General features: G+C 47.1%; 2 protein-coding genes across 7 annotated transcripts; one reads left to right on the plus strand and one right to left on the minus strand.

The window, feature by feature from the left end:
* Positions 1-84326: 84326 nt before the first annotated feature.
* On the minus strand, positions 84327-170531 carry LOC141074239 (uncharacterized). 3 transcript variants are annotated; one of them, XM_073561838.1, is made up of 5 exons: positions 170176-170531; positions 132079-132217; positions 117713-117862; positions 117513-117639; positions 84327-85959 (listed from the first exon to the last, which is right to left on the minus strand). In XM_073561838.1, the coding sequence occupies exons 2-5, from the start codon at positions 132154-132156 to the stop codon at positions 84431-84433; spliced, it is 1884 nt and encodes a 627-aa protein (XP_073417939.1). In that variant the 5' UTR covers positions 132157-132217; positions 170176-170531; the 3' UTR covers positions 84327-84430. The 3 variants fall into 3 exon arrangements, with proteins under 3 accessions (XP_073417939.1, XP_073417938.1, XP_073417940.1); XM_073561837.1 differs by having other exon boundaries at positions 170157-170531; XM_073561839.1 differs by lacking the exons at positions 132079-132217; positions 170176-170531 and adding an exon at positions 126066-128108.
* Positions 170532-170553: 22 nt separating this feature from the next.
* Positions 170554-209223, plus strand: LOC141074249 (gastrula zinc finger protein XlCGF66.1-like). Of its 4 annotated transcripts, none has more exons than XM_073561864.1 (6): positions 170586-170706; positions 188287-188729; positions 194010-194101; positions 203179-203346; positions 204763-204886; positions 206236-209223. In XM_073561864.1, exons 3-6 carry the CDS (start codon positions 194024-194026, stop codon positions 207285-207287), a joined length of 1422 nt encoding a protein of 473 aa, XP_073417965.1. In that variant the 5' UTR covers positions 170586-170706; positions 188287-188729; positions 194010-194023; the 3' UTR covers positions 207288-209223. The 4 variants fall into 4 exon arrangements, with proteins under 4 accessions (XP_073417964.1, XP_073417965.1, XP_073417967.1 ...); XM_073561866.1 differs by having other exon boundaries at positions 170640-170706; positions 188563-188729; XM_073561865.1 differs by lacking the exon at positions 170586-170706 and adding an exon at positions 170901-171025.
* The last annotated feature ends 79135 nt before the right edge of the window (positions 209224-288358 follow it).

Here is a 288358-nt window from a genome sequence, read left to right on the forward strand (position 1 = left end):
TCTTGGCGGGCCTACAACAGGGTGGCATTCCCTAATCTTTTTTTATTTTTTTTGTTATATTTATGTTTTACTATTGTCAAGGGAGTTTTAGTCTTCCAATTAGAAATCGTCCAGACCTGAATAAGTAAGATGCTTCTTTTTTGGACATGCTGGCATGGAGAGAGAATGACAGCCACACCAGGTGTGGGCCGTCCTCTGTCTAACTCAATACATATTCTTAAGAGTTTAAATAGCAAAGCCGAAAGGGTGTTGAAACATTGCGTTTGCAGAAAAGAGTACATGGAATATGCTTAGCTTGTTAGAAATTCTTATCTACGCTACCAGAGAAGTCACGCAAGACAAGGAAAGCAGCTAACGTTCACAAAAAGTAACGCCCAAAAGTAACACCCATGTCTTTACAATACAGTCAGCTGAAAAGAGTTTCAAAGTCTTAAGCAAAAATAAATGGCATATATGCAGTCATGTGCATGGATACATATATACATACATATATATATATACATACACACTCATATATACATACACCCATGCACACAAAAGAAAGGACTTTATTACAATTATTATAACATTCCCTCATCTTGTAATAAAATTATTTATCAGTACACATTGGGGACAGATTTCTTTTTGCAGGTTTCACAGAAGATCTTCATATAATCTAGAGGGAGAGTAATATGCTCAGTATATTTATCATTAAGTCCAAAAATGTTCATTCTTTCGTTGGATTCCAAGGTCTCCATTCCTTGATGCATAGTTTTTGTTATTGCAAAGTCAATCAGTCTTTGAACAAGTCCTCTAATGCATAGAATAGTACAGCATCCACAAACAATCAGCACTCCAGCCACGATGGTAAGAGATGTCAACGCAGAAATGAATACTCCGGATGATTTCCCAAACCATCCTTCAGTCCAGGAATATGTCGTCATATCCAGAGTTCTGTCACGGGGGCTTAGTTCCACTAAGGCTGTAATACCCGGGGCCCCTGTGATGTCCCTATAACTAGGGGAAACCCTGTCTGACCCTCAACCCAGGGTTTTTGCTGATGGTGCAAATGCCTGAGCCTCCAACCTTTCCTTGTCTCCTGCTCAGCCCTGCACTTAACCCTCCACCCTCCACCCAGTGAGGAGTCACACCACCAAAGCCCCTACACAAATTATGACAGACAGGGAGAACTTAAACTGCACTGCGCCGCACACACACAGGAATATACAGTAATGTGAACAGGGCACAACTAAACACAAATAGGGGAAGAAGAAAGGATAACGACGGATCATACACCACCAGATACGAATCTCTCTCTCTGCAACACCTCCACTCCAGACCGGAACCACTTGGTATGAAACACAAGCTATAATCGGCGACGCCCATAGGCCAGCATGACTATTTAAAGACCGTGGGCGTGACTAACCATCCAACCTGGTCTCCAGCAGGATTAACCCCCGAGAGCCTGAAGATTAAGCCGGCGCCACTGAGGCCATAGTGGCTGGAGGTGGAACTACCTCTGCCTGCCGGATGCTGTGGTGTGAACAGCGTCCGACATGACATTAACCCGTCTTCTACGAGGGACCTCCGGACCATCAAGATTCATAGGACCCGGTTTGTCTGGAAGACGACGGTGAAAAGAACTGACCAGCCGATCCGCATGTATGTCTGAGGCTGGAACCCAAGACCTCTCCTCCGGACCATACCCCCGCCAGTGCACCAAATACTGAAGAGTACGGCGTACTACTCGAGAGTCCACTACCTTGGCGACCTCAAACTCTAAATCGCCATCCACCATGACTGGAGGTGGCATAGGCGTTGTGTCCACCAAGCCTACCACCTTTTTCAATAAAGCCCTGTGAAACACGTTGTGTATCTTGTACACCGCAGGAAGTTCCAACCGATAAGCCACTGGGTTAATGATGGCAGAAATCCTAAAAGGCCCAATAAACCTTGGACCCAGTTTTAAAGATGGAATTTTGAGTTTTATGTTCTTCGTAGCTAACCACACCCATTCACCCACACACAGGTCCGGACCTGGCACGCGTCTACTGTCAGCCACCCGTTTGTACCTGACACTCATGCTCAACAAACGCTGTTTCACCCGCCTCCAGACTGATGACAATTGGGCTCCTAGCTGATCCTCCTCCGGGACACCCCCCGAGTCACCCTGACGTAAGGTACAAAACTGAGGATGTTGACCGTACACACAAAAGAATGGAGACTCTCCCAATGACTCTTGGCGGTGATTATTTAACGCAAATTCGGCCAGAGGAAGGAAAGTAGACCACTCCTCCTGGTTGTCGGACACAAAGCATCGTAAATACTGTTCTAGATTTTGGTTCATGCGCTCAGTTTGTCCATTAGACTGTGGATGAAACGCCGATGAATGTGACAACTTGATCCCCAAACGTGAGCAAAAAGCTTTCCAAAACCTCGCCACAAATTGCGTACCCCTATCAGATACTATGTCCGACGGTACTCCGTGGAGTCTGACCACCTCCTTCACAAATACCTGAGCCAACGTCTTAGCATTGGGCAATGAAGACAACGCCACAAAATGCGCCATCTTAGAAAAACGGTCAACCACCACCAGGCTGACCGTGTTCCCCGCTGAGGCTGGCAAGTCAGTGATGAAATCCATGGAAATTTCTGTCCATGGCCTATTGTGTACCCCCAGAGGCTGTAGCGTGCCAGCAGGACGGGTACGGGACTTAGCCCTAGCGCACGTGATGCAAGCTGCCACGTATGAGACCACGTCCTGCCGGATTTTGGGCCACCAGAAACGACGCGATACCAGCTCTAAGGTGCCCCTTACCCCTGGATGACCCGCCAGTACCGAGTCGTGGTGTTCCTTCAACACCTTAAGCCGAAGATGCAGGGGTACAAATGATTTGTTGGCGGGAAGTCCTGGTGGTACCTCCTCTTGGGCCTCGGCAATCTCCGCCTCTACCTCCGTCGTGAGAGCCGAGACCACTACCCCTTTCTGGAGGATGGGTACCTGCTCTTCCCGAGGTTCTCCCCCCGGAAAACACTTAGACAAAGCATCCGCCTTGGTGTTTTTAGCCCCGGGACGGTAAGTCACAAGAAAATTGAAACGAGTAAAAAACAATGCCCAGCGAGCCTGCCTAGGAGACAGACGCTTGGCCGACTCCAGATAGAGCAGATTCTTATGGTCGGTGATGACTGTGACCTGGTGAGCCGCCCCCTCCAAGAAGTGTCGCCATTCCTCAAAAGCCAGTTTGATGGCCAACAACTCCCTGTTGCCGATATCATAATTCCGTTCGGCCGGCGACAGCTTCTTGGAGAAGTAGGCGCATGGATGCATCTCGCTCAAGGACGAGCCTTGAAACAGTACTGCCCCCACTCCCACCTCCGACGCATCAACCTCCACCACAAAAGGTTTAGACACGTCTGGTTGCACCAGAATGGGGGCTGAAGCAAAACTATTCTTCAGACGCTCAAATGCACGTATAGCCACCTCAGGCCAGTTCGCCAGATCGGCACCCTTTTTTGTCATGTCCGTGAGCGGTTTGGCGATAGTCGAAAAGTGTTTTATAAATTTCCTATAATAATTTGCAAACCCAAGGAACCGCTGGAGTGCTTTCAGACTCTCCGGCCTCTCCCATTGCAGCACCGCTTGCACCTTAGCGGTGTCCATTTTAAACCCGGCTGCGGACACAATATATCCCAAAAAGGGCAACTCCTGGACAAAAAATAAACATTTTTCCAGCTTAGCATAGAGCTGGTTCTCCCGGAGCAACTGTAACACCTGCCTGACATGCTCCAAATGAGTGTCCCGATCGCTAGAATAAATGAGGATATCATCCAGGTATACAATCACAAATCTCCCCAGGACATGAGCAAATACATCATTAATAAAATGTTGGAAAACGGCAGGCGCGATGGTCAACCCAAACGACATAACCAGACTCTCAAAATGACCCTCAGGAGTGTTAAACGCCGTCTTCCACTCATCCCCCTGACGGACCCTTATGAGGTTATACGCCCCCCTGAGGTCCAGCTTGGAAAACCATTTCACCCCCGCTACCTGGTTGAACAAATCCGGGATTAACGGCATTGGGTAGGGATCACGGATAGTAATCTGGTTTAACTCTCGGAAATCCAGACACGGGCGTAACCCCCCATCTTTCTTCTTAATGAAGAAAACCCCCGCGGCTACAGGCGAGGATGAAGGCCGGATGTGTCCTTTGCTCAGACTCTCCGCGATGTAGTCTTTCAGAGCTTGTCTCTCAGGACCAGAAATATTAAACATCCTGGCCTTAGGTAATTTGGCCCCAGGTTTTAACCTAATCGCACAGTCATAGGCTCTATGTGGAGGCAGTTCTGAGCAACCATTCTCAAAGAAAACATCCGCGAAATCCTGCAAAGCCTCCGGCAGGCTGGGCGTCACGGCGGATACACATGTGGCCAAGCAATTGTCTTGGCAGAAACCACTCCATTGTACTATGTCCTGAGTTTTCCAATCAATTACCGGGTTGTGCCTGGACAACCATGGAAAACCCAGGACCATTTGTGCTGGGAGATTACGGAGGACCCTACATGTAACCGACTCAGAATGTAGGACCCCAATGTGGAGTTTCACCTCAGCCACAAACTCCGTAATCTCCCCTTGAGGGAAGGGAACAGCATTAATGGTCACCACCTGTATGGGGTGAGGAAGTCTTTCGATCTTAAACCCGGCGGTGTGTGCAAACTCCTCATCTATGAGATTGGTGGCGGAACCGCTATCCACAAACACTGATATTGGTGACCCTCTTAGGTAGTACCGGGCAAACGTTAACATAATGACCACTTTTACCACAGTAGAAACATGCTCCGGGCTTCCGGAAGCCCGGAGCGCGACGCTTAACCTGTGCCACACCAGCAATCTGCATAGGTTCAAGGAACTCATCTACTTCAACCACAGTTGCACCTCTGCTTTCCCCCAGAGGTAGCGTCTCCTGTGCCCCCTGACGAAAACGGCGATCGATACGTATCACCAAACTCATGGCAGACTCCAACGATGCCGGAGTCTCATACATCAGGAGGGCTTGTTTAACCCTCCCTGATACACCATGAATAAACTGGCTCCGCAGTGCTGGGTCATTCCACTGTGTGTCTACGGCCCAGCGGCGAAATTCCGAACAATAGTCCTCTGCCAAGCGCTCCCCCTGGCGGAGGGCGCGGATTTTAGATTCCGCTAGAGCCAGTCGGTAAGGATCATCGTAAATGAGCCCGAGGGCAGAAAAAACATTATCCACAGAATGAAATGTAGCAGAGTCAGCTGGTAAGGAAAATGCCCATGCTTGGGGGTCACCACTCAGTAATGACAACACCAGCCCTACCCGCTGGGCCTCATTACCTGAGGAGATGGGCCGCATGCGGAAGTATAACTTGCAGGCCTCCCGAAATACGACAAATTTGCTGCGATCCCCTGAAAATCTTTCTGGCAGCGGAAACTTCGGCTCTGCACCGATACCTGTAGATGCCGTTTGCACCTTCGCTACTACCAGGCCCTGCTGCTGAACTGCCCCTTTCAACTCAGAGACCTGTATGGACAGCGCCGCCAACTGGCGGGTTATGGAATTTAATGGATCCATGGACTCCTGAAAAAATGTGGGCCGATTATAATGTCACGGGGGCTTAGTTCCACTAAGGCTGTAATACCCGGGGCCCCTGTGATGTCCCTATAACTAGGGGAAACCCTGTCTGACCCTCAACCCAGGGTTTTTGCTGATGGAGCAAATGCCTGAGCCTCCAACCTTTCCTTGTCTCCTGCTCAGCCCTGCACTTAACCCTCCACCCTCCACCCAGTGAGGAGTCACACCACCAAAGCCCCTACACAAATTATGACAGAGAGGGAGAACTTAAACTGCACTGCGCCACACACACACAGGAATATACAGTAATGTGAACAGGGCACAACTAAACACAGGGTTGTCGTTAAATATTTTCTTTTTGCTTCCATAGAGGATGGTGCCACTGGTTCAGGGTGGGCTATTAGCCCCTCACCTGACGGAACTCAGCCACCTCAATACCGTAAGTATAAAAACAAGAACCATTGACCTTTTGTTTGTTGTGTGTCAATAATTGACAGGTTTTCATTTATTAATTCTTCAACAGAGATCCCCACTGCACGGCCCTGCTGGCATCTCACTGGTGGATGAGGGCTGCTATGGCTGTCACTCTGGCAGCTATGGACGTGCACGGACAGATGCTGGAGAGGTTCTTGGCGGGCCTACAACAGGGTGGCATTCCCTAATCTTTTTTTATTTTTTTTGTTATATTTATGTTTTACTATTGTCAAGGGAGTTTTAGTCTTCCAATTAGAAATCGTCCAGACCTGAATAAGTAAGATGCTTCTTTATTGGACATGATGGCATGGAGAGAGAATGACAGCCACACCAGGTGTGGGCCGTCCTCTGTCTAACTCAATACATATTCTTAAGAGTTTAAATAGCAAAGCCGAAAGGGTGTTGAAACATTGCGTTTGCAGAAAAGAGTACATGGAATATGCTTAGCTTGTTAGAAATTCTTATCTACGCTACCAGAGAAGTCAAGCAAGACAAGGAAAGCAGCTAACGTTCACAAAAAGTAACGCCCAAAAGTAACACCCATGTCTTTACAATACAGTCAGCTGAAAAGAGTTTCAAAGTCTTAAGCAAAAATAAATGGCATATATGCAGTCATGTGCATGGATACATATATACATACATATATATATATACATACACACTCATATATACATACACCCATGCACACAAAAGAAAGGACTTTATTACAATTATTATAACATTCCCTCATCTTGTAATAAAATTATTTATCTGTACACATTGGGGACAGATTTCTTTTTGCAGGTTTCACAGAAGATCTTCATATAATCTAGAGGGAGAGTAATATGCTCAGTATATTTATCATTAAGTCCAAAAATGTTCATTCTTTCGTTGGATTCCAAGGTCTCCATTCCTTGATGCATAGTTTTTGTTATTGCAAAGTCAATCAGTCTTTGAACAAGTCCTCTAATGCATAGAATAGTACAGCATCCACAAACAATCAGCACTCCGGCCACGATGGTAAGAGATGTCAACGCAGAAATGAATACTCCGGATGATTTCCCAAACCATCCTTCAGTCCAGGAATATGTCGTCATATCCAGAGTTCTGTCACGGGGGCTTAGTTCCACTAAGGCTGTAATACCCGGGGCCCCTGTGATGTCCCTATAACTAGGGGAAACCCTGTCTGACCCTCAACCCAGGGTTTTTGCTGATGGTGCAAATGCCTGAGCCTCCAACCTTTCCTTGTCTCCTGCTCAGCCCTGCACTTAACCCTCCACCCTCCACCCAGTGAGGAGTCACACCACCAAAGCCCCTACACAAATTATGACAGACAGTGAGAACTTAAACTGCACTGCGCCGCACACACACAGGAATATACAGTAATGTGAACAGGGCACAACTAAACACAAATAGGGGAAGAAGAAAGGATAACGACGGATCATACACCACCAGATACGAATCTCTCTCTCTGCAACACCTCCACTCCAGACCGGAACCACTTGGTATGAAACACAAGCTATAATCGGCAACGCCCATAGGCCAGCATGACTATTTAAAGACCGTGGGCGTGACTAACCATCCAACCTGGTCTCCAGCAGGATTAACCCCCGAGAGCCTGAAGATTAAGCCGACGCCACTGAGGCTATAGTGGCTGGAGGTGGAACTACCTCTGCCTGCCGGATGCTGTGGTGTGAACAGCGTCCGACATGACAAGTTCTCAGCGAATTCATTAGACAGGGCAGTCAGTCCATCAAGAGCTTTGAAGATACTTCCATCAGAATCTGAATTAGGGATAAAGGGTGCAACAAAATCCTCCAAACATTTTATATACACCTCCCTTTTCTGCTACTAACTTGTCTAATGCCATCCTATTCTGTTAAGCCATGAGAGGAGTTGGTCCTAATTGCTTAGCTATCCCCCCTTTAACTGCATCTCGGGTATAATTAACAAATCTCTGCTGGTTATAGTATAAGTAGTTTATCCTTCCCTTTCTGAGCAGACATAAGTTTTACTATACAACTTAATTTTTTAAACCTTTTTGCAATGTAGTTAAGCCATTCTAATCTTTCATTCTTCTCCTCACAGCCTCTCTCTCTAGAGCTAGTTTATCTTCATAAGTTAGGTTAGACAATCTAACTATGAACCCTATGGACTCTTATGGTTCTCTCTGGCATACCTTCCTTGGGTCTATGTATGCTATTATTCTGAACTTCTATGTAGAAATATCATATTGGCTCTAATCCTGACATATCAGCTCCTATAAACTTTGATCCCTCATCTTAGGGTTTTTTAAAAGTTCTCAGTAGCTGATTACAATTATTCTTATTTGTGTAAGGGGATCTCCTTTTTCCTAATGGAGAATCAGGCTTTAAATCTGTGTAGCCATAATGCGTATACCTATAGTCTTGGGCTACAATGTCCATGCTGCTTTACTCCAGTCACACACATACATCCCCTCTGCTATTAGAGCTCATAACACAAACATACTTAACAGACTCTGCTAGTTTCACAGCTTGTTCCCTATCTCTGTATCATTTATACAACAGACAGAAATCCAGTAACATGGCGGACTCCTGCCCGATTTCAAAAGTAGGATTTAAAGTCCTAAATCTGATACCATTCTATCACCCTGGACTTTCCTCTCCTGCTGGGTCTATTACCCTCCAATCTCCCATCACTATGGTCACGAAGAATATACATGTGACTAACCCTGATGTACACATCCTAGATCTGACCGTCTTGTCCGGGTAGGGGGATGAATGTGAGACTTCACCAGTTTGAGACAAGCTTTCCCTTGTGGAAAACCTCCCTTTGTAGCTGGACTTTGACAAGCAAGTCAGATCCTACTCTGTCCCTACCTGTCTGACAAGTTTACAGTATGAGAGATGGATCCAAGAATCTTGACCGCAGTAGGAGAAGTCTACAGGACTTGGTAAGGACCTTCCCACTTAGGATGGTGCTGGTGTTTCTTCTTTATCACCATCACAAGGACCCAGGCTGCAGGTTTCACAATCTCAGGTTTTGTTAGTGGGTTTCCTGGAACAAAACTACGAGTAGAAACTTCTTTGCGAGTTAATATCTTAGCCATATATTCTGCTAATGTACAATCACCTTCCTCATCTATCCTTTTAAAGGGTTTTAGCTGAGGGAGCAGAAAAGGTCTCCCATATATGACTTCAAAGGCTGTCAGCACTACCGATGTCCGTGTGACATACATATTTAGTACAACCAATAGGAAACAGTACAACCAATTTTTCCTGTTTCCTGCATGGTCTTTGTCAACCTATTTTTCAAGATCCCACTGTGTCCTTCAACCATTCCGGCTGACTGAGGATGACAGGCACAGTGGTTTCCCAACTCAATTGACAATGTTTTAGGTAATAATAACATTACTTAGTTTACTATATATTTTCTGGAACCCCAAATCTGGGTATGATTTCCTTTAGAAGGGCCTTCGGTACCATTAATGCATCAGGGTGGACAGCTTCAATCCACCTGCTGAAAGCATCCATAATAACAAGGCCGTACTTTTTCCCTCACACTTGTTCAATAAAATCCATACAAATGTGTTGGAATAAGTATTCAGGGTGAGGACATTGTCCTCTCTCTGGTCTCAGATTCCCTTAGGAATTATTTTTGCACAAGTAATGCAGATTAAACAAAAATTTTTAATTATTAGTAAAGCCATACATCATAAATACGTAAGATATGACCTCTACCATCCCTCCTGTTGAGACATAGCTTATGCCATGGCTTATTACTGTGACATATCTTAGGAGGTCACTGGGCAGTTTATACATATGGGTCATCTTTAAAGATAACCCCTTTGGTTACCAAATTTTTTTTTTTCTTTTTTTTTTTTAAGTACCAATAGCATGTTACCCACATATAAGAGCATCTGGCTACCTTCTGGTGATTCACATTGAGCTAGGTTAGCCGATTTTACCTGGGAAACAATAGTAGGTGATTCACAGTACCCCTGTGGGATCCTGGTGAATGTATACCTGCTCCCCTTATATGTGAATACAAACCAAACCTGGCTATCTGGATGTACCAGGATGCTGAAGAAGACATTACTGATATCACTGCAAAGACCTTATGTTCCGGCCTACAGCCATTCAGCAGAGTATGGGGGTCTGGCACTGTGGGGGCTCTTGTTATCACAGCCTCGTTTACAGATGGGGCGCCCTCCCTACTGGAAACAAGGCTGTGTTACAAGGTGAGCTGGACAGGGTATAATCACCTCTTTTATCAATCCCACATCTGCAGGTCATGAGGACCACAAAGATGCTGGGTATGTGGTGTTCCACTTTAGTACTTGTGAACATGCCTGCAGTCTGGCATTGTAAAATGAGCCAACACCCAAATCCTCCCATTGTTACTTTCCTTACACTCTTCAACAAAATCACCAAGGAACTTCCATGATCTACCTTCACATCTGGAGAGGGAAACATGTGGCACGGTGCCTCTAAAAAGCAAAAACAACAATTTAATTTGTTCTGACAGTTTACAACTGACGGCACAGTTCCCTTTATAATTCCAGTGTATGGTGTGCAAAGAACAATCTAGAGCATGAAAATTCTCATATTTTACATCAGGACCCCTGAAATACCTGTAGTACATGGTGCTGTGTAGTTCTTCAGGTGTATGTACATTTGTATACCTTTATCTATTGCTTCCTTGATGAAGGACTCAGTAACTGAGGATGGTCCTGCAGTTATTAGATCTAGACTGTAATAATATCTAGATTCTCCATACCCCTGGAGCACCATTGTCTCAGCCATGGATTTGACCTATAGTTCTGCAGCAGTAGGAATGTAAAATAATGCTTATCCTGTAAAATACTCAGGACTAGTTACCAGATAAAAATGTAGTGGTTTATTTGGATTCTTCCATCAAAGAAAAGATTACAGAAAAATATAAAAATAGGTGAAAGAGAGATTGTCCATTAGTTCATTGCAAAAGCTTGTCACCTTCTTTCTCTGAGATCCCACATGGCAAATGGCCTCTGTCTCTCTTAGGCTTCTTCGTAGTAAAGTTACATACCAGCTGTTCAGTTATGACATCTTGCGTCTGTGTCTCATGATGGTGAGGGAAGGAACGAGCGACCTCTACAGTTAGCCATGAATGATATACGTCTCTTAAAGCACGTGACCTCGGTATATATGGAGGTTGACATTTACCATGAGCCAAGCTTACAAAAAATATGTAGTGGAGCTGACATTTACCACTTGCTAAAATAAAACATGCAGTGTCAGTGGAAGGCAATGTCCCGTACAGAACTGAGTGTGATAAGAATACAACTCCATAACTAATATATATAAATCCATAACTAATATAAATCCATAACTAATAAGATTTAACAATTCCCCCTTTTGAGGGAGACAGCCATTAATTGGAACCCTCAAAATATAATGAGATCTTTTTTCTTCTTTTCTTCTTCTTTGACAAAATAATTTAATATCAATAATAATAATAATAATATCAGAATACCGTTATAAGTACTCAATGACATAATTGATGTGAATTCATGTTATGGTAAGCCGTGAACAATATTCATATACAATATGTATAATTATACTTCCCTAAGTCTAAATTGAAGCATCTCAGGTCCAGTCATCATCATCTGATGTCATCTGGTCTTCATTTTGATGTCTTCTGTCTTCTTCTTGGTTCTTTTAGAAACACAGTTTTTCTATAGCATATAGATGTTGTAGAAATTGTGTTGTGTATAAAATCAAAGTCCATAAATTCAAATGTTAATACGAAAACAAAGTTTATAGATGAAATGCAGCTTTAATATCTGTGCAGTGTCATCTTTAAAAACCTGGGCTTACATTGGCTCGCCTTGGATTTTTCTGGAATCCTTCATCGGTACTGGTCTTTGAACAGGTGTGACGTCTTTGGTCAGCAAAGCAAGGGTTAAAATGACTCTTCCTTGCTAAACATAGCACCATAACCAGTCCTTGTCCTAATGCACAGGACATATGTCAGGGTTGTAGCTTCCTTACAATTACCTTCATTGTTCACCAGCCTTCATCGAAGCTTTACAGGTGATTGGAAACTTCTGGAACTTGGTAAGAACGTGATAATACAGTTCATCTCAGCATCATAGGAGCATCGTCCTCTGGTTGTCAGGTTAGACACTTTAATCGTGACTGTCAGTGGTGGATACTGCACTCGTGACTGTCAGTGGTGGATACTGCACTCGTGACTGTCAGTGGTGGATACTGCACTCGTGACTGTCAGTGGTGGATACTGCACTTTTGACTGTCAGTGGTGGATACTGCACTCGTGACTGTCAGTGGTGGATACTGCACTTGTGACTGTCAGTGGTGGATACTGCACTCGTGACTGTCAGTGGTGGATACTACACTTGTGACTGTCAGTGGTGGATACCGCACTTGTAATTAACAGTCTTACTCAGTAATCATAGCTTTGTTACCTTCTGGGACTTCTGGATAGCGGCATTCTTCTTCTTGCAACTGATAAGAATCAATTTTAATATGAAAAGTCTTTATTAATGTGATTCCAGTATCTTGCTTGAAGTCTTCATTCCCTATTCTATACCAAATCTGGTAATTTTCCTAACCTATATCACAGCGTACCATAGCAATCAGTAATATCCATATAATTATTATCAGAATTTGTACCATATATGGATTTCAATGTTTGAAATAATAAACCAATAGTAAGTGATAATACATTATTATCCATATTTTTTTCATGTGATAGAACATTTTTTTTTTTTGTCATAGGTGTAATTACCTTTTTCAACCCATAGGTGTCACTGTGTTTTATGTAACCAGTGCTTTCATCTTTATTACTAAGGAATATACTTATTATACTAATAATATGTAGGAATGTACAGCCATGAACCAAAATAAGAATATATGAGTGAGCGAATGAATGAATAAAAGAATTGTTGCATATAACTCAGAAGTGAAACATCTCTCTTTGTAATAGAACCATACCATTGCTATATTTAATGAAGAAATATTCTCAGTAGATATTACTTTACTAAATATTGATGAAAAAAAAAAAATTTTAAGAATTAAAATAAAAATAGATTAAAAAATTGAAAACTAAAAATAAGAATAAAAATAAAAATAAGAATAAGGCCTTTATGTTGATGCAGAGTAGTTATGTCTTCAGTAACATATACCCTTAATATTTCCATGATCTGGATTATTTCATAATTATCATAATCTTGTGTTACCAAAATATTCAAATTATGCAACTTTGCATGTAATACTCCTCTTAGTGTAAAGAAATGAATCTTTATATACTTGTTATTATACCCAATACTTATACCATTGTACCTTATTAATATTTCTTTTTTATTAAAATGTGTGAAGAAGAGGTATTAATCAAATGTGATGATGTAGTCAGGATCAAAAACATTTTCCCCCTTAATACCAAAAAATATTGTTTTATGAAATAATTCATTTATCAAAACCAAAATTAAAATAATTAATTTATAAATTGTGTAAATATTATACTTGCTTATACCATTATTTGTCTGAAGATGTGTAACAATTAAAACTAATTTGAATATCATAAAATTATCCTTTGGAAAAATTAGTTTAAATGTAGATTTCCTTCATAAACCATTCTGATGTGCGATTGCACTTATCCACAATTAACTAAATCAAGAAATAATAATTACTATAGAAATATAGAAATATATGTTGTATAGATAATATTTCATTATATATCCTAATATTCTAATAATTTAACTGATCTGCATATTTCTTCTAAAGATAAGGTTTTGGGGTTTTTTTTTCTTTCTCTCTTGCATTCAGAATCCTGAGGCCTCATACATCAAACGTATCACATTACTCGCTCAGCAGCTGCTCATACACTCAGTCACTGTCACTCAGACTGTGTCACATATTATCCCACATACGAAGGTGTGATGAATACACGTATTTTAACCCAAGTTATCAATGCATTGTAAACTATTTACAATTAGTCTTAATATTTCTTTGAATATTCCCCAAATACACATGACATAAATATATGTTGTATAGCTATACTTGAAACTTTAGGCCTGGAAAAAATTCCTTTGATTTGCAAAAGTTGAGACCCCTTGAAAATTCTTTCCCCAAAGAACAGGGACGTAGTATACTGGTATACCTATTATTAGAACAAGGTTCAAATTTCACATGCTGTGGTTGTCATTCATGCCATGCAGTAAAGGCACACACAGAACACATTTAAAATGCAGTTAGTTATTTTCTTTTTAAGTGTTAAATATAAAATCATGCAATTATTGCAACTTCCTGTGTAAATAAAGGCATAAATCCTTGTAAGAGAATTTTTCCGATTAAGTCCTGCTTTGAAATGAAAATTCTAAGGAAAAATAAAAGATAAGGTTAATATCATATTCATAATTCTAAATATTATTACTGAAGTAGTTACTTCTACAAACACTATATACTGTATATACTGTATGAATATGTATCTATCTACCAAACTATAGAACTACAGATTATACTCTATAAAATAATTACATATAACTGACTAATACATTGTATAACACTTTTACACAATATATATAATTACTTTTTCTATCCAATTCCTACACCCATACTTATTTCTCTGCAAAAAATATCCTGAAAAGTTCTTGCCATTTTGAAGCTGATAGATTCTTGGAGCAGAGTATTCAGTTTACAGGCCATGATGTCACTCACCACCTGCTTCTGTCTGTCACATTCGGCCATCTTTTTTACAGAAGGAAGATCAGAACTCATCATTTTTCTTAACTCAATCTGTGTCTTTTCCGTAATCCTTTGCATCATTCCATATGGCTTATAACAAACATGTGATTTTCTTCGTTCTTCATAGATTTGATTTTGGGGAAAACTCATTTTAGAAGGCTTTGCTAATACCGGCTTCTGATAAGATTTTACTCTGCCTGTCTTCACAAAATTAGCACGATTTACTGTCCTTTCACGATTCTCGTGTTTTCTGGCAAAATCAAGAGATTGCGCACATTCAAACAAAGAATCTTTTTGTGACGCAATAACACGAGATGCAGGATTTAAAAACCAAAATTTGCTTACAAAACTCCTTATGAAGGACTGTGTTTTGACATTCTCACTCAGCATTTTGTACAGACGGTCATTTATAGACATAAACGTAAAAGTACATTCCTTCCAACCAATCCTTAATTTTTGAAGAATATCAATATCTGGATGATTTTCATTTGATGAACAAAAAATGAGAATTTGTAATCTGTATTTATCAGTTAAATTCTCATGTGTTTCACCAGATAACTTTAAAGTCAATCTCCTAGCAAAGTTTACAGGGATCAACATTTTGAACAACTGATTCTTCTCCTCGTTAGATAAATCAAATTTGTCAACACAGCTTTCAAAAACCTCAGAGTTTCTACAAACATGGATTTTGTTATCATATGCAGGAATGATTTTGCATATTTTAATCAAATTTTTCCTTACGTTACTTCGGAGTTGGGCCTGTGAGTCGTCTATTTTTAGTGGTCCGTCTTTCCCTTGTACGTCATCTACGTCAGTTCTGAAATCTCCTCCTACTTCTCCATCTTGTTCCACGTCTGCAAGGTCACCTTCAATAGCTGCTGCTATTTGTAACTGTTTCTCCACATTACAGTGAATCTCGGGAACATCTGCACAACAATCATTTTTGGATTTCTCTGACACAGATCTATGAAATATATCTACCATCTGTAGAATATTTTTTAAATTTATCTCTTTCTCTGTTGAAAAGCTTAGAATCTAACTTCTGATTCTCTTTTTCACACTCGGCATATAAGCTAAGCCATAAAACGTCTACATTAGACTCATCTACAGACTTAAATTTCAATTTACTCTGCTTAGCATAAGAATTAATGACATCCATTTTATTTCTCTTACCTTGAAATGTCTCAGCTTGTTCCTTTGATGGACAACGCTGGGCTCTTGTCTTCACACGTCTGGCTTCAGCACGTCTGGCACTTTGGCACTTGTAGTACTTCTCAATCTATCTGGCAATTCTTAGTCCCCACTTCTAGGTTCTGTCTGATTCTTGTGAATAGTGGAGTTCCTGATAACTTGCACATATGACTGACGTTAGCAAAGTTCAATCCCCCTTTTGGGCAAGTTGAGGGAAATCCGCAAAAAAATACAAAAATTCAGATCTGGCTGGCTCTCCAATGTAAAATAATGCATTTCTTGTACAATACTCAGGACTAGTTACCAGATAAAAATGTAGTGGTTTATTTGGATTCTTCCATCAAAGAAAAGATTATTACAGAAAAATATAAAAATAGGTGAAAGAGAGATTGTCCATTAGTTCATTGCAAAAGCTTGTCACCTTCTTTCTCTGCGATCCCACATGGCAAATGGCCTCTGTCTCTCTTAGGCTTCTTTGTAGTAAAGTAACATACCAGCTGTTCAGTTATGACATCTTGCGTCTGTGTCTCATGATGGTGAGGGAAGGAACGAGCGACCTCTACAGTTAGCCATGAATTATATACGTCTCTTAAAGCACGTGATCTCGGTATATATGGAGGTTGACATTTACCATGAGCCAAGCTTACAAAAAAATATGTAGTGGAGCTGACATTTACCACTTGCTAAAATAGAACATGCAGTGTCAGTGGAAGGCAATGTCCCGTACAGAACTGAGTGTGATAAGAATACAGCTCCATAACTAATATATATAAATCCATAACTAATATAAATCCATAACTAATAAGATTTAACAAGGAATTATTCCCAGGCTCAGGGTTTGCATCATATCCCTCCACAGCTGATAATATAATTTGTGTAATTGCACTTTTACCTGTGCCGAGGGCCCGGTGTCTCCACAGGCGTAGACAATGGCTCTCTGTGTCTTACCACTTGCTCCTTTTACCATTATGCAGGCAGCAGACAGTCCAATAGTCGGTATCTCTTCTGGATGTACTAAGGTTCTAGTGGCTCCTGTATCAACAAGAAAAGTGACCTCATGGCTTCCCACAAGGACGGTTACTTCTGGAAATACAGTGTTTTATAAGTGTATTTCTACTTTAGCCAAATTAAATATTTCCTCTCATTACACATTTCTTGTACCAAATTTTCACATTTTATGAAACTAAGTTTATCATCAAATGCAACCCATCTGTCAAAAGACACATTCAGGGTCTCCTAGTGGCCCCTTCTTATCTCAAAACCACAACCACATTCCACAACAATCCTCATGTTAACAGCTTATCTCCCCACCTCAGGACTGTGTGCTCTGGGTGGTGCCTACTCCTAGTTTGTCAAGACTAAAAAAGACATTGACAGGGATATACAATGTTTACTCTCTATTTGTTATAATATGTAAGAGTTAGGCCTATAAGTTACCAATAAGGACACATTGCACATCTGATCTGAAGACTGTTCTCTCTGGGTACCTGATGAGAAAGGACCATATTCAGTCTCATTCCAGGGATACCCTCTTGGTACAATCTTAATAACTTTCCAGCCATCAGATGAAATGGTCAATAACAATCCTGCCTTACAATGAGGACAAGGTCTTAAAATATATATCTATGGGATAAAGTCCCATAATGATGTTACATAAAATTCTTATACACAAGAAAAAGACAAAAAACAAGATAAGGACTATACACAATATAAACCCTGGAGCACAATGGATTTCTACCCACTTATAAGAAGTTTGACAAATATCAATGGAATTCATATGTCAACAAGAAGACAAAAAAAAAAACAATAGAAACAATACAATTACTGCTACTAATATCCAGGATCTAAATAATCCTCACTGATTACACTATGTCCTAGGTATTTACCAACTTGTATCTCTATATCTTGCCATCTCCATCCAATGAAGGCCTGTAAGGGCCTAGTATGACAACACAGTGTAACAAGCATGAAAATCCCCAAGGGCTATGGTCACTGATATGACAGATACATATACTCACAACGTACAACAGCTTCCACAGTTAGAGACTGGACATACACAAGTACACAGAGACATGTATTATCAGACAAGAACATATAAGACAGGAGAGTAAAGTTCCCTCGTACTCCTATTCCTGAAGTGCTGAGATAAAGTCCAATGACACCGCCTCTTTATATCCAGAGACGTTCCCGTTCTTAAAATCAGGTATTCAGAGCACCACCGGCGCGGACTCTACTAACTCCTCAGTGATCGTGATAAGGTCCCATTTGACCGCCACAAATCTGACTTTGTGTCCACTTTTTAAACGAGGAGGGTTCAGTCACTCTGTGTTATTAAAAGAAAAACATACAACAAAACAACATAGAATATTCTCTATAGGGATCAGGTGGCATGTACCTAGGTGATTTATACCACTATAATAACCTATGATTTGTCTCCAGTCCACACATGACTGTTGACCATGCCTACTGGACTCCCTCATTTACATTCACTCAAGATAACATTCAAGGAGTCTCATGTGTAACATAAAACATATATTTATGGCGTTTTAGTTCTATGTAGTTTTAAAAGACAGACAAAACAGCACACTTAACAGAAAACAACATTCAACAAAGTACAGAAGACAAAACAGAATACCGGCAAAAATTCATCTTATACCGGATTCCTTAACCCCTTAGTAGCCCTTTTTAAAAACAGCACCCCCTGACATATTGAAAACTTCTGTCAGATAGTTTATTAACCCTTCAGGTGATTTTTCAGGAATTATTGCAAAGTGGTATAGCAGGATACAGCATGTTGTCAGCTATAGTAGACAGCCGACAGCTGCTGGATCGTCACCTGTGTGGGGATGATATTCTCTTATATCTCAAGTCAGTAAAAAGACATATTGGCTGTCATTAAGGGGTTAATCTAACGAGAATCTCCCTCGATTCTCCCATCTAGATCAATTTAACGTGCACACAGAGTTTTTTATTCCACAGTAGCCTTCTCACACTGGCTTTGTACCCATTCAAAAAATATAAAATAAAGATTGTTATTCAGAGGAAAATCTTAAAAGAACAAACAAACCCCATTCACTATGGAGCGTCGCAACTTACGGGAGTTATTATAACTCCAATTGCATGTAAACCTCCAACATACAGGAGCCTCTCACTGTAACGTCCGTCTGCGGTTCTGGGCTGCAGCCAGACAACACCCCGAGAAACACTGATACCCTTTACCCCTATACAGGGATCTGGATTTACAACAGAGCCCAGGAGGTAGCGGTCTGAATATGAGCAGCGGCCAGAGCAGGACGGTCGTCAGAGAGAAGTGCAAAAACGGCAGGCAATAGCAGAGTCAAATTCAGGCCAAGGTCAGAGTCAAAAACCAGGAGGGCGGCAGAGGTACAGAATTGTTAGGCAGTAGCAGAGTCAGAATATCCAGGCCAAGGTCACAAACCAGGAGAGTAGCAGAAGTACAAAATCGTCAGGCAATAGAGGGGTCAAAAATCCAGGCTGAGGTCAGAGTCAAACAGAAATCACTCACTAAGTAGCACACAGGGGAACCAAGAATATATCCGGCGGCTTGCAAGACCAGTCCCAAGGTATTTGAGGGATCAGGTCATCCCTCACAGGTTCCTGGACTGGTGATGTCATTAGGGCCGCCCCCAGGACCAGGCTAGATGGTGATGCAGTAACCTCCTGACGACTGACAGAGGGGCGGAGCCTGCGCCCACCAGATGCCTGCGCAGGAGCCACTTCTCTGTCACCACCATAACTCACGGGCGAACCACGGCGCCTCCCAGTGGCCGAGGCAGGAACAGCCGTCCCCGAGTCTGACGGCGAAGTGGCGGTCCGGCGCCTCCTAGTGGCTGCGACCGGAACAGCAGGCCCCAAATCTGACGGAGACGTGACAGTACCCCCCTTTCCAAGAGGGGCCTCCGGACCCTCAAAACCTGGTTTGTCAGGGTGAAGGAGGTGAAACCTTCTAATTAGTGCTTTGGCATGGATGTCCCTCGCAGGGACCCAGGACCTCTCCTCTGGGCCATAGCCCCTCCAGCGTACCAGATACTGTACGGACCCTCTTACAAGGCGGGAGTCAAGGACACCCTGGACTTCATACTCCAAGGACCCTCCGACCGAAACGGGAGGAGGAGGGGACGGGACAGGGTGAATTGGGGAGCGATACAACTTGAGGAGAGACTTGTGGAAGACATTGGGTAATTTGAAAGACTGAGGGAGTTTTAAACGGAAGGCCACCGGGTTAATCACCTCTATAATCTCGTATGGACCAATAAATCTGGGACCCAGTTTGGCAGATGGTACTTTGAGCTTGATGTTTTTGGTGGAGAGCCAAACCTTGTCTCCAACTCCCAGGTGCGGTCCTTTGGTTCGCCGTTTGTTCGCTGCCGAGGTCTGTCTAACCTGGGCACCTTTCAAGTTCGAGTTTACCTCAGACCAAATGGTTTTTAAACGATGTATATTTTTCTCTACCCCAGGAAGCTCCGACATTCTGGCCGAGAATGAGCCAAAGCGCGGATGCAGCCCGTGGTTGCAGAAAAAGGGGGTAGACTTAATGGAGTCCTGATACTGATTATTTAGGGCAAACTCGGCTAGTGGCAGATGTTCTGCCCAATCGAACTGGTGTTCTGAGACGTAGCAGCGAAGGTATTGCTCCAGAGTCTGGTTGACACGTTCGGTTTGACCAATGGTTTCAGGGTGGTAAGCCGAGGAAAAAGATAGCTCAATACCGATGCATTTACAGAACGCCCTCCAGAACTTTGACATGAATTGGGTACCCCTGTCAGACACAATAATGACTGGGGCACCGTGTAAACGTACCACATGTACAATAAACAGTTTACTCAGCGTTTCTGAGCTAGGTAACCCCGACAGGGGGACAAAATGACATTGTTTACTGAACCTGTCCACCACCACCCAGATACACGTTTTTCCATCTGAGGACGGCAGGTCCGTAATGAAGTCCATGGAGATGTGGGTCCATGGACTCTCAGGGATGGGCAAGGACTGGAGCCAGCCGGCAGGGCGATTATGGGAGGACTTGGCACGGGCACAGACCTCACATGCTAAAACATATTCTTTGCAGTCCTTAACCACCGTCGGCCACCAAAAATTCCTAGTTATCAATCTGGCGGTATTATTGAGACCAGGATGGCCTGCCAAGACAGAGTCATGTGATTCTCTAAGCACTTGTAGGCGAAACGCAGGTGGAACGAACAATTTGTTGGGTGGCGTAGTGTCAGGGGCTTGTTCTTGGGATTTACGGATCTCCTCCAGAAGGTCCAAAGACACTGCGGACACAACGATCCCAGTGGCCAATATCGGAACTGGTTCACAGTCCTCAGCTTGTGAGGGGCAGAAACTGTGAGAGAGGGCATCGGCCCTCACATTTTTTGTACCAGGGCGGAAGGTGATTATAAAATTAAACCTAGAGAAAAACAATGCCCACCTTGCTTGTCTAGGATTTAACCTTTTTGCTGATTCCAGGTATGTCAGGTTCTTATGATCGGTAATTACCGTGATCTTGTGTTTGGCGCCCTCGAGGAAGTGACGCCATTCCTCGAAGGCCCATTTAATTGCCAATAGCTCCCGATTCCCTATATCATAGTTTTTCTCCGTGGAAGAGAATTTGCGGGAAAAAAAAGCACATGGACGAAGCTGAGTGAGGATTGTAGTGCCTTGTGATAGCACTGCTCACACTCCGACTTCAGAGGCATCCACCTCCACAATAAATGGACGGTCCAGATCCGGCTGAACCAAAACCGGGTTGGCCACAAAGCACTCTTTTAACGTAGAAAACGCCTGAATTGCCTCAGGATTCCAATTGGCCACGTCCGCCCCTTTCCGGGTCAGATCCGTGAGTGGCTTGGCAATCTCTGAGAAACCTCTAATAAACTTGTGGTAATAATTAGCAAACCCCAAAAATCACTGCAGCGCTTTCAGCAATTTGGGTTGCACCCAAGCCTTAATAGGCTGGACCTTGGCAGGATACATGCGGAAGCCTTTACCTGAAACCATGTATCCTAAAAACTGTACCTCCTCAGCAAAAAAAGACACATTTCTCCAGTTTAGCAAACAAGGAGTGTTCACGCAGTCTCTGTAGCACAGAACAGACGTGTTGAGAGTGTGTCACAGGGTCAGCAGAGTAAATCAGAATGTCATCTAAATACACCACGACATAAACCCCACAAATGTCTCTGAAAATATCATTAACAAAGTGCTGAAATACGGCAGGTGCGTTACTGAGTCCGAACGGCATTACCAGGTACTCAAAATGGCCAAGGGGTGTATTAAAGGCCGTTTTCCACTCATCTCCCTTTCTTATGCGGACCAGATTATATGCCTCCCGGAGGTCAAGTTTAGTAAACCAACGGGCTCTTGTTAGCTGATTAAAAAGATCAGGGATGAGTGGAAGCGGATACTGTTTTTTTATAGTGATTGCATTCAACTCCCGATAATCAATGCAGGGTCTGAGACCACCATCCTTCTTTTCCACAAAGAAGAACCCGGCCCCAACTGGAGAAATGGACGGTCTGATAAACCCTTTTCTTAACCTGTCTGCAATATAGTCATTCATGGCCTGACGCTCTGGGCCAGAGAGATTAAATATTCTTCCCTTAGGAAGACGGGCGACCGGAATCAGGTCTATGGGGCAATCATACTCTCTGTGAGGGGGTAGCTTTTCAGATTCTACAATAGAAAAGACATCCTCAAAATCTCTGAAAGCAAACGGTATGCGGGGGGTTTTAACCTTAACTTGGTTTACTGCCAAGGATATGCACTTTTTCTGACACTGTGGGCTCCAGCGTACAACGTCACCCAAGTGCCAGTCGATGACAGGATTGTGCTGGCGTAACCACGGCATACCCAGAATAACTGCAGAGGATAAATTGTCCATCACAAAAAATGACACAAGCTCAGTGTGTAAGGCTCCCACAGACATAGCAACCTTGGCAGTAACAAACTTAACCCCCTCCTGAATAATGGATGTGCCATTAATAGCCGTGGTTTTAATAGGGGCATTAAGTTTTAGTAGTGTTACACCCAGATTCCTAGCAGTCAAAGAATCCATACAATTTCCTTCAGAGCCACTATCCACATACGCGTTTAAACACAGCGTTTTCTGACCACATGAAACTGAGATAGGTAATAAAACTTTAGCCGCATCTGCGGGCAATACCTGAACCTCTGGGCAACCATAGCCAGAGTAGTTGCCCAGAGGCCGACGTGCCAGGAGCATGGATCTCTGAGGTGCAGCTCTCTCCCTGAAGACTCCAGACTGCCGCATAGTTGTGCAGAAAAAATGAGAGTGATCTTCCAGGCTGTGCAGTGCACCAGGTGTTCAGGCCAAAAATCAGCTCAGTCAGAAGAAGGAAAAAAAAAAGTTCAGGGAGACTGCTTTTGTATATGTTGGGTATATAAACAAGAAGCAGTTAATTTTATGGCCGGATATAATGTAACGTCCGTCTGCGGTTCTGGGCTGCAGCCAGGCAACACCCCGAGAAACACTGATACCCTTTACCCCTATACAGGGATCTGGATTTACAACAGAGCCCAGGAGGTAGCTGTCTGAATATGAGCAGCGGCCAGAGCAGGACGGTCGTCAGAGGGAAGTACAAAAACGGCAGGCAATAGCAGAGTCAAATTCAGCCCAAGGTCAGAGTTAAAAACCAGGAGGGCGGCAGAGGTACAGAATTGTTAGGCAGTAGCAGAGTCAGAATATCCAGGCCAAGGTCACAAACCAGGAGAGTAGCAGAAGTACAAAATCTTCAGGCAATAGAGGGGTCAAAAATCCAGGCTGAGGTCAGAGTCAAACAGAAATCAATCACTAACTTGCACACAGGGGAACCAAGAATATATCCGGCGGCTTGCAAGACCAGTTCCAAGGTATTTGAGGGATCAGGTCATCCCTCACAGGTTCCTGGACTGGTGATGTCATTAGGGCCGCCCCCAGGACCAGGCTAGATGGTGATGCAGTAACCCCCTGACGACTGACAGAGGGGCGGAGCCTGCGCCCACCAGATGCCTGCGCAGGAGCCACTTCTCTGTCACCACCATAACTCACGGGCGAACCACGGCGCCTCCCAGTGGCCGAGGCAGGAACAGCCGTCCCCAAGTCTGACGGTGAAGTGGCGGTCCGGCGCCTCCTAGTGGCCGTGACCGGAACAGCAGGCCCCGAATCCAACGGTGACGTGACAGACCGGCGCCTCCTAGTGGCTAAAGCTGGGACCATAGGCCCTGAGTCTGACGGCGACGTAATAGAACCACGGCGCCTCCCAGTGGCCGAGGCAGGAACAGCCGTCCCCGAGTCTGACGGCGAAGTGGTGGTCCGGCGCCTCCTAATGGCTGCGACCGGAACAGCAGGCCCCAAATCTGACGGAGACGTGACACTCACTAACCCCAATTGGAAAAGTCTACCAGTTCCCTATTCAATTCCTAAAATAACATTCATCCCATTCAAAAATAAAAATAAAAAAAATAAAGATTACTATTATTCTTTGGAATATTTTACAAGAACAAACAAACCCCATACACTATGGAGCTTAGCAATTTACAGGAGTTCTTATAACTCCAATTGCATGTAAACTTCCAATTTACAGGAGCCTCTCACAAACCCCAATTGGAAAAGTCTACAATCACAGTTCCCATTCAATTCCAAGAATAACATTCATACTGGATTAACAAGGTTACCGAATATAATGAAAATTATTAAATGTTCTTACCTGTATTCAGATACAGACGATTCCCAGAGATCCTTAAACTATACGAAATCCGTCACTTTCCCTCAGACCGGGATAACTGATTAATGCCCCTGGTGACGCCTAATGTCAAGGCGGAGGACTTACTTAAGGAGTCCCAGACTCACCAGTGAGGGAAAGGTGTTGGATTCCCGGCCAACGCACCAAAATGTCAAGGGAGTTTTAGTCTTCCAATTAGAAATCGTCCAGACCTGAATAAGTAAGATGCTTCTTTATTGGACATGCCGGCATGGAGAGAGAATGACAGCCACGCCAGGTGTGGGCCGTCCTCTATCTAACTCAATACATATTCTTAAGAGTTTAAATAGCAAAGCCGAAAGGGTGTTGAAACATTGCGTTTGCAGAAAAGAGTACATGGAATATGCTTAGCTTGTTAGAAATTCTTATCTACGCTACCAGAGAAGTCAAGCAAGACAAGGAAAGCAGCTAACGTTCACAAAAAGTAACGCCCAAAAGTAACACCCATGTCTTTACAATACAGTCAGCTGAAAAGAGTTTCAAAGTCTTAAGCAAAAATAAATGGCATATATGCAGTCATGTGCATAGATACATATATACATACATATATATATATATACACATACACACTCATATATACATACACCCATGCACACAAAAGAAAGGACTTTATTACAATTATTATAACAACTATCGGTACAGAAAGTTTGTATGATTACGCAAAAAAGTTTGATATATAATATATATATGTCACAAAATATATATTTATATATTTTAAGTTCATATACGCGGCTGTGTGGTTTTTTTGGAAAAAGATTGGTTACTTCAGCTGACGTCCGTGTTCATGTCTACGGCCAGCTTTATATTGTAGTCTACAATAATGTTAAAATACCAAACAAAACAAGAAAACAAGACCTCTATTCATTTGAAATATTACATTTTTATTAAAAATACTTAAATAATTTGTAAAAAATATATATATACATGGGTCGCCCTCCCAGGGCCGTGGGGTACTCGGTACCGGGCCGGTGTCATGGGGATGTGTCACAGCAGCGGTGACCCGGTCCGTGGCCCTGGGCGCCGAAATAAATGGTGGTTTGTAGTTAATAGTTTGTGACGCCACCTGTGGTGTTTTGCAAGCAAGATGTTAAGCCAACGCTGCATGCAGATCCACTGGGACTGATGATGTGGTGCAGCAAGGATGGTGTAGCTCCCTGTTGTGAGTTCATTTTCCCCTTCGTCACTGAGGTCTGGTGAACTCCCTATTCTGGTAAAGGAAGGTAATGAACCTGATTATCAGGCACCTGAGCCTAATGAGGATGACTGGCTGAGTGGAGTCACTGACTGGATATAAGGCTGCCGACGCCCTTCTGCCCTGCGGGTGATTTCTCTGTGGACTTCTAGGACACCAGTCTGATTCCTGCTTCCCTAAAGCTAAGTTTTCTGCTTTGCCTGTTTGCATTTATGTTTTGTTTTTGTTTTCCTTGCTTTTCTGGATTCTGCCATTCCCTGCTGGGATGAGCTGAATTTCCTTTTGCCGGTTGCTCTGTCTTCAGAATATTCCTGAGTACTGACATAGCTTTTTTGAAGCCTAGCGTCTTCAGGGCCTTTTTCACTGTCAGTCTGTTGGCTCTTATTTTCATAGGGTTTTTCACGGATTGCAGACAGCAGCCTTCCTGTCCTTACCTATCTAGGTAGTTTGGGCCCCGTCTTTGCTCAGTCTATCTTTCTGTCTGTGTTAGTGTTTTCATCTTGCTTCACCGTCATTATATGTTGGGGGCTGCCTATTGCTTTGGGGTCTGCTCTGGGGCAGTTTAGATTTCCCCTTTCTTTCTTTAGGCCTATTTAACTCTCCGGCTGTGAACGAGGGGTCTAGGGCATCGTAGGAACCCCCCACGGCTACTGTTAGTTGTGTTGATAGGATCAGGGGTCTGCAATCCGATAGCTGCCAACCTCTCTGGTTTTCTGGACATAGCTAGCATTTCTGTTTTTGCCTCCTACGGTGACTCAATCATAACAGAATCACCCGCCATACCGCAGATCATAGGGTACTCAATAGCAGGAAAGAATTGTGGTTAAAAAAAAAAAAGTGTGTGTATATTCTTTCCTCTATATCTCTGAGGCCGTAGGGGGGATTTTTTTTTTCTCTCAATGGAGATAAAGCAATTGTCTGATCGTGTGGAGCAGCTCGCTGCGGAAGTGCTGGGAATTTCCGCCTACCTTGCTCGCTCGCATGCTGTTGAACCAAAGATCCCTACACCTGATGTATTTTTTGGGGATCGATCTAAATTTTTGAGTTTCAAAAATAATTGTAAATTATTTTTTGCCTTGAAGCCTAACTCGTCAGGGAGCTCCACGCAGCAGGTTAAAATTGTCATCTCTTTGCTGCGTGGCGATCCCCAGGATTGGGCGTTTTCTTTGAAACCAGATGATCCTATTCTGACTAATGTGAACGCATTCTTTCAAGCTTTGGGGTTGTTGCATGACGAACCTAATGCTATTGATCAGGCTGAAAAGACCCTGTTGACATTAAACCAGGGTCGAGATTCTGCAGAGTTGTACTGTCAAAAGTTCTGAAAGTGGGCGGTCCTTACTACCTGGAATGATAATGCCTTGGCTGCTCTCTTTCGGAAGGGTTTGTCAGAAGCCGTAAAAGATACTATGGTGGGATTTCCTGTTCCCTCTGGTCTGGACGATTCTATGTCATTAGCCATTCAGGTTGATCGGCGTTTACGTGAACGCAGGATTGCACGAGAGGTGTTGCCACCGGTTGAACAGACGTCTGAACCTATGCAATGTGATAGAGTTTTGTCTAAGGCGCAACGTCAGGAGTTCAGAAGGCGTAATAAGCTGTGTTTTTTCTGTGGAGATGCCTCGCATATTATTTCTGTTTGTCCTAAACGGGAGAAAAGCTTTGCACACACGTTTTCTGTTGGTGGTGTTCAACCTAAGTTTCTTCTGGCAATTACTCTGATCTGCTCCCTGTCCACATTTTCCACCAAGGCTTTTGTGGATTCGGGAGCAGCGCTAAACCTAATGGACTTGGATTTTGCTAAACGTTGTGGATTTCCGATGACACCTCTGCAGACGCCTATCCCTTTGAGGGGGATTGATGCTACTCCTTTGGCTAAAAATAAACCTCAGTTTTGGACCCAGGTGGTCATGCGGGTCGCCCCAGACCATCAAGAAAATTGCAGATTTTTGGTGTTGCATGGTCTGCATGATGCCGTTGTTCTGGGGTTTCCCTGGTTGCAAATTCATAATCCAGTTTTGGATTGGAAGTCTGTGTCTGTGGTGAGTTGGGGTTGTCGGTGTGCCTTTAGTGAGGCTCCAGTTTTTTCCACCTCTCCTCAGTCGCATGATGTTCCTGACTATTTGGCGGACTTTTATGATGTATTTAGTGAGAATGAGTCTGCGTCCTTGCCTCCTCATAGGAGTTATGACTGTGCAATTGAACTAAGCCCGGGGTGTAAATTTCCCAAGGGTCGGCTCTTCAATTTATCTGTACCCGAGCACGAGGCTATGCGGTCCTATATTAAGGAGGCGTTGGAGAAGGGTCATATTAGACCATCCTCTTCACCCTTAGGTGCCGGGTTTTTTTTTGTGGCCAAAAAGGATGGTTCTTTAAGGCCTTGTATTGATTATCGTGCCCTCAATAAAATTACTATTAAATATCAGTATCCGTTACCCCTGATTTCGGATCTATTCTCTAGAGTTAGAGGTGCTTGCTGGTTTACCAAGCTTGACCTCAGGGGGCGTATAATCTTATCCGCATTAAGCAGGGGGATGAATGGAAGACGGTGTTTAATACTCCGGAGGGACATTTTGAGTACCTGGTGATGCCTTTTGGGCTCACTAATGCCCCTTCTGTCTTCCAGTGCTTCATGAACGATATTTTCCGAGACTTTGTCGATAAATTTTTGATTATCTATCTGGATGATATTTTGATCTTCTCCAAGGATAGGGATTCTCATGTGGAACATATTCGGACTGTGTTCCGGATCTTGAGGGAGAATTCCCTGTATATCAAAGGATCGAAATGCCTTTTTGGAGTACAGAGGATTTCATTTTTGGGATTTATTTTGTCTCCGTCAACTATTGAAATGGACCCGGCCAAGGTACAGGCCATTTATGATTGGGTTCAGCCCACTTCTTTGAAGGCCCTCCAGAAGTTTTTGGGTTTTGCTAATTTTTATCGGAAATTTATAGCAAAATTTTCTAGTATTGCCAAGCCATTGACTGATCTGACTAAGAAGGGTGCTGATGTGTTGAATTGGTCTCCGGAGGCTGTTGCTTCCTTTCAGGAGCTGAAGCGAAGATTTACCTCCGCCCCGGTTTTGCAGCAACCTGATGTCTCACTCCCGTTCCAGGTAGAGGTGGATGCTTCTGAGATTGGTGCAGGAGCTGCTTTGTCCCAAAAGGATCCTGTAACATCTAAAATGAATCCCTGTGCTTTCTTTTCCCGAAAGTTCTCTCCATCTGAGCGTTACTATGATGTAGGGAATCGGGAACTGTTGGCCATGAAATGGGCATTTGAGGAGTGGAGACATTGGTTGGAGGGAGCTAAACATCAAGTTGTGGTCCTCACTGACCACAAGAATTTGATTTACCTAGAGTCGGCTAAACGCTTGAACCCTAGACAGGCTAGGTGGGCCTTGTTTTTTACACGTTTTGATTTTGTGGTCTCTTTTCTTCCTGGAACTAAGAATGTCAAGGCAGACGCCCTCTCTAGGAGTTTCTTTGCTGATTCTCCTGTGGTGACCAAGCCTGCTACCATCTTAGGTGAAGGGGTAGTTCTTTCTGCCATCTCGCCCCGATTTGAGACTTGCTCTGCAAGAGTTCCAGGAGGACAAACCTGAGCATTGTCCCAGTGGAAAGTTGTATGTTCCTGACCAGTGGAAGAAGAGAGTGATGTCTGAAGTTCATTGCTCGGCATTGGCTGGTCATCCAGGTATTTTTGGTACTAGAGATCTGGTGAGTCGCTCTTTTTGGTGGCCCACCTTGTCTCATGATGTCAGGAATTTTGTGCAGTCCTGTGGGACGTGCTCCCGGTCTAAATCTTGTTCTCGCTCTAGTGGGTTGTTGATGCCTTTGCTGGTCCCCAGGAGGCCATGGACCCATATTTCAATGGATTTCATCTCTGATATGCCGGTCTCTCAAAGAATGACTGTTATTTGGGTGATTTGTGATAGGTTCTCTAAGATGGTTCATCTTGTACCACTCCCTAAGTTGCCATCTTCCTCTGAGTTGGTGCCCCTGTTTTTGCAACAGGTGGTTCGCTTGCACGGGATTCCTGAGAACATTGTATCTGACAGAGGAGTTCAGTTTGTGTCTAGATTTTGGAGGACTTTCTGTTCCAAGCTGGGAATTCAGTTGTCCTTCTCCTCTGCTTTTCACCCTCAGACCAATGGGCAGACAGAGAGAACAAACCAGACCTTGGAGTCGTATTTGAGATGTTTTATTTCCGCTGATCAGGATGATTGGGTTTCATTTTTGCCCTTGGCCGAATTTGCTTTAAATAATAGAGCTAGTTCTGCCACTTTGATGTCACCTTTTTTTAGTAACTTTGGGTTTCATCCTCGATTTTCTTCAGGGCAGGTGGAGCCTTCTGCCTGCCCAGGTGTTGACACTGTGGTGGAGAGAATGCACCAGATCTGGGACCAAGTGGTGGATAAGTTATCTCTCTCCCAGGAAAAGGCCCAGCGGTTTTCCAATCGACATAGGACCATTGGTCCCCAGTTTAAGATTGGTGATATGGTGTGGTTATCATCAAAAAATATTGCTATGAAGGTGGCTTTTCCTAAGTTTAAGCCTAGATTTATTGGACCTTACAAGATTTTGGAGATTATTAATCCGGTCTCTTTTCGTTTGGCTCTTCCTGTCACATTTAAAATCCATAATGTGTTCCATAAGTCCTTGTTGAAGAGGTTTGTTGAACCAGTTGTTCCTGGGGTGGCACCTCCAGACCCTGTATTGGTTGAAGGTAACATGGAATATGAGGTAGAGAAAATACTGGATTCCCGTCTGGCTAGACGGAGACTCCAGTATTTGGTTAAGTGGAAGGGTTATGGTCAGGAGGATAATTCCTGGGTCTCTGCCTCTGATATTCATGCCAAAAGATTGGTGCGTGCCTTTCATCGGGTTCACCCTGATCGCCCTGGTGGCGTGGTTGAGGGTTCGGTGACCCCTCCTCAAGGGGGAGGCACTGTTGTGAGTTCATTTTCCCCTTCGTCACTGAAGTCTGGTGAACTCCCTATTCTGGTAAAGGAAGGTAATGAGCCTGATTATCAGGCACCTGAGCCTAATGAGGATGACTGGCTGAGTGGAGTCACTGACTGGATATAAGGCTGCCGACGCCCTTCTGCCCTGCGGGTGATTTCTCTGTGGACTTCTAGGACACCAGTCTGATTCCTGCTTCCCTAAAGCTAAGTTTTCTGCTTTGCCTGTTTGCATTTATGTTTTGTTTTTGTTTTCCTTGCTTTTTTTTCACTGTCAGTCTGTTGGCTCTTATTTTCATAGGGTTTTTCACGGATTGCAGACAGCAGCCTTCCTGTCCTTTCCTATCTAGGTAGTTTGGGCCCCGTCTTTGCTCAGTCTATCTTTCTGTCTGTGTTAGTGTTTTCATCTTGCTTCACCGTCATTATATGTTGGGGGCTGCCTATTGCTTTGGGGTCTGCTCTGGGGCAGTTTAGATTTCCCCTTTCTTTCTTTAGGCCTATTTAATTCTCCGGCTGTGATCGAGGGGTCTAGGGCATCATAGGAACCCCCCACGGCTACTGTTAGTTGTTGTGATAGGATCAGGGGTCTGCAATCCAATAGCTGCCAACCTCTCTGGTTTTCTGGACTTAGCTAGCATTTCTGTTATTGCCTCCTACGGTGACTCAATCATAACAGAATCACCCGCTATACCGCAGATCCTAGGGTACTCAATAGCAGGAAAGAATTGTGTTTAAAAAAAAAAAAAAAAAAAAAAAAAAAGGTGTGTGTATATTCTTTCCTCTATATCTCTGAGGCCGTAGGGGGAATTTTTTTTTTCTCTCTCAATGGAGATAAAGCAATTGTCTGATCGTGTGGAGCAGCTCGCTGCGGAAGTGCGGGGAATTTCCGCCTACCTTGCTCGTTCGCATGCTGTTGAACCAAAGATCCCTACACCTGATGTATTTTTTGGGGATCGATCTAAATTTTTGAGTTTCAAAGGTGGAGCTGTAGTCCCAGGGCAGTGTAGATGTATGAGTAGAGGAGAAGCACAAGCGGTGTGGAGGCTGGTGCCCAGATGCAGCAGTGCTGAAGGTGTTGGTGCGAGAATGAATGGAGGACACCAGGGCTTGCAGTTTCAAAGCTTTACTCACAGTTCGTGGTGCACACTGGTGCCTGCCTCCGTGCCGTGTCCTCCGGGGCAGAGACTCAGCCAACCTTCAGGCAAGATAGGATTCTCCCTGCCAACGTGTGCCTTTCTGAACGACTCCGCCAATGCGCCTTTAATGGTGAAGCACTCCAGTACTTAGTTACCCTGGAATGCCTTCTGACAGATGTTCCTAGAACTCTACTTGCACGGCAGACAGCTGTAGCCTGCTTCGGGGACGCCTCACTCCCGGCTCTTTATCTGTTTTGCTGTTGTGCCTCAAGTCTTAGATGGGAGTAGTGCATTTACAGCCAACTACTCCACCGGTGTCTGCTGCAGAGCCATAAGTGTCCGTACAACCTCGGGGACCAGGCCCCGGCCTTGCGCTGAGAACCTATAGCCAGGGTTCCTCTTTCAACCCACGTCTCTTCTCTCTACTCCTTCGTTCCGTACTTGTCTTTCTCTCTCTTATGGAAGTGCAGTTCACAGCTCTACGTCTCTCTCCTTCTAGCCTTCTTCCAGGGATCTCCTTCCTCTCAGACCAGTCCTCAGACTCTCCTGACTGACTGTCTTCCTCCTCTCACCTCCTGTCAGACTGAACTCCTTCTCCCTCACTCTCCTGTGAGACTGACCTCACAGACTGAACTGAAATACTACACTTTCCCACTCTTTTATATCTAACTCCACCCACCTCCCAGCACATCCAGTGTTCCATGCAGGGAACCACCCAAAGGTGCTCCGCTACTCTATAGCCCTGAGCTGCTGTGTGGTTGTGCAGAACTACCCTGTTGTGTGGGGTGCGAATGTTGGAGGCCGGCAAGGAGTTCCCACCTTACCTGGATGGTGGGGGCACTACACCTTAGGAGAAGGTGCAGTACCTCTGTGGAAACTGAGCCTCAGGGGCGCCACATACCCCCCCATTAAACACAGCACGTCCGCGGGCTGCAAGGTAAACAGAGTAGACAGCAAAGAAGCATACAAAAATTTTTTGTGATTGTGATTTCTGTCCATGACAGTATACGTGTCAGTGAGTCTCCCGATTGCTGCTTGACTCAACACCTCGAGCATAAGCCTTTCAGCATGAACACGCTGTATTGGATTGAGTGTAGGCAGCTTCTCATTAGCATAGTACGCAAAGCCAGTAAGGTTCTGAGGTTTTGTTAGGACTTTTTTGGCCAATTGAATAAATTCAGGGGTAGCCGAGGTGGGGGCCTTCCTTTTTCGACCTGAAAATGTGAGTCGCCTCGGCACAGATGGGAATGGTGGCTCAACTGTTTCCTCCTCTTGCATCGTTGCGATGCTGTCTTGTTCGGGCATGATTAAGGGTGGTGAGATGACTGCATCTTCTGTGTCCTGTGTGAACAGAAAATACATGTTACATCATAAAGCAAAAGAAATTAAGCTTCACACTATAACAGCCAAATACAGCAACAAATGTGATAACGGGAAAAGTATCAATGGTTATTAACTGTCCGTCAACTGTATGTTAAATAGATAGGCCACAAACGTTTAACTTGATTAATTATCAGTACGTTATGGGCTAACTTGTGCTATTGTGTAAATTTTTCCTTATTTATTTTTATTTTCTATTCCAAATGGGCATGTACATTCCTATGTGTACTAAAAGATAGGTACTTACATCACCGACAGGGGAGTCCTGCAGGATCACAGGGTCAGGTGCCAACATAGATGCCATTTGTCTCGGTACTTCTTGGTCCCTTGTGAAAAAAGTTCAAAGTACCAAAGTTTGGGGACATATACATCTTCTGACCCGGCTCCAGACTTGGTTGAATTCTCGACTTTGTTAAGTTCTTTCCGGTATACTGTGCGGAGGGCCTGAATTATTTTCTTGACCGATGACTCATCCACAGGCTTATTGGGGTAATGTTTTTTTGAAAGCTCCACCAGTTTTTGGAAAGCCTCCTTCTTTTTCGGCCTGTTGCTGTAATCAGCCGACTTTATTTTCCATAAGCAAGGAATATGTAATAAAAAAGGATTATGTTAGAACGGCCCAATACAAGTAACATTTGTTTTATTGTAAGGTATGATAAAATATAATGTGTACATAGCCTACAACTGAAAACACAACTAGGATCATAAAATGGCGGAGGTGGGCGTGGCAGAAACTAAAATCGCTGCCCCACAAAAAATAACTGATGGCCAACAACAGTTAGCACAGCTGCATAAAATGGCGGTGCTGGGCGCGGCAGAAACAAAAAAAGCTGCCCCAAAAAATCCAGACATGGCCAACAACTGTTAACACAGCTGGAAAAAAATGGCCATGGTAGGCGCGGCAGAAACAAAAATGGCTTGCCCCCCCAAAAAAAATCATTGATGACCAACAACAGTTAACACAGCTGGATAAAATGGTGGTGCTGGGCGCAGCATAAACAAAAATGGCAGCCCCCCAAAAAAAATCAGTGATGGCCAACATCGGTTAACACAGTTGGAAAAAATGGCAATGGTGGGCGTGGCAGAAACAAAAATGGATGCCACAAAAACAATTAAAAAATAAGAAAAATAAGTGCCTAGCTTACAATACAGTATAGAGATCCTGAAGGAATCAATAAATCCGGCCCAAACGCAACAGCGGCACAGAATGGATCGCAGGAGCTGCAAAGCAGAAGGCTAGCTGGACACAATATGGATCGCTGCTGGAAATTCGTATGAACCACTGCGCTCTAGAACAATGGAAGGGATCGCTAATACGTCGTCCTTTTATTACGCGGTTGTCCAATCACCAAGCGAGAGCTGTGACATTAACAGTCATGCCATACACTGACCACCAATCTGTGCAGAGGGGCGTTGAAAAGGTTGCGCTCAATCACGCCTATCGAGGTCGTGGTCTTTTACAATACATGCTGTGTGACAGGTCCCAACGACCGCCGAGGTCGTTATACAGATCGCTGATCGCTGATGTGTCGTTTATGAGATCTTCGTGTTTGGAAGCTAACTAGCGACCAAATAGCGATGTACAAACGATCTCTGCCAGGTCGTGTCGTTGTCGTGATCGCTGGTGCGATCGCTTAGTGTGACAGTACCTTTAGAAAGTCAATATTGACTTTTAGGATTGCTACGTTCTAGAGGTGGCACTAGTGCCCTAGTCCTCTTCCTCCCTGAAAAGACAATTTGCATAATTATATTCTGGTGTTTTGATATTTTACACCTTTTACCAATCTGATTAATTTATTTTATATCTTGATAGATTGGACTTTTACAAACGCAGCGATACCAAATATGTGTATTTTATAATTGCTTTAATCTTAATGGGACAAAAGGGAAATGATTTGAACTTGTGAGTTTATGGCTCTATGGGGCACGATGAGCAGGAGTAAATAGGGGGTGCCTCCCAGGGCACAATAAAGTAAAAAATGAACAGCCATGAAGCTCCAAGGGAATCCATCATTTATGACACGCCGGAATGTACACGTACCACTCGCCAGGAATTGGAGCGAGCTGTGCCTGCAGGGGATAGTGAGAGGTAAGTATGATTTTTTTTTTTTTATAAAATGAATTAAATGAGCTGGGGTGGAGGGCAAATCATGATGAATTGAGGATGTGGGATCGGGGACAGTGAATGAGGATGTATTGAGGTGGGAAGGAGTGCAAATAATGATGAATTGGGGGTGCTATGTATAGTGAAAATCGCAAACTCCTACGAACACCAGCTAAATGCTAGCTTTCACAGTAGTATCGTAATGATAGGCAAGGAGGTCTGCAGCAGACCTCTGAATTTCATACAACCCATCGGCGCCCCACAATCGAGTTACGGATATTCCGATGGGAGTGTAAATGACGTACCCCCATGGCCATTAGAGGCACATGATGGTTGATTAAATCAGCCATGATGTGTTTGGAGCCCGCATCAAAGGCATGGGCACTGCATATAACGTAAGTTTATGTGATATGATGGGGTTAAAAGCAGCTGGAGACTAAGCTGCACGGAAGACTAGTCGGACAAGTGTGTCCCTGGAGGCTTCTCTCCACCTGCTACCAGTGACTGACAGGTCTCTTCAATCCAGGGGAGTGGACGAGGAGAAACCTCATGGGACTTGCTTGTCCTATTAGTCTCCCATGTGGGGTTTTTAAAGTATGTTTTTCTGTGAAATGCCGCAAAAATGCCTATCTGAGATCATACAGCTAGTGTCTGATACATGCTCATTGGAGAAAAAAGGATTTAGTTCAGCTTACCCCTCATTGATGCTGCAGCAAGGTCTAAGCAAGGACACGTCTCCACTTGGACGTCTTGGAATACTTCATAGAAAAAAGAAAGTCCAGCTCAAGGAGTAAAATCTAGAATTTTCTTTATTTATTTCATTAAAATACAAGCATGGTTGCTATAGTCATCATTGCGGTTTTTATCCTGACATGGGATAGCCGCGCAGAAAGTGCCCAGGAGGTTCTGTACGCGTTTCGAGCGGTATACGCTCTGTGAGGTAGCGCTGTCATGTAAGTAGGGGGTTCTCGCTTGCAGCGATAAAAAAAAAAACACATCTGGCACAGGATTTTCCAAAAAAATCATAGTCCATGAGGTTTATTCATCCTTCATAAACCTCCAGCAGTAATATGCAACAGTCTTATAGCAGACAGTAGGGTATCTTCACACTGGAGCTCTGCTCCCCTATAGCCCTCCTAGTCACACAGGCTGTGCTTCATCTAGCCAGCAGGCTATACAGTCTCTCAGTAGCAGTCCTGTCTCCGGGTTACCTTGCATGCTGCTTTACACTGCAAACGTTCCTTCCCTCTCCCTGGGAACGGTGAGGCACACATCGCCATTAGTCACAGCGTCCACACGTGCTGTTAGTGAGGAGATCCTTCTCCACACGGGACCTTCCAAACTGGACCAATCAGGTCCCAGCATTCACCCCCTGTGACCAGACCTCAGGTACCTTATATGGTCCATAACCACACCCACAGGTGATCACATGACTATGACCTAACACAAGGTCCTATTGCATACAGCCACACACAGGCTTCCCTGACACATTGTAACGGAACGTACTACTCAGCAGTACCTCTGCTGATCATTATGATCTTTCAGTATTCTACACCTATCAGGGTAATGGAAATGCTTATACTGCTGTCCTGGGACACCCACACAGCGCCCCCTAGCGGACACAGCGGTCACTGCACCACATACCTCCCCCCTATGTTCAAACCTGTGGGGTTGAACACACAGCATAACCCCCGGCTCTCGAGACTGGGCACTCACTACACCTTGCCCACCAGGTCGAGAGAACCGTCTCCATTTGTCATACGGCCTCATCTCTAGGTCAGGCCTCCCCCGCTCCCAGCGGTCATGATACCGGTCATTGTCTTTGACCCCCCAGTCATGGTTTGTCTGCGTCATCAGACACTCTCTAGTCTCCACCTGTCTGCAGTACGTTTCGTCACCTGATCTTTCTCTCCCTGACTGTCTCTCTTGGTTGGTGCGGTCAAAAGTCTTAGTAGAGCCTGCTGTCTGGTCGGAGTCTGACTCAGTCAGCATCTCACAGGAACTATGGTCTTTCAACGTCATCCTGCCAGTCGAACTACCCCTTGCTGACACTCTTCTGCCACCTGCCATGTCACTTCTTGGAGGAACCGTTCGGGTCCTTACATTCTGGGTTGGAGGCAGCCGCCACCTGGTATTCTGTATTTCTTTATTAATTCGCTGACGGTCCAGCCTCAACTGCTCAATTTCTTGCAGGTACTCCACTTGATACTCCACGAGCATCCGAAAGTCTCTCAGGCTTTCCACGGAGCCAACCACCATGATGGAAATCCTATCCACGTCCCTGGATACCTGGTCTTCATCATCAGGAGGGATCCTCACCCTCACCACACCGGAGATATTCACAAGGCCTTGCATTACCTTCCCGGACCTTCCAATGATTCTCCCAATCAGAGCTTTGGGTACCGGAACCACATCTTTCCTCAAACCCAACCGATCCACAGCCTCTCTTGCTATCTCTAGGCGTCAAGCAGCCTTCATATTACTCTGCCTAACCAATTGTTTGACACGTAGACACTGCAAATGCATCTCTTTCAGGACAGCTACTCGGTTTGATGTCTCTTCCCTGGCTGATACCATCACCAACTGCCGAGTCTCAGGTGCCCAGTACACCTCACACGCTTTGACAGCCTCTTTGAAACCTTCCTCCGCACAGGCTTCTTGCATGTCTTCGGGTACTTCGATCACAGATTTGAAGGTCGTGGTCTTGCTCTCTTCCTGGACAGAAGACTCTGGCTTTACCACGGACACTTCCCTCACTACAGTTGACCCAACCGGGTGACTGTCTTCTTCGGCTCTTTGCTCATCAACTTCAGGAGATTTTATCTCCTCGTGAGCCTTTGCCAAGATAGGTACCGGCAGTTCCGTCTTGTTATCACTCTGACCCAGCCGTTGCACATCTCCGTCCAAGCTCTTCTCCCGCAGAAGACGTTCTACTACTCCTCTGAGTTCCTCCATCTCTTCCTTAAGGCTCTTGTTCACACTTTGCCAGGTGGACAGGTGACCTCTGAGCTCCAAGACTTCTTTCTCGAGCCCCTCCACCTTGTGCTCGGCCAATTGTCTCAAGATTCTCTCTTGTTTGACATGTTCTTCCACTGTCTCTTTTATTAGTTGTATCTCCTGATCTTGTTCTCTTTTGGCCAGCACGTGTCGCACCACTAATTCTTTAATTATATCGTCAAAGGGTACCACTGAGTCAGTCCTATCAGTCGAGTGAACCCCCCGGTTACCCTCTGACTGTGTTTCTATTCCCGTTATCTTCTCGATCAGGTTACCACCAGTCCTGTCACGAGTTTCAGTCAGCACAGCATTAGATTCTGTCCTAGTGGTGGCTACTGGCAATAACACATCACAGTCACAGCATACCGTACGGTGAACCCCCAAGACACTCTCTATCCGTGTGTCAGCTCCGCTCTTTGTTTACCACACCATTTTCATTCACACTGTGGTACGCTTCAGGTGACGTCAGGTCAGTAAATTCGTCTGACGCAATTCTTTCTCCGGTCGCCCTTACGTCTAGGCTGTCCACGTTAGGAGGCGTCAGCGTCTCAGTGTCTGCTAGCACTACCGTAGAAACGTCTCTATCGTCCTGCCCCACATCTTTAAATATGACAAAGTCCCGGCGCCTCTCAAAGGTATGCACTAAGTTTGGTGGCATACTACCACCTTGGCACTCTCCCTTTGTCATCTCAATCAGGACTCTGTCTACCTTATAATTCACAAAGACCCCGTGGACGCAGCGAACTCTGACGTTTTTCTCGGTCAGAGATAAAACGAGCGGAGTTCCTGTCAGAGTCACCTGACTCCTTGAGTCCAGCCTACCAGGGACTCCTTCCCGATGCAGCATCACGGTACACACCTGCGGCCCATCGTCACTATCCGGAAAGGATATCCCACATTCTGACCAAGTCATACACACACACTGCGGTACTCCAGACACACCCACTGCGTCATCTAGTGCTGTCATTTCTTCAAACTTGGCCCTTTTCTGGACCACCACCCCACTTGGGGTTACCGCGCCAATTTGGGACTCCACCCCCTTTTGGGCTACTACCCCGATTTGGGTCACCGCCCCCTTTGGGACTCCACCCCCTTTTGGGTTACCACCCCAATTTGGGTCACCGCCTCCTTTCGGGATTTCCCCATGTCCGTTCTGCAGAACTTCTTATGCCACAGATCACACAGTACAGTTTATGTATTTTTTTTTTTTTTTTTTACGATACCACACAAGTCTGTTGGCACCACCACAACTCCTGCTGTCACCGATCACCGGCACCACCGGCTGCTGTTCACACACACACAGCGGCTGGTGTCACTACAGCTCCTGCTGTGCCGTCTTCGTGGACCCGCCGATCCACCCGAAGACGCTTGTCCCCTTCGTAACCCCGCCGGGTTACCGGAAGCCGCTTGTCACCCTCGAAGATAAAAGAAACCACAAAAGCGCGCCCATAGGGCCTTACCAGTGCAGGTATAATGGGTATAAAGAAATACAGGGTACTCACCCTTTATAGTTGTGTAAAGCCACAACTACTGTATCCGCTTAGTCACATGCAATAAAGCTGCAGCAGGATGGTGTAGACAGCGTCTGCTACCAATGCTCAAAGAGGAGATCCCAAAAAAGGAAAAACACCAGGTCCCTGTGCTGCGAGACCTTCGTGACCCCACTGAGCCACAGCAAGCACCTTCAGGTTTTACAGAGGAAAAAGAAAAACACATGCACGAAAAACTCCAAAAACTCACGTATCTTGCCTGTGCGCTATTCAGGATGTACCGTCTCCACCTGAGACCATCCAACCCACAGGGCACACCGGGTGCTATTCAGGGAGCCGACCCTCCTCCCAGGGTCTCCCAACACACCGGCCTCACCAGGTCCAAGGTCATATCACGTGTTCCAGGGATCCGATTCCTCTCCCAGAACCTCCCAACACTGACCCTCCAGGACCTTGCTCACTGATCCAGGTCAGTACAACAACGAACACCTGACGTTACCTGTGTCGGCCACACAGGTCCTCGGGTACCTCTTATCCGCAGAGGCACCCTAGCAATCAACAGTCTCTTTTACTGAGCTGCTGTCAGTATACGGCTTTCACAACAGTCAGCCCTCCTGGCTCAGCGTTGCCAGCACTGCAACATGTGCTGTTGGAACCACAGCCCTTAGCAACAAAGTTTTTTTTTGTTTTTTTGGCAGTCCTTTTCCGTTGCCCCCCAGCAACAAGGCTACTATATTGCCCTTAGCAATTCTCCACCATTTGTGAGGTAGCGCTGTCATGTAAGTAGGGGGTTCTTGCTTGCAGCGATCAAAAAAACACATCCGGCACAGGATTTTCCAACAAATCATAGTCCATGAGGTTTATTCATCCTTCATAAACCTCCAGCAGTAATATGCCACAGTCTTATAGCAGACAGCAGGGTATCTTCACACTGGAGCTCTGCTCCCCTATAGCCCTCCTAGTCACACAGGCTGTGCTTCATCTAGCCAGCAGGCTATACAGTCTCTCAGTAGCAGTCCCGTCTCCGGGTTACCTTGCATGCTGCTTTACACTGCAAACGTTCCTTCCCTCTCTCTGGGAACGGTCAGGCACACATCGCCATTAGTCACAGCGTCCACACGTGCTGTTAGTGAGAAGATCCTTCTCCTCACGGGACCTTCCAAACTGGACCAATCAGGTCCCAGCATTCACCCCCTGTGACCAGACCTCAGGTACCTTATATGGTCCATAACCACACCCACAGGTGATCACATGACTATGACCTCACACAAGGTCCTATTGCATACAGCCACACACAGGCTTCCCTGACACATTGTAACGGAACGTACTACTCAGCAGTACCTCTGCTGATCATTATGATCTTTCAGTATCCTACACCTATCAGGGTAATGGAAATGCTTATACTGCTGTCCTGGGACACCCACACAGCGCCCCCTAGCGGACACAGCGGTCACTGCACCACAGCTCTTAGACTCAGACTCAGATTCTGAGTCTAAGAGCGTATACCGCTCGAAACGCGTACAGAACCTCCTGGGCATTTTCTGTGCGGCTATCCCATGTCAGGGTAAAAACCGCAATGATGACTATAGCAGCCATACTTGTATTTTAATGAAATAAAGAAAATTCTGGATTTTACTCCTTGGGCTGGACTTTCCTTTTTCTCTGATACATGCTGACCTATCCACAGGCAACATATATCAGCTGTCAGGTTTCCTTTAAATGCGCATGTACGATAAAACGAAAAAATGTGCCTGTTCAGGATCAGTGGAAAGTGGCCTGGTCCTAAACAGTTACTTTTTGATGATAAAAAACTGATTGGTTAAGGGAATGTATGTTACATTTATTTCTTGAATGGGCAGGATTGCCGTTGTCATTCTTTGGCCGGTTTCACATTTGCGTTAAAGGCCGCAGCGTCGGCCTGCGCAAGGCCGCCGCTAAGCCCCGCCCCTACAGCGCCTCCGCCGGTAGCTCCGCCTCCAGGCGCATGACGCTGCATGTGTCATGCGTCCCCTATCTTTATCACTGAGGACGCAGGCCGTGCGCAGTATGCGTTTGGCAGCGCCTGCGTCCTTTTGACGGTGCGCTGAGCGCAACCAAATTGCAACAGGTTGCGTTTGGCACTGGTCAGCACACCGTCAAAAGGACGCAGGCGCCGCCAAAACGCATACTGCGTACGGCCTGCGTCCTCAGTGATAAAGATAGGGGACGCATGACGCATGCAGCGCCATGCGCCCGCAGACGGAGCTACCGGCGGAGGCGCGGCAGGGGGCGGGGCTTAGCGGCGGCCATGCTGCCGACGCTGCGGCCTTTAACGCAAATGTGAAACCGGCCTTATTGACAGCTGGATCTCTGCTTCCTAACTGGAGGAGCATGACGTCAGCAGTCTCTGACTGTCAACAATGCAGAGATGAAAAGAAGCTGCCTTTTTGTTGACGTAATGGAAGGCGCGGAATCGCAGGCAGGAGCGGTCTGTGACCACTCTGTGCCGGTAAAGAGTGGTGCCAGGCACAACAAGCAGGTAGCTAGCAACTACTGTTGATTGATCAGAATGATAACAGCAATCCCGCCTGTTCAACAGAGCAAAGAGGAAAAGAATCCGCCTCTCTGATGACGTGACGGAAGCCTTTGAATCGAAGGCAGGATACTGCTCTGTGCCGCACAACAGGCAGAGAGGTAGCAGCTACCTGCCTGTTAGTGCATAGGCACAATTTGTATCTTTTTTTTTTTTTTTTTAACAAAAGTCCCGGACATCCCTTTTAAATTTTTAAAAGCCCTTGTCAGCCACTGACAGCAACAATTAGTGCGATGGCTGTTACATGTACTGATCAGCTCCCATCAGCCCCCTGTGACACAATTGCAGGTTGCTGATGGGTTGCCATGTATTGCTGCCATGTTGGTCATCCTATGAAGCTCAACCGAAGGCTGGAGTACCTAGGAAGATGTCACAATCAAAGTGCTGGGAAGTGAGCGCTGACTGGAACAGATCCTAAACTGCCTATATGACTGGAAGGGAGTGGCAGGGAGAATTGAAATAAAAAATAAAAATTTTCTCCCTGTAGCCAACACTTTTCCAGTAAGCTGACTAACCAGGTTTTAAACTCTATCTACCACCATATTGACCCTACATCTGTAGATAAATTGTGTTTCTCGAGGTGACAAGTTAACTTTAAAGAGGTGCCTAGAACATTTGTAGAAGTTCACTGACTCTTAACAATGTGCAATATACTATTAGCATGTCTATTTTTACTCTCTCTGCGCTTGTCACATCACCTCTACATATTCAATTTTATAAAGACATGTACTATAAGTTTATCAGATAAGAAAGCGGTTGGCATGTGACTGTCTCTATGCAAACTGTATATAGAGCACTGATGTGACGAGCGCAGAGTATGCACACAGCCATATCCTTAGCTAGAATCTACTTATATAATTGCCTTGTAGTGTTTTCATTTCCTGTTCTGTCCAGATGTCACCGCATCCCAGAATTCCAAGCGGAGGAAGTTCACTGACCGCCCTATTGGGCCACCCAAGTGATGGGTGTCTCAGTATGGAAACTGCTGCTTGTACCAACCTATTGCGCGGTACCACCAGCGGAGCACCGTCGCACCACACACACACACACACACACACACACTCATGCAGCTTTGTGAGCGGTACCACCAGCGGAACACTGTCGGGAACATGCTGCCGCCGTGATCTGCCGAAAGATTCACTGACTGCCATCTTTGTACAGGAGGAGTACATGCCCAGTTTTAATGTGACCGCCACTATCTGTCTGTACAAAGATTGCAGTGGACATTCAAGAAGTTTATTAACCCTTCAAATGATGGAAGCTCACAGAGAGCCCCTTCCCTGCGCAATGCTCGTCACTACTGACAGCGGCATCAGAGGGGTTAAATGCCTGCGAATGGTGCTAGCACCAATTGTGGGCGCTGCTGCGCGGTGTCAGCTGTCACATACAGCTGACACCAGCACACGATCGCAGTGGTGCTCAGCGTGAGGTCGCTCCGCACATATACCGCTCTTTGCGGGAACACACCTCCCGCAGCAGTATATGTACGGCGCCTGTTGGGAAGAGGTTAAAGGATGGCCACAGGCAGAGGCTGTAATCATAAGCAGGAAGGTCTTTCAAAGACCTCAAGCTGTCATAGCAATCCATCAGCAATCTGATATCACGTCACTGGTGCTCCGACATTCACATTGAATTACTCACCCCCTGCCTACCCACACGTTGTTAATGCAGCTGTCAAAGTTTGACAGTCGTATTTAACAGGTTAATAATGGTAAATGGCACAAAATATTAGCTGCCTGTTATGGGGTGAGCTCACCCCGTGAGCCCACTCCATATACCTACTCCAGACTTGTACATGTATGATTACACATCCTCTTTGAAAATGATTGCCATGGAAAATAAGAGTGTTTAGGTGAAACCATGCATATATGATACAATTCATTCCACACATTTACAAATAGGAATAACCTAAGAAATATTTCATAAAATCATATATAAGTTAATGGAAAACCCAGTGGGTTTCTTGTAAATGTTAAGCAGTTGCAGAGTTGGCCATTTGTTTTTAATGGAGTGCCTTTGTTTAAGAGATTATCCAGAGCCAAGATATCAGTAACCTATCCCTAGAAAAGGTTATCAATACAAGATCAGTGGGAATGCCAGGTGTTGGAATCTCACTGATCTCAAATTAGAATGGGTCACTAAAGGCCCCGTCACAGTAAGCGACTTACCAGCGATCCCGACACCGATATCAAGGTGTCAGGATCGCTGGTAAGTCGCTATGTGATCCCTGGTGAGCTGTCACACAGACAGCTTCACCAGCGATCAGCACAGCGATGCCGAGCGCCCGGCATCGCTGGCCATCATGTAAAAAACAGAATCAAAATAAAAAATATAGTTATTCTCACCTTCCGACGTCGCGTTCAGCCATCCTGCCTCTCTCCACGCTCCGGTCCCAGTGATCCTTTGCACGAATGACCGCGAGATGTCACGGTCTCGCGGGATAACAAAGTCTCACGGTCATTCGTGCAAAGGATCACTGGGACCGGAGCGTGGAGAGAGGCGGGATGGCTGAACGCGACGTCGGAAGGTGAGAATAACTATATTTTTTATTTTTTTTATTATTTTTTTACACCTGATCGCTGGTCTCCCGCCTGTCACACACAGCGATGCGTGCTGGTCAGCGGGAGACCAGCGACCAAAGAAATGTCCAGAGATTTCTTGCAGCGATCAGCGATACCGGCAGGGGGGCCGCTCGCTGATCGCTGTCACACATAGCGATCTCACTGGTGAGATCGCTGTTACGTCACAAAAGTTGTGACTCAGCAGCGATCTCGCTACCGAGATTGCTTAGTGAGACGGGGCCTTAAGATCTGTAGATAGCTCCAGGGGTGCTTGGATGTAAGCACGTTGAAACGAGCAGCCCCACGCAGCTCCATTCCATGTGTAGCAGGCTTCTACCAACTGCTGCACATCAACTACTAATCAAGAAAATAGGAGCCGTTCTGCAGTACCCAGCAGCAACCACTACACATACACATGAATGAAGTTGTGAGGTACAGCTGTGTTCGTTGTGTTTACATCTAGCCACTGCAAGAACTTATCACAGATGATCAGTGGGGACCAAGTGTTGGACCCCAAAATGTAATATTTTCTAACAGGACTAATCCTTTAAACAAAATTAAACATTCATCTTTTATCTCTGCAGAAGAACTATGTGGCACAAATGTTCTGTAACTTAATAATATGTATGTTGCAGAAGGTCACCTTCGATACCAACAAGTGATGGTATGAAACTGCTTTTAAGCTTTTTGTGTTACATTATGGATTATCCACCAATATTATTAAAATGTCCTCTTTACGAACACGTGCAGTATGATGTATATGAGCTTGTTGATGACGGACAAGTTGTGGTTTATTGGTAAACCTCATCCTGCAGGCAGAGCAATAGAATGGTTTCTCTCCTGTCTGGAGTCTGTGATGTGCCTGGAGATTTCTTTTACAGGTAAAAAACTTTGCACACTGGTCACAAGAAAATGGTTTTTCCCCCGTGTGACTTCTTAAATTTACCACCTTCTGCTGGTAAAACTTTTCCCACATTCCATGCAAGGAAATGGCCTTTCCCCTGTGTGATTCATGTGGTGATGGTACAAACTTTTGTTAGGCCAGGTTCACATTGCTATGCGATATGCTATACCGCTAGCGCTGATGAATCATCAGCGCTAGCGGTGACTGAGCTTCAGACGCTGCAGCCCGCATCCGAGGCTCCGTCAGTAAATAACGGCACATCGCGATGCGCCACATAATGGGCGTCAATGACAGCGTTAACAGACTGCGTTACACCGCGTTATACCGCGGTGTAACGCAGTCCGTTAAACGGACTACCATAACGCAGTGTGACCCCAGGCTGACTATTAAAGCATTTCCCACACTCGGTGCAGAGAAATGGCTTCTCTCCAGTATGAAACCTTTGGTGATTCACTAGTTCTGGTTTGCAGGTAAAACTTTTTTGACATTCTGAACAAGAATACGGCTTCTCTCCAGTGTGGATTCTCTTGTGGATGATGAAATAAGAGTGTCGGATAAAACATTTTCCACATTCCTTGAATGAGTATGGTTTCTCACCAGTGTGGATCTTCTCATGCAAGAAGAGATGCGACCTTCTCTTTAAATTCTTCCCATTTTCGCCAAAAATGAACTTTTTCTCTCCTTGATGAATCCTCAAATGTGAAACAAAATCTGAATCAGTAGCAAAAGATGTCTTACCTTCTGGGCAAGGGTGGATTTTTCCCTTGTTTGATTAAACTGATGTTCTATAAATCGTATCATGCTCGGAAAACAAATGTCACATTCAGAACATTCTTGTGGTTCATTCACAGTTTGTGCCTTGTTTGTGAGACTACTATGATCTTTAGATGAGGCCAAATCCTTAATACAAGTAGGTAAACACTGTCCATGATCTGCAGATGAAAAAAGGTCAAAATCTGAGAGGACTTCACCATCACACGAAACGTAGTTCTCAATAGGAGATAGATCTTGTCGAGTACGATGGTGGATGTATATTCAAATAAGCTTTATTGGCAGGACTAAATACACATTAGTTTTGCCAAAGCAAGTGTACAAAAGGGAATAAGGATAGGTATAAATGTCACTTGTGGCGAGAATCACTTCATCACCTGAGGACAATTCATCTTTAATAAATGGAGATGGATATTTCACTTTGTGACGTGTGGATGCAGAAACATATATGTCAGTGTTGGTAGGACAAGCTTCTTCACATGAAATTGGCTCCTCCGCAAATATGATTAATCTGGTATGCATTTCACAGGCTGAATATAACATTGTCAGCCAAAAAATCTAATAAACAAACGGGGTTGTGGGATCTTTTAGACATAAGCCTGACCCCAGGCTGATGTGGAATATTAGGGGTAGTAGTCCAGTGGCTCTGGCTGTTGGGACGATGTGGGATATTAGGGGTAGTAGTCCGGCGGCTGTGACAGGATGATGTGGGATATTAGGGGTAGTAGTCTGGTGGCTTTGACGGGAATATGTGGGATATTAGGGGTAGTAGTCCGGTGGCTCTGGCTAACAGGGTGATGTGGGATATTAGGGGTAGTAGTCCGGTGGCTATGGCTGACGGGATGATGTGGGATATTAGTAGTCCGGTGGCTCTGGCTGACGGGACGATGTGGGATATTAGATGGAATGAGTGGAATTCTTGGAATGAAAATGTCCTCTCCTTTGGCACATCCTGTTTCTGAGCTGTGTGTATATAACCCTATCCTGTGTGATAATGTCTGCTCAGCTGTGTATCTAATCCTATCCTGTGTGATACTGACTGCTGAGCCATGTGTCTAAGGCCTGTTTCATAGGACCACGCATACCACGAAAGGAGGGTGAGGGAAACACGCATACCACGAAAGGGGGGTGAGGGGACCATACATACCAGCAAAGGGGGGTGAGGGGACCATGCATACCAGGAAAGGGGAGTGAGGGTACCATGCATAGCACGAAAGGGGGGTGAGGGGACCATGCATACCACGAAAGGGGGGTGACGGGACCATGCATACCAGCAAAGGGGGGTGAGGGGTACCATGCATACCACGAAAGGGGGGTGAGGGGACCATACATACCAGCAAAGGGGGGTGAGGGGACCATGCATACCACAAAAGGGGGTGAGGGGACCATGCATACCAGCAGAGGGGCGGTGACGGGACCATGCATACCAGGAAAGGGGAGTGAGGGGACCATGCATACCACGAAAGGGGGGTGACGGGACCATGCATACCAGCAAAGGGGGGTGAGGGATACCATGCATACCACGAAAGGGGGGTGAGAGGACCATGCATACTGTCACGGTCCTGTTAAGGTCGGCGTGCAGCCACCGCTGAGCAAGGACTCACCCACACTGCAGAGGGGCCCGGGGTCAGACACGGCCGGATAGTTCAGGCAAACAGGACCTGGAGAAGCTAAAGTCAGTGAGCAGTGAAGGACCTACGGTCATGTGAACGCAAGGGGGCAGGGCTTAGCGTCCTGCTGTGAGAGATAGGCAGAACACTAATACAGGAATTCTCAAAGTCAGACCAACCAGGTCATAGACAGAGATAACAGTAAAGCAGGGCAGTTTCTAGGGAATTTTGCCAACAGGGCAAACATCGAAAAAGCGCCCCCCCGAACACTAACATATCACACACACACACACAATACATAAGACCCCAGATATTACCCCCGCCCGATATTACACACGCAATGCATAGGACCACAGATATTAGCACCACCCCTCCCCGATATTACACACACACACAATGCATAGGACCCCAGATATTAGCACCCCACCGATATTACACACAGAGTGCTAAGTACCGACCCAGATATCCATTCTCCCCCCCCCCATATTATATGCACACACACAAACACAGGCTAAATATCCCAGATATTACCACCAACCGCCACCCCAGCGATATTACACACACACACACAAACAGAAGGCTAAGCACCACAGATATTACCACAAAATCCTTCCCCCCCGCCCCGATATAACAAGCACAAACAGCAGCCGGGTAAGCACCGCAGTCACCAGATATTGCCCCCAAACTCCCCCCCCCCCAATATTACACACAGACAGCAGGCTAAGTACCCCAGATATTGCCACAACCCGTCTCGCCCCCATATTACACAAAAAAAAACAGCAGGCTAAGCTAAGCACCACAGATACTGCCAGCAAACACAACGCAACCCCCCGATATTACAAGCAAAACCATCAGGCTAAGCACCCCAGTTCATGCCACAAAATACCGCAATACAGAATACCAACCTCAATCCGGGCCAGGCACGGATATAGCAGCAAAGACCCTGGATCCAAACAGCAGCAATCAGGCAGCATCTGTCTCTCACTATCCCTCCTGTGTGAGAGCGTGGGGGCGTTCCTCGGCCAGTCGCAGAAGCAGAGGAGCTCAGGAGCAGGCAAGTGAGTTATAGGAGTGAGTGTGACGTCACTCACTTACACTATCTCTGTGTGCGGCGCCCTGCTGGCTGAGCCTGTCACTGTGACTGATTATTTTCTGTCAGCTGTTTCACTTCAGGGAGGGGGGTTATCGCGCGCCTGCCTGGGCTTGTAGGGAGACAGACACAGACAGCTAGGCTAGGCACTAGGCAGGCGCCCCCTGGCTTGGGTGACGCCCCGGGCGATCGCACCCCCCATCCCCCCCTAAAAACGGCCCTGCAGTAAAGTACCAGGGATGAGACAGAACGGAGAATCGGGGCCAGGCAGTGGTCAAAGCCAAACAGACATAGAAGGTACCAAGCAGAATCCAACAAGCAGTATGCAGAGAACAGACCGAGTCGTACACAGAGTATCAGATAAACAAGAACACAGCACAAACACACTCAGGGGTCACCACACTATGCCAAGGGCAAAAGTATAACTGACGGGGATAGGAGCTTCCTGAGGCTACAAGAAGCCTTTCCCAGAACCAGGGAGAGGCCACAATCATAGCCCCAGGTGTGCAGGTAAGCCTGCACTGGGATCACAACCTTTAACCCCAGAAATGTCAGTCGTCAGCACTGGTTCCAGACATTAACCCCACATGTGCGAGTCAAACCCGCACTGAGATCATGACAGTACCCCCCTCTCAACGGGGGGCCTCTGGACCCCCAGGCTTGCCTGGGTACTTAGCATAGAAAGCCCGCACCAGGCGATCAGCATGCATCAACTAGGCCGGTACCCAGGACCTGTCTTCCGGTCCATACCCCTTCCAATGAACCAGGTACTGTACCAACCTGGAAGCTACGATATGACCAACCTCGTACTCCACCTACCCCTCGACCAAAACAGGCGGAGCAGCGGACTCGGAGTCTCCCCGGACTGCTTCAAAAGGTTTCAGTAGAGATTTGTGGAAGACGTTAGGGATCTTGAAAGAGGGTGGAAGGCACAGCCTATACGCCACTGGATTGATTTTTTTCCACAATCTTGTATGGGCCAATGAATTTGGGCCCCAACTTGGCTGAAGGAACCTTCAACTTAATGTTTCGCGTGGAGAGCCAAACCTTGTCTCCAACCTGAAACGTGGGCCCTGGTGTTCGTTTCCTGTCCGAGAAAAACTTATACCTGCCCTGAGACCTAGATATACTCCACTGAACTTCTGGCCACGTTTTCTGTAATCGCTGAACAGACCCCTCAGCCCCGGGACTCCCCGAGTCCAGGCGAGAAAACTCATCAAAATGAGGACTGAACCCATAATTGATCAAAAAAGGAGTCATACCCATGGATTGACTCATCCGACTATTGAAGGCAAATTCAGCCAATGGCAGTGCATCGTACCAGTCATTCTGTCTAGCAGAAGTTAGACACCTGAGGATCTGTTCCAGGGACTGATTAGTGCGTTCCATCTGACCATTGCTCTCAGGATGGTATGCAGATGAAAAGGACAGACATCCCTAATTTTTTTGCAGAAAGCATGCCAAAACTTGGCCACAAACTGCACACTACGATCAGACACCACATTCAGGGGTACCCCATGCAACCGGATCACATGCTGCACAAACAACCTGGACAACGTCTCAGCTGACGGTAGTGTGGACGGGGTACAAAATGAGCCTGCTTAGAAAACCTGTCCACTACCCATACCACCGTATTACCCTTAGATGAAGGGAGATTGGTAACAAAATCCATGGATAAGTGAGTCCATGGTCTTTCGGGCACTGCTATGGGCATCAGCTCCCCTGCCAGCCGGCTATGAGAGCTTTTAGAACGAGCGCAGACCCCACAACCAGCAATTAATTTTTTTATGTCCGAATCAAGGGTAGGCCACCAAACGATCCTAGCCACCGCCAGACGCATGGCTGAAATACCAGGGTGAGCACTCAGCTTGGATTCATGGAACTCCTGCAAGAGTTTCAGGCGAAGTTGCTCTGGGACAAACAATTTACCCCCCGGCTTTGCCGCCGGAGCCCGCGACTGGGCCTCCTGAATCTCCCGTTCCAATTCAGACGAGACCCCTGCTAACACAACCCCAGGGTGAAGAATGGAGAATGGTGGCTCAGGGGGAGACACCGGCTGAAAACTGCGCGATAAGGCGTCAGCCTTGACATTCTTAGACCCTGGACGAAATGTAATAGTAAACTGAAAACGGGAAAAAAAAAGTGACCAACGGGCCTGTCTGGGCATTAGTCTTTTAGCAGACTCAATGTATGACAAATTTTTGTGATCCGTGATCACCGTAACCGGGTGACTCCATTCTTCAAACTCCAATTTGACCGCAAGAAGCTCTCTATTGCCTACGTCGTAATTTCTTTCCGCAGCAGAGAACTTCTTGGAAAAGAGAGCACATGGCCTGAGGCTGGTTAGAGTGGCAGGCCCGTGGGACAACACCGCCCCCACCCCAACCTTGGAGGCGTCCACTTCCACGACAAATTGTTTGGAGGGATCTGGCTGTACTAACATGGGAGCAGACATAAAGCTTCTTTTCAGGGTCGCAAAGGCCTCTTTTGCGAGCGAGGACCAGTTTCTCACATCCGCACCTTTACATGTACGATCTGTGAGTGGTTTGACCACCTGTGAAAACCCCTGAATAAATTTGCGGTAGTAATTGGTGAACCCCAAGAAGCGCTGAAGACCCTTAAGGTCTCGGGGTTGCACCCAATCCACAATGGCCTGCACCTTCTTGGGGCCCATGTGAAAACCCTCACAGGACACAATTAATCCCAAGAAAGACAATTCTTGAACAAAAAACACACATTTCTTCAATTTGGCATACAGATGATTTTCCCTCAGTCTTTGGAGAACGGTTCGTATATATGATTCATATGAGATTGACTGTCGGGAGAGTATATCAGAATATTGCCTAAGTAAATGAAAACAAAACGACCAATGAGATCCGAGAATACCACGTTCATGAAATTCTGAAATATGGCTCGGGCATTGGTAAGACCAAACGGCATGACTAAATTTTCAAACAGTCCCTCGGTCGTGAGGAACGCAGTTTTCCATTCATCCCCCTCCCGGACCTTTATCAAATTATATGCCCCCCCAAGATCCAGGTTGGAGAACCATTTTGCCCCTGAAAGTTGGTTACACAAATCGGGAATCAACGGAAGGGGCTACATATTTCCTACAGTAATCTTGTTGAGCTCACGAAAATCGAGGCAGGGACGTAAGTCGCCATCTTTTTTCTTTACAAAAAACCCCTGCCGCCACAGGTGAGACTGAGGGATGGGAGAAGTGGTGAGTTCTCCTTCAATGGAAGTCTTCAAACAGAGGCTGGACATACATCTGACTGGGATGATTTAGCGAATCCTGCTTTGAGCAGGGGGTTGGACCAGATGGCCCAGGAGGTCCCTTCCAACTCTACGATTCTATGATTCTATGTGTCCTTTGCGAAGACTCTCAGCAATGTAATCTTTCATGGCCAAGCGCTCAGGGCCAGACAAATTAAACAGACAGGCTTTAAGCAATTTAGCCCCCGGGACAAACTCAATACCGCAGTCAAAGGGTCTATGTGGCGGCAACATCTCGGCCTCGCTTTCAAAGAAGACATCTTCGAATTCTTTCAGGTACTACGGAATACCTTCCAGCTCGACAGATGACACAGATACAGATTTAACAGGTTCAACCAATAGTGCAGACTTATCACATAACATCGAACCATTAACCCCCACTGAACAATCTCCCCCCGTTTTCCAGTTAATGACTGGGTTATGGCGTTGTAACCAGGGCATGCCCAACACCAATCCTGCTGGTAGATTGTTCAGAACCAAACAACTTACGTTTTCCACATGGGTAGCGCCCACTTTGAGCGAAAACAAGTCAGACATAAAGAAAATTCCCTCTTTAGTGAGGGGGAGGAATCAATGGCCACCACTTTGATCGGAACCTTAAGTCTAACTGTCCCTATCTTACAGCGTGTGACCAATTGGGAGTCAATAAGATTGATGAATGATCCGCAGTCCACGAAAGCTGTAGAGGGAAATAAACAACCGTCCACTAACAGTTCCACATGAAGCAACACCTTAGAAAACGAGGAAAAGGGTACCTGAGGGTCTGAGTAGTCGCCCCACTGACTACCCAGACCTATTCGGTTCCCGTCGACCGGGTCGAGGATGGACAATCAGGACACTCCCTTTTCCAATGTCCCATTTTACCGCAGTAGAAGCATAACTGCTTTTCTCTCCGGCGTTATCTCTCCTTTTCCTTCAGGGAGAGAGCCCCTACGTCCATGGGCACAGAAACAGTCTTTTCCACTAGGGAACAATGGAGTCTCCGCCTGCATCACCCCCTGGCCGGCAGCCTGTGGTCCATCCAGACGGCCTGGGTCATGGCGTCCTCGAGTGAGTTAGGTAGGGGATGTAATGCCAAGGCATCCTGTAACCGCTCGGACAAGCCTCTGTGAAAGAGTCCTCAGAGTGCGTCGTCGTCCTGAGAGACCTCTGCGGCCCAGCGGCGGAATTCAGTACAAAACCACTCAGCCGAGTGTTCCCCTGACAGACGCTCATCACCATGTCCTCTGCCAATCGCACTCGGTCCGGCTCATCATCTATGTGCCCAAGGGCCTCAAAAAACGCATTCACAGACACTCTCTCAGGGGCAGTGGGAGGAAGGGAGAAAGCCCAAGCTTGTGGGGACCCTCTTAATAAAGACATAATGACCCCAACCTTCTGACTTTCGTCCCCAGAGGAACGTGGCCTCAAACTAAAGAAGAGTTTGCACCCCTCCATGAAGACCCTGAACTCCTTTTTGTTCCCAGAAAAGAAGTAAGGCAGTTTAACAGGTGGATCTGGGGACACCAAAACAACATCACTCGTCCCAGCCCCCAGAGACCCAGCAGCTAAAGCCCCCCGCACTGTCTCAGAAACCTGCTGCTGAGAACGAGCCAGAGCTTGCTGCTCCAGAGATAAACCCTGAGACATCAGACTCAGATTTTTCATTTGTTCAGCCAGAGATTGTATGGGATCCATATTTCTCAGCAGAGAAAAAAAAAACAAAAAAAAAAAAACTTAACGGTCAGTTACAAAGTCACGGTCCTGTTAAGGTCAGCGTGCAGCCACCGCTGAGCAAGGACTCACCCACACTGCAGAGGGGCCCGAAGTCAGACACAGCCGGATAGTTCAGGCACACAGGACCTGGAGCTGAAGTCAGTGAGCAGTGAAGAACCTACTTTCATGTGGCCGCAAGGGGGCGGGGGCTTGGCGTCCTGCTGTCAGAGATAGGCAGAACACTAATACAGGAATTCTCAAAGTCAGACCAACCGGATCACACACAGAGATAACAGTAAAGTACCAGGGATGAGACAGAACGGAGAGTCGGGGCCAGGTAGTGGTCAAAGCCAAACAGACATAGAAGGTACCAAGCAGAATCCAACAAGCAGTATCCAGAGAACAGACAGAGTCGTACACAGAGTATCAGATAAACAAGAACACAGCACAAACACACTCAGGGGTCACCACACTATGCCAAGGGCAAAAGTATAACTGACGGGGATAGGAGCTTCCTGAGGCTACAAGAAGCCTTTCCCAGAACCAAGGAGAGGCCACAATTATAAGCCCCAGGTGTGCAGGTAAGCTTGCACTGGGATCACAACCTTTAACCCCATAAATTCCAGTCGTCAAACCCACACTGAGTTCATGACACATACCATGAAAGGGGGGGTGAGGGGACCATGCATACCAGCAAAGGGGGGTGACGGGACCATGCATACCAGGAAAGGGGGGTGAGGGGTACCATGCATACCACGAAAGGAGGGTGTCATGTCTGCCATGTCTGTTTTGTCTCAAGAACTCCAGGAGCGATGTGCATGCGCATATCTTGTCTGCTATCCTGCATATTCCCTAGAGCAGTGTGCACACTCACCTCATGTCTGAGCTGCAGGATGCCTGCGTTTCTGCTCTGCCTTCTGTGATCTTCTCGTCATGTCTAGAGTCTCTGGTCACGTGTCCCTGCCTGGATCCTGCACTGTCTGGTTCTGCAATCATCTCGTCATGTCTGAAACGCTGATCATGTGACCTTTCCTAGGATCCTGCACTGTTTGGTTCTGCAATCATCTCGTCATGTCTGAAACGCTGATCATGTGACGTTTCTTAAAGATCCTGCACTGTCTGGTTTGGGAATCATCTCGTCATGTCTAGAACACTGATCATGTGACCTGTCTAGGTTTCAGCATTGGATCTGCAGTCGTCTCGTCATGTCTGGAACTCCGATCATGTGACTACGCTCTGTTATCCTGTGGATCGGAACCCGGAAGTGCTCCCCTGGTCCTGACCTGGAAGAGGAGGTGCTATGCCCTATATCAGGCCGCCCCTTCCTATGCTCAGGGCCTGAGTATTGTGTGGTGTCCCTGCATGGCTGCTTGGTTTGTGGGGAGCTCCCTCTATTCTGTGCCCTTGCACTCTGCTCTGTCATGCATCTCTGCACACGCTCCGTGCTCGTATTCCGTCTCTTGTCTTGTCTCTCGTGCCATGTTTTGTCCCTGCTCTGCTTTGTCTTGTAGTCCTTGTTTGCTCTGCTTCTGTTTCGTGTTTCTGTCCTCATGTCTTGTCTTGCTCTGCTTTGTGGCTTCAGGTACCCTGCCTCTGTCTCTGTCCCTGGCGTGTCTCTACACGCGCAGGCCTGTGCTCTGAACCTCTCCCTGGCGTGTCTCTACACGCGCAGGCCTCTGCTCTGAACCTCTCCCTGGCGTGTCTCTACACACGCAGGCCTCTGCTCTGAACCTCTCCCTGGCGTGTCTCTACACGCGCAGGCCTCTGCTCTGAACCTCTCCCTGGCGTGTCTCTACACGCGCAGGCCTCTGCTCTGAACCTCTCCCTGGCGTGTCTCTACACGCGCAGGCCTCTGCTCTGAACCTCTCCCTGGCGTGTCTCTACACGCGCAGGCCTCTGCTCTGAACCTCTCCCTGGCGTGTCTCTACACGCGCAGGCCTCTGCTCTGAACCTCTCCCTGGCGTGTCTCTACACGCGCAGGCCTCTGCTCTGAACCTCTCCCTGGCGTGTCTCTACACGCGCAGGCCTCTGCTCTGAACCTCTCCCTGGCGTGTCTCTACATGCGCAGGCCTCGCTCTGTGCCTTGTCTAGTCCCAAGGTCCTTCCTTGGCCCGGCTCTGGGCTTCTGCCTACGCTCCGCTGCTAGACTGTCCCTGTCCCTGGCGTGTCTCTACACGTGCAGGCCTCGCTCTGTACCTTGTCTAGTCCCAAGGTCCTTCCTTGGCCCGGTTCTGGGCTTCTGCCTCTGCTCCGCTGCTAGACTGTCCCTGTCATGTCTCTACACTTGCAGGCCTCGCTCTGTACCTTGTCTAGTCCCAAGGTCCTTCCTTGGCCCGGCTCTGGGCTTCGGCCTACGCTCTGCTGCTAGACTGTCCATGTCCCTGGCATGCTCTTTGCATGCGCAGGTTTCTGCCTAGTTCTTTGTATTGTCCCTGATGTTTCGTGCGTCCTTGCACTTTTCGCACTAGGCTTTGCCGTACTGTCTGTACGCGTCTCTGTCCTGTGTCTTTGCCTAGCCCTGCCTTGTGGCTCCGTGCCTCTGTGCACGTGCCTGGTCGCCTGTGCCTCAGCCGTGCCGCCTCTAGCCGTGCTCGCCTGTGTGCCCCAGCTGTGCTCCGTCCAGTGCTATAGTGGTCTGGCTGCGTGGCCCCGCAGCGGTGCCGCCTCTAGTCGTGCCCGCTTGCAACTGCCATCGTCAGTACCACCTGCCGGTGCTCCCCAGCCGTGGTCTCTGTGCTTCCTTGCACTCACGCTGGTTCTCGCACTGTGCCTTTTCGTGCTACTCTTGCACAAAGCCTTTGTCTCTTTTGCTCCTTTCTGTACCCTAGTTTGCCTGCCGGATTCCGCAACCTGCCGACCGCTGCCAGAGATCCGGACCTAGATGACTGTGGCCTGATGTCTATAGCCAGATACCTGGACCCTGTCGGTCGATGCCAGCATTTGGATTCCGATGCCACCGTACTCTGTGCCTCTCCCTGGCATGCCCCTTGGCATGCGCAGGCCACCGTCCTGTGAACCTGACCCGTCCCTGTCATGCCCCTCGGCATGCGCTGGTCTCTGTCCTGTGAACCTGATCCTGGCGTGTCCGTTGACACGCACCATGTCACTAACTCTCTTGTTTCCTTGCATGGAACTCTGGCTAACTTCTGGATGTCTGGATCCTGCCGATCACCCTCTGAGCTACAGACCCTGATGCCCTGGTTGATCGTGGACTGTTGTCCGGAGTCCGATGCCCGTGTACCATCTGCACGTTCCATGCCTGGACCTCGGCGTGCCATTGCACGTACCCTGTTTCATGAACTGTGTTCACGTTTGCTCCTGTTGCACCCTGAAGAGTTCCTCAAGTCTTGGACCTCGGCGTGCCCTTGCACGCACCTTGTCTTATGTTCTGTGTGTTCACATTTTGCACCTGTTGTACCTGAAGTCTGTCTTAATGAAGTTCTTTTGAATTAACGACTTGTCTTGTTTCACTGAGCCGGCCGTCTGGTCCAGCTGCCGTGGTGGCTCACCCCCTTGGTCTTGCCCCTGACACTCCCTGTATAGGGGGTGGTTCTCACTAGGTCAGCTCGCCCTAGGTGTGTGGGTGCCACGGCCCTGAGGGTCCACTCTTTCTAAGAAGAACGACTCAGCGTAAGCTGACACTTCGTCACAGAGGGTGAGGGGACCATGCGTACCACGAAAAGGGGGGTGAGGGGTACCATGCATAGCACGAAAGGGGGGTGAGGGGTACCATGCACAGCACGAAAGGGGGGTGAGGGGTACCATGCATACTGTTAAGGTCGGCATGCAGCCACCGCTGAGCAAGGACTCACTCACACTGCAGAGGGGCCCGGGGTCAGATACGGCCGGATAGTTCAGGCAAACAGGACCTGGAGAAGCTAAAGTCAGTGAGCAGTGAAGGACCTACGGTCATGTGACCGCAAGGGGGCTGGGCTTAGCGTCTTGCTGTCAGAGATAGGCAGAACACTAATACAGGAATTCTCAAAGTCAGACCAACCGGGTCATACACAGAGATAACAGTAAAGTACCAGGGATGAGACAGAACGGAGAGTCGGGGCCAGGCAGTGGTCAAAGCCAAACAGACATAGAAGGTACCAAGCAGAATCCAACAAGCAGTATCCAGAGAACAGACAGAGTCGTACACAGAGTATCAGATAAACAAGAACACAGCACAAACACACTCAGGGGTCACCACACTATGCCAAGGGCAAAAGTATAACTGATGGGGATAAGAGCTTCCTGAGGCTACAAGAAGCATTTCCCAGAACCAGGGAGAGGCCACAATTATAAGCCCCAGGTGTGCAGGTAAGCCTGCACTGGGTTCACAACCTTTAACCCCAGAAATGTCAGTCGTCAGCACTGGTTCCAGACATTAACCCCACATGTGCGAGTGAGTCAAACCCGCACTGAGATCATGACACATACCATGAAAGGGGGGGTGAGGGGACCATGCATGCCACGAAAGGGAGGTGAGGGGACCATGCATACCAGCAAAGGGGGGTGACGGGACCATGCAAATCAGGAAAGGGGGGTGAGGGGTACCATGCATACCACGAAAGGGGGGTGAGGGGACCATGCATACCACGAAAGAGGGGTGAGGGGACCATGCATACCAGGAAAGGGGGGTGAGGGGTACCATGCATACCATGAAGGGGGGGTGAGAGGACCATGCATACCACGAAAGGGGGGTGAGGGGACCATGCATACCAGCAAAGGGGGGTGAGAGGACCATGCATACCAGGATAGGGAGTGTGAGGGGGACCATGCATACCAGGAAATAGGGGGGGGGTGAGGGGACCATGCATACCAGCAAAGGGGGTGATGGGACCATGTATACCAGGAAAGGGGGGTGAGGGGGACCATGTATACCAGGATAGGGGGGTGAGAGGACCATGCATACCAGGATAGGGGGTGTGAGGGGGACCATGCATACCAGGAAATAGGGGGGGTGAGGGGGACCATGCATACCAGAAAAGGGGGGTGAGGGGGACCATGCATACCAGGATAAGGGGGTTGAGGGGACCATGCATACCAGGATAAGGGGGGTGAGGGGACCATGCATACCAGGATAAGGGGGGTGAGGGGACCATGCATTCCAGGAAAGGGGGGTGAGGGTGACCATGCATACTAGGAAAGGGGGGTGAGAGGACCATGCATACCAGAAAAGGGGGGAGAGGGGGACCATGCATACCAGAAAAGGGGGGTGAGGGGGACCATGCATACCAGGAAAGGGGGGTGAGGGGGCCATGCATACCAGGATAAGGGGGGTGAGGGGACCATGCATTCCAGGAAAGGGGGGTGAGGGTGACCATGCATACTAGGAAAGGGGGGGTGAGGGGACCATGCATACCAGGAAAGGGGGGTGACAGGACCATGCATACCAGGATTGGGGGGTGAGGGGTAGCATGCATATCAGGATTGGGGGTGAGAGGACCATGCATACCAGGATTGGGGGGTGCATTACTGCATTATTATTAAATCTTCATAAAGAAACTACATACATTTTCTAGGATACCCGATGCGTTAGAATCGGGCCACTATCTAGTGTGTATATATATATAATCTTTATATTTCATAAAGATATAGATAGTAGAATAGCCCGCAATTCATTTGTCGGCTTCTGTAAAATCATTACAGAACCCGACAGGATAGGAGACATGAATTACATACAGTAAACCATTGCAGAACAGTTAGATTTATATATGTCAGTGACTAATACTGTTAGTAGTGTGTGTGTGTAAAATTTGGGAGCTGTAGATAGTTAATAAAAGAATGTATTCACGGGAAAAAAATTGCGTGGGCTCCCGCGCAATTTTTTGCGCCAGAGAGGGAAAGCCAGTGAGTAAGGGCAGATATTAATAGCCTAGAGATGGACCATGGTCATTGCTCCCACCGGCTAAAAAACTCTGCCCCCATCTGTAAGAGGCGCCAATTCCGGCACTTAGCCTCTCTCTTCCCATTGCCCTGTAGTAGTGGCGTATGGGGTAATAAGGGTTTAATTTCATCTTTGTATTGTAAAGTGACATGAAGCCTGTCATAGTAACGGAGATGTGTCAATAAGACACCTATCCAATATTAATCCTGAAATTTTTAAAGGGTTAAATAAACACACACATAGGCAGAATAAAGTATTTTAATGAAATAAAAGAATACACAGTTTTGCCGCCTTTATTTTTCTGCTAATACAACCGATGCACACAATCTCCTGTAATAAATAAAAAAATAAATTTGTTATTTTCCGAAAATCGTATCAACCAAATACCCTGTTTTTTTATCATCTTTTTACTAGCACTTGCTGTTTCCTGTTACTTCTTTACAACAGAGTATTTTAATACGTTTGTTTTACTGTGCTTTTATGTTTCAGTGTTTTGGTGGTGTGAACACTGTCCTACAGACCTGTTCACTATGTGCATGGCCCATGTGTTTGTATTTAATATACTATACCTGTCGGTCATACAGTCAGTCCCACGGCGTAATCCATATCTGGGGGTTAAATAGTTTACAAACGGGAGCGGTGCTAATGAATGAGAAGCTGCCTGAGCAGTCTCCCAGCCTCTCCCGCAGTGAACTCTGCAGTGTGGGAAAGTGATAGTTCATTTTCCCACACTGCCGGGTTCATTGCAGGTCAGGCTGGGAGGCTGCGCAGCATCAGTGACTAGTGGTGACATCACTGATGCTGCGCAGCCTCCCGACCTGACCTGCGATGAACTCAGCAGCGTGGGAAAATGAACTGTCACTTTCCCACACTCAAGAGTTGATGTCACTGATACTCACACAGGCAGCTTTTCATTAATTTCTCCGTGGTTTACAGCCGGGGCGGTAGCATTAGCACGGCTCCCGGTTGTAAACTATTTAACCCCAGGGCCGCCTTGTAATGGGCTGCTCAATATATCGCCCCCTCCACGTTGTCAGCAGGCATTCCCGAGTTCCCTTCAGCAACCAGCAAGCCAGGCAGCACTAACTTGCCTTGTGCACATGATCGCGCCCCACTAGACAGCAGGAAGTGGGCGGTCTGATGTCCTGATCTCTAGCTGCAGTGAGGTAACATAGAAACAAGATGGGGGGCTGTGCTGTGCTGTTCTGTACACCAATGCCTTCCACTGCAGCCTGTGATCAGGACATCAGACCTCCCACTTCCTCTTGTGTAGTGTGACAGCAGGAAATGCAAATATTTACAAAGCGCTGAAGATGTCTATGATGGCAGTGACAGAACATAGGGAGACTGCACAGTAAGTTTCTGTGTGAACAGGGACGGGAGGATGGGTAGCAGCCTGCCCACAGTGCACGGGTTGGGTGGGGGTGCACACATTTTTCTATACACAATTTTTTTTGCCGTGCTGGGTTCAGCCATTCAAAAAGGGGGCATGCCATGCAGGAGAACACTGGCCAAGGAGCATCAGATTGATAGAAGAGCTTATTGGCCAGTGCTCCTCTCCTCCTGCACTGCGCACCGAACTTTGAGGGAGAGAGCCTGCAACCAAACTGCAAGGTCAGCTCTCACTGCCTCCCAGGGACAGATAGAGAAGCAGCTCAATTCCCACACAGTCACATCTTCTGCTCTGGTCCACAGCCTCAGCAGAGGAGAGAGTGGGGGAGGTGCAGGGAAAGTGCTTACTGTGAGCAGGAGGAGCTGCACATGTATATCAGCCTGCAGGGCCGGACTGGGACTAAAATTCAGCCCTCGCATTTGAAGTTACAAGAAGTGAGAGGAGATTAACACGACTATATAACATGTAGTCACAGCTGTGTCCAGTATTTCAGCTCAGTCCTATTTATTGCTTTTAGGTACAGTACTCCTCCCAAAGCTCTGTCCCCTTTTGTACGCACGGTGACAGAATTCCTGGCAGAACTGCTATCCATTGGGCAACCAGCCCCCCTGGTCATAGCTGCCCCTATCATACCTCCCAACTTTTGAGGAAGGGTAAGAGGGACAAAGACTAAGGTGCGCGCAGCGCGCCGCTGCAAATTTTAGGCCACGCCCGGCCACACCCATTGCGCAACTAGTCACACCCATGTCCACGCCAAATCGCACCCATTTAGCACTGCTGATCACACTGACTTGTACTGAGGGCACAGTGGCTGGCATTATGGGCACACTGACTGCCACTAAGGAAGAGAGAAAACAGAGAGAGAGAGAAAAAAGAAAAAAGAGAAAGAAAGAAAGAAGGGAAAAAAGAAAGAACAGAGAGAGACAGTGAAAGAACAGAGAGAGAAAGAAAGAGGGGAAAGAAAGAACAGAGAGAGACAGAGAAAGAATAGAGAGAGAAAGAAAGAGGGGAAAGAAAGAACAGAGAGAGACAGAGAAAGAACAGAGAGAGAAAGAAGTAAAGAAAAGAAAGAAATAACAAAAAGAAAGAGAGGAAAGAAAAAGAAAGAAAAAGAAAGAAAGAGGGGAAATAAAGAACAGAGAGAGAGAAAGAAAAAAGAAAGATTAGAGAGAGAAAGAAAGAACAGAGAGAGAGAGAAAGAAAATGAGGGAAAGACAGAACAGAGAATGAGAAAGAACAGAGAAAGAAAGAAAAAGAGAGAAAGAAATAAAGAAAGATTCTATAAAGATACTATAGCAGCCCGGCTCCCATTGTAGTGCCCACCTGAGCCTCCCGATGCAGGACATATCATGATCCGCTCACAAGGCCGGCATCCCCGATTTCAAGGCAATCCTGCTGTCTGCGCTGTCGGAGGAGGACACGGTGATGGATCTGAAGCATTCCTGGTTCTGTTACAATCTCCTCAAGAAATTATCTCATTTCCGGTCAGCTTCCAGCACATCACTTCAGGTGGAACATCACGTGTGTGTTTTAAAATGCTCCTCGGGGCTCCGCCGTGTACTCCTGTGTCCGTGGGAAAAGCCCACTTTGTATGCTTCGTACACACTTGGCTCCGCTCCGTACATCCCGTACACATATGGCTCCGCTCCGTATACCCCAAACACACGCGGCTCCGCTCCGTACACCAAGTACACACGCGGCTCCGCTCCGTACACCTTGTACACGCGGCTCTGTTCCGTACACCTCATACACACACGGCTCCTCTCCATACACTTCGCACACACGCGGCTCCGCTCCGTACACCTCGTACACACGCGGCTCCGCTCCGTACACTTTGTACACACGGCTCCGCTCCGTACACCTCGTGCATGCGGCTCCGCTCCATACACCTCGTGCACGCGACTCTGTTCCGTACACATCGTACACACAGCTCTGTTCCGTACACCTCGTACAGGCGACTCTGTTCCGTACACCTCGTACACACACGGCTCCGCTCCATACACCTCGTACACACACGGCTCCGCTACATACACCTCGTACACACACGGCTCCGCTCCGTACACCTCGTACACACACGGCTCCGCTCCGTACACACACGGCTCCGCTCCGTACACCTCATACACACACGGCTCCGCTCAGTACACCCAATACATATACAGCCCTGCTACATCTACCCTGTAAACCCCTCCTGACCCCACACATACTTATCTCATCCAGCACCATGGCAACAGCCGACAGCACAGCAGAGTCTTGCAGACGCCAAGAGGCAAGGCTGTGCGCACAGGACCTGTGATGAGGTCACAGGAGGGGCGGAGTCAGGGGTCACATGATCAGGGGTCTGGACAAAGGCTCCTGATCATGTGACCCTTTGACTCCTCCCCTCCTGTGACCTCATCACAGGTCCTGCGAACAGAGAAGGCAAGCGACACTGTGAGTGGCTGCGGGGGGGGGTCTCATGCTACGGCGAGGATGGGGTGCGTGGGGGGAGGCGTGGTGGCTTATCTCCCTGCAGTGCGGGAGGAACTTGGAAACTATCACCGCCGTGCCCACATAGGGCCGGCGGCAGGAGCCACAGTGGCCGCAGCCGCTGGCAAGCGGCCAGATGATCGGGCGCTGCCGCCCGCGGCCCACATGACAGCGGCCCAGCGGGAAAATGCCCGGTTGGTTATATTGCCAATCCGGGCCTGTCAGCCTGGCACAGAGGAGTGTGTGTGTGTGAAGTATCTGTAGTGTGTGTGTTACTTGTGTGTGAGGTATCTGTACTGTGTGTGTATGTTACTTGTGTGAAGTATCTGTAGTGTTTGTGTGCTACTTGTGTGTGAGGTATCTAGTGTTTGTGTGTTACTTTTGTGTGAGGTATCTGTACTGTTTGTGTGTTACTTGTGTGTGAGGTATCTGTAGTGTGTGTGTATGTTACTTGTGTGAAGTATCTGTAGTGTTTGTGTGTTACTTGTGTGTGAGGTATCTGTAGTGTGAGTATGAGTGTGTGTAAGGAGGTTGACCAGACCGTGGGTACCTGCCTCTGGGTCCGGAACTAGAAAGGCTGCATCCTCTATTCCCGGGGGGAAGCCCGAGTGGGGCAAACCTTCCCATGCTGTCTGGGGGAAGCCTGAGCGAGGCGGACCTTCCGGAGGACGGAGAAGGGCGGGGAGAGTCAGAAAAAGGCTCGCAGCGTCTGGCACATAAAAGGAAAAAGCGAGCGAAGCAGGGGAGTCTGGCGCCGGCCGAGAGGAGTGTGGGGAGCAGCGCAGAGAGCGGCGCGCAGAGTAGTAAGCAAGCGTGCTCTGCTCCCCCGCAGTGTATCGGTGTGGCGACAGGCCATATATAAGGAGCCCCCATCGCCTGCAGAGTTGAGCCGTATACACAGAGCCAAGCCGTGCACACCGAGTGGCCCTGATCCAGCTGTGCAGCAGCCAGAGAGAAAAGTGCCCTGCCCTGAGAGCACCAGCAGTGTGCAAGCCAGTGACTTTCGTCGCCCGCCGCCAACAGCGGGAACCAGAGAAAGACGTGCAGTGTGAGTCCAGTGGGTGCCAGAGAGCAAGGCACACATCGCTCCGTGTCCGTGAGTACTACACATGTGCCCCATAAGAGTAACCGGGCACAGGACAGACACTTGTACCCTGACCGTGCCAGTAAATGTTTGCAGAGCCATGTTGGGCTCATACAGGATTGTGACCCAAGCTACCGTCAGCCAGCTTAAGGACTTTCTAACGTCTGTGCTATTGGACCGCCTTTATTTTGAACCGTTGTTCTTCACCTTGAGAATATCCTTTGATATAATGCACTGTTTGTCTCCCCTGTATAACCCTTTGTCTCCCTACATCCTTTTCCATTCATGCAGTTTAACCTTTACCTCCCTGCGTGGAGTATCCCCCTGTAAATAAACCTGTTAACCCTTGCTCTGCCTGCGTCCAGTCACTGCATCCCGCGATCCTGCTTCTTACCTTACATGTGTACACTTGTCCAGCATGCATAAGAGGCATAATGAATCCTCTCACTCCAGCATATCTCCTCATCAAGCCCTGAATGAACATCATTGGTCTTGATGAATCAGGGCCATATTAACTGTTGTCTTGCCTTAAAGGGATTGACCACTATTCAGACAACCCTGTTGTGAGTTCATTTTCCCCTTCATTACTGAGGTCCGAGGAACTCCCTCTTCTGGTAAAGAAAGGTAGTGAGCCTGATTGTCAAACACCTGAGGCTGATGATTGTGACTGGCTGAGTGGAGTTACGGACTGGATATAATGCTGCCGACGCCCTTCTGCCCTGCGGGTGATTTCTCTGTGGGATCCTTGGAGACCAGTCTGAATTCCTGCTCCTCCAAAGCTAAGTTTGCTGCTCGGCCTTTTGCTTTTGTGCTTTGACTTTGTTTTTGCTTTGTTTTTCTGGATTTCTGCCATTCCCTGCTGGGGTGTGCTGAATTCATTTAGCTCTGTCATCTGAAAATACCTGAGTGCTGATTCAGTTGTTGAAGCCTAGCTGCTTCAGGGCCTTTTTCATATCAGCTGGTTGGCTTATGTCTTTGATAGGGTTTTGGCAGATTGCAGACAGCAGCCTTCCTGTCCTTTCCTATCTAGGTAGTTTTGGGGCCCCGTCTTTGCTCAGTTTATCTTTCTGTCTGTGTTAGTATTTTCATCTTGCTTCACCGTCATTATATGTTGGGGGCTGCCTATTGCTTTGGGGTCTGCTCTGGGGCAGTTTAGATTTCCCCTTTCTTTCTTTAGGCCTATGTATTTCTCCGGCTGTGATCGAGGGGTCTAGGGCATCGTAGGAACCCCCCACGGCTACTGCTAGTTGTGTTGATAGGTTCAGGGGTCTGTAATCTGATAGTTGCCAACTTCTCTGGTTTTCTGGACTTAGCTTGTGTTTCTGCTTTTGCCTCCTACGGTGACTCATTCATAACAGAATCACCCGCCATATCGCAGATTCTAGGGTACTCAATAGCAGGAAAGAATTGTAAAAAAAAAAAAAAAAAAAAAGGTGTGTATATTTTTTCCTCTATATCTCTGAGGCCGTAGGGGGATTTTTTTTTTCTCTCAATGGAGATAAAGCAATTGTCTGATCGTGTGGAGCAGCACGCTGCGGAAGTGCGGGGAATTTCCGCCTACCTTGCTCATTCACATGCTGCTGAACCAAAGATTCCTACACCTGATGTATTTTTTGGGGATCGGTCTAAATTTTTGAATTTCAAAAATAATTGTAAATTATTTTTTGCCTTGAAGCCTAACTCGTCAGGGAGCTCCGCGCAGCAGGTTAAAATTGTCATCTCTTTGCTGCGTGGCGATCCCCAGGATTGGGCGTTATCTTTCAAACCAGATGATCCTATTCTGACTAATGTGAACGCATTCTTTCAAGCTTTGGGGTTGTTTTATGACGAACCTAATGCCATTGATCAGGCTGAAAAGACCCTGCTGGCATTGAGCCAGGGTCGTGATTCTGCAGAATTGTACTGTCAAAAATTCCGAAAGTGGGCAGTACTTACTACCTGGAATGATAATGCCTTGGCTGCTCTCTTTCGGAATGGGTTGTCAGAAGCCGTAAAAGATACTATGGTGGGATTTCCTGTTCCCTCTGGTCTTGACGATTCTATGTCATTAGCCATTCAGGTTGATCGGCGTTTGCGCGAACGCAAAGCTGCACGAGAGGTGTTGCCACCTGTTGAACAAATGTCTGAACCTATGCAATGTGATAGAGTTTTTTCCAGAGAGCAGCGTCAGGAGTTCAGAAGGCGTAATAAGTTGTGTTTTTTCTGTGGAGATGCCTCGCATATTATTTCTGTCTGTCCCAAACGAGAGAAACGCTTTGCACACACGTTTTCTGTTGGGGGTGTTCAACCTAAGTTTCTTCTGGCTATTACTCTGATCTGCTCCCTGTCCACATTTTCCGCCAAGGCGTTTGTGGATTCGGGAGCAGCCCTAAACCTAATGGACTTGGATTTTGCTAAACGTTGTGGATTTCCGATGACACCTCTGCAGACGCCTATCCCTTTGAGGGGAATTGATGCTACTCCTTTGGCTAAAAATAAACCCCAGTTTTGGACCCAGGTGGTAATGCAGGTCGCCCCAGACCATCAAGAAAATTGCAGATTTCTGGTGTTACATAATCTGCATGATACTGTTGTTCTGGGGTTTCCCTGGTTACAGATTCATAATCCAGTTTTGGATTGGAAATCTGTGTCTGTGGTGAGTTGGGGTTGTCGGTGTGCCTTTTAATGAGGCTCCGGTGTTTTCCACCTCTCCTCAGTCACATGATGTTCCTGATTATTTGGCGGACTTTTATGATGTATTTAGTGAGAATGAGTCTGCGTCTCTGCCTCCTCATAGGAGTTATGACTGTGCAATTGAACTGAGCCCGGGGTGTAAATTTCCCAAGGGTCGGCTCTTCAATTTATCTGTACCCGAGCACGAGGCTATGCGATCCTATATTAAGGAGGCATTGGAGAAGGGTCATATTAGACCATCCTCGTCACCCTTGGGTGCCGGTTTTTTTTTGTAGCCAAAAAGGATGGATCATTAAGACCTTGTATTGATTATCGTGCCCTCAACAAAATTACTGTTAAATATCAGTATCCGTTACCCCTGATTTCTGATCTATTCTCCAGAGTTAAAGGTGCTTGCTGGTTTACCAAGCTTGACCTCAGGGGGGCGTATAATCTTATCCGCATTAAGCATGGGGATGAATGGAAGACGGCGTTTAATACTCCAGAGGGACATTTTGAGTACCTGGTGATGCCTTTTGGGCTCACTAATGCCCCTTCTGTCTTCCAGTGCTTCATGAACGATATTTTCCGAGATTTTGTCGATAAATTTTTGATTATCTATCTGGATGATATTTTGATCTTCTCCAAGGATTGGGATTCTCATGTGGAACATATGCGGACTGTGTTCCGGATCTTGAGGGAGAATTCCCTGTATGTCAAGGGATCTAAATGCCTTTTTGGAGTACAGAGGATTTCTTTTTTGGGATTTATTTTGTCCCCGTCAACTATTGAAATGGACCCGGCCAAGGTACAGGCCATTCACGATTGGGTTCAGCCCACTTCTTTGAAGGCCCTCCAGAAGTTTTTGGGTTTTGCTAATTTTTATCGGAAATTTATAGCAAAATTTTCTAGTATTGCCCAGCCATTGACTGATTTGCCTAAAAAGGGTGCTGATGTGTTAAATTGGTCTCCGGAGGCTGTTTCTTCCTTTCAGGAGTTGAAGCGAAGATTCACCTCCGCCCCGGTTTTGCGGCAACCTGATGTCTCACTTCCATTCCAGGTAGAGGTGGATGCTTCTGAGATTGGTGCAGGAGCTGTTTTGTCCCAAAAGGATCCTGTAACATCTAAAATGAATCCCTGTGCTTTCTTTTCCCGAAAGTTCTCTCCATCTGAACGTAACTACGATCTGGGGAATAGGGAACTGTTGGCCATGAAATGGGCATTTGAGGAGTGGAGACATTGGTTGGAGGGAGCTAAGCATCAAGTCGTGGTCCTCACTGACCACAAGAATTTGATTTACCTAGAGTCGGCTAAGCGCTTGAACCCTAGACAGGCTAGGTGGGCCTTGTTTTTTACACGTTTTGATTTTGTGGTTTCTTTTCTTCCTGGAACAAAGAATGTCAAGGCAGACGCCCTCTCTAGGAGCTTCCTTGCTGATTCTCCTGTGGTGACCAAGCCTGCTACCATCTTAGGCGAAGGGGTAGTTCTTTCTGCCATCTCGCCCGATTTGAGACGTGCTCTGGAAGAGTTCCAGGAGGACAAACCTGAGCGTTGTCCCAGTGGAAAGTTGTATGTTCCTGACCAGTGGAAGAAGAGAGTGATGTCTGAAGTTCATTGCTCTGCTTTGGCTGGTCATCCAGATATTTTTGGTACTAGAGATCTGGTGAGTCGGTTTTTTTGGTGGCCCTCCTTGTCTCGTGATGTCAGCAATTTTGTGCAGTCCTGTGGGACGTGCTCCTGGTCTAAATCGTGTTCTCGCTCTAGTGGGTTGTTGATGCCTTTGCCTGTCCCCAAGAGGCCATGGACCCATATTTCAATGGATTTCATCTCTGATATGCCTGTCTCTCAGAGGATGACTGTTATTTGGGTGATTTGTGATAGGTTCTCTAAGATGGTTCATCTTGTACCACTCCCTAAGTTGCCGTCTTCCTCTGAGTTGGTGCCCCTGTTTTTACAACAGCTGGTTCGTTTGCACGGGATTCCTGAGAACATTGTATCTGACAGAGGAGTGCAGTTTGTGTCTAGATTTTGGAGAACTTTCTGTTCCAGGCTGGGAATTCAGTTGTCCTTCTCCTCTGCTTTTCACCCTCAGACCAATGGGCAGACAGAGAGAACAAACCAGACCTTGGAGTCATATTTGAGATGTTTTATTTCTGCTGATCAGGATGATTGGGTTTCATTTTTGCCCTTGGCCGAATTTGCTTTGAATACTAGAGCTAGTTCTGCCACTTTGATGTCACCTTTTTTTTGTAACTTTGGGTTTCATCCTCGATTTTCTTCAGGGCAGGTGGAGCCCTCTGCCTGCCCAGGGGTTGACACTGTGGTGGAGAGAATGCACCAGATCTGGGACCAAGTGGTGGATAAGTTATCTCTCTCCCAGGAGAAGGCCCAGCGGTTTTCCAACCGACATAGGACCATTGGTCCCCAGTTTAAGGTTGGTGATATGGTATGGTTATCATCAAAAAATATTGCTATGAAGGTGGCTTCTCCTAAGTTTAAGCCTAGATTTATTGGACCTTACAAGATTGTGGAGATTATTAATCCGGTCTCTTTTCGTTTGGCTCTTCCTGTCACATTTAAAATCCATAATGTGTTCCATAAATCTTTGTTGAAGAGGTTTGTTGAACCTGTTGTTCCGGGGGAGGCACCTCCAGACCCTGTATTGGTTGAAGGTATGAGGTAGAGAAAGTACTGGATTCCCGTCTGGCTAGACGGAGACTCCAGTATTTGGTTAAGTGGAAGGGTTATGGTCAGGAGGATAATTCCTGGGTCTCCGCCTCTGATATTCATGCCAAACGATTGGTGCGTGCCTTTCATCGGGCTCACCCTGATCGCCCTGGTGGCATAGTTGAGGGTTCGGTGACCCCTCCTCAAGGGGGAGGTACTGTTGTGAGTTCATTTTCCCCTTCATTACTGAGGCCCGAGGAACTCCCTCTTCTGGTAAAGAAAGGTAGTGAGCCTGATTGTCAAACACCTGAGGCTGATGATTGTGACTGGCTGAGTGAAGTTACGGACTGGATATAATGCTGCCGACGCCCTTCTGCCCTGCGGATGATTTCTCTGTGGGATCCTTGGAGACCAGTCTGAATTCCTGCTCCTCCAAAGCTAAGTTTGCTGCTCGGCCTTTTGCTTTTGTGCTTTGACTTTGTTTTTGCTTTGTTTTTCTGGATTTCTGCCATTCCCTGCTGGGGTGTGCTGAATTCATTTAGCTCTGTCATCTGAAAATACCTGAGTGCTGATTCAGTTGTTGAAGCCTAGCTGCTTCAGGGCCTTTTTCATATCAGCTGGTTGGCTTATGTCTTTGATAGGGTTTTGGCAGATTGCAGACAGCAGCCTTCCTGTCCTTTCCTATCTAGGTAGTTTTGGGGCCCCGTCTTTGCTCAGTTTATCTTTCTGTCTGTGTTAGTATTTTCATCTTGCTTCACCGTCATTATATGTTGGGGGCTGCCTATTGCTTTGGGGTCTGCTCTGGGGCAGTTTAGATTTCCCCTTTCTTTCTTTAGGCCTATGTATTTCTCCGGCTGTGATCGAGGGGTCTAGGGCATCGTAGGAACCCCCCACGGCTACTGCTAGTTGTGTTGATAGGTTCAGGGGTCTGCAATCTAATAGTTGCCAACTTCTCTGGTTTTCTGGACTTAGCTTGTATTTCTGCTTTTGCCTCCTACGGTGATTCATTCATAACACAACCCCTTCTCATTCGTATGTTTAACTGAGTACAAAAATATCACGTATAGTCACCTCCGGTGCGGGCGCCTTCCAGTGGTGTCGGCACTGGCTCTCCCTGAGATCGTGTGACATTGTTATGTTGTCATGCTCGCCATGTCTGTTATGTCCGCCATATCTGTTTTGCCTCATGACCCTAGAGCAGTGTGCACACTCACCTCGTCTGCTGAGCTGCAAGATGCCTGCGTTTCTGCTTTGCCTTCTGTGATCTTCTCATCATGTCTAGAATCCCTGATCATGTGTCTTTCCTAAGATCCTGCACTGTCTGGTTCTGCAATCATCTCGTCATGTCTGAAACTCTGATCATGTGACCTTTCCTAGGATCCTGCACTGTCTGGTTCTGTGATCTTCTTGTCATGTCTGAAACCCTGATCATGTGACTGCACTCTGTGATCCTGGAGCATCTGAACTAGGAAGTTCTCCCCGGTCCTGACCCGGAAGAGGAGGTGCTATGTCCTATATTAGACCGCCCCTTCCTATGCTCAGGGCCTGAGTATTGTGTGGTGTCCCTGCATGGCTGCTTGGTCTGTGGGGCGCTCCCTCTATTCTGTGCCCTTGCACTCTGCTCTGTCGTGCGTCTCTGCACACGCTCTGTGCTCGTACTCCATCTCTTGTCCCGTGCCTTGTCTTATGTTTGTCCGTTGTGCCATGTTCGTCATTGTCTGGCTTGGACTTGTAGCCCTTCTGTTATTCTCTGTCTTGCCTGTTTTCGCTATGCCTTGTTTCGTACCTTGCCTTGCTCTGCCTTGTTCCTCCCTATGGTCTCAGTCTTTGCTTGCTCTGCCTCGCTCTCTCCTATGGTGCTCTGTAGTGCTCCCTGGCACACGCACCATCCCTCCTTTCTTTCCTTTTGTGCTCTCTTCCATGTCTAGTCCCAAGGCTCTGCCTTGGCCCGGCTCTGGGCTTCGGCCTATGCTCCGCTGCTAGCTCTGTTCTTGCTCTGACCTGATTCCGTGTTTCTGCCTATGCTTCCATTCCTGGTTCTGTACTCTGTCTAAGCTCTGCCTGGTTTCTTGTCTTGTCTTCCCTTGCTCTGTTTCTTCGTATGCTCTTTGCATGCGCCTGGCCTTCCTAGCCTCCTGTTTGTGCCTCAGCCGTGCCCGCCCTAGCTGTGCCTGCCTGCTTGTGCCTCAGCCGTGCTCGTTGGTCAGTGACAGCTGTGTCGCCTGCCATGCCTCAGCCGGGTTCGCTGGAGTCTTGCCCGTCTGTCAGTGCCGCAGCCCGATCAGCTAGCCAGTCCCCCTGCCGTGCCCTCTGTGCTCCCTTGCACTTCATGCTGTTTCCGCACTGTGCTCTGCGTGCTCTCTAAAGCACGAGCAGGTCCTCGCCTGCCCATGGCATACCTCCCCGTGCTTCTGTAAAAGTACGCGCAGGCTTTGTCATGTCCCCTGTCGTGCCCTCTTGCACGCACAGGCCCTAACCCTGTCCTGGAACCCTGTCCGGACTCTGCCTCGCCTGTCCCTGGCGTGCCTCTCTGCACGCGCAGGACTCTGCCTCGCCTGTCCCTGGCGTGCCTCTCTGCACGCGCAGGACTCTGCCTCGCCTGTCCCTGGCGTGCCTCTCTGCACGCGCAGGACTCTGCCTCGCCTGTCCCTGGCGTGCCTCTCTGCACGCGCAGGACTCTGCCTCGCCTGTCCCTGGCGTGCCTCTCTGCACGCGCAGGACTCTGCCTTGTTACCTTGTGCTTTGGCGTGTCTCTACACACGCACTCTGTCTTACCTTGTGCTTTGGCGTGTCTCTACACACGCACTCTGTCTCGTTTTGTGAACCCTGGCGTGTCCCCTACACACGCACCTCGCCTTGGACCTTGGCGTGTTCCCTAACACGCACCATGCCTGGATATCTGACGTGCCTCCTTGCCTGAACCCTGGTTTGCCTGCCAGATTCCCGAAACCTGCCGACCGTTGCCAGAGGTCTGGAATCAGATGACTGCGGCCTGATGTCCGGAGCTGATGTCCGCAGCCTGATGCCTGGACCCTGTCGGTCGTTGCCAGTAGTCCGGAGTCCGATGCCATCGCACCCCGTCTTGGATCCTGGTGTGTCCTAGCATGCATCCCTTCTAAGAACTCTTGTGTGATCCCTATCATGTATCCTGTCCTGGACCCTGGTATGTTTTCATGCACGTACTATGCCTGGAACATTTGGTGTGCCCTTGCATGCATCCTGCCGTGTTTCACTGTTTGTGCCCTGCACCTGATTCCCTGTTATGCCTTGCACCTGAATAAAGTGTGATTCCACGTTTGAGGAAGAAACTGTGTGACCTCGCTTTATGTTTGGTATCCTGTCCGTCCTGTTGTCAGACACTCAATAGTGTCCCCTGAGCCGGCCGTCTGGTCCCAGCAGTCGTGGTGGCTCACCCCCTTGGTCTTGCTCCTGACACTCCCTGTACAGGGGGTGGGTTCTCACTAGGTCAGCTCGCCCTAGGTGGGTGGGTGCCACGGCCCAGAGGGTCCACTCTAAAAAGGAAGATGGGCTCAGCAGAAGACAAGTCTGTCACATGTCATATGATCTCTTGCTCTGGATGTCTGATTTGTCTGCAGGAGAGGAGAGCAAAGCCAGCGCTGCCTGTCCACAGGGATTACATGACATAACAATGTCTTGTGATACCAGGGAGGTCCAGTGCCAACACCGCTGGAATGGTACCAGCACCGAAAGTGATTACAGGTGATATTATTATACTAGGAAACAGTCGTGGACAACACTTTTAAAGGACATTTGTCATGTAACGCTGATAACCTGTAGATATGGCTTTATCCTGCAGGTTAATAGCATTCTAAAGATGCCCTGCCGCCAGAACGAAATTAACTTTATTACACTGAGTTTGTCATAGAGGTGCGCCTTCAATCACCGCTCAGTACATAGTGAGCGGCAGCTATAACCATGCTCCGGCACTGTCTGACAGCTGGCTCTGTAGTGATGCATTGCTGATCCGGTTATCAGTCAGAGCCGGGGGCTATGCACTGAGTGGTGACTGAAGCCGCAATAGCTGCTTCTCTGTGACTGAAAGCTGGAGGCCTCTGGGACCTATAAAGTTCAAATTAACCACATTGTAGGGTTAGTAGAGTTTGGGATGTGACAGGTTCGCTATAAAGTGTTTGTGCCACCATTGTGTTGAATAAAATACAATAGTACTTCAGGACCAGCGCAGATGTCATGACTTGTTTATGGCACAAGAGCAGCCTGTTATCATCAAACCATAATATGAAAGCTGCAGATCATCAATGTCCTCTGATAGTTTGCAGCACTTATGTCATGTAAACAATGGCATGAGAATGCTGGGGGACAGCGCTCAGAAAGGAGGAGTGTCACTGGTCCAAGTGGTAAGAAGGCATTTTTTTATTTCATTGCATACACTAGGAGCATCCAGAGGGGGTTGTCTTCTAGTGAAAAATCTAATGTGGAAACAATGCATTTTGTGTGATCAGTGCTGTATTTCTTAGCATATTCTGCACTGTGATAATAGTCTGCAGGCCATCTGTATTGAAACTGATGTCTCTTTCCCCTATGGCCACTCCAGCTTACATATGTAAAGTGGTTGTTTAAATCATTTGATTGAAACAAGTAACGCAAAAGTCATCACAACCTGTCAGTGTTCTACGATTTAATTCTACGACACTTGTATGTGGGCTGGTGAATTTTTATTTGTGCCAGGGCTGCTTTTCGGTCCCAGTCCGACCCTGTTTAACCCCCAGATATGGATTTACGCCATGGCACTGACTGTATGCTGGACAGGTATGGCATATTGTTGTTTTTTTATTTTTTACAGGCAATCGAGGGCTTCGTTTGGATTAGCAGAAGAATAAAGATGGCAAAACTGTGTTCTTTTATTCAATTAAAATACTTAATTCTGTGTGTGTGTTTATTTAATCCTTTACAAACTTCAGGATTAGTTATGGATAGGTGTCTTATTGACACCTCTCCATTACTAAGCCAGGCTTAATGTCACCTTACAATAGAAAGGTGACATTAACCCCTTATGACCCCATATGCCACTGCTACAGGGCAGTGGGAAGAGAGAGGCTAAGTGCCAGAATTGGGGCATCTTACAGATGCGCCTTTTCTGGGGTGGCTGGGAGCACATTTTTTAAGCCAGGGGAAGGGAGCAATAACCATGGTCCTTCTCTAGGCTATTAATATCTGCCGTCAGTCACTGGCTTTTCCTCTCTGGCACAGAAAATTGCGCGGGAGCCCACGCAATTTTTTCCCATGAATACATTCTTTTATTAAATACCTACAGCTCCCAAATTTTTCACACATATACTACTAACACTATTTGTCACTGACATATATAAATCTAACAGTTATACCATGTTTTACTGTATGTAAACCATGTCTCCTATCCTGTCGGGTTCTGCAATGATTTTTCAGAAGCCGACAAATGAATTAATGGGTATTCTACTATGTATCTCTCTAGGAAATGTAAAGATATATATATAAATTATATATATAATATATGTATGTGTCACTGACATATATATATATATATATATACACACATACACACCTATTCTATGTGTATACATGTGTTATATCTTTTCTCTTATAACAGGTCAGTGTGATTTTATTGTATAGCCACATATGAATTGCTGGCTTTTCAGAGGACACCAGTGTGTAAAAATCGGACAGCACTCACATGGTGCGAGTGCTGTGCTATTTTTTTCCTCGCACCCATTGACTTGTATTGGCAAGTCTCGTCCAAGATACGCAGCATGCTGCAATTTTTTTCTCAATCCGATTTCAGCTGAGAAAAAAAAATCGCAGATGAGATGTAACCCATTGAATAACATTGGTCAGAGTGCAATCCGTTTTTTTTTATCAGATTGCACTCGTCCGTATTTCTCGCAAGTGAGTATAAAAAAAAACACACAAACCGGGTTCATTTGACATGCGTTTGTGTTATTGTAGTCTATGGCCATGTTTTAGGGGGATGGCGGTTGAACCCCTGAGCATACAGCCGAAAGCAGTGTGAATAGGGCTTAAGTGAGGGAGCTTCATTTAATTAATACATATGTACTGCAGGTGAGAGACGGTAATTTCCGAATGCCCTAGAGGTACGTGTGGGTCCTCTGAAAAGTTGATCAAAAACTGCTTGAAGGAGATGACCTGACCATTCAACAGGTGGCTTTCACTTAGTAAAAAATCAAATCAATGGCGGCCAAAGTCATTGAAAAAGCCCTCAGAAAATCACTGAAAAGACGGGAAAAAAAGATGTTTCAAGACAAAAGACACTGGCATTTCCTGAAGTGTCGTCCTCCTTGGCGGGTTTGCGCAAATCTAAAAGACGTGTGCACAAAAAAAAAAAACTCTTCAAAACCACTTCAGGAAATGCCTCAGGAAACGAAACACTTTCAAAAACTGCTCAAGGATGAGGTGTTTCCCGACGCCGTTGCCATAAGATAACTAGTAGACCACCTTGAAAAAAAATCAGTGTGCACAAAACTTAAGGCTAGTTTAAAAAAAAAACAGCAGAAATCGCTTCAAGAATGTTTCTTATTTTGGCTGAGTTTTTAGAGCTCTTTTTCTAATGCGTTCCCTAAGGTTAAGTTCCCATGATGAGTTCTGCTGTGTATTTCCGCTGAGCCAAAATCCACAGCGTATTACAGTTCCAGCAAAGTGGACGGGATGTATAGAAACCTCCTGCCCACTGGGCTTTTTTTTTATGCCGGGTAAACTGACCTGCAAGTTTCACATCCACAATATGTCAATTTCTCTTGTGGGTACCTGTGTTTTATGTGGAGATTTTCCCATAGACTTTTATTAGGTGCAGAAAATCCACAAGTGAAAAACACACATGCGTATTAGGGCATTTCTGCTGTGGAAACGCATCAAAAACGCATGTAATCCGTGCGTGACTATATCAATAAAGTTTTGACAGCCAAATACCAAAAAGTATCAAAAACAAAGCAGCTTAAAAAGGAGTCTGTCACCCATAAAATGTTGAGTATTCTGCATAGTCACTTATATAGGGGACCTAGCCCCTACTTAAGTCATACTAGACATGCATAATGTACCTTAATATTTAAGAAAAATCAGCTTTTATGATATGCAAATGATATGCAAATGAGGGCTCTTCAGTGGCACTAGAGTATGACAAGATAAAATGTAAACTTCGGCACTCAAAAAATGTTGCAAAAAAAGAGTTTATTTAACAGAAAAAATAAAGACCCAATTACTTTCAGATAACCAAATCAACGTTTCAGCCTAAGCCCTGCCATTATCAAGATATATCTGTGTTAGAACATAAATAGAAACAAAAAAAGCATGCAAATAATCACATTTATAACACATAGTCTAAGTGTACTTGAAGGTATATATATATATATATATATGTGGATATAAAGAATATAGAGGATAATGAAAAAAACTAATGAAAAATAATGGAAAAGTATGAAAAATGGAAATAATGAAGAAAATAAAGAAATTGAAGAAATAGGGAAAATAAGACAGAAGAAGGAATAAAGGATCAGGAGAGATATAAAATGATAGAAAAAAGGCATGATATGCTACCTGTGGGAGATGGGGTCTCACAAATTTGCAACATGAAGACATAAGATAGTGATCCAAATGATACAGAGGAATAAACCGGGTACTGGCCAGAGAAAAGATGTTCAATATAGGGTTAAGAACCTGTATGTAAAGATCTATAATGTGAGCAGAAAATAGAGAAATGAAGTAAAAGGGTTACCTGGTCATGTAGAGTGACGGCGCTGTTGTGGGGAATGAGGTGCTAAGCGCCTTTATATGTAATAGTCGCGGGGTGAGAGAAGAGGCACTTCTGGGGTCGGTGTAGCAGAGTGTTACTGGGTAAGAAGGGAGTGCTGTGTGCGCACTCGCCATCCTAGAAAAAACCCCTTCATGACACATGATCTACATTTATGTAATATGTTGTATATCTGACTTGGTCAGCATGTGATCTCAAGTATGCAAGGCACATATGAGCAATCCTGTAATGAGCGTCAGGAGTGTAGAAACAGCACAATCCTAACAGTGAGTACACTGCACACAACATAATACAGGCTCTCACAAATGGATCCAGAGCATTTGTCTTTGAGAATGGGAGTGTTTTTGTCTGGCCATCTAAAGGTTAAACAGGAAGAATATAGGAGCCCAAAACTGCATATTCCAATGTACATTATAACTGTGAAGTCACCTGCTGTTTGAAAACTTCTAGCGATGTTCTCAGCTTTCTGGCAAGCCTTCCCAAGAGTAGAACGCATGTGCGGTGTGAAGGCATGCCTGGACTGACCACAGGCTTTTATGACCTGAGCTAAAAACCTCATATGTGCCACTGAGGCTGTAAGTTCAGGGCTAGAGACCACTTCACAGATTCATCAAGACCAGCGATGTTCTCACCGGTTTTGATGAAGAACATGGTCAGACCCTCTGGATTCATTAAGTGGTGCACGCCTCTTCTTGAATCGGCAGTGTCTGACGGGTGTAAGGTTTCTGGAGTAAGTAACGCCCCAGCTCATCATGAATTAGACGAGTCACTGTGTCACGCCACAGCTCCAGAGAAACTGGTGTGAAAACATCAAAAGTCACAAAGTGTATACACATCTTTGCGTTGCAGCAAAACTTTGCAAGTTTTCAAAGTGAATTAGGCCAGAATTCTGGAGAAATTGATGAATCAGAGCGATTGTCTACATGCAGCAGATTTCTGTCTGGAAAATCCGCTATGCATGTGTTTAGCAGTGTTGTAAATCATATTTCATGAAAGCTCGCTAGAGAGAAAACCTACAGGGTAAATTATCTGGAATTGCAGATTTGTAATCCACAGCTGATCACTAATTTCTGCTGCAGATAATTTTATGAAGGACAAGCACAGAGAAACCCCATTATAAAAAGATCTTTATTACTTTCAGGTTTAGACCCTAGGGTAAAAAACACATTTACTCGGAAGGTTAGTTGTCACTAAAGCACCATCCAAAGCTCCTTTTGGTTGGCAACACTTGGAATAAATGGGTTATTCCCACCATTATCACCCGTCCAAATAACATGCATAGTGGTTGGAAGGTTTCCACAGGGAACCCCACTGATCTCACAAACAGGGCACTGAAATGCCCACTGGGACACAGCACTGGACGAACTGCTCCATTAGTTCTCTATAGAACTGCCGGTGATAGTGGAGTACAGCCCAGTGTCCCACAGAGAACGACCACCGAGAACCGTGGAGCAATGCAGAGACCGGTCCTAGGGATCAGTCAGGGTACCAATGGCCAATCACCCACTGATCTGCAAGTTATCATCTATCCTTTGGATAATGGGATAATCCTTTAAGAAGAGTCTGAGACCGACAGAATAAAAGTGAGGAACAGCCTTTATATTTTCTCTCTCAGTCAGTAGGAGTTTTGCAGGCAGTTCCCAGGTTAAACTGTGAAAATTGGGCGACAGTTCCAGTTAGCCCTGTTTGCCTTCCGTTGATCGGTCAAAATCTGAACCACAGCTATATAGCTGGATGAGTGACGGTAGTACCATGCAAAAGTGAAATTCTATGTAGGGGTGCCATAAAGAGATCTCTTACTTTGCACAGATGAGCGGATATTAGGGAGATGGATCAACCGGAATAACAGCCAAAGAAAATTGCCCTGTTTTTCCATCAAACTACAAAATAATTGCAATTCTTTCTCTGAAGGTGAAGTTTAAAGGGAATCGGTCAGCCGGTTTTGCTGTGTAATCTGGAAGCAGCATAATGTGCAGTTGTGGCCAAAAGTATTGACACCCCTGCAATTCTGTCAGATAAAACTCAGTTTCTTCCCGAAAATGATTGCAAACACAAATTCTTTGGTATTATCTTCATTTAATTTGTCTTAAATGAAAAAACACAAAAGAGAAGGAAGCAAAACATTGATCATTTCACACAAAACTCCAAAAATGGGCCAGACAAAAGTATTGGCACCCTCAGCCTAATACTTGGTTGCACAACCTTTAGCCAAAATAACTGCGACCAACCGCTTCCGGTAACCATCAATGAGTTTCTTACAATGCTCTGCTGGAATTTTAGACCATTCTTCTTTGGCAAACTGCTCCAGGTCCCTGATATTTGAAGGGTGCCTTCTCCAAACTGCCATTTTTAGATCTCTCCACAGGTGTTCTATGGGATTCAGGTCTGGACTCATTGCTGGCCACCTTAGAAGTCTCCAGTGCTTTCTCTCAAATCATTTTCTAGTGCTTTTTGAAGTGTGTTTTGGGTCATTGTCCTGCTGGAAGACCCATGACCTCTGAGGGAGACCCAGCTTTCTCACACTGGGCCCTACATTATGCTGCAAAATTTGTTGGTAGTCTTCAGACTTCATAATGCCATGCACACGGTCAAGCAGTCCAGTGCCAGAGGCAGCAAAGCAACCCCAAAACATCAGGGAACCTCCGCCATGTTTGACTGTAGGGACCGTGTTTTTTTCTTTGAATGCCTCTTTTTTTCTCCTGCAAACTCTATGTTGATGCCTTTGCCCAAAAAGCTCTACTTTTGTCTCATCTGACCAGAAAACATTCTTCCAAAACGTTTTAGGCTTTTTCAGGTAAGTTTTGGCAAACTCCAGCGTGGCTTTTTTATGTCTCGGGGTAAGAAGTGGGGTCTTCCTGGGTCTCCTACCATACAGTCCCTTTTCATTCAGACGCCGACGGATAGTACGGGTTGACACTGTTGTACCCTCGGACTGCAGGGCAGCTTGAACTTGTTTGGATGTTAGTCGAGGTTCTTTATCCAACATCCGAACAATCTTGCGTTGAAATCTCTTGTCAATTTTTCTTTTCCGTCCACATCTAGGGAGGTTAGCCACAGTGCCATGGGCTTTAAACTTCTTGATGACAGTGCACGGTAGACACAGGAACATTCAGGTCTTTGGAGATGGACTTGTAGCATTGAGATTGCTCATGCTTCCTCACAATTTGGTTTCTCAAGTCCTCAGACAGTTCTTTGGTCTTCTTTCTTTTCTCCATGCTCAATGTGGTACACACAAGGACACAGCACAGAGGTTGAGTCAACTTTAATCCATGTCAACTGGCTGCAAGTGTGATTTAGTTATTGCCAACACCTGTTAGGTGCCACAGGTAAGTTACAGGTGCTGTTAATTACACAAATTAGAGAAGCATCACATTTTTCGAACAGTGCCAATACTTTTGTCCACCTTCTTTTTTATGTTTGGTGTGGAATTATATCCAATTTGGCTCTAGGACAACTCTTTTTGTGTTTTTTCATTTAAGACAAATTAAATGAAGATAATACCAAAGAATTTGTGTTTGCAATCATTTTCAGGAAGAAACTGAGTATTATCCGACAAAATTGCAGGGGTGTCAATACTTTTGGCCACAACTGTAGGGACAGAGACCCCGATTCCAGTGATTTATGACTTAGTTTATTGGGGGCAGCAGTTGTGATAGAATCACAGTTTTCTGTGCAGAGCTCTGAATAACCCCCACCCACACCACTGTGACAGCTTTTGTGTACACTGTATATTGACAAAAGCTGCTAATCAGTGGTGAGGTAGGGTTGGACTAGGAGGTATGAGAAACCTAGTTCTCTATTGATTATCTCCTGCTGATAAAACGGTGTTTTTATGCTCATCTGGTGACGTGGATCCACTATGCCCCAGCTCCGGGTGAGTATACAGGTGACACGTGGGAGCATGGACGACACACCCTCAGGAATCTTAGGAAGAGCAGGATGGATGCAGCCAACTCAGCAGTGATAGGCTGGTTTCACATTAGCATTTTTGTGCGCAGCGCATCGTGCGCATCCATGCGCATGCGTACCAATGTTTAACATGGCGTACACATGGTCTTGCGTTTGCATGCGTTCGTCTGCGTTTTCGTGTGCATGAATTTTTTCAAGGTGTGCGCCTAGAGGCGCCGGACGCAACATGTTGCATTTTTGGGTCCGCCCAAAGGCGTAAAAAACGCACGGAATGCGACAAAATAATGCATTACAGTCTATGGGAACGCAGGCGTGCGCATGGACATGCATTTCTCTGCATTTTCGTGCGCATGCGTTGAGTAAACATGTCTAGACACTAGTTTAAACCATCCCCTACACAAAGAAGCATTGTCTGATGTCCCATTGGTGGAGTCTGTTTCAAGGGTTTTTCAAAGAATTTTCCTCCTGTGAAATAGGACACAGAGAACGCATGCGCATAAAAACGCAAATGCATGCAAAAACGCATGCGCGTTTTTCCATGCGTTTTTACTTGCACACGATGCGCTGCGCACAAAGACGCAAATGTGAAACTAGCCATAGAAGTAACACCGTGTACAGAGGAGGAGGACAGTAGCCATCTAAAGTCTTGAATTTCAATCCGAAGATATGGATGTGTGTTTTAATGGGATTTCAAAGACTTATGGAAATTATGTCACAGGCTGAGCAACCTGCAAAGCCCAATGTGGAGCACAACAGAGGGCGCAGACCAATATGAATGTTGCAGAGGCCGGAACATGTGTTTTTGTATTGAAATAGAAAGAAAATGTCACACAGTGTGGGAAGACTAAATGCAACATGAGGGGATGAAGGAGAAGCTCAAACGCTAGAGAAAGGGGGAGTGGAGACCCCTAGGCAGATCTAATCACACCCTGCCTACTCTACCGTCCCTATATTGGTTCCACAGCAATCGCCGAGCAGGAAACCTAAGCCCTGTATAGCCCTAGAGCTAGGCTCTGAATAGGGAAGGGGGGATGAGCGCTGGTCAGTACCCACTGTACACTAAAAACAAGAAGGGAGACAAACAAAGGGGAAGAAACTTATCTTGAGCAGACTCCAGAAAGGTAACACCAAACGTCCTTCAGGAGGACCAGAGAAGAAGTAAGCCGACTGCTATAGCTCCAAGCCTTCACAAGAGCAAAAGTGAATATCACCGGCGGTTCCCTGAAGCAGACTGAGAGTCTGTAAACACCCAGGTCTAGGTGTGTCGATTAGCAACGGAGGGAGGTGGCCACTGGGTCCAAAAGTCAGAAGGATTAAGAAGGTGTTTGTAATGCCAAACGCAGAGACTTTCTGCAGTCAGAAGCAGAGCGACTGTTGCTTCTGACACACCGGTGACAGAAAGTGACACATCACTGGAATCAGAATTTTGGCCCTACATCATGCTGCTCTAAGAATACATAGCAAAGACCTGCTGACAGATTCCCTTTAAGGCCAAGTTCACACGAACATTTGAATTCTCAGATCAATGTTGTCCTCACTGGTCCTTGAACAACTCCATGTGATCATTCGCATTGTGGACAAACACACTTGAAAGACCATGCTGCTGCCATATTTTTCTGAACACATTGTTATAACAATGTCAGTTTTGGAAACCTGTCTCAATGTGAACTATCTACGGCTAATCTCTAATGTGATATCATCAATATCTGTCTCTATGAACACTTCACTGCAAATAATCATCATGAATGGACTTGTTCCTGGCAAGTAGGGCAGACAATCATTATTATTGAAAATGCCAATTATTATTTAATTTGTCTTATGTGTGAGAAAAAGTGGAAAAGCTGTCAAGTGTTTAATGAAATGATCTGATTTTAAAGTCAGCTTGGTATAAGGCAACTAGAGACACAACCACTGTGCTTGTTATGGTAGGTAGTGCCAGCAGTCCGATCCTCAGCAATAAAACAGCAATTATAGCAAAATATTTCATAGCCAGAATAATAAACATTCGCCATTAAAAAAACAATACTTCCTTCTAGTTATAAAGTTTATAAAACAAGAAAAATATATAGAGTAACATAACTGTAACCGTACAAAAGAATTAAACAATAGTGTAAAGGATGCGAGAAGGCCAACATTATCTACGGTGACTTTCTAGATGCCTGGCAAGATGTCCTCTTTCAGTAAAACACTCCCCACACTCCAAACAGTAATATGGCTTCTCTCCTGTATGATGTCTTTGATGCAGGATAAGGTATTTTTTATTGGTAAAACTTTCACCACAGTCCCAACAAATATGTTTTTTTTCTGCTTCAAGATCGATCTGATGTTCATCACATTGTAATTTAGCATGTTCTTGTCTTAAGTGACATTCCTGGTGGCTTAAAAATTGTGTGTTATTTGCAAAAATGTCACCACATTGACTGCAAGGATAAAGCTCCCGTTTTGCCCGGCGTCTATTATTTCCCACAAGACCGGATTGCCTGTTCCTTTCTGAGTGAATCTTTTGATGTTTGGTAAGAACAGAGGTACAAGTAAAACTCTTTCCACATTCAGTACATGGATACGGTTTCACTCCTGTGTGGATTCTCTGGTGGACTACGAGATATGCATTAGTGGTAAAATATTTGCCACAATCAGGACAGCAATGTCGTTTCTCTCCAGTGTGAGTTCGCAGATGTTTGATGAGAACAGAATTACAGATAAAGCTCTTCCCACATTCTGAGCAACGATAAGGTCTTTCTCCGGTATGAGTTCTCCTATGTATCACAAGATCTGAAGTTGTGATGAAACGTTTCCCACACTCTGAACATGAATGTGGTTTTTCCCCAGTGTGAATCCTCTTATGTCTGACCAAATGTGAACTCCTCATAAAGCGTTTACCACATTCAGGACAAGAGTATGGCTTTTCTCCTGTGTGACTTCTTTGATGGCTTATTAGGTGGGAATTCCGATCGAAGCTTTTGCCACATTCTGAACAGAAGAAGAGTTTCTCTGCTGGCTTTTTTTTACGGTAATATGTGACGTACTCACCAGTAGAGGATATATGACGTATGATATCGACATTAGAGGATAAAGCGTTAATATTTTGTAAGCGAAAAGCCTGTTTCCTCTTTATATTAGTTGACTGAGCTTTTTGTAGATTATCTGCAGGTGGGATGTCAGCATCTGTCGCTTCATTATTATCTTCATCACATGATACAGATTCCTCCTTAATTTGTGTAAGTGCAATAGTAAGATCAGAGGGCGATTTCACGATGGCGAGATTTTCTTCTGTGCATGATAGGGATTCCTCCATAGTAGGAGGTGGTGGATCTTGTGGTGTATAATCTACGTCTGGATCTTGTGGTGTATAATCTACCTCTGGATCTCGTGGTGTATAATCTACCTCGGTGGAAGTGTCAGCACTTAGGAGAGTCTGTCTATCATAAACAGATGAGTACTCTGGAAGGTCCATGTTCCTATTAAGAGTAGGGTTAATGAACTTTGCTTCTTCACACAAATGTGGTGCCTCAGGAACTTTCTCCAAATAACTGATTACTTCGGATAAATATAAAGAACAGTTTGCAGATGGGATATTAATGGAATTACTGTGATCATTAATAGAGTCCATCAGAGAATTTATGTGGTAAGATCCTACAGATAGATTTATGGTTTGAGTGTCATCTAGAAGAAACAAGAAAGTAGTCATTAAGATACCAGGTCCACTTGTAAACATACTCTATGTATTAGTTATTTATATTACGTATTAATATATTATTAAACCATGTTCACATTTAGGAGACAATCGAGATTTGTCAACATTCCACAGCGAATGCAGAGTCAGCATAGAAGATTGATCGTTTCGCAGATTTTCAGTTCCTCCACATATTCATTATTTGAGCAGATTTCACATCAAATCAGAGTATCAGCCTTGGGTTTCTGCATTAAAAATATTCACATCACTGCTTCCTACAATTATGACATGCTCTTCAGACCTTGTCCCTGGGTCAACGGGTCCTGCGATACTTTCCCTTGTCCCAGGTACTACTGGACCCACTTTGACCTGTGCTTGTATCCATTTACATGCCCTTTTGCGGACAGGGAGTGTGGAACCACTACATGTCCTGAGATGCAAGTGGGAGACAGATTTGCATAGAAGAGCAATGAGCACTGGGAGCTGGCCTTGGAAGCCCCTAAATATGTTTCCCCTATCTATACTGAAAGAGACACACAATTATATATTCTTCCCATGCATATTGCACTACATCCAGAATGCACAGGGTACAACCTGAATTCCTGGATGAGTGCTCCAAATGTCACAGGGGCTAGGAATGTTTTTCTCCCTCCTGTGGAACAGCACAGAGATTAGTGGATACTGGTTCAGTTCCTGAAACACCGCATGGACTTGTCTACTATTTGTTGACCCTGAACAATACCAAAGGATTGCAGATACATTATTTCTGACGGAGGCTCTACTTATAGAGCGAAAATGTGTGGCCAGACACTGGAAGTCATCAAGAGCACCAACCATGATGTGATGGAAATCGACTCTCCTTCACTTTTATAAAAATGTTTTATATACGCTAGAGTAGCCCTGGAAAATTCCCCAAAATTTGGGATAGATGAATTTATTTTACCCCCTCAACCGTTGGGGGTTTGTACAGGGGTGGTGTTAAAAAATCCACATCAGATTTACCATAGGGATAATGTGCGAACATAGCCTTCTGTAAACAAATTCAAAATAACAGGCCAGCCACATCGGTTGCAGAGCTGGAACAGCACAACTCAATCAACTGCATAGTGGCCGCAGACCATTCCTACAGATCCGCTTCCATTTATTTGAATATGGGTGGATGTGCAGTACCCGGGTGCGACCACTATACGGTTAATGGGGCTGTGCTGTGCAGCTTCGCAACTGATCACATCTGGCTGCTGGCGGCGCGGGGAACAGCTGATCATCACCCAACACTCCTCAATCTGATATAGATGACCTGTCATACATTACAAACATAATTAGAAGGGATTACGGAGTAAATGTTATGCTGAAACTTCTTTAACCCCTTAACGACCGCCGATATGCCTTTTAGCAGCGGTCAAGGGTATTTCATCCTCAGCGTCGCTGGGGTAGCGGAGATCCTGGAGAACATGATCTGGGACAGTTTTTATGGTTCCCTGTCACATGATCACGAAAAAAAAGTCAGATTTAAAATTAATTTCTCTGTTCTCCGATATGATCTGGCATGTCGGAGAAGAGAGAAATGGGGTCCCCTGAACACCCCTGCCATCTCCGGACCCTCCTGCTCCGTCCCCCCAGCCCTTTGTGTCTTCTTCCTGGAAAAAAAAAAATGTCGCGTGCATGTGCAGTGCCGCCTGCAGAGATCTGCCGGCCGGTATCCGGCAACAACAGGGAATTTTTCCTATTGGTTCCTTTCAATCATTGTGATAGGATTTATCACAGTGATCAAAATAAAAAAATAGTCAATCAAATCCCCCTTTGTCATTCCCTTAATTAGTAAAAAAATTCAAATTTTTTTTAAGTTTTTTTTTCCATGGGTTGGAGTTTTCTCAAAAGTAAAAAAAAAGGATTACTTACCGGTAATACTCTTTTGTAGAGTCCACGACAGCACCCACTAAGAGAGGGGATCCGCCCCTAGGAACAGGAAACCTACAGAGAGATAAATGGGGCGGTCCCCCTCGCTCCCTCAGTTTGGATTACAGAGAACAAAGGGGAACCGCCAAGTTTTAGTCAATTTTGCTAGATCAGTGATTTACATCTATACATAATTATACGTTTTTTCTTTTTTTCTCATGTATTTATATACTAATTTCTATATCTTGTTTTCCGCCACCAAGGAGAACCACGTGTACATTTTTAATTTAAGGGCGGGAAGTGAATGGGTGCTCTCGTGGACTCTACAAAAGAGTATTACCGGTAAGAAATCCGTTTTTTTCTCTTCGCCACGACAGCACCCACTGAGAGATTTTCAGAGATAATCACTTGGGAGGGCACACCGTGCTAAGGACCGATCTACCAACAGCCAAGTCATCGGAGGAGGATAGATGTAGTCTATAGTGGCTATAAAACGTAGATGGAGACGACCAAGTCGCAGCCCTACATATTAGCTCAATTGGGACGTTCGCTCTCTCTGCCCAGGAGGATGATATGGCTCGAGTAGAGTGCGCCTTTATACCCCGCGGAGGGTCTTCTCCCTTTGCTGAATATGCCATCGTGATCGCATCTCTGATCCACCTGGACAGCGAGCCTCTCATAACTTTAGAGCCCTTCTTGTTACCCTGGAAGGAGATAAAAAGAGCCCTGCTCTGCCTCCAGGGACTGGTTCTATCTAGGTAGGTTAGAACTGCTCTCTTCACATCTAATGTATGGAATCTAACCTCCTCTGGCGTTACCTGGTTCTCATAGAAGGAGGGAAGGCAGACCTCTTGGGATCTATGAAAGGTAGACGTGCGTTTGGGAAGATAAGACGGGTCTGTCTTTAACACTAGCTGTCCTGGCTTACTGACAGGAATGGAGGTTTTCCGACAGGGCTTGGAGATCACCTACTCTTCTTGCCGAGACTAGTGCTACTAGTAGTGCTGTCTTCAATGAAAGGCATTTTATTGATGCTAGATGCATAGGCACGAATGGAGCCTGAGTGAAGGCGTCCAAGACCAAGCTAAGGTTCCATGTTGGTAGCTGAAGGATATAGACTGGATTCGCTCGTTGACAGGCTGAAATAAATCTGGCCACCCATTTATTACCTGCCACATTGTGGTTATATATGGCTCCTAGAGCCGATACATGGCCCTTTAGGGTGTTCACTGAGAGTTTCAACTCTCGGCCCTTCTGCAGGAATTCTAGAATAGCTCTAATGGGTGCCTCACTGGAAAATTTTGCAGTGTGAAAAGCTAAAAATTTTTTCCATACTTTCACATAAATCTTTGTTGTGGATTCTTTCCTACTCTGAAGTAGAGTGTTGATAAGATTATTTGAGAATCCTCTCAACTTCAATAACCCCTTTTCAAATTCCATGCCGCTAGGTGCAGGGATCTGACCCGAGGATGGTGACAGGGTCCTTGTGACAGAAGGTCGTGGTGTAGAGGGAGAATCCATGGGTCGGAAATCGACATCACTCTCAACCATGAAAATCACGGCCTCTTGGGCCAAAACGGGGCTATTAAGATGACCTTCGCCCCTTCCTCCCTTATTTTCCTGACCACTGTTTGTAACAGTACCATTGGAGGGAAGGCGTAGGCCTGCCGGAATGTCCAGGGTGTTTGGAGGGCATCGAGCACGTCTGGTCTGTCTGCTTTGTATAGCGAAGCGAACCTTTCTACATGTCTGTTGGCTCTTGTTGCGAACAGATCTATGTCTGGTCTGCCCCATCTGGCCGCTATCATCTCGAAGATGTGCCGGCTGAGGACCCACTCTCCTTGGTGTAAAGTCTGGCGGCTGAGATAGTCCGCCCTGGAATTGTCCACTCGTCTGATGTGGATAGCGGACAAGGAGCGGAGATTCGGCCATTTCTAGAATTCTCTCCGCGATAGACATGAGCGGTCCCGATCGCGTACCTCCTTGCCGGTTTATATATGCCACTGCGGTGGTATTGTCTGTCTGGACTCTCGTGTGGGTGGCTCTTAGCTGCGGGAGAAATTTAGATATAGCGTGATATATCGCTGTTAGTTCCTTCATATTGGACGAGTTCCCCACTTTGAGCTTGGACCATTGACCCTGCACCATATCGCTTTCTAGATGGCCCCCCCACCCCAAGGGGCTAGCGTCCGTGGTGACTTCTCTGGAGGGGATAATCCACCATGGAGCCCCTCCTGTCAGATTGTTTGGGTTCAACCACCACTCCATGGAGCTGATTACCTCTGGTGATAGGAATATTCTCCCCTCTAACCGGCCCTGCAGTTTATCTGCTTCTCGCAGAATGTCCCACTGCAATTTCCTGGAGTGGAATTGGGCCCACTGTACCGCCGGAATGCATGATATTAGGGACCCCAATAAGGACATGCCCTCTCTCAAGGACATCGTGTTTTTATTACCTGCCCTCCGTACCTTGTTAATTATAGCCCGTGTTTTGGATTCTGGCAGAAAGCATTTTTGACTTACAGAGTCTATTTGAAGGCCCAGGAACGTCTGACAGGTTACTGGTTGTAGTCTGGACTTTTCCCAGTTGATCAGCCAGTCTAGTCTCTGTAGGGATGAGATACTATCAGCAATCCTACTCTCGCATTGGGAAACCGATTTCCTACTATGAGCAGGTCATCCAAGTACGGAATTATTAAGGTATCCTTTAGTCTTAAATATGACATCACCTTTAGCTTTAGCTTGGTAAAAACGCGGGGTGCCATGGATAATCCGAACGGCATCGCCGTGAACTGGAAATGTATCCAATCTTCTAACGAGACTGCCACTCGTAGGTATTTTTGGTGCTCTCTGCATATAGGGAGATGGTAATAGGCATCTTTTAGGTCCAAAACTGCCATATAGCACCTAGGAAACAAGAGTTTTATTGTCGATCGTATTGATTCCATCTTAAAGGACCGTAGTCTCAGGAATGCATTGAGCTTTTTTAAATTAATTATTGTTCTAAAGGAACCATCTGGCTTAGGGACTAGAAATAGGGGAGAATAAAATCCCATTCCCCATTCATCTTTTGGCACCTCTACCAGTACGTGTTTAGACAAGAGCGTCGTTATCTCTTTTTCTAAAGCTTTCTGCTGCGTTGGGGACTTCAGAGAAGTCAATAGGAAGGAGTTTGGTGAGAACCAAACAAATTCTAGCCTTAGGCCCGATGATACAATATTAATGGCCCAGGAGTTGGAAGTTATTTTTTCCCATTGCTGGCTGTATTTTAGTAGCCTGCCACCTACCGGTGATTTATCGCTACCGGAACCTATCCCCCGATCTGAAGGGACGTTTCCCAAATAGGCTGCCTCTCTGCTTGGGATCTTTATTGCCCCAGCGGTCTTGGGATCTGAAATCCTTCTTTTTACCATATGGAGGCTCCCTGAAGGCTCTCCTGTTGAAGGGAATGTATGGGTTAGGGAATCCCTTCTTTTTTTTCTCTCCCGCTTTCGTCAGGATCTCGTCCAACTGTGCACCAAACAGGTACTTACCCTGACAGGGCATAACGCAGAGTTTAGTCTTTGTACATCGCCTTTCCACCCCTTCAACCTCAAGGCCCGCCGGGCTGCATCGGTTAACCCTGCCGCTCTGGCACATAGTCGGAGGGAGCCAGCTGAGGCGTCCGCTAAAAAGGCGACTGCGCCTTTAATCAGGGGAATAGAGGCCTGGAGCCTGTCTCTGGATGCTCCGCTTTTAAATTTCTCCTCTAATTCATCTAGCCATATTATCATGGACCTTGCCGTGCATGTGGCCGCTATAGCCGGTTTGAAGGCCCCTCCACATGTCTCCCAAGACCGTTTGAGGAAAGTGTCCGCCTTACGGTCTAATGGGTCCGATAATGTTCCCGTGTCCTCTACTGGCAAGGAAGACCGTCGGGAGGTGGAGGCCACTGCCACATCCACCTTGGGGGCTCTTGACCAAGACGTCAAATCGTCGTCGTCAAACGGGTATTTCCGTTTGGAAGCTAAGGGGATGAAGGTTCTTTGCCCCTGCTTCTCCCACTCCCTTTTTACCAGCTCCTTTATTGCTGGTACTAATGGGATGGCCCTGACCTTCTTTTGGGAGATACCCGCAAACATTATCTCCTGCGGGGTCTTGGGCTCCTTAACATCGAATAACCCCATGGTATTCCGCACAGATTTAACCAAATTATTCACACTGTCTGTGGGAAAGCAAGCCTGCTCTTCCTCTTCTGAGGTTGGGTACTCCTGAGATCTATCTGAGTCCAATTCCCCCGCCTCTGAAGGTGATCTAGACACCGGTGAGGCTATCCCTCCAACGGAGGTCTGGCCTCCTTGAGTACTGGAACCGCCTAAGGCCCACAACTCTTTTCTGATTATTGCCCGGATATCCTCCTTCCCACCTGAGGATTCCTCTCGCAAGGTCTGTTGAATACAGGTCTGACACAACCTCTTAGGGTGGCCATCTGGGAGGGGTTGGGAGCATAAAGCACATTCCCTGTTTTTATTGTTCTCCGCTCTTTTGGCCTAAGGGTACATAAACAAACAAATACAGGACGCCACCAGCTAAGAGCTTGACTCCAAACACTCACCCGTGAAGTTCGTCAGCTTTATACCGACGGCGGGGTTCGAGACTTAGGCTGAGGTCAGGCACGAGATGACTTTTTCCGTTTTTTCTCCAAGGGTTCGCTCTGCCTCGAGCGTTCGCTAGTATCTCTCCTGGATCTGCTGCTTCTTCTGGTGCCCTCAGTCCTTCTTGTGCTGACACTTTTCCTAGTGCTGCCCTGTGGGGATTTCCCTGGTTGTACCTCCTGGAGCGAAACCGGGTCGTTTGTCGACGACATGGCTGCGCACCGATGTGCCTCTGGCCGGTGCTTTTATGCAGCTTTCCGGTTTCATTTTTTTCCCACTTTTTTTTTTTCCGTCCTCCATTTTTTTCCTCTCTGCACATGCGCAGTCGGGCCCGGCGATACCCTGATGTCTCCCCCTGCCCCGGAAGTTTCTCCTTCACTTCCGGGCCGCCTGGTCTCTGCATACTGGCGCCAGCCTCTTTACCTCCTCTGGCCGCCGCGCGTCACCCGACGCAACCCCTGCATTGCCGGAGCGACACACCGCTGCCCATAATCTGGTATGTCGATTCTCCCCTTTAGCGCTCCCGACACCTCCTGCGCGAGCTCAGGGATTCCACATCCTTCCCTGGCCTCGCCGTCTCCATGGGGGGCGTTTTCCCCGACGCTGTGCCACGCTCAGTAATGCGGTATCCCCTGCAAGGGAAATCCTCTGGTGCCGCTCCACTGAACTCCTTGGAGAGTCAGGCAGCCTTTGCCAAGGCCTCACCTGCATTACCAGCAGAGGGGGGATTCCCGGATTTGGATCCGCCCGTCGCTGCTTCCAGCTCTGGGGCCCCCGTTGCTCAAATAATGCCGCGGGCGGCTATCAGGCCAGGAATCCTCTTCTCTGTGGGTTCCTTCTAGAACAGGAAACCAAACTGAGGGAGCGAGGGGGACCGCCCCATTTATCTCTCTGTAGGTTTCCTGTTCCTATGGGCGGATCCCCTCTCTCAGTCTGTGCTGTCGTGGTGAAGAGAAAAAAATGATGATGATATGAATGCTAGTGTTGAACGCAAGTGATCGCTACTCGCGCATCAGGTGATTAGGTATGCATGGAGTATTGCGGATCCTTGCATCTTCTTTTTGGGTGTCTAACAGCCGCGAAACATGCAGAGCAGGGACTCGGAAATGTCACTTGATCATCCGCGATACTCGGTGCATACCTGAGCACCCAATGCAAACAGGAGTAGCGAGCACTTGCGCCCAACAGTAATGACGACGTATTCAACATGACAACCTAATGCCATCAGATTCTGTGTCGTACCTGTGGGTTCAAAATGCTCACTATACACCAGGTGTGGTTTCTAAAATGGTGTCACTTGTGGGGATTTTCCACTGTTTAGGCACATCAGTGGGACTCCAAATGCGACATGGCATCCGCTCTCGATTCCAGCCATTTTTGCGTTTCTAAAAGTCAAACAATGCTCCTTCCTTTCTGACCTCTGCTGTACACCCAAACAGTGGATTTTCCCCCGCATATAGGGTATCGGGGTACTCAGGAGAAATTGCGAAACAAATTTTGTGGTCCATTTTCTCCTGTTACCCTTGTGAAAATAAAAAGTTTGGGTCTCAAGTAATTTTTTTGTGAAAAAAGTTAATTAAATGTTCATTTTTTCCTTCAACATTGCTTCAGTTCTTGTGAAGCAACTGATGGGTTAACATACTTCTTGAATGTGGTTTTGAGCAGGGCTGTGGAGTCGGTGCTCATTTTGGTGGAGTCGGTATAAAATGGATCGACTCCAACTCCTAAAATATATAATAAATTGGGTACAGTAGTTCAATGCAGAATGTGCTGAATATTTTTTCATAGGAATTTGGGAAAGTTATCAAATGTCCTATAAATGGCTGTTCTATTCCTGATCTAAGGCTACATTCACACAAGAACAGGTTCTTGCTATTGTAACGGACAATGCTTCAAACATGATAAGTACAATTGGGAATGAGAGTAATGAACAACAGCTAGAAGAAAATTTAGGATTCAGTGTGTTTGAGATGGAAGGCCACAGTGCTGTTCATGTAACTGAGGAACAAACAGATATTACAACAGAAGAACAGCAAAATTATACTTTAGAAATAGATGATCTTGTTGAAGGTGCTTCAAAACACTTTCATATTCATCACATGCGCTGTGTTGTGCACATGCTGCAGCTGGCAATAAGAGATAGTCTGCAAGAGGAACATGCTGGAAATCTGATTGGAAAAGTGAGGAAATTGGTTATTGCCGCCAGAACCCCTAAAACTGATTCCATCTTGAAGAGACATGCTGGGAAAGGGGCAATTGTCGATCAAGCCACTCTGTGGGGCAGCACTTATATAATGATTGAGCGATTGCTTGAACTACAACCATTTCTAAATGAAGTTCAATGGACACAGGTGGCTGAATTGAAGGAATTCCTTAATCACCTATTTACCGTGACTAAAAAATTACAAGCTGAGGATTTAAATCTTGGCATTTTCATAAGGGAGTGGAACAACTTGCTATTTTGCCTGTCCCAAAGAGAAGGTTTAATCGCAGATGCCATTTCTGCTTCAATGAAACGAAGAGAGACACAGCTATTGGAAGATAAATTTTTTCTGGCAGCTGTTTATGTGGACCCAAGTCATCTTATACTGCTTGATGATCAACAGCTTACTAAAGGAAAATAAGCTCTGACTGAGGAAGAATTTAGGATGAGTGGCCTACAGAAGGACTGCCAGGCGCAAGAGGACTTGGGTCCTGACAGTGCTACTGCTGCCATATCTTCATCCTCATCAGATGAGGAGTTTGATTTTGACAAGTATTTGGATGACATGGAGCAGGCAAAGCGTTGCCGCAAGGAAAAAGATTTCACTCCGTCTCCTACAGCAAAATGTTTCACTTGCTCTCAAAGAAATAGAAAAATTCAACTGTTCATCAAAACTGACAGTGCATGAGGCAATTCCTTTATACCCGGAAATTGTTAGAGATGTTGCCCATGTGGTTACTGCTTTGCCTCCAACCCAAGTTAGTGTAGAGAGGCTGTTCTCTGGCCTTAAAATTATTAGGTCAGATTTGAGGTCATCCATGAAGGAGGATCTGATGGAGGCAATTCTATTTCTTAGAACAAATTCATAGACTGCACAAATGTTATTTAGTTAGTTATTTATGTTTTTGTTGAAAACTGTTTTTTGCCACTTACATAGTTTATTACATAGTGATATATATATATATATATATATATATATATATACACACATATATATAATATATATATAGTGGTGTAGTGACCACTGTGTCCGCTAGGGGGCGCTGTGTGGATGTCCCAGGAGAGAGGATGAGTGGCAGAATACTGAATGACCGTTATGTATCTAAAGGTGGGTGGCCTTGGGATGGAGACTTGTGTGTATGTTGATCAGCAGTGATACTGCTGAGGTGCTGTTTCAATGTGTTTGGGAAGTCTCTAAGTAGCTGGCGAGATGGGCGGAACCGGTTACCTACAAATCCGCCCAGGGGTGTGGTTAAGAATGCTATTGTAAAGTGTGTATAAGTGGTTGAAGGACCTGTGATGAGGTCATAGCCATGTGACCTGGTGGTCGTGGCTACGGACCATATAAGGTGGCCAGGGTAGGTCACATGGAGTGAATGCTGGGACCTGGTTGGTCCGTTGTGGAAGGTCCCGTCTGAGAGATGGGGCTGTCTTCCTGACAGCAAGTGAATGCTGTGTTTAATGGCTGCACGTGCCTGATAGATCCCTGGAGGGAATGGACGTCTGCAGCGTGTTGAAGCAGCCATGAGGTAAACCCAGAGAGGGGATATAACTGTGAGGCTAAGAGAGCCTGTGTGCTGGACATGGCAAAACCTGTGTGACCACAGGGATAACAGAGTGAAGCTCTGTCATGAACGCTATGCTGTTAATATGAACTTTATGTTGCTGGTCATGGTTTAAGATGCCTAAATAAACCGCATGGACTGTGATTGTTTTATGGAAAACCTGTGCCGGATGTGATTTATTGGCTGCCAAGCGAGTATCCCCTACCTGAATGACAACGCTAACTTACTATACATATATATATATATATATATATATATATATACAGTGCCTACAAGTAGTATTCAACCCCCTGCAGATTTAGCAGGTTTACACATTCGGAATTAACTTGGCATTGTGACATTTGGACTGTAGATCAGCCTGGAAGTGTGAAATGCACTGCAGCAAAAAAGAATGTTATTTCTTTGTTTAATTTTTTTTTAAATTGTGAAAAGTTTATTCAGAGGGTCATTTATTATTCAACCCCTCAAACCACCAGAATTCTGTTTGGTTCCCCTAAAGTATTAAGAAGTATTTCAGGCACAAAGAACAATGAGCTTCACATGTTTGGATTAATTATCTCTTTTTCCAGCCTTTTCTGACTATTTAAGACCCTCCCCAAACTTGTGAACAGCACTCATACATGGTCAACATGGGAAAGACAAAGGAGCATTCCAAGGCCATCAGAGACAAGATCGTGGAGGGTCACAAGGCTGGCAAGGGGTACAAAACCCTTTCCAAGGAGTTGGGCCTACCTGTCTCCACTGTTGGGAGCATCATCCGGAAGTGGAAGGCTTATGGAACTACTGTTAGCCTTCCATGGCCTGGACAGCCTTTGAAAGTTTCCTCCCGTGCCGAGGCCAGGCTTGTCCGAAGAGTCAAGGCTAACCCAAGGACAACAAGGAAGGAGCTCCGGGAAGATCTCATGGCAGTGGGGACATTGGTTTCAGTCAATACCATAAGTAACGTACTCCACCGCAATGGTCTCCGTTCCAGACGAGCCCGTAAGGTACCTTTACTTTCAAAGCGTCATGTCAAGGCTCGTCTACAGTTTGCTCATGATCACTTGGAGGACTCTGAGACAGACTGGTTCAAGGTTCTCTGGTCTGATGAGACCAAGATCAAGATCTTTGGTGCCAACCACACATGTGACGTTTGGAGACTGGATGGCACTGCATACGACCCCAAGAATACCATCCCTACAGTCAAGCATGGTGGTGGCAGCATCATGCTGTGGGGCTGTTTCTCAGCCAAGGGGCCTGGCCATCTGGTCCACATCCATGGGAAGATGGATAGCACGGCCTACCTGGAGATTTTGGCCAAGAACCTCCGCTCCTCCATCAAGGATCTTAAGATGGGTCGTCATTTCATCTTCCAACAAGACAACGACCCAAAGCACACAGCCAAGAAAACCAAGGCCTGGTTCAAGAGGCAAAAAATCAAGGTGTTGGAGTGGCCTAGTCAGTCTCCTGACCTTAACCCAATTGAAAACTTGTGGAAGGAGCTCAAGATTAAAGTCCACATGAGACACCCAAAGAACCTAGATAACTTGGAGAAGATCTGCATGGAGGAGTGGGCCAAGATAACTCCAGAGACCTGTGCCGGCCTGATCAGGTCTTATAAAAGACGATTATTAGCTGTAATTGCAAACAAGGGTTATTCCACAAAATATTCAACCTAGGGGTTGAATAATAATTGACCCAAACTTTTATGTTTAAAATTTATTAAAATTTAACTGAGCAACATAACTTTTTGGTTTGTAAGATTTATGCATCTGTTAATAAATCCTGCTCTTGTGTGAAGTTTGAAGGCTCTAACTTATTTGCATCTTATCAAACCTGCTAAATCTGCAGGGGGTTGAATACTACTTGTAGGCACTGTATATATATATGTAATCGATATTACATAGTGTACTACATATTTACAATTTATTACAGTTTTTTGTGTTCTAAAGTTGTATTCCAATAAATATATATTATGTTCTATCTAAATATCTTGATTATTGTATCATAAAAATGATTAAATGTCTGATGTTCACATTGTACTACAATAAATTTTTCACTTAAATATAAGCAATATATGTAGGAGTCGGAGTCGTGGAGTCGGTGTAAGGGAAATTGAGGAGTCGGAGTCGCAGGTTTGGCTTACCGACTCCACAGCCCTGGTTTAGAGCACCTTGAGGGGTGCAGTTTTAAGAATGATGTCACTTTTGGGTATTTTCTATCATATAGGCCCCTTAAAGTGACTTCAAATGTGAGGTGGTCCCTTAAAAAATGGTTTTGTAAATTTTGTTGGAAAAATGAGAAAATTGGTGGTCAACTTTTAACCCTTCTAACTTCCTAGACAAAAAAATTATGTTTCCAAAATTGTGCTGATGTAAAATGGACATGTGGGATATGCTATTTATTAACTATTTTGTGTGACATAAATCAGAGAGTTAAGGGGACAAAAATTAAAAAGTTTTAAATTTGCTAAATTTTTGCCAAATTTTCGATTTTTTCATAAATAAACACCAGTCATATTGAAGAAATTTTACCAATATCATGAAGTAAAATATGTCACGAAAAAACATTTTCAGAATTGGTGGGATCCGTTGCCTCATAAAGAGACACTGGTCAGAATTGTAAAATTTGGCCTGATCATGAAGATTGGCTCGGTCACAAAGAAGTTAAATGAGAATGTGTGTTAGGCGTCGGATTCCTGGCACTGCACAGCGGGAATCCAGAGCCAGACATCCTGCGGTCTCTCATTCTCCTCCGACCGCTCAGACTCCTGCTCAGCAATCACGGCGAGCCAGGCATTTCCCTCAGACTCGTTCTGTGAGCCTGGATGTTGCTGCCACCTCTGGTGCAGCAATGGTAGCGCAACCTGCTTTGCAGGGAACTGCTCCAGAGGCTAAGTCCTCGTGCCGTGCTACTGGGCATGCCCGCAACTTGTCCTCTCAGTGGAGAGCAGGGGTCACATGTGCAGGTCCTATGTCGGATCTGATTGGTCCTTCCCAAAGAACTGGAAGGTCCCGGAAGCGCATGGCTATAAAAAGCCCGCATGGCGGCTCGGCCATGCGCTAGTGTAGCATATTATTCTGTGTGTGTATGGTGATGGATGCATGGACTGGTGTCTGACTCATTATGAAACCCCTACCCTCTGATATTACGAGTGGTGACTGAGTGTGTATAGTCAGCTCCAGGGTTGTGGCAAGCTACAAGCCACTTGCTCCACGCCTACACTAGCGTCCGTCGGCGCCCGGTCCTCGGCGCCGACGCTTGCGACTTTGTCTGCCGCTGCGCTGTAGTAACAGCAGCTATTGGTGTTCGCGGCTGTGACGCCACACGCAGGCCTCTGTGACGCTAACAGGGCCCGCGCCTTTGCTTTAGGGTTCGCCAAGCGACTCTGTGTTTTTACGGAGCCGCTCTAAGCGTTCGGGTGACGTTAACCCGAGCGCAGTACCGCACCTACTAGGTGCATCTGCCAGTGTCCAGCAGCGGTCTTGTCACCTACCGCACGGTGGACCCCGCCGTCCATAACAATGTGTCAGTCTTCCTGATGAGGATATTGTAATTTATTTTATCTTTGATGTCATCAGTGGTGATAACTCGGCACAGAGGAGCTCACAAGAGTTACAATCTCTTCCAGGATGAGCTGACTGATTAGATAACTCATTCGGCAGCCACCCACCAATGTACAAGGAAGCACAAAGGGGCGACAGAAGGAAAACAGTGAAAAATGTGTAATTAATTCCAGCAAAATGTATTTGTAGCCTAAAGCACATGCATTTAGATTAAAAAAGGTCCCTGAAGGTGTCTATGCACTTTAATGGAGATCTGCCAGCAGGTTTTCACCCCCCCCCCTCAAATACATGTGTACGTAGCTCTTTCAAAAACAAGTCCAGAAATACCTTTACATGGCAGTTAGTTCCACAGTTACTGCAAAAAGCAAATGAGCTGAAAAACTAAATTAATATGTGAATGAGGCTGAAAAAACTATTAGTTGGTCTGAAGCCTCGGTCACTCCAGCTCTATTCTCCTTCCTGCTCCGCGTCCTCTGACGCCTTTGCCTGAACTCACACAGTATAGAGGCAGTCAGTCAAGTAGGAGGAGGTGGCGCTAGTGGAGAATGAAGATGGAGCGACATAGGCTTCAGATCTAAAAATACTTGGCCGGCCTTATTCACATATTAATATAGTTTTTCAGCTCATTTGCTTTTTGCAAATCCTTCCCAATCCTGGATGTATCCCATACGTTATGGAATGTAATGACTTCCTGATCTTGGATGTTTGGGATACGTCCTGGTGGTGCACCCACGGCGATCGCCACCTGGTGTTCAGCTAACATTATAGCTGACAGCAGGCTCTCACTGCCATGAGAGGTGCCCACACCGTTCCTGGCAGTTAACCCCCTAAATTGTTGTGAACTCCCTTGCTCGGATTTCTGAGCCGAAGCTCCCTCTGCTCCCTCTGGTGGTTACTGAGAGTAGTGGAGCTGGCCAAGTGGATGGAGATTCTCCACCTGACAATGATGAGCTGGCTGCTCTTGAAGGTTGCTGGTGATTTTTTCCTCTGTGTGCATTTGGAGCTCTTTTGTCCCCTGCCTGATCTGCATGTTCAGCTAAGTGATTCTTTTGCTAAATCCTTTGCATCTAATCTGGTTACGTCTTTTTTTGCTTTGCTGCCCTTAGGGTTCAGCGTGCTCCCTGCTGGGGGCAGCGCTGGGCCCTGCTTCATATGTTGCAGCTTGTTCAGTTCCCTGTTATGTTAGTATCTTTTTGCTTGCTGCCAGTTTATACCAGAGTGCTGATCTAGCAGGGGTGAGATCGTGTGATTTCAGGTTTTTTGTATATCAGAAGAGTTGGACGTTTTCAGGGTTTTGTGCGTCATTGCACAGTATCTTTTTCTGTCCTGTCCTGTCTAGACAGCTTGGGCCCCACCGTTTGCTCAGTCTGTTCTCTGCCTGTGTTTGTGTCTCATCTTGTTTCTTGTTTCACAGAAGTGTATAATGCAGAACCGTGAAAATAAAAATATTTTTTTTCCTCACAAAATGATTTTTTAGCCCGCTATTTTTTATTTTCACAATGGTAACAGGAGAAATTGGACCCCAAAAGTTGTTGTCCAGTTTGTCCTGAGTATGCTGGCACCCCATATGTGGAGGGAACCACTGTTTGGGCACACGTTGAGGCTCGGAAGGGAAGTAGTGACTTGATGGAATGGTCTGCAGGCGTCATGTTACGTTTGCAGAGCCCCTAATGTGCCTAAACAGTAGAAACCCCCCCACAAGTGACCCCATTGTGGAAACTAGACCCCCCAAGGAACTTATCTAGATGTGTGGTGAGCACTTTGAGCCCCCAAGTGCTTCACAGAAGTTTATAATGCAGAGCCGTGAAAATAAAAAATCATTTTTTTCCACAAAAATAATTTTTTTAGCCCCCAATTTTTTATTTTCCCAAGGGTAACAGGAGAAATTAGACCCCCAAAGTTGTTGTGCAATTTTTCCTGAGTACGCTGACACCCCATATGTGGGGGTAAACCACTGTTTGGGCACACGTCGCGGCTCGGAATGGAAGGAGCACTGTTTGACTTTTTGAACGCAAAATTGGCTGGAATAAATGGTGGCGCCATGTTGCGTTTGGAGACCCCGTGATGTGCCTAAACAGTGGAAACCCCTCAATTCTAACTCCAACACACCCCTAACCCTAATCCCAACTCTAACCCTAACACTAGCCCTAACCCTAACACTAGCAGTTAGTGGGGATAGAGTAAAGTGTAGGAGGGGCTACCAGGAGTTAAGGTTAGAGTAGAAAGGAAGTTAGTTCAGATGGGGCCACAAGCTTAACCCTAATCCCAAACCAACCCCACCCAAACCCTAATCTTAACTTTAATTCCAACCCTAACCCTAATTCCAACCCTAACTGTATTTTAAACCCTAACCCTAATTTTAACCCTAATGGAAAAATAATTTCTTTTTTTATTATTATTTGTGCCTACCTATGAGGGTGATAAAGGGGGGGGTGTAATTACTTTTCTTTATTTTGATCACTGTGATAGTTTATCCCAGTGATCAAAATGAAAAAATGAATCTGCAGCGAGATGGGCACACTGCGCAAGCGCCCGCCATTTTCCAAGATGGCAGCACCCATGATCCGGGACGTCGGGACACCGGGATGGCCAGAGGGGGGGATCGGAAGGTGGGGGGGAGCAGAGGGAAGGAGGAGGGGAGCAGATGATGACGGCGCCGTCAGTCAGTGGCTGATCGCCCCCGTCAGTCGGTGTGGGGCGGTCGGATCTCGGTCTCCAGCCATGGAAGATGCTATTGCAGCATCGGCCATGGCTGGATTGTAATATTTCACCAAATTTCATTGGTGAAATATTACAAATCGCTCTGATTGGCTGTTAACAGCCAATCAGAGCGATCGTAAGCATGTGTGTTATGAATGGGTCACCGAGGAGGATGGCAAGAACAGGCTAAGCCACCAGAAGACCAGAGAGGATGGTAACTAAGCAGATTGCAGACCCCTGATCCTATCCGCACAACTAGCAGTAGCCGTGGAGCGTTCCTACGATGCCCTAGACGCTTCGTCACAGCCAGAGGACTAACTAAGCCTAAAGACAGAAAGATGAAATCTAAACTGCCCCGGAGCAGATTCCCAAAGAAATAGACAGCCCCCAAACATATATTGTCGGTGAGACAAGATGAGACACAAACACAGGCAGAGAACAGACTGAGCAAACCGTGGGGCCAAAGCTGTCTAGACAGGACAGTGTTATGATGAGTCACCGAAGGAGGAAAAAACAAAATACTAGCTAAGTCCAGAAAAAACAGAGAGGTTGGCAGCTATTGGATTGCAGACCCCTGAACCTATCCACAACAACTAGCAGTAGCCGTGGGGGGTTTCTACGGTGCCCTAGACCCCTCGATCACAGCCGGAGAACTACATAGCCTAAAGACAGAAAGGGGAAAAACTAAACTGCCCCAGAGCAGACCCCAAAGCAATAGGCAGCCCCCAACATATAATGACGATGAAGCAAGATGAAAACACTAACACAGATAGAAAGATAGGTTGTGCAAATGATGGGGCCCAAGCTAACTAAAATAGGACAGGATAGGAAAGCTGCTGTCTGCCATCCGCAAAAACCCTATCAAAAATGTGCCAACCGACTGATAGGAAAAACAGGCCCTGAAGTCGCTAGGCTTCAAAAGACTAAATCAGCACTCAGGTATATTCTGAAGACAGAGCAAAAGATCAACAGATCAGAGACAAAAATGGAATTCAGCTCACCCCCGGCCGGGGATGGCAGAACTCCCAAAAAACAAGGCAAAACAAAAACAAAACTGAAGTGTACAAAGCAGAGCAGAAAAACTTAGCTTTCAGACGCAGGAATCAGACTGGTCTCCAAGAATCCAGCAGGATCACCAGCAAGGCAGAAGGGCGTCGACTGCCTTATATCCAGTCCTCAATTCCAGCCACCCAGTCATCATCTAGCTGCCCAGGTGTTTGGTAATCAGCCTCACTACCTTCCTTCACCAGAGGAGGGAGTTCATCAGACCTCAACGGTGAAGGGAAAAATGAACTCACAACAGGACAGGATAGAAAAGATACTGTCTGCAATCACGCACAAAACCCTGAAAAAGTCCAACACTACTGATATACAAAAAACCTGAGAAGACACGATCTCACCCCCGCTAGATCAGCACTCTAGTATAAACTGGCAGCAAAGCAAAAAGATACTAACATAACAGGGGACTGAACAAGCTGCAACATATGAAGCAGGGCCCAGCGCTGCCCCCAGCAGGGAGCACGCTCTACCCTTAGCAGCAAAATAGAAAGCAAAAAAAGACACAACCAGATTAGATGCAAAGGATTAGCAAAAGAATCACTTAGCTGAACCATGCAGATCAGGCAGGGGACAAATGAGCTCCAAATGCACAGAGGAAATCACCAACAACTCCAAGAGCAGCCAGCTCAATTATATGCTCCCAGCCAGTAATCCCAGGTTTCCAATTATTGTCGTCAGGTGGGGAACTTCCATTTACCTGGCAAGCTCCACTACTCTCAGCAACCACCAGAGGGAGCAGAGGGAGCTTCGGCTCAGAACTCTGAGCAAGAAAATTCACAACACACGTGGGGGTCCTCTGTGTGCGGGTCCGGTGACCTTTCAGGAGGGCAATCAATTCATGACGCCATATAGGCGTCATTGGTCGGTTGGCACCGACTTTCATGATGCCTGTGTGGCGTCATTGGTCGGGAAGGGGTTAAAAGAAAAAACACAAAAACTTCCTGAATTGCTGGCTTTTGTTCATTCTGCCTCCCAAAAATCGGAATAGAAAGTGATCAAAAATAGACGCCTATCCATTACTAGCCTCTAGGCTTAATGTCACTTGACATTACAAAGTTGACAGCAACCCCCCCCAACTATCACGCCACTGCAACAGGTCAAGTGGGAAGAGCCAGGCCAAGTGCCAGAATTGGGGGCTCCCCTATTTTAATAACCAGTAAAGGCTAAATATACAGCTGTGAGCTTATATTAAAAGCCTGGGAAGCTCCATGGGTATTACCCCATTCTAAGGCTATAAACATCAGCCCCCAGCCGTCGGCTTTCCCTCTGCTGTTTATGAAAATTACAAGGGAGCCCACGCCATTTTTTTTCAGAAAAATAATTAATTAAAATACGTGTACAGTAAACTGCACACACTGTACTAATTCTATATGTGACTGACATCTTTATATCTATTCTATGTGTATACATCTATTCTATTCTTGACCTGTCACGCTGTGATTTTACGGTACGAAGCAGATGAAATATCGGGTTTTTATGGACATGGATGTGTAAAAATCAGACGGCACTCGAATACTCACATAGTCCAAGTGACGTGCGATTTTTTTATTTTTTTTTCCTCACACCCATTGACTTGCATTGACAAGTATCATCTGAAATATGAGGACAATCGCAGCATGATTCTATATTATTGGTGTGTGTTTATTTAACTCTTTACTTACAGTTTTAGTAATGAGGGTGTCTAGCTGCCACCCCTTCATTACTAAACCTAGGGCTTGGTGTCAGCGGCAGCTGCTTACACCAACCGCTAATCCCATTACCCCGATGGGACTGCAAAAGGGCATCGGAAAGAGCATGGGCTAAGTGCCAGAATTAGCGCTTCATATATGAGTACCATTTCTGGGGCACTTGAGGGCTGGTATTTTTAGCCTGGGACGGGACAAATAAGCATGAAAAAGAAGGTGGTGAACAAGGAAATTCTACCACAAAACTTTTTGTTTTCCTTATTTCAAATATCTTTATTTAGCGCCAAAAAAATATTTACTGCCGTACAAAAACGCAGGCAAAAAATGCACGTTTTTTCAGGTGTTTTTGCTGCTCACAATTTCCTAGAGATGCAGAAACGTTGCAGAAATTTTTGCATTCAGTTGCGTTTTCTTGCTGTTACTGAAGTGAAACCACAACATTTTTGCCACAAGCTTAGAAAATGCATGAAAAAGCCACAGCAACACGATGTGTAAACACAGCCCTAAAGATTATATGTCGCAAGTTTTTTTTTATAAATGTCTTAAATTTATGTTAGGTTTATTTATAAAATGTACAAAATTAAAATGGCACAATTTTTTTTTATAACTTTTTAAGTTAAGTTGTGTGTAAGTATCAGCGCACAATCCTTACACAAAGCAAAGTGGCAAACATTGGCCATAGGAGAATGCGGTCGTTCTCCAACCCCATCTCCAACGGCTTATGAGCTATAAAATGGTCACACACTCTGGTGTGTCCAGTTCACAGCTGTAGGTGAAAGCAGAGCGCCATTTCACTCTTTAAATTTAATTACTGTGGGGGCGTGGCTATGTAGTGAGCGAGAGAGGACGCTTGATGGGAGAGCTCCTCAGAATCCTGTATTATCCTGGACTCTGGACCCTTTCTTCTCGGTTTGTTTGGAGCTACCTGGACCCCTTTGGACAGCGGGACCCCCCCTGGACCCTCACAGGAGGATGTGAGCGGGTTTTTTTTATAACCGGGAGACCGGGGAGACTGGAGCGGGTGGTTGCATCTCCACGAGGCGGCGGCCATCTTGGATGCGCGGCTCTGCTGCTGAGAGCCGCGGCGTCGCTCATACCGCTGCACCGCTGCTCGGGCAGTGAAGACATCAGCTGGCAGAACAGGGGAGACACGCGGTGAGTGAACTGAAAGATTGGACCCTGCGTGCTCTTTCCCCTCCGTCATTTAACCGCTGCACCGGCCGGTGCTATCACTGTGGGAGGCTCTGCACACCCTCCCCCCCACTGCTGCTGTCTCTGTGGGGACCCTCTCCCTCCTTGTCACGGCCGCCACCGATACTCACCTGCAGGGTCCTGTGCGCACCTCCCGGCGCGCACCCGCTCCCCGGTGCGTCCCCGCTGCTGACCTCCGGCCTACCCGACGTCGCTCCCACGCTCCTGTGGCCGGTGCTCTGACGGCACCATGTGACGCGGTGGCTCCGTCCCCAACATGGCGGCGCCCATCGTCTATTTCTGGCAGGCGTCTCCCCAGCTAAGACGCCTGTGTATCGTTCCCGGGCTGCTGTCCTTTTGGCCAGCGCTCAGTACGCTCTCAGGCCCTTCATACCCTGTATCACCTTGCTCCGCTTAGTTAGGTTTTTCTGCTGTCGTTCTCTGGGTTTGCCACTCTGGCGGTTCTGGTTTTCCCTGCCGTTCTCTCTGTGTGCTTGCGCTCCTGTGACCTCCTTGTTCGTGTACTCTCTTACCCTCTCTCTCTCTTGCAGCCTCCAGCCACTACCTGCTCCGCACCCACCAAGTCTCTGCGTTCCTCTGGTTCCTACCGCTGTCTCCCGTACCGCTGCTCCGCTGACTCTCCACCCTAGTTCTCCTGGTGCTCACTCAGTCATCCCTTTGGCTCCGGCTGTCACGGTTCCATCCCTTGTGGGCCTGCCCCTAACACTCCCTGTATAGGGGGTGGCTCCACCTGGTCCAGCTCGTCCGCAGGGGCTCTGGAGCCGTGACCCAGAGGGTCCACTCCGTGTTGCTCTCTTTATTTTTGCCATCCTAAACACACTCTGTAACACTCCTCTGGCCGCAAGGAACTTTATTTATACAGTACGAGTCACTGTCCTCACAATTTCATGTGGCCCCCCATCTCTGTGGCCTGAGCTATAATTATTCATTAATAGTCCTGCTGTGCTCACTGCCTGCGGTGGACATTCCCGGAGCATATACCTCCTGCTATTTCACTGGATCACGCTACAGCTAACCATGAGTAGATTTAAGGGGTCAGGAGCGGCAGAGAAACTAAAGGAGTATGCAAGATCAGATCCCGCTGAAAGTGCACGACCTCTTAGGAATACTTCCTCTCAAGTTCAACGTAAAAATCATCCTTCGGGGGGTGAGGAGGAGGCTGAGCAAGAGGAATTGACCCTTAAACAGGCGTTTGAGCAATTGATGCATGCTATCTCCCTCACTTGAACATCTCTGACGGAGAAAATAGAGGATGTTTACATGGAGGTGGGGAGACTTCGTCAAGATATGCAGGCTATGAAGGGACGCATTACTGAGGTGGAGACGAGGGTGTCCCAGGTAGAGGACACCATTTCACCTATGGAAGCCAAATTAACGAAAGTGGCGGGATCCATGAATGCGTGGAAGCAGAAGGTGGATGACTTGGAGAACAGGATGCGTCGGAGTAATATTCGCATCATTGGTCTGCCTGAGCGCTCGGAAGGTCAGCATCCTGAGCAGTTTCTGGAAGATTGGCTTAAGACCTCCCTGGGAGATGAATTCTCTCCAGTGTTCGCTGTTGAAAGAGCTCATAGGCTCCCTACAAAACCCCTGCCTCTGGGGGCCCCACCTCGACCTCTCCTGGCACGCCTCCTCAATTGTAAGGACAGAGATACCATTCTACGTCTTGCAAGACTAAAAATCCCATCAAGTTCAATAATGCTGTGATCTCCATTTTCCCGGACTTTTCCATGGAACTGCAGAAGCAGCGGGCACAATTCATCGAAGTCAAGAAATGGCTCAGGGAAAGGAACATTGTGTACTCAATGATATATCCGGCCCGGCTTCGGGTTGTCCACGGAGACGCCTCCGTTTTCTTCACGGATCCGGTGGAGGCGACTGAATGGCTGCGGTCCCATGGGGGATCCCCTGCGAAAGAATCCTAATGTGACGGCTGTTAATTCGGATCCTTTCAATCCAAGGTCTAATTGGAGCTTTCTCGGCGGGTGTCCAGTTACCAACAATACCGGACACTGTGCTCAGTGATAGTATCCCCTTGCTTATTTTTTGATGGGGGCGTGAGACGGTGCTCCTATATTGTTAGGGTCTTGTTCTGTTTTTTCTTTTTTAAAAGTTTTAGTTTTTATAGCTATTTAGGTAGATGCCGCAGCCGATGCCAACTTTGTTATCTAGGTGATATCTCTGCATTTTGTTCGGGCACCACTATGCAACATATTTGGATGGGTGGGAATGGGTTCTAAATTGCTATGTATGACTTGGAATGTAAGAGGCATAAAAACCCCACTGAAGAAAATTAAGGTGTTCTCACAAATTAGACAATATCGTTCTCACATTGTGGCTCTGGTTGAGATACACCTGACCAGAGATACAGTTCGGTGTGTGCAAAAACTGTGGGTACAATGGTTTATACATGGTTTTCACACCAGCTATTCAAGGGGGGTTTCACTGTTAATACATAAAGATGTTCGGTGGGAGACCAGGGCGGCCCGGAAAGATCCTGAGGGACGGTTTGTGTTTGTACATGCCCTGGTCAACTCTCAGAAATATGTTATTCTGTGTATTTACAACCCCCCCCCCCCCCGGCCACTATGTCAATTATCCAGAAGGCACTGAGTTTTGCCCTGAATTACCCAGATGCACATGTCATTTGTAAGGGAGACTTTAATCTGGTCATGAATAATCACCTGGATAGATTGAGATTGGGTGATGGAATACAGAGTGGGGCCCCCCTGGGCACATCCCAGTTGTCACAATTTAGGCGGGTAGCGGGTGGCTGGATCTATGGAGAATACGTCATCCCGTGACAAGGGAATATACTTGCCATTCCTCCACTAAACGCTCCCTATCTCGCATAGATTACATCTTTGGATTCAGCAGCCTTGCGACATGGGTGGATGATATTGAACATAGCAGTAGGGGGATTTCAGACCACAGTCCGGTTGTTCTTAAACTTAAATACGGACCATTGAATAATAGGATAACATGGAAACTGAACCCTTTTTGGCTGAAATTGATAAAACCGCCTGATAGAACGACAGATCAGTTACGTTGCTTCGTCTCGTCCCACCCTGAACCCGAAATATTAATTTATTTTGGGACACTCTTAAAGCTTATCTAAGGGGTTGTTTATCCTCCACGATCTCTTACATTAAGCGAGTGACATCGGAGGATGGCGAGATGGAGCGACGTTTGAAAGATTCAGAGGCCGCCTACATATCTGACCAAACTAATAGTAATAGGGTGGAGTGGTTGACGGCTCAAAGGTTATATACTCAACATATTGACACTAAAACTAAATGTAAATTATTTTTTGCCCGACAATCTTATTTTGAGATGGGGAATCAGGCAAGCAAATTTTTGGCCTACCTAGTGCGTCAGCATAATACAACTAACACAATCTTACAGATTTTCAGTTCTGATGGTACTCTGGCCTCTACAACTGAGGAAATACTGAAATGCTTTTATGATTATTATAGTTCATTGTACAATTCTAAGTCTGATGTTGATAGCCCAGGGTGTCTAAATTATCTGTCGGATATGGAGTTTCCCACACTAAGTCCCTCCCAGCGGGCCTTTCTGGATGCTGAGTTTACTCTGGAGAAGACAGAGGATGCCATGAAGGATATGGCCTCTGGGAAGGCCCCTGGACCGGATGGATTTCCTGTCGAACTGTATAGGAAGTATCAGGAGATACTGGCGCCTCTTTTGCTGAAGGTGTTTCGTGGGATTTGGGAGGGGGGATGCATGCCGGAATCCTTCTATGAGGCTAATATAATAGTTCTAAAAAAGGAGGGGAAGGACCCTTTAGATTGTGGATCTTATCGGCCCATATCATTAGTAAATGTGGATTATAAGATCTTTACGAAAATTTGGTCCAAAGGGTTGAACTCAGTCATATTAGACCTCATACACTCTGACTAAACTGGCTTTATGCCTGGTAAGAGCACCTCCATCAATATTAGACGAGTCCAGTCGGTGGTTCAATGTCGTTCTCTGGCGTCGGACAATGAATGGGCATTGGCATCGCTTGATGCGGCCAAGGCCTTTGACTCTCTTGAATGGCCTTTTCTCCGTGCATGTTTGCAGAGGTATGGATTCGGTGATAAATTTCAAAAATAGGTCAGTATATTATACATGAAGCCTAAGGCCCGTGTCATCGTAAATAGTTCCATATCTGAGCCCTTTTCATTACATAGGGGTACTCGTCAGGGGTTCCCCCCTATCCCCAGCACTTTTTGCTCTTGCAATCGAGGCACTGGCAATTCGTATTAGATCTTCCCCTAATATTGCTGGTATAGAAATAGCGGGTCGAATTGACACCATAGGCCTATATGCTGACGATATGGTGATATTTATGGACAAAGCGGGGGAGCCCGATGAGAGTGATCACTACTATAAATAAATTCGGTAAATATTCTGGCCTATATATAAACTGGGAGAAATCTGCTTTGATGCCTCTTTCCCATGCTCCAATACCACGACTTGAAACTCTCTCCTCACTACCCATTGTAACCAGTTTCAAGTATTTGGGTGTCCATATTTCCCAAGGCAGTAAGTTCAATCTGCAACTTAACATACATCCACTGCTGGAGATGGTTAAGGCCAAATTTGCGATCTGGGGTAAACTTCCGCTGTCTGTAGCCGGACGTATTAGTTTAATTAAAATGATATTACTCCCCAAGCTTAGCTATTTTCTCCAACATAGTGCTGTAGTGGTGCCCATATCCTTTTTCGCTAATCTGAATTCCCAGATCACATCTTTCATATGGGGGAAAACCAGGCCTAAACTTAAACTATCCACTCTGCAGAGACCCAAGAGGGGAGGGGGGGCAGCGTTACCCGATTTCTTTCTGTATTATTTGGCCGGGCAGGCCAAAGCCATAAATACATGGATGCCCGGCGGTCACCTTCCTAATTCTAAAGATCATTTGCTTCATGCTGCACAAGTTAGTTGCCCGCTTGGATTTTTGGAAATGAGGAAAATAAATGTCCCGAGGCTGTTACCCCTGCTTCGTCTGGCACGGTCAGTGTGGAAGCAGATTAAAAAGGTGGTTGGATTTGAGGATATTATAGCTGAGATGCCTCTATGGAACAATGGTTACCTTCCAGCGTTACTTGAACACCCATCCATGGAGTATTGGGCTCAGTATAGTGTCCTCACGATAGGTGATGTATATGATCATGGAACTCTGAAATCTTTTGAACAACTGCAAGTTAATCGCAGTGTCCCGAGATCCCAGTTCTTTCGTTATTTACAACTAAGATCAGCTTTTCAATCACATATAAGGTGTGTAGGTATAGATACTGTTATTTCGTCTCTACCCTTGATAGGGATACTTAAGTCACAAGGCCCCCAGGGTCTCATCTCCTCTCTATATACATATATGTTGTCAGTGGGGACAGGATCCATCATAGACTCCGTTAAAAAAAATTGGAGAGGCTCATCCCGGATACACAAGGAGAGGAGTGGGAGGAAATCCTGGAGTCCTCGATTGGGGTATCTCCGTCTGTTAATAACAGGATGATACAATTATATATTATAAATCAATCATATTTGACTCCAACTTGACTCTTTAAGATGGGCCGGTACCAATCATCAGAATGTTTGAGATGCCATTCAATAGATGCAGATTTTATCCATATGATCTGGTGTTGTCCTGTCGTTGCACAATATTGGAAAGAGGTGACGTCATTATTAACATCCTTGGTACAAATTCCTGTTCCCCTTGAACCACTGGCCTGTCTGTTTGGGGTTTGGGATGAGGAGACATGGGGTCAATATGTTGGGATTTTTCTACGGGAGACGCTGTTTATGGCACGAAAGGTACTGGCATTGAGGTGGATGGGAGGTTCATCTCCCTCTCTCGGGTCCTGGATCAATTTAGTGAATTCGATCATCCCATATGAACGCACGTTATATCAAAACAGAGGGTTCCCGGGTAAATTTGAAAAGATTTGGGAGAGGTGGAACTCCTCTCACCTCACTTTGTAGAGTGGAGATGTCACATAATAAATGATTAATTGTGTGGAAGTAGGCTGCGGAATAGTTTAGGCTTATGTTTTTGTAGAAGTAGGTACGGTTTAGAAGCTAGGTAGATTTCATCACTCAAGTAATAACACAAGACCACTGTGATTTAGTCGATATTATATTTTGATTTAATCTGTATACAACTGGTATGCACACTTTGCCTTATATTTCAATGTCGTATGAACGTATGTATATTTTATATTATGTTTAACATTATATACCAGTATGTATATTGTACACCTGTTTATGGTTTAATTATCGAATTTAAAAGAAAAAAAAAAAAAAATTTAATTACTGTGATCTCTCATGTCATGGCAGCTGCAGTGCTTAGATCACAGTGAGTGCTCACAAAAACTGTGGATTTGATTTAATCCAGCGACGTGTACTCACCACTGGATGGAGTCTCTGTTGCAGCCCTGCTGGCTGGACCCTTTGAGCGCCCTCTGGTAATTACTGTGATCTGAGCAGGGCAGATGCAATTTATGACGGCTCCACTAAGATCACAGTAATCGTCAACTGAGCTATGTATCCAATCTTATGTGCCATACCGACTGCTGAACTGTGTATCTAGTCTCATATGTGATACTGACACGGACTGCTGAACAGTGCATTTAATCATACGGGTAATACAGTCGCTGAGCTGTATCCAGTCCTATCACATGAGATGCAGTCCACTGAGCTGCTGATCCAATCCTATCATGTGTGATACTGACTGCTGAACTGCGCATTTACTGAGTGCTTCAGCCGCAATGATAAGTCTGCTCCTCTCAGAATGAGCATCTACCTGCCTCTCTCCCTAATGCCCCCTCATTTAACATCAGCTGAAGATCCTAGTATCTGTTAGGCTGAGTTCACACGTGGCGTTTTTTTCACATTTCCGCGGCGGTTTTAACCGCGCAATTTTGCCGCGAAAACGCAAAAAATAAGCATCCCATGCATTCCTATGGGATTCCGCAATGCTGTGCTAATGCTGCGGTTTTTACCGCGGCGGAATCGCTTCGCGGTAAAAACCACAGCATGCTCATTATTTTGCGGATTTGCGGCGATCCCGCACCCATAGGAATGTATTGTTCCACTTACTTCCCGCATGTGGCTGTGCACACCATGCGAAAAGTAAGCAGAACAATTGCGGATGGTACCCACGGTCCGGAGGAGAGGAGACTGTCCTCCGGGCTTTGGGTACCATATCCCTGTAAAAAATAGAATTTAAAATAAAAAATATTGTTATTCTCACCTTCCGGCGTCCCGCGCAGCCTTCCCGCCTCTCTCCACGCTCTCGTTCCCAGTAATCCTTTGCGAAAATGCCCGCGATGACGTCCGTTCTCGCGGGATCGCGAAGTCTCGCGGTCATCGCGAATAACCGCGAGACGTCTCGATCCCGCGAGAACGGACGCCATCGTGGGCATTTTCGCAAAGGATTACTGGGAACGGATGCGCGGGACGTCGGAAGGTAAGAATAACAGTATTTTTTTTTTTTTTTTACATTCTATCTTTTACTATTGATGCTGCATAGGCGGCCTCAGTAGTAAAAAGTTGGTCACACTCGTCAAACACTGTGTTTGACGAGTGTGACCAACCTGTCAATCAGTTCTCCAAGCGATGCTACAGATCGCTTGGAAAACGCTAGCATTCTGCAAGATAATTACGCTTGCAAAATGCTAGTTTTTCCGCGGGAAAATCGCGGGAATTTAAAATGCGATTTTCCCGCGGAATGGAATTCCGGAATTCTCGCTGTAATTTCCGTGAGAGTTCCGTTACGTGTGCACATAGCCTTACTGGGACCAGATTTCCCAAGTACATAGCTTTACACAAACAGATACAATTAACAGATATGCTTATAAAAAATAAATTTATGTTGCATCGCCATCAGAATTATTAAACTAGGTAATTTTACCATACAATAAACACCATAAAAATGACCCCCCACACGCCCAAATAATGGAGGATTTGCCTTTATTCAGTGGATATATATTTCACTGCAGGGAGGGGAGCCATGTTAATTTTCATCTCAGCATGAGAACCAGAATCAGCGCTTCCGGCCGTAGTTGGTGACACTTTCCACACGTCAGTATCATCAACAAAATGTTTCTGCACTGTGATCCTAAACTTCATCCCCCATTAACCTTTTGCAAATGTCCAGAAGGAGAGTGGAGGAGACATCAGACACATGGAGTGGATCCCATTTTTACTGGTATGTGAGTTAGCGGTACAACAGATTTCATGTCATATGTCACAGCTCCTCCTATAGTTTTTAAAAGTCCTAGCAAACCTTTTCTTATTATTGTTCATATTTTACACAGCAGACATGTTGTGGATTTACCAAGATTGTGGTGAAAAACCAAGCTGCAGTACAGTTGTGGCCAAAAGTATTGACACCCCTGCAATTCTGTCAGATAAGACTCAGTTTCTTCCTGAAAATTATTGCAAACACAAATTCTTTGGTATTATTATCTTCATTTAATTTGTCTTAAATGAAAAAACACAAAAAGAATTGTCCTAAAGCCAAATTGAATATAATTCCACACCAAACATAAAAATGAGGGTGGACAAAAGTATTGGCACTGTTCGAAAAATCATGTGATGCTTCTCTAATTTGTGTAATTAACAGCACCTGTAACTTACCTGTGGCACCTAACAGGTGTTGGCAATAACTAAATCACACTTGCAGCCAGTTGACATGGATTAAAGTTGACTCAACCTCTGTCCTGTGTCCTTGTGTGTACCACATTGAGCATGGATAAAAGAAAGAAGACCAAAGAACTGTCTGAGGACTTGAGAAACCAAATTGTGAGGAAGCATGAGCAATCTCAAGGCTACAAGTCCATCTCCAAAGACCTGAATGTTCCTGTGTCTACCGTGCGCAGTGTCATCAAGAAGTTTAAAGCCCATGGCACTGTGGCTAACCTCCCTAGGTGTGGACGGAAAAGAAAAATTGACAAGAGATTTCAACGCAAGATTGTGCGGATGTTGGATAAAGAACCTCGACTAACATCCAAACAAGTTCAAGCTGCCCTGCAGTCCGAGGGTACAACAGTGTCAACCCGTACTATCTGTCGGCGTCTGAATGAAAAGGGACTGTATGGTAGGAGATGCAGGAAGACCCCACTTCTTACCCCGAGACATAAAAAAGCCAGGCTGGAGTTTGCCAAAACTTACCTGAAAAAGCCTAAAACGTTTTGGAAGAATGTTCTCTGGTCAGATGAGACAAAAGTAGAGCTTTTTGGGCAAAGGCATCAACATCTAAAAATGGCAGTTTGGAGAAGGCACCCTTCTAATATCAGGGACCTGGAGCAGTTTGCCAAAGAAGAATGGTCTAAAATTCCAGCAGAGCATTGTAAGAAACTCATTGATGGTTACCGGAAGCAGTTGGTCGCAGTTATTTTGGCTAAAGGTTGTGCAACCAAGTATTAGGCTGAGGGTGCCAATACTTTTGTCTGGCCCATTTTTGGAGTTTTGTGTGAAATGATCAATGTTTTGCTTTTTGCTTCATTCTCTTTTGTTTTTTCATTTAAGACAAATTAAATGAAGATAATAATACCAATGAATTTGTGTTTGCAATCATTTTCAGGAAGAAACTGAGTATTATCTGACAAAATTGCAGGGGTGTCAATACTTTTGGCCACAACTGTATGTGACCATAGTCTTATAAAATTCACTCTCCTGTACAATTTCAACAACTGCCCCTGCAGAGCGCAGCAGTCAAATAATCACCGGCTGCTGCACTCTGCAAATTGAATTCTTACAGTATTGAGCTCAATTTTTGAAGTTCAACTACTGTCTCACCAGGCAGCAGCCGTCAAACTGACTTTGTTATCATCTACTGTGCTTTACATATTCGATTCCAATGTACAGAGCTGAGTAGCCAGTTATAAAGAGAGATTGAGGTGCGGAGCGCAGCAACAGGTGATGACTTAACAATACAACTGCGTTATGCGTCTGTAGCGAGCCAGGCCGGAGATCCCTACATATGAGTGGACCCACGGCAGCCACCCCCTCGACTCCCCAGCTAGATATGCTTCTGATCAGATAAGTATGGTAGGTAAGAGAGACGCTCATTGGAGACTGTCTGCAATGTCAACCAAGCCATCATGATTACAGCACATGACCACTGAAGTCAATCACTGGGCACAGGAGTCTATGCCATCTACATTGACATAACCCCAGTGAATGGCTGCAGCGGTCACATCTAAAAAGGTAGCAAAGTGTCAGTGCTTTAAACATGAAGAGAGAAGGAAGATCCGGCACTGGAGACTTGATAAAATCCACGATAAGTTTTATTCACATAATTTCATGATAAAACCATAAAGGGGAAAACAGACCCCCACGCCTGACGCGTTTCGAACCTTACACCAGGTTCTTCCTTAGAGACATGAAACAAAACAGTTCACAAAATGATTATAAACATTCCTAATCAGCAGAGGGACTCCACACATGTGTATAATCAAAGAGGCAGACAACTAAGCCCTCAAATCACTGGTGGAGTCACTCCCTTGCAAGAAGAAAGAAAAAAAAAAGAAAAAAAAAGAAAAAAAAAGAAAAGACCTAAACAGCAATGGACAAGACATAGAATATACAAAAACATGTGCAATACACACGTATAAATGCATAAATACATAGCAACTTTCAAATGATATAATAAAAAAAAAAAAAAAAAAAAAATACCTCAGCACTCAATAGAAATACATAAGATCATTTCTATAATTTAAACCTTGCGGATATCGTGCATCAAGCGCAAGTATCCAGAAGGCTTCCCGACAGTGTAGTAAATGTTCCCAGTCACCCCCTCTGGGGGGTTTCAATACCCGTTCTATTCCCTTAACTTTGAGACTGCATAAATTACCCTTGTGTATTTCAAGGAAATGTTTGGACAAGCCAGACACATTCTTACGACTGTCAGTGCTTTAGTGGCAAGGACTAAGTAATCTAACACAATTAAACCTGGAAATCTGATTTCAGTCACTATTTTTCTCCACCACACAATACATGTAAATCCACAATGATCGAATCTCATTGTACCTGAAGAAGATGTGAGAGTCTGGGGATTCTCCATGATGACATCCTTGTACTGATCCTTATGTCCTTTTAAATACTCCCACTCCTCCATGGAGAGGTACACGGCGACATCCTGACACCTTACAGGAACCTGACACACAGCCATACAGTGATTATCATTACCAACTCAGATATAACGCCCCAGTATTCCCAGCGGTGCTCACCTCTCCAGTCAGCAGCTCAATGATCTTGTTGGTGAGTCCTAGGATTTTTTGCTCAGTTTTTCGCCTATGAGTCCTGCTTCGTTGATGTTGCACCTTGGTATCGATGGTGGTTGTTACAGACTTTTTGGAATTTTTGGCAGGAACATAATTCTACAAGAAAAGATGATTTGTCAAATAAGTTTAGAGGCCGAACTGACCCATTCAACCAGGCCAATAATAATCACATTGAGCATTTATAAGGGTGTTGGTTCCCAATCTCCAGCCCGTGTGAAAAGGCTACTCAGAAGCTTGCTAGTTCTGTAATTGGATCTTTGATGTTAATCGATTGGATCATCATCAATCAGATAGCTTAAACATCATCATAGTTGGCTTGGGAAGTTCTAGGACAAACGAGCACAGATAGGGCAGTACCGGAAGTAACAAAATGGGGGTGAGGGTGATGGTAGCGCTCAACTGTAAGGGTGTGTGCACACGCTGCGGATTCTGCTAAATCCGCAGGTAAGTCCGCAGGTCAAAAGACCTGCGGTTTATCTGCGGATTAGCCTGCGGTTTTCCCCTGTGGTCTGACACCTGTACAATGGAGCAGGTGTAAAACCGCTGCGGATTCCGCACAAAGAAGTGACATGCTGCGGTTTTGAAACCGCAGCAAATCCGCGCGGAAAAATCCGCACTGTGTGCACTGAGGTTTTTGATTTCCATAGAATATAAAAGGTACTGTACATCGCAGCAGAAACTTCTGCGTATCCGCAGGGCCAAAACCGCTGCGGATTCGCAGCAGAATCCGCAGCGTGTGCACATACCCTTATGGTTGTGTAAAGACACAACACCTGTAGAAGCCTGATGTGCTGTAGCTGCAGCCCATTGCTGGAGGACAGTATTGTCCAGATAGCAGTTTGGCAAAGTGGAGATTTTGACAATATGTGGGCTGAGCTTACGGAAAGGATGAGATACGAAAAGTATAAGCTAGATTTTTATTCACATCCTGTTTCGACGCCGTACCTTTCGCAATGTACAAAACAAATTGACTTTACATCTTTCCCTGGTGGTGTCTTTCTGATAGTATTTTAATGACAGATCATTTGTAAAAATTACCCTTCAATCCTTACACAGCAGGGGTGAGCAATTAATTTTTCCGAGGACCGTGACTGTTGTGGAGGGCTGAACCAATAGACTGAAATTAATTCTGATCAATATTAATATTAACATATTCTAACTAAATTGTATCACTTAATATTGAGCAGAATTAAGTATGCTGACATCCCCTATATACAGTATGAGCCTTCACACAGACCCTTATATACAGTATGAACCCACACAAAGCCTCAGGATGAGATCTCACAAAGCCTCCTATATACAGGGTAAGCCCACACACAGCTTCCTATATACAGAGTGAACCCCCACCTAACATCCTATATACAGAGTTAACCCCCACCTAGCCTCCTATATACAGTGTGAGCCACCACCTAGCCTCCTATATGCAGAGTGAGACCCAACATAGCCTCATATATGCAGCGTGAGCCCCCACATAGCCTCCCATACACAGTGAACTCCCACATAGCCTCCTATATGCAGCGAGAGCCCCCAACATAGCTACCTATATGCAGCATGAGCCCCCAACATAACCACCATATATACAGCGTGAGCCCTCAACATAACCTCCATATATACAGCGTGAGCCCCCAACATAACCTCCATATACAGTGGGGGAAAAACATGGATTTTTGTGAGTACTCACCGTAAAATCCTTTTCTCCGAGATGCTCATTGGGGGACACAGGTACTGTGGGGTGTATGCTACTGCCGTCTGGAGGCTCACACCAAGTATACTAAAAAAAGTTAGCTCCTCCTCCGCCGCATACACCCTCGCCCCGATTGCGGGCGGAAACCAGTTTAGTGCAACAGCAGTAGGAGAACACAAAACAAATTAGCCTTAACGCAGAATACATATGTCTGAAAAAGGACCACCCTACCTTTTAAAAAAGGAATTCTACTAATTAAATAAACAAGAGCCAACTGGCTGTCAGGGTGGGTGCTGTGTCCCCCAATGAGCGTCTCGGAGAAAAGGATTTTATGGTGAGTACTCACAAAAATCCATGTTTCTCCTTCGTCTCATTGGGGGATACAGGTACTGTGGGACGTCCTAAAGCAGTCCCTGGGTGGGAAGTCAACTCACCGATCCAAGCCGCATGCCCCCCTGTTTAAAGGTGCGCCACTGCCGCTTGGAGAATTTTTCTACCCAGGCTCGCATCTGACGAAGCCTGAGTATGCACATTGTAATGCTTAGAAAAAGTGTGCAGGCTGGACCAGGTTGCTGCTTTGCGTACCTGCTCTGCCGAAGCCTGGTGCCGAAGCGCCCAAGAGGCGCCCACTGCCCGAGTAGAGTGTGCCCCTATCCCTGTTGGAATCGGCGTGCCTCTAATACGGTAAGCCTCTTGAATAGTTAGACGAATCCATCTGACTATGGTCGACCTCGAGGCTGCGAGCCCCTTCCTGCGCCCTTCGGGGATCACAAACAGCGAGTCTGTCTGGTGAAAAGGTGCTGTCCTTGACTCGTACCTCCTGAGCGCTCTCACTAGGTCCAACGTGTGGAGCGCCCTTTCCACCCTATGTACTGGCGCTGGACAAAATGAAGGCAGAACAATGTCCTCAATAATGTGGAAAGAGGACACGACCTTTGGCAGAAAGGGGGGAGCTGGTCTAAGGACTACCTTATCCTTGTAAAAAGTCAGAAATGGTGCTTTACAAGATAGGGCTGCCAACTCCGAAACCCGCCTAATGGAAGTTATGGCTACCAAGAATACGACCTTCCTGGAAAGATATGATAATGAAACTTCTTGTAACGGCTCAAAAGGAGCTTCCTGCAGGACACCCAGGACCAGGTTAAGATCCCAGGAGTCTATGGGCGCTCTATAGGGGGGCACCAAATGGGAGACCCCTTGGGTGAACGTCTTGACCTGCATATTAGTAGCGATCCTTCGCTGGAACAGGACAGACAAGGCCGATATCTGTCTCCTAAGGGAGCTGGGGGCCAATCCTGCGTCTAGGCCTGACTGAAGAAAAGCCAGGATGTTGGGAACCGAAAAAGACAGTGGAACAACCCCGTGCTCTCGACACCAATGAAAGAAAACCTTCCAAGTGTGATGGTAAATTCTCGCCGAGGAAGGCTTCCGGGCGCTAACCATTGTAGCAACCACTTCACGCCCAAACCCCGCCTAGGTCAGAATCCAAGATTCAACGGCCATGCCGTCAAACACAGGGCCCCTGAGTTCGGGTGGCAGATCGGCCCCTGAGACAGTAAGTCGCCAAGGCACGTCTGAGAGGAGCTGCACCAGATCTGCGTACCATGCCTGACGGGGCCAGTCTGGGGCCAGCAGAATTGCCGGAACCCCCTCTGCCTTGATCTTTCTGATGACCCTCGGAAGCAGTGGCAGCGGGGGAAACAGGTATGGGAGCCGAAACTGGCTCCACGGTAAGACCAACGCATCCACTGCGATTGCTCGTGGGTCTTGGGACCGAGCGACAAACATGGCCACTTTTGCATTTTCCCTGGAGGCCATCAGATCCACGTCCGGAGTCCCCCACCGTTGGCATATCTGCTGGAAGACCTCGGGGTGCAGGGACCATTCCCCAGCCGCGACACCCTGCCGGCTTAGGAAATCTGCTGTCCAATTTTCCACGCCTGGTATGTGGACTGCTGAGATTACTGAGTGGTTCCCCTCGGCCCAGCGTAGTACATGCTCTATCTCACGAATGGTTGCCCTGCTGCGTGTGCCTCCCTGGTGATTTAAGTATGCCACCGCCATGGCGTTGTCCAATTGAATCCGGACCGGACGCCCTGCTAGAAAGTGCTGGAAATGCTGCAGTGCCAGCCGCACGGCTCGAATCTCTAACAAGTTGATCGGGAGGCGCGCCTCCTGATGCGACCATTGCCCCTGAGCCGTGTGATGGCGAAAAACTGCTCCCCATCCGAGAAGACTCGCATCGGTTGTGATCACCAACCACTAATCTGGGGGAAAGGGCTTCCCCTGAAGAAGAGAGGAGTCGCGCGTCCACCACCGAAGTGACCGTCTGACTCGAGGGGACAACCTGCACTGATGATCGAGCGTGAATGGACTCTTGTCCCAAGATGTCAAGAGAGCGTGCTGCAGGGGACGAAGATGAAATTGGGCAAATGGAATCGCTTCCATTGCCGCCACCATCCTCCCTAGGACCCTCATCCCGAATTGAATGGTGTGAGGGCCTGGTTGTTGAAGATTCCGAACTCCCTGACAGAGCGCTCGAGCTTTGTCCCGAAGGAGAATTACCAACCCTCTGGAGGTGTTGAAAATCATCCCTAGAAATGAGATCCTCTGAGCTGGGACAAGGGATGACTTCTTCCCGTTGACCAACCATCCTAGGCGAGACAGGGTATCCAGCGTGATGCTGACATTCTCTTCGCATGCCCGAAAAGATGGACCCTTCACTAAGAGGTCGTCTAAGTACGGTAAAACCACTATGCCCCGAGAATGTAGAATGGCCATGACGACCGCCATTACCTTCGTGAACACTCTGGGGGCGGTGGCCAACCCGAAGGGCAGAGCCACAAATTGGAAATGCCGACCATCGATTGCAAAACGTAGGAACCTTTGATGCAGGGCAAAAATAGGGACGTGCAGGTAAGCATCCTGGACATCGATCGAGGCCAAGTATTCTCCCTGCTCCATGGACGATACGACTGAACGGAGAGATTCCATTTGAAAGTGCCTGATTCTGATGAACCTGTTCAGGAGCTTTAAGTCCAGAACCAGCCTTACTGTCCCGTCCTTCTTGGGGATCGCGAACAGGTTGGAATAAAAACCTTGCGTTTTCTCGCACTCTGGTACAGGGACAACGACCCCGTTGCGCTGCAGTACCTTGATGGCCCCTAGCAACGCCTCTGCCCAGGATTCTCCTTTGGGCAGCCGGGAGAGAAAAAATCATCTTGGAGGATCTCTGACAAATTCTATTTTGTACCCCGACGACACTAGTTCAGCCACCCATGAATCGCGTGCCACCGTGACCCAAACGTGGCAGAACCTGAGTAGACGTCCGCCCACTCTGCAGTCTTCGGGTACCGAATGCCCCGAGTCATTTCGCTGAGGGCCTCTGGGATCTGGCTCCCCTTGACCTGGGTGGGCGGCCTCGCATCCTACCCAGCGGGTTGGCCCTATACGTGACCTGACGCTCCCTGTCCTTGTTGTAGCGAGCTGGGGTGGACGAATTTGGCGCTGCCATCCACCCGGGGCTGCGAAATGCTCGAAAGCACGCCTGAGGCTGAAGAAAAGGCAGTTTAATCTTCTGTTGTGGGAGAAAGCTGCTTTTTCCCCCTGTAGCATCTGAGATGAGCTTGTCTAATTTTTCCCCAAATAGGCGGCTACCCTGATAAGGCAGGGAAGTCAAGGATTTCTTGGAAATCGAATCAGCCCGCCATAGCCTTAACCACAAGGCTCTCCTAATGGCGATTGCATTCGCCGCCGCTAGTGCTGCGCAATTTGCCGCATCCAAGGATGCATTGATTAAATAGTCACCTGCCATCGCGATCTGAACTGCTATCTCAGACACTTCCGTTGGCAGGTCTCTATCCTGTAGGACCTTAAAGAATCTGACATGACATCATGGCCTTGGCTACCCATGTTGTCGCAAATGAAGGAGAGAGTGCTGATCCTGATGCCTCATACACCGAGCGGGCTAAACTTTCTATGAGCCGGTCCGTGGGGTCTCTAATATAAGAACCACTAGGCACTGACAACAAAGATCTCGAGGTCAGACGTGACACTGGGGGATCCACAACCGGAGATTCCGCCCATTTCTTACAGAGCTCTGGTGTAAACGGATATCTTGTTTCTAGCGTTTTTTGGCCCGAAAAACGCTTGTCTGGACATTCCCTGTGTCGCTGCACTATGTCCTCAAACTCTGGATGAGTGCTAAATACCCTATGCGGTCTCCTGGCCTTCTTAAAGGATACCTTATGACCTGCCGTTAGAGAGACGTCCTCCTCAATACCCAAAGTCTGATTGACCGCTTCAATGAGGCTGTCTACCGTCTCCCGACACCCCGGGGTATCCAGATCCAAGGATTCCTCCCCGTCATAACCTGAACTCTGCTCGCTCCCGGAAAATGGTGATGGTGAGCGAGACGCCGCACTCACTGATGCCGAAGCACCGGAGGGGCCCAGAGACGCAGTGTGGGCTCTCTTCCTATGCATCTGCCTAGAGAGTGTGCGGCCCCTGCAGGCCGGAGGCTCTTGTGAGGTCGATGACCCCTCCCCAACAGGCGAGCCGTCATCTCTACCCCTATCCGCGGCCTGAAGGGTCTCAATCGCCTTTGTAAGCGAAACCATGGACCGAGAAAGTGATAACACCCATTCCAGGGGATCCAGACCCCTGGGCTCCGTCGCAGGGGAGGGCTCCTGGGTGCATTCTGAATCACAGGCTTCACATAATTTATTGGTCTGTGCTCGTGGGAACATCACCCCACAGGAAACGCATGCGGCATAAAGGAACGTGTGCGTTTTTCCTTTCCCAGACATATTGCTGCTTAGGTCAACTCCTATGAGAGTTCGAGGGGAAGGAGGAGGAGGGTAACCCTTAAATGCACCTAGCGTAGCTCCGGGACGGGGTCGCACTTACCCTGCTCCTGTGTGTCCCCCCGCGCTCCTGGTCTGCCTCCGATGCGCTCCTTTACCTCTGGGTAGGCTGCGAGTGCCTCCTCTGATCGCAGCCTACCCTGCTCTGAAGCTAGGGCCTCAATTTTATCTGGCGCCCGCCCTAGCCACGGGGGGCGGCGCCGGATATGACGTTGCGGCGGGGGGCGGGACTTCCACCCGCGGCCTAGGCCGAAGCCACGGGCTAAATTAGACCAGTCTGCCCGCTCGAGCGCAGGCGCCCCCGATAGCCCAGCGATCCGGATCCCCCACACTGCTCCCCTCCCTCCGCTGGCCCTCGGGTGAGCCTCCCGGACCCAGCCGCGCACAGGCACCCGGAGGGAGGACGGGAGACGAGGAGGTGAGGAGAAGAGGAGGCCTGAGAGAGAGACGGGGGGAGGGTGGGGGAATGCCCACTATCCCGAGGAGCTGCATGGCTGCTGCAATCGCAGCTGCCCTGATTAATACTGGCCTCTATAGGGGGGACCACTTTACAAAAAAACGCTGCCCAGATCCCTCCCCAGCTCCATACCTACATCATGGCCTGCACTCGGTAGCGGCACCTGGGGTATTTGATTTTAGGACGGTGCAGGCACCCTAGCTCCGTCTGCCCTGCAGGGGCGAGGAGAGGGACCGTCCGCCGCCATGCAGCACCGCCGTCTAGTGTTGGTGGAGCAGTGGGGGCTGCACAGACTAGTCTTGTGCCTCTGTGCAAGCCCATGGTTTCAATACCTAGGGGTGGACAGGGCTAAGTCTGGCATAATGTCCCACGGTGCAGGAAAGGATACGTGGAGGGACACTTGCACGTGCTCGCCCGTTGATGGTTTGGGGAAATCGGATCCTTTCAATAGGATGCGTTGCCCCTGTCTCATTTTCGAAAAATAAAAAAGAAAAATAGATGTCCGGGGAAAAGTCCCAGAGATGTCCCTCGGTACGGGAAAGGATACACGGAGGCGATACTCAACGCGTGCTCGCCTGTTGATGGTTTGGGGAGATCGGACCCTTTCAATAGGATCCGTCGCCCCTGTCTCCTCTTCATAGCAAGAAAACAAAAAAAAATAGTCTGGAGAGATCCAGACTGCATGTGCCTCCATAGGACACTAAGCAAAAAAACTGGTTTCCGCCTGCAATCGGGGTGAGGGTGTATGCGGCGGAGGAGGAGCTAACTTTTTTTTTGTATACTTAGTGTCAGCCTCCAGACGGCAGTAGCATACACCCCACAGTACCTGTGTCCCCCAATGAGACGAAGGAGAAAAAGTATTTAGTCTGCCACCAATTGTGCAAGTTCTCCCACTTAAAAAGATGAGAGGTCTGCAATTGACATCATAATTAGACCTCAACTATGAGTGTCAAAATAAGAAAACAAATCCAGAAAATCACCTTGCCTAATTTGGCAAGATTTATTTTTCAAATTATGGTGGAAAATAAGTATTTGGTCACCTAAAAACATGCAAAATTTCTGGCTCTCACAGACCTGTAACTTCTTCTTTAAGAGGCTCCTCTGTCCTCCTCTCATTACCTGTAGTAATGGCACTGTTTGAACTTGTTACCAGTATAAAAGACACCTGTGTCATGTCCGCCATGTTTGTCATGTCTGCCATGTCTGTTTTGTCTCAAGAACTCCTGGAGCGATGTGCATGTGCATATCTTGTCTGCTGTCCTGCATGTTCGCTAGAGCAGTGTGCACACTCACCTCATGTCTGAGCTGCAGGATGCGTTTCTGCTCTGCCTTCTGTGATCTTCTCGTCTTGTCTAGAGTCCCTGATCATGTGTCCCTGCCTGGATCCTGCACTGTCTGGTTCTGCAATCATCTCGTCATGTCTGGAACGCTGATCATGTGACGTTTCCTAGAGATCCTGCACTGTCTGGTTCGGTAGTCATCCCGTCATGTCTGGAACTATGATCATGTGACCTGTCTAGGTTTCAGCACTGGATCTGCAGTCGTCTCGTCATGTCTGGAACTCTGATCATGTGACTGTGCTCTGTTATCCTGTGGATCTGAACCCGGAAGTGCTCCCCTGGTCCTGACCTGGAAGAGGAGGTGCTATGCCCTATATCAGGCCGCCCCTTCCTTTGCTCAGGGCCTGAGTATTGTGTGGTGTCCCTGCATGGCTGCTTGGTCTGTGGGGCGCTCCCTCTATTCTGTGCCCTTGCACTCTGCTCTGTCGTGCATCTCTGCACACGCTCCGTGCTCGTACTCCATCTCTTGTCCCGTGCCTTGTCTTATGTTTGTCCGTTGTGCCATGTTCGTCTTTGTCCTGCTTGGACTTGTAGTCCTTCTGTTTCTCTGCCTTGCTTGTTTTCGCTATGCCTTGTTTCGTACCTTGCCTTGCTCTGCCTTGTTCCTCCCTATGGTCTCAGTCTTTGCTTGCTCTGCCTCGCTCTCTCCTATGGTGCTCTGTAGTGCTCCCTGGCACACACACCATCCCTCCTTTCTTTCCTTTTGTTCTCCTTTCCATGTCTAGTCCCAAGGCTCTGCCTTGGCCCGGCTCTGGGCTTCGCCTACGCTCCGCTGCTAGACTCTTTCCTATTTTGCTCTCTTGCATGTTTCTAGGCTAGTCCCAAGGTTCTCCCTTGGCCCGGCTCTGGGCTTCGGCCTACGCTCCGCTGCTAGCTCTGTTCTTGCTCTGATCTGCTTCCGTTCCTGGTTCTGTACTCTGCTTAAGCCCTGCCTTGTTTCTCGTCTTGTCTTCCCCTGCTGTTTCTTCGTATGCTCTTTGCATGCGCCTGGCCTTCCTAGCCTCCTGTTTGTGGCTCAGCCGTGCGCGCCCTAGCCGTGCCCGCCTGCTTGTGCCTCAGCCGTGCTCGTCGGTCAGTGACAGCTGTGTCGCCTGCCATGCCTCAGCCGGGTTCGCTGGAGTCTTGCCCGTCTGTCTGTGCCGCAGCCCGATCAGTTAGCCAGTGCCCCAGCCGTGCCCTCTGTGCTCCCTTGCACTTCACGCTGTTTCCGCACTGTGCTCTGCGTGCTCTCTAAAGCACGCGCAGGCCCTCGCCTGACCCTGGCGTGCCCTTTGCGCGCTCAGGACTCTGTCTCGTACCTTGTGCCTTGGCGTGTCTCTACACACGCACTTTGTCTCGTGCCTTGGCGTGTCTCTACACACGCACCCTGTCTCGTCTGTTAACCCTGGCGTGTCCCTTACATGCGCACCTAGCCTTGAACCCTGGCGTGTCCCCTACACACGCACCTAGCTTTGAACCCTGGCGTGTCCCCTACACACGCACCTAGCCTTGGACCTCGGCGTGTTCCCTATCACGCACCATGCCCGGATATCTGTCGTGCCTCCTTGCCTGGAACCTGGTTTGCCTGCCGGATGCCCGGAACCTGCCGATCGCTGCCAGAGATCATGAGCTGGATGACTGCGGCCTGACGTCCGGAGCTGATGTCCGCAGCCTGATGCCTTGATGATGTCGATCGTTGCCAGGAGTCCGATGCCATCGTGCCGATACCTGTACCTAGGCGTGCCACCTGGCACGTACCATTCTATGGACCTTGGCGTGCCCACGCGCGCACCTTGCACGTTTGCTTGTTTACACTGTATGTTATCCTAATGAAGTTACCTTGCACCTACGTCTTGTCTCGTCTTGCTTCCTGCTCGTCCTTGTCGTCAGACACTCGTCTAGTGTCCCCTGAGCCGGCCGTCTGGTCCCAGCAGTCGTGGTGGCTCACCCCCTTGGTCTTGCCCCTGACACTCCCTGTACAGGGGGTGGATTCTCACAAGGTAAGCTCGCCCTCGGTGGGTGGGTGCCATGACCCAGAGGGTCCACTCAAAAAATGGGCTCAGCAGGAGCTGAGTCCGTCACAACCTCAAACAGGCACACTCCAAACTCCACTATGGTGAAGACCAAAGAGCTGTCGAAGTACACCAGAAACAAAATTGTAGCCCTGCACCAGGCTGGGAAGACTGAATTTGCAATACCTGCAATAGGCAAGCAGCTTGGTGTGATGAAATCAACTGTGGTAGCATTAATAAGAAAATGGAAGACATACAAAACCACTGATAATCTCCCTCGATCTGGGGCTCCACGCAAGATCTCACCCTGTGGGGTCAAAATGATCAATAATAAATGTTAATAAGAAATTTTATTTCTATAGCGCCGACATATTCCGCAGCACTTTACATTTCAATGATCACAAGAACGGTGAGCAAAAATCCCTGAACCACACAGGGGGACCTAGTGAATGACCTGCATAGCGCTGGGACAACCGTAACAAAGGATACCATCAGTAACACACTACGCTATCAGGGACTTAGATCCTACCGTTCCAGACCCCCTACTTAAGCCAGTACAAGTCTGGGCCCGTCTGAAGTTTGCTAGAGAGCATTTGGATTATCCAGAAGAGTATTAGGAGAATGTCATATGGTCTGATGAAACCAAAGTAGAACTGTTTGGTAGAAACAAAACTCTGTGTGTTTGGAGGAGACAATTCTGAGTTGCATCCAAAGAACACCATACCTACTGTGAAGCATGGGGGTGGCAGCATCATGCTTTGGGGCTGTTTATCTGCAAAGGGACCAGGATGACTGATCCGTGCACATGAAAGAATGAATGGGGCTGCATATCATGAGATATTGTGTGCAAACTTCCTTCCATCAGCAAGGGCATTGAAGATGAAAAGTGGATAGGTCTTTCAGCATGATAATGATCCCAACCACACCGCCAAGGTAACGAAGGAGTGGCTTCGAAAGAAGCATATGAAGGTCCTGGAGTTGCCTAGTCAGTCTCCAGATCTCAACCCCATAGAAAACCTTTGAAGGGATTTGAAAATCCGTGTTGCCCAGTGACAGGCTCAAAACATCACTGCTCTATAGATTTGCATGGAGGAATGGGCCAACATGCCACCAACAGTGTGTGCCAACCTTGTGAAGACTTACAGAAAACGTTTGACCTCTGTCATTGCCAACAAAGGATATATAACAAAATATTGAGATGAACTTTTGTTAATGACCAAAAAAAATTGCAATGAATAAAAAAATATAGATCAAAATGTTGGATGTACCCCAAAATTATAGCAATGAAACTTTTTGCAGACAAATTACAAACCCACACACACAGCTCCAACAATGGAAAAATAAAAAGGCACAGGTTTTGGAAAAAGGTGACACAAATCTAGTTTTTTTTTTACGCCACTAAAGTGATAAAAACTACGGTATATGAATTTGGTATCGCCATAATTGCGAATCATAAAATAACTGCAGTAAAGTCAAATCTCAAAGACAAAGCTGAAATTGAGATTTTCTTCATCATTTAATCTCACTTGGATTTTTTTTTCTCATTTTTCAGTACATAATATGTACAAATTAATGATGCAATTCAACATTACAACTTGTCCCACAAAAAACACAAGAGCACTTCAGACAAAATAAACTTTAACCCCTTCATGACCGGAGCTTTTTTCGGTTTTGCGTTTTCGTTTTTCGCTCCCCTTCTTCCCAGAGCCATAACATTTTTATTTTTCCGTCAATATGGCCATGTGAGGGCTTATTTTTTGCGGAACAAGGTGTACTTTAGAATGACACCATTGGTTTTACCATGTAGTGTACTCGAAAACAGGAAAAAATATTCCAAGTGCGGTGAAACTGCAAAAAAGTGCAATCCCACACTTTGTTTTTTGTTTGGCTTTTTTGCCAGGTTCATTAAATGCTAAAATTGACCTGCGATTATGATTCTCCAGGTCATTACGAGTTCATAAACATCAAACATGTCTATGTCCTCTTTTATCTAAGGCCGGTTTCACACTAGCGCATTTTCAACGCGCGCACGGCCGGGGGTAGCTCCGCCCCCGATCCGGCTCTCTGCCCGGCGTGCCCGCCCCTTCCTTGTAGCGCCGCCTCCTAGCGGACAGCGGCGCCTGCGATCGGCGCACCCTATCTTTAGCATAGGGTGCGCCGATCGTGCGCAGGCCGTGCGCTAGTTGCGCTTTGACCTGCGCTGCGCACTTTTGACGGTGCGCCGTGCGCGCCAAAATCAAACTTTTCGGATTTTGGCGCGCACGGCGCACCGTCAAAAGTGCGCAGCGCAGGTCAAAGCGCAACTAGCGCACGGCCTGCGCACGATCGGCGCACCCTATGCTAAAGATAGGGTGCGCCGATCTCAGGCGCCACTGTCCGCTAGGAGGCGGCGCTACAAGGAAGGGGCGGGCACGCCGGGCAGAGAGCCGGCTCGGGGGCGGAGCTACCCCCGGCCGTGCGCGCGCTGAAAATGCGCTAGTGTGAAACCGGCCTAAGTGGTGAAAATAAATTCCAAACTTTGCTAAAAAAAAAAAAAAAAAATTGCGCCAATTTCCGAGACCCGTAGCTTCACCATTTTTCATGATCTCGGGTCGAGTGAGGGCTTAATGTTTGCGTGTCGACATGTCGTTTTTAATGATACCACTTTTTTGCACAGATGTTCTTTTGATCGCCCATTATTGCATTTTAATGCAATCTCGCGGCGACCAAAAACACGCAATTCTGGCGTTGATTATTTTGTCGCTACGCAGTTTAGCGATCAGGTTAATCCTCTTTTCTTATTGATAGATCGGGCGATTATGAACGCGGCGATACCAAATATGTGTAGGTTTGATTTTTTTTTAATTGTTTTAAATTGATTGGGGTGAAAGGGGGGTGATTTAAACTTTAATTTTTTTTATTTTTAAAAACTTTTTTTTTTTCTTTACTTTTGGCATGCTTCAATAGCCTCCATAGGAGGCTAGAACCATCCCATACTTGATCGGCTCTGTTAGGCTAGTTTCACACTAGCGTACGGCAGAGCTGCGGAGGGATGCGGACTCCACTCATTGCTGCGCCTCCTACATTCAGCTCCGCCTACGTCGGCATGCGGCCTGCGTACCCTATCTTTAACATTAGGTACGCAGACCATGCCGATGTATGCGGATGCCTCAGTATGCGTCATTTTGACGGTGCGCCGACCACAACAAAATCCAACACGCTGTGTTCGGCGCAGGTCGCCGCACCGTCAAAACGACGCATGTGGAGGCATCCGCATACATCGGCATGGCCTGCATACACAATGCTAAAGATAAGTACGCAGGCCGAATGCCAACGTAGGCCGAGCTGAATGGAGGAGGCGCAGCAGTGGGCGGAGCTGAGCGGAGGAAGTCCACATGCCTCCGCAGCTCTGCCATACGCTAGTGTGAAACTAGATTTACATATAGGTGATGCTCTGATCGCCTATATGTAGCAGAAATACAGCATTGCTATGAACGCCGACCACAGGGTGCCGTTCATAGCAATCTCCCATCAACCATAGAGGTTTCGAGGAGACCTCTGATTGTCATGGCAACGTGTCGCTGACCCCCGATCACTTGACGGGGTCCGGTGATGCAATCATTTCCGGCCGCGTACCGGAAGCTCTAGGTAAATGCCCGCTGTCAGCGTTTGACAGCGGGATTTAACTAGTTAATAGGTGCGGGCGGATCGCGATTCCGCTTGTGCCTATTGCAGCGCCAGAGCCCACCTCAAAGCAGGGGATACTGACCGCTGTTGTGCTATCCCATCAGCGGTCAGTAAGGGATTAAAGATCCGGCCCGGGAACATAGCTGGAAGTGACTTTAGACTGGCCGGCTCGGCGCAGCGCTGCTACACATGATGGAGAGGTCTTGGCACAAAACCATTAAGTAGTTCAGACTTGTCATGGACAAAAACTTGCAAAATTAGACTCAAATATTACTGATATCAAGTGATGTAATTCCCTAAATAATGCACCTCTCCAGTCAGCAGGTAGATGATCTCCAAATTGAGGCTTAATATACTCCTGGTCATCTTCCTCATGTCGGCCTTCATCTTCCATTTATCGGATGAACTTTGGGAATTTCTTTCCTGGGATCTAATGTCCCTGCATGATCTATGAAAAGAAAGTGCATCAATCAACAGAACAAGGACATGAGGAACATTGGTGTAGAACATCGTGACACAGGAGGAAAAGGGACGTAAATCTAGGACAATGAACAGAGAAGACAACGAAATGGTTAGATGGTGACCCTCAAGTGATTTTCAGTTTTCATTTTTCGCTCCCCTTCTTCCCAGAGCCATACCTTTTCTATTTTTCTGTCAATATGGCCATGAGGGCTTGTTTTTTACAGGACGAGTTGTACTTTTGAACGACACCACAGAATCAACCACATAGTGTACAGTCATGGCCAAAAGTTTTGAGAATGACACAAATATTAATATTTACAAAGTCTACTGCTTCATTTTTTCTAATGGCAATTTGCATATACTCCAGAATGTTATAAAGAGTGATCAGCTTAACAGCAATTACTTGCAAAGTCAATATTTGCCTAGAAAATGAACTTTATCCCCCAAAACACATTTCAACATCATTACAGCCCTGCCTTAAAAGGACCAGCTAACATCGTTTCAGTGATTGCTCCATTAACACAGGTGTGGGTGTTGATGAGGACAAGGCTGGAGATCAATCTGTCATGATTAAGAATGACACCACTGGACACTTTAAAAGGAGGCTGGTGCTTGGCATCATTGTTTCTCTTCTGTTAACCATGGTTATCTCTAAAGAAACACGTGCAGTCATCATTGCACTGCACAAAAATGGCCTAACAGGGAAGAGTATCGCAGCTAGAAAGATTGCACCTCAGTCAACAATCTATCGCATCATCAAGAACTTCAAGGAGAGAGGTACCCTTGTTGCCAAAAAGGCTCCAGGGCGTCCAAGAAAGACCAGCAAGCGCCAGGACCGTCTCTTAAAAGTGTTTCAGCTGCGGGATCGGGCTACCAACAGTGCAGAGCTTGCTCAGGAATGGCAGCAGGCAGGTGTGAGTGCATCTGCACGCACTGTGAGGCGGAGACTCTTGGAGCAAGGCCTGGTCTCAAGGAGGGCAGCAAAGAAGCCACTTCTCTCCAGGAAAAACATCATGGACAGCCTGATATTCTGCAAGAGGTACAGGGAGTGGACTGCTGAGGACTGGGGTAAAGTCATTTTCTCTGATGAATCCCCTTTTCAATTGTTTGGGACATCTGGAAAACTGCTTAGGGACCAATTCTGGAGGTTTCCACACCACACTAAACGCTTGGAAACATTTGTCATTGAGAGAAGCGTTTTTACAATTGCAGCTCTTCCGTGGAATCCAGATTTGTGCAGCTCCCGACGAACAGTTTTCGTGGAAACTGGGTTCTGCAGGTGTTCATTGAGCTCAGCAGTGATTTTCGGAGCCGTGGTCTTGCGATCCTCTCTCACAATTCGCTTTAGAGTCCGACGGTCTCTCTCAGTCAACTTCGACTTTCAGCCAGACCTGTGCTTTGCTGCGGACGTTTTTCCTTCTCTTTCAAACGCAGTCATTACTTTGGATACAGTACTTCTTGACACGCCAAGCATTCGGGCACTTTCTGTTACACTAGCGCCTGCCATACCAGCACCAACAATTTGGCCTCTTTGAAAATCATAGCGGTCTGCCATTGGTATCAGGTTCTCATCAATGTTCTTACAATTCTGCAAAACAAACAGTTAATTTACATACACATATCACATAACACAAATAATCAACTACAAAACATTACCATATGTCACGGTTTGCATGTTTATAACATGTTCGACGATAACGATGCCAAAACGTGGGGTTTGTTCCTCTTGAAAGAGTCTGTACAGCAGAGAAATAGTGTGGTCTGGAGGGTTCATCGATGTATAAAGACCTTCAAAGGGAGTCAGTGATCTGCATATGTTGGTTTGTTTAGCTATTTTGATTATAAAACTTTTTAGTTGGTTGAACAAGAACCAAGCACCTGCAGGCGGGTCTTTGCCCCAAAATATTTCTTGGAGGGATTTTATTCCAGTTTGGTTTAAGTAGTCGTATATAATGGGACGTGTGCTTCTACCTTTATTTAGAAAGGTCATTTTGTTTAACCCTGCAGGGAAAGTTGGATTATGAGATATAGGAGTCAGCGGTCCAGGAGATGATGAGACCCAAAGGACTCCTGTCTCCCCATTTGATAAGTAATATCATGCTTCTGGTAAGAAGGGTAAAGAGGCGCCTCTGCCCCCCTCTCCTTTTGTGGACCAAAGGATTATTTGAGAATTTTCTAGGTTGACCCACTTCTTGTTATTTTTGCTATGGAATAGGTATAGGATACACGTTCCAACTGATGCATAACTATATAATGCAAAATCTGGGAGGCAGATTCCTCCAATCTGCTTTGGTCGACTAATAAAAAATATGAAATGCATGCTCAATTGTGCGACCAAACAAATTGGGTAATCGCTTTTTTGAGGCGGGAGAAGGAGGCAGGTAAATATAAAGGAATAATATAGAAGATGTGGTAGTAGGTCCATTTTTATTACATTTACCCCGCCAAACCATGAAAGCTGTAATTTGTGCCACTTCTCCAGATTTAGTTCGGCTTTGTGTAGAGCTATCATGAAATTTGCTTCATATACTGTAGCTGGGATACTTTGGCTATTATTGTAACTCCCAGGTAGGTAAGCGAGTCGAAGCGCCATCTGAAGAGAAATGAGGTGCTTAACTGTTCTACTGCGGAGGGCTGCAGTGATATATTCAAGATCTCGGATTTGTGAGAATTCATTTTAAAGTTACTGTACTCAAAAAAGCAAATTTATGTATTTCCAAGATAATATTCGGAAGACTTATAGTGCGGGAGAAGATGTATAAAAGTATATAATCTCCAAAAAATGCCAATTTATGCTCCTCTGATTGGAGTTTTATACCTTTAATTGAAGAGTTACTACGTATTGCAGTTGCTAGATGTTCCATTGTTAGTATGATTAATAGGGGTGAAAGAAGGCATCCCTGCCTTGTGCCATTCCGAACTGGAAATATGTTTGAAAGCGCACCATTAACTAACTTGCGTGCAGGGTTTTTTTAACCCGTTAGTGACAGAGCCAAATTTTAAAAATCCGAACAGTGTCACTTTATGTGGTAATAACTCTGGGGCGCTTCAACAAACTCTAGTGATTTTGAGATTGCTTTTTAGTGACACATTATACTTTATGAGAATGGTAAATTTAGGTTGATATGTTTTGTGTTTATTTATAAAAAATATCGGAAATTTGACAAAAATGTAAAAAAAATAGCAATTTTCAAGCTCTGAATATCCCTTTAATTCAGATAGTCATACCATAGCAAAAAATTAATAAATAATAATTCCCACATGTCTGCTCTACATCAGCACTATTTGTAAAATTGTACTGTATTTTGTTAGCATTTTAGGAGGTTTAAAAATGTAGCAGCAATTTCTCATTTTTTCAAGGAAATGTACAAATTTTTTTTTTTTTTTTAGGGACCTATCCAGGTTTAAAGTGACTTTAAGACTAGGGCAGGGCAGGACTAGGGGGAGACATGGATGATGGCACAGGAGGAGGAGAATAAAGTTCCCAGTAATCATACATGTAGGACAGGACTAGGGGGAGACATGCATGATGGCACAGGAGGAGGAGAATAAAGTTCCCAGTAATCATACATGTAGGACATGACTAGATTTCCGCCTCGTCACAGCCGGAGAACTAAATAAGCCTAAAGCAAGAAAAGGGGAAATCTAAACTGCCCCAGAGCAGACCCCAAAGCAATATACAGCCCCCAAACATGTATTGTCAGTGAGACAAGATGAAAAAACACAAACACAGATAGAAAAATAGGCTGAGCAAACGATGGGGCCCACACTAACTAGACAGGATAGGAAAGGAAAGATGCTATCTGCAATCACGCACAAACCCTGCCAAAAAATGTCCAACACTTTCTGATAACAAAAACCCTGAAGTCGCTAGACTTCAATTCCCTATATCAGCACTCTGGTATATTCTGAAGACAGAGCAAAAACAGACCAATCTGATCAGGGACAAAAAGCACACTGGCATAAACAGAGACATAAGAATGGAAATTCAGCACAGCCCCAGCAGGGGCTGGCTGACCACAAAAACTGAGTAAACCAAACCAAATCTCATGTGAAAAAATAGCAAAGCACACTTAGCTTGAGAAGGCAGGAACAGAAATGGAAACCAGAACCTCAGGGCAGGAAAAAAATCACAGCACAAAATTAGGGAGTCGGCTGTCTTAAATCCAGTCAGAGACTCCTGATGTCCACTCACAGTCCTCCTCCTCAGGTGGCAGGTCTCTGCCATTTAGATCAGCTTTATTACCTACTGTCACCAATAGAGGGAGCCCGAATGGAGAACTCACGACTCCTCTGTCAACACAGCCAGCTCCACCACCCTCACCAGAAGCCAGAGGTAAACCAGAAAATGAGTTCACAACAGCGGATATAACGTTCCCAGTAATCATACATGAAGGACAGGACTAGGGGGAGACATGGATGATGGCACAGGAGGAGGGGGATATAAAGTTCCCAGTAATCACACAAGCAGGGCAGGACTAGGGGGAGACATGGATGGTGGCACAGGAGGAGGGGAATAAAGTTCCCAGTAATCACACAAGCAGGGCAGGACTAGGGGGAGACATGGATGGTGGCACAGGAGGAGGGGGATAAAGTTCCCAGTAATCATACATGCAGGGCAGGACTAGGGGGAGACATGGATGGTGGCACAGGAGGAGGGGAATAAAGTTCCCAGTAATCATAAATGAGGGACAGGACTAGGGGGAGACCTGGATGATGGCACAGGAGGAGGGGGATATAAAGTTCCCAGTAATCACACATGCAGGGCAGGACTAGGGGGAGACATGGATGATGGCACAGGAGGAGGGGAATAAAGTTCCCAGTAATCATACATGAAGGACAGGACTAGGGGGAGACATGGATGATGGCACAGGAGGAGGGGGATAAAGTTCCCAGTAATCATACATGCAGGGCAGGACTAGGGGGACATGGATGGTGGCACAGGAGGAGGGGGATAAAGTTCCCAGTAATCATACATGCAGGGCAGGACTAGGGGGAGACATGGATGGTGGCACAGGAGGAGGGGAATAAAGTTCCCAGTAATCATACATGAAGGACAGGACTAGGGGGAGACCTGGATGATGGCACAGGAGGAGGGGGATATAAAGTTCCCAGTAATCACACATGCAGGGCAGGACTAGGGGGATACATGGATGATGGCACAGGAGGAGGGGAATAAAGTTCCCAGTAATCATACATGAAGGACAGGACTAGGGGGAGACCTGGATGATGGCACAGGAGGAGGGGGATATAAAGTTCCCAGTAATCACACATGCAGGGCAGGACTAGGGGGAGACATGGATGGTGGCACAGGAGGAGGGGAATAAAGTTCCCAGTAATCACACATGCAGGGCAGGACTAGGGGGAGACATGGATGGTGGCACAGGAGGAGGGGGATAAAGTTCCCAGTAATCATACATGCAGGGCAGGACTAGGGGGAGACATGGATGGTGGCACAGGAGGAGGGGAATAAAGTTCCCAGTAATCATACATGAAGGACAGGACTAGGGGGAGACCTGGATGATGGCACAGGAGGAGGGGGATATAAAGTTCCCAGTAATCACACATGCAGGGCAGGACTAGGGGGAGACATGGATGATGGCACAGGAGGAGGGGAATAAAGTTCCCAGTAATCATACATGCAGGGCAGGACTAGGGGGAGACATGGATGATGGCACAGGAGGAGGGGGATAAAGTTCCCAGTAATCATACATGCAGGGCAGGACTAGGGGAGACATGGATGATGGCACAGGAGGAGGGGGATATAGTTCCCAGTAATCATACATGCAGGGCAGGACTAGGGGGAGACATGGATGATGGCACAGGAGGAGGGGGATATAAAGTTCCCAGTAATCATACATGCAGGGCAGGACTAGGGGGAGACATGGATGATGGCACAGGTGGAGGGGGATATAAAGTTCCCAGTAATCATACATGCAGGGCAGGACTAGGGGGAGACATGGATGATGGCACAGGAGGAGGGGGATATAAAGTTCCTAGTAATAATACATGCAGGGCAGGACTAGGGGGAGACATGGATGGTGGCACAGGAGGAGGGGGATATAAAGTTCCCAGTAATCATACATGCAGGGTAGGACTAGGGGGAGACATGAATGGTGGCACAGGAGGAGGGGGGTATAAAGTTCCCAGTAATCATACATGCAGGGCAGGACTAGGGGGAGACATGGATGATGGCACAGGAGGAGGGGGATATAAAGTTCCCAGTAATCATACATGAAGGACAGGACTAGGGGGAGACCTGGATGATGGCACAGGAGGAGGGGGATATAAAGTTCCCAGTAATCATACATGCAGGGCAGGAGTAGGGGGAGACATGGATGATGGCACAGGAGGAGGGGAATAAATTTCCCAGTAAAAATACATGAAGGACAGGACTAGGGGGAGACATGGATGATGGCACAGGAGGAGGGGGATATAAAGTTCCTAGTAATCATACATGCAGGACAGGACTAGGGGGAGACATGGATGATGGCACAGGAGGAGGGGGATATAAAGTTCCCAGTAATCATACATGCAGGGCAGGACTAGGGGGAGACATGGATGATGGCACAGGAGGAGGGGGATATAAAGTTCCCAGTAATCATACATGCAGGACAGGACTAGGGGGAGACATGGATGATGGCACAGGAGGAGGGGGATATAAAGTTCCCAGTAATCATACATGAAGGACAGGACTAGGGGGGAGACATGGATGATGGCACAGGAGGAGGGGAATAAAGTTCCCAGTAATCATACATGAAGGACAGGACTAGGGGGAGACATGGATGATGGCACAGGAGGAGGGGGATATAAAGTTCCCAGTAATCATACATGCAGGGCAGGACTAGGGGGAGACATGGATGATGGCACAGGAGGAGGGGAATAAAGTTCACAGTAATCATACATGCAGGGCAGGACTAGGGGGAGACCTGGATGATGGCACAGGAGGAGGGGGATATAAAGTTCCCAGTAATCATACATGCAGGGCAGGACTAGGGGGAGACATGGATGGTGGCACAGGAGGAGGGGGATATAAAGTTCCCAGTAATCATACATGCAGGGCAGGACTAGGGGGAGACCTGGATGATGGCACAGGAGGAGGGGGATATAAAGTTCCCAGTAATCATACATGCAGGGCAGGACTAGGGGGAGACATGGATGGTGGCACAGGAGGAGGGGAAAAAAGTTCCCAGTAATCATACATGCAGGGCAGGACTAGGGGGAGACATGGATGGTGGCACAGGAGGAGGGGGATATAAAGTTCCCAGTAATCATACATGCAGTGCAGGACTAGGGAGAGACATGGATGGTGGCACAGGAGGAGGGGGGTATAAAGTTCCCAGTAATCATACATGCAGGACAGGACTAGGGGGAGACATGGATGGTGGCACAGGAGGAGGGGGATATAAAGTTCCCAGTAATCATACATGCAGGGCAGGACTAGGGGGAGACATGGATGGTGGCACAGGAGGAGGGGGGAGGGGGGTATAAAGTTCCCAGTAATCATACATGCAGGGCAGGACTAGGGGGAGACATGGATGGTGGCACAGGAGGAGGGGGATATAAAGTTCCCAGTAATCATACATGAAGGGCAGGACTAGGGGGAGACATGGATGGTGGCACAGGAGGAGGGGGATATAAAGTTCCCAGTAATCATACATGCAGGGCAGGACTAGGGGAAGACATGGATGGTGGCACAGGAGGTGGGGAATAAAGTTCCCAGTAATCATACATGCAGGGCAGGCTAGGGGGAGACATGGATGATGGCACAGGAGGAGGGGGATATAAAGTTCCCAGTAATCATACATGCAGGGCAGGACTAGGGGGAGACATGGATGATGGCACAGGAGGAGGGGGATATAAAGTTCCCAGTAATCATACATGAAGGACAGGACTAGGGGGAGACCTGGATGATGGCACAGGAGGAGGGGGATATAAAGTTCCCAGTAATCATACATGCAGGGCAGGACTAGGGGAAGACATGGATGGTGGCACAGGAGGAGGGGAATAAAGTTCCCAGTAATCATACATGCAGGGCAGGAGTAGGGAGAGACCTGGATGATGGCACAGGAGGAGGGGGGTATAGTTCCCAGTAATCATACATGCAGGGCAGGACTAGGGGGAGACATGGATGGTGGCACAGGAGGAGGGGGGTATAAAGTTCCCAGTAATCATACATGAAGGACAGGACTAGGGGGAGACATGGATGATGGCACAGGAGGAGGGGGATATAAAGTTCCCAGTAATCATACATGCAGGGCAGGACTAGGGGGGGACCTGGATGATGGCACAGGAGGAGGGGGATATAAAGTTCCTAGTAATCATACATGCAGGGCAGGACTAGGGGGAGACATGGATGATGGCACAGGAGGAGGGGATATAAAGTTCCCAGTAATCATACATGCAGGGCAGGACAAGGGGAGACATGGATGGTGGCACAGGAGGAGGGGGATATAAAGTTCCTAGTAATAATACATGCAGGGCAGGACTAGGGGGAGACATGGATGGTGGCACAGGAGGAGGGGGATATAAAGTTCCCAGTAATCATACATGCAGGGTACGACTAGGGGGAGACATGAATGGTGGCACAGGAGGAGGGGGGTATAAAGTTCCCAGTAATCATACATGCAGGGCAGGACTAGGGGGAGACATGGATGATGGCACAGGAGGAGGGGGATAAAGTTCCCAGTAATCATACATGCAGGGCAGGACAAGGGGAGACATGGATGATGGCACAGGAGGAGGGGGATATAGTTCCCAGTAATCATACATGCAGGGCAGGACTAGGGGGAGACATGGATGGTGGCACAGGAGGAGGGGGATATAAAGTTCCCAGTAATCATACATGCAGGGCAGGACTAGGGGGAGACATGGATGGTGGCACAGGAGGAGGGGGGAGGGGGGTATACAGTTCCCAGTAATAATACATGCAGGGCAGGACTAGGGGGAGACATGGATGGTGGCACAGGAGGAGGGGGATATAAAGTTCCCAGTAATCATACATGCAGGGCAGGACTAGGGGGAGACATGGATGGTGGCACAGGAGGAGGGGGATATAAAGTTCCCAGTAATCATACATGCAGGGCAGGACTAGGGGAAGACATGGATGGTGGCACAGGAGGAGGGGAATAAAGTTCCCAGTAATCATACATGCAGGGCAGGACTAGGGGGAGACATGGATGATGGCACAGGAGGAGGGGGATATAAAGTTCCCAGTAATCATACATGCAGGGCAGGACTAGGGGGAGACATGGATGATGGCACAGGAGGAGGGGGATATAAAGTTCCCAGTAATCATACATGAAGGACAGGACTAGGGGGAGACCTGGATGATGGCACAGGAGGAGGGGGATATAAAGTTCCCAGTAATCATACATGCAGGGCAGGACTAGGGGAAGACATGGATGGTGGCACAGGAGGAGGGGAATAAAGTTCCCAGTAATCATACATGCAGGGCAGGAGTAGGGGGAGACCTGGATGATGGCACAGGAGGAGGGGGGTATAGTTCCCAGTAATCATACATGCAGGGCAGGACTAGGGGGAGACATGGATGGTGGCACAGGAGGAGGGGGGTATAAAGTTCCCAGTAATCATACATGAAGGACAGGACTAGGGGGAGACATGGATGATGGCACAGGAGGAGGGGGATATAAAGTTCCCAGTAATCATACATGCAGGGCAGGACTAGGGGGAGACCTGGATGATGGCACAGGAGGAGGGGGATATAAAGTTCCTAGTAATCATACATGCAGGGCAGGACTAGGGGGAGACATGGATGATGGCACAGGAGGAGGGGATATAAAGTTCCCAGTAATCATACATGAAGGACAGGACTAGGGGGAGACATGGATGATGGCACAGGAGGAGGGGGATAAAGTTCCCAGTAATCATACATGCAGGGCAGGACAAGGGGAGACATGGATGATGGCACAGGAGGAGGGGGATATAGTTCCCAGTAATCATACATGCAGGGCAGGACTAGGGGGAGACATGGATGATGGCACAGGAGGAGGGGGATATAGTTCCCAGTAATCATACATGCAGGGCAGGACTAGGGGGAGACATGGATGATGGCACAGGAGGAGGGGGATATAAAGTTCCCAGTAATCATACATGCAGGGCAGGACTAGGGGGAGACATGGATGATGGCACAGGAGGAGGGGATATAAAGTTCCCAGTAATCATACATGCAGGGCAGGAGTAGGGGGAGACCTGGATGATGGCACAGGAGGAGGGGGGTATAGTTCCCAGTAATCATACATGCAGGGCAGGACTAGGGGGAGACATGGATGGTGGCACAGGAGGAGGGGGATATAAAGTTCCCAGTAATCATACATGCAGGGCAGGACTAGGGGGAGACATGGATGGTGGCACAGGAGGAGGGGGATAAAGTTCCCAGTAATCATACATGCAGGGCAGGAATAGGGGGAGACATGGATGATGGCACAGGAGGAGGGGGATATAAAGTTCCCAGTAATCATACCTGAAGGACAGGACTAGGGGGAGACCTGGATGATGGCACAGGAGGAGGGGAATAAAGTTCCCAGTAATCATACATGCAGGGCAGGACTAGGGGGAGACATGGATGATGGCACAGGAGGAGGGGGGTATAAAGTTCCCAGTAATCATACATGCAGGGCAGGAATAGGGGGAGACATGGATGGTGGCACAGGAGGAGGGGGATATAAAGTTCCCAGTAATCATACATGCAGGGCAGGAATAGGGGGAGACATGGATGGTGGCACAGGAGGAGGGGGATATAAAGTTCCCAGTAATCATACATGCAGGGCAGGACTAGGGGGAGACATGGATGGTGGCACAGGAGGAGGGGGGTATAAAGTTCCCAGTACTCATACATGCAGGGCAGGACTAGGGGGAGACATGGATGATGGCACAGGAGGAGGGGGATATAAAGTTCCCAGTAATCATACATGCAGGGCAGGACTAGAGGGAGACATGGATGATGGCACAGGAGGAGGGGGATATAAAGTTCCCAGTAATCATACATGCAGGGCAGGACTAGGGGGAGACATGGATGATGGCACAGGAGGAGGGGGATATAAAGTTCCCAGTAATCATACATGAAGGACAGGACTAGGGGGAGACCTGGATGATGGCACAGGAGGAGGGGGATATAAAGTTCCAAGTAATCATACATGCAGGGCAGGACTAGGGGAAGACATGGATGGTGGCACAGGAGGAGGGGAATAAAGTTCCCAGTAATCATACATGCAGGGCAGGAGTAGGGGGAGACCTGGATGATGGCACAGGAGGAGGGGGGTATAGTTCCCAGTAATCATACATGCAGGGCAGGACTAGGGGGAGACATGGATGGTGGCACAGGAGGAGGGGGGTATAGTTCCCAGTAATCATACATGTAGGGCAGGAGTAGGGGGGAGACCTGGATGATGGCACAGGAGGAGGGGGGTATAGTTCCCAGTAATCATACATGCAGGGCAGGACTAGGGGGAGACATGGATGGTGGCACAGGAGGAGGGGGGTATAAAGTTCCCAGTAATCATACATGAAGGACAGGACTACGGGGAGACATGGATGATGGCACAGGAGGAGGGGGATATAGTTCCCAGTAATCATACATGCAGGGCAGGACTAGGGGGACACATGAATGGTGGCACAGGAGGAGGGGGATATAAAGTTCCTAGTAATCATACATGCAGGGCAGGACTAGGGGGAGACATGGATGGTGGCACAGGAGGAGGGGGATATAAAGTTCCCAGTAATCATACATGCAGGGCAGGACTAGGGGAAGACATGGATGGTGGCACAGGAGGAGGGGGGTATAGTTCCCAGTAATCATACATGCAGGGCAGGACTAGGGGGAGACATGGATGATGGCACAGGAGGAGGGGGATATAAAGTTCCCAGTAATCATACATGCAGGGCAGGACTAGGGGGAGACATGGATGATGGCACAGGAGGAGGGGGATATAAAGTTCCCAGTAATCATACATGAAGGACAGGACTAGGGGGAGACCTGGATGATGGCACAGGAGGAGGGGGATATAAAGTTACCAGTAATCATACATGCAGGGCAGGACTAGGGGAAGACATGGATGGTGGCACAGGAGGAGGGGAATAAAGTTCCCAGTAATCATACATGCAGGGCAGGAGTAGGGAGAGACCTGGATGATGGCACAGGAGGAGGGGGGTATAGTTCCCAGTAATCATACATGCAGGGCAGGACTAGGGGGAGACATGGATGGTGGCACAGGAGGAGGGGGGTATAAAGTTCCCAGTAATCATACATGAAGGACAGGACTAGGGGGAGACATGGATGATGGCACAGGAGGAGGGGGATATAAAGTTCCCAGTAATCATACATGCAGGGCAGGACTAGGGGGGGACCTGGATGATGGCACAGGAGGAGGGGGATATAAAGTTCCCAGTAAACATACATGCAGGGCAGGACTAGGGGGAGACATGGATGATGGCACAGGAGGAGGGGGATATAAAGTTCCCAGTAATCATACATGCAGGGCAGGACTAGGGGGAGACATGGATGATGGCACAGGAGGAGGGGGATATAAAGTTCCCAGTAATCATACATGAAGGACAGGACTAGGGGGAGACCTGGATGATGGCACAGGAGGAGGGGGATATAAAGTTCCCAGTAATCATACATGCAGGGCAGGACTAGGGGAAGACATGGATGGTGGCACAGGAGGAGGGGAATAAAGTTCCCAGTAATCATACATGCAGGGCAGGAGTAGGGAGAGACCTGGATGATGGCACAGGAGGAGGGGGGTATAGTTCCCAGTAATCATACATGCAGGGCAGGACTAGGGGGAGACATGGATGGTGGCACAGGAGGAGGGGGGTATAAAGTTCCCAGTAATCATACATGAAGGACAGGACTAGGGGGAGACATGGATGATGGCACAGGAGGAGGGGGATATAAAGTTCCCAGTAATCATACATGCAGGGCAGGACTGGGGGGGACCTGGATGATGGCACAGGAGGAGGGGGATATAAAGTTCCTAGTAATCATACATGCAGGGCAGGACTAGGGGGAGACATGGATGATGGCACAGGAGGAGGGGATATAAAGTTCCCAGTAATCATACATGCAGGGCAGGACTAGGGGGAGACATGGATGATGGCACAGGAGGAGGGGGATAAAGTTCCCAGTAATCATACATGCAGGGCAGGACAAGGGGAGACATGGATGATGGCACAGGAGGAGGGGGATATAGTTCCCAGTAATCATACATGCAGGGCAGGACTAGGGGGAGACATGGATGGTGGCACAGGAGGAGGAGGATATAAAGTTCCCAGTAATCATACATGCAGGGCAGGACTAGGGGGAGACATGGATGGTGGCACAGGAGGGGGGTATAAAGTTCCCAGTAATCATACATGCAGGACAGGACTAGGGGGAGACATGGATGGTGGCACAGGAGGAGGGGGATATAAAGTTCCCAGTAATCATACATGCAGGGCAGGACTAGGGGGAGACATGGATGGTGGCACAGGAGGAGGGGGGAGGGGGGTATAAAGTTCCCAGTAATAATACATGCAGGGCAGGACTAGGGGGAGACATGGATGGTGGCACAGGAGGAGGGGGATATAAAGTTCCCAGTAATCATACATGCAGGGCAGGACTAGGGGGAGACATGGATGGTGGCACAGGAGGAGGGGGATATAAAGTTCCCAGTAATCATACATGCAGGGCAGGAATAGGGGGAGACATGGATGGTGGCACAGGAGGAGGGGGATATAAAGTTCCCAGTAATCATACATGCAGGGCAGGACTAGGGGGAGACATGGATGGTGGCACAGGAGGAGGGGGGTATAAAGTTCCCAGTACTCATACATGCAGGGCAGGACTAGGGGGAGACATGGATGATGGCACAGGAGGAGGGGGATATAAAGTTCCCAGTAATCATACATGCAGGGCAGGACTAGAGGGAGACATGGATGATGGCACAGGAGGAGGGGGATATAAAGTTCCCAGTAATCATACATGCAGGGCAGGACTAGGGGGAGACATGGATGGTGGCACAGGAGGAGGGGAATAAAGTTCCCAGTAATCATACATGCAGGGCAGGACTAGGGGGAGACATGGATGATGGCACAGGAGGAGGGGGATATAAAGTTCCCAGTAATCATACATGCAGGGCAGGACTAGGGGGAGACATGGATGATGGCACAGGAGGAGGGGGATATAAAGTTCCCAGTAATCATACATGAAGGACAGGACTAGGGGGAGACCTGGATGATGGCACAGGAGGAGGGGGATATAAAGTTCCCAGTAATCATACATGCAGGGCAGGACTAGGGGGAGACATGGATGGTGGCACAGGAGGAGGGGGGTATAAAGTTCCCAGTAATCATACATGAAGGACAGGACTAGGGGGAGACATGGATGATGGCACAGGAGGAGGGGGATATAAAGTTCCCAGTAATCATACATGCAGGGCAGGACTAGGGGGAGACCTGGATGATGGCACAGGAGGAGGGGGATATAAAGTTCCTAGTAATCATACATGCAGGGCAGGACTAGGGGGAGACATGGATGATGGCACAGGAGGAGGGGATATAAAGTTCCCAGTAATCATACATGCAGGGCAGGACAAGGGGAGACATGGATGATGGCACAGGAGGAGGGGGATATAGTTCCCAGTAATCATACATGCAGGGCAGGACTAGGGGGAGACATGGATGATGGCACAGGAGGAGGGGGATATAAAGTTCCCAGTAAACATACATGCAGGGCAGGACTAGGGGGAGACATGGATGATGGCACAGGAGGAGGGGATATAAAGTTCCCAGTAATCATACATGCAGGGCAGGAGTAGGGGGAGACCTGGATGATGGCACAGGAGGAGGGGGGTATAGTTCCCAGTAATCATACATGCAGGGCAGGACTAGGGGGAGACATGGATGGTGGCACAGGAGGAGGGGGATATAAAGTTCCCAGTAATCATACATGCAGGGCAGGACTAGGGGGAGACATGGATGGTGGCACAGGAGGAGGGGGATAAAGTTCCCAGTAATCATACATGCAGGGCAGGAATAGGGGGAGACATGGATGATGGCACAGGAGGAAAGGGATATAAAGTTCCCAGTAATCATACCTGAAGGACAGGACTAGGGGGAGACCTGGATGATGGCACAGGAGGAGGGGAATAAAGTTCCCAGTAATCATACATGCAGGGCAGGACTAGGGGGAGACATGGATGATGGCACAGGAGGAGGGGGGTATAAAGTTCCCAGTAATCATACATGCAGGGCAGGAATAGGGGGAGACATGGATGGTGGCACAGGAGGAGGGGGATATAAAGTTCCCAGTAATCATACATGCAGGGCAGGAATAGGGGGAGACATGGATGGTGGCACAGGAGGAGGGGGATATAAAGTTCCCAGTAATCATACATGCAGGGCAGGACTAGGGGGAGACATGGATGGTGGCACAGGAGGAGGGGGGTATAAAGTTCCCAGTACTCATACATGCAGGGCAGGACTAGGGGAAGACATGGATGGTGGCACAGGAGGAGGGGAATAAAGTTCCCAGTAATCATACATGCAGGGCAGGAGTAGGGGGAGACCTGGATGATGGCACAGGAGGAGGGGGGTATAGTTCCCAGTAATCATACATGCAGGGCAGGACTAGGGGGAGACATGGATGGTGGCACAGGAGGAGGGGGGTATAGTTCCCAGTAATCATACATGTAGGGCAGGAGTAGGGGGGAGACCTGGATGATGGCACAGGAGGAGGGGGGTATAGTTCCCAGTAATCATACATGCAGGGCAGGACTAGGGGGAGACATGGATGGTGGCACAGGAGGAGGGGGGTATAGTTCCCAGTAATCATACATGTAGGGCAGGAGTAGGGGGGAGACCTGGATGATGGCACAGGAGGAGGGGGGTATAGTTCCCAGTAATCATACATGCAGGGCAGGACTAGGGGGAGACATGGATGATGGCACAGGAGGAGGGGGATATAAAGTTCCCAGTAATCATACCTGCAGGGCAGGACTAGGGGGAGACCTGGATGGTGGCACAGGAGGAGGGGGGTATAAAGTTCCCAGTAATCATACATGCAGGACAGGACTAGGGGAGACATGGATGATGGCACAGGAGGAGGGGGGTATAGTTCCCAGTAATCATACATGCAGGGCAGGACTAGGGGGAGACATGGATGATGGCACAGGAGGAGGGGGATATAGTTCCCAGTAATCATACATGCAGGGCAGGACTAGGGGGACACATGAATGGTGGCACAGGAGGAGGGGGATATAAAGTTCCTAGTAATCATACATGCAGGGCAGGACTAGGGGGAGACATGGATGATGGCACAGGAGGAGGGGGATATAAAGTTCCCAGTAATCATACATGAAGGACAGGACTAGGGGGAGACATGGATGATGGCACAGGAGGAGGGGGATATAAAGTTCCCAGTAATCATACATGAAGGACAGGACTAGGGGGAGACCTGGATGATGGCACAGGAGGAGGGGAATAAAGTTCCCAGTAATCATACATGCAGGGCAGGACTAGGGGGAGACATGGATGATGGCACAGGAGGAGGGGATATAAAGTTCCCAGTAATCATACATGCAGGACAGGACTAGGGGGAGGCATGGATGATGGCACAGGAGGAGGGGATATAAAGTTCCCAGTAATCATACATGCAGGGCAGGACTAGGGGGAGACATGGATGATGGCACAGGAGGAGGGGATATAAAGTTCCCAGTAATCATACATGCAGGGCAGGACTAGGGGGAGACATGGATGATGGCACAGGAGGAGGGGATATAAAGTTCCCAGTAATCATACATGCAGGACAGGACTAGGGGGAGACATGGATGATGGCAAAGGAGGAGGGGGATATAAAGTTCCCAGTAATTATACATGCAGGGCAGGACTAGGGGGAGACATGGATGGTGGCACAGGAGGAGGGGAATAAAGTTCCCAGTAATCATACATGCAGGGCAGGAGTAGGGGGAGACCTGGATGATGGCACAGGAGGAGGGGGGTATAGTTCCCAGTAATCATACATGCAGGGCAGGACTAGGGGGAGACATGGATGGTGGCACAGGAGGAGGGGGATATAAAGTTCCCAGTAATCATACATGCAGGGCAGGACTAGGGGGAGACCTGGATGGTGGCACAGGAGGAGGGGGGTATAAAGTTCCCAGTAATCATACATGCAGGACAGGACTAGGGGGAGACATGGATGATGGCACAGGAGGAGGGGGGTATAGTTCCCAGTAATCATACATGCAGGGCAGGACTAGGGGGAGACATGGATGATGGCACAGGAGGAGGGGGATATAAAGTTCCCAGTAATCATACCTGCAGGGCAGGACTAGGGGGAGACCTGGATGGTGGCACAGGAGGAGGGGGGTATAAAGTTCCCAGTAATCATACATGCAGGACAGGACTAGGGGAGACATGGATGATGGCACAGGAGGAGGGGGGTATAGTTCCCAGTAATCATACATGCAGGGCAGGACTAGGGGGAGACATGAATGATGGCACAGGAGGAGGGGGGTATAAAGTTCCCAGTAATCATACATGAAGGACAGGACTAGGGGGAGACCTGGATGATGGCACAGGAGGAGGGGGATATAAAGTTCCCAGTAATCATACATGAAGGACAGGACTAGGGGGAGACCTGGATGATGGCACAGGAGGAGGGGGATATAAAGTTCCCAGTAATCATACATGCAGGGCAGGAGTAGGGGGAGACATGGATGATGGCACAGGAGGAGGGGAATAAAGTTCCCAGTAATCATACATGAAGGACAGGACTAGGGGGAGACATGGATGATGGCACAGGAGGAGGGGGATATAAAGTTCCTAGTAATCATACATGCAGGACAGGACTAGGGGGAGACATGGATGATGGCACAGGAGGAGGGGGATATAAAGTTCCCAGTAATCATACATGCAGGGCAGGACTAGGGGGAGAAATGGATGATGGCACAGGAGGAGGGGGATATAAAGTTCCCAGTAATCATACATGCAGGACAGGACTAGGGGGAGACATGGATGATGGCACAGGAGGAGGGGGATATAAAGTTCCCAGTAATCATACATGCAGGGCAGGACTAGGGGGAGACATGGATGGTGGCACAGGAGGAGGGGGATATAAAGTTCCCAGTAATCATACATGCAGGACAGGACTAGGGGGAGACATGGATGATGGCACAGGAGGAGGGGGATATAAAGTTCCCAGTAATCATACATGAAGGACAGGACTAGGGGGGAGACATGGATGATGGCACAGGAGGAGGGGAAAATAAAGTTCCCAGTAATCATACATGCAGGACAGGACTAGGGGGAGACATGGATGATGGCACAGGAGGAGGGGATATAAAGTTCCCAGTAATCATACATGCAGGGCAGGACTAGGGGGAGACATGGATGGCGGCACAGGAGGAGGGGGATATAAAGTTCCCAGTAATCATACATGCAGGACAGGACTAGGGGGAGACATGGATGATGGCACAGGAGGAGGGGGATATAAAGTTCCCAGTAATCATACATGCAGGGCAGGACTAGGGGGAGACATGGATGGTGGCACAGGAGGAGGGGGATATAAAGTTCCCAGTAATCATACATGCAGGACAGGACTATGGGGAGACATGGTTGATGGCACAGGAGGAGGGGGGTATAGTTCCCAGTAATCATACATGCAGGACAGGACTAGGGGGAGACATGGATGATGGCACAGGAGGAGGGGGATATAAAGTTCCCAGTAATCATACATGAAGGACAGGACTAGGGGGGAGACATGGATGATGGCACAGGAGGAGGGGAAAATAAAGTTCCCAGTAATCATACATGCAGGACAGGACTAGGGGGAGACATGGATGGTGGCACAGGAGGAGGGGGATATAAAGTTCCCAGTAATCATACATGCAGGACAGGACTAGGGGGAGACATGGATGATGGCACAGGAGGAGGGGGATATTAAGTTCCCAGTAATCATACATGCAGGGCAGGACTAGGGGGAGACATGGATGGTGGCACAGGAGGAGGGGGATATAAAGTTCCCAGTAATCATACATGCAGGACTGGACTAGGGGGAGACATGGATGATGGCACAGGAGGAGGGGGGTATAGTTCCCAGTAATCATACATGCAGGACAGTACTAGGGGGAGACATGGATGATGGCACAGGAGGAGGGGGATATAAAGTTCCCAGTAATCATACATGCAGGGCAGGACTAGGGGGAGACCTGGATGATGGCACAGGAGGAGGGGGATATAAAGTTCCCAGTAATCATACATGCAGGGCAGGACTAGGGGGAGACCTGGATGATGGCACAGGAGGAGGGGGATATAAAGTTCCCAGTAATCATACATGCAGGGCAGGACTAGGGGGAGACCTGGATGATGGCACAGGAGGAGGGGGGTATAAAGTTCCCAGTAATCATACATGCAGGACAGGACTAGGGGGAGACATGGATGATGGCACAGGAGGAGGGGGATATAAAGTTCCCAGTAATCATACATGCAGGGCAGGAGTAGGGGGAGACCTGGATGATGGCACAGGAGGAGGGGGGTATGGTTCCCAGTAATCATACATGCAGGGCTGGACTAGGGGGAGACATGGATGATGGCACAGGAGGAGGGGGATATAAAGTTCCCATTAATTATACATGCAGGGCAGGACTAGGGGGAGACATGGATGATGGCACAGGAGGAGGGGGGTATAGTTCCCAGTAATCATACATGCAGGGCTGGACTAGGGGGAGACATGGATGATGGCACAGGAGGAGGGGATATAAAGTTCCCAGTAATCATACATGCAGGACAGGACTAGGGGGAGACATGGATGATGGCACAGGAGGAGGGGGATATAAAGTTCCCAGTAATCATACATGCAGGGCAGGACTAGGGGGAGACATGGATGGTGGCACAGGAGGAGGGGAATAAAGTTCCCAGTAATCATACATGCAGGGCAGGAGTAGGGGGAGACATGGATGATGGCACAGGAGGAGGGGGGTATCGTTCCCAGTAATCATACATGCAGGGCAGGACTAGGGGGAGACATGGATGGTGGCACAGGAGGAGGGGGATATAAAGTTCCCAGTAATCATACATGCAGGGCAGGACTAGGGGGAGACCTGGATGGTGGCACAGGAGGAGGGGGGTATAAAGTTCCCAGTAATCATACATGCAGGACAGGACTAGGGGGAGACATGGATGATGGCACAGGAGGAGGGGGGTATAGTTCCCAGTAATCATACATGCAGGGCAGGACTAGGGGGAGACATGGATGATGGCACAGGAGGAGGGGGATATAAAGTTCCCAGTAATCATACATGCAGGGCAGGACTAGGGGGAGACCTGGATGGTGGCACAGGAGGAGGGGGGTATAAAGTTCCCAGTAATCATACATGCAGGACAGGACTAGGGGGAGACATGGATGATGGCACAGGAGGAGGGGGGTATAGTTCCCAGTAATCATACATGCAGGACAGGACTAGGGGGAGACATGGATGATGGCACAGGAGGAGGGGGGTATAGTTCCCAGTAATCATACATGCAGGACAGGACTAGGGGGAGACATGGATGATGGCACAGGAGGAGGGGATATAAAGTTCCTAGTAATCATACATGCAGGGCAGGACTAGGGGGAGACATGGATGATGGCACAGGAGGAGGGGGTATAGTTCCCAGTAATCATACATGGAGGACAGGACTAGGGGGAGACATGGATGATGGCACAGGAGGAGGGGGATATAAAGTTCCCAGTAATCATACATGCAGGGCAGGACTAGGGGGAGACATGGATGGTGGCACAGGAGGAGGGGGATATAAAGTTCCCAGTAATCATACATGCAGGGCAGGAGTAGGGGGAGACATGGATGATGGCACAGGAGGAGGGGAATAAAGTTCCCAGTAATCATACATGAAGGACAGGACTAGGGGGAGACATGGATGATGGCACAGGAGGAGGGGGATATAAAGTTCCTAGTAATCATACATGCAGGACAGGACTAGGGGGAGACATGGATGATGGCACAGGAGGAGGGGGATATAAAGTTCCCAGTAATCATACATGCAGGGCAGGACTAGGGGGAGACATGGATGGTGGCACAGGAGGAGGGGGATATAAAGATCCTAGTAATCATACATGCAGGGCAGGACTAGGGGGAGACATGGATGGTGGCACAGGAGGAGGGGGATAAAGTTCCTAGTAATCATACATGCAGGACAGGACTAGGGGGAGACATGGATGATGGCACAGGAGGAGGGGGATATAAAGTTCCCAGTAATCATACATGCAGGACAGGACTAGGGGGAGACATGGATGATGGCACAGGAGGAGGGGGATATAAAGTTCCCAGTAATCATACATGCAGGACAGGACTAGGGGGAGACATGGATGATGGCACAGGAGGAGGGGATATAAAGTTCCCAGTAATCATACATGCAGGGCAGGACTAGGGGGAGACATGGATGATGGCACAGGAGGAGGGGGGTATAGTTCCCAGTAATCATACATGCAGGGCTGGACTAGGGGGAGACATGGATGATGGCACAGGAGGAGGGGGATATAAAGTTCCCAGTAATCATACATGAAGGACAGGAGTAGGGGGAGACATGGATGATGGCACAGGAGGAGGGGGATATAGTTCCCAGTAATCATACATGCAGGACAGGACTAGGGGGAGACATGGATGGTGGCACAGGAGGAGGGGGATATAAAGTTCCCAGTAATCATACATGCAGGACAGGACTAGGGGGAGACCTGGATGATGGCACAGGAGGAGGGGGATATAAAGTTCCCAGTAATCATACATGCAGGACAGGACTAGGGGGAGACATGGATGATGGCACAGGAGGAGGGGGTATAGTTCCCAGTAATCATACATAAAGGACAGGACTAGGGGGAGACATGGATGATGGCACAGGAGGAGGGGGATATAAAGTTCCCAGTAATCATACATGCAGGACAGGACTAGGGGGAGACATGGATGATGGCACAGGAGGAGGGGGGTATAAAGTTCCCAGTAATCATACATGCAGGACAGGACTAGGGGGAGACATGGATGATGGCACAGGAGGAGGGGGATATAAAGTTCCCAGTAATCATACATGCAGGGCTGGACTAGGGGGAGACATGGATGATGGCACAGGAGGAGGGGGATATAAAGTTCCCAGTAATCATACATGAAGGACAGGAGTAGGGGGAGACATGGATGATGGCACAGGAGGAGGGGGATATAGTTCCCAGTAATCATACATGCAGGACAGGACTAGGGGGAGACATGGATGGTGGCACAGGAGGAGGGGGATATAAAGTTCCCAGTAATCATACATGCAGGACAGGACTAGGGGGAGACATGGATGATGGCACAGGAGGAGGGGGGTATAAAGTTACCAGTAATCATACATGCAGGACAGGACTAGGGGGAGACATGGATGATGGCACAGGAGGAGGGGGATATAGAGTTCCCAGTAATCATACATGCAGGACAGGACTAGGGGGAGACATGGATGATGGCACAGGAGGGGGATATAAAGTTCCCAGTAATCATACATGCAGGACAGGACTAGGGGGAGACATGGATGATGGCACAGGAGGAGGGGGATATAAAGTTCCCAGTAATCATACATGCAGGACAGGACTAGGGGGAGACATGGATGATGGCACAGGAGGAGGGGGATATAAAGTTCCCAGTAATCATACATGCAGGGCAGGACTAGAGGGAGACCTGGATGATGGCACAGGAGGGGGATATAAAGTTCCCAGTAATCATACATGCAGGACAGGACTAGGGGGAGACATGGATGGTGGCACAGGAGGAGGGGGATATAAAGTTCCCAGTAATCATACATGCAGGACAGGACTAGGGGGAGACCTGGATGATGGCACAGGAGGAGGGGGATATAAAGTTCCCAGTAATCATACATGCAGGACAGGACTAGGGGGAGACATGGATGATGGCACAGGAGGAGGGGGTATAGTTCCCAGTAATCATACATGCAGGACAGGACTAGGGGGAGACATGGATGATGGCACAGGAGGAGGGGGATATAAAGTTCCCAGTAATCATACATGCAGGACAGGACTAGGGGGAGACATGGATGATGGCACAGGAGGAGGGGGGTATAAAGTTCCCAGTAATCATACATGCAGGACAGGACTAGGGGGAGACATGGATGATGGCACAGGAGGAGGGGGATATAAAGTTCCCAGTAATCATACATGCAGGGCTGGACTAGGGGGAGACATGGATGATGGCACAGGAGGAGGGGGATATAAAGTTCCCAGTAATCATACATGAAGGACAGGAGTAGGGGGAGACATGGATGATGGCACAGGAGGAGGGGGATATAGTTCCCAGTAATCATACATGCAGGACAGGACTAGGGGGAGACATGGATGGTGGCACAGGAGGAGGGGGATATAAAGTTCCCAGTAATCATACATGCAGGACAGGACTAGGGGGAGACATGGATGATGGCACAGGAGGAGGGGGGTATAAAGTTACCAGTAATCATACATGCAGGACAGGACTAGGGGGAGACCTGGATGATGGCACAGGAGGAGGGGGATATAGAGTTCCCAGTAATCATACATGCAGGACAGGACTAGGGGGAGACATGGATGATGGCACAGGAGGGGGATATAAAGTTCCCAGTAATCATACATGCAGGACAGGACTAGGGGGAGACATGGATGATGGCACAGGAGGAGGGGGATATAAAGTTCCCAGTAATCATACATGCAGGACAGGACTAGGGGGAGACATGGATGATGGCACAGGAGGAGGGGGATATAAAGTTCCCAGTAATCATACATGCAGGGCAGGACTAGAGGGAGACCTGGATGATGGCACAGGAGGGGGATATAAAGTTCCCAGTAATCATACATGCAGGACAGGACTAGGGGGAGACATGGATGATGGCACAGGAGGAGGGGGATATAAAGTTCCCAGTAATCATACATGCAGGACAGGACTAGGGGGAGACATGGATGATGGCACAGGAGGAGGGGGGTATAAAGTTCCCAGTAATCATACATGCAGGACAGGACTAGGGGGAGACATGGATGATGGCACAGGAGGAGGGGGATATAAAGTTCCCAGTAATCATACATGCAGGGCAGGACTAGAGGGAGACCTGGATGATGGCACAGGAGGGGGATATAAAGTTCCCAGTAATCATACATGCAGGACAGGACTAGGGGGAGACATGGATGATGGCACAGGAGGAGGGGGATATAAAGTTCCCAGTAATCATACATGCAGGACAGGACTAGGGGGAGACATGGATGATGGCACAGGAGGAGGGGGGTATAAAGTTCCCAGTAATCATACATGCAGGACAGGACTAGGGGGAGACATGGATGATGGCACAGGAGGAGGGGGATATAAAGTTCCCAGTAATCATACATGCAGGGCAGGACTAGGGGGAGACCTGGATGATGGCACAGGAGGAGGGGGGTATAAAGTTCCCAGTAATCATACATGCAGGGCAGGAGTAGGGGGAGACATGGATGATGGCACAGGAGGAGGGGGGTATAGTTCCCAGTAATCATACCTGAAGGACAGGACTAGGGGGAGACCTGGATGATGGCACAGGAGGAGGGGGATATAAAGTTCCCAGTAATCATACATGCAGGACAGGACTAGGGGTAGACATGGATGATGGCACAGGAGGAGGGGAATAAAGTTCCCAGTAATCATACATGCAGGGCAGGACTAGGGGGAGGCATGGATGATGGCACAGGAGGAGGGGGATATAAAGTTCCCAGTAATCATACATGCAGGGCAGGACTAGGGGGAGACATGGATGATGGCACAGGAGGAGGGGGGTATAAAGTTCCCAGTAATCATACATGAAGGACAGGACTAGGGGGAGACATGGATGGTGGCACAGGAGGAGGGGGATATAAAGTTCCCATTAATCATACATGCAGGGCAGGACTAGGGGGAGACATGGATGATGGCACAGGAGGAGGGGGGTATAGTTCCCATTAATCATACATGCAGGGCAGGAGTAGGGGGAGACATGGATGATGGCACAGGAGGAGGGGGATATAAAGTTCCCAGTAATCATACATGAAGGACAGGACTAGGGGGAGACATGGATGGTGGCACAGGAGGAGGGGGATATAAAGTTCCCAGTAATCATACATGAAGGACAGGACTAGGGGGAGACATGGATGATGGCACAGGAGGAGGGGGATAAAGTTCCCAGTAATCATACATGCAGGGCAGGACAAGGGGAGACATGGATGATGGCACAGGAGGAGGGGGATATAGTTCCCAGTAATCATACATGCAGGGCAGGACTAGGGGAGACATGGATGATGGCACAGGAGGAGGGGGGTATAGTTCCCAGTAATCATACATGCAGGGCAGGACTAGGGGGAGACATGGATGATGGCACAGGAGGAGGGGGATATAGTTCCCAGTAATCATACATGCAGGGCAGGACTAGGGGGACACATGAATGGTGGCACAGGAGGAGGGGGATATAAAGTTCCTAGTAATCATACATGCAGGGCAGGACTAGGGGGAGACATGGATGATGGCACAGGAGGAGGGGGATATAAAGTTCCCAGTAATCATACATGAAGGACAGGACTAGGGGGAGACATGGATGATGGCACAGGAGGAGGGGGATATAAAGTTCCCAGTAATCATACATGAAGGACAGGACTAGGGGGAGACCTGGATGATGGCACAGGAGGAGGGGAATAAAGTTCCCAGTAATCATACATGCAGGGCAGGACTAGGGGGAGACATGGATGATGGCACAGGAGGAGGGGATATAAAGTTCCCAGTAATCATACATGCAGGACAGGACTAGGGGGAGGGATGGATGATGGCACAGGAGGAGGGGATATAAAGTTCCCAGTAATCATACATGCAGGGCAGGACTAGGGGGAGACATGGATGATGGCACAGGAGGAGGGGATATAAAGTTCCCAGTAATCATACATGCAGGGTAGGACTAGGGGGAGACATGGATGATGGCACAGGAGGAGGGGATATAAAGTTCCCAGTAATCATACATGCAGGACAGGACTAGGGGGAGACATGGATGATGGCAAAGGAGGAGGGGGATATAAAGTTCCCAGTAATTATACATGCAGGGCAGGACTAGGGGGAGACATGGATGGTGGCACAGGAGGAGGGGAATAAAGTTCCCAGTAATCATACATGCAGGGCAGGAGTAGGGGGAGACCTGGATGATGGCACAGGAGGAGGGGGGTATAGTTCCCAGTAATCACACATGCAGGGCAGGACTAGGGGGAGACATGGATGGTGGCACAGGAGGAGGGGGATTTAAGTTCCCAGTAATCATACATGCAGGGCAGGACTAGGGGGAGACCTGGATGGTGGCACAGGAGGAGGGGGGTATAAAGTTCCCAGTAATCATACATGCAGGACAGGACTAGGGGGAGACATGGATGATGGCACAGGAGGAGGGGGGTATAGTTCCCAGTAATCATACATGCAGGGCAGGACTAGGGGGAGACATGGATGATGGCACAGGAGGAGGGGGATATAAAGTTCCCAGTAATCATACCTGCAGGGCAGGACTAGGGGGAGACCTGGATGGTGGCACAGGAGGAGGGGGGTATAAAGTTCCCAGTAATCATACATGCAGGACAGGACTAGGGGAGACATGGATGATGGCACAGGAGGAGGGGGGTATAGTTCCCAGTAATCATACATGCAGGGCAGGACTAGGGGGAGACATGAATGATGGCACAGGAGGAGGGGGGTATAAAGTTCCCAGTAATCATACATGAAGGACAGGACTAGGGGGAGACCTGGATGATGGCACAGGAGGAGGGGGATATAAAGTTCCCAGTAATCATACATGAAGGACAGGACTAGGGGGAGACCTGGATGATGGCACAGGAGGAGGGGGATATAAAGTTCCCAGTAATCATACATGCAGGGCAGGAGTAGGGGGAGACATGGATGATGGCACAGGAGGAGGGGAATAAAGTTCCCAGTAATCATACATGAAGGACAGGACTAGGGGGAGACATGGATGATGGCACAGGAGGAGGGGGATATAAAGTTCCTAGTAATCATACATGCAGGACAGGACTAGGGGGAGACATGGATGATGGCACAGGAGGAGGGGGATATAAAGTTCCCAGTAATCATACATGCAGGGCAGGACTAGGGGGAGAAATGGATGATGGCACAGGAGGAGGGGGATATAAAGTTCCCAGTAATCATACATGCAGGACAGGACTAGGGGGAGACATGGATGATGGCACAGGAGGAGGGGGATATAAAGTTCCCAGTAATCATACATGCAGGGCAGGACTAGGGGGAGACATGGATGGTGGCACAGGAGGAGGGGGATATAAAGTTCCCAGTAATCATACATGCAGGACAGGACTAGGGGGAGACATGGATGATGGCACAGGAGGAGGGGGATATAAAGTTCCCAGTAATCATACATGAAGGACAGGACTAGGGGGGAGACATGGATGATGGCACAGGAGGAGGGGAAAATAAAGTTCCCAGTAATCATACATGCAGGACAGGACTAGGGGGAGACATGGATGATGGCACAGGAGGAGGGGATATAAAGTTCCCAGTAATCATACATGCAGGGCAGGACTGGGGGGAGACATGGATGGTGGCACAGGAGGAGGGGGATATAAAGTTCCCAGTAATCATACATGCAGGGCAGGACTAGGGGGAGACATGGATGGCGGCACAGGAGGAGGGGGATATAAAGTTCCCAGTAATCATACATGCAGGACAGGACTAGGGGGAGACATGGATGATGGCACAGGAGGAGGGGGATATAAAGTTCCCAGTAATCATACATGCAGGGCAGGACTAGGGGGAGACATGGATGGTGGCACAGGAGGAGGGGGATATAAAGTTCCCAGTAATCATACATGCAGGACAGGACTAGGGGGAGACATGGTTGATGGCACAGGAGGAGGGGGGTATAGTTCCCAGTAATCATACATGCAGGACAGGACTAGGGGGAGACATGGATGATGGCACAGGAGGAGGGGGATATAAAGTTCCCAGTAATCATACATGAAGGACAGGACTAGGGGGGAGACATGGATGATGGCACAGGAGGAGGGGAAAATAAAGTTCCCAGTAATCATACATGCAGGACAGGACTAGGGGGAGACATGGATGATGGCACAGGAGGAGGGGATATAAAGTTCCCAGTAATCATACATGCAGGGCAGGACTAGGGGGAGACATGGATGGTGGCACAGGAGGAGGGGGATATAAAGTTCCCAGTAATCATACATGCAGGGCAGGACTAGGGGGAGACATGGATGGTGGCACAGGAGGAGGGGGATATAAAGTTCCCAGTAATCATACATGCAGGACAGGACTAGGGGGAAACATGGATGATGGCACAGGAGGAGGGGGGTATAGTTCCCAGTAATCATACATGCAGGACAGGACTAGGGGGAGACATGGATGATGGCACAGGAGGAGGGGGATATAAAGTTCCCAGTAATCATACATGCAGGGCAGGACTAGGGGGAGACCTGGATGATGGCACAGGAGGAGGGGGATATAAAGTTCCCAGTAATCATACATGCAGGGCAGGACTAGGGGGAGACCTGGATGATGGCACAGGAGGAGGGGGATATAAAGTTCCCAGTAATCATACATGCAGGGCAGGACTAGGGGGAGACCTGGATGATGGCACAGGAGGAGGGGGGTATAAAGTTCCCAGTAATCATACATGCAGGACAGGACTAGGGGGAGACATGGATGATGGCACAGGAGGAGGGGGATATAAAGTTCCCAGTAATCATACATGCAGGGCAGGAGTAGGGGGAGACCTGGATGATGGCACAGGAGGAGGGGGGTATGGTTCCCAGTAATCATACATGCAGGGCTGGACTAGGGGGAGACATGGATGATGGCACAGGAGGAGGGGGATATAAAGTTCCCATTAATTATACATGCAGGGCAGGACTAGGGGGAGACATGGATGATGGCACAGGAGGAGGGGGGTATAGTTCCCAGTAATCATACATGCAGGGCAGGACTAGGGGGAGACCTGGATGGTGGCACAGGAGGAGGGGGGTATAAAGTTCCCAGTAATCATACATGCAGGACAGGACTAGGGGGAGACATGGATGATGGCACAGGAGGAGGGGGGTATAGTTCCCAGTAATCATACATGCAGGGCAGGACTAGGGGGAGACATGGATGATGGCACAGGAGGAGGGGGATATAAAGTTCCCAGTAATCATACATGCAGGGCAGGACTAGGGGGAGACCTGGATGGTGGCACAGGAGGAGGGGGGTATAAAGTTCCCAGTAATCATACATGCAGGACAGGACTAGGGGGAGACATGGATGATGGCACAGGAGGAGGGGGGTATAGTTCCCAGTAATCATACATGCAGGACAGGACTAGGGGGAGACATGGATGATGGCACAGGAGGAGGGGGGTATAGTTCCCAGTAATCATACATGCAGGACAGGACTAGGGGGAGACATGGATGATGGCACAGGAGGAGGGGATATAAAGTTCCTAGTAATCATACATGCAGGGCAGGACTAGGGGGAGACATGGATGATGGCACAGGAGGAGGGGGTATAGTTCCCAGTAATCATACATGCAGGACAGGACTAGGGGGAGACATGGATGATGGCACAGGAGGAGGGGGATATAAAGTTCCCAGTAATCATACATGCAGGGCAGGACTAGGGGGAGACATGGATGGTGGCACAGGAGGAGGGGGATATAAAGTTCCCAGTAATCATACATGCAGGGCAGGAGTAGGGGGAGACATGGATGATGGCACAGGAGGAGGGGAATAAAGTTCCCAGTAATCATACATGAAGGACAGGACTAGGGGGAGACATGGATGATGGCACAGGAGGAGGGGGATATAAAGTTCCTAGTAATCATACATGCAGGACAGGACTAGGGGGAGACATGGATGATGGCACAGGAGGAGGGGGATATAAAGTTCCCAGTAATCATACATGCAGGGCAGGACTAGGGGGAGACATGGATGGTGGCACAGGAGGAGGGGGATATAAAGTTCCTAGTAATCATACATGCAGGGCAGGACTAGGGGGAGACATGGATGGTGGCACAGGAGGAGGGGGATAAAGTTCCTAGTAATCATACATGCAGGACAGGACTAGGGGGAGACATGGATGATGGCACAGGAGGAGGGGGATATAAAGTTCCCAGTAATCATACATGCAGGACAGGACTAGGGGGAGACATGGATGATGGCACAGGAGGAGGGGGATATAAAGTTCCCAGTAATCATACATGCAGGACAGGACTAGGGGGAGACATGGATGATGGCACAGGAGGAGGGGATATAAAGTTCCCAGTAATCATACATGCAGGGCAGGACTAGGGGGAGACATGGATGATGGCACAGGAGGAGGGGGGTATAGTTCCCAGTAATCATACATGCAGGGCAGGACTAGGGGGAGACATGGATGATGGCACAGGAGGAGGGGGGTATAGTTCCCAGTAATCATACATGCAGGGCTGGACTAGGGGGAGACATGGATGATGGCACAGGAGGAGGGGGATATAAAGTTCCCAGTAATCATACATGAAGGACAGGAGTAGGGGGAGACATGGATGATGGCACAGGAGGAGGGGGATATAGTTCCCAGTAATCATACATGCAGGACAGGACTAGGGGGAGACATGGATGGTGGCACAGGAGGAGGGGGATATAAAGTTCCCAGTAATCATACATGCAGGACAGGACTAGGGGGAGACCTGGATGATGGCACAGGAGGAGGGGGATATAAAGTTCCCAGTAATCATACATGCAGGACAGGACTAGGGGGAGACATGGATGATGGCACAGGAGGAGGGGGTATAGTTCCCAGTAATCATACATGCAGGGCAGGACTAGGGGGAGACCTGGATGATGGCACAGGAGGGGGATATAAAGTTCCCAGTAATCATACATGCAGGACAGGACTAGGGGGAGACATGGATGATGGCACAGGAGGAGGGGGATATAAAGTTCCCAGTAATCATACATGCAGGACAGGACTAGGGGGAGACATGGATGATGGCACAGGAGGAGGGGGGTATAAAGTTCCCAGTAATCATACATGCAGGACAGGACTAGGGGGAGACATGGATGATGGCACAGGAGGAGGGGGATATAAAGTTCCCAGTAATCATACATGCAGGGCTGGACTAGGGGGAGACATGGATGATGGCACAGGAGGAGGGGGATATAAAGTTCCCAGTAATCATACATGAAGGACAGGAGTAGGGGGAGACATGGATGATGGCACAGGAGGAGGGGGATATAGTTCCCAGTAATCATACATGCAGGACAGGACTAGGGGGAGACATGGATGGTGGCACAGGAGGAGGGGGATATAAAGTTCCCAGTAATCATACATGCAGGACAGGACTAGGGGGAGACATGGATGATGGCACAGGAGGAGGGGGGTATAAAGTTCCCAGTAATCATACATGCAGGACAGGACTAGGGGGAGACATGGATGATGGCACAGGAGGAGGGGGATATAGAGTTCCCAGTAATCATACATGCAGGACAGGACTAGGGGGAGACATGGATGATGGCACAGGAGGGGGATATAAAGTTCCCAGTAATCATACATGCAGGACAGGACTAGGGGGAGACATGGATGATGGCACAGGAGGAGGGGGATATAAAGTTCCCAGTAATCATACATGCAGGACAGGACTAGGGGGAGACATGGATGATGGCACAGGAGGAGGGGGATATAAAGTTCCCAGTAATCATACATGCAGGGCAGGACTAGAGGGAGACCTGGATGATGGCACAGGAGGGGGATATAAAGTTCCCAGTAATCATACATGCAGGACAGGACTAGGGGGAGACATGGATGATGGCACAGGAGGAGGGGGATATAAAGTTCCCAGTAATCATACATGCAGGACAGGACTAGGGGGAGACATGGATGATGGCACAGGAGGAGGGGGGTATAAAGTTCCCAGTAATCATACATGCAGGACAGGACTAGGGGGAGACCTGGATGATGGCACAGGAGGAGGGGGATATAAAGTTCCCAGTAATCATACATGCAGGGCAGGACTAGGGGGAGACCTGGATGATGGCACAGGAGGAGGGGGGTATAAAGTTCCCAGTAATCATACATGCAGGGCAGGAGTAGGGGGAGACATGGATGATGGCACAGGAGGAGGGGGGTATAGTTCCCAGTAATCATACCTGAAGGACAGGACTAGGGGGAGACCTGGATGATGGCACAGGAGGAGGGGGATATAAAGTTCCCAGTAATCATACATGCAGGACAGGACTAGGGGTAGACATGGATGATGGCACAGGAGGAGGGGAATAAAGTTCCCAGTAATCATACATGCAGGGCAGGACTAGGGGGAGGCATGGATGATGGCACAGGAGGAGGGGGATATAAAGTTCCCAGTAATCATACATGCAGGGCAGGACTAGGGGGAGACATGGATGATGGCACAGGAGGAGGGGGGTATAAAGTTCCCAGTAATCATACATGAAGGACAGGACTAGGGGGAGACATGGATGGTGGCACAGGAGGAGGGGGATATAAAGTTCCCATTAATCATACATGCAGGGCAGGACTAGGGGGAGACATGGATGATGGCACAGGAGGAGGGGGGTATAGTTCCCAGTAATCATACATGAAGGACAGGACTAGGGGGAGACATGGATGATGGCACAGGAGGAGGGGGATAAAGTTCCCAGTAATCATACATGCAGGGCAGGACAAGGGGAGACATGGATGATGTCACAGGAGGAGGGGGATATAGTTCCCAGTAATCATACATGCAGGGCAGGACTAGGGGGAGACATGGATGATGGCACAGGAGGAGGGGGATATAGTTCCCAGTAATCATACATGCAGGGCAGGACTAGGGGGAGACATGGATGATGGCACAGGAGGAGGGGGATATAAAGTTCCCAGTAATCATACATGCAGGGCAGGAGTAGGGGGAGACATGGATGATGGCACAGGAGGAGGGGGATATAAAGTTCCCAGTAATCATACATGAAGGACAGGACTAGGGGGAGACATGGATGATGGCACAGGAGGAGGGGGATAAAGTTCCCAGTAATCATACATGCAGGGCAGGACAAGGGGAGACATGGATGATGTCACAGGAGGAGGGGGATATAGTTCCCAGTAATCATACATGCAGGGCAGGACTAGGGGGAGACATGGATGATGGCACAGGAGGAGGGGGATATAGTTCCCAGTAATCATACATGCAGGGCAGGACTAGGGGGAGACATGGATGATGGCACAGGAGGAGGGGGATATAAAGTTCCCAGTAATCATACATGCAGGGCAGGAGTAGGGGGAGACATGGATGATGGCACAGGAGGAGGGGGATATAAAGTTCCCAGTAATCATACATGAAGGACAGGACTAGGGGGAGACATGGATGATGGCACAGGAGGAGGGGGATATAGTTCCCAGTTATCAAACATGCAGGACAGGACTAGGGGGAGACATGGATGATGGCACAGGAGGAGGGGGATATAAAGTTCCCAGTAATTATACATGCAGGACAGGACTAGGGGGAGACATGGATGATGGCACAGGAGGAGGGGGATATAAAGTTCCCAGTAATCATACATGCAGGGCAGGACTAGGGGGAGACATGGATGATGGCACAGGAGGAGGGGGATATAAAGTTCCCAGTAATCATACATGCAGGGCAGGAGTAGGGGGAGACATGGATGATGGCACAGGAGGAGGGGGATATAAAGTTCCCAGTAATCATACATGAAGGACAGGACTAGGGGGAGACATGGATGGTGGCACAGGAGGAGGGGGATATAAAGTTCCCAGTAATCATACATGCAGGGCAGGACTAGGGGGAGACATGGATGATGGCACAGGAGGAGGGGGGATATAAAGTTCCCAGTAATCATACATGAAGGACAGGACTAGGGGGAGACATGGATGGTGGCACAGGAGGAGGTGGATATAAAGTTCCCAGTAATCATACATGCAGGGCAGGAGTAGGGGGAGACATGGATGATGGCACAGGAGGAGGGGGATATAAAGTTCCCAGTAATCATACATGAAGGACAGGACTAGGGGGAGACATGGATGGTGGCACAGGAGGAGGTGGATATAAAGTTCCCAGTAATCATACATGCAGGGCAGGAGTAGGGGGAGACATGGATGATGGCACAGGAGGAGGGGGATATAAAGTTCCCAGTAATCATACATGAAGGACAGGAGTAGGGGTAGACATGGATGATGGCACAGGAGGAGGGGGATATAAAGTTCCCAGTAATCATACATGAAGGACAGGACTAGGGGGAGACATGGATGATGGCACAGGAGGAGGGGGATAAAGTTCCCAGTAATCATACATGCAGGGCAGGACTAGGGGGAGACATGGATGATGGCACAGGAGGAGGGGGATATAGTTCCCAGTAATCATACATGCAGGGCAGGACTAGGGGGAGACATGGATGATGGCGCAGGAGGAGGGGGATAAAGTTCCCAGTAATCATACATGCAGGACAGGACTAGGGGGAGACATGGATGATGGCACAGGAGGAGAGGGATATAAAGTTCCCAGTAATCATACATGAAGGACAGGACTAGGGGGAGACATGGATGATGGCACAGGAGGAGGGGGATATAGTTCCCAGTTATCATACATGCAGGACAGGACTAGGGGGAGACATGGATGATGGCACAGGAGGAGGGGGATAAAGTTCCCAGTAATCATACATGCAGGGCAGGACTAGGGGGAGACATGGATGATGGCACAGGAGGAGGGGGATATAGTTCCCAGTAATCATACATGCAGGGCAGGACTAGGGGGAGACATGGATGATGGCACAGGAGGAGGGGGATAAAGTTCCCAGTAATCATACATGCAGGACAGGACTAGGGGGAGACATGGATGATGGCACAGGAGGAGGGGGATATAAAGTTCCCAGTAATCATACATGAAGGACAGGACTAGGGGGAGACATGGATGATGGCACAGGAGGAGGGGGATATAAAGTTCCCAGTAATCATACATGCAGGGCAGGACTAGGGGGAGACATGGATGATGGCACAGGAGGGGGATATAAAGTTCCCAGTAATCATACATGCAGGACAGGACTAGGGGGAGACATGGATGATGGCACAGAAGGAGGGGGATATAAAGTTCCCAGTAATCATACATGCAGGGCAGGACTAGGGGGAGGCATGGATGATGGCACAGGAGGAGGGGGATATAGTTCCCAGTTATCATACATGCAGGACAGGACTAGGGGGAGACATGGATGATGGCACAGGAGGAGGGGGATATAAAGTTCCCAGTAATCATACATGAAGGACAGGACTAGGGGGAGACATGGATGATGGCACAGGAGGAGGGGGATATAAAGTTCCCAGTAATCATACATGCAGGGCTGGACTAGGGGGAGACATGGATGATGGCACAGGAGGAGGGGGATATAAAGTTCCCAGTAATCATACATGCAGGACAGGACTAGGGGGAGACATGGATGATGGCACAGAAGGAGGGGGATATAAAGTTCCCAGTAATCATACATGCAGGGCAGGACTAGGGGGAGGCATGGATGATGGCACAGGAGGAGGGGGATATAGTTCCCAGTTATCATACATGCAGGACAGGACTAGGGGGAGACATGGATGATGGCACAGGAGGAGGGGGATATAGTTCCCAGTAATCATACATGCAGGACAGGACTAGGGGGAGACATGGATGATGGCACAGGAGGAGGGGGATATAAAGTTCCCAGTAATCATACATGCAGGACAGGACTAGAGGGAGACATGGATGATGGCACAGGAGGAGGGGGATATAAAGTTCCCAGTAATCATACATGCAGGACAGGACTAGAGGGAGACATGGATGATGGCACAGGAGGAGGGGGATATAGTTCCCAGTACTCATACATGCAGGACAGGACTAGAGGGAGACATGGATGATGGCACAGGAGGAGGGGGATATAAAGTTCCCAGTAATCATACATGCAGGGCAGGACTAGGGGGAGACATGGATGATGGCACAGGAGGAGGGGGATATAAAGTTCCCAGTAATCATACATGAAGGACAGGACTAGGGGGAGACATGGATGATGGCACAGGAGGAGGGGGATATAAAGTTCCCAGTAATCATACATGAAGGACAGGACTAGGGGGAGACATGGATGATGGCACAGGAGGAGGGGGATATAGTTCCCAGTACTCATACATGCAGGACAGGACTAGGGGGAGGCATGGATGATGGCACAGGAGGAGGGGGATATAGTTCCCAGTAATCATACATGCAGGACAGGACTAGGGGGAGACATGGATGGTGGCACAGGAGGAGGGGGATATAGTTCCCAGTAATCATACATGCAGGACAGGACTAGGGGGAGACATGGATGATGGCACAGGAGGAGGGGGATATAGTTCCCAGTACTCATACATGCAGGACAGGACTAGGGGGAGGCATGGATGATGGCACAGGAGGAGGGGGGTATAGTTCCCAGTAATCATACATGCAGGGCAGGACTAGGGGGAGACATGGATGATGGCACAGGAGGAGGGGGATATAGTTCCCAGTAATCATACATGCAGGGCAGGACTAGGGGGAGGCATGGATGATGGCACAGGAGGAGGGGGATATAAAGTTCCCAGTAATCATACATGCAGGGCAGGACTAGGGGGAGACATGGATGATGGCACAGGAGGAGGGGGGTATAAAGTTCCCAGTAATCATACACGAAGGACAGGACTAGGGGGAGACATGGATGATGGCACAGGAGGAGGGGGATATAGTTCCCAGTACTCATACATGCAGGGCAGGACTAGGGGGAGGCATGGATGATGACACAGGAGGAGGGGGGTATAGTTCCCAGTAATCATACATGCAGGGCAGGACTAGGGGGAGACATGGATGATGGCACAGGAGGAGGGGGATATAAAGTTCCCAGTAATCATACACGAAGGACAGGACTAGGGGGAGACATGGATGATGGCACAGGAGGAGGGGGATATAGTTCCCAGTACTCATACATGCAGGGCAGGACTAGGGGGAGGCATGGATGATGGCACAGGAGGAGGGGGGTATAGTTCCCAGTAATCATACATGCAGGGCAGGACTAGGGGGAGGCATGGATGATGGCACAGGAGGAGGGGGGTATAGTTCCCAGTAATCATACATGCAGGGCAGGACTAGGGGGAGACATGGATGGTGGCACAGGAGGAGGGGGGTATAGTTCCCAGTAATCATACATGCAGGGCAGGACTAGGGGGAGGCATGGATGATGGCACAGGAGGAGGGGGGTATAGTTCCCAGTAATCATACATGCAGGGCAGGACTAGGGGGAGACATGGATGGTGGCACAGGAGGAGGGGGGTATAGTTCCCAGTAATCATACATGCAGGGCAGGACTAGGGGGAGACATGGATGGTGGCACAGGAGGAGGGGGGTATAAAGTTCCCAGTAATCATACATGCAGGGCAGGACTAGGGGGAGGCATGGATGATGGCACAGGAGGAGGGGGATATAGTTCCCAGTAATCATACATGCAGGGCAGGACTAGGGGAGACATGGATGATGGCACAGGAGGAGGGGGGTATAGTTCCCAGTAATCATACATGCAGGGCAGGACTAGGGGGAGACATGGATGATGGCACAGGAGGAGGGGGATATAAAGTTCCCAGTAATCATACATGCAGGACAGGACTAGGGGGAGACATGGATGATGGCACAGGAGGAGGGGGATATAAAGTTCCCAGTAATCATACATGCAGGGCAGGACTAGGGAGAGGCATGGATGATGGCACAGGAGGAGGGGGATATAAAGTTCCCAGTAATCATACATGCAGGACAGGACTAGGGGGAGACATGGATGATGGCACAGGAGGAGGGGGATATAAAGTTCCCAGTAATCATACATGCAGGGCAGGACTAGGGAGAGGCATGGGTGATGAGCCCATAGTTACCTATCCTGACACCACATACATGTGCTCGCTGCTCGGACAGGATGTCGCCGATCGGCGGTCCCCACTCTTCCTGCCCCTGGATTCCTGCTCCCTCGTTAGTCTCTATGACTCTGGGGCCCCTCTGGTCCACTCTCTGTGGCCCCTAGAAGTAACGTTATCTTTCCCGTCGCCGTGAGCGCCCAGAACATCGGATCCGGCGGTCTTGCAGCGCCCTCTAGTGGTCACCCGTGGCAGCGACATATTTACAGTGAGACGTTACTTATGATTTATTTATCGTGTTCACAACACTACAATGATACTAGATACTTAGTTATCCAGCTCTGCGCGGTCGAGGAATCTCGCAACCGTCGGCGGAAGGTACAAATGAAGGCAATTTGGCCCGTGAGCTCAGGTTCAGACGCCAGTGACGTCATGCACCCCAGACTTAGAAATGGTGCGGAGCCCGACGTAAGGCAGCGTCAGCCAATCAGCGGGGTGGGCGGGGCCTGCTGGCACGGGAGAAAAGGCGCTGCCCTCCTAATGAATGTGTGCCGCTATCGGTCTCCTATCGGTGAGTGCTGGGGGCCGCGTTCCATCCCTGCATGAGTTGCGGCTGTGTAACAGCAGCGGGGCCTGGAATATAATAGTGGAGTCCACCGCAGAGCCTCGCTTAGCCCGGAGCATGCTGGGAGAGCACTTATCCGAGCACGTTGCCTCATTAGTCAGGAAACATTTCCTAAATAATGACTTGTATATAAGGCAAAATGGAAAAGAGGAAAACCAACCCTGCTTCCTCCACCCCCTAATAGCCGGGCGTGTCTCACCGTATTTCTCCAACACCTATGAGATGGTGGAGAGGGAAATAAAACTACACCCAGTGGAAGTCACCGGTAACGTTACTACTAATGGGCGTGTGGTGTGCGTGACATGGTCAGACACATCCTGGGTAAAGTGCCGCTGTCAGCAGGATTGTGCACAGTAACCTACAGACAGTGTCAGGTCAGCGCCGTTATACTGATACCTGGTGATGAGATCTGTCTTGTGGTTGTTGTGTAGTCTGTATTTTCACTTAATGATATGCTCGTGCTCTGGCGCAGGCTGTATGTGGGGCTCTGCTTACATATTCATCAGTATGGCTTCTGACAAGTCACTGATCCCGCACTGACCTGCCCCCGAGATTACATAATGAATACCATCACATACTGAATAAAAATCGCGTCTGCAGGCGGGTGCCGGCTGTGGCCCCTGCGCTGAGGCATAATCGCATGGTTATTGTGCACATAATCCCTTTTGCTTATTTTAATTCAGCGAGGGGAAAAAAAAGTAAATTTGAAAAAGCGCCCACACAGTAGCAGCTCTCAGTGTGCATAGAGATCTGATAGGTGCTACTGTGTGCACGCTTTTTCAAATTGACTTTTTTTTCCCCTCGCTCAATTAAAATAAGCAAAAGGGATTGAGTGCACAATAACCATGCGATTATGCCTCAGCGCAGGGGCCACGGCCGGCACCCGCCTGCAGACGCGATTTTTATTTTTTATTCAGTATGTGATGGTATTCATTATGTAATCTAGGGGGCAGGTCAGTGACGGAGAAGTCTGCATTATGAATACCTAATCAGTGCACCACATGAAGGTCGCCCCAGAGCACGAGCATATCATTAACTCAAAACTGAAAATAAAGATTAAAGAACTACCACAAGACGGATTTCATCACCAGGTATCATTGTAATCCGTATAACTGGGCTGACCTGACGCTGTTGGTTACTGTGCACAATCCTGCTGACAGGGGCACTTTAATTTATGAAGGAGGGCCTCTGCAACTCACAAATCTTAAGTGGACAATGTAAGAACTGCCAAAAATTAGAAGGCAGGGGGACTCCGTTACTCCCTGTATCAGACATAACGGAGGACCTCATATACATTCTGTTATAATTGTAAGGTAGTGGAACTCCTAAACTCATAAAGCCTAAACGCCTATGCACTAAATAAGTTGTCCACTACATGGACAACTTCTCATACCCCTCACTTGACCCCTGTCACGGTGTCCTTCTCTGGTATCACACAATCAACAGAGCGAGCGAAGAGTGAACAATTCCAAGACCTTTATTCAGGCAAAAATACGAAAAGGTCCATATTCAGTCCACCACACAAAGGATAAGATAGTCCAGAATAAGAATGCAGTCCAGTATCAGGATAAAATGTCCAGGGAACGAGATTCCAAAACTCTAGCATCCAGAGGATAAAAAATGGGTCCTTCTCTCTGAAATGCAGCCTTTTCACCATCTTGTCTCTACCGGAACTGACTTATCCAGCTGCTGTTCTTTCCCCCACCCCCTTCCTTGTCCAGGGGTAGTCAAACAAGTTACCTCCCAGAGGAGAACAAAAGGCCTTAGGGATTAATGCACTACAGGGGGTCATCAAGAGACAGATACAGTGAGGCTGTAGACTTACAATGTAATAAGAAAAACACTATGAAAATAACTGGAATTGTTAAAAATAGGAATATACAAAAAATGACATCCACATAACATATCACACCATCACAACCCCTCCCCCCCCCCCATAATAAGTGAGCACGCCATGAGGTCTACACAGACCTCTGGCCTGCTCACTTTAGTCCATATTGCTCAGTTATTTATAGTTCCTTGTACAGTGGCAGGGGTAGGTCGGCCTGGGGAGCCTATGGTTCTTCTTGTCGAGACAGTCCATCGGCGTTCTGGTGTTGGCTTCCCCGCTTGTATTGGATGGAGAAGCTGTAGGGTTGTAAGGACAAGCTCCACCGCAGCAATCTTCCATTGTCCCCTGATACGCGATTCAGCCATGTGAGGGGGTTGTGGTCCGTAACAATCGTAAAGTCTCTGCCATACAAGTAGGGCTGCAATTTTTTTTAGCGCCCATACGATGGCAAGGCACTCCTTTTCAATAGTGGCATAGGCAACTTCCCGATCCAGTAGTTTCCGACTAGCAAAAGCAACAGGATGTTCTCCGGCGGCGTTCACTTGGCTAAGTACTGCTCCAATCCCAAAGGTGGATGCATCTGTCTGCACGAGGAACCTGTGTTTATAATCCGGGGCAGCCAAGACAGGAGCAGTGACGAGGGCAGTCTTTAACGCTGAAAAGGCATCCTCGCATGCCGTCGTCCATGTCACATTCCTAGGCATGTTCTTGCGGGTCAGGTCGGTTAGGGGCTTGGCCAAGGTGCTGAAGTTAGAAACAAATTTGCGATAGTAACCAGCAGTTCCTAAAAACGCAAGTACCTGCTTTTTAGTCTGGGGTCTACACCAGTTGCTAATGGCTTCCACCTTGGCAGGCTCTGGCCTTAGTGTCCCACCCCCTACTCCATGCCCGAGGTACTGCACCTCAGCCATCCCTATTTGGCACTTATCAGGGCGAATGGTCAGTCCTGCAGTAAGGATACAGTCCAGCACTATGCCCAAGTGTTTAAGATGTTCCTCCCAGGTTGTGCTAAAAATGGCGATGTCGTCTAAGTAAGCACAGGCAAAGTCCTGACATTGTTGTAACAGTCGATCCACCAGTCTCTGGAAAGTAGCGGGGGCAGTTTTCATCCCAAAGGGCATTCCCAGGAACTCATAAAGCCCAAATGGAGTAATGAAGGCTGAGCGCTCCCGAGCGTCCTCCGTTAGGGGTATCTGCCAGTACCCCTTGCTCAAGTCTAACGTAGTCACAAATTGGGCACTGGCCAGACGATCCAATAGATCATCAATCCTGGGCATGAGATAAGCATCACTCTTGGTGGCATCATTTAGTCATCTGTAATCAACGCAGAATCGTGTTGTACCATCCTTCTTGGGGACCAGGACGACAGGAGAGGCCCAAGAACTGTGAGATGGCTGAATAACTCCCAGTTGTTTCATCTCCTCTAGTTCGTTCTTTATCATGCCTTGAACAGCCTCTGGAACCCGGTAGGCAGCCTGCTGGATGGGGCGTTGTCCGGGGGTTTCCACATGGTGACTGGTGAGAGTAGTCTTCCCCGGCTTTGAGGAGAAAGCAGCAGCCCTAGGCCTTAGTACGGCGACAATATCGTCCTTTTGTATATCCGATAAATGGGAGCCCAGGGGCACTTGTTCCAGTGATCCTCCCGCTTGGGCAACCTGGAGGAGATCTGGGAGATACTCGTCGTCGGCGGTATCAATAGGGGGGTGGCAGACAGCTAGAACAGGCAGAGATCGGTCATGGTAGTCTTTCAGCATGTTAATGTGGACGGTTTTCTGTCGTCGACCACTAGAGTCCAGGGCAATAACATAGTGTCATTAATTTTCTTGACAACCTGATAAGGGCCTTCCCACACTGGTTAAAGCTTGTTGGCAGGGGAAGCAGTAATCATGAGCACTTGCTGTCCTTCCATAAATTCCCGGTTCCTGGCATTACGGTCATACCAGGTTTTTTGTCTGGACTGGGCCATTCGCTGATGCTCTTTAGCGAAGTTAGCTAGCTGGGTGAGACGGTCTCTGAGCTCTAGAACATAGGGAACGATGGGCATTCCGGTATCTGAGATGTCTCCCTCCAAATGTTCTTTCAGAAGAGTGAGAGGCCCACGGACCTTCCGGCTAAACAGTAGTTCGAAGGGAGAGAATCCTGTGGACTCTTGGGGAACCTCCCGATAGGCGAAGAGGAGATGTGGCAGGTACTTTTCCCAGTCTTTTTCAACGTCAACAAAAGCCCTGAGCATATTTTTTAGGGTTCCATTAAAGCGTTCACATAGTCCGTTGGTCTGCGGGTGGTATGGGGTGGTGCGAATGGCTCGAACACCACAGGTATGCCATAGGGACTGGACCAGATCTGACATGAACTGAGTGCCTTGATCCGACAATATTTCACTAGGAAACCCTACCCGGGTAAAGATGGTAACAAGGGCCTCGGCTACCTTTTACTGCTGTAATACTGGACAGGGCCACAGCTTCAGGATACCTAGTGGCATAATCCACGACGGTCAGGATATATTTTTTCCCTGACCTGCTGGGGTGGGCCAGAGGACCTATGATGTCGACGGCTACACGTTGAAATGGTTCCTCAATTATGGGCAGGGATTGCAGGGGTACCTTATGTCGAGCTCCTGGATGCCGCATTCGCTGGCACACATCGCAGGTGCGGCAATAATGGGCTACCGACTGCGAGACGCCCGGCCAGTAAAAACTTTGGGTGAGTCTCTTTTCAGTCCTTTTTCTCCCTTGATGCCCAGCCAAGGGGATGTCATGGGCCAGTTGAAGTAGCTGTGCCCTGTACTTCTGAGGGACAATGCGTTGCCTGGTCGTTGCGTTAGGGTTGCCCTGGTCACTGCCCTTTGTTACACGATAATACAGTCCGTTTTCTCGAGTGAAGCAATCCCCATTATCTCCCATGTGCCCAGTTTCTGCCTTTCGCCTGAGGGCTGCTAAGGTAGTGTCACCCTCTATTTCTCTCCTAAACTCCTCTCTGTCCCAAGACTCTCCCAATGTAGTAGCAGCGAAAGTATTGCTTACCGACTCTGATGCGGTTCGTGGTGGTTGCTCCCCGGTGGGGTCCGGATGACGTAGTGCTTGAAGGGCCTGTAGTCGGGTGACTGCTCCCACAAATTGGCACTGTAACTCCCCAATGTCGTTCCCAAGGAGGATATCTGCAGGAAGTCATCCCATAACTCCAATCCAACACAGTTTTTCTCCACAACCATAATCCAAACGCACAGAAGCTCGCTGTATATATTTGCGGGCACCGCCCGCCAGGACAATGGGAATTCCCGGACCCTGGTAAATTGCCTCGGGTCGAACCACACGGGGGTCAGCGATAGTCAAGAATGCCCCCGTGTCTCTAAATCCTGACACTTTGTACCCATCAATAAAGACATCCTGCAGGTGGCGTTGCCGTTGCTCTGAGTAGCTAAAGGACAGAGCCCGGAGTCCGTACACTGCAGGAGGGGTATCTATGGTGCCGTAGTCGGTGGTCCACTCTGGTGGGGGTGGTGGTAGCTCTTCCTCAGGTGTGGTGGAATGTACAAGATGCACTGGACGAGGTGGGGCTGCGTGGGGCTCCCTCCGAATCCTGGAGGGACAGCCAGACTGCAAATGTCCAGGTTGCCCACACCCATAACACCTCCTCTCTGTGATACCCCCAGGTCGTGGTCGGAACTGTTGGGGCCTAGGATTGTGAGGTGTGATTGTCATCGGCTTGCGACTAGGTGGAAGGGCAGATATAATTGGAGGGGGACGGGGCGCGGGAGCAGGCCGTGGTTCATTGTCCAGAAGCCTACTCCATTGCGGCCGGATAGTAAGGGCTTCATCGGCCAGGGCTGCAGCTCTATCCACGGTACACGGCGTGCGCTCCCGGACCCATTCCCGTACCTCTGCAGGGCACTTGGCAAGAAATTGTTCTATAAGGAACGCCTGTATAACATCTTCCACAGTAAAGGCGTTTTCTGCTTCCAGCCATCTCCGACATGCCTCGGACATCTTATGTGCATACATCCTAAATGATCCCCCCGTGGTGCATGGGAGGTCTCGGAACTTGGCCCTATGTGAGTCTGGGGTGATAGCATGGTAATCCAGGATAGTCCGCTTTACAATGTTATAATCCCGATTCCGCAGTTCATCAATGGTTCGGTAAGCCTCTGCCATGCTTCCGTTCAGGAGCCCCACTAACAAACGCATCCAGCTAGAGTGGGGCACCTCCATCTCAGCACACTGCTGCTCAAAGCCTTTGAAGAACCCCTCCACATCTCCAGAAGCCTCATCAAACGGCTTAAACTCTGTCCAGGTGATCCGTACAGGCTCCCGGATTGTTGGGGTTACACTCCACATTGCGTAACTCCCTTTTTCAAGCTCCATTGCTTCCTGTCTCCGCTGTGCCCGGCGGGCAGCCTCCTCCTTGTACTCCTGAGAGACGCCGGGGCCCAGAACCACCATCTCTTCTTCATACCACACCAACCACTGGCTTTTCTGGATGGGGATCCCTGTCTCCAGTGCTCGTCCTTCAGACATCTGGGAGGAGGTGGCCGGGCTAGCGTCCACCAGTAGCTCAATTAAGGCCTCTTTAGTCAGTCCCTGGTAGTTCAGGCCCAGGTCTCTGGCTCTCTCCTGTAAACTGCATACAGTCCAATTTCTGTACTCACTCTGTGGGTGGTTCTCCATTGGGTGATGCTCTGTTGATCCCACTGCTGCCACCAGTTGTCACGGGGTCCTTCTCTGGTATCACACAATCAACAGAGCGAGCAAAGAGTGAACAATTCCAAGACCTTTATTCAGGCAAAAATACGAAAAGGTCCATATTCAGTCCACCACACAAAGGATAAGATAGTCCAGAATAAGAATGCAGTCCAGTATCAGGATAAAATGTCCAGGGAAACGAGATTCCAAAACACTCTAGCACCAGAGGATAATAATGGATCCTTCTCTCTGAAAATGCAGCCTTTTCACCATCTTGTCTCTACCGGAACTGACTTGTTGTCCAGCTGCTGTTCTTTCCCCCAACCCCTTCCTTGTCCAGGGGTAGTCAAACAAGTTACCTCCCAGAGGAGAACAAAAGGCCTTAGGGATTAATGCACTACAGGGGGTCATCAAGAGACAGATACAGTGAGGCTGTAGACTTACAATGTAATAAGAAAAACACTATGAAAATATCTGGAATTGTTAAAAATAGGAATATACAAAAAAAGACATCCACATAACATATCACACCATCACAGCCCCCATAAAATAATAAAGCCTTTACTCCCCTCCCGTGCTAGGCCGTTTCCGTGGTGTCAGCCTCCTTCTTTCCAAGGGCTCCCGTGCTGTGTCACTGTCCTCACCTCCTCTCAAATTGAGCAGGAAAAGGAAGTCTGAGATCAACTGCAGCCAGGACTTCCTCTTCATCTTTGATTTGTCCAAAGGCGAGGACAGTGACGTCGGTGCTGATTGGGCGTCAAGTGTCATAACAGCACCAGAGCCCTGAGACCATGAGTGGCGAAACGGCGCCAGCTAGGGAGGCAAGTATAAACTTTATTTAAAAGGGGCCAAACATTTGGATCAAGAACGTGTTTTTCTGGTAGTGGACAACCCCTTTAAGTGCAAGTGCTGAAAGATATATACCCCGGTGGGGGAGTATATGAGTGTGTGTGTGTATATATATCTACATCTCTATCCCTCATACACATCCTCTAAAAAATTACGAGTGAGGGCCTCATTATGACCCTGTTGAGAAGGTGGAGGAGGACAAGAAAAAGAAGAAACCATGAACCGTATACCCTTTTTTGGGTGGGAAGGGGTGCATGGAAATGCACCAGAAAAAAAACCCTTTAACCATTGAATGTCATCATTTGACATTGAACTCTGCGTGTATCATCAGCAGCATGTCCACTTCCTCATTCCTTACTGTACTTCTTTTGTATTTTGAAGGGCGCCTGTCACCAGAAATAAAGCTGTTAACCTGCAGATTCTACACATATATGCAGGTTGACAGCATTATGATGCTGTCCAGCGACCGCATGCAGCTGAACGCAGCAGTGGAGAAAATGATCCTCATTCTCGCCGCCAGCATTCGGTATTCAGTCATAGGAGTGAGGACGGCGTCGGTTCAGTCACCACTCTGAGAATGTAAAGCCAGTATCAGTCATGGCAGCGACTGAACCGGTGCTGCCGCGCCCCCGGTATTGCCGGTGAGATCACTTCACCCTGTCATATTTCAGGAGGCTGCAGTCAGGTAGGACTGAACAACCCCTTTATGCTATGTCCCTGCCACGGGAAATACGCATGTGTAATGCCTGTGTATTTCCCGAGATAAACTAGCGTTTTCCAACCATAATTAGCTTGCAGAATACTAGCATTTTCCAAGCGATCTGTAGCATTGCTTGGAAAACTGACAGGTTTGTCACACTCGTCAAACATAGTGTTTGACTAGTGTGACCAACTTTTTACTATTGAGGCTGCCTATGCGGCATCAATAGTAAAAAGATATAAAGTTAAAAAAAATAAAAAATCGTGTTTTTCTCACCTTCCGGGGTCCCGCGCAGCGTTCCCGATCCTCGCGATGCTCCCGGCAAGTCCCGTTCCCAGATATGCCTTGCGACAATGACCTTTGATGACGTAGTGGTCTCACGATACCGCGACTTCATCAAAGGTCGTTGTTGCAAGGCATCACTGGGAACAGAAGTTTTGCGGGAGCATCGCTGAGGCCTGGGGATGCGCGGGGGACGCCAGAAGGTGAGAAAAACATGATTTTTTATTTTAATTTTTTTTTTTTTTTTTACAGGGATATGGAACCCAGATGAATAAACACACACATAAAAAGCGAGCTGAAAAAAAAAAAGCCCTAGCCAGCTCACCAACCACAGCCGGAGCACGGAACCTCGTCTGGATCCAAACGACAGTTGATTGTAGAAAAAAAAAAAAAAAGTTCCAGCTTTAAGGGCAATGACTTTTATCATGCCACATTTTTTTCGAAAAAGTAGCTGGAACATCTTATGGTCTGCCAAAAATCCACAAAGCTGAAAAAAATTCCCCCAATGAGACCAATCGTGTCAGGAATTGGCTCATCAAATGAGCATCTTTGTGAATGGGCAGATTCTCTGCTCCAACCTTTAATACGGGATTTACCAGGTTACCTTAAAGATTCCAAAGATATTCTGGCTACTTTTTTGTAAAAAAAGTGGCATGATAATTACATGTGGCTGAGTTGTGATGTTATATCGTTGTATTCTGCACAGTTTAGCCATGGAAGCGTTAAAGTGTTCTCTAGCCATTTGAGTAATTATTCGGAAGATCTAATTAATTTTTTGTTACAGGTGGTTTATTTTCTTTTGAAACACAATTTTTTTTCATTCGATGGTACAATTTATTTGCAGAAATCAGGAGTCCCTATGGGAGCGAAATACTCGCCATCGCTCGACAATTTAACAATGGCGTATTGGGAAAAACAATTTATATATTCGGTGGAAAATCCATTTGTGCAGAGCATTAACTGGTATGGTAGATTCAATGATGATACCCTGATCATTTGGGAGGGGGATGTGTCTGCCATACCAGTTTTCGTGGAATATCTCAATTCTAATACATACAACATAAAATTTACCTACAAAAACGGATAAAGCTCATATCTTTTTTAGATCTAGAACTATGGGGAATTGAAGGACAAAATATTATGTCCAATACGTACTTGCAAACCTATTTCAGGGAACACAATATTGCATGCACGCAGTGGACATTCTAAACATGTAATCAGGTCTATTCCCACAGGTGAACATATAAGATTAAAAAGAAACTGCACGGATAATCAAACTAAAAATAAAGAATTTGCTGAATTGCATAAAAAACTGAAAAAACGCGGTTATCCAAACTGGATGTTGGAAAGAGCGGAGAGGATTGCAGAGAAAAAGGACAGACCAGACTTATCAGTACCAAAAGAAAATCATGAAACTAAAAGTCATATAAATAAGAAAAACCTTTCTTAGTCTGTAATATAGCCTTCAATTTGATAAAATAAAATAAACAAATTTAAAAAAATCTACCAGTTCTGTACGAGGATGACGTTTTGTCAAACATTTTAGAATCGGGTACTAATTTCATTGCTAGACGTGCTCCAACTATTGGGGATTTGGATTCTCTGAGTTTTTTCTCATCAGCACCTGTTATAAATAACTAGTTGAAAACCACAGGTTTTTTCAAGTGTTGTTCAGAAAAGTGCAAATATGCACATAAAACAAATAAGTTCTATAATTCAGACGATACTCAAACATTTAGCATTAAACAGTTTATTAACTGCAATACTGAAAAGGTGGTATATAAAATATATTGCGATAAATGCAATTTGTCATATATAGGTTGCACAACAAGAAAGTTAAAAACTCATATTTTAGAGCATATCAGGGACGTGGAAAACAATAATACAAATATGCGCAATATATCCATGGCCTCTAAACATTTCCTGACACAACATAATGGTAATTTAGAATCTATGTCAATTGTTGGAATAGAATGTGTTAAAAGCTCCAAACGTGGAGGAGATGGGGGGAAAAAAAAGGCTTCTCACAAGAGAAGCATTCTGGATCTTATATTTAGGCTCTAGATATCTCAGCGGTTTAAACAAAAGAAACAAAATCGTGTAGTATTAATTATTTCTGTATTTTAATATATGTTAAATTTGTTTCTGTTTTGTATTTTAATAAATTAGTATAACGCAATCTTGCATTATGTAGACAAATGCGTGCAGGACCTGTCAATTTAATCATGTGACTGCAGTTGTCATTTCTGTTGGTCCTTGAAAAATATAACACTTGCGTCATGTCACTAATTTTTCAGCTGTGAAAAAGATCCACTAAGGATCGAAACGCGTAGCTGATTCAGTGCCCCACACACATCGATTTGCAGATGGGGAGAAAGCTGTATATGGAATTTTATATCTATATTTTGGAATAAAAAGTTGTTGTCCTGGAAGCTTGAACTTTTTTTTTTTCTAAAATATGGAACCCAGAGCCTGGAGGAGAATCTCCTCTCCTCCAGGCCCTGGGTACCGTCCGCACATTTTCCGCTTACTTTGCGCATGGTGAGCATAGCTGCATGCGGAAAGTAAGCGGAACAATGCATTCCTATGTGTGCGGAATTCCCGCGATTCCGCACAAAGAATGGGCATGCTTCGTATTTTTCCGTGATGCGATTTTGCCGCGGAAAAATCCGCAGCATTAGCACAGCATGTGCGGAATGCCATTGAATTCAGTGGGCTGCTTATTTATGTGTTTTTGTGGGCAAAAAACGCGGCAAAAATGTAAAAAATCCGCGGAAATTCCGGACGTGTGCACACAGCCTTAGGCTGGGATCACACATCACATGCCTAGTCTCGCATGTTAATACCCGGCACTGCCGCCGGCACTCAGGAGCAGAATGTGCGGTTCCATGTATTGCTATGCAGCCCCACACTCAGAACTGAGTGCCAGGTATTAAGATGTGAGACTCGGCCGTGTGTGATCCTGGCCTTAAAGAGACATTGTCAGCACAGAATGACTGTTCAAACTAAGTCCCGCCGCACGGTGCTTCACAGTGGAGCCGATCATTTAACTACACCTTCCCACCTGCTTGTTTCCCATCTTTCTCCACCCCCTTTTCTTTGACTGACAGCTCTGTCTTCATTGAGCCAGCCAGGGAAGGATGGAGATAAATGGAAACCAGTCAGGTGGTAAGGCACATTTTTACATGATTGACCGTACCATACTGTACCGACTGCCTGTACTTGGATCGGAATAACTAACTTTCATCCTTTGCTGAAATAGAATGGCAGTCAGTGCACATACTTAACTACTACTCCATTCATTCCCAGTGGGACTGCTGGGGATACAAGTTTCCCAATCTGCAAATTGGTCCTGGTCCCAGAAGTTAGACCCTCTCCAATCAATAAGTAATCAGTTATATTTTGAGTACAGTAATAACTTGTTTTTACCTTGGGGATCTGGACATTTTATATTTTTGTGGTGAAAAACATTCTTAAATTTGATTTATTAAAAAAAATTGTCACCTTATTCTGAGATTCAAAGTTTTGTTTTTTTGTTTTTCTTTCTTTCTTTCTTTCTTTCTTTCTTTCTTTCTTTCTTTCTTTCTTTCTTTCTTTCTTTCTTTCTTTCTTTCTGTTTTTTTGCACCATGAGCTGACATTTTAAGGTATGTTTTTGATCACTTTTTAGTGCATTTTTGGGGGTAAATATGGAGACCAAAAAACTGGCAGTTATGGTGTTCATATGGTTCAAGTAACTTTGTATTGTTTTAGTACTTTTTTGAACATGACACAGTCTCCTCAACATAAAACATAATGCGTCTTATGTTGGTTGCCAGTCTATAGAGCAGGCTCATCTGAGCTTTCATTATAGCTGACATCTGCCTGTAACTGCAGCGGCCAGAGTATACTACGATTGCTGTAGTTAAACCACCTATATGCCGCTGTCAGTTTCTGCCAGTTCCAGTAAATGACATCTGTGCCGATGCACACGGTCACTTGCTCCCTACGATCCAGGCTTTCAAGGGCATGCTGAAGGACCCCCTTCTTGGTCCCCTTATGAAGCCCAGCCTGTGGATGGACTTCATAGAAGAATGTCTTTTTCACTAGGTACTACAATACTGTAGTGCAGTATAAGCAATCCCAGGTTCAGCTACGGACTAAAATAAAGTAAAAAATATTTTTTTACGGCCTTCCGACACCGGGTGTCATAATACGCTGATGTCAGACTTCCTACCTTTGATTTGGGCTCCGGTAGTGAGCCCACATCTTTCCCGGCACATGTCAGCTGTTTTGAACAGCTTCGGTGTGCCTGGAACACCCACGGGTGGAATCACGATCCCCCCCCCCCCCGCTGCTGTTAACCCACTAAATGCCGCTGTCAAACTTTGGCAGCAGCATTTAACACGTGCTTCCAGCAAGCTCGCCGGAAATCCGCCCATTGTTGACCCCGTCACATGATCGCGGGTCACCAATGGGTTGGCATGACAACCAGATGTCTTCTATGGTTGTCACTGCCGGATTTCTATGAGTCCCGCCCGATGGTCGGCGCTCATAGCAAGTCAGCAGTTCTGCTTCATACAGGTGATCTGATCATCGCCTGTATGTAGCAGAGCCGATCGGATTATGGCAGCTTCTAGTCTCCCATGGAGATTATTGAAGCATGCCAAAAATTTTAAAAAATATATAAAAGTTCAAATCGCTCCCCTTTCACCCCATTCAAAATAAAACAATAAAAAAATCAAACACGTATTTAAACAACCCGATCGCTAACAGGAGATCAAAAGATCGTATCTGCACTAAAATGGTATCATTAAATGAAGGTAGTGCTGAAGAAGGCTTTAGAAAGGGCGGAAAGGGAACTCAAAGTTAATCCTTCAGTGTAGAGTCAGAAGAGGCTCAAGGAAGCTCAGGAAGGACTCAACAAACTATATATAAAGAGAGTAGAGAGGAAAAGAGCTTTCCAGAAGGCACAATTCTACGATAAGGGTGAGAGGGTGGGGCATTTTCTATCAGTACAGTAGTGGTGGCAGCACAGAGGGAATCCTCATTTGTGTACAAGTTGAAAACGGAGGTGGTGAATACGGAGGTTATACTGGAAGATTTTAGACGGTTTTATGAGCAGCTATATTCTTCTGAGTCGGGAGCCTCATCAGCAGAGATGGAAGGGTTTCTTGGGGCCGTGGGACTCCCTAGGATTGCAGAAAGTGACAGGAGGAGACTGGAAGAGCCTGTAACACAGGAGGAGGTTGAAACAGCTATAATGTCTATGGCCGGGCTCACACTAACCGGCGCAAAATACGGTTAGTATTTTACATGCGTAATGCGGATGAATTGCCCCTAAACAGTGCTCCGTATGTCATCCGTAATCAAGGTGTGGTCGCGTATTTTGCGCATGTCAGCATCCGTATGTAATCCGTATGGCGCGATTTTCTCGCAGGCTTGCAAAATGGACATATAATGGAGCCCTATGACAGGGTTTCTAACAGAAACCAAAGAATAGATATAGACACATAGAATGCGCATATAGAATACATATATATATATATGTGTATATATCTATTCTTTCGTTTCTTTATTAAAACTGTCAGTGTGAGTTTACTGTATAGCGCACTGAATTGCCGGTTTTGCTAAAAGACATCTGGTGCGTATTTCTCGCAAGTCACATGTGTGGTCCGTGTGTAATCCGTATTTTTTGCGCACCCATAGACTTGCATTGGCGTACTACGGCCGTAGTACGCTGACAATCGCAACATGCTGCAATTGGCACGGAGCGTAGAATACGGATGAGAAATATGCGGCTGGTGTGAGGGACCCCATAGAGAATCATTGGTCCGTGTCTAATGCGTGCTTTTAGCGCCTCTCACTCGGCCGTATTCCTCGCCAGTGTGACCCCGGCCTATGACAAATAATAGGGCTCTGGGGGCGGACGGACTCCCGGGTGAGATCTATAAACAGGTGGTTGAGATGGTAGCACCTAGACTAAGGCTATGTGCCCACGTTGCGTGTTAAAACGCACACTAAAAACCGGACTCCTTCCCAGAAATCGCGCGTTTTTTCCGCGCGATTTCACCGCGATTCTGTTCGCGATTTTGCCGCGATTTTCTCAAGTACTTTCCAAGCGATTTGAAGCATCGCTTGGAAAGTGACAGGTTGGTCACACTCGTCAAACATAGTGTTTGACAAGTGTGACCAGGTTTTTACTATTGAGGCTGCCTATGCGGCATCAATAGTAAAAGATAAAATGTTAAAAATGATAATAAAAAATCGGGGTATATTTACCTTCCGACGTCCCGCGCTGCCATCCCGGGCCACAGCGTTCCCAGGAATGCCTTGCGAGACCTGTGATGACGTTGGTCTCGCGTTACTATAGCGATCTCGCGAGACCACGTCATTACAGGACCTTGCCGCAAGGCATTACTGGGAACGCTTAGGCCGGGAATGCAGCGCGGGACGTCGGAAGGTAAATATACCCCGATTTTTTTATTTTTATTCTTTTTTTTACAGGGGGATGGTACCCAGGGCCTGGAGGACAGTCTCCTCTCCTCCACACCGTGGGTACCAACCGCACATGAGACGCTTAACTTCCCGCATGGTGGGCATAGCCACATGCGGGAAGTAAGCGATTCTCATGCATTCCTATGGGTGCGGAATCGCAGCAATTCTTTGCGATTCCGCACAAAAATCACCCATCTCTATGCATCATATTGCTTCATAATACCTCTGTGCATCATAGTACTTGGGTGCATCCGCATCATATTGTTTCATAGTGCCCCTGTGCATCATACTGCCTCTATGCATCATAGTGCACTATGAAGCACTATGATGCAATATGATGTACAGGCACCATGAGGCACAGACAGACTATGGCCATACACTGAATAGTACATCTCAATTGTCAGAGTAACCCCACCTGAAGACGCTAATTAATAAGCCACAGCTGGAGGGCAGTCTTCATGGAGACAATGTGTTGCGTTAACACCACGTGTCCTCCTATGGATGGAGTAGTTAAGGCCTGTTTCACACATCAGTTTTTTGCTTCAGATAAAATCCGCTAAAATGGCGGCCAACGGATCCGTTCTTGGACTGATGACAACGTTTGTCACCGGACCGTTATTTTAACGGATCCGTCGAAGGAAGAATTTTAAAGGAACCGCTGCCTGGGGAGGAGAGAGAGAGAGAATTTTTTCGCCGCCAGGCCAGAGTTTAGGGTTAAATTTCCGAGCGAGCCAAATCCTCCGGGCATGTGCAATGTCAAATGCGGATCCGGCCGCCGAAAAAAAGTTGCATGGTCCGTTCAGGCATGTCGGCGGATGCCAAAATTTTGGCGGATCCGCGAAAAACCGGCTCGAACGGATGGCCATCCGTCAAGATCCACCGGTAATGCAACTCAATGGGAAAAAAACGGATCCGTCAAGCAAAATGGCAGATCCGTTTTTTTTTGCACAACGGCGGATTTTGGCGGATTTCAAAAAACTGATGTGTGAAACAGGCCTAAGATACAAAAAACATGAAACACTTGTTTATTAAACCGAAAAATGGAAACATGCTTCACAAAAGTCACTCAGAAGCCCAATCATAAGGCCCTGTGCAGACATGATATGCAACTAACTGAAGTCAAATCATAAGATGTAGCCCGGACATATGGCCTTACTACAGCCTAGAGGTCCAAAGCTTAGCTGCGTATATGTGAAATGAAACCTCAGCATGAAAGGCTCTACGCCCAACTTCAGCACAAAGGCATGAGGCTAGTGTCAGCCCATAGACCTAGGCCATCAACACAACATTCCACCGTGCATTTGCCTGTGCTAGCTCCACACCCGCTAGAAAAACGGGGGGAGTTGGTAATGCCGAGAGCCCACCATGGAGGGATGCGGCATCACGTCACTAATGCATTGCTGCCGATGCACGGGCTGGCTGTTGGCTGAGGGACCTCTCTGAGAGGTGTCGGCCACGGACCGCTTGACGGGGAAGGCCAAGACCCCCTGAGTCCGTGTGGTACCGCGACTGATGGCTGAGGGACCTTTACCCAGAGAGGTGTCGGCCACGGACCGCTTGACAGGAGGAAGGGAAGGCTGAGACCCCCCCGATCCCAGAGTCCATAAAACGTCCACAGGCTATCTTCACTCTAGGAGCATCCTCTCATACTACCATCCCCTGTAGGGACAGAAAAAACACTGGAGGAGCGAGGAGCCTTTTAACCTCTCCCTGTTCCTGTTCCACTATAGATCAAGGAATTACTACCTCCATGGTGCTGTCCGGAGGGATGTAATGGAAATAAGGGTTATGACTCTTGGAAGGGACTGGGATAAATGTGTATACGTGTGATAGAGAGATATATATATATATCTCAACTGCAAAGCAAGAGCGCAGCGGCAGCAACTTCATCTGTAGCAGAGACTGAACAATACTGATAGAACATAAGCCACTCCAGCGCAAAGTGGCTGCAAGATCTGAGACTGAAGCACTGTAATCTAAAACAAGAACCAGTCACCATTAGAGAAGCAGACATCCAACAGCGTGTCAAGAACATGAAGAGCTGCACAGCACCTGACCCAGACATGATCCACGCCTTGCTAAAGAAATTAACAGCTGTGTATGAACTCCTGGCAAAAGAGATGAACCAGCTGCTAGAGGCAGGCCACCACCCAGCTTGGCTATCCCAAGTGCTGATCATGAAGGATGCTATATGATGTAACAATTCCATCCAACTACCACCCATAACCTGCCTTACATCAACATGGAAACTCCTGTCAGGCATCATAGTCACCAAGCTACAGAACCATATGAACTAGTACATGAATCCAGCTCAAAAAGGCATTTTGGAACACCAGAGGCTCCAAGCACCAACTGCTTGTGGATAGATCAGTCACCCAAGACGGTCAATCCAGGCAGATCAACCTCAGCACAGCCTGGATTGACTACAGGGAAAGCCTTTGACTCAATGCCACACTTGTTGAATATTCCATAGTTGTATCCCTAAAATGCTTAATATCAGGATTGTACAGTCATTATAAAAGGGATTTTCAAAGTAAATTCATCAGGTCTAAGAAATTTAATTGCAAATATATACAGTTTGTATAGTAAACTCTTTATAGACTGATCAACTTTAACCATAGTCAATGCAACTGAGCCATGGGCTGTGTGAGTTTGCTGCATTTTTTTTTTATTTCTAATGATTTGTTTTTGTTTTGTTTTTTTCATTAGGTCACAGGCATGCTCTATGTAAGCACAGCACTATAAACCAGGATAGCTGAACTATTCACTGACCTTGGGAACTGGGGTTTATATAGTAGTCGCCCGACCCAGTGCTGACAGCTGATGGGAACCCAAAATGATTAACTCTCGTTACTTCTGGACTGGCCAGAGCCACAAGTCCCAGTAATAATACAAGATTGATTCTTGTGCTACCGAAAATGCGCAGCTGCCACCATTTTGATGAAATCGAAGTTTTATTTTGTAACCCCACAATATTATATTCAGTAGGTAAAATAGGGCGCAGGTCACTGGGGGATCAGTGACCTGTCATAAGCCATATAGATGAATATGTAAGCAGAGCCCCCCCCACAGGCCATCCCGGAGCACGAGCATGTCATCTCAAAACTGAACATAAAGATTAAACAACCACAAGACGGATTTCATCAACCAAGGTATCATTTTATTCAGTATAATGGTGCAGACCTGACACTGTAGTTTACTGTGCACAATCTTGCTGACAGGTTCCCTTTAAGCATCACCCACAACAAAGTTGTGGCGTCGCTAAGGCTACTTTCACACATCATGTTTTCGCCGTCAGGCGAGTTCCGGCGTCGTGCCGGAGCGCCGGATCCGGCAAATGTTTTGTAAAACCGGATGTGACGGGTCTGGTTTTCTGCCGGATCCGTCTTGCGCATGACAGCCAAAACCGGATCCGTCTCATCCGGTTCATCCGTTTTTCGATCCGTTTTTCGACGGATTACGCCGGATCCGGTTTTTAAAAACGCCCCTTGTGGCCTTCTGAACGGGATTGGCTACTGAAATACTATACCGTGTTCCTACAGCCCTTCTTTGACAGGTTGTAGAGGAGAAAGTGCAGGTTGGAGAGAAGAGCAAGTGACTGGCGAAGATGGATATTGTAATTGGAAATATTTTGAAGAATTTGGCGGATTTTACAGCGGAGGCGAATCGTTTGAGGGTGATTGTTCTGGAGAAGGAGAGAGCGAGACAGCAGCGCATCAGGCATCGTAGACGACGTTTGTGGATCCACCCCATCACAGCCAAGAGAATGACGCGTGGGGTCTATTCTACACTCTGCATGGACCTTAGACGAAACCCGGAGAAATTTTTTGGATATGTTCGGATGAAAATGGAGAATTTTGATTACTTGGTGGAGCGCATTGCACACCTCATAAGAAAATCGGACACCTATTGCCGCTTCTCTGTTTCACCCGCAGAGCGTCTGATGGTGACTTTAAGGTAAGCCACATTTATTGGATATGCTCGCATCAGAGCACACTTTCACTGCAATCTTGTTGGTGGTAGTTTGCATCTCCAAGTGTTATAGCTGAGTTTTAGTATGTAATGCTGTTATTTTAAACTAATTGATTGTTTTTTAATTCCCCACAGATTTCTTGCAACTGGAGAATCCCTTTCGTCACTGCATTTCCAGTACAGACTCGGGATTTCCACCATATCTGGAATAGTGAAGTACACATGCCGTGCACTGTGGGACTCCTTAGCTGAAGAGTTTTTACCAGAGCCCACAACAGAGAGGTGGATTGAAATTTCTGAAAAGTTTCTACAGATATGTCAGTTTCCGAACTGCTTGGGCGCTGTGGACGGGAAACATATCCGCATTGTAAAGCCAGCCGGATCGGGATCGGAATATTTCAGTTACAAGAAATATTTTTCAATTGTCCTCATGGCCTTCGCTGACGCGGAATACAAATTTATTGCTGTTGATATTGGGGCCTATGGCCGCTCCAATGACTCTCAAGTTTTCAAACTGTCTGCCATGGGGCGTAAACTGTATGGAAACACCTTCCAGTTCCCACCCCCTAGACCGCTGCCGCAAACATCTGGTCCACCTATGCCATTTGTCTGTGTAGGGGATGAAGCCTTCCAGCTGTCAGAACACCTTTTGAAACCGTACGGTAGCAGAGGATTGTCGAGAACAAAACGCATTTTTAATTACCGCCTCACAAGAGCAAGAAGAATGGTTGAATGTACCTTTGGTATTCTGACAGCCAAATGGCGGGTCCTATTGACTGCGATCAACCTCAAGACAGAAACTGTGGACGAGGTGATCAAAGCTTGCGTGGTACTCCACAATTTTGTTATCTGCAAGGAACCCATTTCCATTGAGGACAACTCTGAAGAAACCACCTTGCAAGATTACCGTGACATTACCACTAGACGTTCTGTGACGGTTTCAGTACTGAGGGACAATTTTGCACTATACTTTGTCACCTCAAGGCAGAGTACACTGGCAGGATGACAGAGTGTGAAAGATTTGTGCCCTTAACCAAACTTGTGTACCTTCTGTACCAACAGTATATACCTTTGCCAACCAAAGTTGGCTATCTTGTCATGGTCTCTATTTTTAGCTTTAGGCCACAGGTGTGTACCTGGTTGTGTTTTATGCAAAGTATTTCACCTTTTAACAAAAGTTGTGTACATTGTTAGGAAATCACCAACAATAAACACAACTTTTTAGGTGAAATACTTTGCTTCAAACACAACTAGGAACACAACTGTGGCAAAAAGCTAAAATTTACCCACAGTTATACCTGGTTTTGAATACCTTTTTACCTTTAAAATACCCTGTATTTAACCTTTTTTTTAAACATATTTTGCCGCAGAAAGAAATGAGAGACAACCAGTGTAAACGATAATTTAACTTTTATTTAACATTTTTTTTTTTTTTTGTAAACTGTTTTTAAAGTTAAAAAAAACTTAATAAAGGTTTGAAACCATAAAACTGGTCATTTTTATTAAAATACACACATTATAAATTGGTGTAGTGTGGGGTGGAAATACTGCTGGAGGGGCTGCGGGACACTTCGACACTGGGAGTGTGGAGAGAGGACTGGGATCGTGGTGGGGAAGGAACAGTTAGAGGTGAAGGTGTGGAAAAAGCTAGAGAATGGGTGGACATGTGGGAGGCAGAAGAGGTGGTGGAGTGGAGGGTTGGGCAGGGACTGTAGGAGCAGATGATGTTGATGGAAAGTTGTATGGGGAAGGAGTTTGATACGGGGAAGGAGTTTGGAACGGGGCAGGTTGCTGGAAGTGGGGAGATGTCTGGTACTGGGGAGGTGGCTGGTATGTAATAGGAGGGGGGAGGATGGAAAGTGGCTGGAGGGGGTGCAGGTGGAGGAACTACTGGGGTGGGAGGAGGAGGTTGGGAGGTAACGTGCTGGAGAGCACCGTGGCACGAATGCATTACATGCATCTGCTGGCTAGGAGAGAGCGTTTCCATGCGCTCCACAACAGACCTGAAAAAGGTGTGGTTTGGCGAAGATCTTGCTTCTGAATGCATGGTTTGCAGAAGTGTCTTCACCTCCAGAATGCTGGAGTTGATCTGCTGAAAGCCTGCGGAGATTTGCTCTGACAAGACTTTTAGACAGTTCTGGAAAGATGCATTCAGATGCAAGAACTCTGGCGCATAAGTCTTTTCCTGACCCCTCTGCCGCCCAGTACCCGCAGGTGTACTAGAGGTGGCAGGGGCAGAAGGGTGGGGTAAAGGGAAAGCGATCTCCTCACCAGCAGCTTCATGTAATGTTGTTGGCCACGATGCTCCTGCTCTGGTGGATGGGACAGATGGCTGTAATGTGTGGGAAGGTGCAGATGTACCGGGGCGGTCGAAGTGTCCCTCGGTGCCGGTCTCCTCAGGGATCACCTCAGAAGGGTCCAATCGTGCAGGCTCCCGAGTGCTGCTCACCGTGCTGTGGAATAAAGAGAAAAAAAAACAATTAAAATGGTGACATGGCATGGCCCTGGCTGAAAAATTTTTTTTACATCTAAACATTTTTTTTTTTTTACATGTGGTGTGTATTATTTACCTTCTGGTGACCATTGTATCTCGGAGGAACGACAGGGCTCGTGCGTACTTGTACTTGCTCCTGCGTCCTCCAGATTCACTCGGGGCCCGCATCTCTTTATTGAACTCCTTCTTGAAACGATGCCTCACAGACCGCCACCGCTTCACAATTCTGTCCCCTGAAACGAGAAAGGACAAAGTGGTTAGTATACAACATCAGTGTTTCCCAAACTCCAGTCCTCATGGTCCCCAGGGGTCATGTTTTCAGGATTTCCATAGTAAATAGAAATCCTGAACACATGATCCGTGGGGACTACGAGGACTGGAGTTCGGGAAACACTGGTTTACATCAAGCAACCGGTACTGTATATACTTACGCTCTTTAATCTGGGCCCGAGCATCGAGGTCCTCCCAGCGGTCCACAAGGAGCGAACAGATTTCCTCCCAGAGCCGTCGGGTAACGATCAGGTCAGCATGGCGGCGGTCAGCCATATTCCATAGCGGCTCCCTTTCTCTGACGAGATCGATGAGGTGGTCCACATCTATTCCTCCATCCTCACCGTCTGAGTCGGGAGCACGCTGTGATGGCTGTTAAAGTAAAAGAGAAAAATAGCAAAATTAGTCACCACACTTTAAGACATGAAATAAAAAGTGTACCAAAATTTCACTTAAATATTATACTTACACGCTGGTGACCGCCGCGTTGCTGTCGCCGACGACCCTGGGAGGCACTGCGAGGACCTCTTGGCCGAGCACCAGATTGGGAAGACTAGAGAAGAAAAGAAAAAAATTTATGTTTGGATGTTGGCATATTTGTTTGCTGTGTGATGTCTGCGGTACATTGTTTTCTATGTGTTGTGTGTAGTGTGATGTTGTGTTTCTGCGTTTGATGAAAAAATCTTACCAATTGTGAGCCCACTCCAGGTGTCTGTCCACCCCTTCCTTCTTCTTCTGGGAGCTCCTCTTCATCTTGTGATTCCTGTTTTGAAATAAAAGGCAATGAATAGACATATATTACAGAGATGATGGATTTTGGAAATAAAAACTTACTATCAAACGCTGACGATGCGAGGGAGGGCTCCCAGAAGAAGATGTGGTGCCCTGTTGCTGGCCAGACTCCATGGCTGTGGGTGGTGCTGCTGCCAGTGCTGCTGCTGCATCTCTTGGGCGGCTGTTGAATAAAGAGAAACAAAGGGCCAATGAATATCTTGATATTCCATGGCCCTAGTATTGAGGAATGGGGGATTTGATAATTACCGTCTCTCATCTGCTGCTGGACTCCCCTCGCGTTGTTCTGCATGTTCCCTTTGCTGCTCCATTTGGGGTGGTGGTGGTGCTGATGGTGCTGCAGTGGTCTCCTGCCTTCTCCTGCGCCTGGTTCCTGTCTTGGGTGGCATGTTGGGTGTGGCTGAGGGTCCCACTGTCGTGCTTTTATATATGTGTGCTGTGGGCAGAGCTACTGAGCATGCTCAGACCCAAAAAACGGATCCGGCGCATTGCGGCGCTCATAGACTTTCATCGTGTGAAAAAGCCGGAAGCGCCGGATCCGGAGGGTCCGGCTTTTTCGCCAGAGACAAAAAACGTTACAGTTGCCGTTTTTTCCAGACGCCGGATTGCGACACATTGCCGGATCCGGCGAAAACCGGACGAAACGCATGGCCATCCGGCGCAAATGCAAGTCAATGGGGGGAAAACCGGATCCGGCATTGCATTTCGCCGGATCCGGTTTTTGTCAAAAGAGCCAGATCGCACCTGACGGCGAAAACCTGATGTGTGAAAGCGGCCTTAACCAAAACAGAAACTGACACAGATGTTACAATGTACTTATTGTTAAATAGAGTGAGCAAGAAGTCTAAAGCAGTAAAAATGGAAATTCCCTTGAAATGTTTTAACTTTTTATCTCTCTGATCAGAATTATTCCTGAAGATGGAGAATGAAAGGAAGAACAGAACTGAAAGGATCTTAAATCTTACCCTGCAGATCATCTGCCTATTGACTGGAAAGGTAAGGGATTTTGAGAATTATTTCCCATGCCATTACTTTGACGCCTATTAATAAATCCGAGACATGAGTGGAGAGGTAAGGGCTCCTGGGAATTACATTATTTCTCATTAGATATAATGAGCAGCATGGCGTGTTTCATATGAGCATTATGTCTGTAAGAAACAGAGATAATGAAAAAAATATGTATTGGCTGGATCATAAATTAGTGATAATCCAAATTACAAATACACCCATATGAAAGAAGTGTAAGGAAATATTGACATGCCATGCGTCAGTTTTGTTGTAGAAATCTATCCCATTCATCTGAAAAGGGTTATTTCTGCAGCAGGCTCTGTTCAAATGAAAAAGCCGAAAGGAGCTGTTGTGCACTGACCATGTACCCCGACCGGCCTACAGATCTACTGGCCTGAACTTGACAGCCTCATTGACATATGCAATGCCTTGAAAAAGTATTCATACCCTGTGAACTTTTCCACATTTATTTTTCACAGTACACCCACAAACTTAAATGTATTTTGGAGGATTTTATGGGATATACCAACACAAAGTAGCAAGTATTTTTAAAGTGTTATGGAAAATGATGCATGTTTTAATTATTTTGAAAAATATAAATCTGAAAATTGTGATGTGCGTTTGTATTCAACCCCTTGTAGTCTCAGATATTGCTAAATAAAGTCCTGTGTTACCAATTGTAACATATCAAGATAAGGAAATGGATGCACTCAATTGCATTAAAGCATATCAAATATGAAATATATGAAGTATGAATAGCATAATGGCTTTTGTAATTTAGAAAAAACATATGAGATACTTAGCACAAAATTTGGCTAAACTAACCTCTTCATCAAGCTGTGATTTTAATTACATCTAATCACATTTTGGTTCCTATCTTCCTATAAATACAGGCTTTACCATGTTATTAGCCAGAGGTTAGTTCACACTAGGCAGTTAGAATGAGATCACCTTGACGTTGGTATCTCATATGTTTTTTCTAAATTACAAAAGCCATTATGCTATTCATACTTCATATATTTCATATTTGATATGCCTTAATGCAATTGAGTGCAACCATTTCCTTATTTTGATATGTAAGCTGTTTTTTGGTATGCACCTATTCAGATTAGTTCTAGATGTGCCGTCAGTTTTTTCTGTCATCACCAATTGTAACATAGTTAGTAAATTTAGTCCACCTGTGTGCGATTTATTCTCACTACAGCTGTTCTGTGAAGGCCTCAGAGGTTTGTTTTAGAACATTAGGGATCAAACCGCATCATGAAAACCAAGGACCACACCAGGCAGGTCAGGGATAAAGTTGTGGAGAAAAAGTTAGGTTATATAAAAAGATATATTAAAAAAAAAAAATAGCCTAAGCTCTGAACATCTCACGGAGCATTGTTCAATCCATCATCCAAAAATGGAAGGCGTATGGCACGAGTTCAAACCTACCAATACATGGCTATTTGCTTAAATTCAAACCCAAGCAAGGAGAGCCCTAATTAGAGAAGCAGCCTAGATGCCTATGGTTACTCTGGAGGAGTTACAGAGATCCATTGCTTAGGTGGGAGGATCTGTCCACAAAACACCTATACAGGACAACTATTACTCCTAATCAGCATAAATCTAGCCTTTATGAAAGAGTGGCAAAAAGAAAGCCATTTTTAAAAGCAAGCTATGGGAAGTCCCGTTCAGCAAAAATCCAGGTAGGGTGCATATGTGGAAGAAAGTGCTCTGGTCAGATGAAACCAAAGTAGAACTTTTTGGGATAAATATAAAACGCTGTGTTTTGGAAAAATAACACTACACATCACCCTGAAAACACCATTCCCACTGTCCAACATAGTGGTGGCGAAATCATGATGTGGGGATGGTTTTTTCATTAGGGACAGGGAAGCTGGTCAGAGTTGATGGGAAGATGGGTGCAAACAAATGCAGGGCAATCATGTAATAAAACCTATTAGAGGCTGCAAAAGACTTCAGGCTGGCGCATAGGTTCACCTCAAAGCGGGACGACACTTCACATACTGTTAGAGCTACAATAGAAATAGAATGGTATAGATCAAAGCATAGTCACATGTGTATGGCCCAGTCAGAGTCCAGACCTAAATCCCATTGAGAATCTGTGACAAAACATGAAAATTTCTGTTCATAGACAGTCTCCATCCAATCTCTCTGAGCTACAGCTAGTTTGCAAACAAAAAAAAAGGCAAAGGCAACGTTTTCAGTCCCTAGATCTGCAAGTCTGGTAGAGACATACCCCAAAAAACATGCTAGCATAATCGCATCAAAAAGGTGGTACTACAAAGTAGTGATTGTGGGCTTAATACTTATACACGTCACAATTTTCAGATTTATAGTTTTAAAATATTTAGAAAACCATGTATCATTTACTTCACAAATACTTGCTACCTTTGTGTTAGTAAAGTGTAGAGTACATAAAATATGTTAGTGAGTGTTATGTGGAAAAGTTCACAGGATATAAGTGCAAGGCACAGTATGAGTCTGTCGAACTTGAGCCAGGAAACACACAGGTTGTACTTGGACCACAAGCCACCGATGTGTGAATCCAGTTTTGCCCTTAGACCCCATTCAGATGGGTGTATTTCATGGCCCTTGTAAAAGCAAAATGCCCGAAAATAGGTCTCCTGAGCTAAACTGACAGCAACATTGACATTTATGAGGTTGTAAAGTTCGAGTTGGGAGACTCAGTCAATCCAGGGGCATCGCGGTCTGTATACGGGCCATGGAATATGTCTGTGTGGCGCAGGTTACAGTACATCTGTGAGAGTTGTCTTGAGAGGGCACATGCTCACGTGATGGGGACATGGGTACTGGTCAAATTTTCATTTTTTAGAAGTGAAAAATGAAAATACCTACTGATTCATAATTTAAATCTTAGAAACCATAAATATGTTATACACATGTATAATGTCGTAAGACACAGTGGTCTGCCAATGTAGATATGACAACAACTCACTGCTGCTTTGTCAGATCCATGATCACAATTTTTTTAATGCAGCTTTTTTTTTTTTTTTTTAATCAGATAGTTTTTATTAAAAGTTTTTGGAAATGACAGGCATGTACAACTTACAACATGTTATCAAACATTCCCTTCCCCCATAACACCCCCCTCCCTTTGTCCGATGGCATGGACTGGTACATAGCGAATAGACCCAATTGTAACACACAACCAGATCGCTTGAGAAAAGGCAAGAAACAACCGACAGGAGACCACCTCCAAAGCCCACCCACTAATCCAGAAGATTCGAGGCAGCCAGGCTGGGAATCTTCAACCATCCCTCCCATATTTTCCCAAAAATATGCGGCACACCTCTCCTAAGATACACAGACTTTTCCCTATATAATATTTGGTTCAACCTATTAATATATTCTTTTCTTGAGGGGATTTTGTCAGAAATCCAGTGATAAGCTATCAGCTTTCGGGCCACATATAGCATTCTGGCCACAGCAATTTTAAGATATTGATCCCCTCCCACCTCATCAACATAACCCAGAACACAAATCATGGGGTCCCTGGGAATATCCTGTCCCGTGACCAAGTGTATAAGGCCAAGGACCACGATCCAAAATATCTGCAGGTAAGAACATGTCCACATCATGTGTAAAATGTCCGCATTATTTGTTGTGCACTTGGGGCACCTTGAGTCCGACCGCAACCCTCTATTGAACAACCATTCGGGAGACCTGTATGTCCTATAGAGGACATATAGCTGAGACAGGCGTCCAGGCTCACTAAGAGACAATCTGGGAATCCTCTGTAGAATCGAGTCCCACTGCTCCACTGATATCGTACCCAGCTGTTGTTCCCACTTTATCAGTGCGCCAATAGGATGCCTTGACAGGACCTGTCCAAGTAAACCACCATACACCATTGAAATTAGTCCTCTGGTGGACCCTTGCATACCGAGCCTATGAATAAGGACGTCATGGTGTATGGTTAGGTCAACTTTTTTGCTCTGCACCATATACGCGTGACGCAGCTGCAAATATTGATAAAACATAGAGCGTTGGAGGGGAAATTCCCGTCCCAGTTGCTCGAAAGTTTTAAAAACCCCTCCCTCCACCAGCTGCGACACCCACCATATGCCAATCCGCCTCCAGTGAGCAAAGCCTCTGAGCGTTTTCATACATGGCAAATGCTGATTGTCCCATATGGGGGAGTACTTTGTAAGACCGCGTATTCCTCTCAGCTGCCTCAGCTTATCCCATACTCTCACCATTAGAAGCACCGTAGGAAACCTGAATGCAAGGGATCGAAATCTACCCAACTCCAGACTCGACACCAGTGATCCCCGTCCCACTAGAAATTGAAGGATCTTCTGACCTCCCACCAAATCCGCCAACTCGCCCTCCATCCCTCCTGCTACATGCTGGCACTGGGAAGACAAAAAATAAAGCCATGGGTTGGGCAATGCAAGTCCCCCCTCATCCTTAGGTTTTTGCAAGTGTTCAAGTTTAATTCTCGCGCCTTGTTTCAGCCAAACAAGCTCTCTAAAAATCATGTTAATTTTATGAAACCTGTTCTGAGGAAGCCAGACAGGGGAATTATGAAGGACATATAAGAGTTGCGGCATAACTACCATCTTCAACAGATTCACTCTTCCCACTACAGAGAGGTGTAACTTTGCCCAGGCCTTAACCTTCTGTTTGATCCTGTCCCACAACGGGACAAGATTTAGACTCTCATAATCTGTCAGCTTATTGGATATTTTTATGCCCAAATATTGAAGGGACGTTGCAACCGGCACACCTACCACATCACAGGAGCTTGAGTCCAGTGGGAGGAGCGCAGACTTCTCCCAGTTAATAACCAGACCCGAGACCTCCCCAAACGCCCCAAGAAGTGTCATCGTGTTTTGTAATGATCTGTCCGCGTCCGCTAAAAATAATAACAGGTCGTCCGCATATAATGCTACCTTCTCCTCATGCTCCCCATACCGGAATCCCTCTATGCCAGCATCCGATCTTATCCTCGAGGCCAACGGCTCCACCGCGAGAGCAAACAGCAGCGGGGATAAAGGGCATCCCTGCCTTGTTCCTCTATGAAGTGAAAAAGGGTCAGACAACTGACCATTAGCCCTCAGCCGAGCACTCGGCTCCGAGTACAAGAGCTTGATCCAGCCAATAAAGCCCGGGCCAAAACCCATACAGTGAAGCGTCGCCCATAGATAGTCCCACTCCACACTATCAAATGCCTTAGCGGCGTCTAGGGACAGAACCACCCTCTTCCCGGCATTATCAGGCCTCACCTGCATATTCAGATATAATCTCCTAATATTCATAGCCGTCGATTTGTTGGGCATAAACCCCGTCTGGTCAGGGTGTATTAACACAGCTACTACCTTTGAAAGTCGAATGGCCAGGACCTTCGCTAAAAGTTTAATGTCTAGCGTCAACAGGGAGATGGGCCTATACGACGCAGGCAGAGTTGGGTCCTTATCCTTTTTCAACAGCACGGCAATGACAGCTTCTCGCATAGACGGTGGAAGAACACCCCGTTCCAGACTATCATTAAACACTGTCAATAGAGCAGGGAGCAATACCGTTCTATACCGCTTGTATAGCTCAGCTGGCAACCCATCTACCCCAGGTGCCTTACCATTAGACATGGTTCCCAGAGCCTCCTCCAACTCGTCCAGACTTAGAGGTCTATCTAGAGAGCGTCTGTCCTCAGGAGTCAACCTTGGGAGACTGGCAGCCTCCAAAAAGGAAACAACATCCTCTGTCGGGGCCCGAGCATGTGAGGAATACAAGTCAGCATAAAAAATCTCTAGAATTTTCAAAATCCCCGGTGCGTCAGTGAGCAGTCGCCCATTCACATCCTGAAGACCCGCTATAGCCGCCGACCCTCTCTGTGCCGATGTCACGACAGAAAGCAAATGCCCCACACTTTCCGCACTCTCAAAATACTGAGTAGATTGAAACAGCCGTTTTTGCGCCGCCGCCTCTAATGTCTGTTTGGTCACCTTTGACTGCGCCTCCCCCAATCGCTTCCGAGTGGCAGGTGTGCTCTGCGCTGCAAAGGCCCTTTCCGCATCCTCCAGTTCCTGAAATGTAAGTTGTGATTTTGCCCTAGAGGCAGTCTTTATTTTAGAAATCTCTCGTATGAACATTCCCCTTAAGTATGCCTTTAAGGCCTCCCAGACGATCTCAACAGAAGCCGAGCCTCTATTAAGATTAAGATATTCCTGCAACTCAGGGACAAAGCCGCCACTCTTATCGATTAGCTGCAGCCAAAACGGGTTAAGACGCCAGAGAGGTCTATCATTCCTCCCGTTCCCACCCCCCCCAAGCATGACTGAAACAGGCGAATGATCAGATACCGTTCGCGCCAAATATTTAACCTCTAAAGTTTTACCCAGCATAAGATCATCACCCAGGGCCAGATCAGTGCGAGACAGGGAAGAGTGAGTAGAGGAGAAGCACGAGAATTGACGGACACCAGGGTTACGGCATCTCCACAAGTCGGTCAAAGCTATCTCCCGCACGAGAACCCCAAATGGCGTAAGATTACCTCCCAGCCTCAAAGGTTCATGGCTACCCCTGTCCCAATGTGAATCCACAATATTATTAAAATCTCCTACCACCAAATGCAGAACCCCCGGAAAATCTCTCAGAATGGCCAGAACTTTATAGATAACTCTACTGCTATAAGGCGGAGGTACATATATAGACGTCAACACCAGTGGAATGGAAAAGATTGTACAAGATAAAAGGACGAATTGCCCCTCTGTGTCCACCACCACTCGGTGGCACTCAAATTGAGTCCTGGAGTGAATCAATATACTAACCCCCCTAGAGTATTGGGAATGAGTAGAGTGAAAGCCCGCCTGTACCCATCTCTTATCCAGGATTCCCAGCGTCTCCTGTGTGAGATGCGTCTCCTGCAAACAAACAACCGCCGTCTTCTGGTCCGCTATGAAGGAGAATATGGCCTGTCGTTTTACTGGCGACTTCAACCCCCTGATATTCCAACTAAGTATCTTAAGATCAGCCATTATCGTACCATAGCACATTGCCTACCATCTCCCCCCCGGCCGTACCATAGCCAATATTGAAATGTACAAGCATGCCAAAGGACATTTTGAACCCAATCCCTCCCCCCTCCCCCCAAAAAACACCCTCCAACAATTCCTTGGGCTGAACCAAGGGTGCAACAAGTAAGGGTACTGTCGAACCCTTCCACCCCATTCAGCAGGCGCTTCAATTCCTGTTCACTACCCGCATTTGACAGGATACAACCCCACAGCACTATGCATTGTCCCTTATCCATATTCAGATTAAGGCCCCACAAGGACCACAAATTCTTAAAAAAAAAAAAAAAAAGGACAGCATATAACAGAATAATAAAAGAATAAATAGAAATATAACTTGTTAGGCAGTCCATTGCATCAGGACCGCAGACTCCAACCGCATGACTCCATAGCAGCTAAGCAAGTCGAGAAACCATCAGCCACAGTCCTGCTCCTCCCTCTCCTTCCTCAATTGTCGCTCGTTAAGGTCCAACCAGTCCACAGCTTCCCTGGGGTCCAGAAAAAAATGGCTTTTATTCCAGGCCTCAACACGCAGTCTAGCCGGGAAAAACATGGAGTACTTGACGCCGCAGGCTCTCAGACGCTTCTTGATGTCTATGAACTTCGCCCTCATCTTCTGAACTTCCGGCGAAAAGTCCGGGTAAAAGGAGACTCTGGATCCCTCCATTATAAGGTCAGGGTGTTCTCTCGAGTATCTAAGGATAGCGTCTCTGTCCCTGTAATGAAGGATTTTAGCCAGCACAGGTCTTGGTGGATGACAAGGGGGGGGGGGGGGGGGCGAGTCGGGACTCTGTGTGCTCTTTCCACTGCATACAGGTGTGTTAGATTGTCCTCACCTACTGTTTCTTTAAGCCATGTTTCAATGAAGGCAGTAGGATTCTTTCCCTCACAGCGCTCTGGCATGCCCACAATACGAACATTATTCCGTCTGGATCTATTTTCAAGGTCATCAGTTTTAGCCCAGACAGCTGCCATATCCTTCTTGAGCTCTGTACAGTGCTGTCCTGAGTCAGAGGCAGAATTCTCCACAGCACCCATACGCTTTTCCAGCTGGCTTGTTCTGTCTCTAACACTGTGCAGGTCATGTCGCACAGTCTGCATGGACTCCTGCAGAAAGCCCAGTTGCGTCAGGACATGTGAGATCGCAGTCCCACAGTGCACCACTGCCAGCATTACATCTTTGTTGGTGGGCTCGTCTGGAACTTGCAATTGCAAGGCTGTGAGGTGCTGTTTATTTCTTTCCACCAGATCACTCCAGCTAGGCTCAGCTCCCTTCCCCCCCTGCTCTCTGGCATGGGCAGCCTCCTCCTCCTCCCCCATTCCCGGGCTCATGTCCTCTGCCACAGTCTCCTGGTCCATATCAGAGTCCTGGAGAGACTCCTGTTCTGCCTCAGCCGTGCGGGCAAAGCGCTGCAGCCTGGCCGCCACTGCCCTGTTCCTAGCCGCGCTGTCTTCTGCGGCCTCCTCCAAAGCGCGCGCTGAGGCGGCGGCGCCGCCATCTTGGCTCCCCACTCCGGCCTCTCCTGCCACCCTTCTCTGACCTCTTTTCCCCATATCCTGGGGTGAAGCGGCAATCTCCGGTGCCCCGCGGTGTCCACCGACTCCGGTGCAGCCTCCAGGAGTTAAACTAGCCGTGCTGTGGGGACGAAACGGCTGAATAGAGCAGGAATATGCGGGAGCTCAGCGGGCACACGTCCTCCTCACATGCCGCTCAGGCCACGCCCCTCTTTAATGCAGCTTTTAATTCTCTCATCCAAGTAGTGTAACTTCAGATTGCACAGCCTTTTGTCATTTGGAACAGTTAGAGGTTTGAGATAAAAGGACACAGGGAGAGAACAGGCATCAATATATTTTCCTGTCTTCTCTTTCAATGCTAAGATCCCAGCGACTAAGGGATAATTACAGCTTTGTAAAATAAAGTGGATCCATTTAGCATGTGCACTTTTAGAGACTTAATCAAGATAGTTATAGAGATGACCTATAGCTTAGTGGAAACTGATTTTTATTGTATTTTCATACATATAGGAATTCATTGAGACCGGGGTATTTGATAAGCCTGGCACCAGCTGTGCCTCTTCTAGTCCCAAAGAACAGACCAAAATACAAAGTGCAACACACATGTTTCCTCTTCATCCACCAATGCAGAAGATCCTGGAACTCACCAGTAAGATCATTGAGCTGCTGACTGAAGAGGTGAGCGCCGCTGGGTCATTATACCGTAACGTAAGGGATAATGTACCGTACATACTCGAGTAAAAGCCGACCCGAGTATAAGCCGACCCCCCTAATTTTGCCACAAAAAACTGGGAAAACTTATTGACTCGAGTATAAGCCTAGGGTGGGAAATGCTCCATAGATTATTCCCCCATATGCTGCCCCCTTAAGAAGCTCCATAGATTATTCCCCCATATGCTGACACCATAAGAAGCTCCTTAGATTATTCCCCCTTATGCTGCCCCCATAAGAAGCTCCATAGATTTTCCCCATATGCTGACACCATAAGAAGCTCCATAGATTGTTCCCCCATATGCTGCCCCCATAAGAAGCTCTATAGATTGTTCCCCCATATGCTGCCCCCATAAGAAGCTCTATAGATTGTTCCCCCATATGCTGCCCCCATAAGAAGCTCCATAGATGATTCCCCCATGTGCTGCCGCTGCTGCTGCATGTGAAAATAAAAAAAAGACATACTCACCTCTCCGTCGCTGGGTGTCAGATTCTCACCTGTCCTGCGTCCATGGCTGCTCACCGCTATCTAATAAATCATATAACATACCCTAAAACTAATACTTTATTAATAAAAAACCAACAAGGGTCACACCACAAGTGAACACAGAAAGACTAGACAAAAAAGTGTCCAAAAATCCGAAACACATAAAATTGTGGGGAATATCCTAGGAGTCCCTATTGATGTCTCCTGTTTTCACCTTCCTAACCGCGGAGGTTGGCACCCTAGGGGGAACGTTGTGGCGCCCCCGCTCAACGGTGGCTGTCCCTGGGGGCCCTATTGTACAAGTTTTAGGGTATGTTATATGATTTATTATTTTGAGACCCTTGAGTATTTAATTGATTTTTTGCCCACCGCTATCTGCCACGTCATCGGTCAGTGACGTTCAGACTGCAGGGGGCGCGGCGCACACTAACCACGTCACCGCGCCCTCTGCTGTCTGAAGTCACTGACCGATGGCAGACAGCAGCAAGCAGCCATGGACGCAGGACAGGTGAGTATCGCTATACTTACCCGTCCTGACGCTGTCTCTTGAGCCCCCAGCTTCTCCGCACTCTCTCTTCCTGCGTTCAGCGGTCATGTGATACCGCTCATTAAAACTCATGAATATGCGCATATTCATGAGTTTTAATGAGCGGCACCACGTGACCGCTGAAGGCAGGAAGAGAGAGCACGGGTAGAAGCTGGGGGCTCAAGAGACAGCGTCAGGACGGGTAAGTATGACCTGACACCCCCGATCCCCCTCCCCCTCCGACCCCCCGGTGTATATGACTCGAATATAAGCCGAGAGGGAGACTTTCAGCCCAAAAAATTGGGCTGAAAATCTCGGCTTATATTCGAGTATATACGGTATGTGGATAATGACTATCATTCTACATCAGGTTCCTATAAGGTGTCAGGATGTCGCCATCTATTTCTCCATGGAGGAGTGGGGGTATTTAGAAGGACACAAGGATCTGTACAGTGACTTTGCGATGGAGAATTGCAAGCCCTTCCCATTGGCAGGTAACAGATATTTCAAATATTTTAGCTCTCAATTATTATATTTGACTTAAGCAAAGCTACAGGTGCTTCTCACAAAATTAGAATATCATCAGAAAGTTAATTTATTTCAGTTCTTCAATACAAAAAGTGAAACTCATATATTATATATAGTCATTACAAACATAGTGATCTATTTCAAGTGTTTATTTCTGTTAATGTTGATGATTATGACTTACAGCTAATGAAAACCCAAAAGTCAGTATCTCAGTAAATTAGAATACTTTATACCACCAGTTTGAAAAATGATTTTTACAATCCAAAATGTTGGCCTACTGAAATGTATGTTCAGTAGATTCACTCAATACTTGGTCGGGTCTCCTTTGGCATCAATTACTGCATCAATGCGTCGTGGCATGGAGGCGATCAGCCTGTGGCACTGCTGAGGAAGCCCAGGTTGCTTTGATTTCAGCCTGCAGTCAAGCACACATCCATTCAATCTCCATAGACAAGTATTGGTAGTAAATCCAAAGAAGGCGGGAAGCTAAAAGGCATAAATGCACAAAAGTCGTAAACTTAATGAACTAGTTTGACATAATGGCAAAGATGATAAAGTAAAATGTTATTAAAGAGAATGCGAGACACAGAAATGCCTCCACCCTCACCAAAACCAGGTTATCAAATAACATGGAAGACCATCTTGGAGCATGCACAGAAATGTAAGCCTGGGTCTGTTTTGCCAATTCAGATATATCAAGGAGAACAAGAAGCCTAGCACCAATATATATACAACCGTAATGCAGACAGTTAGAGATACAATAAATATTACAATATATTATTCTAATAAATTGGAATTTAGAGATGAGAGGGTCAGACAATAATCAAATTTGCCCTTTCACTTTTTACTGCTTTTCTCAGTGAATTTATATGTTTATTATTCTCTGGGAACTGAAAAGTCCCCAGAGCCGTAATAAGGGACATTAATGTAAAAATGAGAAAAAAAATACTTATGTCTCCGTTGCATCACAGCTCTGTCTCGGTGCTCTCAGTAGGTCTGGTCTGGGCGTGAGCAAACTAACTAACCATGCAAAGTTTCCACCAGGGTCTATGGACAGAAGTCATAACCCTGTGTTCACTCTAGTAGGTCTCAGAGCTTGCGCAGTGAACTTTGGAGCTTGCTCATGGGCAGAAGCCCCAGCCTAGAGTCAACATTGGACCAGAAATGCACCACAGTTGAGGACCGGACAGGGCGCAGCAGGGTGTTATAGGGGGTGGGCATAAAGGTGATCAAATAAATTTGACCATCTCTAATTGTTTGAAATAGTCACAGTAACAAATTTCGTCCTAATTTATTTTTTTCCTTGTCTATAAAGATGCAAACGGTAAATGGACCTTCGCTATTAAGGAAGAACCGGTGTCCTGTAATGAAGGAAATGTAATAGACCCTGATATGCCGCTGATTCTCAGAAGCTTTGATTTGCCTGCTGATCATATATCTCATGGCACAACACAAAGGAAGGAAGAATCTGCTTCATGTAAGAAAGATATTGCCAAATCAGATACTGATGACTTCCTAAATAATATAGAACCTTATCAAGCACCTCATATTGCATTAAAATCAATCTCCTATGTAGAAGAGAAACTGGTCAGTGCTGACAAGCATACAAATATCTCTCAAAGGGATTATATACCTACATACAGTAGGGAAGCTATGGTGCATTATAAAGATGTAGATCTCATTGGATCAAACTCTTTTCCTCTTTTCAAACACTTTCAAAATACAGCTGCCACCATGAACAAACCTAAAAGGAATTTTGAGATCCATTCACCTATACAGAAAACTTTTATGTGCTCTGAATGTGGCAAGAGTTTCAAATGTAATGCTAAGCTTTCCCTCCACTTAAGAATCCACACTGGCGAAAAGCCATATTCTTGCTCTGTTTGTGGAAAAAAGTTTGCTAATGGCTCAAATCTGAACAGACACCAAAGAATTCACACAGGAGAGAAACCATATTCTTGTTCAGAGTGCGGGAAGAGTTTCACCAACACGTCAACTCTTGTGAAACATAAAAGAATTCACACAGGAGAGAAACCATTTTGTTGCACAGAATGCGGGAAATATTTTCTGTGTCGATCAAACCTAATTGCTCACCATAGATGTCACACTGGAGAGAAGCCGTATTCCTGTTTCAAGTGTGGGAAAAGGTTTATCAGTAGCTCTCATCTTGTCATACATAGAAGAACTCACACAGGGGAGAAGCCGTATTCATGTTCAGCTTGTGGGAAATGTTTCACCAATACTTCTGACCTCGCAAAACATCGACGACTTCACAGGGAAGATAAACCATTTTCGTGTGTTGCATGTGAGAAAAGTTTTAAAAGTACGTCTGCCTTGGCTAAACACAAAATTGTTCATACAAAGTAAAAGCGATATACTTTTATACAATGCAAACCTGTTTTTAAAGAAAGTCTTGACTATTAAACCATCAGGCAACTCACTACAAAAGAGGTGGTGTTGTAGAGTGAGAGGTTGTGATGTTTGGTATCAAATTCTTACTGGTACAACTAATATTACTAGCTTTTTAAAACATGCTGAAATTGTAACTAACATAGCATTTGAAAAAGAAAAGTATAAATAAAAGCAAAGTAAAGGTTGAACACATTGCAATCCTCTAACATAGAAAACTGTAAATGATAGCTACTGCTGTAAAAGGATTGTATACGGATCACAAGTTAGAAAACAAATCGTTCCACTTTTCATGATGAAACGCTGACATATTTTTTTTTTTTTTTATAAATATGCTCGTGTGAACCTACCCATACAATGTAAGTCTATGGAGGGTCAGAACGAGGCTCCATAGACTTAAATTGTAAACGCTATTACCAGCTCATGCGTAGAGCGCAGTGTTACTCATACAGTTAGAAAATGAATGACATTATTCAGAAATGGAGAGCAATGCACTGGATACTGGAAACGGCAATGGTAAGTAACTATATTATCACTTTCAAATTGTCTCTTCAGAGAAGAGGATTAGAACTCTAGTGCCACCTATTGGAAGTAAGCAATATTGACCCTTTAATGAGCCTTGCCATATGACTAGGGATAAAAGCCAAACCAGAATCTCAATTTGCAGAGAGTGTTTCAGGGTGTTGCTACTCGTCATTGCAAAGTATGAGATCTGATTTGGCGAGATGAGAGACTAGGAGGTTTATTGACTACTTTTTCATTCAACAGTATCTAACTGTTCGGGGTCTGACACCCAGCACCCCTGCCCTGCTGTTCTTGGTGTAGGCGGCCACTGTCTAAAACTGCTCGGTTGCGGAGTTGCTCAGTCTTCTGATAGTACCCTGCTTCGGCCACTTTTAGAAGACTGAGCAGCTCCATAATCGATCCACATAGTTGTGGCTGCCGACACCAATAACAGCTGATCGGCGGGGGTGACATTGATGACCTATCCTAAGAATAGGTTATCATTGAAAAAGTCAAATCAGATCTCATACTTTGCATTGACGAGGGGAGACACCCTGAAACACTGTCTGCAAACTGATTCTGGTTTGCTATTCTAAGTGTCTGTGCATATAGTATAGCACATACAGGAGAATAAATGGCTGGTATATGATACACTGTGACTACAGCACATCAGATATTACACCTGGTGCATATTACTCTTTGTATAACATCTGATGTCTAGGTACATGATATATCACATACAGTGTACAGAATAATATATAACTGGTATATGGTATATTGTGAATACAGACTCTATGTATATATAACATATGTGACTGTTATACTATTACTGTTATACTACACTATTGCTACAGACATAAGCTATTCTACCAATCAAAAATACTTGGACAGTAACCAAATCTTTGAGATGTGGGCTCTGCATGCTACCATTTTTTTTATTTATAATGAAATAACAGATGCAATTGAAGTAAAGATTTTCAGGTTTGGTTAAAGGGGTTGAACAAAAATATTCTGTGAAATGTTTAAGAATTGCGACCATTTTTCTATGAAGCCTCCTTATTTCAGGGGCTAAAAAGTAATTGGTCAAATTAACTTTCACTATAAATAAATTGAAAAATATTCAGAATATACATCTTTCCTGTATAAATAAATTGTTCATTTTTAATACTATACAAAGAATCCTTTGGTCATATAGAAGCCATGGACGTCACCAAACGCTGGGTTTCCTCCTTTGTTATATTTTGCAAGGCCTTTACTGCAGCTGACTTCAGTTGTTGCTTGTGGGTTTGTAGCAGATTCTGGAATTGTCTTGGGACGTTCTGATTATGGATTTACAGCTGACTCCTTTTGGATTATTTTATTTTTTAAAGGTAATAAATGCGTAAAAGAGTGTTGAGGAGTCCTTTTTTACAATTAAGTGACTTTTCTCTATGTGTTTGTTACTTTTGACTGCTGGGTTAGTAATGGAGGTGTCTGAAAGACACCTCTCTATTACTAATCCCTAGGCTTGATATATCAGCACATATTAGAAAGTTGACATCAAACCCAAAACTGTTACCCCGATTGCAAAGCACAAGGGCAATCAGGAAGAGCTGAGGCTAAGCGCCAGAATTGGCACACATAATGGATGTGCCGTTTCTGGGATTGTTGAGAATTAGTGTTGTTAGTCTGTTAGGGGACCAATATCCATTGCTCCTCCTCAGCCTATTAATAGCAGCCTGTAGCTCTCTGCCTAGCCGCAGCCGTGGAGCGTAGTACCTACGATGGTCCTAGACTCTTCGTCACAGCCGGAGGACTAAATAAGCCTAAAGCAAAAAAAGGGGAAAACTAACTGCCCCAGAGCAGACCCCAAAGGAAAGACAGCCCCCTCACATGTATTGACGGTGAAACAAGAAGAAAGCACAAACACAGGCAGGAAAATAGGCTGAGCAAATGATGGGACCCAAGCTAACTAGAAAGGATAGGAAAGGAAAGACACTGTCTGCAATCTGCCAAAAACCCTACAAAAATAATGTCCAACACGTTTGATAGCAAATTAACCCTGAAGTCACTAGACTTCTCCCACTATATCAGCACTCTGAAATATTCTGAGACAGAGCAAAAAGAGGCCAATCTAATAAGGGACAAAAAAGCAAATTGGCAAATACAGATAAATAAGAGTGGAAATTCAGCACAGCCCCAGCCGGGGCTGGCTGACCACACAAAAAACTGAATAGACCAACAAAATCAAGTGAGAACATTAGCAGAAAAACTTAGCTTGAACTGACTGGAACAGAGCTGAAAACCAGGACCTGAAAAGCCAGAAGGAATCACCAGCACCAGACTAGAGAGTCAGCTGTCTTAAATCCAGTCTGAGATTCCTGAGGTCCAATCGTCATCCTCATTATCAGGTGGCAGTTCTCTACTGATTAAATCAGCCTCACTACCTCCAGTTACAACCAGAGGGAGCCTGGAAGGAGAACTCACAACTGGTGGATCGGAAAATGAACTCACAACAGTACCCCCCCTTGAGGAGGGGTCACCGAACCCTCATCCATGCAACCAGGCCGATCAGGATGGGCCCGGTGAAAAGCACAAACCAATCTATTGGCATGAATATCAGAGGCAGAGAACCAAGAATTATCCTCCTGGCCATAACCCTTCCATTTGACCAAATACTGGAGTCTCCGTCTAACCAAACGAGAATCCAATATTTTCTCTACCTCATATTCCATATTGCCTTCAACCAACACAGGGTCAGGAGGTGCTGCCATAGGAACCACTGGCTCAACAAACCTCTTCAACAGAGACTTGTGAAATACGTTATGGATCTTGAACGTAACTGGAAGAGCCAATCGAAAAGAAACAGGATTAAGAATCTCCAAAATCTTATAAGGTCCAATAAATCTTGGCTTAAATTTTGGAGATGCAACCTTCATAGGAATATTCTTAGACGACAACCAAACCATATCACCCACTTTAAACCGGGGACCAATGGTCCTATGCCTGTTGGAAAATCGCTGGGCCTTTTCCTGAGAGAGTGACAACTTATCAACCATTTGGTCCCATATCTGCTGCATTCTCTCAACCACAGTGTCCACACCTGGGCAAGACGAAGATTCCACTTGCCCTGAAGAGAATCGAGGATGAAACCCAAAATTACAGAAAAAGGGTGACATCAAAGTGGCCGAACTAGCTCTATTGTTCAGTGCGAATTCGGCCAAGGGCAAAAATGAGACCCAATCATCCTGATCAGCAGAAATAAAACATCTTAAATAAGACTCCAAGGTCTGGTTTGTTCTCTCAGTCTGTCCATTGGTCTGGGGATGAAACGCGGAGGAGAAGGATAACTGAATTCCCAGATTGGAACAAAAGGCTTTCCAGAATCTGGAAACAAACTGGACTCCTCTGTCAGACACAATGTTCTCAGGAATCCCATGTAACCGAACCACCTGTTGTAAAAACAAGGGCACCAACTCAGCGGAAGATGGCAATTTTGGGAGTGGTACAAGATGGACCATCTTTGAAAATCTATCACAAATCACCCAGATAAGTCATTCTCTGAGAGACAGGAAGATCAGAAATAAAATCCATTGAGATATGGGTCCATGGCCTCTTGGGCACCGGCAGGGGCATCAGCAACCCACTAGAACGAGAACAGGGTTTAGACCGAGAACAAGTCCCACAGGACTATACAAAATTCCTAACGTCACGAGATAAGGCAGACCACCAAAAAGACCGACTCACCAAATCTCTGGTACCAAAAATACTTGGATGACCAGCCAATGTGGAGCAATGAATTTCAGACATCACTCTCTTTCTCCATTGGTCAGGAACATACAATTTTCCCATAGGGCAACGCTCAGGTTTATCCTCCTGAAATTCCTCCAGGGCGCATCTCAAATCGGGCAAAATGGCAAAAAGAACTACCCCCTCACCTAGGATGGTGTAGACTCGGTCACATTAAGAGAATCGGCAAAGAAACTCCTAGAAAGGGCGTCTGCCTTAACATTCTTAGTGTCTGGAAGAAAAGAGACCACAAAATTAAAACGCGTGAAAAACAAGGCCCATCTAGCCTGCCTAGGATTCAAGCGTTTGGCCGACTCCAGATAAATCAAATTTTTGTGATCAGTGAGGACCACAACTTGATGTCTAGCTCCCTCCAACCAATGTCTCCACTCCTCAAATGCCCATTTCATGGCCAACAATTCCCGATTCCCCACATCATAGTTGCATTCAGATGGGGAGAACTTTCGAGAAAAGAAGGCACAGGGATTCATCTTAGAAGTCACAGGGTCTTTTTGGGACAAAACAGCTCCTGCACCAATCTCAGAAGCATCTACCTCCACTTGAAATGGAAGTGAGACATCAGGTTGCCGTAAAACTGGAGCTGAAGTAAATCTCCGCTTAAGCTCCTGAAATGCTGAGACAGCCTAAGGAGACCAATTCAGCACATCAGCGCCCTTCTTGGTCAGATCTGTCATGATCTGAATTTGATCTGACAGTTTTAAAAGCACAGAGTGAACTTTTTTTCCTTTTGGCAAGTTGCCAAAGTGACTTGACTGTCCCCGGTGGTGGTTATTGGTATCGCACTTTAGGTTTAATGCGCACATAATTATGAATCAGGTGTGGGGCTCTATAAATGAGTCTCAGGGTGTGTAATCACTGCTGGTGATATTCATTCATTGATTTTGAGTTGGTGAGAGCCTGGTGGAAGGATGGAGCTGAGGAGGAGTCCTGCGCAGCTTAGCCAGGGGGGACGTGTGTCAGCTATGGTGTCTGGACGAAGGGCTGGCATGGCGTGGTGGGGTCGCAGTGATGGTGTCGGCAGGAAGTGTCTGCATGGACTGGTGGAGTGGCGACTATGGAGAGTGGCACTCACCATGTGGGACTTGGCTGCTGAACTGGACTCAAGCATGCTTGCCTTCGTGTCAGAAGCTGAACTCATCTCTGGGACTCTGTTACTAAGCAGCAGCAACTGGTGGTGGACTCTGCTCCAAGGCTGCACTATGGTGAAGGATCCTGTTATGGTGATGGATCCGGGTGGAGGAGAAGACGCACGCAGGTGGAGGGCTCTGTTGCAGGAGCATAAGCACAGAGCATAAAGCTAAGTGGTGTCCCCCTGTATTGTCTCTTCCCCTCATGTGTGTTATTAGTGCAGTGGTGGGATTAGTTTCCGCACCGGCCTACTCCCTAGTGAGGGTTTAGGGTCAGGGCGAGCAAGGGTTTAAGGTTCGCGTGCGGAGCCTGTATAGGGAACGTAAGGAGTGCAGGGACACTGGCTCAGGGGAGCTCAGGAGGTCTCCACTTCCCTATTCCCTATCGCAGGGCCCACCATTGTTAATGTTTCCCAGGTCCCCCTTATTATTTAAATCCGCCAGACAGGAGGCGGGGTTTCCAGAATTTATATTAACGTGTAATACCTAAATTCGCCAGGTGGAGGCGGTGTATCCATCTTCACGTTTTATTATTCAAATTCGCCCCACTGGAGGCGCTGTATCCAGGGTCACGTGTGTTATGGGTTCGCCTTGCGGAAACATCTGCGTCCAGACACACATGACCGTGACATTATCACCAGCCCTACAGTTTTTTTTTTTCTGGTGAGCTTTTGGCCATTTGGAGTCCTGTGAGCAATTGTCAGGGTCTAGGGCCTTTGGCCATGTGGAGACCTGTGAGTAATTGTCAGGGTCTGGGGCCTTTGGCCATGTGGTGACCTGTGAGCAGTTGCTGCTGGGCTTCACTGAGGTGACTGGGAGCGGCATGGTGTGTTTAAGCCGCTGCAGCAGCAGTTATCTGGGTCTGGGGCCTCTGCTGGAAAAAAAAATAATGGCGGCTGTGATCTGGCTAAAAGCCCCTGGAGTCGCTGCTGGGGAGCGGGACTTGCTCATGCACACGGGCGTACCCAGGCAGGTGGGAGGAATGGTGCCCCACGGAGCTGCTTGGTGTTCCCCGAGGTGAAGGGGTGCGTTCCAGTGATGAGCAGACTGGTGTAGAGTCCGCGGGGCTCACGCCAAATCTTTAATGCCGCCCCCTCCTGGTCGTGTGGAGGTGACCAGTGAGTTGATGTTCCTCCATATCCGGTCCCCTCTCCTCCTGGTGTGAGCAGCAGGTGTGCTGGGGGGAGTAGGGACAAATCTCAACCCTCGCCATTAACCAACCCTGGGAGGCGTAGACCTCATGGTAGAGGGTTGGAGGGTGGTGTCCCTTGGTGAATGGCGGGGGTGTGAGTGTGGTGACACAGGGGGACGCCCTTGTTGTCAAGTTCAGAATGAGTTTACCAATTATGACAAACAAATGTGTGCAATGAGCGTTCAGGTCCGGACCTGGGTGTGAACGAGCGTGTATGGGTGCCACCAAAAAATATCTTGTGGAAGTGTGTTGTGGAGCCTGATCAGCTCATAACAAATATACACATACATAAACTCGTTCCCCAGGTCGGCGCTGTGGAGATGAGTGGTGCCTCCAAAATGAACTTTATTGCCAATACCAGCGGTGTGTTTGTCATAAACCTGAAGTGTCAGGTAGTGGTGGGGTGAACTCAGGATCTGGGCGTCCCTGCTGTAGGTGTTTCCCTAATGAGGGGTGGACTTGAGGGTCCAGAGGCCCCTCCTTAAGGAGGGGGTACTGTCATGATCTGAATTTGATCTGACAGTTTTAAAAGCACAGAGTGAACTTTTTTTCCTTTTGGCAAGTTGCCAAAGTGACTTGACTGTCCCCGGTGGTTGTTAGTGGTATCGCACTTTAGGTTTAATGCGCACATAATTATGAATCAGGTGTGGGGCTCTATAAATGAGTCTCAGGGTGTGTAATCACTGCTGGTGATATTCATTCATTGATTCTGAGTTGGTGAGAGCCTGGTGGAAGGATGGAGCTGAGGAGGAGTCCTGCGCAGCTTAGCCAGGGGGGACGTGTGTCAGCTATGGTGTCTGGACGAAGGGCTGGCATGGCGTGGTGGGGTCGCAGTGATGGTGTCGGCAGGAAGTGTCTGCATGGACTGGTGGAGTGGCGACTATGGAGAGTGGCACTCACAATGTGGGACTTGGCTGCTGAACTGGACTCAAGCATGCTTGCCTTCGTGGCAGAAGCTGAACTCATCTCTGGGACTCTGTTACTAAGCAGCAGCAACTGGTGGTGGACTCTGCTCCAAGGCTGCACTATGGTGAAGGATCCTGTTATGGTGATGGATCCGGGTGGAGGAGAAGACGCACGCAGGTGGAGGGCTCTGTTGCAGGAGCATAAGCACAGAGCATAAAGCTAAGTGGTGTCCCCCTGTATTGTCTTTTCCCCTCATGTGTGTTATTAGTGCAGTGGTGGGATTAGTTTCCGCACCGGCCTACTCCCTAGTGAGGGTTTAGGGTCAGGGCGAGCAAGGGTTTAAGGTTCGCGTGCGGCGACAGGTGCGGAGCCTGTATAGGGAACGTAAGGAGTGCAGGGACACTGGCTCAGGGGAGCTCAGGAGGTCTCCACTTCCCTATTCCCTATCGCAGGGCCCACCATTGTTAATGTTTCCCAGGTCCCCCTTATTATTTAAATCCGCCAGACAGGAGGCGGGGTTTCCAGAATTTATATTAACGTGTAATACCTAAATTCGCCAGGTGGAGGCGGTGTATCCATCTGCACGTATTATTATTTAAATTCGCCACTGGAGGCGTTGTATCCTGGGTCACGTGTGTTATGGGTCCGCCTTGCGGTATCATCTGCGTCCAGACACACGTGACCGTGACAAGATCAGTCAGTGGCTTGACAATACCAGAAAAATTACCAATAAATTTACGATAGAAATTGGCAAAACCCAAAAACTTCTGGAGGGCCTTCAAAGAAGTAGGCTGAACCCAATCAAAAATGGCCTGTACCTTGGCCGGGTCCATTTCAATAGTCGATGGAGACAAGATAAATCCCAAAAATGAAATCCTCTGTACACCAAAGAGGCATTTCTATCCCTTAACAAACAGGGAATTCTCCCTCAAAATCCGGAACACAGTCCGGACGTGTTCCACATGAGAATCCCAATCACTAGAAAAGATCAAAATATCATCCAGATAGATGATCAAAAACTTATCCACAAAGTCACGGAAAATATCATTCATAAAGGACTGGAAGACAGAAGGGGCATTAGTGAGCCAAAAGGCATCACCAGGTACTCAAAATGTCCCTCCGGAGTATTAAACGCCGTCTTCCATTCATCCCCGTGTTTGATGCGAATAAGATTATACGCCCCCCTGAGGTCAAGCTTAGTAAACCAGCAGGCACTCTTAACTCTGGAGAATAAATCAGGCATCAAAGGTAACGGGTACTGATATTTAACAGTCATCTTGTTAAGGGAACGATAATCAATACACGTTCTTAATGAACCATCTTTCTTGGCCACAAAAAAAAAGCCAGCACCTAAAGGTGACGAGGATGGTCTAATATGACCCTTCTCCAACGACTCCTTAATATAGGACCGCATAGCATCATGCTCGGGTACTGATAAGTTGAAAAGCCGACCCTTGGGAAATTTACACCCAGGCATCAACTCAATTGCACAGTCATAACTCCTATGAGGAGGCAAAGACGCAGACTTACTCTCACTAAATACATCAGAAAAATCGGCTAGATTATCAGGAATATCATGAGACTGAGGAGCGTCCCTAAGAACACACTGACAACCCCAACTCACCACAGACCCAGACTTCCAATCCAAAACTGGATTATGAGTTTGCAACCAGGGAAAACCCAGAACAATAGCATCATGCAAATTATGCAGCACCAAAAATTTACAATTTTCTTGGTGGTGTGGGGCAACTCGCATTATCACCTGGGTCCAAAACTGAGGTTTATTCTCCGCCAAAGGAGTAGCATCAATACCCCTCAAAGGAATAGGCGTCTGCAGAGGCGTCATGGAAAAACCACAACGTTTAGCAAAGTCCAAATCCATCAGATTCAACGCTGCTCCTGAATCCACGAAAGCCTTAGTAGAAAACGTGGATAAGGAGCAGATCAGAGTAAATGCCAAAAGGAACTTAGGTTGTACACTGCCCACAGCAAATGTGTGTTCAAAACGTTTCTCTCGTTTAGGACAGACAGAAATAGTATGAGAGGCGTTTCCACAGAAAAAACACAGCTTATTACGCCTTCTAAACTCCTGACGTTGCGCCCTAGACAAAACATCACATTGCATAGGTTCAGACGTTTGTTCAAAAGGTGGCAGCGCCTCCCGTGTAGTCTTACGTTGACGTAAAGGCCAATCAACTTGAATGGCTAATGACATAGAATCATCCAGACCAGAGGGAACAGGAAATCCCACCATAACATCTTTTACGGTCTCTGATAAACCCTTCCGAAAGAGAGCTGCCAATGCACTATCATTCCATGTAGTAAGGACCACCCACTTTCGGAATTTTTGACAGTATAACTCTGCAGAATCCTGACCCTGGTTTAATGCCAACAGGGTTCTCTCAGCTTGATCAACAGCATTAGGTTCATCATACAACAACCCCAAAGCCTGAAAAAATGCATCCACATTAGTGAGAACAGGATTTTCAGGTGTCAGAGAAAAAGCCCAATCCTGGGGATCGCCGCGCAGCAAGGAGATGACAATTTTAACCTGCTGCACAGAGCTCCCCAATGAGTTAGGCTTCAAGGCAAGAAATAATTTACAATTATTCTTAAAATTCAGAAATTTAGACCGATCCCCAGAAAACACATCAGGAGTAGGGATCTTAGGTTCAGCAGCATGTGACTGAATGAGGTAGATTGAAATTCCCTGTACTTCAGCAGCAAGTTGCTACACACGATCAGACAATTGCTTAATCTCCATTAGGAAAAAGAAAAATCCTCCTACCGTCCCAGAAAAAGAGGAAAAAATAAATTTAAAAAAAAAAATTCTGACACTTTTCTTTTTCTTTTTTTAACAACTTTTTCCTGCTTTTGAGTACCCTAGAATCTGCAGTATGGCTGGTGATTCTGTTATGAATGGGTCACCGAGGGGAAAAAGACTAAACAAGCTAAGTCACAGAAAACCAGAGAGGTTGGTAACTATGCAGATTGCAGATCCCTGATGCTAACCACAACAACTAGCAGCAGCCGTGGAGCGAACCTACGATGGTCCTAGACGCTTCGTCACAGCCGAAGGACTAAATAAGCCTAAAGCAAGAAAAGGGGAAAACTAACTGCCCCAGAGCAGACCCCAAAGGAAAGACAGCCCTGTTGTGAGTTCATCTTCCCCTTCGCCGTCGATGTCTGATAAACTCCCTCTTCTGGTGAAGGAAGGTAGTGAGGCTGATTACCAAACACCTGATCTGGTAGATGATTACTGGGTAACAGGAAATTCTGACTGGATATAAGGCAGCCGACGCCCTTCTGAGTCGCTGGTGATTTCTCTGCTGGATTCTTGGAGACCAGTCTGATTCCTGCTTCCCAAAGATAAGTTTTGCTCTGCTATTGAACTTATTAGTTTTGTTTTGTTTACCTTGTTTTTTGGAGTTCAGCCTTCCCTGGTCGGGGGTATGCTGAGTTCCATTTTTGTCTCTGATCAGTTTGTCTCTTTGCTCTGTCTTCAGAATTTACCTGAGTGCTGATATAGTCATTTTGAAATCCTAGCAACTTCAGGGCCTGTTTTTCCTATCAGACGGTTGGGACATTTTTTGGTGGGGTTTTTTACGGATTGCAGACAGCAGCTTTTCTGTCCTGTCCTTTTTAGTTAGCTTGGGCCCCATCGTTTGCTCAACCTATCTTTCTATCTGTGTTAGTGTTTTCATCTTGCTTCACCGTCATTATATGTTGGGGGCTGCCTATTGCTTTGGGGTCTGCTCTGGGGCAGTTTAGATTTCCCCTTTCTTTCTTTAGGCCTATTTAATTCTCCGGCTGTGATCAAGGGGTCTAGGGCATCGTAGGAACCCCCCCACGGCTACTGTTAGTTGTTGTGGATAGGATCAGGGGTCTGCAATCCGATAGCTACCAACCTCTCCAGAATTCCTAACAGAATCACCAGCCATACCGCAGATCCTAGGGTACTCAATAGCAGGAAAGAATTGTAAAAAAAAAAGAAAAGAGTGTTTGTCAGAATTTTTTTTTTGTGTATATTTTTTCCTCACCAGATCTCAACCACATTGAGCTGTTGTGGGAGCAGCTTGACCGTATGGTACGCAAAAAGTGCCCATCAAGCCAAACCAACTTGTAGGAGGGGCGGTTTTTATGTTAGAGTAGGACTGGCAAGTGTAAGGAACTTTGACGCAGTTTGCCAGCTTACATATTATGGACAGAATATCAACCAATACCTTACATATATTGATATGTTTTTGTGCACTTTATATTTTTTCAGGGTGCAGTTGGGCCCAAATCGTTCTGTAAACTGTGGCCTCTGTTCACACGGGATGCATTTTAGTTGGCACTGGGCAGCCCCCCTATATGGTGTTACTAAGAGGCTGTGAACCAGAAGCTCTGCATTCCCTGTGTGAACACTGCCACATACGGATTATTTTTTTGCACTGGTGTACCACACGGCCAATCCCTGATTGTAGGCTGGCTGTCTCATTTGGTAGTATTGCACCTGTGCAGCTGCCATTTTACTTAGGTCCGCTGCACCCTGGTTAGTGCAGATGCATTTAGGCCTGTCTGGTTTTTTCCTGATTTTTTGGAGGATTTTTTCCTCTTTCTGAGGTTTTCATGTTAGAGTGGGACTGGCAAGTGTAAGGAACTTTGACGCAGTTTGCCAGCCTACGTATTATGGCCATAATATCAACCAATACCTTACATGCATGAATTTGTTAGTTACATTAATAACAATTTAAATCTCAAATTCACCTTTTCAGATCTTGGACAATCAATTCCTTTTTTAGACCTTTTTTTAATTGCAGATTCTTGTACAGTAAGGGTGAATACATTTACCGTAAGCCCACTGCTGGTAACACTATACTTAGGGCAGACAGTTGTCATCCTAAACATACAATCATGGCGATACCATATGGTGAAATGGTGAGAGCAAAACGTATTTGTACAAACAATGAGTTATTTGATGAGCAGTGTGATTTAATACAGTATAGATTGAAACAGAGGGGTAATCAAGATTCTTTGCTGAAAAATGCAAAGTCTAGAATAGATGGAGTTACCACTGTCAGGATCCCTCAGATATCTCTTTCATCTGAAGGACCGATGTTCTTGGGTGTAAGGCACCATATGTCTCTAATTGATTGCTCCGTCGAGAAGAATAACACAGACATAAGCTGTATAATACAACTCGGGATGCCTGCCAAGACGCCTCTGGCTTATCAGTTAGGCTTCCATCTTTTATAGCAAAGAATTTAGACATTTACAGACATGCGCAATAAAGAAAAGAAAAATAGTTACTTCTACAACAGCTTTGCCATGCAAGCAGGAAATATTTGACCTTGGTTCACAAGGGAGATGTCTGAAACATCTCCTCGAAGAAAAGATAAAGTTCAGCAGAATTCAGTTAACTCATTCAGTTCTTATCATTCCCCCCTTTGACATCTTCATTTTCCACAATCTGGAACACTGGATCCTGCAACAACAGCGGATAGTGGCTCGTTCACCAGGTACTATCCCAGGCCGACGGGTTGCCCAAGGGAGACAGGTCTTCTACCTTCTCCATCCCCCAGATACTGAAGCCACGTCCATCATTGCAAGAGTACGCTCCTTCATGCCAGAAATGAGATGTCAATCTAGGACTCAAAGGAATAATAGTTAAATTCTTGTTGTTTACAGTCAAACTTCCTTATCTATTTCTACATCTTTTCTTGCATACAGAGATACACCAAAAAACAAGTTTCAGTAACACATATATTATAAGGAGACAAACGGCAATACGTAATAAACTTAGTATAATCCCAGCTATCCAGCCTCCAATACCCTTAAACCAATTAGCTGGATTAAGAAAGGAGAAAGTGTCTGACCACCAACTATCTTTAGTATGATCATTGTCTTTATCATACTGATCTCTAAGTCTCAGGACTTCAGAAGGAGACAAGCCTGTGTTTCTATTTGGAGTGTGTCTGACTGAAAAGAGTGCAAGAGGCAAGCACTCCACCCAGCTCTTTCCTGTGTCTGCCATGGCCTTTTGAATTTTCAGTTTGTGTCCCATTTAGTCTTTCCACTTTCCCACTACCTTGTGGTCTTTATGGTGTATGAAATGTTTGCTGTACACCCGGGGCCTGCATGACTTCCCTCTTTAATTCTCCCGTGAAGTGTGCACCCCTATCTGTTTCTGTGGTTTCTGGGACACCATACCTGCAGAACAGTTCTTTCATCAGTTTGTCTGTAGTCATTTTGGCATTTGCACGTTTTACCTGATAGGCTTCCGGCCGACCAGAGAAGAGATCTACACATACTAGGATATTTGCATACACGCCTACCTTGGTAGCTGTATGTCGTCAATCTGCCGTCTCTGAAACGGGTAGAGAGGCCTAGGTGTCGCTTTCTTAGGGACTTTTACTGTTTTACCTGGGTTGTGCTGTGCACAGATGAGGCATGATTGTACAAGTTTCACGGCTGCGTAACTGAAACCAGGAGCGATCCAGAAGGCATCTACCATGGCACACATGTGACTTTTTGAGGTGTGATTGGGGCCATGTGCTGCTTGCGCCATGATTGGGAACAGGGACTTTGGTGGGCACATTTTATCCTTATTCTCCCATACTCCATTTGAGTTCAGCTCAGCTCCCAGTCTCCCCCGGTGTACCTTCTCTGTTTGGGCAGCTTTATGCTGGAGGGATTTCAGGACATCTAGACCCAATGTGGCTGGAATACGCTGACTCCCCGCCACCATCCACTGCTCTCTCTAGGCCGCCTTGTGCTATTTTAGCAGCCTCGTTCGCCCTTCTATTGCCCTCTACCTCCACGGAGTCACCTTTGTGTGTGCTTTTACCTTGACAATGCCAACCTGGACTGGTAACATCAATGCCTCCATCAAATGTTTCACCAGCTCTGCATTTTTAATGGGCTTCGAATCTGTGAAAATATTAGCGACTTTACCTGCAGCGGCTCTACACGCCTCAGTGAGTGCCTTCAACTCTGCCTCCTGCGCCGACATGTGAGGAGAGAGTGGTTCCGCTCGGATTACCTCATGTGAGGATACTACTGCATATCCAGTGTAGAATCGTCCATCCTGGTGGTATCTGGGGCCATCTACAAAAAAGAAACTCAAAGTCTGCATTAGGAACAGGTTTTTCATGAATGTGTGCAAACCCAACTGTCTCCTGACTCATCAGTTCTATGCAGACATGTTCATGCGTCATGTCAAAGTATCCTTCCTCACTTGCTAATATGGTCACCAATTCCCCCTTTTCTGAATCCACAGGCAGGAGGGTGGCTGGATTCAGAACGTTACATCTTTTGAGGAGTGACATACTCAGGAATTAGTAGAGCACACTCAAGTCGGAGCTGTCTGGCCATAGACAGATGTTTTGGTTGAACTTGTAGGAGTATGGCATGGATGTCATGTGGGGAATAGATTGTCAAAAGAAACGTCAGTGTGATCTCACATGCCTTCCCTATTACGTCTCCACTTTTTTCCTTGTGCTCCAGCATACATGACAGGTCGTCTTATTGTCCTTGTTTGCTCAATTTCTTTAGCTACCTTAAGGAAGTCTTTCGGATCTACATGTCTCCATTCAGGTCTGGCTGTCTGTACTGCGTCTCGTAAGTCTTTGTTCATACCGTCAATGAATGCATTCACCAGTATTCTAACATCAAGTGGGTTTATGCAAATGTACCCCATGTCTGCCCATTTCAGCTGTAACCGTCCAAAGTACATCTCTACTCTCTCTCCTCTTTGCTGTGTCACATTAGTCAGGAGTACAGACTGCTCTGATTGTTCCACTGCAGCACATTGTCTTAGTGACTCACAGTACGTCTCCCCAGATCGTGCAGATTTATCATCCATGCCCCAAGCCTGATTCTTTGTCACATCTGTGTGTCTTAATTATATGTCCTAGTGCGTCACCTGCCTTTAAACTCACCAACCTCTCTAGGTCTGCCCAGGTACCCTTATATGTCTGCTGTACTTCCTTTATGTGTCTGTAAAACGGGAATGGTTGGTCTTCAGGGTCAGGCAGCTGCTTCAGCAAAGCTAGCTGGTCAGAGGGGCTCCAGGGATAATACACCTGCATCTTTCTTATTCTAGTCACACTTCTAGGTCCTGATGGGGTTGGTCGTCTGATGTCTACTGTCAGCTTACTCCTCAAGGGCCAATGTACCCAATGTACCCAATGTACTGGGTGGCGTTTAACCCACGTGTGTCCAGTGCGATACCGCCATTTAGTGTCCGCCATTACCAAGCAGCAGTTAACATCTCTGCACAGTGGACCCTGGGCTGCGAACGCACCTTATTACCATCTTTATATTACTTGGTGCGTTCCGCCAGCCCTAAAATTCATCAGTTCTTGGAAGATGTTGTGTAGATATCATGATCCAGGTTGGATATGACAGGTTTTGAATAAGTAACCTTTTTTTTCCTTTTGAGCTGGTTGCTTAGAGTTAGGTTTGCCCCCGGTGGCCATTAGAGTCATTACACAGTGGTGTCTTTGTTCTAGTTTGCCCCCGGTGGTGGTTAGTGTTATTGCACATGATAATGAAGCAGGTGTGATTCCTTGGGTCCTGCCTATAAAGGTGTAGCAGGTGGTTTCACTCACGGTTGGTGAGATTGGTCTTTTCCAACCATCCTTGGTGAAGGAAGGAACTTGAGAAGAGTCCCGGGCAGCTCAGTTAGAATCCTGGAGTGGCAGCTATGGTGTCAGCGAGGAGTTCTTGCAAAGGTTTGAGGAGTGGCAGCTATGGTGTCAGTATAGAGTTCTTGCAAAGCTTGGTGGAGTGGCAGCTATGGTGAAAGCTGCACTCAGATGCTGGACTCTGTTGCTGGAAGAGAGCTGTTGTCATGGTTTGAACAGGGTTCTTGCCCTGCACTCACAGGGTTAAGTGTTCATGGCCTCTTTCTGGATCTGGGAGGGGTATTTATACTCACTCTTTACCAGGGTTCTCTGTCAGCTATACTGTTGTTCTGGTGTGTCTGACCCCTGGTGTGCGTGTATTCTGCGTTGCTTGTTTGCTTCCCGTGTATGACCCGGCCTGTTCCCTCACTCTGTACTCCGTCTCTCGCTTTGGTACTACTGTCTTCTCCGGTTCTGACCTCCTGGCTTGGCTATCGTTACTCCGTTACAGTTTGTCCCTATTGTACCATCTATTGCCCGTTCTGGTTTTCTGACCTATTGCTACGTCCTGACTATCCTTTCTGTCTAAACCCCGTGGTACTGTATTGCTATCTGGTGCTTTGACCCTGGCTTCGTCTGGTTTCTGTCTCTGTCTATGCCCCTTGGTAACATTGCCCCGTAGTTACCTTTCCAGGAGTTTCCTTGCAGCTCCTAGATCTGTGGAGCTTAGGCCACGCCCCCAGCAGTCATGTGCTTCAGGTCCTGATACTCTGAAGCACGCATCGTCACCGCTGCTGCCCTGCTCCACAGGTATCTGTGAGTACTGTCTTTGTACTCAGGACACCCGCACTGGCACAGTGAGCAAGTGCAGTGCGGGGCTCCTGACATTATAGCTGACCGTTTCAGTTTTTTTTTTTCCCCCTCTGAGGAAAAAAAAAAAAGAAAAAAAGTGTTATCCTCATGGATCCCATACAAGCTTTGGCTGGTCAGGTCAAGCACCTGACCCAAATGTTCCACAAACTTAATGTGGAACAGCGCACGATGGCCCAGACCCAGCAACAGTTGGTGGATACGGTACAGGTGGCTGCCGCTACAGGGGATTCTTGTGCTGGGGATAGAGATGTGTCATTGGCATTCCCAGAATCTCCGGTCAAATTGCCAGACCTTTTCTCAGGGGATAAAAAGGAGTTCAGGTCTTTCAGAGAAGGATGCAAGCTGTTTTTTTCTCTGAGGCCCCGCTATTCCGGGGATGAGTTCCAGAGGGTGGGGGTCATCATTTCCCTACTTTGGGGGGCTCCACAGGCATGGGCTTTCTCTGTCTCTTCCTCTGCTCCTGAACGCATGTCTGTGAATTTGTTCTTTGAGGCTCTGGGGCACATTTATGATGAGCCTGATAGAGTGCGTCTGGCAGAGGATATGGTGATGAGTGTGACACAGGGAAGGAACTCTGCTGAATGGTTCTGCTCTGAGTTCAGACACTGGGCAGCGGAGGTCTCCTGGGATGACGCTGCCCTCCGGGGTTTGTTCTGTAGAGGCCTGTCCGAACGTTTGAAAGATGCCCTAGCCCTTCATCCTCCACCGGATTCTTTGGAGGACGCTATGATCCAGGCCGTCCGCATGGACCGCAGGCTGCGGGCAAGAGGGGTCATGCTGCAGGAGACCCCTTTATTCTCCAATCTGAGAGACTCTGCATCTAGTCCTGAGCCCATGGAGGTTGGTGCCACGTCATTGGAGGAAAAAGAGAGGAGACACCGAAGAAACAACCAATTGTGCTTTTACTGTGGATCCGCTGGACATTGGAGAAGGAACTGTCCTTCTTGCCCTTCTTCAGTGAAGCCGTCAGGAAAACGACTGAGTCTGGGTAACAATCGAGGAGGTTGCCCAGACTCCCAGGTACCCTTTTACTCGCTTACTAAAATTCTGCTTCCGGTGGAACTGGAACTTACAGGCGGTCCGGTTGGGACTACCGCCTTTGTTGACTGTGGTTCTTCTATTAATCTGATCGATGCCAAAGTTGTGACTTTTCATAAGATAGGGACAGTCAGGTTAAAAGATCCTGTTAAAATCGTGGCAATTGATTCTTCTCCTATCACCCAGGAGGGAATTTGTTTCATGACTGATACCTTTTCTCTGAAAGTGGGTTCCACTCACGTGGAAAAATTAAGATGTTTTGTCATAAATAATCTGCCGGCTGGACTGATATTGGGTATGCCTTGGCTTCAACGTCACAATCCTACTATTGACTGGGTCACAGGGGAGATCATTCAGTGGGGTTGTATGGCTAACGGTCTATGTTGTAACTTGACAACCCTTGTCACCCCAGTAAAATCTGTGTCCGTGTCGTCTGTCGATCTGGAAGGTATTCCGGAGTGCCTGAAAGATTTTGAAGACGTATTTTCTGAAAGTGAGGCTGAGGCGCTACCACCACATAGACCCTTTGATTGTGCCATTAATCTAGTCCCTGGAGCCAAGTTACCCAAGGCTCGCCTGTTCAATTTGTCCGGGCCCGAACGTCTAGCCATGAAGGAGTACATTACTGAGAGTCTCCGCAAAGGGCATATTAGGCCTTCTGTTTCACCTGTGGCAGCGGGCTTCTTTTTTGTTAAGAAAAAAGATGGTGGTTTGCGGCTGTGCCTCGACTTTCGGGAATTAAACAAAATTACTGTGAAAAATACATACCCTCTCCCCCTAATTCCTGATCTATGTAACCAACTCACCGGGGCCAAGTGGTTCTCTAAACTGGATTTACGTGGGGCATATAACCTTATAAGAGTCCGTGAAGGGGACGAATGGAAAACAGCATTCCTGACGACTGAAGGGCTGTTCGAAAACTTGGTTATGCCCTTTGGTCTCACCAACGCTCCTGCTGTTTTTCAGAATTTTATTAATGTAATTTTCTCTGATTTAATCGGTTGTTTTGTGGTTATCTATTTGGATGACATTCTGGTGTACTCGGTGGACAGTCAATCTCACTTGCACCATTTGCGGATGGTTCTCATGAGACTGAGGGAGAATCATTTGTATGCCAAGCTGGAAAAATGCTCAATTTTCATGCAAGAAGTATCCTTTCTGGGGTTGATTGTGTCAGGGGAGGGGTTCCGCATGGATCCTAAGAAAGTCCAGGCTGTTACGGAGTGGGTGCAACCTCATGACTTGAAAGGGTCGCAACGATTTTTGGGCTTTGCCAACTTTTATAGGAAATTTATTAAGGGCTTTTCGCAGGTGGTAAAGCCTCTAACGGACCTCACTCTCAAGTGAGCTGATGTAAAAAATTGGTCTGTAGCTGCAAAAAACTCTTTCATGACATTAAAAAAGTGCTTTTCTTCAGCCCCTGTATTGGTACAACCCGACCCGTCAAGACCTTTTGTCGTGGAGGTTGACGCCTCGGAAGTGGGGGTGGGGGCAGTTTTGTCTCAGGGCCCTCCTACCCTTACTAACCTGAGGCCTTGCGCCTTCTTCTCTAAAAAATTTTCCTCTGCCGAGAGAAATTATGATGTCGGCAATAGAGAGTTGTTGGCGGTAAAGTTGGCTTTTGAAGAATGGAGGCATTTCCTGGAGGGGTCTGTTCATCTCATTACAGTCATCACTGATCACAAAAATTTGGCCTATATCGAGTCTGCCAAGAGATTGACCCCCAGACAGGCTCGGTGGGCGCTTTTTTTTTCTCGTTTTCAGTTTACCATCACATTCCGCCCGGGATCTAAAAACATCAAGGCTGATGACTTATCCCGAAGCTTTGATTCGGTGTCCCCTCCAGAACCTCCCTCCTCCATTCTTCAGCCAGGAGTAGTGGTGGCCAAAATCTCATCTGAGTTACAGAGAGGGATTTTGGAGGCCCAGGCTCGGGCTCCTGGTGGTAAACCCCCTGGTAAATTGTTTGTACCGGAACGTTTCCGTCTCGGACTTATGCAGGAATTTCATGATTCTGTGTTGAGTGCTCATCCTGGGATTGCAGCTACCCGGGGGGCAATTGCGAGGGATTTCTGGTGGCCCTCTATGGTAACAGATATTAAAAAGTTTGTGACTGAATGTGGGGTGTGCGCTCGTTCTAAAAGTTCTCAGGTCCGGCCGGGGAATTGGTGCCTTTGCCAATTCCGGATAGACCATGGACACATTTGTCCATGGATTTTATCACAAATCTTCCTCCTTCCAGGGGCAACTCGGTGATATGGGTGGTGGTGGATAGGTTTTCAAAACAAGCTCACTTTGTACCTCTCCCCGCGTTACCATCTGCTGAAACCCTGGCCCGCTTATTTATGCAGCATATAATTAGGTTACATGGAGTGCCTATGAATGTGGTGTCAGACAGAGGGGTACAGTTTGTAGCCAGGTTCTGGAGGGCTTTTTGCAAAAAGCTGGGGATTTCGTTGTCCTTCTCCTCTGCCTACCACCCAGAGTCTAATGGACAGACGGAGCGCACGAACCAATCGTTGGAGCAGATTCTGAGATGCTTGGCCTCTTCCAGGCAGGAGGACTGGTGTGAGGTATTGCCCATGGCAGAGTTTGCATTCAACGGTCATGTGAGTCAGTCTACTGGGAAATCTCCTTTTCAGGTCAACTATGGCTTTAACCCACATTTTGGAGAGTTTTCCCGTATGGATTCAGGTTGTCCTCGTGCTGAGGATGTGACACAACGTCTTAGAATTCTTTGGAGGGAGGTTCAGAGGAATATTTCCAAGGCCCAGGAAAACTATAAGCGGTTTGCTGACAGGAGGAGGGGGCCAGGTCCAGCATTTGCAGTAGGGGAGAAGGTGTGGCTATCCACCCGCAATATTAAGCTTAAGATACAATCTATAAAGCTGGGCCCCAAGTTTATTGGCCCATACAAAATTGTGGAGGTTGTTAACCCAGTAGCCTACCGACTGCAGCTGCCCACCTCCTTTAAAATTTCTAATGTCTTCCACAGGTCCCTGTTAAAGCCTGTGGGGACGGTGAGAGAGGATCCCTCATCAAATGCTCCGCCAGTGCTGGTAGAGGGGCAGCTGGAGTATGAAGTAGGGGGCATTGTTGACTCCCGGTGGGTGCGCCGGAGACTCCAGTATCTGATACACTGGAAGGGGTACTCTCTGGAGGATCGGTCATGGGTTCCGGCCAGTTCGGTGCATGCGGATCGTCTGGTGCGGGCTTTCCACGCCAGATACCCAGATAAGCCTGGGGGTCCAGTGGCCCCCCGTTAAGAGGGGGGTACTGTCATGGTTTGAACAGGGTTCTTGCCCTGCACTCACGGGGTTAAGTGTTCGTGGCCTCTTTCTGGATCTGGGAGGGGTATTTATACTCACTCTTTACCAGGGTTCTCTGTCAGCTATACTGTTGTTCTGGTGTGTCTGACCCCTGGTGTGCGTGTATTCTGCGTTGCTTGTTTGCTTCCCGTGTATGACCCGGCCTGTTCCCTCACTCTGTACTCCGTCTCTCGCTTTGGTACTACTGTCTTCTCCGGTTCTGACCTCCTGGCTTGGCTATCGTTACTCCGTTACAGTTTGTCCCTATTGTACCGTCTATTGCCCGTTGTGGTTTCCTGACCTATTGCTACGTCCTGACTATCCTTTCTGTCTAAACCCCGTGGTACTGTATTGCTATCTGGTGCTTTGACCCTGGCTTCGTCTGGTTTCTGTCTCTGTCTATGCCCCTTGGTAACATTGCCCCATAGTTACCTTTCTAGGAGTTTCCCTGCAGCTCCTAGATCTGTGGAGCTTAGGCCACGCCCCCAGCAGTCATGTGCTTCAGGTCCTGATACTCTGAAGCACGCATCGTCACCGCTGCTGCCCTGCTCCACAGGTATCTGTGAGTACTGTCTTTGTACTCAGGACACCCGCACTGGCACAGTGAGCAAGTGCAGTGCGGGGCTCCTGACAGCTGTGTTTTGAATGAGTCACCGTAGGAGGCAAAAGCAGAAATACAAGCTAAGTCCAGAAAACCAGAGAAGTTGGCAACTATCAGATTGCAGACCCCTGAACCTATCAACACAACTAGCAGTAGCCGAGGGTGGTTCCTACGATGCCCTAGACCCCTCGATCACAGCCGGAGAATTAAATAGGCCTAAAGAAAGAAAGGGGAAATCTAAACTGACCCAGAGCAGACCCCAAAGCAATAGGCAGCCCCCAACATATAATGACGGTGAAGCAAGATGAAAATACCAACACAGACAGAAAGATAGACTGAGCAAAGACGGGGCCCAAAACTACCTAGATAGGAAAGGACAGGAAGGCTGCTGTCTGCAATCTGCCAAAACCCTATCAAAGACATAAGCCAACAAGCTGATATGAAAAAGGCCCTGAAGCAGCTAGGCTTCAAAAACTAAATCAGCACTCAGGTATTTTCAGAAGACAGAGCTAAAGGAATTCAGCACACCCCAGCAGGGAATGGCAGAAATCCAGAAAAACAAAGTCAAAGCACCAAAGCAAAAGGCCGAGCAGCAAACTTAGCTTTAGAGGAGCAGCAATTCAGACTGGTCTCCAAGGATCCCACAGAGAAATCACCCGCAGGGCAGAAGGGCGTCGGCAGCCTTATATCCAGTCAGTAACTCCACTCAGCCAGTCATCATCATCAGCCTCAGGTGTTTGATAATCAGGCTCACTACCTTTCTTTACCAGAAGAGGGAGTTCCTCGGGCCTCAGTAATGAAGGGGAAAATGAACTCACAACAGTACCTCCCCCTTGAGGAGGGGTCACCGAACCCTCAACTACGCCACCAGGGCGATCAGGGTGAGCCCGATGAAAGGCACGCACCAATCTTTTGGCATGAATATCAGAGGCAGAGACCCAGGAATTATCCTCCTGACCATAACCCTTCCACTTAACCAAATACTGGAGTCTCCGTCTAGCCAGACGGGAATCCAGTACTTTCTCTACCTCATATTCCATGTTACCTTCAACCAATACAGGGTCTGGAGGTGCCACCCCCGGAACAACAGGTTCAACAAACCTCTTCAACAAAGATTTATGGAACACATTATGGATTTTAAATGTGACAGGAAGAGCCAAACGAAAAGAGACCGGATTAATAATCTCCACAATCTTGTAAGGTCCAATAAATCTAGGCTTAAACTTAGGAGAAGCCACCTTCATAGCAATATTTTTTGATGATAACCACACCATATCACCAACCTTAAACTGGGGACCAATGGTCCTATGTCGGTTGGAAAACCGCTGGGCCTTTTCCTGGGAGAGAGATAACTTATCCACCACTTGGTCCCAGATCTGGTGCATTCTCTCCACCACAGTGTCAACACCTGGGCAGGCAGAAGGCTTCACCTGCCCTGAAGAAAATCGAGGATGAAACCCAAAGTTACAAAAAAAGGGTGACATCAAAGTGGCAGAACTAGCTCTATTATTTAAAGCAAATTCGGCCAAGGGCAAAAATGAAACCCAATCATCCTGATCAGCAGAAATAAAACATCTCAAATATGACTCCAAGGTCTGGTTTGTTCTCTCTATCTGCCCATTGGTCTGAGGGTGAAAAGCAGAGGAGAAGGACAACTGAATTCCCAGCCTGGAACAGAAAGTTCTCCAAAATCTAGACACAAACTGGACTCCTCTGTCAGATACAATGTTCTCAGGAATCCCGTGCAAACGAACCACCTGTTGTAAAAACAGGGGCACCAACTCAGAGGAAGACGGCAACTTAGGGAGTGGTACAAGATGAACCATCTTAGAGAACCTATCACAAATCACCCAAATAACAGTCATCCTTTGAGAGACAGGCATATCAGAGATGAAATCCATTGAAATATGGGTCCATGGCCTCTTGGGGACAGGCAAAGGCATCAACAACCCACTAGAGCGAGAACACGATTTAGACCGGGAGCACGTCCCACAGGACTGCACAAAATTCCTGACATCACGAGACAAGGAGGGCCACCAAAAAAACCGACTCACCAGATCTCTAGTACCAAAAATACCTGGATGACCAGCCAAAGCAGAGCAATGAACTTCAGACATCACTCTCTTCTTCCACTGGTCAGGAACATACAACTTTCCACTGGGACAACGCTCAGGTTTGTCCTCCTGGAACTCTTCCAGAGCACGTCTCAAATCGGGCGAGATGGCAGAAAGAACTACCCCTTCGCCTAAGATGGTAGCAGGCTTGGTCACCACAGGAGAATCAGCAAAGAAGCTCTTAGAGAGGGCGTCTGCCTTGACATTCTTCGTTCCAGGAAGAAAAGAAACCACAAAATCAAAACGTGTAAAAAAACAAGGCCCACCTAGCCTGTCTAGGGTTCAAGCGCTTAGCCGACTCTAGGTAAATCAAATTCTTGTGGTCAGTGAGGACCACGACTTGATGCTTTGCTCCCTCCAACCAATGTCTCCACTCCTCAAATGCCCATTTCATGGCCAACAGTTCCCTATTCCCCACATCATAGTTACGTTCAGATGGAGAGAACTTTCGGGAAAAGAAAGCACAGGGATTCATTTTAGATGTTACAGGATCCTTTTGGGACAAAACAGCTCCTGCACCAATCTCAGAAGCATCCACCTCTACCTGGAATGGAAGTGAGACATCAGGTTGCCGCAAAACCGGGGCGGAGGTGAATCTTCGCTTCAGCTCCTGAAAGGAAGAAACAGCCTCCGGAGACCAATTTAACACATCAGCACCCTTCTTAGTCAAATCAGTCAATGGCTTGGCAATACTAGAAAATTTTGCTATAATTTTCCGATAAAAATTAGCAAAACCCAAAAACTTCTGGAGGGCCTTCAAAGAAGTGGGCTGAACCCAATCGTAAATGGCCTGTACCTTGGCCGGGTCCATTTCAATAGTTGACGGGGACAAAATAAATCCCAAAAAAGAAATCCTCTGTACTCCAAAAAGGCATTTAGATCCTTTGACATACAGGGAATTCTCCCTCAAGATCCGGAACACAGTCCGAATATGTTCCACATGAGAATCCCAATCCTTGGAGAAGATCAAAATATCATCCAGATAGATAATCAAAAATTTATCGACAAAATCTCGGAAAATATCGTTCATGAAGCACTGGAAGACAGAAGGGGCATTAGTGAGCCCAAAAGGCATCACCAGGTACTCAAAATGTCCCTCCTGAGTATTAAACGCCGTCTTCCATTCATCCCCATGCTTAATGCGAATAAGATTATACGCCCCCCTGAGGTCAAGCTTGCTAAAACAGCAAGCACCTTTAACTCTGGAGAATAGATCAGAAATCAGGGGTAACGGATACTGATATTTAACAGTAATTTTGTTGAGGGCACGATAATCAATACACAAGGTCTTAATGATCCATCCTTTTTGGCTACAAAAAAAAAAACGGCACCTAAGGGTGACGAGGATGGTCTAATATGACCCTTCTCCAACGCCTCCTTAATATAGGATCGCATAGCCTCGTGCTCGGGTACAGATAAATTGAAGAGCCGACCCTTGGGAAATTTACACCCCGGGCTCAGTTCAATTGCACAGTCATAACTCCTATGAGGAGGCAGAGACGCAGACTCATTCTCACTAAATACATCATAAAAGCCGCCAAATAATCAGGAACATCATGCGACTGAGGAGAGGTGGAAAACACCGGAGCCTCACTAAAGGCACACCGACAACCCCAACTCACCACAGACACAGATTTCCAATCCAAAACTGGAAAATGAATTTGTAACCAGGGAAACCCCAGAACAATAGTATCATGCAGATTATGCAACACCAAAAATCTGCAATTTTCTTGATGGTCTGGGGCGACCCGCATTACCACCTGGGTCCAAAACTGGGGTTTATTTTTAGCCAAAGGAGTAGCATCAATCCCCCTCAAAGGGATAGGCGTCTGCAGAGGTGTCATCGGAAATCCACAACGTTTAGCAAAATCCAAGTCCATTAGGTTTAGGGCTGCTCCCGAATCCACAAAAGCCTTGGCGGAAAATGTGGACAAGGAGCAGATCAGAGTAATAGCCAGAAGAAACTTAGGTTGAACACCCCCAACAGAAAACGTGTGTGCAAAGCGTTTCTCTCGTTTAGGACAGACAGAAATAATATGCGAGGCATCTCCACAGAAAAAACACAACTTATTACGCCTTCTGAACTCCTGACGCTGCTCTCTGGAAAAAACTCTATCACATTGCATAGGTTCAGACATTTGTTCAACAGGTGGCAACACCTCTCGTGCAGCTTTGCGTTCGCACAAACGCCGATCAACCTGAATGGCTAATGACATAGAATCGTCAAGACCACAGGGAACAGGAAATCCCACCATAGTATCTTTTACGGCTTCTGACAACCCCTTCCGAAAGAGAGCAGCCAAGGCGTTATCATTCCAGGTAGTAAGTACTGCCCACTTTCGGAATTTTTGACAGTACAATTCTGCAGAATCACGATCCTGGTTCAATGCCAGCAGGGTCTTTTCAGCCTGATCAATGGCATTAGGTTCGTCATACAACAACCCTAAGGCCTGAAAAAATGCGTTCACATTAGTCAGAATAGGATCATCTGGTTTCAAAGAAAACGCCCAATCCTGGGGATCGCCACGCAGCAAAGAGATGACAATTTTAACCTGCTGCGCGGAGCTCCCTGACGAGTTAGGCTTCAAGGCAAAAAATAATTTACAATTATTTTTGAAATTCAAAAATTTAGACCGATCACCAAAAAATACGTCAGGTGTAGGAATCTTTGGTTCAGCAGCATGTGAATGAGCAAGGTAGGCGGAAATTCCCCGCACTTCTGCAGCGAGCTGCTCCACACGATCAGACAGTTGCTTTTTCTCCATTGAGAGAAAAAAAAAATTCCCCCTACGGCCTCAGAGATATAGAGGGAAGAATATACCTTTTTTTTTTTTTTTTTTACAATTCTTTCCTGCTATTGAGTACCCTAGGATCTGCGGTATGGCGGGTGATTCTGTTATGAATGAGTCACCGTAGGAGGCAAAAGCAGAAATACAAGCTAAGTCCAGAAAACCAGAGAAGTTGGCAACTATCAGATTGCAGACCCCTGAACCTATCAACACAACTAGCAGTAGCCGAGGGGGGTTCCTACGATGCCCTAGACCCCTCGATCACAGCCGGAGAATTAAATAGGCCTAAAGAAAGAAAAGGGAAATCAAAACTGCCCCAGAGCAGACCCCAAAGCAATAGGCAGCCCCCAACATATAATGACGGTGAAGCAAGATGAAAATACCAACACAGACAGAAAGATAGACTGAGCAAAGACGGGGCCCAAAACTACCTAGATAGGAAAGGACAGGAAGGCTGCTGTCTGCAATCTGCCAAAACCCTATCAAAGACATAAGCCAACAAGCTGATATGAAAAAGGCCCTGAAGCAGCTAGGCTTCAAAAACTAAATCAGCACTCAAGTATTTTCAGAAGACAGAGCTAAAGGAATTCAGCACACCCCAGCAGGGAATGGCAGAAATCCAGAAAAACAAAGCAAAACAAAGTCAAAGCACCAAAGCAAAAGGCCGAGCAGCAAACTTAGCTTTAGAGGAGCAGGAATTCAGACTGGTCTCCAAGGATCCCACAGAGAAATCACCCGCAGGGCAGAAGGGCGTCGGCAGCCTTATATCCAGTCAGTAACTCCACTCAGCCAGTCATCATCATCAGCCTAAGGTGTTTGATAATCAGGCTCACTACCTTTCTTTACCAGAAGAGGGAGTTCCTCGGGCCTCAGTAATGAAGGGGAAAATGAACTCACAACAGAGCTGCACTCAGATGCTGGACTCTTGCTGGAAGAGAGCTGCACTCAGATGCTGGACTCTGTTGCTGGAAAGCTGCACTCGGATGCTGGACTCTTTTGCTGGAAAGCTGCACTCGGATGCTGGACTCTGTTGCTGGAAAGCTGCACTCGGAAGCTGGACTCGGTTGCTGGAAAGCTGCACTCAAATGCGGGACTCTGTTGCTGGAAAGCTGCACTCATGTGTTGGATCCGGTTGGAGAAAAAGATGCACTCAGGTGTCGGACTCTGTTGCTGGGAGCATTAGCAACAGAGCAAAGCTAAGTGGTGTGTCCCTGCTTGTCACTTTCCTCAATGTGTGTTTTAGTGCAGTGGTGGGATTAGTTTCTGCACCGTCCACTTCACTAGTAAGGGATTGGTTCAGGGCGAGCTAGGGATTTCAGGTATCCTGATCGGCGACCGGTGCGGAACCGGCCTAGGGATCATTAGGAGTGTAGAGACACTGACTCAGGGGAGTGCAGGAGGTCTCCACGTCCCCGTTCCCTATCACAGGGCCACCATTGTAATTGTTTTCCTGGTTTTACAATTTATTCTGAAATTCGCCCTGCTGGAGGCGGTGTATCCAGACATCTGTGTACTACTGAAATTCGCCTGCAGGAGGCGGTGTATCCGACTGCAAGTTCTATTATTTAAATTCGCCCTGCTGGAGGCGGTGTATCCAGGGTCACGCGTGTCATATAAATTCGCCCTGCTGGAGGCGGTGTGTCCAGTCACACGTGACCATTACAGTAGAGATCCCTTTTGCATGATTGACTTTAGGACATACAGTACCTTTTGGGTATTATATTTTGTAACTCCTTTCCAAAGCAATTTGCATTTATTTTGTTTGTAGCCCACAAAGTTGGTTTCACAGTACCATATTGGTGCCCTAGGGCTTTGGCTCTTTGCTCAGCCTGCCACGTTATCATAGTGACTGCCGGTTCATCATTTTGAACAATTCTTTTGAATTCTCTTAGAGTTTTGGTATCATCCCCTGGGGGACTTCTCCTTTCCTGAATTATTCCATCATAGTACTGTATGGGACCCATTTTTTATGAGCCTGCACTTTGTATTTCACTTGCATGTCCATAGCCCCCTTTTTATTGTGGCATGAATTGGCTATGTGTAGTGATGAGCGAGTATACTCGTTGCTCTGGTGTCCTCCGAGTATTTTGGCATGCCCGGAGATTTAGTTTTCATTGTCTCATCTGCATTATTTGCAGCTTCTAGACAGGCTGAATACATGTGGGAATTCCCTAACAAACAGGCATTCCTCACATGTATTCAAGCTGTCTAGCAGTCGTAAGTCATGCAGATAAGACGACCTGAGCACGCCAAAATACTCAGAGGACACCCGAGCGTTGAGTATACTCGCTCATCAGTAGTGACAGTTAGGTCCATATATATTTGGACAGAGATAACAACATTTTTCTAATTTTGGTTCTAGACATTACCACAATGAATTTTAAACAAAACAATTCAGAAGTTCAGACTTTCAGCTTTCATTTGAGGGTATCCACATTAAAATTGGATGAAGGGTTTAAGATTTTCAGCTCCTTAACATGTGCCAACCTGTTTTTAAAGGGACCAAAAGTAATTGGACAATTGACTCCAAGGCTATTTCATGGACAGGTGTGGGCAATCCCTTCATTATGTAATTCTCAATTAAGCAGATAAAAGGCCTAGAGTTGATTTGAGGTGTGGTGCTTGGATTTGGAAGGTTTTGCTGTGAAGGAAACAGGCGGTCAAAGGAGCTCTCCATGCAGGTGAAACAAGCCATCCTTAAGCTGCAAGAACAGAAAAAACCCATCCGAGAAATTGCTACAACATTAGGAGTGGCAAAATCTACAGTTTGGTACATCCTGAGAAAGAAAGAAAGCACTGGTGAACTCATCAATGCAAAAAGTCCTGGGCGCCCACGGAAGACAACAGTGGTGGTCGGTGGATGATCGCAGAATAATCTCCATGGTGAAGAGAAACCCCTTCACAACAGCCAACCAAGTGAACAACACTCTCTAGGAGGTAGGCGTATCAATATCCAAATCTACCATAAAGAGAAGACTGCATGAAAGTAAATACAGAGGGTTCACTGCACGGTGCAAGCCGCTCATATGCATCAAGAATAAAAAGGCTAGATTGGACTTTGCTAAAAAACATCTAAAAAAGCCAGCACAGTTCTGGAAGAACATTCTTTGGACAGATGAAACCAAGATCAACCTCTACCAGAATGATGGAAAGAGAAAAGTATGACGAAGGTGTGGTACAGCTCATGATCCAAAGCATACCACATAATCTGTAAAACACGGCGGAGGCAATGTGATGGCTTGGGCATGCATGGCTGCCAGTGGCACTGTGTCACTAGTGTTTATTGATGATGTGACACAGGACAGAAGCAGCTGAATGGATTCTGAGGTATTCAGAGCCATACTGTGTGCTCAGATCCAGCCAAATGCAGCCAAACTGATTGGTCGTCGTTTCATACTACAGATGGACAATGACCCAAAACATAAAGCCAAAGCAACCCAGGAGTTTATTAAAGCAAAGAAGTGGAATGTTCTTGAATGGCCAAGTCAGTCACCTGATCTCAACCCAATTGAGTATGCATTTCACTTGTTAAAGACTAATCTTCAGACAGAAAGGCCCACAAACAAACAGCAACTGAAAACCACCGCAGTGAAGGCCTGGCAGAGCATCAAAAAGGAGGAAACACAGCGTCTAGCAATGTCCATGAGTTCAAGACTTCAGGCAGTCATTGCCAACAAAGGGTTTTCAACCAAGTACTAGAAATGAACATTTTATTTACAATTATTTAATCTGTCCAATTACTTTTGGTCCCTTTAAAAACAGGGTGGCACATGTTAAGGAGCTGAAACTCCTAAGCCCTTCATCCAATTTTAATGTGGATACCCTCAAATGAAAGATGAAAGTCTGAACTTCAACTGCATCTGAATTGTTTTGTTTAAAATTCATTGTGGTAATGTCTAGAACCAAAATTAGAAAAATGTTGTCTCTGTCCAAATATTTATGGACCAAAGTGTATGTGGGTTTATTATAGAGTATTGAAGAGATCACCCGTTTGGCATAAGTTTGTGGATGTTTATCTGCATGTGCATTTAAAAACTTACAAATTTAAGGAATAAAAAACCTTTTTTTTGGGATGTAACACAATATATGAGTTTCTGACAGGTGCCTTTACATCTAAATTGTGCCATGTCCTAGCATTTATTTTATTATTCCTTTCAAGCTCCTAATCTTACATGGTTATAGGGCCTCTTGATGCACACGTCTTTTTTGCATTGTAGGATTGATGCACACTATTTGTGCTCTCCTTGGCTTTGCATATATACATATGGTGAATACAATGTGTACATATGTATGTGATCACTATCTTCTTTGCCATGTGCATGTTTTCAATGGCCTTACGCATGTACAAATGGATTATCCATTTCCTCAACCATTTAGGTGCCAAAACCCATGTGGAAACTGGGCCTTTAACATTATATAATATTGTGTTACATTTTTCATTGTGTCCGCGCTTCTGAACATGCTTACACATATATGGTGTGGATAGTGGCCTGCATGTGCGATTGCAATTTGCAGCGTTTGTGTCGTGCCATCCATCCTTATTGTACTCTCATATGCCAGTACGCATGCACAATGTGGGTTCACAGTATTACGTGGTGCCGTCCAAGGTTATCTGTCTTGGCTGCGCTTGCTTTTGGGTGGTCTCATATATGGGTGGTGATGACATCACTGGCCATTAATGCACATGTGTGAATTGGATCTGCAGAAACTATGTGGCATTGCTCAATTTCATGTTATAACTGCGCTTGTGCCGTTAAATCCGTTTGACGCATGGGCGATACAGACATTATAAGCTTCTTTGCCGTTGACTTTGTGGGTAAATGACTCGTGCGCGTTTGACCATTCTTGACGCATGTGCAGTACTGTTCTCATTCAACTTTATTGATAATGATCTCAAATGGACATGGACAAGATGGCCGCGACCATGCTTTTCCATGTGCTCCACCGTCGGTCTCCTTTTTCACAGGTGAATCATACTGTATAATGCTTTGAATATGTGTGTGTGTGTGTGTGTGTGTGTGTGTGTGTATATATATATATATATATATATATATATATATATATATATATATATATATCATGGACATTAGACAGAGCATGCTATTTTTTTCCCTGAGGAAGCCACAGTTTGTGTAGCGATACGCGTGGGAACCAATCTCACACTCTTTCTTCCCCCTTGCTTTTATGTCTCTGCTTTGAATCCCAGGATCCATACTGTATATATTTTGGTGTGTGAGTATACTCCATTCGAGGAATGGGTTTGATAACCACTATTTATTCTTTCATCCTATGTGCCTCACTAGTTTAAAATCTGTGGCTATTTGGAGCCTGAACCTTTTTGGGTAATTCTTCCTTATATGCCATTACATGGTTTCTTGGGCCCCTATGGTACTGTGTATATCTTATAGCCATATAGGATTTTCTTATGGTGTATGAAATATATAGAAAATTATATTCACAGCAGTCTTGTTGGGGGCCATTCTGTATTTGCTTTTTGCTTTGGGGAATTTTTGTGTGAGTTGTCATTGCTTCTATATTTAAGGCATTGCTCATATATTTCTTCTTGTATGTATTTTAAAATGTTTTTAAACTTGTGTGTGTTTTTTGTATAACTTTGATACCTGTTAATAAAGTGCTATATACATTTTTATGCAATTGAGGTGCTCCCTCGTATGTGGGCATGATCTTTTCTTTTGGTTTGTTTAACGTATGAATCAAGCCACATACAAGGTTATCCTGGAAAAACACATGATTCCTTCTGCTCAGGCAATGTTTCCCAACTCTGAGGACTGTTTTTTCCAGCAGGACAGTGCGCCATGCCACACAGCTAGATCAATCAATGTGTGGATGAAGGACCATCACATCAAATCCCTGTCATGGCCAGCCCAATCTCCGTACTGGAACCCCATTGAAAACCTCTGGAATGTAATCAAGAGGAATAGTCACAAACCATCAATCAAAGAATAACTGCTTAAATTTTGGTAACATGAGTGGCATAAGGTCACCCTAAAATAGTGTGAGAGACTGGTGGAAAGCATGCCAAGATGCCTGAAAGCTGTGATTATAAATCATGGATATTCCTCAAAATATTTATTTCTGAACTCATCCTGAGTTAAAACATTAGTATTGTTGTTTCTAAATGATTATGAACTTGTTTTCTTAGCATTATTTGAGGTCTGCAAGCACTGCTTTTTTTTGTTCTTTTGACCATTTCTCATTTTCTGAAAATAAATACAAAATGTAGTGCTTGGAAATTCGAAGACATGTTGTCAGTAGTTTATAGAATAAAAGAGGAATTTACCTTTTACTCAAAAATATACCTATAAAGAGAAAAATCAGACAAACTGAAAATTTTGCAGTGGTCTCTTAATTTTTGCCAGAGCTGTATATACGGTATGTATATTCTGTTTCCTTTTTTGTGCTTTGACTTAAGGCTATTTTTTTGTCTCTCAATTGCATCGTTCCTCACATGTGTGGCTTCTAAATAATTATATGTATGATCTCACTACATGGGAGTGGCATTGTGTTTTTAAGTGATTGCACCAGATTCTGTACTTTGTTACGACTAAGGCCGGGGTCACACTAGAGAGGAATACGGACGAGTGAGAGGCGTTAAAAGAACGCATTACAAACGGACCAATGATTCTCTATGGGGCAGCTCCCAAAAGCCGTATATTTCTCGTCCGTATTCAAAATAGACTACTCACTTGATAATCCATAGAGAGAGCGTGATGTTCTTGAGGCTGTTCGCCTTGATTCTGGAATATATTTAGCTGCCAAAAAAGTGACTACTTGAATAAGGACAGCACTCCTTTTCTCGGCATTATCAAGTGAGTAGTCTATTTTGATCCTTTGACTTTCCCAGTATAACGCGGTGAAATATAGTCTTTTTTACAGATATGTAATATGTGTCAGAAACGCGTAAGGTAGCCTTGCCTGTCATGGTGGCTTATTAATATGATTAGAAAACCTTCCTAATAAATGTGAGTTTTATCATTTTAATATAATTTTGTTGATGGAGACCACCTCTTTTTTCCTTTGGTTTCAAAATGTCTAATGTAGCAATTTTGTTATTACATTCTGTTTGGTTTGGATATGTATGAAAATTGTATATTTCTAAAATGTTCACATCTGCAAAAGGCCAATTTGGCCCATTGCCCCAGTTATCATATGGCAATAATATGTTTGCCTTTAAAAAAAACAAACAAAAAAAAAGGCAAAAGTAAAAATTTGTCTACTCCACTTTACGTCTCTGTCTCAATTCTTAAAAACTGTGTCAGCATACTAACATACGCTTACCAATGCAATTAAACAGACATAGAATCAGAAGGAGTAGAAATATATATATTTAGACACACATAAAACCAAAAATTAGAACATAGATACAGCATGCTCTTGCCAAGAAGTTTCCCCCTCAGGTGACAAAGTAATTAGTGAAAATATCACGCACTTTGAGCCCAGAGAGCGGTCTACATTGAGGGTTGATAGGTGGTCTCACCCTACGCACATTGTCCAGCCTACGCACAACACCAGCAGAGGAGGAACAATCATGTATCCTGGTGAAGTTATGAAGAACCACACAGGCTTTAACTACTTCATTAACATTTTGTTCACTCAGCTGAATGGCAGACTGGAGTACCCGCCATTTGGCACTAAGAATGCCAAAGGAACACTCCACCAGTCGCCGAGCACGTGATAGGCGCAAGTTAAAAATTCTGCGCCTGTGGTCAAGGTTGCGCCGCGGATATGGCCTCATGACATTGCGTGTTAACTGAAATGCCTCATCTGCCACAAGGACATAAGGGAATGATTCTTGAGTGGAGCCTGGTAGCTGGCATGGTGGTGGTAGATCCAACTGGTTCGTGCGTAGCCGCCGAGCCATAATGGAAGTATTGAAGACTCGAGAGTCTCCCGTCCTTCCATTGGCCCCAATGTCAACAATTATAAACTTGTATTGAGGGTCGGCCAGAGCCAACAATACAACAGAAAAGTATTGTTTATAATTGAAGAATTGGGAGCCAGAGTTCGGTGGCTTACGCACCCGGATATGTTTGCCATCAAGGGTCCCAATACAATTAGGAAACTGGCATTCCTCCTCAAAGTCCCTTGATATCCTCAACCAGTCTTCCATCCTGGGCTCGGGCATGACGACTTGATGTAGTCTTGTCCAGATTTTAATACATGTTGACCTGACTATGCCAGAAATGGTAGATCTTCCAATGAGAAACTCATGGTGGAGGGCGGCATAAGACAGGCCAGTGGACAGGAAGCTGAAGAACAACAGAAAAGGAAGATTTTAGAATGCACAAATTAAAAAAAAGGTACATACATACCTAATTTGTTAGGAATTCAGAGCGACTAACACACACATATTTGGTTGCACAAGTACTAAGTGAGATTCAGTACATATTACACATAACATTCTGGTCTGTAAGTTGAAATATATAGGTGGACTAAGATGAGGGCATTAAACTTAGTCCAATTAAGCCAAAAATACATACTTTGGCCAACACATTATGAACATAGAGAATGTGGTTGTGTAATACATACCGTATTGTGAGTAGAAGTCGCTCCTCTGCAGATATAGCTTTGCGCATCCTTGTGTCCTGAAAAGTTATCCCAGGGCGCACTATCTCCAAGAGTAGATCAAATGTTGCAAGGCTCATGCCACAGTATTGGTAGAATTTTACAGGATGCTCCCGCATAGAAGAATAGAGGTGGTGAAAATGACCTCTTGTGAGTCGTTGCCTCAAAAGTGGATGGACCCACATGCGTCTCCTCCGCGGATCCACTATCACTGGGTATGGTTGGCCAAAGCGGCGTGACAAAAGCCAGTTGAAGAGAACCTGCTCAGTTGTGTTGAAACTCAGACTGCTTGCCATGTTGCACATACAACAGCAACAAACCTAGTGAAGGCAAGGTCACAAATGTCCAGAATGGAGGCAGCCACCTGTTCCTGAGGCAATAAATAGGGTGCAGGCTAATGATTTAAATAGCAGGCCCTAAAACCGTTAAATGTCCATTTTGCAAGGCTGAGAGAAAATCTCGCCATACGGATTCCATACGGATGCCATATGGATTACATACGGATGCAGACATGCGCAAAATACATGACCACACCTTGCTTACGGATGACATACGGAGCACTATTTAGGGGTCATTCATCCGCATTACGCCTGTAAACTACGGACCGTATTTTGCGTCGGTTAGTGTGACCCCGGCCTAAGGCTTTTGCTGAAACATGTTAACGAGTTACTGACTACCCTGATATGATCTTTTAATGATTTTCAAATAAAAACAAGGATATTTTCTAATTCAAGGACCCAGCATAACTTTTTTCATTGGATATATTTATGCACCCAGCCGACGGGTGTCTGTGTTCCTTATTTGTATAGAACGGTCAGGTCAGAGTACTTTCTGGTGAGCAACATATTCTTTTTGACTTTTTTTTCTCTCTGTGGAAAGCCCATTACCTAAACTGGATCTATATCTCTCTGTTCATGGTACAGTCTTTTCTTTATTTTTACCTCCAATCCAGTAGACATAACTTGCCCTCCTATCTCTGTTCTAAAAGTTTTTATTTGGCTCTGCATTCTCTCTGTTATTGCTTCTATATTGTTGAATTTGAAAAATGTTGTCAATCAAATACGGTTAGACATAAATGTCACAGAAGGTAATACCCCTTTATTTTTTAGTTTGGCCCCCAGCTTAGTTCAGTATGACAATGTGGCTTTTGGACTAAAAAATGTTGTGTACCCCTGCTGTAGATACGGTATACCGGTGTCTGTTCATTATATTGCTGCTGCCTGAACTTTCCTGCAGATTGGGTGATGCTGGAGCCGATGACTCCCGCTGACAGCACCAACTCATCTGTGTGGAGGTTGAAACCTAAATAAATCATACTGTGCTTCAGATAGAGCAACCACTGACACCAACCCAGGATCAAGCCCTGTGCTGACCTCATCCATCCAGCTCACAAGCTCCTCTCCGGTGGGTGGAAGCCGCCAAGTGTGCTGGTGAAAGTCCCCCACCAATCAGCTGTTTGCAGTTCATGGCAGCTGGAAGCCTACTTAACAGCCCCATTGCCACCACCTCAAGATACCTATGAATAGCAGCATACGTACTTTTGACATATTTGCATGTTTAATCACATTAGACCATCAATACGCCTTTTTACTGACCTGAGAAGAGAATAGCATCCCCCGACAGGTGAAAATACTGTAGCTTCTGCAGGTGCACATTATGAGGAAGTGGAAGTGCATGTTGACAATATGTGGTGGTGAAATGTAAAATGTTTGGTGTGTTGCTGTGCATGGCGGCTATGTATATTCCGCCTCCCTATTCCAGTAGGAAGATTAAGGAAGAGTTGGAGCTGGTTGGACACGGGGGGGGGGTTGACCGCTTTTAATTATTGGAGACCTTAATATCATATGCGATGACTTCTGGGACAAAAACAAAAATATTCAGAATAGGACTCAAAGTCATACCACTACATTTGGTACATATGTTCAAGAAATTGGTATGGTTGATCTATGGAGGGTATGGCGTGTGGGGGAAAGAGGGTATTCTTGCTATTCACCGGCACAACACCCTATGTAGAATAGACATGACTCTCGGTAATGCGATGTTGGATGCGATGGTAGGGAATGTGAAATACTTGCCTTGGGCTATTTCGGATCATAGTCCGATTTGAGGTGGAATTGCAATCGGCGGGGACACGAGCCGGGCGCAGGAGAGAGTGGAAAATTCACCCTAATTGGTTACATAGAGTGGACCTAGGGAGCATACAAAGGGAGGTAGAGGAGTATTTTGCTATTAATGATGGGAGTACTGATATATCCACTATTTGGAATGCTATGAAAGCATATTTAAGAGGATTGCTGTTCAGAGATATTAGCAGGTGTAAGTTGAGAACAAAGCAGCTAGAGAAAGCAGCGGTGGAGAAATTAAAAGAAAGTGGAGGATGAGATGGTTACATTTAATACCCCGGAAGCTAGTAGAAGATTAAAGAAAGCTCAGGTGAACATGGATAAAATTCTTTTGGAAAGGGCGGAGAGGAGAGGGGAGTTTCAGCAACTGGCTTATTACCAAGATGGAGAGAAGGTGGGTCACATGTTGTCGCTGGTGGCTTCGGCCCAGAGGAGCACCTCAAGTGCATTTGTTGAATTCGACGGATGGCACAAGGGTGTCGGATACTCCGGACATCTTAAATGTCTTTATGGATTTCTACACAGATTTATACTCCTCTTGGGAGGGAGCATTGGTGGAGGATACTGTGACGTTCCTAGAGGGGCTTAGGTTACCCAGATTGGGGGATGACGATAGGGAAAGTTTGAAGGCACCTATTACGGATGAGGAGTTAAGCAGGGCACTAGGGTTAATGGCAAAGGGGAAGGCACCAGGGGCGGATGGGCTACCAGTGGAAATTTATAAAGGTATGGAGGAAGTGCTAATGCCCAGACTAAGGGTGGTACTGGAAGATGCTAAGATTAGAGGGATACTGCCAATGTCCATGAGAGAAGCCATAATAGTTGTACTACCAAAGGAAGATAAAGATCCACGATTGCCAGAATCATACCGACCAATTTCATTGCTTACAACGGATGTTAAGCTCCTGGCCAAGGTGTTGGCGGTTCGGCTGACGGGTGTTGTCTCTAAATTAATACATCTGGATCAGTCTGGCTTTATGCCCGACAGGTCTATTGCTGTTAGTTTGAGAAGGCTTTTTATGAATGTACAGCTGTGGGCCGACAACTGTGGTCAGAGGGTTATTGCATCGCTAGATGCCCCATAAGGCATTTGATTGCGCGGAGTGGGGATATCTATGGCAGGTTTTACATCGTTTGGGTTTTGGGCCGCAATTTATATCTTGGGTTCAACTGTTATATGTGCAACCGTTAGCTAGAATTAGGGTGAATGGAGAGTTGTCTCACACTATTGATTTACATAGAGGAATGAGACAGGGGTGTCTACTCTCCCCTCTTTTGTTTGCTTTGACTGTGGAACCATTGGCCACAAAAATTCGACAGCAGAGGTTTCTGGGTTTAAATACGGGGTGATAGAAGAAAAGATAGCGCTCTATGCAGACGATATCTTGTTATTTTTAAGTGATCCACACACATCTTTGGGAAATGCCATTCAGCTTATTGAGGGGTTTGGTTTTTTGTTGGGGCTGGTGATTAACTTGAGTAAATCAATTTTTTTAAAGGTAGATGACACAGTGGATGGTTTTGGTGGCGCTGCGGATGGGGGCAGACTTAAAGTAGCAGATCACTTTAAGTATTTGGGGATATGGATTTCTCTGCCGGTCACAGAGTATTTGCATAAAAATCTGACTCCTATTCTGGGGATTCTTAAGGCAAAGGTAGGAGCTTGGACTAAACGGCACCTGTCGGTGGTGGGCCGAGTCAACCTCATTAAAATGATTATGATGCCCAAAATACTGTATGTTCTCCACAACGCACCTATTTGGATACCTCAAGGGAAATTTAAGAAAATTAACTCTTGGTTTAGAAGTTTGGTGTGGGGGAAACATTATCCTCGTATTAGGCTAGAGACACTTCAGCGCCCCAAGGAGGACGGGGGTTTGGCTTTGCCTAATCCTGAAATATATTTTCTTGCGGCCCAGTGCCAGCATCTAAGGGGCTGGGCGCATGAGGTGACCTCCAGCGTGATACAGCTTATAATGGGGAAATTGACGAATAGATGTCCTGTGGTGCAATGTTTAGAAGATGGTTCGCTGCGGGCACTTGGGAAACTATACCCTACATTATTTCTGGTACATAAATTATGGGGGAGGATCAAACAAATTCGTGGGGTCACCTGTTTGACGAGGTTTTCACCGATATGGTATAATAGCAATTTACCGGAGTTTGTGGCGTTGGGGTGTTTGTCGCAATGGCAGGTCAAAGGGATACGGTATGTTTTTCAAATACTGGATGAGCAGGAGCTGAAGTCCTTTTCTCAGCTACAATCGGAATTTGGACTAAGAGCTTCGGGGGGTTTTCAATATCCGCAGATGAGGCATGCGTATATAGCTCAGAACAGGAGTGACCACCTTAAAATCCAGGGAGACATTGTATTGGAATATGTGTGTGAATGGGACCACAAGAGGGGTCATTTCCTCCCTATATAGGGATTTATTACATACCTTTCTACTTAAATTTCCAATCAATGCAAAGGCTAAGTGGGAAAGAGAGCTGGGCAAATTGGAGGACGAAACGTGGGAGTCTGCTCTGGAATGGATGCTAAAATGGTCCTTTAGCGAGCCGTATAGGCTGTCTCAGCTTTATATAATACACAGAGCTTATAAGTCCCCGGATGTCTTAAGACTGGCCTACAACCTTACTCTGAATGTCCCCGGTGTAGGAATGAAGGTGAAGGTATATATCATATGATGTGGACATGTCCAAGACTGGCTTCTTTCTGGATAGTAGTCCTGAGTCAGTGGAGTGGAGGAGGTAAAAGTTGATAATACCCTGAAAGTGACAATTGCCAGACTACTGTATATGACTCGGAAGGTGATAGCAAGAAGTAGGATAAATGAAGAGCCACAGTCTAGAGGAGAATACCTTAAATACGTGAAACATATCATTAAATTGGAGAAGGGGGTTTATAAGAAAAGGGGGAAATTGGCATTGTATGAAAAATTGTGGACGCCATGGCTGGAGTATGGATAGAGATGCTGATATGGTGGGAATGGCCTCTAGGGAAATTGTATGTAGGGGTGCCCCCCTGCACTGCTATATCAGATGGAATAATATAATAAACCTCTATTTTTGTGAAAAGGTCAGGTTAAAAGCTCAATGCGAGCTGCCTAAATAGGGGAGGGGGTGGGGTTGGTTTATTAAATCGGGGTTGTTTTATTTGAAAATGAGCGTATTCTGGGAATATGTATCCTATTGTGTTTTTCTTAATAAAAATCTATTTGAGTAAAAAAAAAGAAAATACTGTATAGCTGTAAACTATAGCGGACATCCTGCTGCATCAGCCACGATCAGTGTTGGCACCAACCATGGCTTTTAACCCCTTAGATCAGGGCCGGCTCCAGGCTTTTGAGGGCCCCGGGAGAAATAGTCTGTGGGCCCCCCCTTTCAATAGTGGCGTATTTTAGGGCGCCAGCCTCTGTGGTAAGACAGAGCTTTTCAGGGACAGAACTGGGTAACAAACCGTCATTTTCCTGCTGTCCCTTACTTTGATTGTACATTTTGAATTTGTGTTGGAACACCGGCGAGTTTCCCTAGTGTTGCCTTTTACTGTCATTGTCATTTTCTTACCTTTTTTTTTCTTTAAAAATATACTCAATAAAGAATATTTTTCGAAAGTGCATTTTTTGGGGTTTATGGACTCATAAAAACAGATGGTGTGCGACTCCTTACAACTTGGAGATGGGATGAAGCCGTTGTACCATCATGTCTGCAGCTTCTCGCTGTTGCACCATTATTGCAGAAACATGAAGCCAAACTGCAGACAAGTCGCCCCCTCCCTGCACTGGAGTCTGAGCTGGTTAGTGGGACCTATGGAAGGATTTGTGACTATTGTGTAAATTCCTGGATCATCACTAGCTACTCTAGCTAGGTCATGGAGAATGATGGTTGAGGCCGGGGTCTTGAGTTTGAAGACAATGAGGTTGTTGTTGGTGTTGCTTTGCTAGGTCTTTTAGGTGGTCTCACCCCCCACTCATCACGGTGCAAATGTGGGGAGCCACTAGTCACGGCACATGCGCAGCTTCCTGCTTGACACTGCGTATGAACAGCTCCATGATACACACTATACAAGTGCAGGATTTCAAAGCGGATTAAAGTGGCGTCGGCGCAACCCCCGAGAACATCCTTCAAATTGCATGGGCGGCGACAAGTGTGACCGAATGAAATGAAGCACACCCCTATGACTAAATGAGCAGGTACAATCTATATAATTGTCCTTTTTGACGTTTTAATAAAAAAAAAGTGTTAGTGATGCAGATTGCATCGCTAACCATGCACTGTGGACAGTTTAGATGCTAAAAATGACATGACAGATTTCCTTTAAAGAGGCTGCCATTTACTTGATCTGTCCTTAGGATAGATCATCAATGTCTGATTAGTTAGAATCAGACACCCGGCACCCCCACCGATCAGCTGTTCTGGGCCACAAATACTCAATTGCAGCACGTCACCCTCCTACTGATGTAAAAGGCGAATTTCCAGCTGCTGCCACTGAATACAGCTGATCGGCAGTGGGTGCTGGGTGTCGGACCAGACATCAATGACTGATCATAAATGATAAATTAGTGCACAACCTCTAAGGTAAATTTCAGTCCAATATGGTCAAAAAGCATTTTTCACTCTGGGTGGGTGGTGTATTGGGTAACATCAGCGGGGAACACTAACATTTCGCCCCCAGTGAGTGCATGTGGGGCGCCAGCTCCCATCCATCGGTAACAGATCAGTCGGCCTTTGCTGCTGGATCGGTTATGAATGTCTAGTGACTAGTCTGAGGGTGAGCTGACTGTCCAAGCTTGGCCTCGCAGCAATCACACTGACCTGAACAGTCACGTTTCCAGGTAATTTCTACTGCACAATGAATGCTGTAAAAACACAACAAAAATTCTGAACTAAAACACCACCACCAAAACACAAGAGGCAATGTGGAAATTGGTTTGAAAGAGCAGCTCACCCACGTCTGACCTCACTGCACCTCAGACTCGGATCCGGCCCTGCCCTGGCCGCACAGCAGTAATAAAAGAAGAAATGATCCAGCTGAAGTGCTCTGGTGATTTATTGAGTGCTGTTCAGACAACAGAACATTGTTTACGCGTTTCTGGCTAGACGCCCTTAATCATAACCATGGTTATGATTAAGGGCGTCTAGCCAGAAACGCGTAAACAATGTTCTGTTGTCTGAACAGCACTCAATAAATCACCAGAGCACTTCAGCTGGATCATTTCTTCTTTTATTACCAAAACACAAACCCTGATATGGCTGCAGTCACACAAAAAAGAACAGAAAGTTACGTGACGTCTCTAGAAGAATGCGAGGAAAACAGAAAGTGAAAAACAAAAAATCACTAAGAGGAAAGGGGTTACGGTGACACTTCCTAAATGGGCACAATGCCGCTGTGTACTGGAGATGACGCCTTATGGCACCAGCATGCATTAGAGCGGAGCAGGCACAGCAGAGGTCACTGGCCCTACCCCCCCACCCCCCAAAGCCAAAAACTCCCCTTTGTTGTGATGTCACTGTGGCCCGTTGAGAACTTGAGATGAGAAGCCGGGAGATGTGAGTCAGCCAGTGTCCAGTGCCAGATGCTGCAGCAGGAGCCGCCGGAGTGAGAAGCCACAGCAAGCACCGGCCCGGGGCCCGGGAGATCAGCCGCCAGTGTCCGGTGCGGCAGTGGAAGCTGCTGCAGCAGGAGCCGCCGGAGCGAGGAGCCTCACTGAGCGCTGGGTGCCACTGACACCTGGAGCTGCCGCAGCAGGAGCCGCTACACCACTCACTCTCTTGGAGTGAGGAGCCTCACTCAGCGAGCGCCAGCCACTCACTAGGTGTCAGGTCAGGTCAGGAGATGTAAAACAGAAGCCGCGGAGACACCATCACATGTTTCTCAACGCAAGCAATGACCAGCCAGGTCTTTCCCCGGGAAGGAACAACCACGGGAAGGGCAGTCTCCAATGAAGGAAACCACCTATGCCAAAACATGGTATCCATCCACAGACAGCTGTTTCGGGGTATTGCCCCTCATCAGTGTGGAGTAGGAAACTGGCTGGTAGGAGCAATACCTAGTAAAAGACTGTGAAAATGAGGATGAATGAACTCATGGAGATCAACATCCAACACTGCGGAGACACCATCACGTGTTTCTCAACGCAGTGATTCTAGAGCACTGCCCCCATCCCTTATGGGAAATATGCAAAACATGCAAAACAGAAGCCGCGGAGACACCATCACATGTTTCTCAACGCAAGCAATGACCAATTCCCCGAAACAGCTGTCTGTGGATGGATACCATGTTTTGGCATAGGTGGTTTCCTTCATTGGAGACTGCCCTTCCCGTGGTTGTTCCTTCCCGGGGAAAGACCTGGCTGGTCATTGCTTGCGTCTATTTTGCATGTTTTGCATATTTCCCATAAGGGATGGGGGCAGTGCTCTAGAATCACTGCGTTGAGAAACACGTGATGGTGTATCCGCAGTGTTGGATGTTGATCTCCATGAGTTCATTCATCCTCATTTTCACAGTCTTTTACTAGGCATTGCTCCTACCAGCCAGTTTCCTACTCCACACTGATGAGGGGCAATACCCCGAAACAGCTGTCTGTGGATGGATACTATGTTTTGGCATAGGTGGTTTCCTTCATTGGAGACTGCCCTTCCCGTTGTTGTTCCTTCCCGGGGAAAGCCCTGGCTGGTCATTGCTTGCGTTGAGAAACATGTGATGGTGTCTCCGCGGCTTCTGTTTTGCATGTTTTGCATATTTCCCATAAGGGATGGGGGCAGTGCTCTAGAATCACTGCGTTGAGAAACACGTGATGGTGTCTCCGCAGTGTTGGATGTTGATCTCCATGAGTTCATTCATCCTCATTTTCACAGGTCAGGAGATGTTTCGCCGGTGTCCGGTCGCCGCCCTGTCCCTCCGTTTCCAGAGAGAGGCGCACAGCGCGCTTCACAAAGCTCCTGCGTCCTCCGTCCGCCCCGTCCTGTCTCCGCCTCGTCACTTCCTCCCTGCGGCACACGTGACAAGAGACGGGAGGGGAGCTCGCCCACCAATCAAAGGAAGACACTCCTGGGCTGCTGGACTGTGATTGGCTAAGGCACGCGTCTCCTGCCGGCGCCAGTGAATCAGATTCAAGGTCACATTCCCCAGCAACCAGACAGTGTGTATGGGCCTTTCCGTCGCGCCAGGGCCCCGACACTTGCCCGGGTACGCCGGGTGCTGACGCCGGGCCTGCCTTAGATGCTGCTGTCAGTAGTGACTACAGCATCTAGATGGTTAAAAGAGTGTGAGGGGGCTCCCTGTTTAACCCATCTGCACCCTGAAATCATGATTGTATGGTCTTGATGGTTGCCATGGCAATTCACGGCCAAAACACGGCCTTAGGCTGTGTGCACACGTAGCGATTTTTAAGCGTTTTTGCCGCGATTTTCAGCACGAAAACGCTTAAAAATCGTGTACAGAACACCCCCCATGCATTCCTATGGCATTCCGCACATGCTTTGCTAATGCTGCGCTTTTTTCCGCGGCGGAATCGCATCGCGGAAAAAACCGCAGCATGCTAATTCGCGGAATCGCAAAGAATTGCCGCGATTCCGCACCCATAGGAATGCATGAGAATCGCTTACTTCCCGCATGTGGCTATGCCCACCATGCGGGAAGTTAAGCGTTTCATGTGCGGTTGGTACCCACGGTGTGGAGGAGAGGAGACTGTCCTCCAGGCCCTGGGTACCATACCCCTGTAACAAAAGAATAAAAAATAAAAAATCGGGGTATATTTACCTTCCGGCATCCCGCGATGCATTCCCGGCCTAAGCGTTCCCAGTAATGCCTTGAGGCAAGGACCTGTGATGACGTAGTCTCGCGTGACTCTAGCGGTCTTGCGAGATCGCTATAGCAACGCGAGACTACCTCATCACAGGTCTCGCAAGGCATTACTGGGAACGCTGAGGCCCGGGAATGCAGCGCGGGACGCCGGAAGGTAAATATACCCCGATTTTTTATTTTTTTTTTAGCATTTTAACATCCTATCTTTTACTATTGATGCTGCATAGGCGGCCTCAATAGTAAAAACCTGCTCACACTTGTCAAACACTATGTTTGACGAGTGTGACCAACCTGTCAATCACTTTCCAAGCGATGCTTCAAATTGCTTGGAAAGTGCTTGAATATCGCACGCGAAAATTGCGGCAAAATCGCGATCATAATCGCGGTAAAATCGCGCGGAAAAAAACGCGCAATTTCTGGGAAGGAGTCCGGTTTTTAGTAAGCGTTTTAAAACGCTACGTGTGCACATAGCCTTAAAGTCTGCCGGCTGTAGTGACCTGTTCAGAAGTTGGCAACATTTAGGTGGTAAAGATACCATTTTTCTTTCCTTTAATGCCACTATGCATACATTCTTGAAAAGCACCTGAACAGTTAATAAACTACCTGACAGCAGATTTGAATACAATGAGGGGTGCTGTTTTTATAATGGTATCAGTTTTCTAGCTTTTCAAATATATACTGCAGTGTCACTTGAAAGCTGAGTAGGTCCCTAAGAAATAAGTTTTGTAAATTTCCTTGAAAAAAATTAAAAATTGCTGCTACATTTTTAAACTTTCTAAAATTCTAACAAAATAAAAGAACATTTTCCAGATGGTGAAGATGTAAGGCATTCATGAGGAAAATGTTAACTATTTTGTCTTTTATAACTATCTTGTGAAAGTGATAATCATTCAAAATTTGAAAATTGCTAATTTTTAGAAATTTCTGTCAAATTTTTGATATTTTTATAAATAAGCTCAAAACATATTGACCTAAACAATCTCAAAATTACTAGAATATGTTGAAACATTCCAGAGTAATTGCCATGTAAAGTATGATATCAGATTTGAAAATTTTGGACTATGAAGCCCAGACGATTGTTTTGTTTTTTTTTGCACTATGTACTGTAGTACTCAGGTATTACAGTATATAGTCAATTCTCCTGAGTGGGCTAAATGTACGTTTTAAAATCTATATTAAAATAAAATTCACATCCCAATTCCTAACCCCTTCTTCCCCCAAAAAATATGAAATAAAAAAAACAAATTTGGCATTCATAAAAGTCACATCTCCCCACAAAAGTGTAATAAAAATAACAGTACATCATATGTACCAATAAAAACTACAGCACAAAAACAAACTCTGATGCAGCTCTACTTACAGAAAAATAATGAACATGTGGGCCTCAAAATGGATGATACAAACAAAAAATGTTTGTTGTTTTTACAAATTTCTAAAAACTAAAATATAAAAGTACTAAAATATAAAAAGAACGACACCAATTTGTTTTAATCATAATCGTACTAGACCTGAAGAATCATGCTGACAAGTCATTTTACTGGACAATTTTGCCGTAACACCATAGAAGTGAACACAATCCCTCCGCTACCCCCAACAACAACAAAATGCCCACAATGGTGGAATTGCTAAAAACAATGTCATAAAAGTTATGGCTCTTGGAACAAAGGGAGGAAAAGAGGAAAGAACAAGTCCTGAAAGTACTGTAAGTACATATGGTATAGCAAAAACATTTGCTTCACATTCAGTCAACTAATGGTTTACATGGGGTTTCGGTTTTGTGGGAGGAATTGTAGCTGTGGTTGGTACTGATACAAAAAAAAACCTACACGTTTTATTGCAACTTAGGTAATAAAAATCTTGGCCCTCAATTACCCTTTTAGGGTTATTTAGTACCGGGGTGCAGATAGAACTGTATCGGTAATGCTAGAGATTCTCAGCAGGAAGAGTTGCAGGGTGTGTGGGACTCTCTCCATCTGGAAGGGAGTTCTGTGATCTGTGAATTACAGGCTAAAAATGTATGTTAAAGGACATGATGCATCTTATGGATGCACCATTTCTGTGGCGGGTGAGAGCTGATGTTTTTAGTCTGGGAGGGGCCAATATCCATGGGCCCTTCCTAGGCTATTAAAATCAGCCCGCAACTGTCTGCCTAGCCTTTGCTGGTTATTAATTATAGGGGGATCCTATGTAATTTTTTGGAGGGGGTCCCCTATTTTAATAACCAGGAATGGTTAAGTATACAGCTGTGACCTGATATTAATAGCCAGGAAATCACCATGGGTTCTACCCCCTTCCCAGTCTATAAATATCTGTCCCCAGCTGTCCAGTTTCCCTCTGCTGGTTAATAAAATGTAGGGGGATCCCACATAATTTTTTTTTTCCAGAAAATTATTTATGTAAAAAATACATGTACAGTAAGTTACACAAGCACAGTACTAATTATATATGTGCCTGACATCTTTATATCTCTTCTATGTGTATATTTCTATTCTATTCTGTCAGAGCACTCTATTACTGTACGCGGCAAATGAATTGCCAGTTTTTGAAAGGACATCAGTGTGTAAAAATCAGATGACACTCACATGGTCTGAGTGCAGTGCGATTTTTTTTTTTTATCATACCAATTGACTTGCATTGGCAAGTCTTGTCTGAGATACAATGACAATCGCAGCATGCTGCGATTTGTTTTTCAGTCTGATTTCAGCTGAGAAAAAAATCGCAGATGAGCTATGACTCATAGATTAATATTGGTCAGGATGCAATCCGATTTTTTATCGGATTGCACTCGTTCGTTTTCCTCGCAGATGGGTATGAGCCCTAAGTCTATGAGAACCTCGTTCTGGCCTCATTCTGGCTCTCATAGACTGACATTCAGAAGTGACTTCCTATCTATCCAGCAAACACTGGAGCGATAGGGCTATTCACAAACAGCAGAAGACTGAAGTTACACCGAAAGCATCTGGTAAGTACATTACTAGCAGCAAATAACTTACACTAGTACTATCACTCCATTGTTGAAATAAAAAAAACACCAAGTGCTTTAGGCCGGTTTTACCGGTTTTAAAACCGGTACCGTAGATATCAGTGGCCGTGTGTGTAGTACGTGTAGCAACTGCGTGCCACCCGTGTAACGCATCAGGAACACACGGACGGATGCCGGAGAAGAAGCACTACTGTAAACCGCTGTCCCCTGGCGGCTGGTCCTGAAGCTGGATGTCATTCTCGCCTGCTCTGCTGCGATCAGAGGAGAATGAATGAAAAACTGAACTGATGTGACCTCAGGACCGTCGGAGAATGCAAGTGATGAGGTTCACTGTGTCAGAGCTTGAACTGCCATGCCTTCATCACTTGCATTCTTCCACGGTTTGGAGGTCACAGCAGGTCAGTTTTTCATTCATTCATTCTCCATTGCTCGCCGGCAGAGCAGGGGAGAATAATGACAGCTGCGTTCAGCACCTGCCGCCAGGGAACAGCGGCTTACAGTAGCGCTATTTCCCCAGTGGCCATCCGTGTACATGGAGGACAGTGTGCACTGTTCTCCGTGTGCGGGACATTTTGCGGTCGGGAAAAAACAGACATGTCAGCGTGTTTTGCACACGGACACACGGTCCGTGAAAACACGCTGGCATGTGCATAGATCCATTCATTTGAATGCGTCTCTGTGTGTCAGTGTCTCCAGTACATGAGAAAACTGTCACCACACGTACCAGAGACACTGACATGTAAAACTGACCTTAAACAAGTCCTCCCATGAATTCCCCCCCAAATCTGTGTATATGTGCATGTAGTGTACTGTCAGTGTGTTAACATATTCACCTACTGCTGCCTTATGCATAGAGCAAGCTGGATAATTTGAAGAGCAGTGACTTCACTCAGAAGGGGAGGAGAATGGCGCTAGATACCGAAGAAAATGGAGGTAGGTGAGTATATCAACACACTGTCACTAGACTACATGCATATACAGAGATTTAGAGGAAAAGAAAGCTAATCTGAAGACTTCTTTAACCCCTTCCCAATTTATGACGTTCCTGACTTTGATGTGGGTTCGCATGCTGAGCATCTTTCCTGAGAGATGGCTGAATTATTCAACCATCCTCTGCCTCTAACAGCCGCAGATGAAGCATAGCTTTTAACATGTTAAATGTCACTGTCATTCTCTGACAGTGGCATTTAACACATACTGGTAGCGGGATGCGTCATTATACACACCCATCTGCGCCCGTGATATGATGGATTGCAAACGGGGTGCCGATGGATTATCATGACAGATGGGAGTCTGTTAGGAGACCGTGATTTTCACTATACACAGCAGTGCCGATGCACTGCTATTTAGAGTACAAGTGATCAGTAAATCAGAGGTTCAAATCCACTCCATATCCCAAAATTTAAAAATTTTACAGATATCGGAAAATAGTTACATCAGCAACACATTTTTTGTACAAATTTTCTAAAAAAAAATGTGTAATAGCGTGCAGGTGCTGAGTATGTCACCATGGAACAGACAGACCAAAAGTTTAAGGGTTTATTTACAGGGATCAGGTTCTCCTCACAGGGAGGAAACAGCGGGGAATAAACTGGCAATATAACAGTGCATAAACAGTATATGGAAGGTAAAACAAGTTATCAAACAATCAGGCAGTGCAACGGTAATGAACAGAAATTCTTGAAACTTTTCAGCCTGATGAGGACTTGCTTGAAGTGTCGTCTTCTCCAACGTAGGCGCCGTCAACAGCGGCACTTGTAGTCTCTCTAGTCTCTGTGGGCTCTGCAGTCTCTAGTAACCCGCAATCGGAGTCTCGGGGATTACATCGGGAGGCAGAGGGGACACTGGCAAACTGGGTCTCCTGTTATGAATGGGTCACCGAGGAGGAAAACAAGACCAAGCTAAGTCACAGAAAACCAGAGAGGCTGGTAACTACGTGGATTGCAGACCCCTGATCCTAACCACACAACTAACAGCAGCCGTGGAGCGTACCTACGATGATTCTAGATGCCTTGTCACAGCCGGAGGACTAAATAAGCCTAAAGCAAGAAAAGGGGAAATCTAAAACTGCCCCAGAGCATACCCCAAAGGAATAGACAGCCCCCACACATGTATTGACGGTGAGACAAGATGAAAACACGAACACAGGTAGGAAAATAGGCTGCGCAAACGATGGGGCCCACACTAACTAGAAAGGACAGGAAAAGAAAGATACTGTCTGCAATCACGCAAAAAAAACCTGCAAAAATGTCCAACACTTCTGATAGCAAAAAATACCCTGAAGTCACTAGACTTCTCCCACTATATCAGCACTCTGGCATATTCTGAGAACAGAGCAAAAAGAGGCCAATCTAATAAGGGACAAAAAGCAAACTGGCACATACAGTGACATAAGAGTGGAAATTCAGCACAGTCCCAGCCGGGGCTGGCAGACCACACAAAAAACTGAATAGACCAAACCAAATCAAATGTAACATTAGCAAAGACAACTTAGCTTGAGAAGGCAGGAACTGAGCTGGAAACTAAGACCTCAGGAGGCAGGGAAAAAATCACCAGCATGGGAATAGGGAGTCGGCTGTCTTAAATCCAGTCTGAGACTCCAGATGTCCAATCCTCTTCCTCATTATCAGGTGGCAGGTTTCTGTTAATTAGATCAGCTTCTTTACCTCCTGCCACCACCAGAGGGAGCCCAGAAAGAGAACTCACAACTCCTCTGTCAGCACAACCAGCTCCCTCACCAGAAACCAGAGGCAGACCAGAAAATGAGTTCACAACAGTCTCCTCTGCTCTGAGTCTTTTGCTTCAGCACTAACAGTCTCTTGTCAAGTCTCACAGCAGGAATCAGGGGCTCTGTGCTAACACCGTGGGTACTGGGGCTGCACGCACAGGTCACTGTATCTGCACGGGTCACTGTCTCTGCACGGTCAGTGGGGCACACTTCTCTAGTCACTGAGAACTCCGCTTCCACGTACTCAGACAGCAATTTCTATGTCACGTCCTCCTATCCTTGCCCTCTGACCGGGAGTTCTCTCTCTTCTCCTGAGCGTGGCTGCGTCCTACTGTCTGCTGCACATGCTGCTCTGAGCTCTGCGTGCCCGGCTTTCCCGCACTCAGCCTGTCTTGCTTCCTGCCCCGGTCTGAAAGTCTTCCCCCTGGGAAACCTGCTGTACAGCTAAATGGTTCCAGACACGGAGCAGAGGAGGTAACCCCCTTCTGACTCTTCTTGTGCTTCACCCGCTTACATTCCCCCTCTCTTTTTGTTCGCCATTCCACGGGCGAGAGATTCTGAAGTTCCTGTTGATAATCTTCCAATCCTTGCACAATCTGAAGCCAGATGAACTCATCCTGGTTGTAGCGAACGGGGGGTACACCAGACGTTGAACATTCAGAGCGTCTTAAATCAGCAGGGGCAATGGTGTCAACTGCTGCGGGAGGAACGGGAGTCAGGCCTCTTCCGGCATGTTGGTAGCTCCAGGCACCAGCCCTGTTTCGGGGTTCCCTGGTGGAAATTGGGAGTCTTCCTCATCTTCAACATCAACATTGACCACTGGCGCAGCCGGTGGTGGCACTGGAGCCAATTGAACTGGTTCAGGATCTCGAGACAAACATGGATGCAACATATTCCTATGCAGTGTGCGAGTGGGGGCCCCTTCTTTCATTTCTGGCTGGACCTCCTAGACGGGACCCTTGTTGCCAAGCCGCCACTTCACCCTGTATGGCCTTTTCTCCCACCGGTACTCCAATTTTTTGTATGGGCGCTTTTCTCTCACTAAGACTCAGTCTCCAGGCCGCAGAGCTGTCCTGTTTGAGGAGTGACTTGCGGATGTTCCAATTCTTGCAGCCGGTTCTGCACTAGCCAATGGATAGTCCGTAGCTGCTAATGGTGTTCTTGAACCCAGGAGTACACCCCGAGACCGAGGTAGTCCTCCTCGGTCTCCAGCTCCAACTCCGCCAGCCCCTTCCCAGGTCGCCCAAAGAATAGAGAGTAGGGTGTGAAGCTGGTGGTGCTGTGTTTCCGATTGTTATACACCCACACCAATTCAGGGACGGACTCAGTCCATCGTGCTTTCTGGTCCTCTTCCAGAGTCCTCAGCATTTGGATCAGGGTGCAGTTAAATCTCTCACAAGCTCCGTTCCCCTGTGGATGATAAGGAGTTGACCAGGACTTATCGATTTTGTACAGCTGGTGCAGTTCATCCATCACTTTTCTGAGGAAGCAGGCCCCCTGATCAGAATGGATGCGTTTGGGACACCCATACACCTGAATGAAGTGCTTGCAGATTTCGTAGGCAGCAGACTCCGCAGTCTGGTCACGTGTAGGCGTCATTACGGAAAATTTAGTAAAGTGGTCTATCATCACTAAATAATGCTTATAGCCTTGGTGCACTGGTCCAATTGTCAAGTAATCTATGGCCAGTAGGTCCATGGGGCCAGAAGACTTCACCATCTCTGTGGGGGCCCGTTCCGGTGGTTTGACCAGCTCATACCTCCGGCACTGCTGACAGGCCCTTTCCACAATGTTCCTTAGGTGGGGATTATAAAACAGGCGCTGCAACCACTGGAAGTTTTTTCCGGCCCAAAGTGTGCTCCTTTCTCAAGTGCTTCCTTAGCCACCTGGTCTACCAAGGACGAGGGAATAACCGTCTGCCATACAGGACTGAGTTCTGTTTTGAGGAATATCTTTGGGTACAGGATACCATCCCGCAACCGGAGTCTTTCCCCCTGGGGCAACATCTTTAGCACTTCAGGACCTCCTCTCGTATCGGTTGGGCACTTGTTTAGACATGACTCACCGTCTCAACTGGGCTATCTCCTGATCCTCCTGCTGCATTCGGACCCACTCATCGTGGGGCTGCTCCAACAAATTCACACAGGCCTCCTGATCACTTTCCTGCATAGCTGCCACCATCCTGGCAGTCTCTCCAAAACCTGGCACTTCCACGGCCTCCAGCTCTTCATCCCAACTGGGCGCTGGTTTGCGATAGTTCACTCAAGAAAAGGCATCAGCCTGAACATTCTCTGCTTCTCTCTTATATGAGATTCTGTATTGGAACTTGGCCATCCGGGCTACCCAACGTTGCTCTAGGGCCCCTAACTTAGTGGTCTCGAGGTGAGCCAATGGATTGTTATCCGTGCATATGTGAACTTCTGAGCCAGCTAGATATTCCGCAAACTTCTCAGTCATTGCCCATACCAGCGCCAACAACTCCAGCTTAAACAAACTGTAGTTTTCTGGATTCTTTTCCGAGTCATGTAAAGAACGACTGGCGTATGCCATGACCTGTTCTTTTCCGTCCTGCATCTGAGATAGTAATGCCTCGAGCCCCTGTGGACTCCCATTGGTGTGTAAGATGAACGGTTGCGTGAAGTCTGCATAGTCCAGCACAGAGGCCTCAGTCAAAGCCTTCTTCAGGGCTAGGAATGCTTCTTCCTGAAGCTTTCCCCACTGTATGTTCCTGTATTTGGCACAGGAGGGCACTCCCCTCAACAATTCCAGAAGCGGATTTGCAATGCGGGTAAAGTATTTTACGAAGCGGCGGAAGTATCCTGTGAGTCCCATGAATGCAGGCACATCTTTTACGGTTTTTGGAGTCGGCCACTTTTGTACCGCAGTGATCTTCTCCTGGGAAGGCCTCACTCCCTCAGTGGAGACAACGTGCCCCAAGTATTCAATCTCAGTCCGGAAGTTGTGACACTTCTGAGGTCTCACTTTCAACTCATACTTCTTGTCATGCTCGCCATGTCTGTCATGTCCGCCATGTCCGCCATGTCTGTTTTGCCTCATGACCCCTGGAGCGGTGTGCACGCGCATCTCATGTCTGCTATCTTGCATGTTCCCTAGAGCAGTGTGCACACTCACCTCATGACTGTTTGGCTGCAAGATGCCTGCGTTTCTGCTCTGCCTTCTGTGATCATCTCTGTGTTCCAAGAACTCCTGATCATGTGATCTTTCCTAGGTTCCAGCACTGGCTGGTTCTGCAATCATCTCTGCATGTCTGGAACCCCTGATCATGTGACCTTTCCTAGGTTCCAGCACTGTTTGGTTCTGCAATCATCTCTGCATGTCTGGATTCCCTGATCATGTGACTGCTCTCTGTGATCCTGGAGGATCTGAACTGGAAGGTCTTCCCTGGTCCTGACCTGGAAGTACTGGTGCTATGGTGCTATATCAGACCGCCCCTCCCTATGGTCAGGGCCTGAGTATTGTGTTGCTTCCCTGCATGGCTGCTGGGTTGCTCCCTCTATTCTGTGCCCCTGCACTTTGCTCTGTCGTGCGTCTCTGTGCTTGTACTCTGCCTCTTGTCTCATGCCATGTCTCGTGTTGTCTCTCGTGCCATGTTGGTCCTTGCCTTGCTTTGCCTTGTAGTACTTCTGCTGTTCTCTGCATTAGCCTGTTTTGCCATGTCTGGTCTTTGCTATTCTGAGCCTTGTAGTACTTCTCATGTTTCTTGTCTCTGCCTGGATTTCCGCACTCTGCCTTTTGGTGCTCTCTTGCACATTTCTATGTCTAGTCCCAAGGCTCTGCCTTGGCCCGGCTCTGGACTTCGGCCTACGCTCCGCTGCTAGCTCTGTTCTCTCTCTGACCTGGCTCTGTGTTTCTGTCTACGTTCCGCTCTGTGTTCCGTACCTAGTCTTGCCCTGTTTCTCGCCTAGCCTTGCCTTGTTTCTCGCCTAGCCTTGCCTTGTTTCTTTGTGTGCCCTTTACATGCGCCTGGTCTTCCTAGCCTCCTGCTTGTGCCTCAGCCGTGCCCGCCCTAGCCGTGCCCACCTGCTTGTGCCTCAGCCGTGCTTGTCGGTCAGTGACAGCTGTGTCACCTGCTATGCCCCAGTCGGGTTCGCTGGAGTCTTACCCGCCTGTTTGTGCTGCAGCCCGTCCAGCTAGCCAGTGCCCCAGCCGTGCTCTCTGTGCTTCCTTGCACTCACGCTGTCTCTGCACTGTGCTCTCCGTGCTTCTCTTAGCATGCGCAGGCCCTCGCCTGCCCCGTGGCATACCTCCCTGTGCTTCTGTAAAAGTACGCGCAGGTCTTGCCATGTCCCCTGTTGTGCCCTCTCGCACGCACAGGTCCTAGCCTCTACTCTGTCCCTGGCGTGTCTCTCTGCACGCGCAGGACTCTGCCTTGAACCTGTCTCTGGCGTGTCTCTCTGCACGCGCAGGACTCTGCCTTGAACCTGACCCTGGTGTGCCTTCTGCACGTGCAGGACTCTGCCTTGAACCTGACCCTGGCATGTCTCTCTGCACGCGCAGGACTCTGCCTCAAACCCTGACCCTGGCGTGTCTCTCTGCACGCTTAGGACTCTGCCTTGAACCTGACCCTGGCGTGTCTCTCTGCACGAGCAGGACTCTGCCTTGAACCCTGACCCTGGCGTGTCTCTCTGCACGCTCAGGACTCTGCCTTGAACCTGACCCTGGCATGTCTCTCTGCACGTGCAGGACTCTGCCTTGTACCTTGTGCCTTGGCGTGTCTCTACACACGCACCCTGTCTTGTTTGTTGAACTTTGAACCCTGGCGTGTCCCCTACACAAGCACCTTGCCTTGCACCTTGCTTTGTACCCTGGCGTGTCCCCTACACACGCACCCTGCCTTGCACCTTGCCTTGGACCCTGGTGTGCTCCTAGCGCGCACCCTACCTGGAATCCTGCCTTGGACCTCGGCGTGTTCGCTAACACACATCATGTCTGGAGATCTATCGTGCCTCCTTGCCTGTACCCTGGTTTGCCTGCCGGATGCCCGGAACCTGCCGATCGCTGCCAGAGATCGTAAGCCTGATGACTGCGGCCTGATGTCCGGAGCTGATGTCCGCAGCCTGATGCCCTGATCATGTCGATCGTTGCCAGCTGTCCGGAGTCCGATGCCATTGTGCCTTTACCTGTACCCAGGCGTGCCACCTGGCACGTACCATGCTATGGATCTTGGCGTGCCCACGCATGCACCTTGCCGTGTTTGCTTGTTCTCACGTTTTTGCACTGCATGTTATCCTGAAGTTGTCTTAATGAAGATTCCTTGAACTTACGTCTTGTCTTGTCTTGCTTCCTGCTTGTCCCTGGTCGTCAGACACTCACATAGTGTCCCCCTGAGCCGGCTGTCTGGTGCCAGCAGTCGTGGTGGCTCTCCCCCTTGGTCTTGTCCCTGACACTCCCTGTATAGGGGTGGTTCCTCACAAGGTCATCTCACCCTAGGTGGGTGGATGCCACGACCCAGAGGGTCCACGCTAAAGAAAAACGACTCAGCGTAAGCTGACGCTCGTCACACTTCTGTAGCTGACTCAGAACCTGCTCCAGTCTCTGCAGATGTTCCTCAAAGGTGGGGGCAAAGACGATTATATCGGCCAAGTAAATCAAAGTGGCTTCAAAGTTTAGGTCTCCCAGACATCTCTCCATGAGTCGTTGAAGCACTCCTGGGGCATTGGCTGTCTGAAAGGCATTCAGTCGAACTCACAGTCCCATCGGAAGGATGAAAGCTGTCTTGGCTCGATCTTGCTCAGACATTGGTACTTGCCAGTAACCGCTGGCCAGGTCTAACGTGGAGAAATATCTTGCATTCCCTAGTGAAGACAGGGACTCCTCTATCCTGGGCAGTGGATACGAGTCTCGCACAGTGCAAGTGTTGAGCCGGCGATAGTCCACACAGAAGCGTAGGGACCCGTCCTTCTTTCTCAAAAAGACTATGGGGGCAGCCCACGGGCTCTGACTTTCACGAATAACTCCCTTCTTCAACATCTGTGACAGAATCCCTTTTACCTCCTGGTACATCTGTGGGGGTATCTGGCGGTACCGTTCCCGGATTGGTGCCGCATCCCCGGTGGGTATCTCGTGAGTGATGACCGTGGTGCACACAAAGTCGTCTTCGTCTTTGGCAAACACTTCCTGGTATTTACCCAACAAGGCTTCCACCTGATGAGGGGTGAGTTCTGAGAGCTCCGCCTGCATGTGTTCTAGTATTCATTGCTCTTCTTGCAGCAACCTGGGGTCTGGGGCTGCTTCCGCCTTGAAGGTTACAAGCCACGGATTTTCTTGCCTTGCAGTCAGCTGTACTGTCTCAGATGGAACCAGCTCATCTGGGAGGCCCAGGACGTGGGCAAATTCGCTCCTGGAGGGTAAAGTTGCATCGGTTTCCCCCAAATTTATGCAGAGCACAAGTACAGTGCCATCCCACACAGTAGCCAAGTACCGTGCGACCAATATTCCTGACGGTAGCTGGTCAACTCTGCTAGGTTCTATTTGGACCTCCACCCCTTCCAGAGGGATACCCGTTCTAACAGGGAGGAGAAGCACAGTCTGTCCAGGGAGCAACACTCGATTAACAGAGGCGGGTGCAATGACTTTGCCGAATTCCTTCCTGTCACTGTATGCTTCCCGGACCTGGGTTGTCCATATCAGTTGTTGAAAGACCCTTCTCTGGGGGGGTCTGGTCGCTCCATTGTTGCAGGAACTGCTCTGGGGACTCATTGAAAAGAAGGCTTCCGAGGTCTTTTAGCACATTCATGCCCAGGATCACGGTATGGTCTTTAGCTGCTTCTCCATCCACTAGTACTACTCCTCTTCTCCCCACATCTTTACCGCAGACCTCTATGTTCATCCATACCACCCCTGTGACTGGGACGGGCAAGTGGTTGGCCACCATGCTTTTGATCACTGGACCCCATTCTGGCCGTAGTGCCTCCGTGAAGTGACGGCAGAAATATCCTTCAGGCATGGTTGTCACTTGTGAGCCAGTGTTCTGCTCTTCCATTGATTTCTGCACAGACCAGGGGGCACGTGGAAACAAAGCTGGTAGGACTTTTACTACTTCTCCAATCTTCACGATCCAGGCGGCGTCTCTCGGGTTCGGAGCCACCAAGTTTAACAGAGAGAGGTTAAATATTTTAGTTAGGTGAGGGGTGACAGCAGGGGAAAGGGACTGGAGCAGATGTGACGGAAATGGGTCACTGGTGCAAGTGGTTGGGCGAGAAGATGCAAGGAGCCTGCTTACTTCTTCTTCTGTGACTGGTTCGGTTCAAACTCAGAGAGTGAGCTAGATGCAGTGGGGGAGGGAGGACAGTGCATGGTATGAGATGATTGGGAGATAATTTCCTGTCGGATATGATCAATTTTTTCTTTGAAGTAATTGGCCAGATCGTCAGCTCGAAGCTCTGTGGTTGGGGCCTGCACTCTTGGGTTGAGCAGGGAATGAAAAGTGTCAAACAGACGTTTCGGGTTATTGGACAGTGAGGTGATGAGGGTGTTGAAATAGGTTTGTTTGGAGAGGTGAAGGGCAGTGTTGTATGTTCTAAGCATGAACTTATAATGGATGAAATCTGCGTGTAGATTGGATTTTCTCCATAGACATTCAGCACACCTGGAGCACCGCTGCAGGAAACGTGTTTGCAGGGTGTGCCAGGGTTGTCGCTGTCTTTGTCGTGTTGTTCTATGTATAGGAGGTGCAAAATCATCCAGGGCAGTTGAAGTGTTTCATTGTAATGCTTCAGTGCAGAATCAGGACATGAGAGGGAGGAGATAGGGGCCAATGAACAAACCCAAAGAGCAGGACAATCCAGAAGGACGACCTAGGGGGAGGCAGAGGTTTCTTCTTCAGAAGACCTTTCCGGGAGACCAAAAATCCCCCTCAATGACTCAACTTCCCAGGTGGTAGAGAGGCTTTCTCTCTTCCTTCCCACCTGGGAAAAATAATTCTTCCAATGCCTGTATCCTTCAGATCATAGTCAGGCCTAAAGTTAAGATTTCAAGCCCCACTTTGGGAGAGATACATGGAAACCCCGATGCAACAGTCTCCGCACAAACAACAAGTGCTGGAAAACGAGGTCCTGTCACTCAGAGAAAATCTTGTATTGGAAGAAGTTCCTCCAGAGGAAATAGAGAAGGGGTTCTACTCCTTATTTCTGATAAAAAAAGACGCATCCTTGAGGACCATAATAAATCTAAAAGCTTTAAACAAGTTCTTAGTCATCCCTTCATTCAAGATGGAGTCAGTGACAGCAGTGAAGGTTCTCTTCCCGGGCTGTTATATGGCGGTCCTGGACCTCAAAGATGCCTATTATCATGTACCAATTCACAACCAATATTGGAAGATCCTCAGAGTAGCGGTACAGATACTGCTGGAAATCAAGTACTTCTAATACAGGGCTCTCCTCTTTGGGCTAGCAATAGCTCCCCGGATATTTACGAAGGTAATTTTTGAAGTGATGGTTCATCTCCGGCAAAATGACACACTGTTGATACCTTATCTGGACGATTTTCTGATCGTGGGGGACTCTTTTTTTCAGTGTCAGGAACGGGTCAGTGTGTTCAGAGACCAACTTGGAGACACTGAGATGGCATCTAAATCTAAAAAAATCCAGGCTACAACCGTTAACATCACAGGTCTTCCTGGGTCTAATAATAGATTCGGTGAGACAGGAATGCCGCCTTCCAGAGGAGAAAAAGAGGAATATCAAAAGCCTCATTTCATCAATGGTAGCGAGTCCAAAGATGTCCCTCAGGAAAGCGATGTCCTTGCTGGGCTCTCTGACCACCTGTATACCAGCAGTCAAATCAGCACAATGCCATAGACGAGACCTTCCGTGCTAAATCTTAGACAACTAAGCGATCTTTCATCAAAATAGAAAAAAGGAAGCCAAATCCAAATGATAAATAAAATGTAAACTTTATTGAAATATGATTAAAATAATCACATGAAGATCAATAAAAGTATTAAAAATGAGGGTACTGCACAAAAAACACCACAACGAGAGGTAAATATATGAAAAATGCTACTGATGTTACCAGCATAATGCAATTAGATGCAGGAGAGAGTAAAATACAAGCTCATTAGAACCATTGTTGCTATATACTAGATAGAGATAATAATAACCATGTGAAAGTAGCGTAAACAAAAGACATCAGTAAGCCAATATAGGCCTGTGCAAAGAGTGGCATATGACGTCTTTGAAAACGAGGAATGTGAGAGGAAGAAATGAGCTGGCTTAAATTACCTCAGGTGGTGGGCGGAGGGTCCCTAAATCTAAAAAAATCCAGGCTACAACCGTTAACATCACAGGTCTTCCTGGGTCTAGTAATAGATTCGGTGAGACAGGAATGCCGCCTTCCAGAGGAGAAAAAGAGGAATATCAAAAGCCTCATTTCATCAATGGTAGCGAGTCCAAAGATGTCCCTCAGGAAAGCGATGTCCTTGCTGGGCTCTCTGACCACCTGTATACCAGCAGTCAAATCAGCACAATGCCATAGACGAGACCTTCCGTGCTAAATCTTAGACAACTAAGCGATCTTGCAGGGAGGGTTGGAAGTCAGTGATCCATTCTCTCTGATGGTGGCTAGGGATAATAGATTCAGCACCCAGGGGAGTTCCCCAGGTAAATGAAATATCCAGAGTGGTCAGGACAGATGTCAGTCCCTGGGGGTGGGGAGCCCACCTAGATGACCACTGGATACAGGGGACCTGGTTGCAAGAGGTTAGCCTCATCAAACAACTGGGAGCTCCTTGCAGTGGAAAGGGCATAACACGGGCTGCTTCCTATACTGCAAGGCCACCATGCGAGGGTGCTCTCCGACAACAGGATAACTCAGCCTATATAAACCATCAAGGAGGTACTTGTTCCCGTCCAATAATGTCAGTTGCAAAATGGGTATTTATGCTGGCAGAAGAACATCTCCTTATTATCGACCCTGCATATCAAAGGAGCAGAAAATATGATGGCAAACTTCCTAAGCCGCAATCAACTAAGCCAGGGAGAATGGTCACTGAAGAGGACAGTATTCAATCAGATTGTGGACATGTGGGGTCTTCCTCAAGTAAATCAAGGACAACAGGAAGGTCCAAAAATTCTGCTCTCTGAACGCAGGAGAGTGTTAGGAGTCAGATTTCTGCCTCTCCTTTGCTGAAATCTAGATCCTCGCATTCTGCAGTCTCCTGCGCTTTTCCTGCTGCAGAGGAGATTGCAGAGGAGATTGCCCTGTGGCAACTCTCTCCAGAGGCTAAGTCCTTTGTTCCCTCATCTGAGCATGCTTGGGAGTCAGGTGCTCAGGTCCTGTGTCGAATCCCATTGGCTCTTCCTGGAGCCTTGGAGATTTCCGGAAGGTCCCGTTTGGTATAAATGCGCGCATGGCTGTTCCGCCATGCGCTAGTATATTCATATTTGCTGCTGTTTGTTTGTTGATGGATGCTTGGACTGGTGAATGACTCATTTGAAACCCCCATTCCTCTGATACTACGTCTGTGTGAGTGTTTGAGTTCTGCCAGTAGCAGCGCTAGTGCCAGCGTGCATTTGCTCCGTCTACCTCAGCAGCTTAGCGTCTGACATCGCGCCTGCGCTACCTGCGGTGTCACTAGGCGGCACTATCCATGCCACGTTGCAGTAGCAGCTTATTAGCACGTTTGCGGTTGCAACGCTTTGCACACTTGTCTCCACGGTAGGTCTCTGCTGGTGTACTGCTGTCATATTTTAACTACTCCGGTGACCATTTACCGTCTGTGTGCTGCTGAATTCCTGTGCACTTAACAGGTTCAGCATACTTATATTTATTATTTGTCTATACGACTCTGTGAGTTCAACAGAGTCTGTGCTGTGCACTTTGGGTGTAGTTTAACCCCGTGCACACTACCGCCAGATTGCTCTGTCGTCACTTAGCTGCGGTTTTCCATCCTCCGCACGGTGGACCCCAAGTGGCGAAGGCACTTTATTTTTATTTTTATTTAGTGGCTTCCGCCACTCCTAACAGGAGAGAGCCCTCACATGGTGGATGCTTTCAGGATGGAATGGACCTCCGGACTACTCTATGCCTTTCTTCCGGTGTGAAGATCATAGAAGACAGGGCAAGAGTTATCCTAATAGCTCGATTTTGGCCAAAGAGACCTTGGTTCTTCTGGCTGAGAACAATATCAGTATCAGATCCGTGGGTCCCTCCAGAGGACCAGGATCTTCTATCCCAAGGGCCTTTTCTCCATCCTCAGATGTTCGAGTTGCATTTAACAGCCTGGAATTTGAGAGGTCAATTTTAGAGGAAAAGGGGTTTCTCGGCTAAATTAATTTCTATCCTTCTTAGTAGCAGGAAGCCAATAGCTACTAGAGTCTACGGGAGGACCTGGAAAAAATTATTTTCCTTTTCAGGGGCGAGGCTGGGGGGGGAGAAGTCCCTTTAATGTCTATCCTGGAGTTCCTTCAGAGGGGGCTAGAGTTTGGCCTTTCAGTTAGAACCCTTAAGGTGCAGGTCTCAGCCCTAGGGGTACTATACAGTTGTGACCTAGCAAGTAATAGATGGATCACCAGGTTCATCAAAGCCTGTAGTAGACCCAGATCGGTCCTTACCTGTAGAACTCCTCCGTGGTATCTAAACTTAGTGTTGAGCCTTTACATTCCGCCTCGGAAAGAATAGTCTCACAAAAACATCCCTGCTGGTGGCCCCTACATCAGCCCGCAAGAAGAGTGATATCCAGGCTTTATCAGCAGATCCACCTTACACTCAGGTCCTGGAAGATAGAGTAGTTTTAAGATTAGACCCGGCATATCTCCCTAAAGTGGTTACAAAATTTCACAGGTCACAGGAAATAGTATTACCATCTTTTTGTTCAAACCCCAGCAATTATAAGGAGGAGAAATTGCACACCCTAGACCTTAGAAGGTGCTTGCTGAGGTATTTAGAGGTGACAGAACCTTGAAAGAAACAGAGGGCCCTGTTTTTATCCTTTCAGGGAACTAGGAAAGGCCTTAAGGTATCTAAACAAACCTTAGCGAGATGGGTCAGAAAGGTTATCAAGCTAGCTTATGTCAGTGCAGGCAGGGCCATTCCTGAAGGTCTATGTGAGGCTAGTCACTTCTCACGGACAAGCCGTGAGTCAGAGTGGTCAAGGAGTCCAAGGTCAGGAGCCAGGAGAGTACATCATAAACAGAAGTGTAACAACCCTGCTGGCATCACTGCCTGGCCTCCCATCCCCCGCACACTAACTTACTGCTTCAAGCCATGCTGTGAATTCTGTCTGTTGCCAGCCCTGTGCTCCGTGCCTCTGCTCTCCTGTATGCTTCCAAGCTATGTGTGTATAGGGGAGTGGCGCCAGAACTCTCTGGTTCTTATGCAGTCAGGGTGCACCTGTGTAATCTGTCCCTGACCAATCACCTAGTGCCCTTGACTATTTAGTTCCGCCACACCCACTAACCCTTGCCTGTGCAATGTCTAAACTCAGTTAGCTCCTTGCTGCTGAGCTAGCCAGGCCCTGTCCTATGTCTTGCCTTCTCTGAAGGCTCTTATTGCGTATTCCTGTGTCTTGGTACCTTGCCTAGTACTTCTCTGTCTGCCTGCCAGGAGGCAGAATATCCTGGTCCTTGTGTCTTTGTCCGTGGCTCTGTCTGAACTCAGTCTTACCTCTGTCTGTCAGTCTCCTTGTCTTTGGCTTCCTTCTCTGCTGTGTCTTTCCTTGTGTCCTCCCTATCTGAGGCTCTGCACCCTTGCAGCTCTGCCTGCTCTGCTCTCTTGCAGCTCTGCCTCCTCTGCTCTCTTGCAGCTCGGCTCCCTTGCCGCTCTGCCTGCTCTGGCTCCCTTGCCGCTCTGCCTGCTTGGCTCCCTTGCAGCCCAGCCTACTCCGCACTCCTGCAGCTCCACCTACTCCGCACTCCTGCGGCTCCGCCTACTCCGCACTCCTGCAGCTCTGCCAACGCCGCACTCCTGCGGCTCATTTCCTAACCTGTTCCAACATACTCCACTTCTTCCTGCCTAAACCTATACCTGCCCCTGCTGCGTGAATAGGCCCCTACCTGTTCCTTTCCGAGCCGTGCCCACCTGTCTTGTGTCTCCAAGCCGTGCCTGCTTGCCCTGTGTCTCCAAGCTGTGCCTGCTTGCCCTGTGTCTCCAAGCCGTGCCTACCAGTGTACCAAGCCGTGCCTGCTTGCCCTGTGTTTCCAAGCCGTGCCTGCTTGCCCTGTGTCTCAGCCGTGCCTGCTTGCCCAGTGTCTCAGCCTACCTGTTAGTCACACCTGTCCAAGTGACTTGTCCCCGAGTGGGATCAGCAGCCACAGCCAGACACCACCCTGGAGTGGCACCCGACAGCTACCTGCCGCACAAGCCTGACCTCACCATCAGAGGCTCCAGTGAAGACTGAGGTAGCTGTCGCATTCACGCTCCTTCCAGGGTAGTCTGGTTTGTGGCACAGTGGGGCCACAACCCCCCGGCTCGCGCCATTCAGCCAAGGCGCGAGCGTGACAAGAAGAAAGAGACAAAAGGGTTGTCAGGTAACGTTCCGAGGTCAGAGTACCGGGAGGATAACGGATCAGAGCTAAAAGGGTTAAACAGGCGGATAGTCAGAGCAAAGTCCAAGGTCAGATAACAGATCAAGCATATAGAACTCACGGCACAGGAAAGCACAAAGCACAAACCTCGCAATATGAATATACGCCTTACAGTGATCTGGGAGAAGCTGCTCAGTTAAGTAGGCTTGACATTTACCCGGGATAGTCAACACCTGGAGACTACCGACTGTTCCCAGTCACAGATTGGCTAGTTGAGCTGTCAATAAACATACTCAAAGCTCAGCATACCCCTGAACCAGACTGGATGGCCATGCTCTCAATCAAAGTACTGACAGCTTCAGCACGCCTCTGTACCGGATTGGACGGCCGAGCTGTCAGTAACTGCATCCCAGACACCCTGAGGGGTGGAATCGTGATCTTACCCTCTTCTATGGGGGCCAGGCTTCCCAGGAAATTTTAGATGGAAGGCCCTGACTAACCGATTGGCCTTCACATCTCGAGCAGGAACCAAGGATCTCTCTTCTGGTCCGTATCCCCTCCAGTAGATGAGGTACTGGAGGGAATTACAGACCCTCCGAGAATCCACAACCCTCTGAACGTCATATTCCAGGCCACTGTCTACTGCTCGAGATATAGCATCAGCTTTCACATTCTTAGACTCTGGCCTGACTGTAATAGAAAAATTAAATCGAGAGAGAAACAAGGATCATCTGGCCTGTCTAGGAGTTAACCTTTTAACCGATTCAATTAAGCTAAATTCTTGTGATCCGTGATCACTGTAACTGATGAACCGCCCCCTCCAAAAAATGCCTCCATTCCTCAAAGGCCAATTTGATATCAAGTAACTCCCAATTCCCAACATCATAATTTTTCTCCGCCAGTGAAAATTTTTTAGAAAGAAAAGCACATGGACACAGGCTAGTCAGAGTTTTGGGCTCCTGCTATAAGACTGCCCCCACTCCGATTTCCGGAGCATCCACCTCCACAATGAACGGTTCTTGGAGATCAGGTTGGATCAGAATGCATGTGGACACTGACAGCTTCAGCACATCCCTGTACCCGATTAGATGGCCGAGCTGTCAGTAACTGCATCCTAGACGCTCTGAGGGGTGGAACCGTGACAGTCTGAAGGCTCATTCTACAAGAACCATGGCGGCATCCTGGATGGAGAAGGCAGGTGTCTCTATCAAATAGATTTGTAAGGCGGCCACATGGTCCTCTCCATCCACCTTCTATAGACACTATAGGCTGGATCTGTCTGCTTCCTCTGGTCTCACATTCAGGAGAATGGTTCTACAAACTGTGGTCCCTCTCTAAGATAGTAAGTCTTTGAAATTCTCTTGTGGCGCTGTCATGGGTGACTGAAAAACACAGATATTACTTACCGGTAATGTATTTTTTTTGTAACCCATTGTAACGAATGGAAGCGGAGGCAGAGATGGTGAAGTTCACATTCGTTTTTATTTTTTAAGTGGAACTTCGGGACCACGGTCCGGGGGCTCTGAAGGGGGCGTGACTAGTGAGCCCCGGGCACCTGTAGTAAAGCCCCTCAGGCAGGGCCAGAATGGAATACCCGGAGGACACAGGTGCTACCTCCAGTTAGAGCCCGAACACGTGGCAGCTGTCCCAGCGGGACCAAAAGGGATAACAAAAGTTACAGCAGAGTCCGTAATGCGCTGGGTCCTGGATCCGGTTGGTTGGTAAGGAGTCGGTTCCAGTGACCTTCACACAGTCCTTGGACTCGGATGGCTGTAGGCGGAACGGGATGGCTTAGGCCTAGATGGTTGCTGATATAACCAGGTAACACAGGATACTGATATGCTGTGGAAACAGAGAGCATTAGACATGCACAGAGACTGCAGATGCAGCGCAGACAGGTTAGCATGAGAACCGGATGTAGCAATGATAGATACTCGTTGCTCCGGCGCTCTCCCTATGGAGGAGAGGCCAGAAATAGCAGCCAGTGCGCTGCCATTGGTTGATTTCATTTTTGAATAATGCACGCCGCCCCTTTAAGAAGGCAAGAGAGCGGGCGGGCCCTAATAGCCTTAGCTACAGATCTCCTCACAGGACCCCAGGAGGAAGAAGCAGGAGGGAGGACAGAACGCTGAGCAGCAGCATGAGAGGCTCAAGGTGAGTGCCCAGAACGGAGAGCAGTGGCAGGCCTGGACGCAGCGTCAGGACGGGGGCCAGGTGTAACAGCGGCAGACCTGGGCGCAGCGCCAGGACGGGGACCGGGTGTAACACCCATGATGGCACCCTTATATTCCCTCCCTGTTTAATCACTCTTTTGATAGGTGGATTTTGGTTCTGTTCATACACCCTTTTTGGTGTTGGTGGTTAAGGATGAGTAGGAGTATGTTTTTTGTATGTACACTCACCTAGGAGTTTTTTCTCATGCTCTGGAAACCAACTGATGCAGAGAAAGTAGTCGCCCTTTTTATTTTGAATGTTTCTGGTCCCTGAAGGGAGGATCCCCTCTCTCTCGTGGTGCCATCATAGGTTACGAAAAAACACATTACTGGTAAGTAATATCCGTGTTTTTCACCCTGAGCCAGTGTTTTCATGGATACCATTTTGGGGTAGATACAATGTTTTGATTGTTGGTAAATATACTTCATTCATTTTGTTGTAGCTGCAACTGAAAAACTGATATTCTGGCTTTTTTTCTCATTATGCCATATACCGTTCGGATTTTATATATTTTTTTTAATTCTCTAATTTTTTAATATATATATATATATATATATATATTTATTTTTTTTTACTGACAATTGTATTTGTTAGTCCCCTTGAAGGACTTGAACTTGTGATCATCTGATCACATTTGCTATATGCAACAATAGCCTTCCTGTATGTAGTAAAAATCACGATCTCCTATGAGGAGTACCATCTTGACAGGCACAGAGGTATTCAGCTGACCCATGGCCCATCATGGTGTCCTGCGATCACTTCACTGGAGCGCCGATTAGAGGTTTTTCACAATGTGACCCCCTGCTGCTGTTATTATCGCTTTCACGGATTGTCTGCAAGTGCAAAATTAATCCAACACTCCAAATATGCAGTGTTCAGAGAGGCCATTCTTACCCATATCTTCCCTGTGCGACACCAGACTGGCAGCCCCAACACACGTTTCTCGTGGGCTTCCTTGGGGGATTGTCACAGTCCCCCGAGGATGCCCATGCGAAACGTGATTTGGGGCTGCCAGTCTGGTGTCGCACAGGGGAGATATGGGTAAGAATGGCCTCTCTGGGTACTTATTTTATTAATGTGACTGCTTCCGGATTTAATTTTCACAATTGTACTGTGCAGGAGCAGTGAACTGTGATTAGACATTTTGACTTGTTTTTCTTTAGCACATGCATTTGTGATATTAGTCCTAGATTATAATATATGATTGTAGTACTAGTGCTCCAAGGTGAGCAATCCCTTATACGTAAGTGTTGACCCCATATTTTATACTTGAGTCTATTTTTACTACTCATCTTGTCTCTATATTTGTAATATTTATTAAAGTTTCTGTGTCTCATGATGATTTAATATAATAAAATTATACTCTTTCTATTTATGGACCATCTTGATTTCTTGTTCTTTGTATTATAGTTTTATAGATCATGTTGTGGTACAGACACCGCAATATTGATACTTTTTTTGTTTACTTTTGTTTTTACGTAAATTGTGTTTTTATTGGCATGTTTTTTTCACAATTTTTTTTTCCGTTCATTATTTTGTGTTTTTTGTTTTATATGTTTACAATTTTTTTTTTCCTTACTATCTCTATGGGACTTTAACTTTTCTTTGCCTGATTACTGCTCTAATGCATTGCAAATTACATGCATTGCATTGCCATGCATTAATGCTGTCAGTGTTACACTGAGAGAATGCACATGTAACGACAATGCCGGAGTCCCTGCATATTTCACATCTCTCCTCCCGGCAGGGCTGCCCACATTACTCACCGACATGGCCACCCGGGGCATCTTTCTGTTCTGCCGCAGCTTCCTGCTCCTGGGCCCATGTGAGTGCTTTCCAGCGACGCATGTAGTGTGTGCACTCCTCGCTTCTTAAAGGGTTAGCACGTGCACTCTGAATCTGCCCCCAGCCAATAGCTGAAAGGCATATAGTACTTAAGGCATCCTCCCCTATAGGGAGGTGCCTGTACAATTCCCTCTTTAGTGTTAGTTTGATTTTGTCCCTGCTAGTTAGTTGTCAGATTCCTGAACTTATTCCACCTGTTTCTGAACCAATTCTGTTAGAACCTGAACCTGTTGCTGAACCCGCCTAGTCTGAACCCAAAGATGTTCCTGTTATCTGTGATACCTGAGCCTGAAGCCTCTCTGGCTGAACCAATACCAGTGTCCATCCTGTCAAGTGTTACAGTCTGAACATGCATCTATATCCGGTTCTGCGTTGGACTCCGAGTCTGTGTCTGCAATCATGGCCCTTAATTTTAACTGCCACAGTATTAGGGACTGTCCTTGGAGTGGTACTCGGCGGCCAACCTCAGATCAAGCCACATTCCACCATCAGGAGCTCTAGCAAAAACCAAGTGGCCACTAGCCACGCCTCACCAAGGGTAAGCCCGGATCATGGCGCAGTGGGTCCACATGCGCATGCATGTATGACAGTTTGTACAGACCATGGACCCGACTGTTCTCAAGACCCCTCCGCCCTCAGAGTTGTACCAAGAGATGATCCATCAGCAAGATCAACAGGAAATGTTTTTTTTCCTTACTTGGGACAGTGAATACATGTTTAGGTGCCGTGACGACAACTGCTTCTTCCACTCCAGCTCTAAATACGGCAAATGCAGTCATGACTACTCAGACTGCAACTCATGCTCCAGATGCTAATCCTCGTCTGTCTGCTTCACTACGTTTCCTACGGGGATCCTAAGCAGTGTTGTGGGTTTCTAAACCAGTGCACGCTGCACTATGAAATTTTGGCCTATCAGTTTCCTTATGATCGGGCTAAAGTGGGATTCCTGATGTCCCACCTCACAGGAGAAGCCCTAGCGTGGCTCAAGCACTTGTGGGAGAGAGGGGACCCTGTGACCTCAGATCTGCAGGCCTTCCTGTTGGCTTTCTGTAAGGTCTTCGATGAGCCAGATTGTGTGTCTTCCGCTGCATCTCCCCTTCTTCAGACTGCGTCAGGGAGGTTTGCCATGTCAGGGAGGTCTGCCTTTCGGTTCCGCACCCTATCTTCCAAACTTGATTGGAACAACAAATCATTGGTAGCTGCCTTCTGGGAGGGATTGTCCAGAAGGATTAAGGACAAATTGGCTGGTTGGGATATCCCTGCTATTCTAGACAACCTGATTTCCCTGGCAATCCGGATTGACCTCAGGTTCCAGGAATGGACCTTTTAGGTGACATGTGAGAGGAAACTGTTACATCCAACTCCATCCTTCCAGAGACCGCTTGTCCTAAGCCTTCTCAGACAGCCATCTTCTCTGAACCAAAGTAGATCAATTGTGTTGGGCTGGCTGAGCAGCAGCTGGAACACCGTTGTGGTATTGCTGCGGTAGCACAGAACATCTTGTACGTTCTTGTCCTGAGAAGTCGAAGAAACTCCAAAGCTTTGGGTCTTTAGGAGAGCAAGAGTATTTCCTTCCCACCTTTGACTCTGAAGATGTCTGTATCATGTGGAGACACCTGGTTCATTGAGATGGCCTACCTCGACTCCGGTTCAGCAGGGATGTCAACTTACCTACTGCCATTCTGACTCTTTGTTCTGCTGTGGAAAAAAAGGGTAGCGTGCGAGCTCTGGATCTGCCCTCAGTCAATAGCAGAGAGGCATCAAGGGAATCTGTCACCTATTTTTGGGTCTATAAGCTGCCGGCACCGCCATAATGGGCTTAACTACAGCATTACAGAATGCTGTAGATAAGCCCCCGATGTAACCTGAAAGAGAAGAAAAATGATATTATACTCACCCAGGGGCAATCTGAGTCCAGTCCCGGTCCGGAGGGAGTCGTGGTCCGGTCCGGCGCCTCCCATCTTCTAGCGATTACGTCCTCTTCTTTGCTTCCTGTCACGGCTCCAGCGCAGGCGCACTGCTCTGCCCTGTTGAGGGCAGAGCAGAGTACTGCAGTGCTCAGGCGCCGGAAGAGGTCCATCGCCTGCACACTGCAGTACTCTGCTCTGCCCTCAACAGGACAGAGCAATGCGCCTGCGCTGGAGCCGTGAAAGGAAGCAAAGACGAAGACGTCACTGCATAAAGATGGGAGGCGCTGGACCGGACTGCGATGCCCTCCGGACCCAGACCGCCCCTGGGTGAGTATAATATAAGTCATTTTTCTTCTCTTTCAGGTTACAACGGGGGCTTATCAACAGCATTCTGTAATGCTTTAAATAAGCCCCTGATGGTGGTGTCGGCAGCTTATAATTCCAAAATAGGTGACAGATTCCCTTTAAGGTATCCTTCTCTGTAGGGAGATGCCTGTACAATGCCGTCTTTTGTGTTATTTTGAGTTTGTTCCTCCTAGTAAGTTGTCAGGTACTTAAATCAATTCTTAACCTATTTTGTTAGAACCTGAACCTGTTGATGAACCTGCGTCCTGCCTAATCTGAACCCGAACCTGTTCCTGCTATCCATGTTACCCGTGTCAGGAACACCGCACTGCACTTGCTCACTGTGCCAGTGCGGGTGTCCTGAGTACAAAGACAGTACTCACAGATACCTGTGGAGCAGGGCAGCAGCGGTGACGATGCATGCTTCAGAGTATCAGGACCTGAAGCACATGACTGCTGGGGGCGTGGCCTAAGCTCCACAGATCTAGGAGCTGCAGGGAAACTCCTAGAAAGGTAACTATGGGGCAATGTTACCAAGGGGCATAGACAGAGACAGAAACCAGACGAAGCCAGGGTCAAAGCACCAGATAGCAATACAGTACCACGGGGTTTAGACAGAAAGAATAGTCAGGACGTAGCAATAGGTCAGAAAACCAGAACGGGCAATAGATGGTACAATAGGGACAAACTGTAACGGAGTAACGATAGCCAAGCCAGGAGGTCAGAACCGGAGAAGACAGTAGTACCAAAGCGAGAGACGGAGTACAGAGTGAGGGAACAGGCCAGGTCATACACAGGAAGCAAACAAGCAACGCAGAATACACGCACACCAGGGGTCAGACACACCAGAACAACAGTATAGCTGACAGAGAACCCTGGTAAAGAGTGAGTATAAATACCCCTCCCAGATCCAGAAAGAGGCCACGAACACTTAACCCTGTGAGTGCAGGGCAAGAACCCTGTTCAAACCATGACAGTACCCCCCTCTTAATGGGGGGCCACTGGACCCCCAGGCTTGTCTGGGTATCTGGCGTGGAAAGCCCGCACCAGACGATCGGCATGCACCGAACTGGCCGGAACCCATGACCGATCCTCCAGAGAGTACCCCTTCCAGTGTATCAGATACTGGAGTCTCCGGCGCACCCACCGGGAGTCAACAATGCGCCCTACTTCATACTCCAGCTGCCCCTCTACCAGCACTGGCGGAGCATTTGATGAGGGATCCTCTCTCACCGTCCCCACAGGCTTTAACAGGGACCTGTGGAAGACATTAGAAATTTTAAAGGAGGTGGGCAGCTGCAGTCGGTAGGCTACTGGGTTAACAACCTCCACAACTTTGTATGGGCCAATAAACTTGGGGCCCAGCTTTATAGAAGGTATCTTAAGCTTGATATTGCGGGTGGATAGCCACACCTTCTCTCCTACTGCAAATGCTGGACCTGGCCCCCTCCTCCTGTCAGCAAACCGCTTATAGTTTTCCTGGGCCTTGGAAATATTCCTCTGAACCTCCCTCCAAAGAATTCTAAGACGTTGTGTCACATCCTCAGCACCAGGACAACCTGAATCCATACGGGAAAACTCTCCAAAATGTGGGTTAAAGCCATAGTTGACCTGAAAAGGAGACATCCCAGTAGACTGACTCACACGACCGTTGAATGCAAACTCTGCCATGGGCAATACCTCACACAAGTACTCCTGCCTGGAAGAGGCCAAGCATCTCAGAATCTGCTCCAACGATTGGTTCGTGCGCTCCGTCTGTCCATTAGACTCTGGGTGGTAGGCAGAGGAGAAGGACAACGAAATCCCCAGCTTTTTGCAAAAAGCCCTCCAGAACCTGGCTACAAACTGTACCCCTCTGTCTGACACCACATTCATTCCATGTAACCTAATTATATGCTGCATAAATAAGCGGGCCAGGGTTTCAGCAGATGGTAACGCGGGGAGAGGTACAAAGTGAGCTTGTTTTGAAAACTTATCCACCACCACCCATATCACCGAGTTGCCCCTGGAAGGAGGAAGATTTGTGATAAAATCCATGGACAAATGTGTCCATGGTCTATCTGGAATTGGCAAAGGCACCAATTCCCCGGCCGGCCGGACCTGAGAACTTTTAGAACGAGCGCACACCCCACATGCAGTCACAAACTTTTTAATATCTGTTACCATAGAGGGCCACCAGAAATCCCTCGCAATTGCCCCCCGGGTAGCTGCAATCCCAGGATGAGCACTCAACACAGAATCATGAAATTCCTGCATAAGTCCGAGACGGAAACGTTCCGGTACAAACAATTTACCCGGGGGTTTACCACCAGGAGCCCGAGCCTGGGCCTCCAAAATCCCTCTCTGTAACTCAGATGAGATTTCGGCCACCACTACTCCTGGCTGAAGAATGGAGGAGGGAGGTTCTGGAGGGGACACCGAATCAAAGCTTCGGGATAAGGCATCAGCCTTGATGTTTTTAGATCCCGGGCGGAATGTGATGGTAAACTGAAAACGAGAAAAAAAAAGCGCCCACCGAGCCTGTCTGGGGGTCAATCTCTTGGCAGACTCGATATAGGCCAAATTTTTGTGATCAGTGATGACTGTAATGGGATGAACAGACCCCTCCAGGAAATGCCTCCATTCTTCAAAAGCCAACTTTACCGCCAACAACTCTCTATTGCTGACATAGTAATTTCTCTCGGCAGAGGAAAATTTTTTAGAGAAGAAGGCGCAAGGCCTCAGGTTAGTAAGGGTAGGAGGGCCCTGAGACAAAACTGCCCCCACCCACACTTCCGAGGCCTCAACCTCCACGACAAAAGGTCTTGACGGGTGGGGTTGTACCAATACAGGGGCTGAAGAAAAGCACTTTTTTAATGTCATGAAAGAGTTTTTTGCAGCTACAGACCAATTTTTTACATCAGCTACCTTGAGAGTGAGGTCCGTTAGAGGCTTTACCACCTGCGAAAAGCCCTTAATAAATTTCCTATAAAAGTTGACAAAGCCCAAAAATCGTTGCAACCTTTTCAAGTCATGAGGTTGCACCCACTCCATAACAGCCTGGACTTTCTAAGGATCCATGCAGAACCCCTCCCCTGACACAATCAACCCCAGAAAGGATACTTCTTGCATGAAAAATGAACATTTTTCCAGCTTGGCATACAAATGATTCTCCCTCAGTCTCATGAGAACCATCCGCAAATGGTGCAAGTGAGAGTGACTGTCCACCGAGTACACCAGAATGTCATCCAAATAGATAACCACAAAATGACCGATTAAATCAGAGAAAATTACATTAATAAAATTCTGAAAAACAGCAGGAGAGTTGGTGAGACCAAAGGGCATAACCAAGTTTTCGAACAGCCCTTCAGTCGTCAGGAATGCTGTTTTCCATTCGTCCCCTTCACGGACTCTTATAAGGTTATATGCCCCACGTAAATCCAGTTTAGAGAACCACTTGGCCTCGGTGAGTTGGTTACATAGATCAGGAATTAGGGGGAGAGGGTATGTATTTTTCACAGTAATTTTGTTTCATTCCCGAAAGTCGAGGCACGGCCGCAAACCACCATCTTTTTTCTTAACAAAAAAGAAGCCCGCTGCCACAGGTGAAACAGAAGGCCTAATATGCCCTTTGCGGAGACTCTCAGTAATGTACTCCTTCATGGCTAGACGTTCGGGCCCAGACAAATTGAACAGGCGAGCCTTGGGTAACTTGGCTCCAGGGACAAGATTAATGGCACAATCAAAGGGTCTATGTGGTGGTAGCGCCTCAGCCTCACTTTCAGAGAATACGTCTTCAAAATCTTTCAGGCACTCCGGAATACCTTCCAGATCGACAGACGACACTGACACAGATTTTACTGGGGTGACAAGGGTTGTCAAGTTACAACATAGACCGTTAGCCATACAACCCCACTGAATGATCTCCCCTGTGACCCAGTCAATAGTAGGATTGTGACGTTGAAGCCAAGGCATACCCAGTATCAGTCCAGCCGGCAGATTATTTATGACAAAACATCTTACCTTTTCTCTGAAAGTGGGTTCCACTCACGTGGAAAAATTATCAGTCATGAAACAAATTCCCTCCTGGGTGATAGGAGAAGAATCAATTGCCACAATTTTAACAGGATCTTTTAACCTGACTGTCCCTATCTTATGAAAAGTCACAACTTTGGCATCGATCAGATTAATAGAAGAACCACAGTCAACAAAGGCGGTAGTCCCAACCGGACCGCCTGTAAGTTCCAGTTCCACCGGAAGCAGAATTTTAGTAAGCGAGTAAAAGGGTACCTGGGAGTCTGGGCAACCTCCTCAATTGTTACCCAGACTCAGTCGTTTTCCTGACGGCTTCACTGAAGAAGGGCAAGAAGGACAGTTCCTTCTCCAATGTCCAGCAGATCCACAGTAAAAGCACAATTGGTTGTTTCTTCGGTGTCTCCTCTCTTTTTCCTCCAATGACGTGGCACCAACCTCCATGGGCTCAGGACTAGATGCAGAGTCTCTCAGATTGGAGAATAAAGGGGTCTCCTGCAGCATGACCCCTCTTGCCCGCAGCCTGCGGTCCATGGGGACGGCCTGGATCATAGCGTCCTCCAAAGAATCCGGTGGAGGATGAAGGGCTAGGGCATCTTTCAAACGTTCGGACAGGCCTCTACAGAACAAACCCCGGAGGGCAGCGTCATCCCAGGAGACCTCCGCTGCCCAGTGTCTGAACTCAGAGCAGAACCATTCAGCAGAGTTCCTTCCCTGTGTCACACTCATCACCATATCCTCTGCCAGACGCACTCTATCGGGCTCATCATAAATGTGCCCCAGAGCCTCAAAGAACAAATTCACAGACATGCGTTCAGGAGCAGAGGAAGAGACAGAGAAAGCCCATGCCTGTGGAGCCCCCCGAAGTAGGGAAATAACGACCCCCACCCTCTGGAACTCATCCCTGGAAGAGCGGGGCCTCAGAGAAAAAAACAGCTTGCATCCTTCTCTGAAAGACCTGAACTCCTTTTTATCCCCTGAGAAAAGGTCTGGCAATTTGACCGGAGATTCTGGGAATGCCAATGACACATCTCTATCCCCAGCACAAGAATCCCCTGTAGCGGCAGCCACCTGTACCGTATCCACCAACTGTTGCTGGGTCTGGGCCATCGTGCGCTGTTCCACATTAAGTTTGTGGAACATTTGGGTCAGGTGCTTGACCTGACCAGCCAAAGCTTGTATGGGATCCATGAGGATAACACTTTTTTTTCTTTTTTTTTTCCTCAGAGGGGGAAAAAAAAAACTGAAACGATCAGCTATAATGTCAGGAGCCCCGCACTGCACTTGCTCACTGTGCCAGTGCGGGTGTCCTGAGTACAAAGACAGTACTCACAGATACCTGTGGAGCAGGGCAGCAGCGGTGACGATGCGTGCTTCAGAGTATCAGGACCTGAAGCACATGACTGCTGGGGGCGTGGCCTAAGCTCCACAGATCTAGGAGCTGCAGGGAAACTCCTAGAAAGGTAACTACGGGGCAATGTTACCAAGGGGCATAGACAGAGACAGAAACCAGACGAAGCCAGGGTCAAAGCACCAGATAGCAATACAGTACCACGTTTAGACAGAAAGGATAGTCAGGACGTAGCAATAGGTCAGAAAACCAGAACGGGCAATAGATGGTACAATAGGGACAAACTGTAACGGAGTAACGATAGCCAAGCCAGGAGGTCAGAACCGGAGAAGACAGTAGTACCAAAGCGAGAGACGGAGTACAGAGTGAGGGAACAGGCCGGGTCATACACGGGAAGCAAACAAGCAACGCAGAATACACGCACACCAGGGGTCAGACACACCAGAACAACAGTATAGTTGACAGAGAACCCTGGTAAAGAGTGAGTATAAATACCCCTCCCAGATCCAGAAAGAGGCCACGAACACTTAACCCTGTGAGTGCAGGGCAAGAACCCTGTTCAAACCATGACAACCCGAGCCTGACACCGCTCCAGTGGTTCCTGAATCTGAAGCCGCTCCGACGGTACCTGATCCTGAAGCCGCTTCGGCAATACCTGATCCTGAAGCCGCATCGGCGGTACCAGATCCTGACGCTGCCTGGGGTTGTACCTGACCCTGCAGCCTCTCGGGTGGTACATGAGCCTGCAGCCTCTCTGGCAGTGCCTGACCAAGTACTAGTATTTGTCCTGTCACGTATTCCAGGATCTGCACAGAATCTTGCATCTGTATGCAACCCTGCCTTTGACTTCAAGTCCGTGTCTGCAATCCTGACCCTTGGGGTCAGTTGCCACAGTATCGAGGACAGCCATTGGAGAGGTAGTTGGTGGCCACCTGCAGCTCAAGCCTAATTCCACCATCAGGAACTCTAGTGAAAACCAGGTGGTCGTATTTGCCACTAGGCACGGAGGTGCAGTGCCTAGGGTGACAGGTCACAGGGTGCGGTGCCATTCATTGTTCACCATAAATGTATTTTTTTATTTTTTTTTGCAATACCGCCTCTTACCTCTCAGTGGACTTCCTCTTCGAGAGCATGCAGTAGAATGGAGCAGAGGCTGAGGATTTCATGCCTGCACTTATGAGCAGGCGCAGCAGACCTCTGTAGAGACAATGGAAGGGAAACAAAACCTTTCCTCAACATTACAGTGTTCACAGCACTGATTGGTAGAAAAGAAATCAGCATGAGCTGCTCCACCAATCAGTAAGCTGGATGTACGCTGTGGTACAGGGGAAGAGCGCAGAGCCGCACCGTGCAGGAAGAAAGTAGTGATAGACAGTCCGGCTTTTTGGTGATCCAGCTCTCATGGCTCCGCTCACCAACAAAAGACATTTCTTTTGGATCCTAAATGGATCCCTATTAAATATATGTTCACAAGATGTGAACACGTATTCAAAATTATGTGAATGTGGTTGAAACTTCGCCTACTTGTAGCCAAATAAATTGATAAATGGGCAGAGTTTGGGTCAGATGGGCGGAGTTACGTCAGCCAAACCCTGGAATTTTACGCCCAGTGGGAGCCATTCAGAGAATTCAGTGGCTCTCACTGGGGTGCCATCTCCAATCGTTCACAGCAGGGAGCCGGTGTCATGCCGTTCTGTCTGTATCTGCTTGTCGGCATGACAATGCATGTGTTTTCTTTAACCCCTTACTCCCTTCCCCCTAATTGAGCTGGGATACTGCTGGCGGTTTCCTGTATTGAGCCTGCTCAGTTCCCTGCTCTGCTGCGTGTGTTGTTAGGTCTTTGTTCTGCTGCTTGACCATCCGCATGTGCGGTCCCTGGTTGCCGCTGTGGAAACTGTCCGCGGGTTGTGAGGTCATTTGCAGCTGGTGCATGATTTTCCACGTGTGTCTACGCTTGCAGACGATGCCAGGTGCTCTAGGCAGCAGTTCCTGCACTGACTGTGCTGCAATGGTTTCTGTGTGTGCTTAGGGCATGCGCGGCCACCCCTCCCCTGCTTTTATCAGGGTTAGTGTGTGTACTTGAAATGCTGTCCCCAGCCAATTGCTGAGGGGCAGCTCCTTTATAAACTGACCCTGCCCTATGGGCGGGGCCAGAGCTACTCACAAAGCTCCTGAACATTGCCATGAGTGTCTCGTGTTTGTGTCCCCGGACCTTGTCTCTCTCTGTTTTGGTACCAAATTCCCTGCCTTGATTACTGCTTTGTCCTGTTCCCTCGCCCTGCCCCGGAGGCAGTATATGCGGGCCTGAATCCATGATCCTGTACCTGTCCTGTACCTGACCCTGTCTAAATTCGCCCTGGCCTGGAGGCGGTGTATCCAGGCTTGAATCCTTGATCCTGTACCTGACTATGTCTGAACTGTCTGCTGTGTTATGTTCCTGGAATCCCTCTGTGTTTGGAGCCTCGCACCTAGTGACTCTGAGTCTCTTGTAACCGGTGTTCCTGCTGAGCTCTACTATCCCACGCTCTGACTACCATGCGGTGCTAGCTCCATCACGCTTGAGTTCCTTCCTAGGTCTGATGCCCGCCCGGAGCCTGACAACCGCAGTCTGGAATCTGATGACCGCTGCCTGGAGCCTGGAGTTTGATGACTGCAGTGGTGCCTGTAGGTCGTGTTGGATGTCCGGAACCAAATGACTCCTGTCTGATGTCTGCCCGTGACTCGGTTGACCTGTGGGTGATTCTGATGTCCTGATGACCTTGTGTGTCCTGATGACCTCATGTGTCCTGATGACCTCGCGTGTCCTGATGACCTCGTGTACCCTGATGCCCAGCCTGAGGTCTAGCCTAATGTCTTGATGTCCGGCCTGTGTCCTGATGTCCTGCCTGTGTTCCGATGTCCCGCCTATGCGTGCCTCAGTGATCCGTTGGTGCCTTGGGGTCCACTGGGTGGTACCCTTCTGCGAGGTGTGGAATCGGGAGCCTGGCATAGCCCTATTTCGTCTTTGTACTATGACTTTACTTTAGTAAACTTTACGTTTTTGATACCTGAAGTTGTGCGGTGTTATCTAGTTCTATGTGTCTTCTTTGTCCACATGCTCAGCTGCCACAGTATCCCAGTCGCTGCCCATCCCTAGTTTGGGTAGGCTCGGGTCCCTCTCTCTGGTATAGAGGGTCCATATTGCGTCCCCGAGGGATGCCCGCCCCTCACCGTCGGCGTGGAGGCGCGCTGCAGTCGTGACAGCCGGCTCTTTGTACCCAGGGCCACCATCAGGGTATTACTACCCTTACTGGTGTATGGGACTGGTGAGCAGAAGCAAGGAGGAGGGGCCCCGGACTGGGTAAGATATGCCGGCAGCGTGTCTCACTCACTCTGAGCCCACCACTATGCTTTTGCGCAGCCAGACACAGCAGCGCTGCCTTTCCTAACTCATTTCCTGCGTCTGGGAGAACATCACATAGAAGTGACAGCTCCCGCATGTGCCTGTGCTCCACGCAGGAGAGGAGCTATACAACAGCCAGGAGTAGCGGCACAGCTGCACTCATTGCTCTCCTCCGGCTGCTGCTGCACTCACTGCTCTCCTCCAGCTGCTGCTGCACTCACTGCTCTACTGCTGCTGCACTCACTGCTCTCCTCCGGCTGCAGCTGCACTCACTGCTCTTCTCCAGCTGCTGCTGCACTCACTGCTCTCCTCCAGCGCTCTGGCTGTTGCAATCTTTGCATAGTGCAGACTCCAGGAGTCTCCTGCATAACAGAGTCCAGACTGTCACTGCTGCCTCCAGGATGAAGAAGCCTTCTGTCTGCTGCCCACAGATTTGTTCTTACAACAGGATGAGGGATACTAATCCCCTGCTCCCTATTCAGCACTATTGCTTCTCACCAGCCACACAACAATCATTATACCCCCCTCCAGCCTTACCAGCACAGCAAGTAGTCTGCACTCAGCAAACAGGAGGGGAGCAGTCTGCTGTGCACAGAGCTGCACTTAGTGAGGGTCCTGTGCCCCCCATTGCTTGAGACTGAGGATGCATGATGCCCAGTCCTGTGTGTACTGCATGTGTGTGCGTGTCTGTGCGCACTGCAGTTCCTATATGTGTACATTTGTGTATATACAAGGCATATAGCTGAACTTGTGTTGGGGAAATAGTTTGTGTATAGGTATGTGCACACATTAAGTATTTGCTGTAGACAGTTTTGCTCCAAAAATGTGTCTTGTGTCAGGAAAAATGCAATATAAAAATACACACGGTTTTATCCCATTTTCTACTTGCATTTTTTTATGCGTTTTTTTTACTTTTCTTTCCCCCTTTGCATTGAATAGGGTGAAAAAATTGATATGCTGCAGATGTGAGACTGCTTCAAATCTGCAAGGCAAAACTAATCAACATGTGCATGAGACTTCGGGAATCTCATTTACTTTGTTGGTGCTAAGAAATTCTGCAGTTTTTGCAACAAAAAAACCCACAAGAAATACTTAAAGAACCACTCCAGTGGGGTTTTTTATGTCACCGCTGGAGTGGTGCTTTAACCCCTTAACCCCCGGAACTTTTTCGGTTTTTCGTTTTTCCCTCCCCTTCTTCCCAGAGCCATAACTCTTTTATTTTTCTGTCAATATGGTCATGTTAGGGCTTATTTTTCGCTGGACGAGTTGTACTTGTGAAAGACACCATTGGTTTTACTATGGAGTGTACTCGACAACAGGAAAAAAATTCCAAGTGCTGTAAAATTGCAAAAAAAGTGCAAACCCAGACTTGTTTTTTCCTTGGCTTTTTTGCTAGGTTCACTAAATGCT

The sequence above is a fragment of the Dendrobates tinctorius genome, unplaced genomic scaffold (genome assembly GCF_039654945.1).
Source record: "Dendrobates tinctorius isolate UK_male_01 unplaced genomic scaffold, ASM3965494v1 ptg000331l, whole genome shotgun sequence".
NCBI classification, from domain to species: domain Eukaryota; kingdom Metazoa; phylum Chordata; class Amphibia; order Anura; family Dendrobatidae; genus Dendrobates; species Dendrobates tinctorius.

Coding starts and splice junctions, on each gene's coding strand:
- LOC141074249 (XM_073561863.1), top strand. CDS start 170,568: ATGCACCCCAGACTTAGAAATGGTGCGGAGCCCGACGTAAGGCAGCGT. Junction 194,102..203,178: donor TCTGCCTATTGACTGGAAAG/GTAAGGGATTTT, acceptor TCATACATATAG/GAATTCATTGAGACCGGGGT. Junction 204,887..206,235: donor CAAGCCCTTCCCATTGGCAG/GTAACAGATATT, acceptor TTGTCTATAAAG/ATGCAAACGGTAAATGGACC.
- LOC141074239 (XM_073561837.1), bottom strand. Junction 117,640..117,712: donor TTGAGCTGCTGACTGGAGAG/GTGAGCACCGCT, acceptor GCTGTGTGTCAG/GTTCCTGTAAGGTGTCAGGA. Junction 85,960..117,512: donor GACTCTCACATCTTCTTCAG/GTACAATGAGAT, acceptor TGTTTCTTCTAG/ATGACACTCAAACCATAAAT.